Raw genomic sequence first — 244,638 nt, forward strand, 5'->3', positions numbered from 1 at the left:
ACCACACCCTCCGGGCGGTGTCTCTGGTAGCCGGTCACCGCCTTGACCCGCAACTTTCACTCACGTATATGAATTCCGTAAAGGTTGAAAGGATTCTCCTGGCCCAGGGTGCCTCAGGTGCAGAGGTGTACGACAGCGTGCTCGCTCCCCCAAAGCACTCACAGTGCTGTTGCAACATCGCCAGGCAGGGGCCTGGTCCTGTGGGAGCCTGGGCCGACGTCATCACAGATCTGCATGCGCAGAGCTTTGCCGGGGTGCATGAGACCGGGCTGCACGCCGCCACTGATGTTACCTGACAGAATCTGGCATCTCCGCACACCGCGAAAACCCAAAGAGATGGTGATTTGAAAGGGTATTTAAAAATGCATTTCTTGAAAGCAAACAGTCTGGCTTGTGCTGACAAGATATAGCTATTCAGGCCACCAGTGGTCCTTCTACCAAGTGTTTATTTATTTATTTATTTATTGCTTTCATTTAGGAGCAGGGAAGAAAGTGACATTCATCACAGCCCAGGAGCCAGGCCCATCATCAGTGTCTTCAGCTGAAAGGTGTCTTCCTCTTTTTCTCTCACTTTCTCTTTCTCTCACATACTCGTGGCAGTGAGGAGTTAGGGTTGGAAATACCAGCTGAGAGAGGACTTTTAACAAATATGAATTCTGACTTCAGATAAGAGGCAGGGCTTTAGATAGCTGCTAGACATCCGGCTCTGGGGGGCGGGGATCTGTGTGGAGAAGAAACCCTCTGCACCCTGATCTCCCCAATTACATACCAAAAGGAGCTTGGTTGCCTCCATGGCATCTCCCTGGTCTCACACAGTCCCCTCCACAGAGGTCCTCTTGTGGGCAAGGAGTGGAGAAAGGGCACGCTCAAGAGGAATGGGCAGGCCAGGGGGAGGGCCAATGGAGCATTATCATCTGTCCAGCTCTGTGGAACTTACTAAGGAAAGGTGACACAGCCTGAGGTGACATTATCTTTTGCCCAGAGTCCCCTCTGCACTGGGGATCTCCCTTTTCAGGCTAGGGTCTCTGGGCCTTGGCGGAGTCTCTGGTAGCATGGCTCCTTTGGGCTGGCTGGGAGTTGGAGAGGGACCGATGGGGACACATTGCTAGAGAAGAACTCTCAGTGACTGGCCCTGATCGCCTACAGCTTCCACAGGGTCCACAAGGTTTCTAGAGGATCCTGTGATCTGCTCCATGGAGGAGGGAGTGACTTCTTTGTTGGGTCACTGTGGGGGAATCTCCACAAGGGAAAGCGTATGAGATAAACTGTCTCCTGCGGTTTGATTAGCTTGGCAGACCCTAGCCTATCCATTCTCTTGCAGTGCTGGAAGGGGTGTACTTTCATGGCTGTCTCAGGAGCTGGGAAAGGTAGTCCCTCAGCCAGCCCACAATCCAGGGATGCTGCAGACCGTTGGAAAGAGCTTCGAGAACAGTTTGGACTACCCTGATCAGGTACGTACCAGAACCAGATCAATGGGAACACTGAGTAACGGCATTTGAGTTTCATGCCATAGTTCCCCTATTGTGAGCAGTGTGTTAGCCAGCGGCTTTAATCATGGTTTTGTGTGTTCCCTTCAGACTGAAGTCCAGAGCATAAAGGAAGATGACGACCTACTAGGTAAAATTTTTAATAATGATATAATATCTTAGCTTTTATATAGCACTTTTCATCAGTAGAGCTCAAAGAACTGTACAAAGGAGTTCAAGAGCATTATCCGTGTTTTACAGATGGGGAAACTGAGACACAGAGCAGGGAGGTGACTGGCCCAAGGTCACCCTTTGAGCTAGTGGCAGAGCCAGGATAGAACTAACGTCTCCTGAGTCTTAGTCTACTGCTTTATACACTTGGCCACTCTGTTTAAAGGTGGATGCAGCTGCAAAAACAGTGAAATATCCTCTTCTGTCATCATAGGCTCACAATGAACTGCAGCAACTCACCCATCCTGCAGGTTGGCCACGCTCAGGAGGGAGCATGTCACCTGCTGCTCTTTAGGGGTTTGAATGGATTATACTGTATCCTCAGCGTGCTCCAGTATATCTATGATCATTGTCTTGCCCACCCCACGTGTGACTCCTCTGGAACTGGGAACTCCAAGCAGCACCGAGAGATGATCCCAAGCTGTCAGGGTGCCTGTGTGTGTGAGAGAGAGAGACTGTAACGGACAGTGCTCAGCTCCCTGGAAATATGCCTGATCCTGAGCTCTACAGTAATGAGAGCTGCAGGGATGGTCATAAGCACCAGTAACTCACAGCCTGATCTCCTTCAGTAGCAAGCCTGGCTGGGAAAGTAAAACCGCTGCCCAGTCTCTCCCGATAAGCTATGGGACTGGGAGAGGATTCCCCATTCTTCTGGGAGGCCTCTTGGTGCTTGATGCCCCGTCTTGGTTCCTGTTCACACAGATTGTAAAACCAGTCTTGCGGCAACTGGGAGCAGACCTGAAGTGACAATTTGGGGGCAGGGACTGTCTTTCTGTTCTGTTTGTACAGTGCCTCGCACCATGCGGTCCTGATCTCTGACAAGGACTCCTAGATGCTACAGTAATACAAATAATAAATACTAGCCGCTGGGAAGATTCAGGCTGTACAGTCCTTTAAAGTCTCCATTCTCCCCAGTCAGCTTGTATTGTTCATTAAACCAGCCCATTGGGAGTGATGCCAGGTGTGAGCTCTGAGCAATGCTGGGTTCATAGAATCATAGAATCATAGAATATCAGGGTTGGAAGAGACCTCAGGAGGTCATCTAGTCCAATCCCCTGCTCAAAGCAGGACCGATCCCCAATTAAATCATCCCAGCCAGGGCTTTGTCAAGCCTGACCTTAAAAACTTCTAAGGAAGGAGATTCCACCACCTCCCTAGGTAACGCATTCCAGTGTTTCACCACCCTCCTAGTGAAAAAGTTTTTCCTAATATCCAACCTAAATCTCCCCCACTGCAACTTGAGACCATTACTCCTTGTTCTGTCATCTGCTACCACTGAGAACAGTCTAGATCCATCCCCTTTGGAACCCCCTTTCAGGTAGTTGAAAGCAGCTATCAAATCCCCCCTCATTCTTCTCTTCCGTAGACTAAACATCCCCAGTTCCCTCAGCCTCTCCTCATAAGCCATGTGTTCCAGTCCCCTAATCATTTTTGTTTGCCCTCCGCTGGACTCTTTCCAATTTTTCCACATCCTTCTTGTAGTGTGGGGCCAAAACTGGACACAGTACTCCAGATGAGGCCTCACCAGTGTCGAATAGAGGGGAACGATCACGTCCCTTGATCTGCTGGCAATGCCCCTCCTTATACATCCCAAAATGCCTTTGGCCTTCTTGGCAACAAGGGCACACTGTTGACTCATATCCAGCTTCTCATCCACTGTAACCCCTAGGTCCTTTTCTGCAGAGTTTTGGGTCAGAAGGGTCTGATCTCTTGTACATCACAGGTCCCCAACACCACCTGCAGAGAAAACCCAGTGACTGATGGGGTGGTTGTGGGTTAATCAGCTGTGGCTAAAACCTACCAGGGTCCTTTGCAATCTTGTCTTTTGCATCGTCCGCATTGTTTGTTTCAGCAGAGCTGGTTAACTGTCCTGATGCTGTCTTTTTATTACTTTCCCCCTCAAGAGATAACAACCCTCGCTCCAGATGAGGATGAGCTTCAGGATCATAGCGAGTTGCATTCCAGCTCAGATAATAATGCCTCAGAAAAAGGGTAAGTTCCCTTAAGCCTCCCGAAAGCTGTGTAGCATGGTAGCACCTGTCCATTTAGTCACTTTCCTCTTTTATTTCAAGCACACGAGGTTATCCATTGGAACTCTAATCTGATAGCCACCCCAAGCGGGTTTGCCACCTTCCCTCTTGACTCGCAGCCAGATTGGGTTTAAAATGCTCATGACTGCCGTGCTGCTGGGGAGATTGGGATAGCGCGTTGCTCTGAAGGTTAATGGAGACGGTGTGTGGAAAAAAATCTACCCTTTTTATTCATTGAACTGAAAACTGCCCGTGTCTTTACCTCTTGCTCTAAGGGAAGGTGGGCCTTCCATATTGGCTTGAGTGCCCAGGATTGAACGAATGCGGAGACTGGATTTCTCTTCACATTCCATAACAGGGGAATCTCTGTAGGGCAATGCTGGGATCATGGTTGCCACAGGGAGTCTGTCTCCAGAGTAGTGATGCAGATTTGTTTAAAAATCCATTTGTCCTTAAAATCTTGTCGTGGTGTCTTGCCTCCGGCACCTGTGACTCGCCGTGGCCTTCTGGTCTGATATACTTCATCACGGACAGCGTAATTCTTTTCTTACACTGCTGGTCCTGGGCTGCAGGATCGATGTAGCCTCTGCATTTTGCTCGGTGAATGCAATGAGGTACAAGTAAAGTACAGAGCCCTGGGACAGGCAGGGTGCCATTGGAGAACCAATAACAGCCTCATCCTGGAGGAGGCAAAAGCAATGCCCAGTATTTCTCTTTAGTTTCATTAGCAGAGAGGGAGAGACGGGTGCCCTACATGGCCCATATATTTTCATTAAAAAGTATGGCTCAGATGTCCCCAGAGACACCTAAGGCAGCGAGGCACTTAAGCCCCATTCAACAGGAGGGCACCCAAGTCCCTCAGGCTACTTAGCAGATGGCAGCCCATCGCACTTCTGATCCTTCCAGCTCCCGGTGAGTTTAATTTGGCAGCGCAGAGAAGTTTAGTGATTTGCTCAAGATCATACAACCTTTGTTCAAGATCTGTCAGTAGCAGGGCTGGGGGTAGAACTGTCTGATTCCCTGGTGTGGACCCTTGATCTAATTTTGGAGGGTTTATAAGGTTGGGTAAAATATAATCTGTCTACTATGTCTGCTCATAGAAATAATAATGGAAGCAGTATTGAAGCAGTAACTGCAAGCAGGAGAGCACACGTAACTGGGTTCCTAGGCTTTGTTAGAATAAAAAGGCCCGGTGTAAAAAGCTTGATTTTAATCAACCACAGGCTGAATTTTAAGTGAAGTTAATGCAGGTCTGAGGACTGAACCCTAGGTCATGAATGATACCTTCTTATTAGATGTAGCAAACAGGTGACCACAGAAGCACAGGTACACCGCAAGTTGCCCAAGTAAGAGGAAGTTTGGGGGATTTTCTGCAATGTCTTGTACCATAGTAACTAGGCAGTTAAACCACAGTGATGCAGATGGTCTATTAAGAAATGGATTGACTCATATTGCTTAGGTCAGTGATTGGAAGTATAATTATGGACACCCAGATTATCACATATGGATAATAGGCAGGTGTTAACTTTATTATAGTCACAGAAGAGCATCGAAAAGGGTTCTGTTTCTCAATGGTTACATAAAGAATGGGTATAAAAGACGTGACTTAGTTCCCTAAATTCTGGGTGCATTGGATTCTCGAGATGGTGTAAACTAAATCAGTACCACCGCTCTGATGTGCTCCACTGACTGGTCCTCCTAGCTTTGTTTCTAATGTCTCCAAAGGTTGTAAGTATGCACAATGCAAGCCTGTATGTATGAACAATGTAGGAAACACTTCACTGTAGTTATCTGATTCATATACTTATGTATATAAATTTTTCTGTGATTTCAATAATTGTCTATATTAGCTAAATCTCATCGCGTTGCTGGGTGCTTCACCAGTTTCATCTTTTTAATTAACGCTAAGTAGCCACCTGAATAAAGAACCTGCTGTTTGTGACAAGTGCATGTTGCATCCCAATAAGCAATTTTATAATTGCAATAATCAGTCAGGCTACACGGGACAACACTCTCTCTCCAAGCTTAAAGACGCTTTTCTAAATCGCAACCAAACTCCCGCACACTTGGCTCTGCAGAACTGGATTGGAAATTTTATGAGAACCGGTTTTTGCATAGTGTTTTGGTACTTCCCCTTCTAGTCTAACTCAAATTTGGGAAGCACAGAGATGCAGACGATGATGAAGCTGAGTGCATGTGTGCGAATTGCAGGGACAGGCTTGGACGTTTTGATTTTGCATGAGGTCTTTTGATGGGGCTTATTTTACAAAGTCGGCTTGCCTGTCACTAGTATTTCTGATGGCTCTGGTTGGGATTTATTGGTAGACTAGTGTGAGAATTCTGCTTTCTTCCCCCTCTGAGCTCTACCCTGTCTCAGGTAATTCATCTGAGCCTCATTCACCCTTCTGTCTGTCATGCCAATTTCACTCTTACTCTATGTATAAACCTGCACTTAAGGCTCTGTTGTTATATTGATCCCCAGCTAGTCTCTATATGTGTATAACACTGATAGGGATTTAGGGCCCCTTGCTTGGGGATACGTGGCCTGGAAAGCAATGGAACAGCTGAGTTCTGGTGTGGGGAGGTCTGACCAGATGATCTAATCTTGCCAAGGGTGGCTCTGGGGTTCTCTCTGCCTGCTGCAAAGAATTGCTGCACTGTGACTGCCTCTGTTAATGGGGTGAAATTCTCTCGCCTCTGATGTGCAGAATGATCTAATGGCCCCTTCTCGCCTTAAACTCTATGAATCCATGTAGCCGTGCAGGAAAAGGGGGTGATTTGGGGGTGAACCATGGCTGACCATTGGTATGACCATTGGTCCTGTGAACTATGGAGATCTGCTGGCCAAAACACCCACAGAGAAGGGATATAGAGGTTGGCAGATGGCAGTACCACCGGGAGGAGAGTGCCTTGTGGAGATGCTTTGGGTCTCTCTTCTGTGCCCCAACTCTGGATTTGAAAGGGGAGAGGGGAGAGATTCTGTCCTTTCCCCAGCCTCTGCAAAAAACCTGATTGTTTGGGCTTTCCACAGCAGCCGAGGCTGCTTGGCCCTTCGTGGTCGAGAGCAATCTTCTAGGGCCCGGAGGAGAGAGCAGGAGAGGAGAGGGGAATGGATCTGCTCCAGCTCTAGTGAGGGTAGAAGGAGAACTGTCCTAACGGTGGGTGATCTCTCTCTGCAGGACTGGCAGCAGGGTAATTAACTGGCTGGTGCAGGGATTTGGGAAGATGATCCCGCAGCCGGAAAACATGAACAAGCTTGAGGTGAGTGCAGCAAAGACAAAGAAGAGACATCGTCACGGCAGCACAAGAGAAACACCAGTACATGTCATGAGCGCACACATCCCAATGTGTAATGACGAGCCCTACTTTTCCATAGGCTTACAGGTGTACACACACACACACACGCAATGGCTCCCCTCACCCCTTCTTCCCCACAGGTCCCTGCAGGATGGTCAATAGCCCCCTCCTTGTCTGAGATTACTGAAACACAGAGGAGGAAGATGGAAGGACTAGGGACTAACATTGTCTGAGGCCCCTTGTAATTACAGGAGTTTGCCCACCTGATCTTAATGAACATTCTATGCTCAGTGACAAGCAAGGAAGGCCCTGGCCATATGGCCGTGAGGAAAATTGCTTCCCAGTGCCAGATTTGATGCAGGCAAAACTCCCCAGGGGAGCAGAAATCCGTGTTAAGCATCTGCTCCATGCACTCATCTGGCTGCTGTTGTTATTTTTTCTGGAATCCCCACAAGGTGGAATCTACCAGCACCTATGCAGAATTCCAAACACTGATCAACCTCAGAAGAAAAGAATGCCAGCATTGTCGATTTCTCCTGTAACTACTTAGTTCAAATAGATCTTTATTCCAGCCTGTGTGATCCTTTTTGGGTACTTATGCACTATAATAAGACAATATGATCTGTATAGCCTCCTGTTCTCCAGACCGTATAGCATTGGTCCCCAAACTTTTGAGGGTCGTGCCCCCCCCTTACCCCTGTTCATGCCCCCCTGCCTCCCTTGGAGCTGGGCCAGGAGCAGGGCTGCGGCTTGGGTGGGGGAACATGCCCCACAGTTTGGGGTCCTCTGCTGTATAGGCTCAAGCATCAGCCTGTGTTGTGATAGAAAGACCCCTGATAATGATGACAATAATACCTAGCACGACACATCAGAAGATCTCAAAGCACTTTACAAAGAAGGGCAGCATCATTACCCCATTTTGCATATGGGGAAACTGAGGCACCGACAGATGACGTGAGTAGACCAAGGTCACCCAGCAGGCCAGTGGCAGAGCCAGAAATAGCATGCAGGCTCCTGCTTCCCAGTCTTGTGCTCTATCTGCTAGGCCATTAATGTTGATATTTTGATCAGTTTAGTGACTTCTTTGTATGGTCTCCAGAATTTGTAAAGTTACTTCAAATAATTTTCTTGAGACCCCCACCCCTTCTTTGTTGTTTTAAGACACTTGGGCTAACAGGAACTGCTCAACTTGTAGCATGGGACAGCTCCCAGTATCGCTCTGCCAGACCACTGTGTCATCAAGAGATGATGTATTCCGTGCGTAGTAGCCCGAGCACACACAGACACGTACACAAGTCCTCTGACCCTCAGGAGTGATGGTATCCTCTCGACCTCAAGCACACTCCACCCTCAGCTTTCCCACGGTGACTCTTTCTTAATACCATGATTTTGCAATTTGGGGAAAGCGGCTTTCTAGAGGGGTTGTTACTGATTGACCCATCTTTTTCTAAATCGTTACCTTAATTTCATGCTACTGAAAAGTGAGGTCTGGGAAACATGCCTTGCAAGCGGACACTTACGGAGTTCAAGCTAGTTAGTTTTCAAAGAGAAGGTTAAGAAGCGTCTCGATTTCAGTTTGTACATGGGGAAAAGGCATCTGATATTAGGGGGACCTTTGAATTAGTAGGCAAAAGAATAGCCAGATCCACTGGCTGGAAATGAAGTTAAAAAATTCAAACTGGAAATCATAGCATCATAGAATCATAGAATCTCAGGGTTGGAAGGGAGCTCAGGAGGTCATCTAGTCCAACCCCCTGCTCAAAGCAGGACCAATCCCAACTAAATCATCCCAGCCAGGGCTTTGTCAAGCCTGATCTTAAAAACCTCAAAGGAAGGAGATTCCACCACCTCCATAGGTGACCCATTCCAGTGCTTCACCACCCTCCTAGTGAAATGGTGTTTCCTAATATCCAACCTAAACCTCCCCCACTGCAACGTGAGACCATTACTCTTCGTTCTGTCATGTGCTACCACTGAGAACAGTCTAGATCCATCCTCTTTGGAACCCCCCTTCAGGTAGCTGAAAGCAGCTATCAAATCCCCCCTCATTCTTCTCTTCTGCAGACTAAACAATCCCAGTTCCCTCAGCCTCTCCTCATAAGTCATGTGTTCCAATCCCCTAATCATTTTTGTTGCCCTCTGCTGGATGCTTTCCAATTTTTTCACATCCTTCTTGTCGTGTGGGGCCCAAAACTGGACACAGTACTCCAGATGAGGCTTCACCAATGTCGAATAGAGGGGAACGATCACGTCCCTCAATCTGCTGGCAATGCCCCTCCTTATACATCCCAAAATGCCTTTGGCCTTCTTGGCAGCAAGGGCACACTGTTAACTCATATCCAGCTTCTCGTCCACTGTAACTCCTAGGTCCTTTTCTGCAGAACTGCTGTCTAGCCATTTGGTCCCTAGTCTGTAGCGGTACATGGGATTCTTCCGTCCTAAGTGCAGGACTCTGCACTTGTCCTTGTTGAACCTCATCAGATTTCTTTTGGCCCAATCCTCTAATTTGTCTAGGGCCCTTGGTATTCTATCCCTACCCTCCAGCGTATCTACCTCTCCTCCCAGTTTAGTGTCATCTGCAAACTTGCTGAGGGTGCAATCCACACCATCCTCCAGATCATTTATGAAGATATTGAAGAAAACCGGCTCCAGGACTGACCCTTGGGGCACTCCGCTAGATACTGGCTGCCAACGAGACATGGAGCCATTGATCACTACCCGTTGAGTCTGACAATCTAGCCAGCTTTCTTTCCACCTTATAGTCCATTCATCCAGCCCACACTTCTTTAACTTGCTGGCAAGAATACTGTGGGAGACCATCTCAAAAGCTTTGCTAATCTATCTATTATTCTATGATTCTATGAGTGATACAACTTTTTAACAGAGGGGGTAATTAACCATTGGGACTGCTAGACATGGTATGTGTCACAATGCACCATTGCTTGGAGCCCTTAAATCCAGACTGGATCTTATTCTGAAAGATGCTGCAGCTTGGCTACAAGTTATTGGGCTCAACAGTGTTCACTTAGCAATAGGGCAGTGCAATTCCCTGTACTGCCGGAATGGCTGGATGGAATTTTCTGGTCTGTATTCTGCAGGAACTCAGACAAGAGGATCTTAGTGGCCCCTTCTGGCCTTCTGTGCAAAATCTCCATTTAACAGCACTGGAGACTGGAGTCCTCTGCTTGTCTCCAGAACAGTGCAACATAAGTAGCAGATATGCACGTCTCCAATCCTGAAGCCAAGGGACTGCTTCTAGGGGAGAGAGGGCAATTCAGTCTTTGGAGCTCATTCAGTCTGTGATCTTTCTGTTGAAACTGTCAAGAAAGGGGGCATTGGAGAGACAAGATGGGTGAGGGAATATCTTTTATTGGACCAACTTCTGCTTTCAAGCTTACACAGAGCTCTTCTTCAGATCTGGGAAATGTACTCAGAGCTTCACAGCTAAATACAAGGTGGAACAGATTGTTTAGCACAAGGAGTTAACACTACAAGAAGGATGTGGAAAAATTGGAAAGAGTCCAGAGGAGGGCAACAAAAATGATTAGGGGGCTGGAGCACATGACTTATGAGGAGAGGCTGAGGGAACTGGGATTGTTTAGTCTGCAGAAGAGAAGAATGAGGGGGGATTTGATGGCTGCTTTCAACTACCTGAAAGGGGGTTCCAAAGAGGATGGATCTAGACTGTTCTCAGTGGTAGCAGATGACAGAACAAGGAGTAATGGTCTCAAGTTGCAGTGGGGGAGATTTAGGTTGGATATTAGGAAAAACTTTTTCACTAGGAGGGTGGTGAAACACTGGAATGCATTACCTAGGGAGGTGGTGGAATCTCCTTCCTTTGATGTTTTTAAGATCAGGTTTGACAAAGCCCTGGCTGGGATGATTTAGTTGGGATTGGTCCTGCTTTGAGCAGGGGGTTGGACTAGATGACCTCCTGAGCTCCCTTCCAACCCTGAGATTCTATGATTCTATGAACACATTTCAAGGGATCACTCACAGTGAAGTGGCCCATTAACACCCCTCCAGTCATAGTCACCATCAAGGCTATAACAATGCTGCGGACAAGAAAGGGGCCAGTTAGTACCACCTGTGATATGGACGCTTTTCCCCTAGCACTAGACGGAGCCCCCCAGCCCATTTCGTATGAGCCTCCAGACAGCTGTCAGGTGATCCTGGCTTCCAGTTCCTATTGATTTGGTCCATATGTGAACTCGTGAACTAGGGGTGAAAATCTCCATTAGCAACTCCCCGTGTCACTCTAGCCTCCATTTTGCTAATTTTCAGAATGGCTGGAGCAAGCATATTATTCGCCTTGCCTGGAGGGCCCTATACGTCGGGTGAAGGATGAGCTCTTAAAATAAAGATTCCATTCCACCTGTCTCTAGAAATGAAAAATGAGAAGGTAAATACAGTAAACACAAGACGCAACAGCAGGATTGTCTCATACATACTGGTTTCCATGAGGAATCTATGGGGCTTAATACACATACTTTGACTTTTTAACGGCTCAGACACTGTAAACGTAGTTACGGCTGTTTATGGGCTGGTCCTCACTAGAAAATTAGGTCATATAAGAACATGAGCTTGAGGAAGCATGTTAACTAACACAATAGTAAAACAATTTTCAGTCCGTGCAGACAGAGACAAGTTGTGTTTAACATTGTGTCAGCTGGTTGTGGTTAGCCCTCGGTTCTAGCAGGTGTTACTCACAATGTTAAGTACCGTGATTCCTGTAACCTGGACTACTTAACGGTGTTTAACATTCTGTTTGTTAGCCCAACTCCTCAAGGGCATGGTTTGACATGACTTAATTTTCTAGTGAAGACCATTCCATATGGAAATTTTCCTCCACAACCTACTTGTTTTCCAGTTTTACAAATTAAACAGTAAAACTCTGCATTAAAAGAGCACCTAGCATCTGACCCATACTGATGAAGGCTGGGACATTCGGAGTTAAACGATCCCCAGCAAGCTAAAGGCAGCAGAAGACGTAAGTGTGGTGATACAGTGTGGTTTGTACAGGGACACACTGTCCTGCAAACCACTTTGTTCTTGGGTAATGTGCGGTCAGTTAAGGTCAGTGACCGTTGTAGTTCTGACTTTCCAGTCATAATGCCTGTAATGATATTCTTAAATACCCAAGCAGTGGAAATCATCTGGGCTAATTCTGAATGGAGCTGTACCTCAAGAAGAGATCTCTTGCGAAGAAAACGAACCCATTTTTCTTTGATACTTTATCTGATCCACCTGGGGGTATTTTCCTGCTTGTTTTTATGCCTGCCCAGCCGATCCAGGACCAAACATTGACCTGACAGGAGAGGAGAAAAAATTATTTTCAGCATACACACAAGCTTGAGGATCAAAAATAAACAGATTTCTATTGACAGACAGGATTCTCTTGCAGAGGCATCTTTAGCCCAAGCAGGGTATGTTAACTTAAGAGTGAGCAAGAAGCACTGCCCTTTAGGTCAGGTCGGTGAAAGATCAAAGGGAAAAGCGTGCTCCTGATTTCCCTGTGCTCGCTCTATCTAGACACAAACCCCTCAGGAGGGAAACCTGATGATCTTCTATTGAGAGCATCTAGAAAAGAAAACAAACAACGTTTTATTTTATACCCCAGTAGGTGACAGCCTGATTCTGCTTTCAGTTACATGAGTGTATGTAGGAATCACTCCCCTGAAATCATTACCTGGGTGTAAAACCTGAATCGCTCCACTGAAATCATTACATAAAATGAATTACATGGGTATAAACCCTGTGTGAGATCAGAATCGGCCCTGTGAATCTTGACTGAAATATTCCTACTGGTGCCACCACCAATTCCCCTAGTGTAGACAGGACCATGAAGTCTAAGCTTAGCTCTCAAGTACGCACAAAGTTTCGTTTTGATTGCTCCTTGGGATCTGCAGGGTGTTACAGTCTTCAGGGGCTGCTTTTTAAAATTTAAAATCAATTAACAAAAAAGGATAGTGGAGATACGTTTTGCCAACATTTATTTCCCCCAGAGGGGTATTGATACTGGGAGTGGTAACATGGCAAAGTAGAACTGAGCTGTCAGATAAGCCAGAGTTGTACATTTGCCTGGGAAGCAGCAGGAGCCAAGGAAATCACTCCTTCATTTCTGTTCATTTTATAAATGCTGGTTACTGTTTTTCTGCCGGGCATCTCTGCTGTCAGGCCAAGGCATGCAAAAACGAACGCAGATGGGAGGCAGAGGTGTTGCGATTAGCTGCATTGTCACTTTAATTCAGACGTCGGCATGTCAGTGTATTCCATATGTGTTTGTATGACAGGATGTAAAGGAGAGGAAATCTGAAGAGGCAGCTGTAAAAGAAGGTGAGTGATTTTTGCTGGGGTGAATGGGGTGCCCGACTGTAGAAGTTTCAGGAATGGAAACTTCATAGTCTGCTATAGCCAAGTCTCTTTCCAAGATCTTACTGCACTGGTTTCCCTCGGTATCCTGCTTTCATAGCCTTGGAGTTGCAGGCAGTGAAAAGAAGTAGATTACTTGTACTTGTGCTGTCTAGGGACTAGTGCTGTCAAAACCGGGTGCATATGGCAATCCTAGGGCAGTACACATCCGAGAACTCATGGGAAATTTGTACTGACACACTGAGTTAGTAATCTTCCTAGTTCTCGAAGAAATCCTGTACTGATACGTTGGCAGCAGAGCGAAGGTATCTGGGGCATTCTTTGCTATAAATGTTTATAAAACTAGATTAAAGGGCTGAGTCTTATCCCTTAGTGCCCCACAGCACCTCAGTTTTCATTTCACCTTCTGAAACATCCCCTTGTGCGCTTTAAAATGTTGATGCCATTTAGACTCTGAGCTGTATTCATTTTTGACCACAAACCAAACCATGTGGTGCTGGTTAGTTTCAGAGACCAATGACTGAAAATACAGAATGAAGCTTCCCCTCCGTCCGTTCTTCTCCTGCTGCTGATGGCTTTAACAGGGTTTAGAGTTCAAAATGCTGGTGATCATTTGGGATGAGGCAGCTACGTGATGGAGAGCGGTGCTGATACTGGTGTTTTGGTTGTCAGATTGTAAGCGCCTCAGCACAGCGACTGCCTTTAAGTCCTGGGTTTGTCCAGTGGCTAGCACAGCAGGGCCCTGATCCGTGATTTGGGCCCCAGGTGCCACTACAACACAAATCAACGAGCAGGTGGCAGCTCTTACAAGTCCTACAGCATGAAGCTCTCCCCTGTGCAGTGGGCTGGCACACGCTGTGGGTGCAATATCTAAATCCCACTTATGCCCTCAAAATGGACCTCGTTCTGATCTTGGGCTGGGTGCTGAGCTGCGGTAGACGGATGTGGCTCCAGTGATGTTCATTGGTTCTGGCCTTCTGCACAAGGGTGGATTTCACCTACATGGCTTAAGCCTTAAAGGCCTTCACTGTTTACAATGAAACTCATGATGTCGCTTCTCTCTCGCTGTGAACAATCCCAAGCAGAAAGGAAAGTAAGTAAGACCAGGACAGCACTAAAGGGAAGCTCTCAAGCAAGTCACAGCGTATCGGGAACCTCACAGCGGGCATCTACAGACAGCCTGGTGGGACTCGGCACATCTCTCTTTCCTCAGACGCTGGGGGGCGACGGTGGCAGGTAGTGCAGCGTGAATCCTTCTGAAATGTTCCACTGTCGCCTTGGGATGGTCCTTGGTGTCTTACGTATTTGGGTTCCCGAACACTTTGATCCGCTGGCCCTTTCCATTGCTGCCCCGTGTCCATCCCCCCGTGTTTGCCTGGTGGAACTTTCATTCTAATGGCGGGAACCCAAGAACATGCCAAGTGCGTCTAGCCACCTCTGGCACCTTGTCACTGGTTGATTGATTGAATTAATTGGTGCAGAGCAATACGCAGAGGGTGGACACAGATATAGGGTAAATTCGCTTCTTGCATTGTGGGCCCTTTGTGGTGCTAAGTCTGCCCTGGCTCAAGCTGCATGTAAACCCCCCCGATGAAGAAAGCAAGGGCTGTAACAGGAGTTTAACAGGAGTTTCTGACTGGCAGGGTGTTCAAGTGGTTTGTTCAGGGAATGGAGAAGGTGATTCCACAGCCTCTCGCCAGAGTGAAGCAAGATGCTCAGGTACGTGGTTACGGTGGGGATGATAAAGAGACTAAACTAATGATAGGGGGTCAGTGGGGCTCTCCCATGATGATGCGTTAACATTGGGCTGGCCAGGTGGGGTCTCTTCTGCACAAAGTCGCATCAATACCCATGAAGGTAAAATACTGTGGTAGGATGTCGTAGAAGTTAGGCTAATTCTATCACCACTAGCAACATTCTGATGTGCAGTGTGACATTTCACACCATGGTCACCAGCAAGGATCAGGAGGAAATATTCCCACACCCCCATGCGCAGTGTTTCCAAACTGTGTATGATAGCTCGGTTTTCCCTTCCTTTCTTTAAAACCTCAGGTGTTGGTCTCTGCGGAAGGAAAGTTGCTGAACTAGCTAGACCAATGCTCTGAGCTGGTCTGACAGCTCCTCTCATGTTCCCATATCACCAGCACTTGAAAGGTCTGATCCTGCTCCCACTGAAATCAATGAAGCTCAAATATAAAGTAAGAAAGAACTTACAGGGACTGAAAATGAAGTTCCTCCTTTCATTGCTTCAGATCCAAAGAACCAACCAGGCCAGCCCTGGAAGTTCTTCCTCCAAGCAAGCCAAGTAGCCCACGGATGTTCCAGTGGCAGTGACTGGGTTAAAAAAAACAAACCCAACCCATTTTTACTACTCCGATTGATTGGATTCCGTTAGCTATAAGCCATGGGCTGGTCAGCACAGCAACGTTCATCCGTACTTTGCGACATCTAGTAATCCCCACCCCACGTCCTCTTTCCAAGCTCCGACGTCTTCAGCAGGGCTCTCCTCTCTTCTACTGACCTGCTGTGAAAGGGCCACACGTTCAGTCTGTTCTGGGAGGTTCTCCACAGGTATTTCCCAGGTTTCCTGTCGCACCCCCTGCTCTCCAGCTCAGATGTGCCTTGCAGGGCTTCATGCTATTTTTGTTAATATTTAAATACATTGTACAACAAAGTTGCACAAAACCCAAATCCTCCAGGATACCCTTCGAGCTGCGTTATGCTCACCATTGTGTGAGTTTAGAGGGACAATATCTCCCAGAGCTCCAGGGAACACAGCTCCTGCTGGTTCAGCCTGTACTCTCCTGGAGATCCCAGCAGCTCTGACGCCAGGGCAGAGGGCACGTGGAACCGTAGTACACGCTGGTGTAACCGTGAGCAGCATTTGGCCTAATATTTGGTTTCCATTTTGGTCCAAGAAAGCTAGAGGCTGCCACCTGATGTTCTGTGCCTGGATCTGAGCAGAGCGGACGAAAGATTTCATGCTTCTGTCATTGCTCTGACCCCCTTACCCTCCCCAGCCAGACCTCTCCATCAGCCGGGGAAGAGCCATCCCACGTTTTTTGCTTAGCCCTTAGTGCCTTAAAAGAGATCCCCGTGCAGCATTGTTTGCCTTGATAAATTGGGCTGATTTTTAAGAACGGTGCTGTAGTCGTTGATCTAAATCTGGCAATGCTGGCTGTCCTCTGCCTTAGAGGAGGAAGACCTGTTAAGGGACTAGCCCTGGAGACTGCAGCAAAACCTGCGTGGTTAAGCTATCTGTGCCAATACTTAGCAATCTTGCCCAGACCAAGCAGTGAGCAAGCCGTAATAACAAAATGTACAAATTGTGGGCCGAGGACTTTCAGTTGCTCCACAGCAACCTCACCGAGAGAAGAATTTGGCCCTCTCTTGTCAAGTATCGGAATAACTCACTTTGCCCGACATTGAAATGCAGTCACCTTTGGGGTGAGACGACAGCTGTTTAACAGCACACAGCTGTAGTATAGAGAAGTTTAACGAGGAGAGAGAAAAATACTGTATCTAATGGAAATTGCCTGGGGAATTTAGATAGGTAGAATGGACACATTTGGCCAGGACGCTGGGGTTGACCCTGACAGTCTTACAAAAAGTGCAATGGTATTTTTAACAGCCACAGATAGAACCTTGGTTTTATATTTCATGCAAAAGGCTTTTAACAGCACAGCATCACTTGCTGGGGTACTGGTTCGGGTTTGACTCAAAAGAGAAGGGTGCCATCTACTGAATTGCCAGAGAGGAAGAGTGTTAACACCGAGAGAGAAAGCAAGAGAGAGGCTATAGTCAAAAATAGTTAACAATAATTAATATTTTACTGTTTCCTTTTTTCTTTGTAGGCTGCAGAAGTTGGAACCTTGTGCCCAGTGGAAGAGAGTAAGTAACCAATTCCTCTCGTTACACAGTTTCAGTTGACAAGTATTATTGGCCTTTATTGATAAAACCTGATTCAGAAAGAAGGGCTGCAGCTTCGGTATAGAGACATCCCCGGGTAGGTCTGGGGTGGGTTCCACGCTGCAGAGGTTCTGAAAGTATTTAGAGAAGCTGTGGGAACAATATTGTTAAAATGTCAATGTTGCATTTTTGAGATGGTTTTGACCTGCAGTACATTCGCGGTAAATTTCAATCTGTGCAGAGTAGATTTGGGATGCTTGTTTGATTCTCAGAGCCTTTTCTTTGGTCTGGATCTCGGTATGAAAGACAGTCCTATTCTGGGGGTAAATTCTCCAAATATGAAGAACATCCCAAACTGGGGAGTGAGTCTGTCACTGTCAGATGATCTTTAAACAGAATTTATATGAGACACTTTGAGGTGCACCCTTGGGCAATGCCAGAGGACATTTTGCCGACCTTCGGAGGTGGTTGGAATTTGGAACAAATATACATTCTAAACCCCTCCAAAGCTTCCTTTTTACGTTAACACGTGAGCCTAGACCTGATGCTCTATGGCATGTCCTTGGGGCTTGAGGGGTCTAGAAGGAAAATCCCTCTGCATGGGTATGGCGAAAGTAACTCTTGCAACAGATGACACATTTGGGCCCCTGGTGAGACAGACAGGCAAGGCACTTTGCCCCAGCTACTACCCTCTCCCACCATTGAATAGCACAGCACAACTTTGTAGTTAAAAAACGAGATGATATCTACCTTGGCTAAGTACAGCTCATCCTGCATTATGAAACCGTGCTATGATGTTGTGTGATAATGTCAGCTATATGTTACATGGCAAAACTGAAGGCCGGCATACAGGAAAATGCGACACTGTTGTCATAGTTGATTAGTTGTCATCATTGACAGTTTGGTTGTTGTTTTTTTTTTTAAACTCGCTTCCATGCAATGTGTTAGGATGTTTCCCCAAACTGGGAATTTGGAGTAATAAGGCAGGAGTTGGGTCCCCTCCCCTCCCCTCCACGAAATCTGGATTTTTCTGCCCAATTTAGTGTTGGAATGTATGACTTTTGTGGCTCTTATATTCAGCAAGTGAAACAGGGTATGCAAGTAGTAGCAGGATGTATTTGTTAGGTGGAATATATAGCTATCATTATCTCGACTTCACTTAAACGTCAGAGGATTTTGTGGGACTCCTGAGAGTGTTTTTCTTTGTGGGCTTTTATAGAAATCTCTATTCTAGGCTTTCCTGAAACAGGACATAAAATCATTAAAATAAAAGCATTCAAGGTTGAATGATGTCATCTGCTTGTATTACTTGCGAATTCTTCTCCGGCTCTTTGGGGAGTTGGATGGGCAGGTTTCAAAGATGCACTGCACAACTGACCAGGAGGTGAAAGGGCTTGAGGATACCCCACAGGGAGGAATAGCCAAGTGTTCCTTCCTGGGTTCCAAGGGGTTTTTTTGCATTTGGGTGGTGGCAGTGTTTACCAAGCCAAGGTCAGAAAGAAGCTGTAACCTTGGGAGTTTAATACAAGCCTAGAGTGGCCAGTATTAATTTTTAAAATCCTTGCAGGCCCCCACTTCCTGCACTTGAGGTGCCAGAGTGGGGATTCAGCCTTGACAATCACAAACCTTATAATCTACTGAGTGTGTTCATACTATTTGTATGAATGTATCATTCTTGTATCTGAAACTAGGAATATGAAGCATAACTCTGAGGTCCTATTGTAATTATGCAAAGTGTGGGCCATTAATGGTGGTTTAGTATCTTGAATCCCATTGACTCGAACAATTGACTGTAGATGGCTCTGTTTACTTGTAAGCCTTTCGGTATACATGTGTGTCAGCGAGTGGGTAATGAAGTCTCACAGGACATGTGAACATGTCACATGATACTGGAATCCATCTTAAACCTGGTGCTTTTCCATTTAGAAGGGAACCCAGAGAGAGACAAAGGATTCCCGCCTTGTGCCAAAGCTATAAAAGGGGGTGGAACAGAACAAAGGGGGCTGCCAGTCATGAGAAATCCCCTAGTTACCACCTGATCTGGGACCTAACAAGGATTGTACCAGGGGAAAGGATTGGGCCCAGACTAGGAAGGAGTCTAGTCTGTGAAAGAAGCTTATTGGAACATCTCTAAGGGTGAGATTTACCTGTATTCAGTTTCTTAATGTATTAGGCTTAGACTTGTGTGTTTTGTTTTATTTTGCTTGGTAACTTACTTTGTTCTATCTGTTATTACTTGGAACCACTTAAATCCTACTTTTTATACTTAATAAAATCACTTTTGTTTATTATTTGACCCAGAATAAGTGATTAATACTTGGGGGAGCAAACAGCTGTGCATCTCTCTCTATCAGTGTTATAGAGGGCAGACAATTTATGAGTTTACCCTGTATAAGCTTTATACAGAGTAAAATAGATTTGTTTGGGGTTTGGATCCCATTGGGAGCTGGGTGTCTGGATGCTGGAGACAGGAGTACTTGCTGAGCTGTTTTCAGTTAAGTCTGCAGCTTTGGGGGCTTGGTTCAGACCCTGGGTCTGTGTTGCAGCTGGCTAGCATGTCAGGTTCAACAAGACAGGGATCTGAAGTCCCAAACTGGCAGAGAAAACAGGCTCAGAGGTAATCTCAGCACATCAGGTGACAGTCCCAAGGGGGTCTCTGTGACCGAACCTGTCACACTTACTTTCAGGGCGAATTTCACAAGGCTGATACTCCACTTAAGTCCCTCTGAAGCCCTATTTTAAGTGGGATTTAAGTGGAGTAGCAGCCCTGTGCTAGCTATGTGCATAGGGTAGAATTTCACCCTCCATGCATGACTGGTGTTGTCAGATGTTTGGCTGCGTGCGTGTTCTCCTGGGTGTTCTCCTGTGTGCTGTCCCAGCTCTGCGCAGACAGCTGCCACAGCAGACCTTAAGGGAACCACCCAATACATTCACAGACTTGGTTCGTAGCGAAGACACTTGGTCAGGTTCATTGCTGATGAAACATGGTGCTAATGCCCTGGCTCAGTGGTTACAGGTACACTAACACATGTATGCCCGTGACAATGGACCGGGTCAGTTAGTGGCGGGACTTTCCACTATCCTCTAGACCAGACAAAGACACTTCCTCTGAGGTACATCTTTTTACAGCAATACAAAAGTTACGTATCATCCTTGACATATTAGGGTGCCAACCTCTAACGTATTAGGGCGCCACCCATTGCCTTGTACCTGTAGGTGCAATCAAAACACCTCTATTCATGATGCTGTCATCCTGACCTTATCCTTAAGATGGGTCAGCATGTTCCTGTTATCTTTGGGGAATGTGTTTATCGGGGTGTTCTGGTACCACCTTTCTGGAATGTGCTTGCATGAGTGTTTTGTGCCTAGCACCTCTTAGGAACATATGTTTTTGCAATATCAACCCTATGCTTGCCGAATTCTGTGAGCAGGGCCTGCCTCTTGCTCACAACTTAACTTTGCTTCATATCAGCAAGGTTTTAAATACCTTAGCCCAGGCCTCAGGCCTCATACCAGGCATCTAATATAAGGCCTTATGTTTCAGGCCCTCTTCTTACTACAACTGGTTTAAGTGAAATCTCTGATTTGGTGTGTTGTGGCATTTTAAATCGTTTTATGCGACAAATGCAGGCAGTGACTGGATAGAATGACTGATCTGCTCCCAATCCAAACAGCCAGCACCTTTATTAATGTAATCCTTCTTCTCCTTTTGTTTCAGGGGGGGAAGGGGCTTAGGGCCTCTGAAACAAATGGAAAATGAAGACCTTGGAGAACTGCTCCCGTCACAGGACTTAGACATGTGACTGACTGCCTCTTTGATGAAGGGGAGAGGAGGTTCTTCCTTTCCTTTTCTGCTCCTAGAGACAATCTGACTCTGATCACCTCCAATACTCATTCTTTTACTGCTTTCACTTGGTATCTGTGAAACTCAGAGGTGGAGCTGTGGGCGCTTCAGAACGTGGCTGGGAGTAATGGCCGTGAGGCTGTACAAATACTGCATGTGAGCATTGAAATATATCCCTCATGCACCCTTCCAAAAAGAGAGCTTCTTATTTTTCCCTCTTCCCGTCACTTCTGAAACCACAAAATGTTTTTAAAAGCCACGACATACCAAATATTTCACCCTGAGAACGCCAGCTGCAACCTGCTCACTTCTTTGAATTGAGTTCTCTTTTACAAAGACTTAGCTTGATTCAATAATTGCTTTTAACTTCTCACTGGAGACTTGTATTCTCTCTCTTCCACTACAGGGCTGTTCTGCTTTTAGCATGTCGGGGTGGTGGGGTCTGACCCAGAATAGCAAATGTTGTCAGGTGAAATTCATGGCACATAGAATCATAGAAGATTGGGGTTGGAAGAAACCTCAGGAGGTCATCTAGTCCAACCCCCTGTTCAAAGCAGGACCAACCCCAACTAAATCATCCCAGCCAGGGCTTTGTCAAGCCAGGCCTTAAAAACCTCGAAGGATGGAGATTCCACCACCTCCCTAGGTAATGCATTCCAGGGCTTCACCACCCTCTTAGTGAAATAGTGTTTCCTAATATCCAACCTAGACCTCCCCCACTGTAACTGGAGACCCTTGCTCCTTGTTCTGTCATTTGCCACCACTGAGAACAGCCGAGCTCCATCCTCTTTGGAGTCCCCTTCAGGTGGTTGAAGGCTGCTATCAAATCCCCTCTCACTCTTCTCTTCTGCAGACTAAACAAGCCCAGTTCCCTCAGCTTCTCCTCGTAAGTCATGTGCCCCACCCCCTAATAATTTTTGTTGCCCTCCGCGGGTCTCTCTCCAATTTGTCCACATCCTTTCTGTAGTGGGGGGCCCAAAACTAGATGCAATACTCCAGATGTGGCCTCCCCAGTGCTGAATAGAGGGGAATAATCACTTCCCTCGATCTACTGGCAACGCTCCTACTAATGCAGCCCAATATGCCGTTAGCCTTCTTGGCAACGAGGGCACACTGCTGACTCATATCCAGCTTCTCATCCACTGTAATCCCCAGGTCCTTTTCTAGAGAACTGCTGCTTAGCCAGTTGGTCCCCAGCCTGTAGCCGTGCATGGGATTCTTTTGTCTTAGGCCTGGTGCTGGCCCTCTTCACAAGGGTGAACTTAATTCAGCCTGAGTAATTGCTGACTTTTCCCTAGACAATGTCACTTTTCAGATCTAGTGTGTTGAAAAATGTCAGGGTGACTCCCTAGCAATGAAATTATTCCAAGAGGGGCCATTGTATGAAAATCTCCAGTATGCCCCCACAACGCATTCTGGGCTGGCCTGTCAAAAACCATCGGATGCCTCCTTTTCATGCCAACCTGTTGTTCCCCACTAGTTTCCTTTACAAGATAGGCAGCCTTAACGAGGAGTTACTGTTCACACAACCAAAATAACATATCCTAGCTGTGTTTTTATAATGTGCCCATCTGGTAGCTGAGTGCTCTGTGTTGCCCTATTTTCATATACTCTAAAAACAAGAGCCGAGATTAGTAGAAAAGTGTCTTTCTTCTTCTTTGTGTTTTTGTAATTGTATTTCTGTAAAAAAATTAGATAAAGAGAAAGTGAAATGTGTGGTGTTAGCATGATGTCCTGTAGTGTATTACTGAGTGCACATGTGATGGAATAAAAATGGATCATAACTGTCCTTTTTCTATCTTTCTGTATTTTTTAATTTGATGCATACTTTCTTATTAAACTCATCATAGGCTCCATGTGTTTTGTGGCCAAGAGTTGTTGAATCGAGTTGTTAGTGAGACCCCATAATTACCTGCCTGTGTACTAAATGGTCTGGGTAGCGTTATCTCCTCTTCTTCATTTTCTCGCATGCATCTAAGATATGAATGGACAGCGGGGCCTGACCCAATGCTTGCTGAAGGTAATGGAAAGAATCTCATTGACTGCACTGGGCTTTGGATCAGATCTATACTCTGAGCTTTTCTCAGGAAGTTGGCCTGCTGGCCTTTCTGGATGCATGGCATGACATGACATATAGATTGATAGAACGTATGGCCAGAAGGGACCATTAGATTGTCTAGTATTATTTCCCTGCAGTGTTGGCAAATGACTAGGATGTGGAGGGTAGTTCCTGCGTGCAGTGTATAATGCCATAGGGCAGGGTTAATTCAAACTTGGGGATAACTCTGACTTCAGCAGGCACGGCAGCAGAAGGGTTACATGTGGAGGTGCACTGGCCCAGAAACACTTCCTGGAGGCATTCTGCTTGCGGAGAACACAGGCAGGCAGAAGGAGTCTGGAGGTACTGGACTAGGACTTGAACCAGGCAGGTGTTCTAGGAGCGCAGGGTGTGATCCCAAAGCCCCAGCCCCAGCCTGTAAACCAGAGTGGAAGGGAAGGGGGCCATGTCCCCCCACTGGGGTGAATTTCACCCAGCATGTATAAGGAGGGGATTCTGGCTGCTGTTTGTAGTAGAGTGCAAGTGACCAAGAGCTCTCTGGGTTTTTCGCAGGAGTGGGTGGGTGAAATTCTGTGGCCTGCGTTGTGCAGGAGGTCAGACTAGATGATCATAATGGTCCCTTCTGACCTAAATATCTATGAATCTATGAATCTATGGGTCTTTCCCCACCATTGCATATTTTTGCAAGAACGATCAGATCATGGCCCAGAGATAGATGGGCCAGATCCTCAACTGGTGCAAATCAGTCTCGCTCCAACAAAGTCAACAGATCTGTACCAATTTACACCCGTTGAAGACCTGACCCAATAGCTGGCATATGAGTACAGAGAAAGCCATTTTTTATAGGCAGGACTGATTCTTATTTTGGCCTATCCACACCCATTACGGAACCCCTGAACTTCTTCCTTAGGGAAAACTGCACAAAAGTAATGTCTATCACAGCTCCAGTAGGACTGAAAATGATTCAAATCCTGAGCTACATTTCCGGAGTTCTGGCATATTTGAATACTTCTCTGTTTACTGATATTTATACAGTTCTACATTCCACATGTAAAAATATGGTGTGGATAGATGCTTATAAAACTGGCTACCTTCACTTCACCACTTCCTCCACCATTCCCATTTCAGTCTGTATCCTCCCCGAGGGGCAGGTGGATCTTGTGATGGAAGAGGTAGATACTAACTGGGATAACGAAGCCAGAGAAGAAGTGATGCACTGGGACAACGAGGCCGAATTTACAGTGTATGCTCCTCCCAGCCACTCCCGGAGAGAGGAAATTCAGGAAGAAGAAAAGAGGTAGGAAGAGAAGGTTGATATTGGAAGGGGCTGTTGTATCATAAAGAACGAAGTACTCCACTGTTGAGTGTTATGAAGGTTGAATATCATCCATATGTGTCTGTTCTTTCATTGTAGCCATACAATATGTTGGGTGAGTTAGTTGGCAGATGGTAATTTACACAAGACTACAGAAGTGATAAGCACTGCAAACCTCCAAAAGTTACTAAAACAAGCAATTGACTTTCCTTTGGATTTCACTGGGATTTGTATCATAGGAAATGCCAGATGGGATCAGACCAGTTGTTCAGCTAGTCTGGCATTCTGCCTTTGACAGGGTCCAATAGTAGCTGCTTCAGAAGAAGGTGCAACAAACCCTGTAGTAGGCAGTTATGAGATAACCTACCCCGGGGAAAGTTTCTTCCTAACCTCTAATAGTTAGAGGTTGGCTTATGCCCTGAAGCTTGAGGGTTTAGATCCCTTCCAAAAGGCTTGTTTAAAATAATAATTACTGTTAAAACTGGGAATTCTTGGCTCCTTCTCCATATAATTCATCTAATCTCTTCCAAAAAAACCTGTTGTGTGGGGTCTGATCTTGTATCATTGAAGTCATTGGCAGTTTTGTCATTGATTTCAGTGGGAGCAGCATCAGCCCCTTATGCTATAGTGTAACTAAAGATTTATGTACCTGATCTTTTCCTGAGACGCCATCTTACAGATTTGAAACCTCTGCTGGAAAGACTGGATTGTTAGAATTCAATCACCTACCGTCTTCAGTGTGGTGGGCATCTGAAAGATAGTCAATAGTATAGGCCAGCCTAAAACGCTTCCATAGAGGCTGCAGTGCACTGTGAAAGCATCTCTGAGTTCAATAACAGCGTTTGCAGGTGGTGAGAAAATTGTAAGTATTTGCAAGTGCTGAATTTCAGGTTTTCAGGAAAACATCATTGCAAGAGTAGAAAATCCCAGTGGGAAGTAGCCCCATGTGGCTAGAGATTCAGTACATGGAAAAGGAATTTCCAAGAATAAATACATTTGTAATTATTTCAAATTATAGCCCGTATTGCACAAGAATCAAAGGAAATCCATCCTTGTACGTAGTGTGATTTAATGCTGCAGCTTCATGGAATCAGGCAGGCTCTGCATCCTCTAATGGAGGAAGAGGGAGAAAGGGTAGTTTTTTTCTTATCCTATGGGGCAAGGGAGGTTTCACGAAGGAAAAGCAAAATCAGAGGCTGTTGGTGGAATCCTGCTGGTTTAATTTCATTCTGTACATCAAGCTAACATAGTAATGTCGGGGGCCTGGAGAAGGAAATCTGGATGAAGCTAGGAAAAGAAGGAGCAGCACATGTGATACAAGAAGGATGTGGATAAATTGGAGAGAGTCCAGCGAAGGGCAACAAAAATGATTAGGGGTCTAGAACACATGACTTATGAGGAGAGGCTGAGGGAGCTGGGATTGTTTAGCCTGCAGAAGAGAAGAATGAGGGGGGATTTGATAGCTGCTTTCAACTACCTGAAAGGGGGTTCCAAAGAGGATGGCTCTAGACTGTTCTCAATGGTAGCAGATGACAGAACGAGGAGTAATGGTCTCAAGTTGCAGTGGGGGAGGTTTAGATTGGATATTAGGAAAAACTTTTTCACTAAGAGGGTGGTGAAACACTGGAATGCGTTGCCTAGGGAGGTGGTGGAATCTCCTTCCTTGGAAGTTTTTAAGGTCAGGCTTGACAAAGCCCTGGCTGGGATGATTTAACTGGGAATTGGTCCTGCTTCGAGCAGGGGGTTGGACTAGATGACCTTCAGGGGTCCCTTCCAACCCTGATATTCTATGATTCTATGGCCCTGCATAGCCATAGAAAATTGGTCACTTTGAATAAGAAACTGGGCCTGGAATATATTTCTTGGGATATCAACAAGTACTACACTAGGCTATCCACAGGGAAGAGAAGTTGGGATTTATAGAATATCAGAGCTGGAAGGGACCTAAGGAGGTCATCTAGTCCAACCCCCTGTTCAAAGCAGGACCAATTCCCAATTTTGGCCCAGAACCCTAAATGGCCCCCTCAAGGATTGAACTCACAACCCTGGGCTTAGTAGGCTAATGCTCAAAGCACTGAGCTATGAGCCTGGCTGGCCAACAGATGTCAGCATAGCCACACACACATACAGAAGAGGGGTTAACTTTTCTACATTGCCTTCAAACAAGTGGCTAAAATATGATTCAGCGAGGTGGTTCAGCAGCTTGCTTTCTGGGGGATGGGAGTCTCTGTATCTCTTCAGAGGCCTGCTGGCTAACTCAGTCCGCACTCCTCTGGGAGAGCGCATGCCAGAATGGAAGCTGGGATCCCCTTTAACAGTGCGCTGAATGCATCCCCGCCCTGAATGAACTCTGACCGATGAGCCACCGAGTCCACTGTCTTGCTGACAGTAGCCAGTAACAGGTGCTTGAGAGGAAGGTGTAAAACCCCCATAATGAGTCCTGGTTAACACAGTCTGCACTGTAGTGTAAATAAGACCATAGAGGGGAGAGAGACAGTGGTGGAGAAACTGATCTGGTATAACAATTCCTATGGTCCTAGAACCATGTTTAAACATTGTCTTTACTGCTAGCTCAGAGATGAGACCCTGAATTCTATGTGTGAATTTAACCGGCTGGGCACAGTCCTTGATCGATTTTGCTGCTCTGCAGTTCTGGAGCTGGGGATCCCATTGCTTCTCACTGATTAGCTTGCCTTGCAATAAATGACAGTGCTAACGTAAAGTGAGCCCCAGAGTTCCATTCATTCACTTTTTGCTGCTTAGTGATGCATCCTTCCACCAGGCTGAAAATGTATTTATGGATTTGTTATGAAAATATGGTACACGTTTTTTTTCTAATGTACAGTCCTGGAAACCTAACATTCCACATGGCCAGCAGCGGATTTCCTGCCCTGGAGGGTGAATTCCACTAACAATGGGGTCTTATAAAAAGAAAAGGAGTACTTGAAACCTGTCTTATAAAAAGACACTCTTCCTGCAGAACAAGTAGAATTTTTAGTGTCCAAGACTGAATTTCTCTGTTTTATAACATTTTTACTCCATTACTCTGTAGATATTCTGTATTCACTCCCCCACCCCACTAAGAACCCTCAAATGATGAAGGCCTGTGAAACAAGGCATGGCCAATCTCCCCAAATCCCTCTCCTCCAGATATTTCTTTTGTGGTATTGAGCAGGTACATTCCCTTGCCCCTGCCCCAAGGGGACCTGAAGATTATTGAAGAGTTTTGTAGGTAGAAGTGGCTATATATTTATAGTCTAAAGATTTCAAATTCCCACCTAAGGCTCAAAATATGTGCAAGACAATGAATATTTAATACAAGAAACCTTTTCTTTTCCAAGGTTGCACTTATCATGTTCCCAGAAAGGTAATGAGGAGGAAGAAACAAAGATTGCAGGGTAAATCCTATTCAGAGTTTGTGAATTCTTTCCAGTTTGGCTCAACATGGATTTATGATTTTATATCAGAATCCATTCGTGTGCATTTGCAGGCCATGGAGTTTAAAAGGTTTGGGTTCAAACTTGGTTTTGTCCTAAGATGAATCTCACTGCAAACCCACAGGCAAGATTCAGTTTGGGGGGGTTCATGCTCTTTGCATGGGTTAACTGTTTTGCTAGAGCCAGAGGAGGCGAGAGGCCATGTAGGAAAATATCGACATGATGTGCTGCAGGTGACTTCTCCTGTGGAGCCCACTTTGAACTTGAAAAGCACCAACAAGCAGCTGCCTACAAATATTTGCAGAGAGAGAGAAACATTTTGTATATCTGGATGTGTCACAAAGTTTAGAGCCACAAACAGAATTCACATGAACCACTGCAGGTTTGCAAAAGCAGATCACACCTTAGGCTGAATTTGAATGTGATGGGAGTTCTGGTCAAATGTTCCACATCTTCTAGTGCCCTTTCTGATGGCAATTGATATGCTGTTTGCAAGATATGCACATATCTTCCCAACTGTCAGGGTGGTTAAGCACTGGAACAAATTGTCTAACCTGTTCTTAAAAACCTACAGTGATGGAGATTCCACAGCCTTCCTGGACAAACACCTGTCAGAGATGGACTAGATAATGCTTAGTCCTGTGATGAGTGCCGGGGACTGGACTGGCTGACCTCTCGAGGTCTCTTCCAGTCTTATATTTCTATGTCTCTGTGTAGGAGACAGAACTGTTTTCAGAGATCATTGCTAAAGTGCAGCCTGGAAAGGATGCTTTAGCTAACTTGGCTTATTCAAGGGCTTGCTGATGACGTGTGGTACCTAGTAACCAGCAAGTGTCTCCTAGCGACATGTTCTCCTCCTTAGCAACTGCTCAGCTTCTCCTAGCAATTGCAGCCCTTTGGTCCCTAAACTGTTGCCCCCTCCCACAGGGGTTCTGCGGCACTCTCTGCACAGCAACTCGAGCCGATTTACAGGAAATAGGATTTGCCGCTAATCTGCAGACATCAAAAGCAAGAGACAGGATCAAAAATCTTGGTCTCGAAGTCGTTCCAGATCATTTAAAAACATATATGTTAATAAAATGCATTCAGGATTATTATGAATATTATGGAGCTGGATTTAAAGATGGGATTATGTGTTAGATCCACAAATGCAATTTAATACAAGTAGGTGAATTTTTAAATCATTTTTCTGTTGTAGGAAATGGTTGACGTGTCCGCAACCTTTATAGATGGTTACATTGGGCTAAGGATCCATTAGAAAGCTTCTTTGCTTAGCTGAGTGGTTTGTTCTGGTTTCACATGGTGCAAACATTTGGAGTTTTATTATCTAGAATACTACTACTCCTGCGATACTATACTCTGCCTCTTAGTTAAAAAACTGGAACGCCTCCATTTTCACCTGGAAACTGAAAATGCACCATTGTTCAACGTTTAAACGTTACAGTGTTTGCTTATTATTTTATCAAAACCTGGTTTTCAGAAACGGCTGCTCTGTAATGTATTGACCAAAGCTTTGAGGCAGGTGAAATCCTTTATTACTGGCTATTAGCAAAATGTATATTTCAGTTTTGATTGCAGTTGTTCTACTTTCAGTGTATTTGGGTTTTTACTGGAAAAGAGAAAGGCTGAGGGTGCTGCTGGGATAAGATCCAAAGATTTGAGATGGGGTTTTGAACAGTTTTTATTAAATTAAAATGAAACCAAAAATTCTGTGAAGCAACAACTGGATGCAGATGAAAGAGTCACTCTTTTTATTATACAGCCTCATAGTGAAGGGCCTACCTAATATGGGATAACGTGGGCATTGCAATTGTCACGTAGGTAGCTATTTTCCTATTTAATTTCTTAATTATCCACATTTTCCATCACGAACCCCCCCCCCCCCCCAAAACAAAAAGCAAACAAACGAAACAAAAAGCCACGACCACCGCAACCAACACATTGACCTGGGGGTGATTTTTGATTAGAGCTATTGGAGCATTAAGAGAAGTTGATCACCAAGCTGATGATTTTTTTTCAGTTAAACTTAATTAGTCACATTAAACTGAAAGCACTGATCTCGTGGGCCCCATTTGTTAAATACGGATGGCGGAGTAGGATGGACAGAATCAGTATTTGGACACTAAAGTTGGCAATCTGGGAGCCGTAAATGAGCATTATGTGTTACATTGATAATGTAGATGTGGAAATGAGGGGTTTCGATGGAGTATACAGGGGCTCCTGTTGGAAAGTCAGGCTCTCTGCTGTTTTTTGATGGCTCTCATTTAAATTAGAAATGTATTGAGCACAGCAAGATGAGTTTATTTTCCTACAAATGAGTTGTATGTTTTATGTTATTTTCACTTGGTCTCCCGCTTAATATTGTTTCCAACATTATAAGAAAGTCTCTTCTCACACACTCGTTAAAACTTTCATCACCTACATCACGTTTCGTTGATATTGGTCTATTTCTAGTTAGTGCCATGAAAAAGGTGCTTTTGTCAAAAATTTGGAGTAATCAATATCTATTTTCTTTAGAGCAGGCTTTGCAAATGGCTAAATGGACCATGGTCTCTTCTAGTAACAACAGTTATTAAGACTCTCTCCCTTCAGCCCCCTGCCTACGTCTCTGGTATAGTTGTGTGTTCTCATTAATCTGCAAATGGGCTTTAGTAGATAGCCTATGAAGCAATGGTCTTGCAACCTGACACTCAAGAGACCTTTTCATTGGAGACATTTCCACTCCCCTGGTGTCTCTTGTCCGTCATGTGCCCAGGCTCGGAAATGGCTGGAAGAAATCCTGTTCTGATTTCGCTGCTTTTCATCTGCATTCTGTAGACCCCTGCCTCACTCTCCTTGTGTTGCTTACAGTGGTGAGCTGGATGAGTGTGCCTTGGCAGCTGCTGGCCCGGGTTTTGAGCAGCTAGAAGAAGACCAGGGGGCTGCTCCCAAAGGCCCTTTGCTACAGGTACAAGAATGCTTCTAATGCTTGCAGTTCAGGTGTTCAGGTTGCGAACCACCCTCTCCAGAAACACGGCAAGTGCTTGCAGGTTTAAGGAGGATGCCTGTGGAGACATAATGCTTTGGTTTCTGCTCAGGGGCAGACTCTGGGAGTTCTTTTCTGCAGGCTGCGGGATAAGTAGCTGAAGCAGTTGAGCCACTATTGCCGAAATTGTCTCTTAGAGCCACTGGCTCTGCTCCTCCTCCATCCTTGCTCCAATCCCTGCCACAACCACTCCCTCTTTGCCCAGGGAAAGGTAGCTTTCCCTATGTAGTTGTGCCCTGAGATGCGCAAAGGGTGTAAAGCTCTTGCAAGGTCTTCCTGCCCCTTTTCTGTGGAGCGGAGCCCATACCAATTCCACTGTGTTCAGGACCTTCGTCGGCAGGATTTGCCTCCGGGTACATATTTCGGGTTTGCTTTTGGAACGATGGAAGAAATATAAATACACGTTCACAGAGCAAGGAACCGTGATAGCGCTGACCCACTCCCCTGCAGTCTTGAACTTGCTTTGGGAAAGAAAATCTAGAAAGCCCTAGAAGTTGAGTGAGTTTCAGTTGCTTTAGATAGAGCAGCTCCGCAGTAAAGTTAGAAAGTTGGACGCAGAAGACCCAGAGGACAGTGAGTACACGAAATACCAGTGTAAAGCTGGGGATTCAGGATTGTGACATATTTAGTTACTTTATTAATAGATGCTAACAGTATGGCAGCTAGACACAGTGAAAATAAAAAGTTTGAAAACTACAGATCTGGGAGAGAGACACTGTCGGGGGGCTGAATTCAGATAAATAATCAGAATGTTTCTCCTTATGAAACACTGGAGGCTCTCCACCTTGCCCCACTCAAAAAAAAAAGTTCATCATTCAGGGGTGCTGGAACAATTTGTATAGTGGGGGTGCTGAGAGCCACTGACCTAAACTCTAAACCCTGCATGCGATTGAAACTACTTCAAGCCAGGGGTGCGGCCACACCCCAAGCACCTCTAGGTCCAGCCCCTGTAGCATCATTAAAGGATAGCGTTTTATGCACAGTGCTGTGTTCTGGGTGCTGTAGAACTGCCAGTGTATACTTTATGCTCATCATATTGTATTAGTCTTTCCCTACAGTATTTATAGTATACAATAGTATATAGTATAGCATACAGTATTTTAAAAAAAAAATTGAAAAGGAAAATATAATAGCCACAACCTCCAAGAAGAGTCTTTGCTCTAAAATGAGTGAACCGGATAAAAGGAGCTTACAGCTGATATGTTGATCTACAGACCACCTCTGTCTTCCCCCCCCCAGATACAGAGGAACTTGTTAACATAGTCTAGAAATATGAACTTTCAGTTTGCTACTAAAACTGCATTGAAATCCAACCCTTGCGTAGAAAGGATTGTTTTTCTGTTTCGCTTTTTGTAATGGAATGGGATGTTTGCCTTTAGCGCTGTCTGTTTGTTTTGTGAAGGTGGAAGAGGAGAAAGCTGGAGCTGCCAGAACGGAAGCTGAAGGTACAGTGTATAATGCAGAATGGCATGGAATTATTATAACCAGAAAGTGGCAATGAAATGTCTGATGAGAAAAAACCCCACATATATACTCACCCTTTTGAATTCTTATTCGATAGAAACAAACAAATGATTCTTCTGTGCGAGAGGCCTGCTTTCTGCGGTCTTTTACGAGCTGAAAGTATCCTATAAGAGCAATACCGCAGCGATATTGTTGTCAGTTATGCCCAGATATGAGAGGCCGGTAGTTACACAGCACTTAATCTTGCTGATTAAGTAAGCCTTGCTGTGAAATAAGAATTTCTCCTTCAGCTGAAGGAGACATGGAGAAGTAAAAAGGCTTTTTCTCAGCTACCTTGTTTTTTATCTGGAAAATAACTGGCTACATAAAATGTATTTTAATTTAACATCTTAGGAGGTAATGTTTTGGTAACAAAAATTCGAGTGGGACTTGGTTTTTAAGACTCAGTGGGCTAAGGTAATTCCTGGCATCACCCTGCTGAGTTCAGTGGCGTTACCTGAGAGAGGATTTGATCCATTGCCCTATTACTTTTTTGAGAGTTTTTTTTTTAAACTGCCGAGTGTGTGTTCTTGCAACTGCATTGGATAGAACATTACAATTCAGCAGCAACACTGCCGTTCAGCAGGGCCGTGTCTTTTCGCTGACTGAAGTTCATAAGCCCCGATGTACTGCGTAAGTTCACAGAAGCCTTGCATTAAGAGCTTCATAGGCATCTGCATTTAAGTGCAATTTCCCCCAAGGATAGTCTCAAAATAATTCTCCTAAACCCTCCTTCAGCACAAAAGCAACAGCAATCTGAATTCAAACCGGTAGCAATTAGCCGGGACATGAATTATGGGCTAGATTCTCTGCTCCACTTAGTCCCCTTTGCATTGCTCAGGCAGCGCATATGGGAGGGAATTTGGCCTTGTCTCCCCTGCTTGGGATTCCAACAGCACAGGGGCATCTCCACTGGGCGCGGAGCTGGAATAGCGCCTGAAGAGACCCTGGCACAGGGGTTGTATCAGGGACAGGCTGAGACAGGAAACAGGCATGACTAACGTGTACTGTGCTCTTACGCTCCTGGCAGACAGTCCTTTGAGCACTGTTGCCGGATGATGCAGATTAGAGCAGCCCCCACGCTGCTCTATCCTGCCCTGAGGCTGGTCAGGGAATCAGTGATCTGTAACCAGTTCTGTGATGCCTCCAGTCCTGTGGAAACTCAGTGCAGTGGAGAATATGGCTCTATATTTGTAGTGATTTACAGTTCCTTTTAAAAATGAAATACCATGTAGATAATTCTTAGAGCCTGGTGCCTGGTTTCATCATTGCCCAATATTCCCCGACACTCTTTTGCCTGGTGGGAGAGCAGAAGAGCATTGTGTTGGCAGATGATTGTAGATGGCCACTGCACATTGTATGAAAAGACCACAGAACAGAAAAGTGAGATCAGCGTTCTGGTCTGGGCTGTGATGGTACTCCGGTTCACAACACTGGATTCCAGCAGAAGACAAACAGAATGATGCGAGTCACAGCCCAACCTCACAGCAAACGCTTTGTGTCCAAGACCAGGGTTGGAGCCCTCTCTCCCCAGCATTTTACTGCCAGCGCAACAAGAGCACGGAGAGAGAAAAGAGTGTATGTTCTGAACAAAGTTTTCAAAAGTGTCCGTTAATTCCAGGTGCCTCAGTTTTTGGGTGTCCGCTTTGAAGCACCTAGGGCATGATTTTCAAGGTGCTGAGTACCCCCTTCTGCTGCTGTAGCCAATGGTAGCAGCAGGCCCCTGGGAGTCTTGAGGTGAGCTTCCAAAAATAGAGACACTTAGAATGTATAGACATTTTGGAACATTTGACCCTTAATGCTTCTTTTAATCTTTGGGTCCCTACTTATCTGTAATACAGATTCATTTCAGCTGCATGGGAATAGGGATCATGAATGTCTGCCCTTCAGACTGACCCAATTCATATTCCACTAGGACTTGTGCTTTGGAGACTGCTTGTTTTGTAATCTGGGCAATTGATGAATGAGAGACGTTAGATCTGGAAAGGCCTTAAAGAGAAAACAGTGGGCTTTGAGCAGGGAGAGGAAGTGAAGCAGTGGAAAGGGTTAATTGCCCTTTCCCGTCTCGAGACCATTGCTTGGCTCAGACAGGAGATGTATTTGATGGTGACAGTCTAGTTCCTCAGCGGACATTTGCCTTTGCAATTTTGTCATGACTGTCAGTCTCTGTTTAGATGAGACTCAGTAGCGAAATAACACCGGGTGCTGAAAATCAGGACGGAGGCCCGTTAGTAAAGTTGTGTGTAACCCATACACCTCCTGGGTGTGGTGTTCTGTCGTCTCTAGCAGCACTGAGACCACTTAGAGAGAGAGAGAGATGAATGAGTCTGCTGTATAGCCTTAGCTAAGAGGCAAATGGCTTTTAGCTCATGCAGTAGAGGCTCATGCATTTAGCTCCAGAGGTCCCAGGTTCGACCCCGCCCGCCGGTGTTACGTGTATAAGGGAAGCCTGTATGGCACTTGCCAGCTCTGTTCCTGACTCTAACCAGTGCTGTTAGTTTTCGCCCTTGTGAGCACTAAAACAAAAATCAGCACCAACGCTGTATTTCTCTTGTAAAGAAACCGCTCATCTGGAAATAACACAACACTGTCTCACCTGATTCTGTGTTTCTTGTTGCAGCTTCAGATGCCCTGTCCTTTGCTTGAAGCGCCTAGGCTCCTAGCATCATGTCCAAGCAAACCAGAGACGTTGAGTTAGATCACCTGGTGCATGACCAGCCGCTTGACCGCAGGAGCTCCTCCCCTTCCTTCCAAGGCACAGTAGAGCAGCTACCCAATGTTCCCAGCTACCGATTCTCCACCGCCTCCCACATCCCAGTCCTCATCTCCAAAAAGCAAAAGTCTGGTGTGGTGAACCCCAGTTTTTTGAATGAGGAATGGTCCCCTTCTCATCCTTTAGGTAGTATAGAGGATGGCTTTTCTGATGTGCTTGCACGGCTTTGGGCATGGGCTTTTATCTGTGTGTGTCCTTTCGGGTGCTCTTGTTTTTAAAAAACCCATGTTCCATATTGCAACATAGTGACACATGTTATTTTTATAATGGAATAATTTTGTGTTAATATCACTGAATTATAATTACTGTATTGTCAAGTTCGCCCAACAAGGAACGTTAAAAAAAGTTTGGGTTGCAAAAAAAACCCCCACCAAAACAACAACAACAAAAACCCCTCACAACAAAAACCCACCACTCCCCTTCTCGCTCCTCAAAAGCAAATCCACAGTTAAAGGATTAAATCTCCAATACGCATACACTTTCTGTTGCTAACACACCCACATACAGGCTCAGTGAGAACAAAGGAATGGGAAGGGGAGTCTTGCTATAAGCAGTTTAGTCCATAAGCGTTAACCTTGCTTTTGTGGGTCTGTTTCACAACGAAAGCGCCAGGTTCTGCCATTCTTATGTCAAACATTAGCATCCTTCACAAATAGCCCCACAGAAACGAATGGAACTACTTTTGGCAGATGTGATAGAACGACATGGACATTCACCTCTCTGCATGAGTACGGGTGGCAGAACCTGCCTCTTAATGGCCCTTTAAGGCTCAGTAGTGTGTGTTGTGTGACATTTCTTGTGTTTTGCTTGCCTTGTCACTTCTAGCTGAATATCTTCTCTGGTAAACAATGTAAAGGTTTGAGTGGGTTTGTTTGTGTATGTGACTCTCTCTCCAGTGCTTTTTGGGTGACAATCATCCTTGGGCAGAAAGCCACGCACTGAGCATAAGTGGTGCATGGCCCTCTACACACGAGGCTGAATTTTCACCTTTTGTAAATAAAATTGGCAAGGACTTGGCTGGCTGTGATTTTAGATATCCGGATGAGGAGAGGGTTTCCCCCGCTGAGACACATACAAATGGCCACTGGCCACTCCCCGAACAAGAAAAAGTGTCTTAGCATGACTGATGAGCCTTGGGTCTGTCCCACTTCCAGGAGCTCTCGAGGGAGCCGCTAGGTCCCCCATCCTGCTGATGAGACTCAGGTCCCATCCTGCTTCTGAGTCCCCGGTGCTGAGAAGAGCCACTGTGGTTTCGGCAGGTGAAGGCCTGGCATGCAGAGTGGCACCGGGTGCTGGATGTGCTCCTAACTGTAACGTGTGTGGCTGGTTGTTTTGAGATTCCTGCTGGATTGATGCGAGAACCTTCAAGTTATTATTTAAATAACTTCTTATTTTGTGTAAAAGCAAGCAGTCACGCAATTTGAAATCAACAGTATGGATGGGAACTCTAACAACGTAATTCTGATGTAATACCCCTTAGGAAACTTTATGGATGTGTGTATGTAGGAGTTGAGGGATTTTACTTAGGGATAGCTAGCTGGCAGCTTTTGATGTTGATAATCTGAGTCACTTCACCATATTTTCCCCCATACAACTGCAATCTGTTCAGGATATTTAAAAGACAACAGCAGTCTCAAGCTATGAGAGCACAAGAGAAGCATCTCGATCAACTCATGTTGTGGTGCTTAATGAGCCAGATCTTCAGCTGATGTAGGTGACTGAAGTCAATTAAGATATGCTGATTTATACTAACTGAGCATCTGGCCTGGTTTCCCCCCCTTTCCGGATGGACTTTAACTTTGAATTTTGTGATTTTGTCAGTTTCTTTCCAAGGTGAATGGTACGACATGTGCTTTCGATATACAGAAATATATAAGGCCTGGAGACAGCTTAGATTGACGTCAGTGGCAACGGGTTGACTAATTTTGACTTTGAGCAAAAACACTGGTCCTAAGTGATTCCAGAGAGATTTTTGCCCCTTAATGTAGCCCTTTTCCTTTTCTGATTCCTTTTGTGTTTTTTCTCTCCAAGAGCCATCATCCAGTAGATATCCCACTGTAAACATCAAGGATGTCGACGCCAAAAGCAGCTCTGCAGGGGTGCAAAAACACGACCTCCATCTGCCCCCGCCCTCCCGGAATAATTCCCACACTCTCACGGTACCAGGCATGCCTGTGGCTCCGAAGAGGTATGGTTCTGGAAAATGCCTTAAATGCTTTGGGTTCTGCCCGGCTTTAGCTCTAGGGAACATCATACCCTGACAAGCAGACCTTTAACAGTCACCTAGGGTTGTCTTGAAGCCATTCTCTTCAAGTCTGCCCACAAATGTGGCACCTGTTGTTCCATGCTTGGGAGATTGCAGGCGGCTACAGATACCAAGACAAAAATCTTTGTTAAGGAGGTTTCAGTGTAGTGCTCTATTTTCCAGCTACCATTTGACACAGAGCTGGAGGGGGGTCTCCATATACAAACGTCATATGATCTAAACTGTGAAATTAGAGCGCTTCCCTGAGGAGAGCAAAGGTCAGTCAGTGACAAAGTAGGTCACTTAGCATCAGAGAGGAAGGTGGTAGGAAACAGATTAGAAAACCAATGTTCAGTGGTGCACCACTGTGAAACTATGTGCCAAAAAAGAGATGATGGGCAACTGGAAAAGTTAAGGTAGTTTTGGTGCCTAGTTTGAAAAGTGCAAACTTAATTCTGCATTTTGAGTACTCAAATCTGTGCTGTGTGCCTGAAGCTTTAACTTCACCAGAACAAGGATTTTTGGAAATGAATTTCCTTAGATTTTTTTTTAAAAATGGTTGCAATGTTTTCTGTTCCTGCAAACTGTAGCAGGTCCACAAGTTAGGACAACCAAACCAGTAGACCTTAGGAGGTCTGGGGGAAATGCCCCCTTAGTCTGCTGGTCACCGAGCCTTCTGCTAACCACTGTCATCACCCACCATCTTGTGTCCTGATGCTTCTGGTCTCATATGGTCTGCAAAATGGGAGCTCCAGTCCTGAGAATCTCTGTCGGTCCTCAGGATCAGGGCCTCCTGTAGTGACGAGGAGATGTGCAGGAGGGGGTCTCTCCTGTCAACTTGCTAGTGTGGGAAGGACTGGGGCTGTCCTCCAAAGGGCCACAGGGAAGGGGGGGAATGTGGATGGAAGAAGGATTTGAGGTCAGCAGTACTGCCGGTGGTCCTGGGGCATGAGGAACCCTTCCCTGTTCTCCTGGCTGCTCTTCAAGGCCCTGCGTAAGCTTGTTTTTTGTATTTGAGACTGGAGCTGGGCAAAGAGTGGAAAAAATGATTTGTGAACTTGTCAGTGTCTGACGTGATTCAGTCTGACCCATTTCAAATCTTTTTGTCTGCTTTTCTATGAACATCGTGTCTGGGTTCCCTCTGCACAAATGCGCGTGGGGCATACAAATAGGGATATTTGCCTGCACACTGGGAAACAAATGCATTGTTGAGTGTTTGAGCATGTTTGGACGGCGAGGACTCACTCAGCCTCTCCCTGGATCCATGTGTTTGAAATGAGAGTGTTCAGAGGTAGGGAGAGACAACGGGTGTGTTTTAGAATCACTGAAACTAACTAAGGGCTTGTCTACATGGGGAAATTTATGTCACTTTGGAAGTGGTTTAGGCCAAACCAGAAAAAGGCACTCTCATTCCAGAGGAAGTGTGTCCACCTGCGGAGTTATACCAGTATAATGGTACCAGTATAGCTATGCCAGTAAAAGTTCCCCTTGTAGACAAGCCCTAAATAACTACAACATCAACATGAGTAATAGCGAGAAGCAGAACAGAGAGAAATCCTTTGTCTGGACTTCTTTTGAACATGTTCCAGCCTCAGGACCTACAGCAACATGCTGATGCCATGGACAGATCTTGAGGAGGGTGGAATAGCACCAGGTGCAACTCCCTTGTGGAACCTCCTCTACACATGACACAGGGGCATGTGTATGGTCATGAAAGCTCCTGCTGGCATGATGTCAGAAGATTGCCGGCAGGGAGTGGGGCTGTGAGCCTCACCACCACTGTCAGGAAGAACTAGGATGCTATTGCTTGCTGGCCTCTCATCAAGGAACAGAAATTGAGTTGACCAGTCACACAGCTTGAACCCCAGATGTCCGTAAAGACTATTTGTTCCAAAATTACTAATGATGCTTGCATTTATAAAATGCCAGATCTGTTGTTGGATGATCCGTGGACAAAAAGAAGTATGAAATCTGAGTCCAGGTCTACACTTCAGACCCATTTTGGTATAACTACGTCACTCGGGGTGTGAAAGATCTACACCCCTGAGCGGTGTAGTTATACTAACCTACCCGCCATGCAGACAGCGCTATGTCAACAGGAGAGCATCTCCCCTTCGACAGAGCTGCCACCTCTCAGGGAGGTGGAGTAACTACACCAGCGGGAGAAGCTCTCCCATCGGTGGAGCAGTGTCTTCACTAAAGCACTACAGAGGCTTAGCCGCCCCGCTGGAGCACTGTACGTGAAGACAAGCCCTAATAAATTGTTCACAATGAATAGATCCGAGGGCTCCAGATACATCAGGGCCAGATCCTCAGTAGGTGAAAACTGGCGTAGCTCCACTGGGGCCTACAAATAGGGATATTTGCCTGCGCATTGGGAAACAAATGGATTGTTGCAGCAGTCTTCACTTCCTTGTTTGCTGGAGGATCGGAATGGGACAGAACATCACAAGAGGCTGAGAGTTAAGATGCAACTTTCTCAGCCCTTCGTTGAGACAGTCTATGACTCAACACCCCCTGCCTCCTTTCCTGACGGCTGGGAGAACTGCAGCCCAGATTTCAGTCTGCTGGAAGGTAACTACCCCAACCCCAGATTTCCAGTCTCCCAAAGGATGCTCCACCAAAACCAGCCCTCATATTTCTAACCTAAAAAGCAGCAGAAAAAAACTTCTTTTTTCTTTAAAGAGGTGAAATTCCTTGTCTTTCTGCATCATATAGGACCAATATAAACCAAAAACAAAACACGTTTTCCCTTTGCAGATCACTTTTAAACATATTCTTGTCCTATCTTAATGGATCTTTTGTTTTCCAGGCCCCTAAGACCACCCACAACGAAAGAACAAAAATCACGGTAGTTGAGTTTACGGAATAGGTTTATCAGAATTGGAAATAAAATAGATTGAGAAGTATCAAGTGAAATGCCAAACTGCAAATAGCTGACAGCATTAAGAAGATCTATTGTTAAAAAGTCACTGGATTTCACCACAGGGGGATTTTATTTAAAGGTTTTCCGGTAACAATGTGATCACAGCTGGAGAGCCGGTGACATTAATCTGACACTGAACAGCCTTAAGCTCAGCATGTGGTTAAAAAACCCACTAAAACAGATTAATAGAACGCCCTGTGCTGAGTGAGTGACTGGTGAGTGAAAGGATTTCATCTTTACAGGCGTCAAAATTATGCAGTGCTGCTTCTAGAGTTGGCAGACAATCGTTTCTACCTTTGGTCTTAATTCCAGGGAGCTCTAATAAAAAGGACTTTAAAGGTAGTTTAGTGGCAGTCAGTGGCAAGTTAAATGCACTGGCCCAGATGAGTGTTTCACCTTTGGAAAAATGAAAACGAGGGGTAAGTTTTTGAGACAGAAAAGCCATGTGTTTTACAGCCCCACTGGCGAGTATGTCAGCCTTTGGTTTGCTTAGTTGCTCACTGTCTTGTGCAGTACATCTGTTTTGGCTCTCTGTGTGCAGCTCTTATGTCATTAACAAAACCCTGTAGAGAAGGCTCTTCCACGCCCGTCAGTAACACAGACCGTTCTCCTTCCTTTTTCCTCTTGCTGCAGTGCCGCAGCAGAGGAAACACTGAGATTAACCACAGAGGCAGACACGCAATTCAAAAGTTTCTGAACTCTTGTCTAAGCTAGGGAAACGACCTGTTGCAAGGACATCAGCAATGAGTGGTGTTGAACTAATGCTGAAAATGATTTGACTGCAAGTGTAGCCACAGACAAAGCACTTCCCATACCATTTCAGAAGCCATCAGTTTCTAAAACAATGCTGAACCTGGTTTGTAGTTGGCTACAATTGCAGTTTAAACCAAATACAGATCCCTTTTAGCTGCATCTGTTGCTGATATCCATTGTCAGCATGGAATATTAATATTCCTTGCTAACATTTGTTGTCAGCAACAGGGACTAGTATAAACAAGGCCTTATGCTGCAGGTGAGAGGTCCAGCTACTTCCATATATTTAAATCTGTTGCAAAACCTGGACTGTATTCCTGGTGCTTATATTTCAGATTCAAGGAACCTTCCTCCTAAGAATTCTTGAGCTGGCTTAATATGGCATCTTGTTGTTAAAAGTGGACCGAGATGCAATATTTTGACCCAGTGTTCAATCACCCCCAAATCAGAGGCTTTAGGATCTGTGGTTTAGTTTTGGAATATTGTAGAGATAGGAACCAGGCAGAAATTTCAGAATTGCATTCAGATTCTAAACCTCCACAAAGTTCAGGCATAATCAGATCCTGGGGTTTGGCTCAGACCCATCTATTCTTATAGAGGTGGCTTTTAGGTATTTAGATTAGATATTTGTGTGTCCTGGAGTAGTCTTGTTTAGCATGTGCACACTAGAACCTTCATTTAAATTTTCTCTGTATAGCCCCTTCATCTATAGCAAGATACCTCATTGTGATGCTGACACCTAGTAGACAGAGGAGGAACAGACAGTACAGATCACTGTCCTGGATTGGTGGATCCCATATAAATACTGCCTAGCTAATGAGCATTCCTTGTCAGTGGTGTCTGTCAGTGATGTGAGGAAAATAACTTTTAAATCCACAGTGTGCATACAGTTTGGAGCATTTCAAGCTGCCTGCTATTTGAGTATTTATTAAAGGAGCAGACAGTATACTCGCAGGGTGTGATATATCTTGTTTGTGTGATTTTTTAGTTCAACTTTCTTAAGATGACCACTAGAGGTCTTGTGCCTATACTAGGATTCTAAGACGCAGTCAATTATCTTCTCTCGAACCTTTCATAGGCACAATATCACCCATTTTTGGAGGGGAAAATATACATCTAATTCATTTTAATAGCGGGAAAAATCTATTAGAAGTGTTTTGCATTCAACAATTTGCAGGTCATGCACTGGGAAGAAAGCATCATAAAAGATGAAAACCGTATTTCAGTTGTGCTACAACATTTTTGAGTCCTCATTCAAGATTCCCAGGCCTCTTTATTTAGTCTCCTAGGAGTCCTGCGCTGGTTTCTCTGCCGGGTAATAGATGTTCTATTGGAAGGAGTCTTGTATGTGTCAACAGTTATTTGCCTACAGGCCTGAGGAAGTTTATCTTAGCCCTGGGTTGCTTGCTGTCTCTTGGAGAATTATGTGTTCATCTTCGAGTGATTGCTCAGGTGTATTCCACAGTAGGTGGGCACGATTGCCACGTGCACCGGTGCCGGAAGTTTTTTCCCTTAGCAGTACCCGTACGGGGGGAGCACCGCTGCGACCCCTGGAGTGGCACCTGTATATCGCGCGATGAGGGGAGCTGCGCACTCCCCCACCCTCAGTTCTTTCTTGCCGCCAGTGAAGGTAGTCAGAACTTCTGCTCCAGCTCCGCTGCAGCCTTTCCCAGTGTTCTCAGTAGTACCTCTCGTTAGTGTTAGAGTGGGCTTGGGGTATGCCCCATGCCCCTGGCTTCAAATTGTGCGGCTCCTGTCTCCGTTCCATGCCAAGGAGTGAGCTGCATGCTGAGTGTCTTCGCGGCTTGGGTGAAACTCACGTGAGTGAGCGCTGCAAGATCTGCAGGTCATTCAAGCCGCGGACTAAGAAGGAGAGGGACATCAGGCTTCGCTCTCTCCTTATGGAATCGGTGCTGGCCCCAACTCCGGCACGCCGAATGGATTCGGCACCTGGCACGGCGTCTTCGGTGCACAGTGAAGTCCCCTCCTCCAGCCGGCACCGCTCCCCCTCCAAGAAGCAGGGGAAGAGCTGTGCCTCGCAGCGGCGCCGAGGGAAGGAAAGGGGAGAGGCTGGTCCCGCGTTGGGCAGCCCTTGATCCCCCCCGGGCCCGAAGCCTCCGACTCGTGATGAGCGGAGCAGCCCAGCACTGTCTGCGCGTGCGTCTCCGGCAGTCAGGATGCCATGGACGCCAGAGGCTCTCCAGGCCGCGTGAGACATTTTGAGTTTGCCGGTCCCCGGGGCGCCGCCGATGACGGGACCTCGGTCCCGTGGCCAGCCGCCGCTGGGTGCTCACCAGACCTCCCCAGCGCGGCGCAGCTCCCACTCCGAGGAGCACTCCTTGCCTCGTTCGACGCGTAGTGGTCGGTCACCTCACAGCGCGCACCCGCTCTCGACGCCAGTCAGGCTAACCAGTGCGCCGCCCAGGAGGGAGTCTCAAGGGAATCTCCATGCCGCGTAGTAGCAGACGCAGGAACCTTGAGAGGTGCCGTAGACTTTTCTCCTCGCGTCGCAGCTACCGCAGCCGGTCCTGACGCCATCGACGTCGATGCTCCCGTTTGAGTTCCTGATCCGCCAGACGTCGCACATGGGACTCTCCTCGCGATTCACCAGATGTCCGCCTGCACGGGATGAAGGATTCCCGTACCACCCTGCAAACCTTGGGACTCTACATGCCTCCGGCTAAGGACAAGGCCAAGCTGCAAACATCGGCTCAACCTGCGCGGAGCAGATACGAGCCGCCGTATAAGAGGCCGAGAGACCAGCAGCGTTGGTCTCAGCGTCAGTCCTGCTCTGCCCCACAGCCCGGGCCCTTCAAGGGCGAGAAGCAGGGAAAGAGGCTGTTTTGACTATGCCGGGGGGTACCAGGGCAGTTGCCGGGGAGACCCCCCCACATTAATAAAGCTGGTGTTCTGCTTTCCGCATGACGTGGCCCCGTATAACATTGGACCAATGTGTCCTCAACACCATCTCCAGGGGCTACACGTTGCAGTTCGCCTCAGCCCCGCCCAACCACCCCACCTTGCCGATGGGCTCGGGGGACCCGGAACATGCCCACCTCATAGGGCAGGAGGTGGAACGGCTAATGCACCTTGGTGCGGTGGAAAAAGTACCGGTAGAATTCCAGGGAAAGGGTTTTTACTCCAGGTATTTCCTGATCCCCAAGGCAAAAGGGGGTCTCAGGCCCATCCTGGACCTACGGGGTCTCAACCGCTTCCTGGTCCGTTCCAAGTTCCTCATGGTGTCCCTGGCCTCTGTTATCCCCTCCCAGGACCCGGGAGACTGGTACGCGGCCCTGGACCTTCAGGACACGTACTTTCATATTCACATTTTCGAGGGGCACAAGTGCTTCCTCCGCTTCCTAGTGGGGTTAGACCACTACCAGTTTACAGTCCTTCCTTTTGGCCTCTCCACAGTGCCCAAGGTTTTCACAAAGTGCATGGCAGTGGTTGCGGCCTACCTCAGACAGCAAAGGGTACAAATCTTCCCATACCTGGACGATTGGCTTCTCAAGGGCAACTCTCGGGCCCAGGTAAGGGCCCATGTGGAGCTGCTCAGGTCCGCATGCACGGCTCTCAGCCTAGTGGTAAACGAGACCAAATCAACGTTAGTTCCGGTACAGCGCATAGAGTTCATCGGGGCGCTGCTGGACTCTTCCAGGGCCTCAGCATCTCTCCCGCTGGGTGGGTTTGAGGCTCTACGAGACCTCATCGCCTCGGTCACGGGGTTCCCGGTGACAAGGGCGAGAGTGCGCCTTTGGATCCTGGGACACATGGCGGCATGCACGTATGTAGTCCGCCATGCCAGGCTACGTATGAGGCCCCTCCAGCTCTGGTTAGCCTCCCAGTTCTATCAGGCCCGGGACGGGCTAGACAAGGTTCTCACGGTCCCATCCCCAATACTTACCTCCCTGCAATGGTGGTCTTACCCGAACAATATGCTGCCAGGGGTTCACTTTCAGGAGGTGACCCTGTCATTAGACCTGGTGTTTGATGCATCGGTCTTGGGCTGGGGAGCTCACACAGGGAGCATGCAAACCGAAGGGAGGCGGTCAGCCTTGGAATTGTCCCTCCACATAAATGTCAAGGAACTCAGAGCGATTCGTTTGGCATGCGTAGCTTTCAGCATGCACCTTCGCGGCAAGGTGGTCAGGGTTCTTACGGACAACACCGTGGCGATGTACTACAACAACAGACAAGGCAGGACTCATTCCTCGGCCTTCTGTCTGGAAGCCCTGTGCTTATGGGAGTTCTGTATAGCCCACGATATCTCCCTGTGAGCTTTTCACCTGCCCGGTGTCCGCAATGTGCGAGCCAATTGCCTCAGCAGGATTTTCTCCCCCCAGTACGAGTGGTCGCTGCACTCGGAGGTTGCTCACCTGCTCTTCCCATCGGTGCAAGGCCACTTGATCTTTTCCCACTCTATGACCTCTCGCTTTCTGAGAGGCCTAGCCTGTTCATTCCCTTATGCTAGATCCCCCGAACGGCAATGGGACCTAAACCTGGTGTTGTCCCGTTTCACAGGGCCCCCCTTTGAAGCCCTGGCCACGTATTCCTGGTTTTACCTCTCATGGAAAGTAGCATTCCTTGTAGCAATCACATCAGCCTTGACCTCGGAACTCCCATATACGGTCTTCCACAGGGATATAGTCCAGCTTCGCCCACATCTCGCATTCCTCCCGAAGGTGGTCTCTGCCTTCCATATGGAGCAGGACATTTTTCTTCCAATGCTCTGTCCTAAGCCCCATTCCTCCAATGAGGAACGCCGCCTTCATGCGCTCGATGTGCGTAGGGCACTGGCCTTTTATCTAGATCGGACTAAGCCCTTCCAGAAATCCTCACAACTGTTCGTTGCCTCCGCCGAGCATATGAAGGGGCAACCCATTTCCACCCAGTGCCTTTCTCGGTGGATCACCTTGTGCATACGCACATGCTACGATCTGGCAGGGGTTTCCCCGCCACCAATTGTCAGGGCGACTCTACGAGGGCTCAGGCCTCGTCGGTGGCCTATGTAGTCCATGTCCCTATCCAAGACATATGTAGGGCTGCCAGTTGGTCCTCAGTCCACACGTTTACGTCGCGTTATGCGATCGTCTCCCAAACTAGAGATGACGCTGGGTTGGGCAGGGTGGTGCTGAGTCCTGGGAACTCATAAACTCCTACCCACCTCCAACAGATATAGCTTGGAGTCACCTACTGTGGAATACACCTGAGCAACACATCTCGAAGAACGCCAGTTACGGAACAGGTAACTGTCCTTTTCATCATAATTATTTATGGAAGTGACAAGAATGTCTTTCTTCTTGATAAGTGGTCTTGGATCAAACCGTATAGATTGGTTACTAGTCCCTGGCTACTTTATAACTATTTGATGGCTTTCCTTTAAATCAAGCGGTGTAACTTCCACACTGATGAATAGCCTGTTTTTCCATGAACTTCGTCCATTTGTCTCATTTCTTTGTCATCTGATGACTAAGAGGGACATCATTTTGATACAGTGACACTTGTCATACATGGTTTAGATCTATAATATCATGCTGAATGATTCACAATTTGTTAAATAAGTGTCTCAGATACAGATTTTCCATGAGTCACACCATTCCTTTTATTTGTGACCACAATGAGTTGTGTACTGTCATAGAAAACTAAAATTCTCTGTAAACCAGTGGAAGTTTTGAACTTGAAACAAGTGTCAGTTGTTTGGTGTGATTTTGTCATGAATGTCAAAGTTCACAAATACTTTTCTAGCATAGACCCTGCAGTTGACTGCTGCTGCTATTAAACATTCATATCCATTGCATATTGATCATTTTTTGATGAAGATGAATGCATCCTGGCCAGTGGCTAATGGGCTATAAAAGTAGAACTGGTTGAAAAACAAACAAACAATCATGAAAATGTTCCCAAATCTCCCCACTCGTTTTCACCAACAGGGAGATCCTTCAAGTGTTTAGTACCTTCCAACAGAGGATTTCAAAGCACTTTGCAGATATTAATGAATCAAACTCCATAACAACCCTATGAGATATGGTAATATTTTTCTCCGTATTACATGTGAGGGGAAACCGAGGCACATCAAAGTTAAATGACTTGTTCAAGGTCCTAAAGAAAGGATGTGGCATAACTGGGAACAGAACTTGGATTCTAAAGAGTTCCTATACTTTGGTGAAGAGACCAGTGTAAATATCTAGATGTACAGATAGATAGGCAGAACCTAGACCCCGGGGTCTGATCTTGATACATTTTTCTTTTCCTTGCTTCCTTGCCATTGTCAATGTTCCCAATTGGCTGATGCACTAAAACACAGTCCATTAATGCACTGAGCAAGCACAATGCAAATTTTATTTTGTCTGAGAGTGATTAAAAAAAATCAGTGAAATTTGTCCTTCATGGAGTATTTGAGCTGTTTGAGTAATCATAAGCCTTATTCTTTGATGCTCCCTCTCTCTGCTTGAGCCTGTCTCATAACCAGCTCATGCAGCTTCTTAAAGGCAATCATCTCACTGATCTTTGGCACAGTTTAATAAAAATACTTTTGAGGTGAAGTGTGAACAATCTTCTAACTCTCTCTAAAAACCCAAAATGCTTCTCATGAAGGTGTAAAATAGCACACAGATAAAGCTGTATTCATTCTTTCTCTGTCACAGGATCCTGCATAAGTCCCAGTGGCAGGTTTTATATTTATTTATGTTAGGGCTGTCAAGCGATTAAAAAAATCAGTCGCGATTAATCACGCTGTTAAACAACAATAGAATACCATTTATTTTAAATATTGTTAGATGTTTACTACATTTTCAAATATATTGATTTCAGTTACAACACAGAATACAGAGTGGACCGTGCTCACTTTATATTTATTTGTGATTACAAATATTTGCACTGTAAAAAACAAAAAAAAATATTTTTCAATTCACCTCATTCAAGTACTGTAGCGCAATTTCTTGATCATGAACATTGAACTTACAAATGTAGAATTATGTACAAAAAATAACTGCATTCAAAAATAAAACAATGTAAAACTTTAGAGCCTACAAGTCCACTCAGTCCTATGTCTTGGTCAGCCAATCACTCAGACAAACCAGGTTGGTTACAATTTGCAGGAGTTAATGCTGCCTGCTTCTGTTTACAATGTCACCTGATAGTGAGAAAAGACATTTGCATGGCACTCTTGGTAGTGGGCATCACAAGATATTTATATGCTAGAAGCAGTAAAAATGCATATGTCCCTTCAGGCTTCAACCATCATTCCAGAGGACATGTGTCCATGCCGATGACGGGTTCTGCTTGATAACAATCCAAAGCAGAGCGGACTGACACATGTTTCATTTTCATCATCTGAGTTAGATGCCACCAGCAGAAGGTCAATTTTCTTTTTTGGTGGTTCGGGTTCTATAGTTTCCGCATCTGAGTGTTGCTCTTTTAAGATTTCTAAAAGCACGCTCCACACCTCATCCCTCTCAGATTTTGGAAGGCACTTCAGATTCTTAAACCTTGAGTCGAGTGCTGTAGCTATTTTTAGAAATCTCACATTGGTACCTTCTTTGTGTTTTGTCAAATCTTCTGTGAAAGTGTTCTTAAAACAAACAACATGTGCTGGGTCATCATCCCAGACTGCTAGGACACAAAATACGTAGCAGAATGCGGGTAAAACAGAGCATGAGACGTACAATTCTCCCTCCAAGGAGTACAGTCACAAATTTAATTGAAGCATTATTTTTTTAATGAGCATCATCAGCATGCAAGCATGTCCTCTGGAATGGTGGCCAAAGCATGAAGGGGCATGCAAATGTTTAGCATATCTGGCATGTAAATACCTTGCAACGCCAGCTACAAAAGTGCCATGCGAATACCTGCTCTCACTTTTAGGTAACATTGTAAATAAGAAGTAGTCTCCTGTCAATGTAAACAACCTTGTTTGTTTTAGTGATTGGCAGAATAAGAAGTAGGACTGAGTGGACTTGTAGACTCCAAATTTTACAGTTTTGTTTTTGAATGCATTTATGTAACCAAAAAAAAATCTGCATTTGTAAGTTACACTTTCACGATTAAGAGATTGCACGATAGTACTTGTATGAGGTGAATTGAAAAATAGTGTTTCTTTTGTTTATCATTTTTACAGTGCAAATATTTGTAATAAAAAATAATAATATAAAGTGAGTACTGTGCACTTTGTATTCTGTGTTGTAATTGAAATCAATATAGAAAAACATCCAAAATATTTAATAAATTTCAATTGGCATTCTATTGTTATGAGTGTGATTAATTGCAATTAATTTTTTAAATTGCGATTAATTTTTTTGAGTTAATCACGTGAGTTAACTGCGATTAATTGACAGCCCTAATTTTTATACTTAATAGAGGAAGATGGTCTCGTGGTTAAGGCACTGGATAGGGACTCAGTAGAAGTGCGTTCAGTTTCTAGCTGCCATAGTTATGAGCAAATCATTAAATCATTCCGTGCCTCAGTTTCCCATCCATGAAATAGGGCTAATAGTACTTCCTTTGTCTTTCTTGTCTATTTCGCTTGTAAGCTGTTTAGGGCAGGGACTCTCCCCCATTCCATTTATAGCATTCAGTGCCTAGTACAACAGAGCAGTATGATCTTGGTTAGAGCTTTCGTTGCTACAGTAATATAAATGATATATTTGTAAGGTACCTATCATAAGCATCCAAGCATAGTGCAATAAAACACACAATAGGGAAGCTAACCTTAAAAAAAATCATTTTCCAGTATACAGTCAATATGAGCCAAAGGATCTGCCACAAGGACAAACCTGATAGCTTTTAGGCATACCAGACTAGAACTAGGCGATCTTTGGCCACTCACCCTGACACTTGCACTAGATCATGTTCTGCTAATTATTTTGTCTTTTCAAAATTCAGAGAATTATCTCTGACCCTGCTGACATTCTGGTTCATGCTTTTGCTCTATTGCCACTGAAGCATTGCATTGATTTCTTTATTGGTTTCCCTGGCTGGTCAGGTTTTCCAAGACAGTCTTTTCAGAACGCTGCAAAATGCACGACTCCTCCCTTTCCCCTGCCCAAGACTTCACATTTTGCATGTGGTATCTTTATTTAGGCAAAAAGAAAAGGAGTACTTGTGGCACCTTAGAGACTAACCAATTTATTTGAGCATAAGCTTTCGTGAGCTACAGCTCACTTCAGCTTATGCTCAAATAAATTGGTTAGTCTCTAAGGTGCCACAAGTACTCCTTTTCTTTTTGCGAATACAGACTAACACGGCTGCTACTCTGAAACCTGTCTTTATTTAGGCAAGTCCTTTTGCTACCTGTGAACTTGAAGATGCAATTTAAATGTTTATTGCTTGTATTCAAAATCCTTCATACTTCAGTTCCTTCAAATTTGTGCCTTGTGGTTTGTGCGTATCTTCTTGCCTGTGCATCACACTCTGTGTTTTAAAAGCTTCTTTTCCTTTAGTTATTTTAAGATTCATGGCTGCAAAGCTCTGCTGGGTTTGAGTTCAACAACACTGTGAAAGCTACTTTATAAGTTAATCAGTAACAATATTCTACATTTATTTAGATTGCTCAAATAGGTACTAATAAGTATATTTAGTGGAAAAGTGTGCAGAATTTCGTATATATGGAACAGACTTTGGAATTTGTGCCTGAGGTTGCATTGTTGATTATTTATTTAATCTCTTTCGTGCTTAACTTTTACTTCATGGAAACACACTCCTATTAAATAGCTATGCCATCTTAGCCACAGAGGACCTGTTCCAAGGCCCATTTAAATCAGTGGATTTTAATGGGCTTTGAATCTAGTCTTTCTAGTCCAGGTTTGACCTTCGCTATAGAGCCATAATGCATATTGACTTCGATTGAAGGTGCAGCCATCATGTATTTAAGGGCAAAATCAGCTCATAGAGTCTTGCAGAGAAGGGCAACAAAAATGATTAGTGATATGGACCACTGCAGCTGCGGGGGGGCAGAGGAAGAGGGGGTATGAAGCGGTCTATAAAATCATGAATAGTGTGGAGGTAGCGAATAAGGAAGTGTTATTTACCCTTTCACGTAACACAAGAACTAGGGCTCACCTTATGAAATTAACAGGCAGCAGATTTAAAACAAACAAAAGGAAGAACTTCTTTACACAGTGCACAGCCAACATATGGGACTCTTTGCTATGGGATACTATGGTTAAGCACTGGAATAAATTGCCTGGAGAGGTTGTGGAATCGCCATCATTGGAGATTTTTAAGAGCAGGTTAGACAAACACCGGTCAGGGATGGTTTAGATAATAGTTAGTCCTGCCATGAGTGCAGGGGACTGGACTAGAGGACTCTCGAGGTCCCTTCCAGTCCTATGATTCTATGTTGTGAAGGCCAAAAGTATAAATGGGTTCAAAAAGGAATTAGATAAGTTCATGGAGGATAGGTCCATCGATGGCTATTAGCCAGGATGGAACTCCATGCGCCGGGTCTCCTTAAACCTGCAACTGCCAGATGCTGGGACTGGATGACACAGAATGGATCACTTGAAATTGCTCTGTTCTGTTCATTCTCTCTGAAGCATCTGGCACTGGCCACTGTCAGAGACAGGAAAGTGGGCTAGGTGGACCATTGGTGGTCTGACCCAGTATGCCATTTGTATGTTCTAATGGGAGTATCACACAGAGATTCAGTACTTTCTCAGGCAATTAAGAAACTGAGGCCAGTTAAAAATATTAACTTCCTCAACCCACTTACACACACATGCATATCTTCAAGGTATTTAGTCGTGATACCCCAGGTTGCCACAGAACCCCTCCCCCACCAGTGTTTAAAATCAGCTGAACTTTAAACTCCTTTCTTTCTTTTTTTTTTTTAGTGTTAAGTATTTTATTTTAAAATAAGGGAACTATATATTTTGAGTGTCCCCTGTACAAGTTAGTTACATTCAGTCGACATTTTCATGCAGCTTTTAGACGTTAAAACAAGTGTTTCAAAGTTTAAAACAAACAGTAACTACCAGTTTGTGCATAACCTGCTAGCTTACTTAACAGTTAATGTTCCAGCTCTCTCCTTGACTTGACATTGGTAGGTTGTAACATCTGCAAGGAAAGTAGGTGAGTTGCAGCCACAGCAGACTATCAAAGCCTTTTCTCTGAGTCCCCAGACATTCAGCATTTCTAGAGGACAGATATCTCTTTCTTATCTCCCCAAGGGCATTTGTGTTATTTTGAAAATAAATTTAGAGGCATTCTCCCCAAACTTCACGTGACACAAAAAGACAGATTGCATATTCTGGTGGATGTGAAGGTTGATTTTAAAGTGTGTCAGGTAAGAGTCTTTAAGGAAATGAAAAGAGGGGGTTGTACTTTTTCAACAAAGCAGGATGCTTGCTTTTCCTTAAAGAATGACTGTTACTTTCAAAAAGACATTTGACCAACTCTGCAGACCAGTGTACTGTTTTATAATATTTGCATTCTTGTAAACATGTGGGCTTGAATAATAAAGGACATACGCAATTAGTGAAAATATGTTGGAGTTTCTATGGGTGCAAATTTGTCTTTTGCTAAGCCCCATGTTAATTCATTTTTTGACTGCAAGGCATCCTTATACAATGAGGAGGCCAGCGATGACTCACATGAGTTGTTTTGGTACAAGTCACTGGAATGTCTTGTATCTAAAATTTAAGTCCAGTACAGTGCAGTGAGGTTTCAGATCTCTATTCGGTGAATTAGCTTTGTTAAGAACCATCAGCTGCATAAAACCCATGCAAAACACAGAGTATTGTTTGTTTTACCTCTAAGTCTGTTGAAATCAGCTGAGGGCAGCATTTGGTCCTTGATTATTTATTATTTATATTAAATAGTGCCCCATTAGCAATCTGGGCCCCAAAGTGCTGAGAGCATTCTGTCACTGAGATACAAGAGACAAGAACAGATTTAAAAATTATTATGGAAGCTAACGTTAAAATGATCTAATGCACAGGTTAAGGAAAGAGTGTCTATACATCTAGGTATAATACTTAAATTATCCAAAAGTACAAAGTTTGGTTTAAAAGTCATACAATAAATATAGTACAGAATCTGCAATATCCCCAATTTAGGTTAATAAATGTAATGATACAGTTTAGATATTAGCATCCAAATATTCAGATACAGCACTCATAAAAGGTTATACTAAGAGTAGCTTGTGGAAAGCAAATATAGCAATAAATGTAGATTGTCCCTCAGTAATTGAGAATTTAGGATTGGTTGTCCCTCAGTAAATACAATCCCCCAGAGAAGTATTTCAGTTACTTTCCCAACTTTGCTTCTCAATGGCACTCCAGCTCACCCCTCCTGGTGTTGCCGATGTCCGGTGATGTGTTCTAAATAGATGTCCCTTGACCACCTGATGGCGTCCTATACCACGAGTTGCCGAGTTACAGCCAACAAAGCTCTCTCAGCAGTTCTGTTATTTTACGTTGTAAATTACTCTGATTCAGTTTAACTTTTTTTAAGCCTCTCGTGGAGGCTTGTGAGTGTGTGTGTGTTTTGTGTGTGTGAGAGACAGAGAGAGAGAAAGAGGAGGAGGGGCAAAGAACATTTTCTTTCTGATTGTTTTTGTTCATGATGCCATTTACTCATTTTTCTTTAGGAGGAAGCTACGCTCCCAGGAGGACAGCATAGAGGATTTAATTGTGCCATCCCCAGCTAAGTCTCTAGTCAGAGCCTCACCTGGCCAGTCCAACCTACAGAGAAAAGAGTGAGTTGGGTATAATTCTAGAATGAGAGGCCCAGATTCATGAATCAGTGTAGTTATTAGGATTTCATATTTTGGTGCCAGAGTAGCAGCCATGTTAGTCTGTATTCGCAAAAAGAAAAGGAGGACTTGTGGCACCTTTGGTGCATAGATACAAAGGTGACTGGCACCTTAGAAATACCTAAGATACAACAGAGAAATGGATAGGTGCATAGATGGATGGATATCTAGCACTGATGTAAGATGTTTCAGCACAGTGGGTTAGGAAATATGCTGTTACCAAAGTTGAAACTGTTCCTGTTATTCTTCATGCACCGCGATGAAAAATGTTCTCCGTGATTTTGCTGGCCTAGAACTTTTGCATCAAAAACCATAGACTGTATAAGTAGTGAAAGGATAATCTAATTTTGAATCACAGAGTTGAGAACTCATTTAAAAGCTGCATTTAATATCTATTCTATTTTATAATACAGGTTCATATTTAAGGAATATTTTTTTTAAAAAATATACCATTGCCAAGTGCTGCCAGATCTGTAGACATCACTGAAAGATTTGGCTTAGCTTGCAGAGAAGATAGCTGCTTTTTGAATGTGAACAATGTTATAGAAATGCAGTGCTGCTGACTTGTATTAGTTGTTCAGAAACATCCTCTTTCTCCTTTCTGGAATGAGAGGGCATTTTACATCATGTGTACTCAGTCTTGGACTTCTTAACACTATTCCACTAATGCAACAGTCTTGAGAGGAACCTCACCCATTGAGTGCTTGTCTTTATTAAAAAAATTGGATCATGCGAGACCATGGCCTTGAGGAGTCGCTTGAACTAACACAATGTTAACCATGATTTAGCAATCCATGTAGACAGAAATTCATGCATCCGATGAAGTGAGCTTATGCTCAAACACATTTGTTAGTCTCTAAGGTGCCACAAGTCCTCCTTTTCTTTTTGCGAATAGAGACTAACATGGCTGCTACTCTGAAACCAGAAATTGTTGTGTCAGCTGATCATGAATAAACCCTATTAGAACCCTAGCTTTAACAACACCCAGTTGACATGCAGCTAAACATGACTTGTCTCTGTCTACACTGAAGTTAAACATGACTTTGCAATCATATTAGTTAACACAACCTAACTTTAACCTGACCTAATTTTTTAGTCAAGACAAGCTGTGAGAGACTGAAAGGGGAATTCACAGCTTACATGTCCACAGGCTTCCCCCTACATGTCCACAGGCTTCCCCCACAGCTCCATCGAGTGGTTCTCAACCAAAGCCCTCTCCTGGTATGACAGAGCATGGCGAGTGATGGCAGAAAGTAGCATGTGTTCTTAGTAATTACCAAGTCTTTTCTAGCACTGTCTTCCCTTTCAAGCAAACATACTATATGGGCTTGTGACACTGTAAGCACCTAGGTTTGAGTGGTAGCCATGTTAGTCTGCATCAGCAAAAACAATGAGGAGTCCTTGTGGCACCTTAGAGACAAACAAATTTATTGGGGCACAAGATTTTGTGGGCTAAAACCCACTTCATCAGATGCATGGAGTGGAAAATATAGCAGGCAGGATAATACAGTGATAAATAATAAATAACCCTGTCAAAGAAGGAAATTAGGTTGTTTTGGGATGATTTGTTCTTGACAAATTTTAAACATGATTTAAATTAGCAAGCAGCAAACCTTGATTTAAATATCAGATTTTAATATGTTTTGCATTTGTACTTTTTAGTTATGTTCCTCAAGAAAGGTGGATTCTAATTGGTTGGTAACAATAAAAGAAGTTGATTGGCAACTAAATACAGCCTTTTCACTAAATTTGGTGCTTCTTTTTGCAAACCAGGAGAATACACTATTTCCATATATATTTATTTAAGCAGTGAGATAGCTGAACTTACATTTATTCAGGGTCTGATTTTTTACATTTTATATTATGTTAGAAAATGGTGAATAATGCATTTCTTATTTACTAGATGATTAATTTTTTATTTGTGATTTGTGTGAAGCTCTATTTGGATGGGAATTTGAATGCAATTAAAAATGCAAAAAACCAAGCATGTTAAAGGTGTTTTTAATTAGTTAAATAAAACTACCTTAACAGTGCTGCATACATAAGAAAAAAGTTGATCAAAACATGTTTTGGATTTAAAACTAATTTAGTAAACAAAGGAAGTATTATCAGTAGTTAGTGAATTGAACTGATTGTGTCCTTTAAGATTTTAGAAATAGTGGATCTCATCCTCTCATACCTAGTTTTTATTCATAGATTAGAAGAGGAAAACAAGCTTTCCTGGTTTTTTCTACTTCCTATTGGTTTTTAACTTTGAATGAACTATCATTGAATTGGACTAGTTAAATAAACATAAATGAAGAAAATATTCTCTCTCCCCTGCAGAAGAGGCTACTGCTGTCAAAAGATGGTTTAGCACTTCAACAAACCCGGGCTTGAGGTGCTTAGCCAGTGACTTCCATCAGTTCAGTGGTTTGATGTTTAAAACTTTGGCAGTAAACATATACTGCGCAATTAAAAAAATGTTTTCAATGATTTCAATAGATTAGAGTAAGTTTAGGGCTAACATAGGTTGTCATAATTTCAAAATTAAGTGTAAGTAGGTTTATTTTTTTAAAAAAACCTCTATTTTATTAAAATAAAATCTAATTTAAATTAAAAAATCAGATTTTTTTAAAAGAATCATCAACTTTTACCTGTCTTGGGAATAATGGGCTCGGCAGTGGTACTGCAAAAAAAGATCCAGGGGTTATAATGGGTCACACATTGAATATGAGCCAACAATGTGATTCAGTTGCAAGAAAGGTGAGCAGCGGGCATGTTGTATGTCAGACACAAGAGGTAATTGTTCGGCTGTGCTTTACGCTGGTAAGGCCTCAGCTGGAGTACCGTGGTCAATTTTGTGCCTGTGCCACATTTTAAGAAAGATGTAGACAAACTGGAGAGAGTTCAGAGAAGAGCAACAAAAATGTTATACGATTTAGAAAATGTGATCTATCACAGAATCATAGAACCATAGACTATCAGTGTTGGAAGGGACCTCAGGAGGTCATCTAGCCCACGCCCTGCTCAAAGCAGGACCAATCTCCAACTAAATCATCCCAGTCAGGGCTTTGTCAAGCCTGACCTTAAAAACTTCTAAGGAAGGAGATTCCACCACCTCTCTAGGTAACACATTCCAGTGTTTCACCACCCTCCTAGTGAAAAAGGTTTTCCTAATATCCAACCTAAACCTCCCCCACTGCAACTTGAGACCATTACTCCTCATTCTGTCATCTGCTACCACTGAGAACAGTCTAGATCCATCCTCTTTGAAACCCTCTTTCAGGTAGTTGAAAGCAGCTATCAAATCCCCCCTCATTCTTTTCTTCCGCAGACTAAACAATCCCCAGTTCCCTCAGCCTCTCCTCATAAGTCATGTGTTCCAGTCTCCTAATCATTTTTGTTGCCCTCCTCTGGACTCTTTCCAATTTTTCCACATCCTTCTTGCAGTGTGGGGCCCAAAACTGGACACAGTACTCCAGATGAGGCCTCACCAATGTCCAATAGAGGGGAACGATCTGCTGACAGTGCCCCTCCTTATAGAGCCCAAAATGCCATTGGCCTTCTTGGCAACAAGGGCACACTGTTGACTCATATCCAGCTTCTCGTCCACTGTAACCCCTAGGTCCTTTTCTGCAGAACTGCTGCGTAGCCATTCGGTCCCTAGTCTGTGGCGGTGCTTGGGGATTCTTCTGTCCTAAGTGCAGGACTCTGCACTTGTCCTTGTTGAACCTCATCAGATTTCTTTTGGCCCAATCCTCTAATTTGTCTAGGTCCCTCTGTATCCTATCCCTACCCTCCAGCGTATCTACCACTCCTCCCAGTTTAGTGTCATCTGCAAACTTGCTGAGGATACAATCCACGCCATCCTCCAGATCATTAATGAAGATATTGAACAAAACCAGCCCCAGGACCGACCCTTGGGTCACTCCGCTTGATACCGGCTGCCAACTAGACATGGAGCCATTGATCACTACCGGTTGAGCCCAACAATCTAGCCAGCTTTCTGTCCACCTTATAGTCCATTCATCCAGCCCACACTTTTTTAACTTGCTGGCAAGAATACTGTGGGAGACCATGTCAAAAGCTTTGCTAAAGTCAAGGAATAACACGTCCACTGCTTTCCCCTCATCCACAGAGCCAGTTATCTCATCATAGAAGGCAATTAGATTAGTCAGGCATGACTTGCTCTTGGTGAATCCATGCTGACTGTTCCTGATCACTTTCCTCTCCTCTAAGTGCTTCAGAATTGATTCCTTGAGGACCTGCCCCATGATTTTTCCAGGAACTGAGGTGAGGCTGACTGGCCTGTGGTTCCCAGGATCCTCCTTCTTCCCTTTTTTAAAGATGGGCACTACATTAGCCTTTTTCCAGTCGTCCGGGACTTCCCCCGATCGTCATGAGTTTTCAAAGATAATGGCCAATGGCTCTGCAATCACATCCGCCAACTCCTTTAGCACTCTAGGATGTCCAGCTTTTCTAAATAGTCCCGAACCACTTCTTTCTCCACAGAGGGCTGGTCACCTTCTTCCCATGCTGTGCTGCCCAGTGCAGCAGTCTGGGAGCTGACCTTGTTCGTGAAGACAGAGGCAAAAAAAAACATTGAGTACATTAGCTTTTTCCACTTCCTCTGTCACTAGGTTGCTTCCCTCATTCAGTAAGGGGCCCACACTTTCCTTGACTTTCTTCTTGTTGCTAACACACCTGAAGAAACCCTTCTTGTTACTCTTAATATCTCTTGCTAGCTACAACTCCAGGTGTGATTTGGCTTTCCTGATTTCACTCCTGCATGCCCGAGCAATATTTTTATACTCTTCCCTTGTCATTTGTCCAATCTTCCACTTCTTGTAAGCTTTTTTGTGTTTAAGATCAGCTAGGATTTCACTGTGAAGCCAAGCTGGTCGCCTGCCATACTTACTATTCTTTCAACACATTGGGATGGTTTGTCCTTGAAACTTCAATAAGGATTCTTTAAAATACAGCCAGCTCTCCTGGACTCCTTTCCCCCTCATGTTATTCTCTCGGGGATCCTGCCCATCAGTTCCCTGAGGGAGTCAAAGTCTGCTTTTCTGAAGTCCAGGGTCCGTATTCTATGAGGAAAGAGTAAAATGTGGACATGTTTAGTCTTGAGAAAAGAAGACTGAGGGGGGACCCGATAAGTCTTCAAATACCTTAAGGGCTGTTACAAAGAGGATGGTGATCAATTGTTCTCCATGTCCATGGAAGGTAGTTACAAGAGGTAACCAGCTTAATCTGCAGCAAGGGAGATTTAGTTTAGGTCTTAGGAAAAACTTTCCAACTGTTACTCTAGTTAAGTAATGGAATGGGTTACCACTACTTAGGTTGTGGAATCCCCATCAGTGGAGGATTTTAAGAAGAGGTTAGACAAATAACTGTCACAGATGGTCTAAAGGTACACTTGATCCTGCCTCAGCATGGGGAGACAATGACCTCTTGAGGTCCCTTCCAGCTCTACATTTCTATGATTCTCTGACTGTAATCCATGAGATTGGATTTACTTTAGTGGTCACACGTGACCGTGTACAGTTATGCAATAGCAACACTGACAGGGTTGAATCCTAACTAAGGATCCTACAGGTGAAGAAAAGGGCTTTGAACTGACACTCTTCTTTTATTTTACATTAGTAAATTCTCTAATGGTTTTTCTGCAGCTTGCCAAAGCGAGTAGGTTCAGCAACAAGCCAGAACAGTTCAACAATCAATGACCGGCTGCAGGAGCTGGTGAGGCTCTTTAAAGACAGGACTGAGAAAGTGAAAGAGAAACTGATTGACCCAGATACTACCTCTGATGATGAGACCCCGGTGGCATGTGAGTTACAGCTGGGTTTGGGACCTCTCAGTAGACAGGGAATGCTGAGCAAAAGGCAAAAAGTTACTGAGCTGGAGAAACTGGCTTGGTAAAGCCCAAGTAATAAAAATGATGATTTGGTTTTGTAGCCTGGAAATTTAATAATTTACCTGTCTTCCAAGAATAGATAAAGGGTACATACAAGGAGACGGAATTGTTGAGTAGAAGTGTGTGGACATGATGGTTCAATGAGTACGAATAGCCCTCTTAGAGCGGTGTTCAAGTCTATTGAAAGATCCTCAGTGAAATGATTGGTAACTTCAGTCTCGTTCCATAGGCAAAAAAAATGCACATTGCAAACAAACAAAACACACTGCTCCAGATGACGTGGCATAATTAGCAATCATTACCCAACAAAAAGGGAGGGACGATGGTCTTCTGTTTAAGGCAAAGGGCTGGAATTAAGGAGAGCTGGGTTCTGTTCCTTACTCTGCTACAGACTTGTGTGACCTTGGGCAATTCAGGTTAATCTCTTTGTTCCTCAGGTATTTCATCTGTAAAATGGAGTAATAATACTTCCATACTGCAACAGAGTGTTGTGAGGATGAATATACCAATAGTTTGACAGTGCTTTGAAATGTACAGCTGTATAAGTGCAGAATATTATATTATAATTATGAAAGACCCAGGAGTGAGCTGGCATGAAGGCTGAGCTGCTTCTTAGTCTTTGAGAGAGGCTGGTCTGTGAAGAGAATGTAAAAGTCATGAACATTAACAAAGCTCTTAGCTAGGAATGCAGACTGGCCTTTCAGGAAGAGGCTATGTTAATAAGAGAAAAGTTTAATGACCAGGGACAAACATGAGAACTTCAGCCCGTCAGAGACGTTTGGGCTGCTTTCAATAATTCAATGAATGTTCATAGCCCCTTCCAGGAAAACCTCTCCAGAACCACTACCACCACCAGAACGAAAAGAGGCAGAAGCTGAAGTGGAGGAACGTTACTGTGAGATGCTGTGCTGCAAATTCAGATGCCGCCCCTGTTTGAGCCATGTGAGAAAGTACCGGTTCCCGAGCAGCATAGACCCTCTCACCAGTAAGTAATTGAAAAATCTGATTGGTTGAGATAATGCTGCTGCTCCATTTATGAGAAAGGGAAGATAAAAGTAGAGATAGAATGGAAAGAAAGGAGGAGAGGTGGAGAAAGAAATGGGAGAGTTGGGAGAGTGGTAAGGACACCAAGGAAGGAAGAAAGGAATGATTTAGACCCTGTCTATGATTGAATTTTTTTCATTTGGAAGAGCAGAAGGAAGTGATAAATGCCTTTAGGTATCATAGCTAGCTTCAGTTTTTGCCCCACAGCTGGCGAGGGCAGCAATGCACCAGTGGTTTTTGGCCACTTTGTCTGACAGACTTTGTCAGACTGCTCTGAAAATCTCCTGAAAACCCAGTTCCTTCCCCGCCAGCTACTCACTCTTCTTAACCACCTGGCTCATTTCTAAGAGTCAGCTCTCTCCAAAAGCCAGCAGCTATTTCAGTGTAGTTGCAAAAGAAAAAAAAAGTGGATTATCTGAAAGCAGAGCAAAGGCAGCCTGAAATAAAGTGCTTGGAATTTAGTAAGTTTTGTTCCCTTTAATTTTTAGTGCCTAATTCATTCACCTTACAGTCACCCCTGTGGACAATATGTGGCTATTCCCTGTCAACTGCTCACTAATTTTGACCTGTGCTTCCCTCTGTTTAGATTTGATGTATGTGCTGTGGCTGTTCTTTGTTGTTCTGGCCTGGAATTGGAACTGCTGGCTGATTCCAGTACGCTGGGCCTTTCCATACCAGATGCCTGAAAACCTCCATTGGTGGCTACTTGTAGACTATCTCTGCGACCTCATCTACTTTCTGGACATCACTGTCTTTCAGGTCCGCCTGCAGTTTGTCCAAGGAGGAGACATAATCGTAAGTAGCAGCTAGTAGCAGTTCCCTCACAAGGCAAAATTTCAAACGGGACTTTGGCTTGCTTTGGGTACCTCCTGTTGTAATTCTTGAAGTCCATGGAAAGGTTTTTTGGCAAACGTTGGGAGATAAGAACATATAGCAAAAAGGCAGCTCTCCCACCTCTTCCCTTATTTACTTCGTTGGCCCTGAGTGAATTTTTTTACTCACAGAGTACATCATGAAATGTTCACTGTGCAGAGGAGAAGCTATGGAAAGAGGCTTTGGGATCTACAATTTACTCAGTGTCCTAAGGAGAATGTGCAGCTAAGTGAGGCTGTTCCTCAACACCCCCGCCCTCCTTTTATCAAGCCACATCTCCCTGTTTTCCTTATACAGAAGAACCACCATGTTCACTGTGGCGAGGTCATGGCAATATCTATAGTGTGGTGGGGAGAAGATGTCATTTCCCATCCCAATCCCTTCCCCACATAATTAGGACTCTTCTGCGCCCCTCTTCTATATAATAGGAAGGAAGTATCTGGTGATATCGTGTAGGTGCCTCCTCTCTGCCTTTTCAGTCAGGTGCAGGTCAGTAAACCTCACCGCCAACCAGTGATGATGTTTCCCTCTGTTTCCTGTTCTCCTCTAGACTGATAAAAAGGCCATGCGACAGAACTACATGAAATCCCAACGCTTCAAGGTCTGACACATTGCGTTTGATTTTTACACATATTTATTATTATTTAAAAGACACATTACAATCATATTTTGAAATCCATATCCTCATGTTATTAGTCACACCTCTGCATATTAGGACCGGAATAATTTTTAAAATCTGGGTGATAGTTATCTTGACAGATGTAGGCCAGGTTTAGGATGGCCCTGTCTGGGTATGAAAGGAATGGAAAGGAGGCTAGGAGCCTTTCCTCGTACCCTGGGTGTGTGTCTGGACAAGGGCTAGCCATATATAACTGGGGATCGCTCTTTGATATGTCAGTGCCAAAGGCAGCAGTAGACTCCTCAGAGAGGGCTAGGAAGTGGAGAGCTAGTTGGAGGTCGGCAAGACAGCAGGCTGCACACATTTAAGGGTGGTGGAGATCCTGTTGCAATGTTGGCTTTGCCAGCGCCCCAGTGGTTATGTGTACAAATTTATGAAAGTTTGTGCCTAATTTGTGCAGAACATGAGTTTTATTTCCATTGACTTACCCTGCTGCACCCCTGGATCCCCTGGATTTCAATGGAAGTTGCTTCCTAGTAAATGAAGCCAGAGTTGGGTCCCGAACACCCTTTCCTGAGTACTGATAGAAGCAAAAGAGCCCCATGATGATTTCAATTCACCACCGTGTTTTCTGTTGTGATCTCACATGTGAGTTTTAGATGGACGTGTTCTGCCTTCTTCCCCTGGATTTCTTTTACTTCAAAGTTGGCGTAAATTCTCTCTTGCGGTTGCCTCGCTGTTTTAAGGTAAGTCAGGAGGTTACAAAAACAAGGGGGGAGGGGACTGCATTTTTAGTTAATGTGGCAGCATCTTGTACTGTTTTTGATGCACTCTTGCTGTCTGCAGAAGTAGATTAATTGTAGATGACTGTATAATTGCATGGGGGCAGGGAGGGGAAGAGGTTTGTCCTTTTGAAGGAATTACTAAAAGTTGCCATACATTTTAGTTGTCATTAGGAGCATCATAATTTCTTTTATTTGGGGGAGGGGACTGTAAGAGCACATACTAAGGGTCTGATCCTGTGTCTATTGAAGATAATGGAAGTTTTGCCATTGATTCCAATGACAACAGGAGTGAGTTCCATATCATATGATTATAAATTTTCCACATTGCTGTAACGGGATCTGAGGTAAGCAGGGAACAACTCTCCTGTGAGAGATTTTGAAGCAATTAAGGTTTTAAAGGAAAGAACAATAATGTTTCAAAAATTTGAGGACATATGAAAGCTACTTTCAGCTAGAAGATTAGATAGCTCAGTGGGCTATGAAGTCACTAGTTCAAATCTAAGCCACGTTAGTAGCAAGTGAAAGTCATTACCACCTATTTTGTGGCATATGTGAAATGAGTCACTAGTCTCAGGGTATGTCTACACTACGGAATTAGGTCGAATTTATAGAAGTCGGTTTTTTAGAAATCGGTTTTATATATTCGAGTGTGTGTGTCCCCACAGAAAATGCTCTAAGTGCATTAAGTGCATTAACTCGGCGGAGCGCTTCCACAGTACCGAGGCTAGAGTCGACTTCCGGAGCGTTGCACTGTGGGTAGCTATCCCACAGTTCCCGCAGTCTCTGCTGCCCATTGGAATTCTGGGTTGAGATCCCAATGCCTGATGGGGCTAAAACATTGTCTCAGGTGGTTCTGGGTACATATTGTCAGGCCCCCGTTCCCTCCCTCCCTCCGTGAAAGCAAGGGCAGACAATCGTTTTGCGCCTTTTTTCCTGAGTTACCTGAACAGACGCCATACCACGGCAAGCATGGAGCCCGCTCAGGTAACCGTCACCCTATGTCTCCTGGGTGCTGGCAGATGTGGTACTGCTTTGCTACACAGCAGCAGCAACCCATTGCCTTCTGGCAGCAGACGGTGCAATAGGACTGGTAGCCATCATCGTCATGTCCGAGGTGCTCCTGGCCACGTCGGCCAGGAGCGCCTGGGCAGACATGGGCGCAGGGACTAAATTTGGAGTGACCTGACCAGGTCATTCTCTTTAGTCCTGCAGTCAGTCCTATTGAACCGTCTTATGGTGAGCAGGCAGGCGATACGGATTGCTAGCAGTCCTATTGCATCATCTTCTGCCGGGCAGCCATGAGATGTGGATGGCTAGCAGTTGTATTGTACCATCTTCTGCCGGGCAGGCAAGAGATGAGGATGGCTAGCAGTCGTATTGCACCATCTTCTGCCGAGCAGCCATGAGATGTGGATGGCATGCAGTCCTTCTGCACCGTCTGCTGCCAGCCAAAGATGTAAAAGATAGATGGAGTGGATCAAAACAAGAAATAGACCAGATTTGTTTTGTACTCATTTGCTTCCCCCCACCACCCGTCTAGGGGACTCATTCCTCTAGGTCACACTGCAGTCACTCACAGAGAAGGTGCAGCGAGGTAAATCTAGCCATGTATCAATCAGAGGCCAGACTAACCTCCTTGTTCCAATAAGAACAATAACTTAGGTGCACCATTTCTTATTGGAACCCTCCGTGAAGTCCTGCCTGAAATACTCCTTGATGTAAAGCCACCCCCTTTGTTGATTTTAGCTCCCTGAAGCCAACTCTGTAAGCCATGTCGTCAGTCGCCCCTCCCTCCGTCAGACCAACGGCAGACAATCGTTCCGCGCCTTTTTTCTGTGCGGACGCCATACCAAGGCAAGCATGGAGGCCGCTCAGCTCACTTTGGCAATTAGGAGCACATTAAACACCACACGCATTATCCAGCAGTATATGCAGCACCAGAACCTGGCAGAGCGATACCGGGCGAGGAGGCAATGTCAGCGCGGTCACGTGAGTGATAGGACATGGACACAGATTTCTCTGAAAGCATGGGCCTGCCAATGCATGCATCATGGTGCTAATGGGGCAGGTTCATGCTGTGGAATGCCGATTCTGGGCTCGGGAAACAAACACAGACTGGTGGGACTGCATAGTGTTGCAGGTCTGGGATGATTCCCAGTGGCTGCGAAACTTTCGCATGCGAAAGGGCGAACTTTCATGGAACCTTGTGACTTGCTTTCCTCTGCCCTGAAGCGCATGAATACCAAGATGAGAGCAGCCCTCACAGTTGAGAAGCGAGTGGCAATAGCCCTGTGGAAGCTTGCAATGCCAGACAGCTACCGGTCAGTTGGGAATCAATTTAGAGTGGGCAAATCTACTGTTGGGGCTGCTGTGATGCAAGTAGCCCACGCAATCAAAGATCTGCTGATATCAAGGGTAGTGACCCTGGGAAATGTGCAGGTCATAGTGGATGGCTTTGCTGCAATGGGATTCCCTAACTGTGGTGGGGCCATAGACGGAACCCATATCCCTATCTTGGCACCGGAGCACCAAGCCGGCGAGTACATAAACCACAAGGGGTACTTTTCAATAGTGCTGCAAGCTCTGGTGGATCACAAGGGACGTTTCACCAACATCAATGTGGGATGGCCGGGAAAGGTACATGACGCTCGCATCTTCAGGAACTCTGGTCTGTTTCAAAAGCTGCAGGAAGGGACTTTATTCCCAGACCAGAAAATAACTGTTGGGGACATTGAAATGCCTATATGTATCCTTGGGGACCCAGCCTACCCCTTAATGCCATGGCTCATGAAGCCATACGCAGGCAGCCTGGACAGTAGTCAGGAGCTGTTCAACTACAGGCTGAGCAAGTGCAGAATGGTGGTAGAATGTGCATTTGGACGTTTAAAGGCGCAGTTTACTGACTCGCTTAGACCTCAGCGAAACCAATATTTCCACTGTTATTACTGCTTGCTGTGCGCTCCACAATATCTGTGAGAGTAAGGGGGAGACGTTTATGGAGGGGTGGGAGGTTGAGGCAAATCGCCTGGCTGCTGGTTACGCACAGCCGGACACCAGTGTGGTTAGAAGAGCACAGGAGGGCGCGGTGCGCATCAGAGAAGCTTTGAAAACCAGTTTCATGACTGGCCAGGCTACGGTGTGAAAGTTCTCTTTGTTTCTCCTTGATGAAACCCCCCGCCCCTTGGTTCACTCTACTTCCCTGCAAGCTAACCACCCTCCCCTTCTCCCTTTAATCATTGCTTGCAGAGGCAATAAAGTCATTGTTGCTTCATATTCATGCATTCTTTATTCATTCATCACACAAATAGGGGGACGACTACCAAGGTAGCCCAGGAGGGGTGGTGGAGGAGGGAAGGAAAATGCCACACAGCACTTTAAAAGTTTACAACTTTAAAATTTACTGAATGCCAGCCTTCTTTTTTGGGGGCAATCGTCTGTGGCGGAGTGGCTGGTTGGCCGGTGGCCCCCCCACCGTGTTCTTGGGCGTCTGGGTGTGGAGGCTATGGAACTTGGGGAGGAGGGTGGTTGGTTACACAGGGGCTGTAGCAGCAGTCTGTGCTCCAGCTGCCTTTGCTGCAGCTCAACCATACACTGGAGCATACTGGTTTGGTCCTCCAGCAGCCTCAGCATTGAATCCTGCCTCCTCTCATCACGCTGCCACCACATTTGAGCTTCAGCCCTATCTTCAGCCCACCACTTACTCTCTTCAGCCCGCCACTTACTCTCTTCAGCCCACCACCTCTCCTCCCGGTCATTTTGTGCTTTCCTGCACTCTGACATTATTTGCCTCCACGCATTCGTCTGTGCTCTGTCAGTGTGGGAGGACTGCATGAGCTCAGAGAACATTTCATCACGAGTGCGTTTTTTTTCTTTCTAATCTTCACTAGCCTCTGGGAAGGAGAAGATCCTGTGATCATTGAAACACATGCAGCTGGAGGAGAAAAAAAAAGGGACAGCGGTATTTAAAAAGACACATTTCATAAAACAGTGGCTACAGTCTTTCAGGGTAAACCTTGCTGTTAACATTACATACATAGCACATGTGCTTTCGTTACAAGGTCGCATTTTGCCTCCCCCCACCGCGTGGCTACCCCCTCAACCCTCCCCCCTCCCCGTGGCTAACAGCGGGGAACATTTCTGTTCAGCCGCAGGCAAACAGCTCAGCCGGAACGGGGTCCTCTGAATGTCCCCTGAAGAAAAGCACCCTATTTCAACCAGGAGACCATGAATGATATCTCACTCTCCTGAGGATAACACAGAGAGATAAAGAACGGATGTTGTTTGAACACCAGCAAACATACACTGCAATGCTTTGTTGTACAATGATTCCCGAGTACGTGTTACTGGCCTGGAGTGCTAAAGTGTCCTACCATGAAGGACGCAATAAGGCTGCCCTCCCCAGAAACCTTTTGCAAAGGCTTTGGGAGTACATCCAGGAGAGCCTCAAATGCCAGGGCAAATTAATCCTTTCAGATGCTTGCTTTTAAACCATGTATAGTATTTTAAAAGGTACACTCACTGGAGGTCCCTTCTCTGCCTGCCGGGTCCAGGAGGCAGCCTTGGGTGGGTTCGGGGGGTACTGGCTCCAGGTCCAGGGTGAGAAACAGTTCCTGGCTGTCGGGAAAACCGGTTTCTCCGCTTGCTTGCTGTGAGCTATCTACAACCTCATCATCATCATCATCTTCTTCTTCGTCCCCAAAACCTGCTTCCGTGTTGCCTCCATCTCCATTGAAGGAGTCAAACAACACGGCTGGGGTAGTGGTGGCTGAACCCCCTAAAATGGCATCATCATAGAAGCAGCATGTTTGGGGCTCTGACCCGGAGCGGCCGTTCACCCCTCTGGTTTTCTGGTAGGCTTGCCTCAGCTCCTTAATTTTCACGCGGCACTGCTTCGGATCCCTGTTATGGCCTCTGTCCTTCATGCCCTGGGAGATTTTGACAAAGGTTTTGGCATTTCGAAAACTGGAACGGAGTTCTGATAGCACGGATTCCTCTCCCCATACAGCGATCAGATCCCGTACCTCCCATTCAGTCCCTGCTGGAGCTCTTTTGCGATTCTGGGACTCCATCATGGTCACCTCTGCTGATGAGTTCTGCATGGTCACCTGCAGCTTGCCATGCTGCCCAAACAGGAAATGAGATTAAAAAGTTCACAGTTCTTTTCCTGTCTACCTGGCCAGTGCATCTGAGTTGAGAGTGCTGTCCAGAGCGGTCACAATGGAGCACTCTGGGATAGCTCCCGGAGGCCAATACCGTCGAATTGTGTCCACAGTACCCCAAATTCGACCCAGCAAGGCCGATTTAAGCACTAATCCACTTGTCAGTGGTGGAGTATGGAAATCAATTTTAAGAGCCCTTTAAGTCGAAATAAAGGGCTTCATCGTGTGGATGGGTGCAGGTTTACATCGATTTAATGCTGCTAAATTCGACCTAAAGTCCTAGTGTAGACCAGGACTTAGGATGGTCCCTAATGGACTGGGATTAGGAGAAAGGCCAAGATTTGAAAGGTTCATGGAAGATTTGAGTCTCCAGGGCTGTCAATCCAGCGCCTTACCCCAGCCCTAAAACCCACTTAAAATTGTAAAATACTGAATAAAATTAAAAAGATCAGTGATAATTAAAAGAAGCATCGGAATCTCTCATCTCCCACCTTCTGTAGTTTTTGATACAGAACTACTGTAGGAGTACAATTGAAAGGGAAATGAGATTTTTTGGAGGGTGCATGGAGGTGAAACATAGTTCTTCTCAGTTAAAGAAGTGGTTCTCAACTAGGGGTAAGCGTACCCCTGGGGATACACAGAGGTCTTCCAGGAGGTACATCAACTCATCTAGACGCTTGCCTAGTTTTACAACAGGCTACAATAAAAGCACTAGTGAAGTCAGTACAAACTAAAATTTCATACAGACAGTGAATTGTCTATACTGCTCTCCATACGACACACTGAAATGTAAGTACAATAGCGATATTCCAATTGATTTATTTTATAATTATATGGTAAAAATAAGAAACTTTGCAATTCTTCAGTATTCATGGGGCTGTGACACTTTTGTATTATTATATTTTGTAAGCAAGTAGTTTTTAAGTGAGGTGAAACTTGGGGGTAGGCAAGACAGATCAGACTGCTGTAGTGGGGTGGTCACCTGCTCCGGCCTTAAAGGGCTTAAAACAGCCCAGGAGAGGGCTGTGGCTGGGAGCCAGCAGTTCCCGGGCTGATTGGGGGAAGCAGGCTCAGCTGCGGCCACGCACCAGTCAGGGCTCAGCTGGCCCATATAAGAGGCCTGTGGGCCAGGTACAGACTCTCTCTCTGCCTTTAGAGGGAGAAGGGCCTGGCTGCTGGGGTGAGTACCTGGCTACCTAAGGTGAAGCAGGGCTGGGGAAGGCCAGAGGAGCTGGGAGGCTCCAGATTGGAAAAGCCCCAGACTGCAGGCCTAGTAGAAGGCCAAAAAGGGTACTGGGGCTGCAGGGGGCAGCCCATGGGTAGGCAGAGGCAGCAGGTCCAAACCCCCCTTGCCTGTGATGAGTGGCTTATACACAGTGGTGAGCTGGAGCCGGTTCGCTAGAGCTGGTTGTTACATTCAGAAGCCCTTTTAGAGCCGGTTGTTCCGCGGGGGAGAACCGGTTCTAAAAGGGCTTCTAAATTTAACCGGCCAAAAGTGGCACCTTAGGCACCACTCCACCGGTGCTCCAACCCTGGAGCACCCAAGGGGAAAATTTGGTGGGTGCAGAGCACGCACTGGCAACTCCCCGGCCCCAGCTCATCCCACCTCCGCTCCGGCCTCCTCCCCCGAACGCGCCGCCCCACTTTGCTTCTCTGCCCCCCACCCCAGGCTTCCCGCGAACCAGCTGTTTGCGCTGGAAGCTGGGGTAGGCTGAGAAGCAAGCGGTGGCTTCCCGCTCAGGCCTGCGGAGGGGAGGTCGGGTGGGGGGCCACCCGCGCCGCAGTAGGTAACTGGGGTGGGGGGGGGGCAGGGAGCTTCTCTGCCACCCTCGCCCTGAGCGGGAAGCCGCCGTCTGCTTCTCAGTCCTCCCCGGCTTCCTGCCGAACAGCTGATTCGCGGGAAGCCGGAAGGGGGGCGCAGAGAAGCAGAGCGAGGCGGTGGGTTCAGGGGAGGAGGCGGAGCAGAGGTGAGCTGGGGCCAGGTGTGGGGCAGGGAGCTGCCGGTGGGTGCTCTGCACCCACCAAATTTTCCCTGTGGGTGCCCCAGCCCCGGAGCACCAGGGAGTCAGCATCTAAGATGCCACTTTTGATGTGATCAGTGGGGGGAGCGGCTGCTCCCCCGTCCCTAGGAGCCAGAGGGACCTGCCGGATGCTTCCTGGGAGCTGCCCCAGGTAAGCACCTCTGGGACTCCACACCTCGCCCCCCCGGCAGGTGCCTCTGGCTCTTAGGGGTGGGGTGGGCACCCACTATGATGGCCCACGAGACCTTCCTGCCCAGTTCTGGGGGCAGTCAGGGGAGGGGGGTGGATGGGGCAGGAGTCCCGGGGGGCGGGGGTGGGCAACAACCCCCTCGTGGGGTGAGGAGGGAACCTGTTGTTAAGATTTTGGCACCTCATCACTGCTTATACACTGCAGTCTGCCTCAGTGTGTGGGGGCTCAATGGTGACTGGCAGTAGCCAAAGACTGAGGTGAGGTGGGGATAGTGGGTGGGGGTCCCCTGGGGAGGGGAGACCCAGAGACTGTGGGGGTACTGCTAGGGGGCAGCACTCTGGGTAAAAGGGGCACGGGGGTCTGGGAGGGACACGGGGGCAAGCAGGACACCGGCCTGCAGAGGGCGCTCTGGAGGCTGGAAGAGCTAATTCCCTGAGAGACCAGCAGGAGGTGCCGCAGGGGTGAGTCCTGCACTGTGACGGGGGTACAGTAATCTAGAAAGATGAGAGCCACTGAATTAAAGGATTCTCATTCAAGCCCTATTGAAAACTAGTTACCAGCTGTGATTGATGGGACGCTAATGCACATTGTATCATTCTCTTTAACAGTACATGGCCTTCTTTGAGTTTAATGACCGGCTTGAAGCTATCCTGAGCAAGGCATATGTCTACAGGTGAGGAAAAACCCCTGATACATTTTTATTTTTGGAGGAAGATCTTTTTGGGACTTTTCTTTTATTGGAGGGGGAAGAGTTGCAATTTGGTGGAGATGCAGCAATCTCCATCCAAACATAGTTCCTCTTTGACTATGATTTAATCACATATGGGGAACATTCTATATAGAGAAAATTCTTCCTCCTCATTATTGACTGCCACAATTGCAGTGACTTCTCCTGAGACTGGAAATATCTCCTGGGAGGCTGACAACACTAACAGTATTGATAACACCGGAATCAACCCTCACCTTAGGGCCTCCGCAGCCCAAAGCATGTTACTTTTTCAGCTCTCCCTAGCCAAGAAGCAAGAGACTCATTTTCAGTCATTCTTAACTCTTGTCTTTCGCATGGTAGCACATGGCACTGCTTCCAGGATATGTCGCAGATCCACAATATGAAAGATGACTGTAGAAAAATGACCTATGTTAATGATAGCCTTTAGTCATTAACCTCTTCCAAGTTGCAGCTCCATGTGATAAATGCTATCAACATTATTTGAAATGATCCCTTTGTTCCCAAAGCAACTGGGAGCAGAAGTAGTGGGGATAAACAGTGTAAAGCAGCCGGTAAAAATATTACTTTCCCCTACATTTTTAAAGAGTTGTACAGAGCTTTACCGTGTGACTGGTGGGGAATCCTTTGGAATAATTAGAGTCAAATGTTCCGAAGCACTCCTTTTTCTCCTTCTAATAGGACTATAAATATCAGTGGTTGCTCTGTGTTTCTATTAATTATTTTTCACTTTTAACTATGGTATTTTGGGGGATTTGAAGGTGTTTTTCATTATCAGGTACCTTGTAATCTTTCCTCTTTCATTGTTGCTTTTCTTTGCAGAGTGATAAGGACCACAGCCTATTTACTCTTCAGCTTACACGTGAACTCATGCCTGTATTACTGGGCATCATCGTACCAGGGACTGGGTTCTACCATATGGGTCTATAACGGGGAGGGAAACAGGTACTTAGTATGCGTGCCCTCTGTTTTGGAATAGGCCAATGCAGCAGAATAGGAGTGATAGAGAGACAGTCAAGATGCAGCTAAGGCTGAATTAATACCACACTATTGACATATGAGTCCACCTTTTCGTCAAAAGCCTAACATTTCCAGTACAATATCATCGCTGTTTGATTTATATAGGCAGGGCTGGTAGTGCTGCCTGTTAAAGCTGCCTGACTCTTTCCATTATAACTCCATTGCTTATAACTTTGGTAAACTTTAACCATTGAGGTTGACATTTTACATGCCATGTGTCTGCCTCAGTCTGGATGATGATTATTGTCATGTTAGGTTTCCACCAAAATGGTCCAGCCATTATGAGGAACTAGACTAGGGGGAAAAATATATTTTGCCATTGTCGGGGGGGGAAGTTCTGGAGACTTTTTTTTCTCCAAGAAGCTCTAGTGCCCCCATGTTTTCCAGCTGTCCCCTAAACTTCTTTGTCTCTGTAGGTTTTCCAGGCACGTTTTCATTTGAGGGAGAGGAGAGGCTTTCACCCCCGTAGTTTTCCCCTTTTCACAACATAATTGTTCTCGCTATAGTTTCCAAGAGGTCTCCTGCTGACAGTGCCCGGGCAAGTTCTAATGGTATCAAGCAGGTGCTAACTTTTCCAGCGACGGGAACTGGTTGAAAAGTTGTTCCTTTTTTTTCCCCTGTATAGTTATATCCGCTGCTATTACTGGGCTGTCAAGACGCTAATTACTATTGGAGGACTGCCTGACCCTCAAACTCTGTTTGAGATACTCTTCCAGCTTCTGAACTACTTCACAGGGGTCTTTGCTTTCTCTGTCATGATCGGCCAAGTAAGTGAATAATCAACCTGTCTTCCCTTTGGTATGACGCAGGTTCACAGTGCTTGTTGTTTTTAAGGTCACCGCTCTGAAATCATGTGTTTCCCAGAAAGCACCCCCTGGGCTTTCCATCTTCATACATTGAAAAATTCCAGTAGCATCAGTGTTCATTCTTACATTATTTTAAGGTTTGTTTCTCTACTATAGAGAGGCTCCTGGCCTGCTGCATGCCCATAGTTTTATAACTCCGAGGACGCAGAAGCTAAAAATCCACTGTCGTGATACACGGTGTATCTTCAGTCTAAGAAGCTCGTTGTTAATAGTCTTTTGGATACTTTGTTTGTTCATCATTACTTATAGTTATTTCCTTTAATTTTGTTCTCTTCCCTCCTCCAACTCAGATGAGAGATGTAGTTGGTGCTGCTACTGCAGGACAAACTTATTATCGGAGTTGCATGGACAGTACCATTAAATACATGAATTTCTACAAAATCCCCAAATCTGTTCAGAATCGGGTCAAAACCTGGTATGAATACACTTGGCATTCACAAGGCATGTTAGGTAAGAATTAGCTGTATTTAGGGTTACTGTCTTTATTAAGACTTTAAGTTCATATCTCTCTGATATTTTTACCCTGGCTTATGAACAGCAATATAAGCTGGCAGCTTACAACATTTTGTGAACTGCTTATCCGTGTCAATTGCACAGATGGTCTAGAGCAGCATTTCTCAAATGCATGTGGCCACCAAGGGCTTCTCTTGTGGCCACTGCCTCCTGGGCAGTGATTGGGAGGGGATCTAAGCACCCCCTCCCTTGGGGCTGCCCAGAGGGGTTGGGCCATGCCCCCCTCTGGAAGCACAAATGCTGCAGGAGCAGACAGCTGTTGTGAGTTCCCCACCTTCCTGGGGGTGGTGGAGCTCAGACTTCTGGCTTTAGTGCTGGGGAGGCAGGCTCCAGCCATGCAGTGGCAAGCTCTGGACATGGGCTCTGGCTGTGTGGTGGCAGGTTCCAACCACGGGCTCGACCCCACAGCCACAGAGCCTGGCAGGCTCCATCCCCCAGTCCCTCACTCATCCACCCTATCACCCTTGGCCCCCGCTGCCTCCCTACCCACCTCCCCATCCGACCAAGGCTTGCTTGGTTCCCTGGCTTGCCAGGCCTGAGTAAGTCTGCTTTGAAAAGTGATATTTGTATTTTGTTAATATCACTTTTCACTGCCTCCCTGCTAGGTAGCAAGTCTGCCCCTGTGAAACGTGATATTAACAAACATACAAATATTACTCTTCACAGAAGCAGACTTACTTGCTAACAAGTCTTAAAAAACAACACAACACCCCCAAAACAAAAGAAACAACAAAAGACAAGAACATGCAAAGAACCTTTTTTGTGTTTCTCTTCTCTTTAGGTCCAATAAAGAATAGACACAACTGTCCATTCTGTTTATTACTGAATCTGGAAAAACCCTACATGAATAAATTACTATGCTTTGGACATGTATATGTGCATATTTATTTGTTTTTTTCCTAAAGCTAAATATTTTAGAAAGAAGTGTTGTAGCGGCCACCAGCAAGAGTTGATGGACGCACTCTGAGGCCACCGAAAAATTTGTTGTGAGAACCTCTGGTCTAGAGCAAGAGATGTCATTCTGTCTAATCTCCCTCCTCCACAGTTAATTGCACTGAGATTTTTCCAATTAAACCCAAAGGGGCACTGCTGAGTTTTGGAAAGTCACTGCAGTCATTTTGCAACACCAGGGACAGCACAGCATTGGGGCACTAAGCCTAAGGATTTTGTGGGATTTTTTTTCTCATTTCACTGATTTCTCTATTTCTTCCTTGTTTTACCCATACTTCTACACAGTCCACTACACTAGTACCAGGATTCAAATTCCTAGCCTGTTAGTGAACTAGCATGATCACACAACAGTGCATTCCAAGATTGTAACTCCCCCCTCTATAGATGAAGTTAGCTGAATTGAGATTGTTGGCCAAATCACAACCGCCTGTGTAGGAAAAACCTGCTGTTCCTGCTAACGCATCCTGTTGTGGAAAAGCACAATCTGCACTGACTTGTTACTGAGCTCCATATTGGAAAGCTAGGGACATTTCTGTAAGTAGCCAGTTCTTTATTTTGTTTCCCCTTTTAACAGACGAATCGGAGCTGATGGGGCAGCTGCCAGACAAGATGAGGCTGGATATTGCTATTGATGTCAACTACAACATAGTCAGCAAGGTGGCGCTCTTTCAGGTACTGTCTACTTCTCCGATTGGACATTACCTGACTCCTGAGAGGCTCCTACAAATTAAGTAATTCCACTTCCTCTTTTGGGTTCAGGGCTGTGACAGGCAGATGATTTTCGACATGTTGAAGAGGCTCCGATCTGTTGTTTACTTACCTAATGATTATGTGTGTAAGAAGGTAACAAGCATTTTCTTTACCTAAATTCTCTTTAGAGACTTGGAATAAAGTGGCGCTATATGCGGGTGGGGAAGAGGCAGGGCCAGAAATGGAAGCTCATTGGTGGAATGACATGGATTTTGTTGGCCAGTGCATTTGGCAAGGAGATGTACCATCTCTTGGTTAGCTTGGTGTCATATTGTGGTTGACACTACAGCCACAAAGAGTCAGAAAGGCCTCCTGGGGAATTCCCCCCGGTGCAGAAGTAGCATAGGGCTGGCTTATGCAGCTTCACACTACCCTCCTGTGCAGCCTCTTGAGTAGGTATATACTGAGCATGTGGATCGGAGCAAGAGTTATGTTGTGGACAAGAGAGAGCGAATAGAGTACAAAGTGATCCAGCTCTTGTGAGCTGTAGAGCAGCCCATAGGCAGTTGTACAAGGCTGCTGTAAAGTAAGGCAGCCTCTAGGCCAGGGGTTCTCAAACTGGGGGTTGGGACCCCTCGGGGGTTGCAAGGTTATTACATGCAGGGTTGCGAGCCATCAGCCCCCTTCCCTCCCCCGCAACCTTGCTTTGCCTCCAGCATTTATAATGGTGTTAAATATATTAAAAAGTGTTTTTAATTTATTAGGGGTGTCACACTCAGAGGCTTGCTATATGAAAGGGGTCACCAGTACAAAGTCTAAGAACCACTATTTTAGGTTATGTCGGGAGCCACAACAGTTCCCAGAACAGTATAGCCCCTTTTGGCCACTCCTGTGTTTTACCTGCCATACTGCTCTCCTGAGAGCTGCCTGAAACAATGAGAAGAGCCAGGCTTGGCTAACACACCAGGAACTGATTAAGTTGTGCAAGGGAGATTCAAAGCAAAGATGTACTCTGTGTCACTTAGTGTTGGTGATACTGATCACATTGTGCAAAGAGTGACCTCTGCTGATTTCAAGGTGCACAGCATTAACACTAATTGGAAAAAATACAGGGTGTGGGAAGCAGCTGTGCATGCTCATTAAACAATAACAATTGAGAATAAGCAGGATAAAACAACAAAAGGAAATATTTAGGGGAAAAAAGAGTTGAGGAGAATTTCTTTTTTAAAAAGATAAACCCTATTCCTGTTTTGGAACCTCCTGCATTTATGACCAGCAAGTGGAAAGCTATGAAAAGATTTGAGACAGAATAAAACAACATTCATGAAGTAATTGAATAGTTTAACTTGGATCAGGGTCTCTGTACATTTTTCCATATGCTTTCTTCCCCTCTTTCTGGGTTCCAGTAGGATAACCAGCGCACACCCCACAAGTTGCCCTAATCTTTGTTTCAGGGGGAAATTGGCCGAGAGATGTACATTATACAAGCTGGACAGGTGCAGGTGCTTGGCGGACCTGATGGCAAAACTGTGCTTGTGACTCTGAAAGCTGGATCTGTGTTTGGAGAAATAAGGTCAGAGAGAGGATCGATGGGGAATTGGGAGAATAAAGACCAAGACTAAGATTAGAAGGAAGTTGAGGAAATAAGTCAGAGGTGGAAAAAAATAAAATTTTGGAAATAAGATCTGGAAAGGAGGATCCATTGCTAGGACCTATTTGCTGCTATAATTAAAAGGGGTCACAATTTAACACCGAGATCTGTTAACACAAATAAATTCCACTTTTTAATTTTAAACTTTTGAACTGTCATTGTCTCCCTGACTCCATTCTATGTGAGTCTACACAGTATGAACTGACCTGGTTGTCTAGTGACAGTTGCAAAGGCAACTCTCTTGGGGAAGAGAAATAGGGAAAGACTCATATATTGGTCATCAACAACCATCCTGGCTGATTAAACAGCATTGACAAGAGTCCTCTGCAGTGCTTATCAGCTGAAAAGATGGCTGACCACAATATGATTGGAAATAAATAAAAATGGGGATACCACAAGCCTGCAACAAGGATATTGAGGGGCTCCCTGCATAAAAACAAATCACTCAATAAACTGTATTGTTGATTTTCAAAAAAGTAGAAGATAAATGGAGAAAACTGATTATTCCACCTTTGATCACCCCTTTCCAATATCAGCAGAGTGAAAAGAAATCATTGCAAGCTTCCCGTTCTAGGCCATTTGTCCTGTGCTGATATGGCTTTAGGTAGGGAATCCATGTGAGTGAGAATGGGTGAAATCAAAGCACGGTGAAAATAGTTCGTTGTAAATATATTCTCTTCCTGATAACAATGAGTTAGGCTGGCTGTTCAGGTCCTCCGACCCCAAAGCAGAAACAAGAGCTTGAGATACAAATATGAAAACAAAATGTTATAGTTTAAAAAAATCTATACATCCCTGCTGGCCATGATCTACATACTCTGCAGTGGTAATAAAGAAGGGTGGAACTAAAATGCTGACCTGGTTATCCTACATAAAGGTGGTTTCTACAGTACTATGTAAACTAGTCACTCCTATTGTTAATATCCAACGCTTGTACAGAGCAGCCCAGAGTGCTGTAGTGATTTGTAACACACTAGTAGTGGGTACTTTTCTGTCTATAAAACTAGTTTTTAAAGAACAATATTATAAAATAACTACAATAAAATCACTTATGTAGTGATTTTCATACCCATAAAAAGAACAGGAGTACTTGTAGCACCTTGGAGACTAACATTTATTAGAGCATAAGCTTTCGTGGGCTACAGCATATAGGAACATCTAGTAAGAAGAAATATATATACATACAGAGAAGGTGGAAGTTGCCATACAAAGTGTGAAAGGCTAATTAGTTAAGATGAGCGATTATCTGCAGGAGAAAAAAACTTTTGTAGTGGCAATCAAGATGGCCCATTTAGACCACACAAGCGGTCCATTTCCTGGACACTACTGTCCTAATAAGTAGTGGTCACATAAACAGCACCCTATACTGGAAACCTACTAACCACTATACTTACCTACATGCCTCCAACTTCCATCCAGGACACACCACACGATCCATTGTCTACAGCCAAGCTCTAAGATACAACCACATTTGCTCCAATCCCTCAGACAATGACAAACACCTGCAAGATCTCTATCAAGCATTCTTAAAACTACACTACCCACATGCTGAAGTGAAAAAACAGATTGACAGAGCCGGAAGAGTACCCAGAAGTTACCTACTACAGGACAGGCCCAACAAAGAAAATAACAGAACACCACTAGCCATCACTTTCAGCCCCCAACTAAAACCTCTCCAACGCATCATCAAAGATTTACAACCTATCCTGAAAAATGATCCCTCATTCTCACAGATCTTGGGAGACAGACCAGTCCTCGCTTACAGACAGCCCCCCAACCTGAAGCAAATACTCACCAGCAACCACACAACAAAAACACTAACCCAGGAACCTGTCCTTTTAACAAAGCCTGATGCCAACTCTGTCCACATATGGTGTCACTTGAATAAATCATAGGACCTAATCACATTAGCCACGCCATCAGGGGCTCATTCACCTGCATGTCCACCAATGTGAGATGTGCCAGCAGTGCCCCTCTGCCATGTGCATTGGCCAAACTGGACAGTCTCTACGCAAAAGAATAAATGGACACAAATCTGACATCAGGAATCATAACATTCAAAAACCGGTAGGAGAACACTTTGACCTCTCTGGCCACTCAGTAAAAGACTTAAGGGTGCCAATTTTGCAACGGAAAAGCTTCAAAAACAGACTCCAGTGAGAAACTGCTGAGCTTGAATTAATATGCAAATTAGATCCCATTAACTTGGGTTTGAATGGAGACTGGGAGTGGCTGGGTCATTACACATATTGAATCTATTTCCCCATGTTAAGTATCTTCACACCTTCTTGTCAACTGTCTAAATGGGCCATCTTGATTATCACTACAAAAGTTTTTTTTCTCCTGCTGATAATAGCTCATCTTAACTAATTAGCCTCTCACAGTTTGTATGGTGACTTCTACCTTCTCCGTACATGTATATATTTCTTCTTACTATATGTTCCATTCTATGCATCCGATGAAGTGGGCTGTAGCCCACGAAAGCTTATGCTCTAATAAATGTTAGTCTCTAAGGTGCCACAAGTCCTCCTGTTCTTTTTGCGGATACAGACTAACATGGCTGCTACTCTGAAACCTGTCATACCAATGTATCACCAAAACACTTAAAATGTTAGATGCGTAAAATGTCATGGTTGGCAAAAGTTGAGCTCCAAGTACAGTGGCGACATGTCTCCTGCAACAAACTCTGCTATCAAACCGTGTGAAAGCTCAGATTTTAAATGATTAAAAACTGTATTGGCCCAACATACAATAGTTTTAACATCTCTTGGTATTTTAATTAGCTTGTTGGCAGTGGGAGGTGGAAATCGTCGCACAGCAAATGTTGTGGCTCATGGATTTACTAACCTTTTCATCTTGGAGAAGAAGGACTTGAATGAAATTTTGGTGCATTATCCAGAATCTCAGAAGCTGCTGCGTAAGAAGGCGAGGTGAGTGACAGGATGTTGCTAAAATGTCATTTCTCATAAACATGCAGATATAGTACAATTTTCAAACTCTGAAAGAACAGGTGATCTTTGGGGCAGCACACTGGAGAAATTACAAAATGTTAAGGGAAAATTTTCAATGCTAAGCACACCAGACTATACATACATCTTCTTTTTGGGCCTCAGTTCTCATAAACGAAGCAGACTTGAACCTGATCGGGACTTGGAGAGAGATGAAAACCGTAGGTGCTATGGGAATTGTTGATGTTTCAGCAGATGGTGCTCTTCTCTTTGAGTTAGCATTGAGCTAATGGCGGTGCTGTTGGAATTGGTGTTTTGCAGATGGGATGTTAAACTGAGGTACTAATAATTTGGGGTCATTTTAAAACTTCCATGGCACTTTTTACAAGAAAACTTAATGTAAGGGCCAAACTGCGACACTGGCTGAATTCGCAGGCAGGAACTTTAGGAATCACTTTGCTCCCCTACATATAAAACCCAAATCACAAGCAGCAACACAGGGTGAACAGTGACTACTTCCTGTTTCACATTTATGATACTGGGGAGTGAGCAGAGCCTTGGCTCGCCCCACTCATGCACCAGCCAGTGCAGCTGAGCCAATGTGTCAAGGCCAGTAAACTGAACTAGGTATAGAGGTGAAGCAGATTATTCCCACCTCCTCTTGGAGCAAGAGCAGGGTGCTAGCCTGGGACTCTCAGAATCCCAGGCTGGTTCCTGTTCCACTCGTGCAGCAGTGTAACTATCCTTCCTTGGGGATGGTGTCACAATTGAGTCTTAAGTAATTACATTCTGACTACTAAAAATCCCCTCTGAGGAGAGTGCTATTAATTTCCTTTCCTAATTTATTGCTGTTTTTCATCCTAGGTGTGTCAGGATATCATTTACACTTCAGGAATGGAAAAGACTAATTAGGGCATCTAGTTTATTCCTCTGACATTGCAGAATTGTTCCCTGTTTACTGGTGTTTTGTATGGTCTAAGTTTAAACGTGTCAAGCAATGGGGCTGCTACCACATCCTGAGGAAAAATTATTCCTTGATATTCAGCCTAAATTTTCCCCTCTAGTAATTTAATCTCATTAATTAATTTTCATTCTATTCAACTCAGCAGCACAGAGGTCTGGAATTCTTCTACTGCCTAGCTGGCATGCTGGAATGTTAGAAGTAGACCGAGGGACATGGGAAGGTGGGCAAAGTGCAAGTGACATGGACATATGTACATGCTAATGTAGCTATAATATGGCTCTGAAATTTGTGTATGCACGTTTAAAATTGGCTTCTGCAGAGAATGATGCATGCGACTAAATTTGTTTTCTGTACACATTTGTACCTCTAAAACTTTATCACTCGAATGTACACAGGAACTGTGAATGCAACATGGGAACAAACACAACCAAAGCAGAATCATAGAACCACAGGGTTAGAAGGGACTGCCAGGATCATCTAGTCTCACCCCCTGCCAGGATGCAGGATTTGTTGTGTCTAACCCATCCAAGACAGGTTTCAGAGTAACAGCCGTGTTAGTCTGTATTCGCAAAAAGAAAAGGAGTACTTGTGGCACCTTAGAGACTAACCAATTTATTTGAGCATAAGCTTTCATGAGCTACAGCTCACTTCATCGGATGCATACTGTGGAAAGTATAGAAGATCTTTTTATACACACAAAGCATGAAAAAATGGGCGTTTACCACTACAAGAGGCTTTCTCTCCCCCCACCCCACTCTCCTGCTGGTAATAGCTTATCTAAAGTGATCACTCTCCTTACAATGTGTATGATGGAAATGGCCCACCTTGATTATCATACACATTGTAAGGAGAGTGATCACTTTAGATAAGCTATTACCAGCAGGAGAGTGGGGTGGGGGGAGAGAAAGCCTTTTGTAGTGGTAAACGCCCATTTTTTCATGCTTTGTGTGTATAAAAAGATCTTCTATACTTTCCACAGTATGCATCCGATGAGGTGAGCTGTAGCTCACGAAAGCTTATGCTCAAATAAATTGGTTAGTCTCTAAGGTGCCACAAGTACTCCTTTTCCATCCAAGACAGATGGCTATCCAGCCTGCTTTTGAAAGCCTCCAGTGAAGGAGATTCCAGGACTTCCCTAGGCAGTTTGTTCCATTAGGAAGTTTTTCCTGAGATATAAACTAAATCTGCCATGCTGCAGTTTGAAGTTTTTTGTCCTGCCCTCTATGACAAGAGAACAATTTTTTCCATCTTTTTTTATGGCAGCCTTTCAAGTTTTTGAAGACCGCTGTCATATCCCCCCTTAATCTCCTCTTTTTCAAACTAAACACACCCAGTTCCTTCCGCCTTAGCTCATATGGCTTGCATTCCATCCCTTTCATTATCTTTGTTGCTCACCTGTGGATCCTTTCTAGTTTCTCTACATCTTTTCTATACATTGGTGACCAAAATTGGACACAGTACTCCAGCTGAGGCCTAACCAGCGCTGAGTAGAGCAGTATTATTCCCTCCCGTGACTTGCATGCTATGTCTCTGTTAATGCAACCCAAAATTGCATTTTTTTTAATTTATTATTATTATTTTTTGCAACAGCATCACCTTGCTGACTCATGTTGAGGTTGTGATCCACCACAGCTCCCAGATCCTTCTCAGCAGTGCTGCTGCCAAGCCACTTATCCCCCCATTCTGTATTTGTGCATTTGGTTTTTCTTCCCTAAATGTAGCACCGCACATTTGTCTTTGTTGAATTTCATATTCACAGGGATTTTTTTCTCATAATTTTCCCAGCTCTACTCTGCAACCAAGTCTAATGTTTTGAGAGTGCCTTTAACTGCTGCAAAACTGAACTGTCTGTGTTAGAAAATTAATCCAATATTGCATATCTCTGGACAAAATTAGTCTCTTTCTTTTTCTAGGAAAATGCTGAAAAATAACAATAAACCCAAAGAAGAAAAAGGCATGCCAAAAGATGCGCTTATCATTCCTCCAAGACCTGGGACACCTAAACTCTTTCAAGCTGCCCTGGTAGCTGCAGGAAAGATGGGAGGCAAAGGAAAGCTTGCCCATATCAGATGGAAATTGAGAGAGCTGAAAGCAATGCAAGCTATGCAGGTAAGAACAAAGGTTTGGAGTTTTTGTTCTTTCATTCACAATGAAACTATCATCTTGCAACACTGTTGATGGAGACTTAACAAGAAACAGCATAGAGTCTATATTTCAGCTGAACAACAATGAACCACTGGCTAATCACAATCTACACGTTCATTCTTTCTTTCATTTTTCTGCGGGGACTATCTACAAGGGTACCAACTGATGGCAATCATGGACAGAAATGTGTCCGTCAGGAAATCAGCTGAGATAATCAACTCATTTCACATGAAGTCAGACTAAATTTGAGAGCAATATGGAATAAATGGAACAGTGGTCCTAGATGGATTGAGGAAACCCTTGCAGGAAGGCATTGTAATCCAGTGGGCTAATGTAGTAGGAGAACACATTAGCTTTTCACTTGGGGAGATCCTAATAATGTGAAAAATTTAGGTCTCATTCTAGTCTGCAGTGGACATATATCCACATCACACAATCACTCTACTGTGTAACATTCATAGAGCCAATCCATATTATGTTAAAGTGACAGACAAGTACACAGCCAGATATCCAGCATCCACAGGGAAATCTTATCGGTCCAACTTTGTAGATGTATAACTGTAGCAGAAGTCATGCTCCAGGATTCAATAGTGGTTCTATCTGCATATGATTTGCTGAATTTAAGAAAGTAAAAGCCTTAATATGAATATGCTAAAGGACTGTGATTTTATTAATTAGATATACCTGTGTATTATAACCACTATATTATACAGACAGTATCCTAACTGAAAGTCTTTGCTTCGTAGTAGTGTTTAAGCTACTATGGTAAAGAGGGCCGTATATGTATCTAGAAAGACACAGAACAATGCAATGTCTTTCTAGTGTCCTTCGTAAAAGAATAAGAAGGCTTCATACAATTAAATACTGCAACAATAATTAAAGAATAGTTAAAAGTGGCAGAGAATATAGATGCTGACATACACGACACATTCTGGATAGTAACGAAGAATGAATTCCGTAATTAAGGCATTCCATCATAACCCACATTAACACAGGTAGGTCTTTGTCCTTCTCCAGTAGCTGATCCGCGTAAAGAGGTTTCTGAGACTGCTGCTGCTTCCAGCTAATTAATGTAAGCTGGAGAGGCCTATGCTTTTAGAGAGAGAGATCCAGCTGGCAACTTACCCAGTAGACTGTTACACATTGTTGGAAAACTAGTACCATGATAAACTAGGATAAATCCTGAGGATATTTCAGATTAGAATTGAAGTACAATGACTAAACCATATAAAGAAAGCTTTCACACTTAACTTGCACTATAATGAGGTGGAACCTGCGGGATGTACATTAGCCTGGATAGGGTACCTGACAGGTGTTTTGTTTAAAGTGTTGCCGGACAGATCTGTTGAAAGAGAAGATCCAAGGTTTGGAGATGCAGGTGGAAACTATGGCTGAGTTTTGAAGGGGGTTTGATTGGATTGGGGGGGGGGAGGTGAGGGGAGGCTGAAGGGAAATCTCGAGACTTGCAGATGCAAGCTGGACTGGAGAACTGGGAGGGTAGATGGTGGATGAGGAAGTGGCCGGTGTAAGCATATGGCTATAAGAACAAGGCAGAGGAAAAGACGGGCTAGCAAAGGAGAAATAGAGCTGAAAACAGGTTTGCTGAATTGGACAACAAAGGGGTGCAGTGGGCCATAACAGAGGGTGGGAGGCAGGGACGTCCTTACCCATACGCAAAGTATGCAGCTGCGCAGGGCACCAGGAAATTTGGGGCACAAATTTCCTGGTGCCCTGCACAGCTGCGTGCTGCTCCAGCCCTGCTCTGACTCTTCCCCAGGGCCCCTGCCCCCAGCCACACCCCCACACCTCCGACTCTGCAGCAGGGCCGGGCCTGCACTCGCCGGCGGTGGGAAGTGCAGCGACCCGGCCCCAGCCGTGCTGCTGGTGAGTGCTGGGAGGTGGTTCTCCCCTGCTCCCCCAAGCCTGCTTCCCCCCGCCCCCGGAGGCCTGGGGCCTGCTTCCCTCCTGCAGAGGCGTCCCCCCCTCATGGTGGGGCTGCGTAGGGCCCCAGAATAGCTAGGGACGACCCTGGTGGGAGGGCAAGGAAGAAGAGAAGAGCAGCTAGTCCTACAGGAAGAGGGGAAAAGTCCATGGGACATAGCCAGAGTTCGAAGCCTCAAGAGAATAGAGGATGTCTGATAGAAGACCGCAAATGAGAACAAAAGACAACAGGATTTGCAGCCAGAAAGAAGTGAAAGAGGAAGGCTGGAGAATTGCACCAACACCAGGAAGTTGCAGGTCTACATGACTGCAGACTCCCTACTAAGAACAGACAGGCCTGTCATCAAAGGTGATCCAGAGAACAGGAAGGTGTGCTGTCTGCTAGGAGCTAAGATACAGGATGTGGATCTGAAGCTGAAGACGATCTTAATGGGAGAAGGAAAGAATCCACTGATTGTCCTTCATGTGGGAACAAATGATACCTCTAGAGTCTCATTATAATGCATGAATGGGGAGGGTATGCCAGGCTGGGGAAGACGCTTAAAGAAATGGAGGCTCAGGTTATCTTCAGTGGGATTCTGCCTGTCCCTAGAGGAGGAGAACGAAGGCGAGACAAGGTGACGATGATCAACAGATGGGTCAAGCAGTGGTGCAATAAGGAGGGCTTTAGGATGTTTGTCCATGAATGCCTCCCAGTGGTCAGAGGACTGTTCTCATGGGATGAACTCCACCTGAGTAGGGAGGGAAATAGACATCTGGGATGGAGGTTGGCAACAGATTAAAAGAGCTTTAAAGTAGGAATTTGGGGGCAATGTTTGAGAGATGCTCATGTAATCTCCAAGCCTCATTCTAATATTGAGCAGGAGGAAAATCAAGTAAGAGAGGATACAGCAGTGGAGAAAGGAACAACAGGGTAGGAGAAAGTGTCATTGATTCTGGCATCAACAGTCAGGTTGGCGATACTGCCAGTAGAATGACTGTACCTAATCAGACGAGGAATCTGGGCAAAGCCAAGCAGAAACAATTAAGATGCCTGTAGATCAAGGCAAGGAGCCGGGTAACAAAATGGAGGAACTAGAGCTACTGGTGCAGGAAGTGACGAGAGATATCCTAGGGATAATGGAAACCTGGTGGACTAGCAGTCATGGCTGGAGCACAGGTATTGAGGGTATGTGATGTTCAGGAAGGACAGAAATAAAAGTGAAGGTGTCTGAAGTCGCATTGTATATCAATGGCAAGGCATAATGTAAAGAAATTACAAATCATGGTATAGATCAAACGGAATCTGTTTTGGGCCAAAATCACTTTGGGGAAGAAAGCTATCAGAGATGCGACTGAGATAGTGCTTGGGGTCTGCTAGAGACTCCCAGGGTCTGATTTGGATATAGATAGAGACTTTTAAAATATTTCTAATGAAATAAATACTACTGGGAGTTGAGTGATTATAGGAGACTTTAATTTTCCAGATATAGATTGGAGGACAAGGACTACGAGTAATAGTAGGGCCCAGATATTCCTGGATGTGATAGCGGACAGATTTTTTCACCAAATAGTCACCAAACCAACAAGAGGTGAGGCCATTTTAGGTTTAGTATTGGTAAGTAGCGAAGACCTCAGAAGAACTGTTTGTACAGGACAGTGTTGGTTTGAGTGATCATGAGCTAATTCCATTTAAAAATGGAAGAATAAACAAAAATAGATCTGCACCTAAGGTCCTTGATTTCAAAAGGTTAAACTTTAAAAAATTAAGGGGAGTAGTTAGGGAAGTGGACTGGACTGAAGAACTCAAGGATCTGAATGTGGTGGAAGCTTGGAATTACTTTGTCAGAGTTATAGAAGCTCTCTGAAGCCTGCATCCCAAGCAAGGGGGGAAAAATTCCTAGGGAAGGCAGACCAAACTGGATGAAGATGCTCTTCAAACAGGTTATTAAGAGAAAGTAGAAAGCCTACAAGGAATGGAAGATGGGATGGATCAGCAAGGAAAGCTATATCTTGGAGGTCAGAAAGTGTAAGGGAAAAGTGAGAACTGCCAAAAGCCAAGCAAATTTAGACCTTGCAAAGGAACTTAAAAAACCAATAGTAAAATGTTTCTTAGCTATATAAATAAAAACAAAACAAGGAAAGAAGTGGGACAGCTAAGCACTGAGGATGGGGTGGAGGTGAAAGATAATCTAGGCATGGCCCAACACCTAAACAAATATTTTGCCTTAATTTTTAATAAGGATAATGAGGAGCTTAGGGGTAGTGGCAGGGTGGCTCATGGGAACAAGGATATGGAAATAGAAATGACCACATCTGAGGTGAAGGTCAAAGCCAAACAGCTTAATACGACCAAATCGGGGGATCCAGATAACCTCCATCCAAGAATATTACAGGAATAGGCACACAAATTTGCAAGCCCAATATCAAGGATTTTTAATTAATCTGTAAACTCGGAATTCATACCCTATGGCTGGAAAATTGCTAATATAGTACTTATTGTTAAGAAAGGAAAAAAGTGATCCAGGAAAGTACAGGCCTTTTAGTTTGACCTCAACTCTATGCAAGGTCTTGGAACAGATTTTGAAGAAGAAAAAAAAAGCCGTTATGGACATACAGGTAAATGGTAATTGGGATAAAATACAACAAGGGTTATCATAAGGTGCCAGGTCACCCTGATCTTTTTCTTTGAGAACTGATTTTTTTAGACAAATGAAATGAAGTATAGCTCATCTATCTGGATTTCCATAAGGCATTTGATACGGTTCCACATGGGGAAATTATTAGTTAAATTGGAGAAGATGAGGGTTAATAGGAGAATTGAAAGGTGGGTAAGGAACTGGTTAAAGGGGAAACTACAATGGGTCAAACTGAAAGGTGAACTGTCAAGCTGGAGGGAGGTTACTAGTGGAGTTCCTCAGGGATCAGTCTTGGGACCAATCTTATTTCATATTTTCATTATGACCTTGTACAAAAAGTGGGAATGTGCTAACATAATTTGAAGACAACACGAAGTTGGGAGGTATTGCCAATATGGAGGAGGACCAGAATATCATACTCCAATTTTCAAGGTCATCCAGATTATTTTGTAACAGAAATGGGATGAAATTTAATAGTGCAAAGTGCAAGGTCATGCATTTAGGGATTAACAACAAGATTTTTTTTTTCTGTAAATTGGGGACATATCAGTTGTAAGCAACAGAGGAGAAGAAAGACCTGGGTGTATTGGTCAATCATAGGATGACTAGGAGCAACCAACGTGATGTGACCATGAAAAAGGCTAATGCAATCCAAGGATGCATCAGGCAAGGCATTTCCAGTGAAGATAGGGAAAGTGTTATTACCATTATACAAGGCACAGATGAGACCTCCCTGGAGTATTGTGCGCAATTCTGGTCTCCCATGTTTAAGAAGGATGAATTCAAACGAACAGGTGTAGAGAAGGGCTACTAGGATGATCAGAGGAATGGAAAAGCTGCCTTACAAGAGGACATTTAAGGAGCTTGGCTCGTTTAGCCTAACCAAACAAAGGCTGAGGGGAGATATGATCACTCTCTGTCAGAGAGAGAAACACCCGCTAGGGAGATGAGTTCTTTAAATTAAGCGCCAATGTTGGCACATGAAGAAATGGATATAAACTGGCCATCAACGAGTTTAGCCTTGAAATTAGACAAAGGTTTCCAACCGGCTGAGGAGTGACATTCTAGAAGAAGGCCCCCAAAGTGAGAAGAGGGGACAGAAAACCTAAATGGTTTCACGACTGAGCTTGATAAGTTTATGGTGGGGATGGTAGGATGCAATTGCCTACAATACCGTGTGGTCCATCTGTGACTGCTGGTAGCAAATATCTGCAATGGCCAGAGGTAGGACACTAGATGGGGAGAGCTCTGAGTCACTACAGTGAATTCTTTCCTAGGTGTCAGACTGGTGGGTCTCGCCAACAAAGTCAGAGTCTAACTGGTCATCATATTTGGGGTTGGGAAGGAATTTTCCCCCAGGTCAGATTGACAGAGACCCTTGAGGTTTTTCGCCTTCCTCTGTCTGCAGCATGGGGCCTGGGTCACTTGCTGGTCTGAACGAGAGAAGATGGTGGTTTCTCTGTAACCTGAAGTCTTTAAATCTTGATTTGAGGATTTCAGTAACTCAGCCAGAGGTTATGGGTCCATTACAGGAGTGAGGTTCTGTGGCTTGCAATGTGCAGGAGGTCAGACTAGATGATCACGATGGTCCCTTCTGGCCTTAAAGTCTGTGAGTCTTTGATCTCTAGCTGTTTCTTGCGCGTATAATTCACCTTCCCATACCAAAAGGGAAAACATCATAGTGAGACGAAATCTTGATAATGAGTTCGGACTCAGTAAAATGGCTTGAAATTCTCCTTTCTCTCTCTCTGCCAGACATATTAATTCATATTACTAATGCTGTGGTAGTTCCTAAGGATCCCAATCATGGGCTAGGGCCTCATCACTTTTACTTCGATTTATTTGTGTTCCAGGAGCCCAAATCTACTCCAGTTCTGCTGAAATTACCAGTCCGCCATCATTCATTTAAAGCACCCTGCAGATCAGGTGACCACACTGAGGAGGAGGAGATCGTCTCAAAATCTTCAGATAATTCAGTCTTTATTCGCTTGAGTCCTGCCCCACAAAGCAACGAACAGATTCTTTCTGTGGAGGTTTCAGAAAAGGAAGAAAAGAAATGAGAAGCAAACAACGCCCTGTCCTTCTTAGAAGGCCACTGCCATGAGTTTCAGCCAGACAACTGCATCCTCTAGAAGCTTTTACTGGCTACCGATTTCTGTACAATGGCTAGTAGCATTGCTCACTAAGCCAACTTGATATGCTCTGCCTTTCTTGGGTACTTAGGCCACAAGACCGCTATTGATAAGGATCTTTGCCATAGGGCCTAGAACTGTACAAAGCTTCTGCACTTTGGAAGTCCAACATTTATTGAACTCCTTTATAAACATTCCCCCTAAATACCCGGCCAACCCTCTTGCCTCCAAATCCAGCCTTACAGTGAGGGAGCCCTGCAGTAACGAATACTGGCTTTTTACAGTTCTGAAGGGTTAGTGTCTGTTTTTATCAGATATCAGTGCAGCCCCTTCTGAAGGTTGCAGTTGTTTTCCCCCCTAAATGTGACTCGTAATTTACTAAAAACAAACAGAAGAAAAGCCAAGATTCCTGCCCATTTGTTGCAAAGTTGTCATAGGCGATGCTGTGTAAGACGCGGAAATGATGGAAAAACCGATGTGGTTCTAAAGAACAGCAAAGAAAATTAGCATAACTGACTGCAGCACTGAAAGACAGGACTTCTCCCGAGTTCCAAATTCCGAGATATGCAAACAAGTGTATAATTAATTTCTTTCAATGGGGTGTGTGTATGTGTCACCATATGAACATAGCTTGGTTTCATAGGCTAATCAACATTTTTAACATCATCTTTGTAATTCCTTTGTTGGATCTCAGACCCTCTGCCTCTAAGGAAGCGGGCTACTGCTTTGCACAATGCTTGTTATTGTAATACTGTGCTTGTCATCTCTTTGGTTCAGTCCTCAGCCAATAGAAAGTACTGTGATTGATCTTTTGGTTTAGTGTCTGAACCAAGAAATTTCATTTGGGTTGCATGAAACATTTCCCTTCTTCTTTGCATAAAGAAGAAATAAGGTGTTTGCTACATGGGGCAGTCCCAAAATGTATTAAAATGTAAGTTCACTCATTCAACAAATACTCATGCGCTAATTAGTAGTGCAGACCTCACAAGCTTATGTATGGCAAGGCCATGCTGCTAAATGAGTAGGATACCACTGTAAGAATTACATGCATGTGTACACTGTACATTTGTCACTTGTAAGATTTTCTTTTACAGGGAAAGTTTGGATATGAAATTACTGACCTTTACCTTACGCCTTCTTCACAATTTACTATCATGCATACAAGTTTTCTCCCTCTCAAGAATGATCGTCGGAGAAGCTATGTGGGCTTCTCTGGGGGCAGAAATACATGTCAATGCTGATTAGCAGCATCTTGATTTCTCTTAAGAATTCTTACAGACTGCAGCACGTTTAAGGAACTCAGATATGTTACAAGTAAAGCTGAAGTCACCACTGCTCTTAACACTGCAAGGTAAAAGCTTGAGTTTTGATAAGAGTATTGAAACTTCCCTGAATATTTCTTATCCCATGAAGATTTGTACATTATTTAGTTTCCTACATTTTGGTGGATAGTGTATAGTATTTTTTCACTATATAAACATTTTAAAAAGTCAAAAAATCTGTGCAAATATTGTAGGTGAAAATGTGGTTTTGGTTCCTGGGTATATTTTGATCTGGTTTGTAAGGGTAGTTTAAATGAATAATATGCCTTCTGCTGCAGTGGCTTTCATATTCCAAAGCATTTTCATTAAACTTTTAGATTATTGTTCATCATGTGTGGCTTCATTTCAGGAACAGAGAATGTGTTAAAAATTCCTGCTTAGTTTAGCTTTGTCTATTAATTTGCTATATGTCAACAAAACAAATTTTATGTGCAAGCATTTAGGACAACTTTCTCAGACTTAAATATTCAACATGAACAACCCCAAGCTAATGTTACAAATTTGCCATAGAACTATGAGTCTTCATGCCATATTCCATGTGAGCACCTGGACAGACTCACCTTCTCTGTACAAATCAAGAAGTTCAGTGATAAAATTTACCATAAAGCCAACTAGCTAGACAATACACCCAGAATTCTTATTTTTACTTATTAGTTGATTTTTGTAAAAGTTTCAGAGTGCCTTTCAACTGTCACCAAATTTTTAATAGCAGCCACTGTTAATGTTTGAACTCACTGTTATCAGAGGCTAACAGCCTGAAAAAGTCCCTGAGTGAAATCTTGGCTCAATTTCCCCATAGCATCTCCCTGCTTCTAGTTTTTAACTGCATGCTTTTATTCCTCTTAGCGCTTCAAATTTCCTGTATAACAATAGGTTTTAAAAAGAAAGTCAACATGCTCAATAGTCCCACTGAGTTCAAGGTAAACGTGTTGGCTCAGGCCAGTGTTTAGTTCTATCCCCACTCCTGTTTTTTATATTTCCTTATTCTTTAATGTCACTTTAAAAGCATTGAAATCTAGCATTTGTGGATGGGGAGGACCCCTAACCGATCCTCCGGTTTCCAGCAGATGCGTTCTACCATTTCAGCACCTGTGCCAGTTATTATGGATTCATTCTCCCTTTTGTCTTTACTGTCCTTGCCTATTAATCAGGCTCCTATGTTTTTTTTTTTTTTTTCAATCTTCCATCTGGAAAACACAGCACGGTTGTTTCCATGTGTTGCTTTCTTAGTAAAAACAACGAGGAGACCGGTGGCACCTTAAAGACTAACGAATTTATTTGGGCATATGCTTTTGTGGGTAAAAAAAACCCCACTTCTTCAGATGCATGGAGTGAAGATGACAGATACAGGCATAAATATACTGACACATGAAGAGAAGGGAGTTACCTTACAAGTGAAGAACCAGCGGTGACAGGGCCAATTCAATCAGGGTGGCTGTGGTCCACTCCCAATAATTGGCCAATGGAGCTGATATGCCTTAAAAACCTAAATTATTTTCATCTTTAAGGAAGTGGACATGAAAGCGGTATTGCCTCAGCTGAACTGATGAAAGGCAGGGAATGTAAAGCCAAGCCACACGTGCAAGTCCAGAATGCCACTAACCTACCATAACGCTGTTTAGGGACGTGGGGGAAATCAACATGATAGGTAATCTGGAATGGTGCCAAAATGTCTAATCTGGGGGGGAAAGGGTCCTAAATCACTTGAAGAAGTCAAACAGCCAGCATTGACACGGAGGGAGTTAGCGGGCCGCCTGCTGCCAAACTGAGGATGAATTATGAGGCAATATTGTACAAGCACCTTCCTTGTGGGGGACTGATTTTATTAATAAAATCATATGGAATACATAAGGCGTGTTTCAAAGGGAATGTCACATTTTAGGAACTGTGGGGTCGCTCCCTTTTTTTAAGTGCCTTCAGCCTGGCCAGCTCTGCATTATACAGAAGCTAGACTACGCTCGGCAGGGCAGCCATCCGGTATTCCACAGCTGAGGGGAGCTCGTGCTCAGACTGTTTTTGGCAGGCTTGTCCCCCAGTAGCTTGCGCCTCAACCGTTATTAGGTGGGCAGCCAATAAGGCACCAAAACAAAGTCCTCACCCCTTTCCGCCTTCACAGGGCAAGCGGGCTTCTCCTGCCCCTCCTGTTTTGTTCTGTAATCCCCGGCATGGGGCACTGGTGAGTGTGGCTAGCAGAACTAACAGCCTCTGGGGAGTTTTTAGGTCAACCCTCCTTCAGGCTATTAGATGTCCAACCCCTACCCCCACAGAAGGAAAGGCGCTGAGGAGGGGAGAGGGGAAATCCTGTCAGACACAGTTCAGTCCCCTTTCCTGAGCCTGGCTTGACCCTGTGTTTCCTCACAGCCCCAAAGCTTCCAAGGGAAAGGAGGAGAAGCTGCTCCCCATTGACTCACGGCTCATGGGAGCTGATTTCTATGCGCTTTAAATGGGAACTTTCAAAAGATGTTATCACACCAACAGGAGCTGAGAAGAAAAATTAGCTCTCTGCCACAGAGGGTCAGGGTGAAAATACAGAACAAGAAGTCTGTGCTCAATCTGCCATTAAGGGGAGGAGCTTAATAATATTATTAATGCATACCAGGAGGATATAAACAAAAATGACCAGGGCAGAATGGTTTGGGACAGCCATACCAATTGCAAGAAGATTAAAAGCTATGAGAACTTTTTTATTTTGCCTGACAGCTGCCAAAATCTCCCTCATCTCTTTCCTGCCATTGTATTTCCACTTCTGACAGAGCTCCAGGGTATAGTCTGAATGTCTCTATGAGACTAAGCAACTAGTTTCATGTTTCTGCTTCCATTTTTGCTAAAGCTGATAGTTAAAATGAATATATAAAGATGATTGTCTCTGTTTTTGATGTTGTGTGTGTTTATGATGCCCAGTGCCTTTGTGTCTCCCTGGTCACTCAATAACAGACTTAAAAGTGGCCATTCTTCAACAAAAAAACTTCAAAAACAGACTCCAATGAGAAATTGCAGAACTGGAATTAATTTGCAAACTGGACACCATCAAATTAGGCCTGAATAAAGACCGGGAGTGGATGGGTCACTACAAAAACTCAATCATTTCGAGGAGTTAACAAGAACATCTGAGGAAAAGTGTGGGGGGGGGGGGAGGGAAGGAATAAACAAGGGGAAATAGTTTCACTTAGTATAATGACTCAACCACTCCCAGTCTCTATTCAAGCCTAAGTTAATTGTATCCAATTTGCAAATTAATTCCAATTCAGCAGTCTCTGGTTGGAGTCTGTTTTTGAAGTTTTTTTGTTGAAGGATAGTCACTTTGAGATCAGAAATTGAGTGACCAGAGAGATTGAAGTGTTCTCCGACTGGTTTATGAATGTTATAATTCTTGACATCTGATTTGTTTCCAATTCCTCCTCTCCCCCCGCCCCCGGTTCCTCAGATGTTCTTGTTAACTCCTGGAAATGTGCTGGAAATGGCCCACCTTGATTATCACTTCAAAAGGTTTTCTCTCCCCCCACCCCCCTCTTCTGCTGGTAATAGCTCATCTTAAGTGATCACTCTCCTTACAATGTATATTTTTTCATGGTCTGTGTGTATATAAAGTCTCCTCACTGTACTTTCCACTTTATGCATCCGATGAAGTGAGCTGTAGCTCACGAAAGCTTATGCTCAAATAAATTGGTTAGTCTCTAAGATGCCACAAGTCCTCCTTTTCTTTTTTCAAGAAAAAAGGATAGCAACAATAACAATTGTGAATTAAACTTAATTTTTAAATGGGATAGCGAAAAAGATAATCTGATTTTGAATGGAGAACAATGGGTCTGAGCTATGTATGTAGAATCATAGAATCTCAGGGCTGGAAAGGACCTCAGGAGGTCATCTAGTCCAATCCCCTGCTCAAAGCAGGACCAGTCCCCAATTTTTACCCCAGATCCCAAATGGCGCCCCCCAAGGATTGAACTCACAATCCTGTATTTAGCAGGCCAATGCTCAAACCACTGAGCTATCCCTCCCCCCAATACAATATAATGTAAATGCCCAAATCAGGTTTCATTAACCACTTTACCCTCTTTCAAGTCAAACAAACATTTTATAAGAGGAATAATATAGTGCAGGCTTAGGTAATTGAGCGTATGAAGCTGAAGTACCTGATTTGTGTAGCTGTACTATGATTACAGTATATGTATTATAACTCATTCGTTTACTATTGTATAAGTTAACGGTTGATGCCACCTTTTAATCAGAATATGCAGTGCAATGTCATGAAAGCCTTGTAAGTCATACGCTCTCACAAATATCAATAACCATGTTTATTTCTTGTAGAATTTAAAATGTAAAATTCAAACAAGCATATAACATGAGATCCATAGTTTTTAACCGACATCTTTAAAAATGTTAACAGTTAGAGGTTTTTCTGTTCAATAACATTTTTTCATTTAAAATTGTTTTTAGTTTAATTTGTTATTTAAAATCTGATGAAAAACATTTCCCAGATAGAAAAAAGGCAAGTTACAAAAAGAACAGTTTAACCATGTGTTAGATATACATTAAGGTGCAGCCTGTGGTTAGAAAAGTGGGCAGGTTTTGTCTTGCTGTTTATATTTAAAGTACAGTTTTTTTGAAATTTAAAAACTATTTCTGTTTAATTGCATGTAAGACTACAATGAAAGTAAAGGCAAAATAGCAGGCTTGTGGATTAGAGTCTCAGGTCTAGAAAGAAAGTGCATGAAATGCAGAAAGCCTGCCTAAATGGCATTTAATTATAAACCTTGGGATGAAATTAAATACCTTAATCCTGGAGACTGGAGTTCTTAATACTCAGGACATGCTACTAATTCTGTGAACAGTCTACAGACCACTTTCCCCATGTATTCTTTGTATTGTGTGTATTTAATTTGAGAATTTTTAGAAGAAGTGTGAACTTCATGGTTTTGAAAATTACAGCATATTGTAAATCCACTATTCCTTTTTTCTCAATTCACAATAATTCGATGGAGGGAATTCTCCCATATTCTAAATATCTAGTTATTTTTTTCAGGTTTCAGAGTAGCAGCCATGTTAGTCTGTATCCGCAAAAAGAACAGGAGGACTTGTGGCACCTTAGAGACCAACAAATTTGTTAGAGCATAAGCTTTTGTGGGCTACAGCCCACTTCATTGGATGCATAGAATGAAACATATAGTAAGAAGATATATATACACATACGGAGAAGGTGGAAGTTGCCATACAAACTGTAAGAGGCTAATTAATTAAGATGAGCTATTATCAGCAGGAGAAAAAAACTTTTGTAGTGATAAGATGGCCCATTTAGACAGTTGACAAGAAGGTGTGAGGATACTTAACATGGGGAAATAGATTCAATATGTGTACTGACCCAGCCACTCCCAGTCTCTATTCAAACCCAAGTTAATGGTATTTAGTTTGCATATTAATTCAAGCTCAGCAGTTTCTCACTGGAGTCTGTTTTTGAAGCTTTTCTGTTGCAAAATTGGCACCCTTAAGTCTTTTACCGAGTGGCCAGAGAGGTCGAAGTGTTCTCCTACCGGTTTTTGAATGTCATGATTCCTGATGTCAGATTTGTGTCCATTTATTCTTTTGCGTAGAGACTGTCCGGTTTAGCCAATGTACATGGCAGAGGGGCATTGCTGGCACATGATGGCATATATCACATTGGTAGCTGTGCAGGTGAATGAGCCCCTGATGGCGTGGCTAATGTGATTAGGTCCTATGATGGTGTCACTTGAATAAATATGTGGACAGAGTTGGCATTGGGCTTTGTTGCAAGGATAGGTTCCTGGGTTAGTGTTTTTGTTGTGTGGTGTGTGGTTGCTGGAGAGTATTTGCTTCAGGTTGGGGGGCTGTCTGTAAGTGAGGACTGGTCTGTCTCCCAAGATCTGTGAGAGTGAGGGATCATTTTTCAGGATAGGTTGTAGATCTTTGATGATGTGCTGGAGAGGTTTTAGTTGGGGGTGAAGGTGACAGCTAGTGGCGTTCTGTTATTTTCTTTGTCCTCTGTACAGTGGCCAAACCCGACAGTCTCTACGCAAAAGAAAGCTTATGCTCTAATAAATTTGTTAGTCTCTAAGGTGCCACAAGTACTCCTTTTCTTTTTGCTAGTTTTTTTTGTTAGTCTTTAAATGTATCCTCTGATAGTTGAACTAAAAATATTTTGTATTGGGGATGTGTTTGTACAGAATGCAGAATCTGCACCCTGCCTCCTCCTTTCTTTAAAAAGTTTGGATCTAGATACAGACTTGCCAGCTCACACTTATTCCTGTGATGTGCTGAAATAGGGGACTGAATCCGAACATCCCCAGCCCTGTACTTTGGGGAAATTTAGATTCAGAGCCAAATATATATTGGAACTCCATGAACTCCATCTACATCTGAGCTTTGGCTACATCTCTACTTTTTATATATATTTTACCACCTATAGCAAACAATTTTCAGATGGTATATTTTGATCACCACCAGCCTGGCTAGGATTTCAATGGGTGGCCTAGAAGTGGAAATCTATTATATTAACCAGTCTTTATCCATTCCCCTGTGGTCTAAACATTTTGCTTCTAGGTAAGGATGTAGACAAAACTGTCCTGTTACGGAATAAATCTCTCCAGTGTCTAAGAATGTTATAGAAACTTTGCCGGTAGAAGGGAAGGAGAAATTAAGCGGCAAACAGTTGGTGTTGTGCTCCTTTAACCACAACTGAAAAATTGGCCCTGAATTCTCATTTGTATCTATTTATAATGAAATGATGGGGCTGAGCGTCCGCAGAGCTGAACTATGGCTGATCGTAAGGGGATTGGAATAGTGCAGTCAGCATTGCCAGCCCCAAGTGTTCAAAAATCAGGTCTGACCCTCCAAAATCAGAAGATTGGTTTAACCATCGCAAGGTTTTCTAAAAACAATACATTTTGAGTCTTTTCATTTTTCTTCTGGTTTCTGAGCCTTCATGGTTCACTCTTTCCGGGTTCTCTGCAGCCACGCGGACTAGAAACTTACCTTTCTAACAATAAAAGCTACAACTCTGACATATTCACATGACTACATGAAGTGGGACTGTAAGAAAAATTATTGCAAGACCAGCAACACTGTGCTGTAAGGGCATGCAGCCCAACAGGGATGTGTCCTGGGGTTCTAGCTAGGATCTGCAATTGCCAAGCACCAATTATCTGGCCGTGTAATTTTAAGAAAGCAGGACTAATGTGATTACAATTGTCTCCTTCACAATCCTGGCCTACCTTTGATCCTGAAAAATGATGTTCTATGGTCTGATTCTGGACTCTGCCCCTGATCTAGCAAAGTACTTAAGCTCTGCCTTAATTTTAAGTACATGAACAGCCTCACTGATATTAAATTTAAGCACATGCTTAAGTGCTTGGCTGAATCCGGCCCAGAGCACCATGCAGGTTGGGGTCTGTTATGAAAGAGTGTTTGTTTATGTGTCCAGATCAGCATTTGTCAATAGCACCCATTATAGTTAAGAATGCATAAAGACTTCATAACCCCTTGTTCTCACATGTTCTTAATTTACTCATTCTCATTTTGGGCTGAAACTTTCAAAGCTTCGTCTGTGTCCAAAGGTGAATTTCTTGGGAAGGTTTGAGAGAAATCCATTAAGTTTTTTTTGAATTATGTAAGCAGGAAAAAAACATATTTGTTTCTTCTCTAAAAAGAAACTTCTTTGCACGTGGAAAACTCAAACAGCTGAACTCTAAAAGCTGAATCTTCCCATCTGGCTAGTTCTCACTGAGGAATAGTTTCCTGGTTACATTGGTGTGTGTGGGTTTGTTAGATGCAATTATAAACAATTGAAAAATAAGTTAAGATTACACTTGTTATTGCTTTGCGAACTATTGAAGTAGCAAAAACACAGAACATCATTGTTAGTTGCATATGTGGTTTTGTGCTGCTATCTCAGAGGAGTGCAACACTTGCATACACTTGAGACCTTGTACAACTATAGAAGTGCACCGTAAAATCATTATAGAATTTCGTTTTAGCAGCTCATCCACACTATAATGACAACCAGGATTTTAAACTGGTTTGTGGCATGGTCACTTTAACCATTTGTAAGCAGAGTCAGGATGAGCTCTACCCTGACATCTGGTGGTGAACTGTGGCGAGTTGTGGAAAAGAACTTTAGGGGCTGATCTTGTTTGCATAGGCACACCCACCCCGCCTAGCATGAGCCCGCTGCTGTGGGATCCCCAGTTTCTCTGTTATTGGGGCAGGAAGAATAAAGTGTTGTTACCCTGATTATGTGAATCAAGGACAGTGGAACTGTTTTATGACAGAGGGACTCACCATCAGCTGGGTGGCACTCGCTGGACAGGGGACATGGGTTCCAGGGCCCAGTGAATTGAAAGATGCTGGAGACAGGAATTTGTACCTGGTGGTGTGGGTCACTTTTGAGGGCCTGAAACACCAGTTGCATCTCCTCCTCCTCTCTCCGCTGTGGAATATCAGAGCTAATATTGTTCTATTAGGAGTCTAGTTACAGGCTGCTGAGCTGAATTCACTTGGGGCCAATGGTGCACCGGCACTGAGGTTCCCCTACTACAAGCTGAACTCACTAAAGAACTAAAATTACTAAGAGCTGAAATCACTGAGTGCTGTGTGAAGTAGTGCAGAGGCCTGAAGATATATTGCTGAGTAGCTGGCAGAGCAAAGCAGTTTGTGGGACGACTGGCGGAGCGGATGGCGGAGCAGTTTGCGGGACGACTGGCGGAGCAGAGCGGCTGGTGGAGCGAAGCAGTTTGCGGGACGGCTGGAGCGGCTCATGGGACGGCTGGTGGAGCGGAGCAGCTGGTGGAGCGGCTTGTGGTGAAGGCTGCAACAGAACTCCAAGGAGAGGTGGGGCAGTCGGTCTTGGACCACGTAAGGTGCCCCTTAACACTCCCATTTTCACCCAGGCTGGGAGGAAAGACTCTGCAGATAAACCTGTGAACTCTGGGGCTGCACTGACCAGGGACAGAGACTTTTGGGACTTTGGGTGATTTTGGGTTGCTGGACTCAAGAACCAAAGGGAAAGGGCTCAGCCCAGTTTGCTGGGATGGGTCTTTGCTCATGGTTTGGTTTATGAACCGTAGCTGTGGTATTTTCCTACTTTAATGCTGATGTCGTTTACCTCACGTTGTTAAAGATTTTTTACTACACCGAGACTCTGTGCTTGCGAGAGGGGAAGTATTACCTCTTTGAGGCACTCAGGGGTGTGTGTAAGATTTTCCCAGGTCACTGGGTGGGGGCTCGAGCCGGTTTTGCATTGCGTTGTTGAGAGGAAACCCGTAGGTACTGAACCCGGCCCTTGCCGCTATCAACTCGGCCTGGCAGAAGGGTTACACATTTATGAAGTAACATTGTTCATTTGTTTCCACACCATGGAATTTGTACCATCACAACCATGTTTGCACATCCAAATCTACAACATTGACCAACTGTGTTTCTATATGTACAGCTACTGGGGAGATGAAGTCCTGGAGGATGTACACACAGAGCAGCTTCAATAGCTTATGGGGCAATGCACTCTGGGATGCCCTACCTTACAAATATCTAGGAATGAAGACAATCTAAGCTAGTTACAAAGATAGGGGTCCTGTCTGTATTGTACTACCAAGTGTTTACAGGAAGACAAATGTTACAGACCAGGATAATGCAAGCGTGAAAAACTGCTACCTATCATGCTTACTAAATTAGTTTTAATTACATGGTGTGGGACACAAACTATGAGCCAAATCCTCAGCTGGTGTAAGCTGGCATAGTGCCATTGGATGGAACGATGGTTAGAGCTACCCATGCCACTAGCTGGTTACAAACTAGATTCCAAGTTGTAATGCAGACATAGTGTTAGTCTCCCCTTAAAAAACGACAAAAATGGAAAACAGAATGCAAAAATACACATTATGCAATACTAAGGTTTCAAATTTATGCCCTGATCCTACAAACCCAATAGGACTATTCACACATATAAAGTTATTCATTTGCACAAGTCTTTAAAGTTTCAGGGCCTTAAACACTAAAGTTAGGCAATCCAGAAGGGAAGAGGTTCTCAAGTAAAATTAAATCACCCACATTGCCACTACACTACCACTACATACTAAGGTCTGGATTTTAAAACCTTACCTAGTCATGAAATTTTACTTATTAGGTGATACATGCATAGGTTAATATGTAATAGGAATGTATTAAGGTTCACCTAGTAAACTTATGCACTTCCAGATTTTTTTGGCATTTAAAGTTGTAACTTTGACATGGTAACGATGTCATTTTTGTTTAGCATTCATAGACTTATTTGTAAAGTGTTTTCCTGGACACTAATCATCTTTGTGTGGTTTTCTGGGGTTTTTTGGGGGCGAGGGTGGTGTGGTTGTTTGTTTGTTTGTTTGTTTGTAAATTAACCCTATATGATCTGTGTATTTTGGCAAGTAACTTGCAGAAAAGTCTTTTTGTTTGATTGGTGTTTATTTTTCAAAACTAAGCACCTTTATACTTACAGACTGGCTTCTGTGAAGTGTCTTTCAGCTTGAATTTGAAAGGTAATCAGTCATACTGGGAAGTGTAGCATACATCACAATTTCCCTTCCTTGAAGGAGATGGGATAGCTTTGAGTTGCTGCTTAAACAGTCAGGTTCTTTGAAGTCCATCAAGTTACTTGAGATTTACAATGGTGTAACTAGAACTGAAATTTTTTCCTACTGTATTTTTCCACTCAGTTGCACCTCCCAGGACAGTCACCTGTGTAAACATAAACTTGTCTCCAGGTGACTCTCTGTTTATGTGATGTATGGGTGTGCATTACCAAAGGAAAGGAACTGCCTGGCACTAAACTTTGAACTGGTGAGAAAACATATTACTGAAATAATCATTATCAATGGAGATTTTCAAATAACAGTAATCATGTAGTCATTACCAAGATAAAGAGCAACCTCTCCAATAAAAATAATCCAACCAATATAAATTTGTTTGTCTAAGGTGGGAGGAAGCTGAATCTGTTTGTAGATGTTAATAAATAGACTAGGTCAGCAATTTAACTTGCACCAATGGCATTCATGGGGATGGACTTTTAATCTGCTTTCATTTTCTTAATACACAGACAGATGGGGATGAGAGGCGGTGGGTTGCTTCGTCAACCCCTTTTCACGGATGGATCAGAGCCATTACTTGTTCAGATTAGCTGAGAAGTCTGGCAGAAGGCAATCTTCAGCTCCTGGCGGTTAATTCACTACTGAGCAGAGGCTCTTCCCGAGGACTATCCTGATCTCTTCCAGGGAGGAGTGAAGACATTATTTCTGTTTGCAGAGTGCACTTCCCACTCTGTGGAACTAATGCTTCAAGACTGGCTCAGCTCTGAATGGTGTCTCTAAATCCAGGGAAAGGAGAAAGCTGTTGCAGCTGGGGGACCCAGACACGTACTGCTGAATGAAGAGACCCTGCAAACACTGCCGCCAAGGCATGAGCCCTACTAGGGGCAATTGTCAGAGAGTGAGGCTGCTGAGTGCTTTAGTCATCGGGGAAAGCAAGAAAATGAGCATTCACTGGGGGATTTAATTCATCAGCTCTGGTGTGTGGACAAAAGAATTGTATGATCTGGGGGGAAAAGATTTCCAGTTTGCTCTGAAGATCAAGCATGCTGGGGTCCAAATGCTGCCCATGCTACACAGCACGGTGCCCTGGTGAGTGTGCTCAACATCTTCTGTGGAAGGGATGCAGCTAAAGCTCTCAGTATCCATCTCCGGACTCTCAGGAGCCCCTCCAAGAAACTTTCCAGTGTGAGTTCTATTAAAGTATCCTTGGTGTTACTAAGAAAGCAGCAGCCCCATGACTCCAACTTGCTCTCTGAGTCCTGCCTTTCTTACATAACTCCAGTGGGCATTATACGCAACCAAACAGGGGTCGTGTGATGATCAATGCCACCGCTTGGACCATTACTAATTCCCAGTCTTGCTCTGCTGCAGTCGGCTGAAAAATTCTGCTCTACAAAGCTCTTCTGAGTGACCTGGCCAGTCCTTTCCTGCCATGTATGCACTATGCTCTGTGGTAGGGCTTTCTGTGCACAGTCTGGTCAAAGGAAGAATAAAAGGGAGGGAGGAAGGGAAAAAGACTCAGGCTAGAGAGATTGCTCCTGGCCGTGGTAAGCATGGGACTGATCCCAGCTCCAAAGGAAGATCGTTCTGCAGTCCTGCAAGCACCAGGCACGGAAATTCTATTCGGAGGAACAGCTCAGCATCAGAGCCAGCCTTGGCTTGCTTACAGGTGAGAAGCAACGACACTCGGCAAAAACGGACACATGGACACGGGGCACAATGGCATTGTGCAGGACAGAATCAGCTTAAGCAAGGTTTGAGAACATATCAGTTATCTGTGATGGAAACCCAATAGTATCTGTTGGGTCTACACTGGCTTCACAAAGACCAGAAATGTTGTTTCTGTTATTAGGGCTAATGGAAACGAGGAGGGCTATATAATTTCCCGGGGGTTTCCTCCAGGTGTCCTAAAAAGCGCTGTCCAAGGTGGATAATTAATCAATTGGCAGCAGAACATTTTCCGTTTGGGAGGAGTGCCTCAAAAGCAAGGCATTTAAGGGGGCATGTAGGCAGAAAATTATTAGACTAGGAGATTTTAGTTCCCTAGCCTCTTATTCCTGGTTCTGCCACCTGTACCATCCAGGCTGCTCAGTGCCCTCTTCAGGAGCTAGAGAAGAGGTCCACAAACTGTAGGGCATGCCCTCCTCGGAGGAACGTTCAGGGGGCACGGCGGGGCCTGAGGCAGTCCCCACTGGGGCTGGGGAGGGATCACTACCCAGCCCCACTCCACCCCCAGCTCTGCTCTGGCCCCACCCCCAGCTGTGACCCCAGCTTCCAGCCCCACATCTGGCCCCATGCCCAGCCTCAGCCCCCAACTGTGGCCCGGCCGTAGCTCCGTTCCTGGCCATGGCCCCACTCCCAGCCCCAACCTCAGCCCCCTACCTCTGTCTGCATCCTCCCTTCCCCCTGGGAGCCATGACCCTGCTCCCAGCTCTGGCTCCAGGGGGGCGCAGACAGGGGTAAGGTGGGGCACAACCCTGAAAAGTTTGAGGACCACTGAGTATGCCAAACAATCCATATTTTAAAGACTTATTTTTGTAATGCCGTTGTTTTCATTTTTCTTAGACAAAAAACAAGGTTTTATATATAGTCGCATTATAAAAATCTTAACCATCACAAATGGAAGACTGATATTTTAAAAGCAAACTAAAACCTTGACTGTATTATTCTGCTTCATTGTCTGTTTAGATTTCTCTCTTGCAAATGGGTTTACAAATGGTAAGAATGCAAGTTACATTATAGGAGAATTTGTAGCCAGACCTGTTCACTACATTCTTCTGCTAAAGTAACTGATTGTAGGGAGGGGCTTGCAGTATTGCATTAGCCAAATGAGACATTTTTCATTAATAGCACCCTGTTTTGCCAGTAAAATTTTGACTGATTGCTTAAAGGAACACATACATAATACACCTTTCTTATGCTTCTCTTTTCTACAAAAATCTCTGAAACAAGAAGTGAAGGATGTATGAGTAGGGCAGTGCCTGTTTTAAAACAAAAATGAAGATCTTGCACGTAATGGGGAATGCAGCGCTGGTATCAGGCAGCAACCCATCAGTTAAGGGGTTTGTTTAATATTCATTGTGCATCCTCTGTAAAAATGCCCTTTGGTAAAATCTCACTGCCCACTGTCACATCACTACATTCTCTTTAAAGCCTGGTATGGAGGCTGCAAATGGTAAATCCAATGGTTAAATACGGGGCCTGATTCTCCTCTCTCTTACACCAATGTAAATCAGGAATAACACCATGGAAGCCAAAGAGGTTACACAGGTGGAGAGAACTAGGCCTTCCTTTTTACACCTTAAAAAATCAATAGACCACTACAAGATATAATACCTTTGCAGTGCTAGGCCTGTCTGCAAGTCAAAAGCCATATCTTTTTGTTTTCAGATTGTGTGATTTTCTGTAGTGGAGCTTCCATTTATCTCGTTTTTATCCTTCTTCCACACAAAGGGCCAGGACATACCTCTGCAAATCTTCATGCACAAGCGTCTTCCAGGTGTGGATCTCCCTGTGATGGGGCGTTCGCCTCACGCTGGCATGAAGGGGGTTAATAGAGCCCTAGGGAGGCTGTGCAGGAAGCAGCCAATAGGAGAGGGGCTGTGAGGATCAGCCATTCAGGGCCCAGTAGGCACATATAAGAAGAGCCATGGGGCAGAGCACAGTCAGTAGCTGTCTGGAGCTCAAGGAGGGAAACTTGTGTTTGCAGTAGGCTGCAAACCTATCACGCATTGGACAGAGCAGTGCAGGCAGGAACCTGAGGAGAGGAGAAGGAGAAGAGCTGCAGAGACTGAGTAGGGTGAAGTGGCCCAGGGAAATTCAGTGATAGTAGAGGTAAAGGAACGCAGTAAGTGACTGCAGTTCAGAGGACCCCTGGGCTGGGACCTGGAGCAGTGGGCAGGCCTGGGCTTCTCCCCCCAGTCGCCACTGTGGGAAGTGCCTGGACAGTTGTCTGCAGGGCCCCTGGAAGAAGGGAGCACAGATTGTGACATGGACAGAGGGCTGTGTCATGAAGAGGGCGCTGCAGTCCATGGAGTTACATGGGTATGAGAGCAGATGTGATGGTGGCTGAGACACACTTGGGAGAGGCCTTAACAACCTGTGAAGCTAATCCCCAAAATGGCCAGCAGGAGGTGCCAGTGTGGTGAGTGGTGCCCTGTCACACTCCCCTCTTCTACTGAAGGGGGACTCCACAACATGCTTTCTTTGTGTGGTCTAAGAACTTTACTTGAAAAGGGTGTGGAGACCGAGCAGGCCAGGGGGTCGGGTTTAGAGAGGATGCAGATCATCCACCACCCCGATCCAGCCTTGTGGACGTTATGAGAAAGGGTAATTAGTGCCAGAACTGCTAGAGCCCAGAACAAGTGTGAGACACAAGACCCTTGTGAAAATGGTGCTGATATCTCCCAAGGATCCACCAGGCTTATGGGCTGGCCTGCACCCTTTTTCCTTGTAGGGTCAAACCATAACCTGTGATGGGACAATTTGGGGGGAATCTCTGTGAGGGAATCCTTGTAGAGATGTTCCCCCTGAAGTCCCCATCTGTGGCTTTTAATGAGGGGCCTAACCCCAAAATATGGAGTCATTAAAGCTAGCTAGTTTTGAATTGGCAATATGATTATACTTTGAGGAGACAAAGTGACCTGTTGACTGTGAAATTCATACATGAAAACTCTAATTTTTACAGTACATTACATTTTCATAGACAGTATTTGAAAAAAACAATAAAAATTACATATGTATTTAATGGTATAGAATCATCGAAGTGTAGGACTGGAAGGGACTTCAGTAGAATAGGTCTTCTAGTCCAGTGCTCTGTGCTCAAGTCAGGACTAAGTAATAACCAGACCATCCCTGACAGGAGTTTGTCTAACCTGTTCTTAAAAATCTCCAATGATGGAGATTCCACAACCTCCCTAGGCAATTTGTCAGGGTAATTAAGCACTGGAACAGTTAGGAAGTTTTTCCGAATGTCCAACCTAAACCTCCCTTGCTGCAATTTAAGCCCATTGCTTCCTGTCCTATCCTCAGAGTTAAGGAGAACATTTTTACTCCATCCTCCTTTTAACAACCTTTTATATACTTGAAAACTGTTATCATGTCCCCTCTCAGTCTTCTCTTTTCCAGACTAAATACACCCATTTTTTTCAATCTTTCCTCAGAAGTCATGTTTTTTAGACATTTAATCATTTTTGTTGCTCTTCTCTGGACCTTCTCCAATTTGTCCACATCTTTCCTGAAATGTGGCACCCAGAACTGGGCACAATACTCTCACTGAGGCCTTATCAGCGTGGAGTAGAGCGGAAGAATTACTTCTCTTGTCTTGCTTATGACACTTCTGATAATACATCCAGAAGGATGTTTGCTTGTTTGCAACAGTATTACACTGTTGGTTCATATTTAGCTTGTGATCCACTCTGACCCCCAGATCCCCTTCTGCAGTAATCCTTCCTAGGCAGTCATTTCCCATTTTGAATGTGTGCAACTGATTGTTCCTTCCTAAGTGGAGTACTTTGCATTTGTCCTTATTGAATTTCATCCTATTTACTTCAGACCATTTCTCCAGTTTGTCCAGATCATTTTGAATTTTAATCCTATTTTCCAAAGCACTTGCAACCCCTCCCAGCTTGGTATTGTCCGCAAACTTTATAAGTGTACTCTATATGGCATTATCTAAATCAGCGTTTCTCAAACGCAGCCACTGTGGCCGCATGCAGCCACCAGGGGCTTTTCTTGCGGCCACAGCCCCCTCCCCACCCCGTTGCTCCTGGATGCTTCACCTTGGTGTTGGTTGCTGGGGCTGCCAGCAGGGACTGGGCCCTGCCCCCTCTGGAGACACCTGGGGTACAATGCTGGAGGAGCAGCAGCTGGTGAGTTCCCCACCTTCCCGGGGCAGTGGGGCTCAGGCTTTGGGCTTCAGGCCTGGGGTGATGGGCTGGCAGGCTCTGGCTGTGGGGCTTTGGGCTCCAATCCCAGGTCCCAGCTGCACAGTGGCAGGCCCTTGGCTCTGGTGGTGGGGCTTCAGGCTCTAGCCCCCCCCCCCCCCCGCCTCCCCTACTCCCTCATCCAGGGCTTAATTTGTCTCCAGTCTTGGCAGGGCTGAGTAAGTCTGCTGTGAAAAGTGATATTTGTATTTTAATATCACTTTTCACAACAGACTTACTAGCTAGCAATAAATAAATTACAATGATTTGGACGTGTGTATGTGCATATTTATTTGTTTTTCTAAAAGCTAATTAAGGATTTTAGGAAAGAGTGTGAGTTGGTGGCTGCACTCTGAGGCTACCAAAAAATTTGTCCTGAGAATTCCTGTTATAAATCATTGATGAAGATATTGAACAGAACTGGACCCAAAACCGATCCCTGAAGGACCCTCTAGATCCAGCTTGACTGTGAACCACTGATAACTACTCTCTGGGAACCAGTTATGCACCAACTTTATAGTAGCTCCACCTAGATTGTATTTCCATTTATGGGAAGGTCATGAGAGACAGTATCAAAAGCCTTACTAAAGTCAAGATATACCACGTCTACCACTTTCCCCCCATCTACAAGGCTTGTTACCCTGTCAAAGAAAGTTATTAGGTTGGTTTGACATGATTTGTTCTTGACAAATTATTGTCTTCTAGGTGTTTGCAAATTGATTGCTTGATTTGCTCCATTATCTTTCCGGATACAGAAGTTAAGATGACTGGTCTGTAATTCCCCGGGTTGTCCTGATTCCCTTTTTTATAGAATGGCACTATATTTGCTCTCTTCCAGTCCTCCTGTCTTCCATGAGTTTTCAAAGATAATCACTAATAGCTCAGCTATCACCTCAGTCAGCTCCTGAAATACTGTACCATCCGGCCCTGATGACTTGAGGACATCTAACTTGTCTAAGTAACTTTTAACTTGTTCTTTGCCTATTTTAGCCTTAGATCCTACCTCACTTTCACTGGCGTTCACTATGTTAGATGTCCGATCGCTACTAACCTTCTTGGTGAAAACGGAAACCAAAAAGGCATTTAGCATTCCCCCATTTCTAATTTTTCTGTTATTGTTTCCTCCCCCCAATTGATTAATGGGCCTACCCTGTCCTTGGTCTTCCTCTTGCTTCTAATATATTTGTAGAATTTTTTCTTGTTCACTTTTTTGTCTCTAGCTAGTTTAATCTCATTACACGCCTTGGCCTTTCTAATTATGTCCCTACATGCTTGTGTTTATATTCATTCTTTGTAATTTGACATAGTTTCCACTTTTTGCAGGACTTCTTTCTTTTTTTTTTTAGTGTCAGCTCACTGAAGCTCTCCTGGTTAAGCCAGGGTGGTCTCTGGCCAGACTTCCCGTCTTTCCTATGCAGTGGGATAGTTTACTCTTATGCCCTTAATAATGTCTCTGAAAAACTGCCAACTCTCTCAAACTGTTTTTTCCTCTTAGACTTGCTTGCCATGGCTCTTACCTACCAACTCCCTGAGTTTGCTAAAGTCTGCCTTCTTGAAATCCATTTACTGAACTGTAGTTAAGATAAAGTAAAATACATTTTATGCATATTAATTGGGTACAACTGTTTGTATATTTCATTGTATTATAACAAGAAAAAGGAAGGTGAGACAGTGGTCCCAATTGACTGCACAAACAACTAACTCAAAATTAAGTACATTTTATTAATTTAACGTTGGGGGAATTTGCAATGGATTTGTGGCTATTCTTTCACCTGTAAAGAGTAGTACTCCATTCATGTGGGAATCAGAACTAGCATTCAAGTAAACAGAGTGCAATTACTTAAGGATAGCTTGTCCATTTATAAGTATGCCCTATGAAAGGAGGCTGCATGTAGCTTGCACCATTCCAAGAGGAGGCACAGGAAAGGAAGCATGTCCCAGTAACCGATACAACAACATCCCTGCAGCTGCTCAGCTGGCCTGCACACTGGAGAAGTGAAGTCAATGCTCGGCCCGCTCCCCACCTCCTTGCTCCCGGGGGAAGTAGCTGTTATAAAGTGCTTATCTCTATGTGTCTAGATCCTGGGGAGGCTGTACAAGGGTGGGGTTTACTCTCTCTTATGCCCCTGCGCAGCCATGTAGGGTGGGTCATAATCTGAGCCTTACCATAGGGAGTAATATCATTGGTATAACTCCAGTTAATTTTTAACAAACTGCACCAAAAATGTGTAAATCAAAATAAGCCTGTCTGCAGTTTCTCGAGAAGAGTCCTTTTAAAAATAATCCTCAAGGTTTCTTCTTTTATACCTATTATTTTGAGGCATTTCAATTGCCTAGCATTAAAAGGCATGGCCAGATGTAGCGACATACACTCTGTGTGGCAGTAATACGTGATATGTGTTAGTGTAGTGTTTCTGCCTCATTAACAGGTTAGACTTGGGAACTTTAGACATAAAAGCTGAAGAATGATGCTGTTCTATAATAGCTTGTTTACCCTGCTGATTAGCAGAAACAAGCAGCGGGTAGTTACTACTTGATGCTTGTAAACTCTCATCAGGAGACACTAAATTTGTTATAACTGGTAGAAAATGTTCTGAGCAAAACTTCCTTGCTGTTAAAAAGAACAGGAGGACTTGTGGCACCTTAGAGACTAACCAATTTATTTGAGCATGAGCTTTCGTGAGCTACAGCTCACTTCATCGGATGCATTCAGTGGAAATGCATCCGAGGAAGTGAGCTGTAGCTCACGAAAGCTTATGCTCAAATAAATTGGTTAGTCTCTAAGGTGCCACAAGTCCTCCTGTTCTTTTTGCGAATACAGACTAACACGGCTGCTACTCTGGTTCCTTGTTGTTGACGACCATGACCCCTAATGGTGGCAGCAGGTACTAATGCCACTGAAGCAAATAGCAATGTTACTCACCGACCTCTCAGGGTTCTGCAGGCAGACCAATATCTAGCAAACAATATCTAGCAACCAAGGCAGTTCAACAGGAATGCTAATTAATTTTGTTGGGAAATATCCTAGTTCTTATTACGCACGTGCATACTATAATTATTCACCTACTGTGTTTTGACTGTGTGACTTTGAATTTGTACTTGTAAAGTATAATGTAAGTGAACCAGTTTTATGCATTACCTTCCGTCGCATTTTTCTTTGTATGGCTATACCTGTTTCATTAACATAGGAAATATCAGTCTCTCTTAAATGCACTGGAGGAATTACGTGTAAACCCTAAAATGATGCCACGTTAGTTCTGTTCTTGGATACATATAAAATAAACCTTAGATGTTTTCTTGCTTACAATTCATAGTAGTAACCAAATTCCATGTTCCCAGATCTGAAGAGGATCTGGTCCCTACAAGAAAGAGCTGAATGTGTTTCATTATACAGGATTTTTTTTTACCCCAAGAGACTCTCATTTTGGGTACACCAACGTAAATCAGAATCTATACCCTCATAGCAGAAAGAGCCATGTGCCACCTAGCGACTTTGCACTGATGTGTCTGTATCTTTCTCAAGATTATCACTTAATTGCTGGCTGTAACATTTCCCAAATTGAACTGTGGGTGTTTTATGGTATCAAGTTAATTTTCTCCCCATTTTAGTTCTCTCACCCCTCCCATATTTTGCCAGCCATGACTCAACATCTGCAGTGTAATTTACTGACTCCATATTCCATTGCATGCAGTCTAGTGAGTCAGACTTGTGATGCTCAGCTTCGGGTGGTGGGCTGCCTTCTGATTAGACATACACAACAAAACAACATTAACTGGATGTAATCCGACATAGGTAACTAGGATGACTGGGATAGTAGCTTTTTGTCTTCTGGATCTAATATTCTGGATACTAAGAGGACTGAATCACTTCATGCAGTGAAATAACTTTTGGAATGTACTTACAATCAACTGACACCTTAGTAAAAATGTTAAATGATATTTTATCGAGAGAAAATTGTATTTATACTCCCTATAGGATCAGTTTTTCTTTCCTCGCATTTTTACTGCTACTGAGATTTAGGAGTTAATTCACCAAAGCAAAACCAAAAAACCCAACCCCCTACAACTTTATGGATGATCCAGAGCTAGTGCAAAGTCAGCATGGCTTCCCTGAAGCTAATGAAGCTGCACCAGCTTACACAAGCTGAAGATCTGGCCCAGTACATTTAAGGGAGCTATCAAGATGTGCAAGTGTCTAAAACTGAGTAACCGCATGATCTGATTGCTGTAACCTGTGTTCTCCCTTACTCCCCTCCTCTGTTTGTCACCCCAACTCATTGTATCACATCTAAAATCTGATAATAAACATTGCAGGGCAGGGACCATCTCTTTGTATTTGTTCAATAAAGACTAGCGCACTTTTGAGTGTTGTAAAAATAATCAATAATAATATTCCTGAAAGCAGGATTTATTTTTGAGGGTAATTTATTGCTTTTGCATATTCCTCTATTGAAGTCATAATCCTGTCTTGGTACATCATGACCATTGTTTATCTTAGCTGATGAGGGGATCAACTAATTGCAGTGTCACAAATAGGATTCTGACTTCAGGTGGGGAATAAGCAGCAGGAGCAGAGGAGTCCTTGAAAACAAACTGAACACGACTGTCTTCATGCAAGTCTGTTACAACAGATGAGGAGTGAAAAGGTGCAGGGAAAAACCCAGTATTGTATTTAAACAGATTTGTGACAAAACATAATCTTTTGAACATTCCTATAGCTTAGCAGTGCCTTTTGAATGTACTAATGAAGTGTGCTTTGGGGAGTCTCCTGCTCGTATCATTTTATATCACTTCCAAAACAAAACAAAAAATCCATCCATTAACTCTTTTAGTACGTCTAGATATACAGTAGAGCACACATCTGTAGCTAAGGCACTTGAGAGACCTGATTCACTGTTGGTGCCAGGAACACATTGTCAGACACCGAAAACTGCAGCTGTCCATCCCTGAAAGTGCTCTCCAGCACATGTCTGAAAGACTTAAGGATAATGCTCCATGAGTAGTAGAGAGGAGACTGCATGAATATGCTGTTCAGGAAAGAGTGGTCTCAGGCTGGTGTCTGTTGGTGAAAATGTCTTGAATTGAATTAACCTGGTGATCAAACTGCCCCCTCAGAGGGCAGGGTCCTTTCAAGTCAGAATTAGAATATATCACCATGGAATTATGGGACAGGTTTACACTTGCCTGATATTGCTTGCTCTCATTGTTAACCTTTTTTCTAGGAGTGCTTTATAAGCAGGATCCCTCACTGGTTAATTCCATGAAACATTAATGGCCTATTGGATGAACTGTGTATTCTTCCTTGGGGCAATATCTGGTTTCGTCGTTCCCAGGCAGCCATCAGAAACAGCATGAAGCTTGCACTATGCTGTACAGGCATGCCTGACGCTTTATTTAGCAGGGGTGAGAGGAAATGGACAATGTATAGGTCACAAATGTGCAGCATTAAGACTAATCACTGGTAATATTCAAGAGATCCTGTTTGAAAAGGGAGTTTGAAAAATATGACAAAAGTAAAAGGTAGGTCACTTAACAAAAGCAGAGACAAAGGTCTGAGTGGGACAGCTTTTGCATGAAAACAGCTTTGTGCTACGGTTCTTGTCTATCTGTGGGGTTAGATTCTGTATAACAAATGCTGTTTCAAATACCACTGTAAAAATGACATGGGGGGGGGGAATAGCTCAGTGGTTTGAGCATTGGCCTGCTAAACCCAGGGTTGAGAGCTCAATCCTTGAGGGGGCCATTTAGGGATCTGGGGCAAAAATTGGGGACTGGTCCTGCTTTGAGCAGGGGGTTGGACTAGATGACCTCCTGAGGTCCCTTCCAACCCTGATAATGTTCTGTGATATTCTATAGGTGGAGTGTGGCTGTGACTCTCCCCTCTCCTTGGCCGTAAGTCTGTTTCATACTAAACAAAAATGAAAAAGTTTGTTAAATACTATCCATGGTATGTGGTTATTTTGTTTTGTTTGGGGGTTCTTTGTGTGTCAATTGCCTCGATGGGATAGAGGGGGAATTCAGTATGGGCACCTATGCAACTCCATTGGCCCAGGATGGGCTAATGCATCACCTACAGAAATTAAAGTCCAGAGGCTTGCTTTTTCTAAGACTGTTTTGGGAGCTTAGTGGTTTTTGTGCATAACAGTGACAGATTCATGGTAGGAAACTGAGGCTTTCACCACTGATTGCATTGGGGTTGTGATGGTCTAGTCTCCTACATGGTACATTACAAATCATAGAATCTCAGGGTTGGAAGGGACCTCAGGAGGTCATCTTGTCCAACCCCCTGCTCAAAGCAGGACCAATCCCCACTTTTTGCCCCAAATCCCTAAATGGCCCCCTCAAGAATTGAACTCACAACCCTGGGTTTAGCAGGCCAATGCTCAAACCACTGAGCTATCCCTCCCCCCAGTGAACAGTCTCTGAGCCAGATCCTCTGTTACGTTATGGCTGCATTGTCACTCTGGTGGTACAAAGCGGCCCGAAAGCCAACTAACTTAACTGGCCCGTTGAAGGTTCCTCATGTCTAGGAGAATCCTCAAGTGGCGTAGAGCTGCAGTAATAGCAGCTCCATGCTACCCTTGATACTGGTTGTTGGTGCAGGGGCATGGTCATGGAAAAGGGGTCTGATCCAAGCATCTCTACGTTCCAGTGATCCCCATCTGCTGGAATGCTCCCTTGAGGCCATGAGCAGCCATCATAAACTACCGGAGTCCTAAAGCTATGCTGATTAATGCTGTGGACTGCACCGGACTTTGATCTATTGGCCATCTGGATACGGGTATGCAACAGTGGTTAGGTTGCTTTTATAACACTCCCCTCCAAGTCTTGAGCGGTGTTGAATGCAAGTTGGCCATCAGTTTGTGCATTTTAAAATGTACAAATGCCCCAAAAGAAGCTTAATCTTTGTAACGAGCTTTGATATCCTTGGCTAAAAGATACTGTGGAAAAGCGGCGTATTTATTATGATTTTATTAATCAATTTATGTAGGATTTGGCAAATTGTATCTTGGCTGCTCCCAGAAACCTTCTCACAGGTTAAGGTCCCTGTGCCGCAGTAGAACTGTAATAATGAGCTAGGCTGTAATGAAATGGTCTCTAGAGACACAGTCTCATTACAGTTGAGCTTTCTGCTGGGGGGGGGGGGTTCAACAAGGAGAGTCTAGGTTCATAGGAGATGTTAGTTCTGCTCCTATCTGCATTTCTGGATTAGTGATTTATTTATTTATTTATTTATTTTCGCATCAGGTTGCTTGTGTGGAGGGGAAGGGAGGGAGTTAAATTTTAGCCAGGATTTTGTAGTTCTCTGCCCAGAGGTTTTACAGATGTAGGTTAAATATTTGCTTGGGGCAGGATGCATGTCTAATCCAAAAGGCACCACTCACAGATATGTTTCGATTGTTGTAGCTTCACTTAGTCCGTTGCACTCCATTGGGCAAGTAAAATATGAATGAACTTGCCTGACTTAACAGCTAACTTATTTCTCCATATTTGAGAGGTCGCTGAGCATTTATGCTTCATGAAAGTGAGTCTCACAACATTGGGCAAGCTTCTCTCAGACAGTTTTGCCAATGCATATCAATTCTGACCCCCAACAATCCAGCTAATGAAGTTAAGGGATTGTCCTGAGTAGACAGCCACAGCTGTGATGATTTTGTGATATGAAAAACGATCTACTAAAGAGAACACTGAAACTTACCAGACTAATGTATTCATTAAATTACATTTGAATCCGGAGATAAACAGACATTTACGAACCACAGCATACCCGTCAAGTACTCCTTTTTCCTCTTCCACTCCAAACTTTCTTGTGTGACTGCTTTACTTCCGGGTGGACAAATGTGAATTTGAGGCTTTCTTGACATGGAATTAGCTGGGGTCACTGTGCAATCTTCAATTCACTGCAGTGTATATTGCAGTCAGGAATTCGTATCTGATGGAACTGGTTCCAGGGAGTTCGGTTTGTCCCTTAAACAACACCAGTACTTACCTTAGCCATGCTCACTGGGGGACAGCTCTTGAAATCATTTCCCACGTTTTCCTCAGTCCTTACTCAGGCAAGCTCTCATGCAGTACAGTGAAAGTGTGTCTGAGTGAAAACTGGGTAAAGATTTCAGAACACGGCTCTATGTGATTATCAGTATGGTACTTGCGGACTGTTCGCAGTGTTGTCGGTGGCGTGTGTATGACTTAGTGTACAGGGCATTCTGTGAATAGGTTAATGTAATTTAGCATAGAAATTGCTTGACAGTTGTCCACGTGTTTTTAATTATTAACTTCCAGCTGATGATAGTGCACTTGGTACCTTGTGGCCATGTTTGGAAAGCACTGATTCCAGTGAGTCCTGTGATAAAGTGTTATTTTGCTTGTTGGTTCTCTGTGATATCATGCAAACTGATATCTCTACAAACACCTTTTAACAATGTAGCCAGCTGGAGAGAGAGCCCAGGTACCATGCAGGTGCCAACTTGTTTTTGGAAGAATTGTGGTTAGTAGCATGAGTAGGCCTGTTTTCCTTTCTCATTTAGAATCATATATGTATTAAAAGCTCTTGCCTTTTCTCTTGTTTGTAAGGAAAATTATCTTAGCACTGAAGCCTAAACTAATCTCTTTGGAGGTCCATTTTTGATTACTTTTTCTTGCTGGACGTGTTGTGTGTGTTTGACCACACACCATGTAAATGGCCATGTGCTATATGTAGAACTTTTATCCCATAGGGCAATTGCTGATACTCCTTGCCTCAGCATTTGGCCACACCGCAGACACCTTGCTCTGTTCACCATCATCACACTCATAAAAGCGCTTCCCCAAACACTTCTGTAAACAAAGCCCAGTCACCTAAAAGTTCATAGTAAAGAGACCAACAACAAAAAAGGAAATAAACATGGCTGGATCTGATCAAGCGCTGGATCTGATTCAGCCAATGTGCTCATGAATAAATTTTTCTACTATTCACCTAGTTTTCCTACGTTAATCGGTACTTTCCCCCACCCAGTCAATGAATCCTTCTGTTCCCCGCAAATCAATTAACACTGCTCCTAATCAGTTAATTAATTCTCCTCCACCTTCCCTGGCTTTTTTCTAGGGCTTTTTTGCTGTGTCTCTGTCACTCTCTAAGGAGCACCAGAGACCTGTGCACTCCCAACTCCTCTTGCTTCTGAGAGCCCTGCTCCTTGCTTGCCAGCCTGTGCTCAGAAAGCTCAGCTCAGTGGTCACTCTGACTCCCTGCCTCTCCCCTTCCTTCTCTGAAACCAGTAGCAGCAAACGGACTTCTCCTAGCTGTGAAAAATCTAGCGCGTCAGAGGCCGCTTTTGTCCTTCTCCGGTTTCCTGGGAAAGGCGTTCAAAACGGTATGGTATGTTTAGTTTAAGCTCTGCAGCATTAGTTAGCAAAACATTATCTCCCAAGTTCAGACAACATCTTCTCAAAATTGATTCTTCCAAGAGATGTGCTCCTGTACCTCTCAGGGCAAACACAGCACGTAACGCTCTGAAAGGGATACCCTCGGCTCCGCCCTCAGAGCTAGCACCTCTGGTTCTTCCAACTTGGAATGGGGAGCCCATTTCAGCAATTTAACTATTCACCATCATTGGAACTATTTGGAGAAGAAGCTACAATCAACATACTAGAACTGAGGGCAGGTTGCTGAGCTCTCAGGTCCTGTTTGCTGGAATATGTCTTGATAAATTCCAGGACACAATTGACTTGCAAGTGCTATGACCTCAAGTGGAAAAGATTTTGAGTTTGGGCATCCATTAACAACATAGTCTCAACTTCAGCTTCAATCCAGTCTATACTTGCTTCACTTGAAACTTTCTGGTCACTTCTAATCACCTCTGAAAGTTCATTTAGCAGCCATATCTACTGACAACATCCTGTACTTACTCATGACAGAATAAAGAGATTTATGGAAGGTTCAGGGATGCCTTGAGGCAGCAATGTGAAGCTGAAAGCCACTAATATATGTTGCTATGCTCGGGAATGCAGCGCTTGTAATGCTAGGAGGAGACTGTGATTGGTGCAGATGATGCACTATGGAGGTTTAAGAAAATTGCCTATTGCTTTGCAGGCCTCTGTTTGCTTTCAGTGAATGGAATAAAGATGGCTTTCAAACCAAAACAATTCTTTAATTAAAAAACAACAACTGGAGGAGAGAGACAAACAAAAAAACACATCAGCACTGTGGGGGATGGGGGAAGGAAGGGTCCCAGGAGGAGGTGGGGTCCCAGGATGGTTAAAGATTTGTGTATGTCCAGGGATCATATCCAGCCTTCTCCTTTGGAGTACAGTGCAGCGAATACTGTACTTCAGCAGGGCTAAGCTGCAGAGGGACGGGTGTTGAGTGCAGTGGGTACTGGGAGTCTGCAGGGTTGGACTGCGACGGGGCGGGAGTGGAATGCAGCGGGTACGGACTGGAGCCAGGAGGTTGATAAGAGTGTGTTGGTGGGGTCTGGGGGCCACACGGGAAAGAGCTTTGTGACAGTGGCTGCAGGGGAGGGTGGGCATGGAGCTGTTCGGTTTGCAGTGCTCGTAGTGCCTGGAGCGTGTCTGCTTGGCGCTCCGTAACCTTTAAGAGCCGCTCCGTGGCTTCATTTTGGCACACCGCATTCTCCTTTCGGTCCTTCTTCTCGCTGCCCTGCCACTCCTTCAGTTCCTGTTTTTCGGCTGTGGAGTGCACCATGACATCACACAGAAAGTCCTCCTTAGTTCTTCATGGCCGTTTTATAATTGTGTGTGGCCGTTCAGACGGCAATAACAAAGAGGGAGGCTGGGCTCCCAAGGTCACATCTGTGAAGCCAAAATGCAACATTTTACAGAAGCAGTATTGTTTACAAGGCACAGACCACTGATTCAGTGATTTAAAGAACAGCCACTATTCACACACCTGTCACTAACTGGCTGACCCCAGGCAAGCACAAAGGAGCCACAAGACCCCCAACGTGGTGAGTAACCGCAGAGGCACGGGAAATCAGTGTTCCAGGGCCGTACTGTACTCTGGGCACGTGGCTCTAGAGGAGGGTTAATAATCATTACTGTCCGCACACTTTCCACGGGCTGTGTTCATTATGGAAGATCTCTCGCTGCTGAGGGTGAGCAGGGAATCCAGGGAGGGTCTTCTCCAAGCCTGCGGCTTCTGCCCTGGCCCTTATGCGGCTCACCTGTGTGTAGCAGTGGTGTCCCCCCAGGGATGGCAGAGTAGCGCGGGAAAGTGGCCCTTAATGGGGCAAGAAACAAAGCAGCTCTGTCGAAGAACCTGTGGCAGTGGATTGCCCAGTATCTCCATGAGAGTTTTGTGGAAATCTCTGAGGCAGATTCCCGTGAAGTGAGGGAGTCGATCAACACCCTGTTCCGCTGCTCAGACGAGGCATGTGGTGGTGCGCACATCATACAGACGCAAGCCTGCTTTCTGCAACCCTTCTGCCCCCAACAACTTGCTTCAGCAATTCCCAAAATCAGATCCACTTACCAGGGGCCTCCTCTCCTGTCTGCACGTCGCCAAGCTCCAACAGCTGTGACTGGCTAGCCGCCTCTGGGGTAGAGAAGAGCTCCTGGCTGCATGCATCTCTGACCTCCGAGTTGTCCTCTGCCTCTGTGTCCCCCTCCCCCTCCACAGCCTCGTCCAAGATTTCCTCCTCCTGGCTCGGTCCACTCTCGACTGGCACAGGAGCCAACGAAGTATCCATAGTGGCCTTTGCAGTGGAGGTGGGGTCGCCGCCGAGTATCGCGTCCAGCTCTTTGTAGAACCGGCAGCTTGTGGGCGCAGCACCGGAGAGGCAGTTTGCCTCCCGCGCCTTGTGGCAGGTGCTCCGCAGCTCCTTCACTTTGACCCTGCACTGCAGTGTGTCCTGGTGATGGCCCCTTTCTATCATGCATCGTGAAATCTCTCTGTAGGTATAATTCCTACGGCTGGAGCGCAGCTGGGACTGGACAGCCTCCTCTCCCCAAATGCTGATGAGGTCCAGCAGCTCGCCATTGCTCCAAGCCGGGGATCGCCTGGTGCGTGGAGCAGGCATGGCCACCTGGAAAGATGCACTGAGACCATTGCACGCGTCACCGAGCAAACAGAAAGGGGACTTTCAAAATTCCCAAGGAATTTAAGGGGTGGGGCTCACGGCTGGTCACCTGAGGGCAGGGCAGTGGAGTTCAAACTGATGACCAGAGAGGTGAGAACAGGCATTGTGGGACACCTCCCGGAGGCCAATCACAGCGCTGTAATCAACCAGGGTGTCTACACTGGCACCGCGGTGCTATAGACCCGGTGCAGAAAGCTCTACGCCTCTCATCGGGGTGGCTTTTTTACAGCGTTCAAAGCTGCTTTACGGCACGGAAACTTGCCAGTGCAGACAGGGCCTTGGTTTGATAAGCAGTAGCGTGACGTATGTCAACTATCTCATGGGCAGGAATGTGCAGAGGCCTCTGGAAGAAGTAAAGGTTATTCACCTGTAATTATGGACTCTGAACAGTCACACTTCCCAACCCCCTTCCCTTGGAATCCTTGGAATGCTAATTACATCCTCATAGCTGAGGAGGCGGGGGAAGGAAGTGAGGCAGATGGAAACCTCATGTATAGCCGCACTCTCCGAATGCAGAGGACCAGTGAAGGGAGGGACAGAAGCGGGTGCGAGAGCACTTCAGTGGGCACTGCCATGAAATGTTCTACTGTCAGAGCTGCACCTCTGGCCCTTCCCAGGGGTCTGACGGTGCAGGGTTCATCTCCGTTACAGATGAGTAACCTTCATTTGTTAAGCCGATGTCATGATTTTGGGCGACCCAACTCAGGACTGAATACTTGTGGGTGACAATACTGACCACACCTCCATGCATGAAGATATTTATGCCAACCCAATGTTAATGACAGGGTTCCTCACATTTATTTTTTTTTAAATTAGAAAATTCCCACACAAATAGATTCATAGATTGTAAGGTCAGAAGGGACCATTATGATCATCTATTCTGACCTCCTGCACAACGCAGGCCACAGAATTTTACCCACCACTCCTGCAAAAAACTTCTCACCTATGTCTGAGCTATTGAAGTCCTCAAATCGTGGTTTAAAGACTTCAAGGTGCAGAGAATCCTCCAGCAAGTGACCCGTGCCCCATGCAACAGAGGAAGGCGAAAAACCTCCAGGGCCTCTTCCAATCTGCCCTGGAGGAAAATTCCTTCCCGACCCCAAATATGGCGATCAGCTGAACCCTGAGCATATGGGCAAGATTCACCAGCCAGATACCCAGGAAAGAATTTTCTGTAGTAACTCAGATCCCATCCCATCTAACATCCCATCACAGGCCATTGGGCCTATTTACCATGAATAGTTAAAGATCAATTAATTACCAAAATCATGTTATCCCATCATACCATCTCCTCCATAAATTTATCGAGTTTAATCTTTTAATCTTAAAGCTTAATCTTTGTTACTTTAGAGTTATGACTCACATAGGTGCCAACTCTGCACTCACCAGCAGCCAAGCTCCCCTTCCGCCCCCACCTCTTCCTGCCCCTCTCCCCCGAGCGCGCTGCATCCCTGCTCCTCTGCCTACCTCCCAGTGCTTCCTGCTAGGCTGCCACCAAACAGCTGTTTGCACGGTCGGGGCGGGGGAGAAGCGGGAAGCGCTCAGGGGAGGAGGCGGGGAAGAGGCAGAGCCGGGGCAAGGATTTGTGGAAGGGATTGGAATAGGGGCAGGGAGGGGGTGGGGACTTTGGGGAAGGGATTGGAATGGGGGCGGGGAAGGGGTGGGAAGAGGCGGGGGCGGTCAAGCACCCATGTAAAACAGGGGAAGTCAGCGCCTATGATGACTGATGTAACTGACATAGGCCTTATATTACAATGCATACCTAGAGCATACCATTAAAAAAACCTAAGCGTTCAAAAGACAGGAAATGAGTAGTTAAGGTGATTTACACAAATATTCTACTACCCTTACAGTTGATAAATTAAGTTAATGACACTGTAGCATTACAGTTGTTGTTGGAATGAGTAAGGTAAATTTTCACGTGTCAGTATTATGAGCATTAAACCAAATGAATGGACTGCACTGGTAATAGAATATTTTTGTAAATTGCCCCTTACTAATTATGTCCTGTCTTTTTAAATCTAAGGTTAATGCTGTATCTGTGTATTCTGCGTAAGAGTTATATTAATTACTTCAGCAACTTTAATTTGGGTAGCAATTTTTTTATGTGGGTTTATTATTCTTTACTGTAGCCTGAGGAATTATTCTTTTAAATTCGTTCTCTGTTAAGGGTCTGAGCCGAAGCGCATTGAAGTTAAAGCCTATCTAAGCCCTGCTGTCTCCCAAGGATGACCCCAGTCCAACAAAGCACTTAAGCATATATGTAATTTTAAGCACATGAGTAATCCCTTTAAAGTCAGTGGGGTTGGTTGTCTGCTTAACATTACACATAGGCTTAAGTGCTCTGCTGAATCAGGGCCTACATGCTGACATGGGGTGAGGGCTGTGATTTTGGAATGGAAGTGAAATTCAGAAGAAGAAAAATGCGAGGTACCCTGTTCCTAGAAGTTCAAGATATGTAGTCTCTGGTGTTTTCTTTTGCATTTTCTGGTCCTCTAAAGCAGGTGGCATCTGCAGTTTAGAGGCGGTGGCTGCAGCTGTGGGAGTTTGTGGTTGGTATGGTTTAATGTTCTCTGCCAAACCTTCATTTGCTGTTAGCAAACTAGAAATATTTCAAGAGGGCGATTGCAGAAGAACCAGCTGAGTGCAGAGGTGTTTTTTCTTCACAGCTGGGAAACAGAGTAATTAGCAGTACAATCTCCCACTTGTACTGTTAGAACGGACAGGTGGTATGAACAGGGCTGAAGAGGCAGGTGTGAAAAGGTGATGAGGTTCACAAGACCCATTAAACAACGCAGAAGCTCAGAGTTATTTTCCCTTCCCTTATCTTACAGATTCTTTATTTCTCTTTTCCCTGCTCTCCATGAAGTATGCGAGTGGTACAAAATGAGATGGAACATACACCTCATTCTGGAGTCCGATATCATGGGTTTTGTACTTAGTACCATTAATACACACACCTTCGAGATGAGGGTGGGAGTATCTGTGGGGGAGAGTATTATCATGGAAGCAGAGCTGAATGGACACAGAGATTGAATTCCCCATACTATCCCCAAGAAAAATCTGAGGTACATTGTGATTTAGTATTGCAGTGTGGGAGGGAAAGGAAGAAACACAGAAAATTCTGACACATGAAGCAAGGGCATCAATTTCTACTGGACTGACAGTGCCTCCTCTCTCAAACAATATGAGAAGACTTTAATAATAATACTGCTTTGCACTCATAGGGTCTACACTATACTCTACAAATATTGGGATGAAATTAATTGTGGTGAGGGGGCCAGCACAAACCCCTATGTCCTCAAAATAGGGCTTAAGTGGTGCAGTAGAGTCTTCTGCTGGCCCTCTGCACAAGCATGAATGTCACCCCATTAATGAATGAAACCAGTCAATACTCTTGGGCAGTTGGCCAGTATTATATTCCCATTTTACACAAGGGGAAATTGACCGACAAAGCAGCCAAGTGTCTTGTTCACAGGCACATAGAAAGTCAGTGGCAGAACTGAAATATCCTGGCTTCTAACTCTTTGTTGTAATGGCAAGACATTGATGTGAGGGAAGACTCTTGTATCAGATGAGGGAACCCAGTGGAATTGTGAAAAGATGGATGTGATGTGATCCTGTTTCAGCATTAGTTTTCTGTATGCACGCTGCAGCCTGGAGACCTGGGACTTTGGTGAGGATGAGCGTGGTGGTGTCCTTCTGTTCTTGCCAGTGAGTCTACATATTGCAAGTCTGAGGCTTGCAGTAGTGAACTGTCAAAATTGGGGACGCATTTGGGTGACTAGTGCAGTGACGGCTGTGCATTTATGCTTTGCTGTGGACAGTATCCTGTGTTGCTAACCAACCTCAAACATTCAAATATCATGAGTCAGCCCCTCCCAAAATAATGAGTGTCTTAAAAACTGAGGGTTTTTTTGTTTTGTTTTTTCTTTTAAAATGAAGTTCTTTTATTTCCTTTCTGATATTCGAGTCTTCTGAGTGCAGTTCCATCACATCTTTCTGCTTTTCTTCACAACCCTGAGGGCCAGAAGTATATTTTTTTGATGAAAGCTGAGATCTTCATGTAATCACTTGTCTCCAAAGCCCGGGCTCTAAGTGAAACATCCAATATCATAAGAATCGGCATCACAGGCATCTGCTCAGGTTGTGGAGGAGGGAAGAGACTGGAAAAGGACAAAGGGGAAGATGAAGTTTATTTTTATACCCTGCATGCTTCTCACAAGCTAATCCCCTACCAAATCTTTTAATTACCAAGTACTTGCTTGCACGCAGCCATGTGGGTGCTGTGTCTGCATTCCGTTCATTTTTAGCTTCACAGAAGACAAACATATTTTTGTCCAATGGATGTGGGAGCTTCTGTGACCTGCCTTTCCCCATCCCTTCCCCCACACACCTTCCTTCCCATTGAGTATCAGGAAGTGCCTGGATTTTGTCAGCACGTTTGACAGCCAAGCCCTTTCACATTCACTTGAACCTTACCATTTTTTTTTTAGATTTGTCTGAGGCAATGCAGGGAAAGTGAATTGGGCAGGGTGGATACCTGATCTCCAGCAAACGGATGTGAGTATTGTTGTCAGACGTCACCGGTGTGGTGCTCTGCTCTGTTCAATGTTGGTAACAGTTGGCTGCATGCTTGTGTTTCCTCTGTGTGCTGCACAGATAGCTGACACAGCAGACCCCGAGAGCACCCCCAATGACCACAGACTCCGACAAGGTACGAAGGCACCCGGCCAGGTTTATTGCCAAATGAAACACAGTCTCTAGGTCCTTGGATCAGATGTCTACAGTTCTGCTAGTACATATGTGCTCCCTGACAATGGACCGGCTCAGTCAGTGGTGGGATTTACTACTGCCCCCTAGGCCAGACAAAGACATCCACTCAGGGATGTATTCTTATACACAGGTACAAACAAGTTACACTTCACTCCTGGTGCATCGAGGTACAACCCCGCTGCTTGTTGGGGTGCTGCCTCTCTCCTGGTGCATATTGGTTTGAACAAACAAGTCTATCCATCGTATTATCCTTTTGACCCTGTCTTTTAGGATGGGTCAGCCTGTTCCTCAGTCTCTCTGTGGAATGTGTTCATACAGGACTGTTCTGGTGCCATGTTTATCCTATTAGTGCTTGGTACCCTTTAGATATGTGTATACGTCCAATTAGCAGCCTTCTTCTTGCCTACTTCCGTGAGCAGGGCCTGTCTCTGGCTCGCAGCTTAACTTTGCTTTATGTTAGCAAAGTCTTGACCATTACTTTAGTTCAGGCCTCATACCAGGCCTCTGATACAAGGGTTTATGCTTCAGGGCCTCATCTTACTACACGTATCTCTGCCCACAGCAGGCAACACCGTTTGTGTGGTTCTGACAGAAGAATTTCAGTATTGCCAGGACCATTTCTTGGTGGAAAATGAAACATAGGTACAGCCTAACAATTGTCTGGCCTCAAGCAAGAACTTGGTGAGCAAATCTTTGTTTCTGCTGCCAAGGGGATTGATTTGAGTAGGAACTGAGACTGAGGCCCGCAATGCTGAGGCGACACGGAGCCCCCAGAAGCATAGGACCTCCATCAGTCTGATGAGAGCCAGGTCGCCTTTGTGCTGATGGGTAGGGTTGTAGGGTCCAGTTCATCATCCTGTGGCTCCTTTATGTAACTAAGCTGTCTTAAAGCAACTGCAGGGCAAGTGCAGGGGCTCATGGGGAGTATCCCCAGCATAGGAGCCCCCACTCCAGGCACAGAGCCAGCTCTGCACAGTCTATCCCAAAGCATGGGGTGTGTTCCAGGCCAGTGGAGGAGAGATGGAGGACATAAACGGCATGTTGGGGGTGAGAATGAACTGCCCATCCAGCAAGTCTGTGCCTTTGTCATCCCCCACAGGGGCCATTGCGGCAGGGACAACCCTCCACCAGGAGCTGCGCTGTCCCCAGAAGCCATTGAATAGGAAAGGTACAAGCTGCTTTGCCTCCATCCCTGCACTGTAGAGAAATCTGTCCCCTGGTGTTCAGCGGAAGGACTGTGTATCGTCTCCTCTCTCATCCTTGGTGTCTTTTCCCACTTATCGCCACAGCATCTCTCAATTGCTGAAGTAAAAACACTCCTCTAAGGCCAGGTGTATACCACAAACTTTTGTTGGTATAGCTGTGTTGGGCAGCTGACACAATAACTGTGCTGGCAAAAGCGCCTCGTGTAGATGCCGTTATACCTGCAAAACTTCGGGTGGGGGTAATAGCAAAGCCTTCTGAGACCTCACCTAAATAGTTCAGTTTTCTTATAGAGCCACCAGTGATGATTACCTGAGTTCTAATTGGAATGTAGGACATAGGACTAGAAAGGACCAATCTAGTCTCCTGCTAGCTCTGTAAGAAAGAAACTATTTTTAAAGTCTAAGTCATGTTTTTTATGCATCTCTCACAACTAAATGTAGAACTAGTAATTTGTCATTCCTGTAATTTGTGGAAACGGGAAGGATGAGCATGTGGCTAAAGCATAGGCTTGGGAGTCAGGCTATTTGGGTTCTATTCTCGGCCCTGCTGTAAACTTTGTGTGACCGTGAGTGAGTCACTTCCCCTTTCTATGCCTTAGTTTCCCTATCTGTAGCTACAAAGTGGGCATTGCTCTTGCTTTATTAAAGTTTGCAAAGGGCTTTGAGAATCTCAGATTGAAGGTGCTAGAAGCGTGCAAAGTTTTGTTGTTTATCGGGTCATTGTCAAGTAAAACAAACATGTTATTAAATAAATCCCTTACCGTTTTACTAAGGCCGTGTCTACACTTACAAGCTTACAGCAGCAAGGCTAGCGTACTGAGCTATGTCGACGGGAGAGAGCTCTCCTGTTGACATAACAAAACCAGTGCAATGAGCAGTGGTAGCTCTGTCAGTGGGAGAGCGTCTCCTGCTGACATAGCGTGGTGCACACGAGCGCTTATGCTGGCAAAATGTATGTCGCTCAGGGGTGTGGTTTTTTCACTGAGTTTTGTGGGAGCTCTGTCGTGGGTCTAGTTTTGGTGGGAGCTGTTGGTGGGTTTAGCTTTCAGTTCCAGCTGATTTGATTTTGGAATGTATGTCAAAGGCATGTGGAGTGGTAGGTAAGTGCCTATTGTTTTATAAAGCACAATAATAAATTGAAGAATAATCTAGCTTTCTAGCTGCTACACACTAGAATAAGGTTCTTGGGTTTGGGTTTCCAGCAACACTGGGAAATGTATGAATTAAAAAACACAGATACACTCTTTTTTTTAAAATTTAAAAATATAATCAACATGAAGATCTTTCCATGCAGCTGCTCAGAACTATCCAGATAGCCTGATATGTATTTATTAGGGCTGTCGATTAATTGCAGTTAACTCACGCGATTAACTCAGAAAAATTAATCATGATTAAAAAAATTAATCGCGATTAATCGCAGTTTTAATTGCACTGTTAAACAATAGAGTACCAATTGAAATGTATTAAATATTTTCTACATTTTCATATATATTGTATTCTATGTTGTAACTGAAATCAAAGTGTATATTTTTATTATAAATATTTGCACTGTATATATTACAAACAAAAGAAATAGTATTTTTCAATTCACCTCATACAAGTGCAATCTCTGTCGTGAAAATGGGACTTACAAATGTGGCTTTTTTTGTTACATAACTGCACTTAAAAACAAAACAGTGTAAAACTTCAGCACCTACAAGTCCACTCAGTCCTACTTTTTTTTCAGCCAATCACTAAGAGACAAACAAGTTTGTTTACATTTACAGTAGATAATGCTGCCTTCTTCTTATTGACAATGTCACCAGAAAGTCAGAACAGGCATTTGCTTGGCACTTTTGTAGCTGGCATTGCAAGGTATTTACATGCCAGATATGCTAAAAAGAAGTCTTAAAGGAGCAACACTCTGATGCGGAAACTAGAGAACCCAAACCAGCAAAAAAAGAAAAACAACCTTCTGCTGGTGGCATTTGACTCAGATAATGAAAATGAGCATGCTTTGGTCCATACTGCTTTGGATTGTTATCGAGCAGAACCCATCATGAGCATGGACCCATGTCCCCTGGAACGGTGGTTGAAGCATAAAAGGACATATGAATCTTTAGTGCATCTGGCACGTAAATATCTTGCGATGCTGGCTACAACAGTGCCATGCAAACGCCTGTTCTCAATTTCAGGTGACCTTGTAAACAAGAAGTGGGAGCATTATCTCCTGCAAATGTAAACAAACTTGTTTGTCTGAAAAAAGAAAAGGAGGACTTGCAGCACCTTAGAGACTAACAAATTTATTGGGGCATAAGCTTTCGTGAGCTACACCTCACTTCATCGGATGCATGCAGTGGAAAATACGGGGGGGGGGGGATTTTATCTGAGCGATTGGCTGAACAAGCAGTAGGACTGAGTGGACTTGCAGCCTCTAAAATGTTATTGTTTTATTTTTGAATGCATTTTTTGTACATAATTCTACATTGTAAATTCAACTTTCATGATAAAGAGATTGCACTACAGTACTTGTATTAGGAGAATTGAAAAATATGTTTTCTTTTGATTTTTTACAGTGCAAATACTTGTAATCAAAATAAATATAGAGTGAGCGCTGTACACTTTGTATTCTGTGTTATAATGGAAATCAATATATTTGAAAATGTAGAAAACATCCAAAATATTGAAATAAATGGTATTCTATTATTAACAGTGCGATTAATGACAATTAGTGTTTTTAATGGCACAATTAATCACGATTAATGTTTTTAATCACTTGACAGCCCTAGTATTTATAGTATGGTTTATTATTTAAAAATAAACCCTGCATTTGGGAATGACTTGATGGCCACAATGAGTTTGCCTCGAACACTTTTCACCCAGAAAGACCCCGGCATGCTTTACAAACCATGCAGGCGAATCCTTTCAACCACCACAGGAATGCATCCGCCGCTGAGGCGGAGCAGGGCAGCTTGTTTACACCACTGGACAACAGTTTAGGGCAGGAAGCGGGGGGGGGGGGGGGTTTCTCCCAGAGAAGGGGCTGGTTGTGACCCCACGGGAGCGGACTCTGAGCTCTTCCCACGCCAAGCGAGCGAGAAGCCGGCCGGAGCTCCGAAGCCCGGTCTCTGTGCCCCTAGCTGGGGGGCGCTGCTGTCTCCTGGGGGATAAATGCAGCCGCTGTACGCGAGACAAAGGACAACAGCCCCTGCTCTCGCTCCTGGCTCCGGTCCGCGGCGGCCCTTTGGGGAAACTCCTCGGCTGGCTTTTGCTGCCTTCCTCCTGCTCCGCTGCACCTTCAGCCCGCTGCGATCTCCCTGGCGAGCCCCCCCCCCCCGCGCCCCCCCAGCGGGCGGCTCGCTGGTCCCTGGCAGGCTGGGGCGTGGGACCCGCCGCGCCGCCTCGCGCGGGGCCAGGGGCCCGCCCGGCGTCCCCCGCCCGCGGGCCCGGGAGGGGGCTCGCTCTGCTCCCCCCCCCAGCGCGGGCCTCTGCGGAGAAGGAGCTGCCGGAGTGCGGGAAGCCGGTTTCCACAGCAACCGGCAGCAAGTAGGGGTCAGTTATTTCCTGAGGAAAAGCGCGCGCGCGCGTGTGTGTGTGTGCAAGAGTGGAGTGTGTGTGTGTGTGCAGGGTGTGTGTGCACAAGGGTGGGGGGTGTGTGTGCAGGGTGTCTGTGTGCAAGGAGGGGGGGTGTGTGCAGGAGGGTGTCTGTGTGCAAGGAGGGGGTGTGTGTGTGTGTGTGTGCGAGGAGGGGGTGTGTGTGCAGGGGTGGGGGGTGTGTGTGTAGGGTGTGGGGGTGTGTGCAGGGCGGGGGGGTGCGTGTGTGCAAGGAGGGGGTGTGTGTGCAGGAGGGTGTCTGTGTGCAAGGAGGGGGTGTGTGTGAGGAGGGTGTCTGTGTGCAAGGGTGGGGGGGTGGGTGTAGGGTTTGGGGGTGTGTGCAGCGCGGGGGGGTGCGTGTGTGCGAGGGAGGGGTGTGTGTGTGTGAGGAGGGGGTGTGTGTGCAGGAGGGTGTCTGTGTGCAGGGGTGGGGGGGTGGGTGTAGGGTGTGGGGGGGTGTGCAGGGCGGGGGGGGGTGCGTGGGTGCATGTGTGCAAGGAGGGGGTCTGTGTGCAGGAGGGTGTCTGTGTGCGAGGAGGGAGTGTGTGTGTGTTTGTGCGAGGAGGGGGTGTGTGTGCAGGAGGGTGTCTGTGTGCAAGGAGGGGGTGTGTGTGAGGAGGGTGTCTGTGTGCAAGGGTGGGGGGGTGGGTGTAGGGTTTGGGGGTGAGTGCAGCGCGGGGGGGTGCATGTGTGCAAGGGAGGGGTGTGTGTGTGCGAGGAGGGGGTGTGTGTGCAGGAGGGTGTCTGTGTGCAGGGGTGGGGGGGTGGGTGTAGGGTGTGGGGGGGTGTGCAGGGCGGGGGGGGTGCGTGGGTGCGTGTGTGCAAGGAGGGGGTCTGTGTGCAGGAGGGTGTCTGTGTGCAGGGGTGGGGGGGTGGGTGTAGGGTGTGGGGGTGTGTGCAGGGCGGGGGGGGTGCGTGTGTGCGTGTGTGCAAGGGAGGGGGGTGTAGGGGAGGAGAATGGGGAAGGTCCGCGACTTGCCTGCGGAATCCGGGCTCGCTCCGTGAGGGAATGACCGCGCAGCCCCGTTGCCATGGCACTCCTGGCCCTGGGGGCGGCTAGCCCGGGTATCAGTGCCGGGCGCCCACCCCGGGCCCGGGCAGCTCCGACTGGGTGAGTCTGGCCTCGGCCCTTTTTGTTTCGTGCATCAGCGGGCCGGGAGGGCAGAGCGAGGAAGGCAGGTTCGTAACGGGGATTTCTCCGGCTGCTTGCGGCAGCAGAGAGTCCCTGTCTCTTTTGTCTGGCCTGCCTCTGCTCTGGGTGCCTCTGCTTTGATCCTGGGGGGGTTGTGGGTGGGTGCGTGTTTCTTTCTTTTTGTCTCTCTGTGTGTGTGTCTCTCTCTCCTGGCCCTGCCACAAGGAGCCCGAAGAAGAGCTCTGTGTAGCGGGAAAGCTGGTCCCCTCCATCCGCAGAAGTTGGTCCCATATGCAGGACATTCCCTCACCTACCTCGTCTCTCTCAAAGGACTCTTTGTCATTGGCGGTGGGGGCGGAGTGGGAGCTAATGCAGCAGTAGGTGGCGTGCACCTGACACAGCTTTGTGCCTTTTAACCAGGGCTTTGCTTCTGTCACCCCCTCCAGCTCCCCCAAATCGCCGCCGTTCCCATCGGTCAGTCTGTATTTCCAGTGACTTGTTTGGCAACTGATGGCCCCTGGCCGGGTGTGCGCCGGCTGTTGGAATTCTCGTTTCTCCCCCGGAGCGTGCACCTGCTCTTGCATTGCCATTACGCTTCACCGGCCAAGGCCCAAAGGTGTGACAAGAGCCCTGTCTGCGTGTGAGATGCATCAGAAATAGCAGGGCCGGGTGCTTTGAAATACATGGCGTTCATTCCATGAATATGTACAGCATAACATTTGCTGTAATCTTAGTTTCAAGATTCAGCATTTCCAGCAGGAATAAATGTACAGTAATAAGCAGCGGGATAATGCCAGGGTTCTGATCCTGCAGCTGCCACCGTCTCAATGGACCCCTGTGCCCATTTAGCGGCAGTTGGGAACTGGGGCCCCTGTTAGCGTGGGGTGGGTCACTCTAATAAGTGATGTAATGGTTAATGAGGCAGAGTGGAGAAGTGTTTTAAGGTTCCATTAATGTTCATGCAACACTCTGAAATCTTTGGATGAAAGAAGCTTGACGAGCAAAATAGAAAAGAGTGTTTTAATTAATGCGCGTTAGGTGCTTCACAGGGCATAGAAAAGACAGTCCCTGCTCTGAATTGCTTCCAGTCTAAGCATACACTGATGACAGGGATTTTAAATAAAAATGCAATTAAAAAAAATTGTTTATTTCTCCTCTTCACCTCTAGTTTCTGATCATGGGCTATTTCTCTGTTCCTGCATGGCACTGGCTTTCCCTGCATAACTACACTTCTTTTAATGGGCTCTCTCCTGCTTCATAGATTTCTGACCAGAAGCTCTGTGTGTGTATGTGAGATGGTAAGGCTCATGTATCCAGTTCTGAGTTTGACCACACTGACCGAAACAATCCTAGATCACAGAGCACTCTCCTAATGACTCCTTTCTTCGTGCCACTGCCTGGGTGCCAAGCCACAGGGCTTTTTTGGTTGTTTTCAGTTTTCTTTTCTCCCCTTCATTATGGCTTTGAGTTTAGAGTCAGTCCCCAAATCAGTGCTTTCTGACTACTTCACTGACTCAGCTGCATGTGCTTGAACCCGTGTTAGGTTCATCCTTCCTCTCCAGATGACCCAATGGGATCATTGAGACACAGGGTCATTGAACCACAACAATATGAATGAGAGCAGTTTTGTAACGTTATGAGTGATAGTTTAGATGTCTAATTGAAACAAACACGGCCAAATCCTTCCTCGTGAGACAAAGGATTTGAAGACTTCCTTTCAGTTTAATCCCAAATGAGGGAGTCTCTTTCCAGATGAGTGAGGCACAGTGGAGATGGAAGGTCTGGGCATCCAGATGGCACATGCCACTTTGTAAAGCAGCTTGGATAGGAGTCTCTCTCTTCCCCAGTCTGCTTCCAGCCTCTGTGGTCTATGGTTCTCATCCTGTGGAGGCCTGATTGTGGGATGCACTAGGTCTCATTCTAATCTAAGTTATGAAGGTTTAAATCAAGTAATTCCACTGAAGTCCACTGGTGGAAACACTGGTGCAAGATGAGAATCAGGCTCAACAACTGAACAAAGACCCTGAATATCTTTGCTATTCGTTGTACGCTGGTAGCACTTTTGAAGGCCCCAATCAAGATCACAGCAGTGCAATAAGAGTGTGATGCAATAAGAGCGTGATGCAGAGGAGAACAGGTAAGAGACTGGGGCTTATTTACTGGCTCTTGTACTAGGTTATCTACAGACTCATAGGACGACATGATTCCTACCCTGAAAAACTTACAATTGTAAAAGTTATAAAATCAAATGTTGTAGTGGAAGAAGCTGGAAATGATACAGGAATTATTAACCAAAACAACGTGGGTAAACAACACTGCAAACAATTATGGAAGCTATGGAATTTTGGCACTTAGAATGGAAACATCACAACATGAAGAAGGAAGAAACACAGCTACAATAACATTGCAAACAGGAATTATTAAGTTAATTACAGATACAGTGTGTGTAACATCTACTTTGTATAGGTCAGCATTTCTCATGTGGACAAATTCCCAGTATCAAATCTGAATCGTTCCAGATCCGTGTGGGAGTAGGAATCAAGTTGGGGACATTGCTACTTGCATGGCTTGCTAGAGTATCTCATCCTGGACTGCTAACTTCCTGCAGCTGGAATATCTTTGCTTGTGTTTGTTCCCAGGCCCTGAGGTGTCGATCTGCTTTGGAACCCTATGCCATGATTACATCTCACAAGACCTGGGATCTGGGACCTATTCCCTCATTGAAAGACCTGTGGAAAAAGGACCTCCCTCTTGACAGTGAGTATTAAGTGATGGCTCATCCCATTCCAGGCCCAGCCCACTCTTGCTCACGCCCTTTCTCACACTACAGCCAGGAGAGGCTAGAAAACCAGCGAGCCCACATTTTTGACATTTCTTTTTAGATGCCAGAGATGAGACTAAAATGGTTTCGGGGGAAGCAATTCCAAACCAGACAAAAGCTGTTAGGTAACTCCAGGGCTTAGCAGGCAGGTATTTCAGTGCTGCTGCTGTGGTGGAAGGTGAAAGGCTCCTCTCCTGCTTTCTAGTCAGAAGCCTTGGGACAAAAGTTAAATTTTAACATGTAAAAGAAAATAAATGATCTGTGATCTGCATGGAAGAAAAACACGTGGATTCTGTTCGTCCTTCATCTCAGCTCCTCGGGAGAGTTTGTTCTCTCTCTCTCTCTAAAGCACATAAACCAAATAGGTGAGTTTAGTTTAACGTTCTTTCTTTTTCAGGGACTGATGTCTTTTCAAAAAGTAGCTAAAAGAACCAAAACCCGCTTGTTGAAATATGCTGCTGCTTCTGTGCAGTTATACACAACACCTGCTGTCTGTTTGCAGGCTTCAGGGTCACTCTGAGTCTGGGGCTAAATGTTAAAGCCAGGTTTTAGCAAAAGGACTAGATATTTTGGGTGGGAAATCAAAAACAAATGGATTTGTTGTTCACTCTGACACATTTAAGTTCTTAAACTTTGGCAGCAATTTGTCTATTTATTGTTTCCTCTTCTCTGATTTCTAACTACTGACCATAGAGGTGTGTGTCTGAGAGGCTGGCCTGGTCTGCAGCAGCAGGGGTCTGAAGTTGTGTTTTCATTTCCCCCCCTACCCTTTCCCCACTGAGCTAGTAACATTCCTTTGTTACTGGGTGGAGAGACTGCTGGGGAGTGAGACACTAAAAGCCAGTGTCCTGTATGATTAGCATCAGATGGTGTCCTTCCTGGTGGGGGAATAATAATGTACATTAATTGCACGTATGTAATACTTTTTATTTAAGGAACTACACGTGATTTTGAAAGGTTGTTATTCCTATTTTAAAGATGGGGAAACAGAGGCATAGGGAGGCAAAGTGACAAGCACAGCAAGATTATATATCTATCTTATACGTATACAGCCATCTTCACCATAGTATCTGAATACTTCCCAGTTATTTAAGAACAGAAACAGCAATAACAATCTCTCTCTGTCCCTTTCCAGCCTGTAGGAGAAATAGCTTGATTTATTTATAGTCGTTTTTTGGTGTGTTTGTGTATGAGAGAGATGAACTGATCATGGGAAAGCTAAATGGAAGAGTTCATTTTTGCATTTAGTTCTGGACATGGAGAGACCTGTAGTCTTTCTTATTTCTTTCAGGGCTGGGTTGCCTGGTTTAGGCCCAGCTCCCGTGAAAGTTCTCTTTTCATTTTTGCATTTGGTTCTGGACCTGGAGAGACCTGTAGTCTTTCTTATTTCTTTCAGGGCTGGGTTCCCTGGTTTAGGCCCAGCTCCCGTGAAAGTTCTCTTTTCCACCCTTTCAAGCCTCCCTCTGTGGTCTGTATATTCATTATACTAGTGGGACGTAGACGCCATAAGAAGTTATGGTCACTGAAGGAGAAATGATGTCTCAGATAGATTGGGCCACTCTTATACAGGGCTTTGAATATCAGGAAAGAGACCTTGAGTAGCCACTGCAGAGAGCTGAGTGATTTTATACGGTCATGATGACCTGCACTGCTAAGCGGAGGGGTTGCTGTGTTTTGCACCCTCTGGAGCGTCATTCCTATACGTAATGAGTTGCAATGATCAAGCCTGGAGGTCACCAGAGTGTCACTGTAGTCAGGGCTGTGTTTGGGAGGAAGGAACACAATCTCCTGCTCATCACAGAAGAAAGTGAGTGTTTTTTGCCACCATGGCTATTTGAGTATCCAGTAGCATTGAGGAATCCACAACCATATCAACCCATAGCCTCCTGGTAACAGACACTCTTGAGAGCGGGGGATGAGAGAGGAGGCAAGTTCTGCAAAGTGCTTGCCACTTCCTGCCATCATCACTTTAGTGGTCCAGTCAGGGTTCAGCTTTAGCCGGCTGCTCTCCATCCAGGGATTGATTTTTGGCTAAGCATTGAGAGAGCTGGGAGATGATCCATTTTCTCAAGTGAGCTTTTTCTGCTGTTGGACCCAGAAAAGAACAGAGTGGCTACTTGGCCTCTAGGTTTGTCCTTTTTGGTTCTGGTTCCATAAGGAAGAACACATTCAGAGGGGCGGAGGTGTTAGCTCACTAGTCCTGCAGTGTCAGTTAGACAGGTTTTGTGATGCAGACCTGGTCAGGCAATTAGATAGGGGATAAGATCGTGGATACTGAAGTCACAAAATAAGTGAGTGGCAAAGGTGGGAGGAGAACCCAGGAATCCTGATTCCCAATCCCCTTGTGTGGGAGTTTTGACAGTACAGAAAAAGTTCAGGCGTCTGACAACATTGTAGATTGAGAGGTGACGTTTGCATAATTCTTCAGAGTCTGTTTGGATTGTTTACAGGGTTCTTCATAAAGATACATGAATAGATTCCTACAGTTTGGATTCCTGTAACTTATGTTCATTTGCCAACAGATCATATTTGCCCTAAAGGGCTCATTTTGCTAATCAATATTGCCCAAGTTGTGATAATACTTTGTTCTTGTATGGTGCTTTACATTTTCCAAATGACATAGAAAGTTGTAGTCATATGTGAAATGAGTTTGACCAGTCTCAGCTCACTCAGGTAGGCAGACTGTAGCTTTGCTTACACCTTTTCCTTCTTTCCTTCGCCCACCCCTTCTCTCTCTAGTATCATAGATTATCAGGATTTGAAGGGACCTCAGGCGGTCATCTAGTCCAACCCCCTGCTCAAAGCAGGACCAATCCCCAATTTTTGCCCCAGATCCCTAAATTGCCCCCTCAAGGATTGAACTCACAACCCTGGGTTTAGCAGGCCAATGCTCAAACCACTGAGCTATCCCTCAGCCCTGTGGCTGAGATTCCATACAAAGCTCATGGTTTCTTCATTGACCTGAAGTATTTTGGGCAGCAGGAATCGAAAGCGTGACTGTAGTTGTTAATGACCTTGGCTGTGAGCCAGAGAAGGGAGGGGGCTTGAATACCAGCTTTAGTTACTAGCATGATGATGGATGGCCTGGAACAGAACTTGGGGGGTGGGCAGAGGGGAGGAGGAGATAGGCTTGCTGAATGAGAACAGGAGGCATACATAAGACTGAATCAATCTAAAGGGATCCCTCCTCACTCTCTGCTAGACAAGCTGTTTGTAGTCAGTTTCTGCTGGGCTGATTTATTTAACATTATTTTTTGTTCTGTTCAAGGGAGTGGACAAGATTCACTCCTCAGTGACGGTGAAGAGGACTCGTCTGTCCAGACGTCTGTGGTGCCTGCATTGATCCAACATAAAACCCTCAGTGTGAACTGGTGCAGTGCTGCAAGTCCACAAGGCCTCTACCTGACTGTGCAGGTAAGGAACTCCTGATCCCCTTCTCGGTGGTTTCCTGCTTGAACTGTGTGTCTTTTCAGCTGTGTCTTTATGGGAAAGGGAGTGGGTTATCAACTAAGTGTTATATTGGCATCTAGAAGTCATCTGCCTGCAGTGTAAAGGAGCCAAAAAATAGCTTGACCACTGGGGACTACCTGAGGTGTAAAAAGGATTTCCTGGTGATATTAGGCTGGTGTAATGACAGTACACCAGGCCCCATCACAACTTCTGGTGCCTGGACATGTCAGGGACATGTCTCGGGAAGAGAAGGGTTGTGTTGGGGAAGGCAGGAGGCTGGAATGCTCTGCATTCGGGCTATTATGATCTGTTGGGGGCGCCTGTGGGGACTGTTGCAGGCAGGATGTTAGTCACAGCAGCCCCTAGGCTGCTCTAACTTGTGTCAAGGGCTGAATCAATCCCCTGTAGTTCCAAAATCTGGAAGGCATAAAGGTTGCTTACAGTCATCTTTGTGCTCCCTAGATATAGGGCTGCACTGAACTCATCTTAGCCACAGCCCAGGATCAGGGTCACCATCAGTAGAGGATCCCAAACCAAAAATCAGCAGTAGGGATCTCAGCGTTTCCCAGGAGGATGCATTTTGGGGGGAATATGATAAGTGTCCTCATTGTGAAACTCACAGCTGATTGAACTTAGTACGACCACCACTCTTACAGCAGAAAATCCTCTAAGGAATAAGGTAGGAACTTAGACTATGGAGCAACTGCTAGCTAATTTAAAAAAAAATCACTCTTAGATTTAGAGTAGCAGCTGTGTTCATCTGTATTCGCAAAAAGAAAAGGAGTACTAGTGGCACCTTAGAGACTTATTCTCAAATAAATTGGTTAGTCTCTAGTACTAGTACTCCTTTTCTTACATTTAGGTGCCAGATTTTTAAAGCTAGCTTGTCTCTTTTCAAAATACAATTTATTCTGCTGTGTAAAGGCACTTTGTTGTAATGCTTTATTCCCTGAGTGGAGATGGAAAGGGTGTTGGGAAAATATATCTCAGTTGTCTGGAATGTGTCAGGAAACCAAATCCACTGAGGAAGTGGTAAAGATTTAGTGGAACTGTTAAGAATAACATTTTTGGTGTCACTTTTGAGCTATATAATAATCATTCAAGGGAGGAAGAAGACAAAACAAACAAACAAGCAAACAAAAAAACCAGCCCATGCGCATATACCTTATCCCAAATCTAAGATTGTGCAATAGGGTTTACTAACTACTGATTAGATGGGTCATGGGTGGCGGAGATGATGGTAGTAATTTCACATGGAGGGGTTAGAACAAAGGATTGAGAGTCAGGACTCCTGGGTTCTATTTCCATTTCTGTCACTCGTTCATTGCTGGACTTTGGGCAAGTCACTTAGATTCATAGATATTTAGGTCAGAAGGGACCATTATGATCATCTAGTCTGACCTCCTGCATAACGCAGGCCACAGAATCTCACCCACCCACTCCTGCGAAAAACCTCTCACCTATGTCTGAGCTATTGAAGTCCTCAAATTGTGGTTTAAAGACTTCAAGGAGCAGAGAATCCTCCAGCAAGTGACCCGTGCCCCATGCTACAGAGGAAGGCGAAAAACCTCCAGGGCCTCTTCCAATCTGCCCTGGAGGAAAATTCCTTCCCGACTCCAAATATGGCGATCAGCTAAACCCTGAGCATATGGGCAAGATTCACCAGCCAGATACTACAGAAAATTCTTTCCTGGGTAACTCAGATCCCACCCCATCTAATATCCCATCACAGGCCACTGGGCCTATTTACCATGAATATTTAATTACCAAAACCATGTTATCCCATCATACCATCTCTTCCATAAACTTATCGAGTTTAATCTTAAAGCCAGATAGATCTTTTGCCCCCACTGCTTCCCTTGAAGGCTATCCACTTAATCCATGTCTCTATACAATGGAGACAATACCTATGTGTTTCACAGGAGCATAGTATAGCTTCACAAATTACCTTTTGTAAAGTGCTTCGTGAATGCAGGATGACAGGTACTATAGAAATGCAACGTATTGTTTTCTGGCTGTGGACTGAGAATTGCTCTCCCTCATCTTGAAGTTAAATTCAGAAACGTTCCAGTTGTAATAACCATTCACCATTTTGTGTTGAGTATTGTACTCACTCATGCCTTTCAGGTTTATGCTCTTCCGGGCAGGGACTTATTCGTGGGGTGCTGCTCACCTATTGTACAGGGCTTTCTGATCTTAAGCCTGGTCTACGCTACCAAGTTTTACCGGTAAAACTTGCCTATTTCAGAACATTATAGATACAGTGTAACTCATAAAAGTAGCTTCTGAACGGGGTGGGGGAAAATTCTCAAGTCTCAGTCAGGGAACAGATTACACCAACACCTTGTCCACGCTGACCGTTTCCAGAAAACCTTCCAATGTTGCTCCAGCCCCAGAAGAATTCCACTGGTGACAGCAAAGGAGAGAGTGCTGTTACCACTCTGTCATCTCCACTTGCTTTTAGACGACGTGAGGGTGAAAATGCTAGAGCCCGGCCTGCACTCGTGCCCGCATTGCTGTTAGTGCTGGCATTAGAGCTACAGCGGAGAAATCCCTATAATTGTCCCTGTAGAGACAGCTTCACAGTCCTGTCTGCAGGCCGTTAAGGTAGTCCTCGCACCGCACCAGAAACAGTGTAATCCTTCCTAGGGTAGCAGAAAGGAGAAGGATGGAATGGAGAAGAATGTAGATTTTTTTTTCAGGGTACTGAATAATTGTTACATAAATTACTATAATCCCCTTATTTCTCTGCATCCTTCTATACTTGGGTAAAACTGTTAGAAGTTAGGCTTGCTCCAAATCCGTGCCTCTGAACAGTGGCTCATTGTAGTTAAATGGCCCACGGAAATGAGCTTACAGTGTGATAGAGCAGCAGAAAAAGCCAGCGTGAATTCAGAAACAACATGTCATGGAACGCAGAGTTGACAGTCTGTAGAACGACTACGCCAACTGGAATACTGTGTACAGGGCTGGGTCCCTCTCAACCAGTTAGGTGCTGGCAAATTGGAAAGAATACAGAGAATAGTAAATGTGATTTAGAAGTGAGAGGCATTGATTTATGAGGCTAGATTAAAGGATACATTTGTATATATTAAAGGACAGACTAAACTAAACATGTGCGTTTTGGCTAAACCACAACAAAGGTAGGAAGGGACATGACTATCTACCAATAGGATTCAAATATTAAGGAGAGTGAGGACTTGTTTAAGGTGGTTCAAGGATGGGGGTGTAACTAGGAGGAATGGGATGAAATTAAGGAAAGGAAAATCGAGATTGAATGTCAATGAAAACTTCCTGACACTGAAATCTGTAAAGCTCTGGTAACGTCTCCTGAGGAACGTGGTGGAAGCCTCGTTGCTTGGGTGATCTGAAACTAGACTGGACAAAACACCAGCAAATGTAGTGAGAGGAATAATCCCTGCACGGAACCATGTCTGGGGATACATGGACTAAAGGACTTAATGCATCTTTTCTGTCACTGGTTTCTGATTCACTCTGTCTGGTTTCTTTGCTGCTGAAATGGATTTTTTTCCCCCTCCTCCTTTTCCCCATCAACCTTGGCTTGGCTCGCCTGATTGCAATCAGGAAATCACCTGCTATGTGATGAATGGATCCGCCTCAGTCACTGTAATTAGTGTCACTTTTTTCTTACATTGCCATCTAATTTTCTGTCCCTTGCCTGTCTTCTCCTTGTTCCTTTCTCTCCAAAATAGTTTTCAGAACTTTGAAAAATGCCCGCGATGAGAGATGCTGATTTCCAGTCTGTAGTTTGTATTTGAGACCATGTGTATGCTGCTTCTTGTCTTTTGCCTTGTGACTGACCTTTTGGAAACCTGAGGTTGATGAGAGCTGAAAGCTGGAGGGAAAGTGTGGGAAAACATAAGAGGTCACTGGGGAAGAGGGCACCGATGGCTTTAGTGGGATGGCACAGGCTGGAGTTTGATTAGGTTGGAACGACAATGGAAGGAGTTTGGTTTTAGCAGGTGGGGAGTTGACCAGATCAGAGTGGTGCAGGGAAGCAAAGAAGATGTGAAGACAGCAGAAATATATCTTGAAATACTGTGTGATATTGAGGTACCTGTAATGATTTCAATACCCTGGGGCACAGGGTGACCTTTCAAAATCTCACTCAGTCAAAATCTCACTCAGTCTGTGATGAGAAGTCTAGGGATGGTTTGTGCCCTCTTGAGTTACAATGCCCTTTAAAGGGAAAATGGTTGTGTTTTGAATGCAGGCCTTGCAGGACAAGTTGTGCAAGGACAAGAGTCAGGTGAAGAACGAAGAGACGCATCATCAGCCACAGACTCAGTGTAGGACCCAGAAGCTGGGCATAGAGAAGAGGCCGGGGTCTGCTCACAACTGGGACGCTGGAGCACAGGGCCAGGAAGCCTGCAGCATGAACTTTGAGAAAACAGGTAAAGGGGGAGGCATGAAAATTGATGGCCATTAATTCTTACGCCTATCTCTGTCTTAAGGCAACACAATCAGAAAGAAACTGCTTCCTAGTGAAATGAGCTAGGGGGTAAGTGAATTTCCTCAGCTCACAGCTAATGCAATGATTCTTTTATATAAATAGAAACTGATTACTCATTAGGGAATCAGTTTGACTCAAGAGGGATCAAATGCAAACCAGATGTTTGCAGGCAGGTAACAAAAATGAGCTGAGCTTGGTCACTGACAGATGAATCTAACCTTTGATCTGAAGCAGAATGATCTTGTTTATTTCTTGTCTTTTAAGGAAATGTTATCACAGCACAGTTATAACCACCTATTCCCTCCGAGTGCATTGCCGCCTCCTTTCCTCTTCATCCCTGCTCTCTTGCATCCCCTCGGCCTGAGTTTTTATCCTGTTCTGTGTCTGTTTTGCCTAGTAGTGCCGGCATGTGTCCCTGTGCTCTTGGGTCTCGTTTAAATGTTCTGGTTTTGTCTTCAGCCCCCTTCCCACTAGGGGAGATAAATGGCATTTCAGAAGATTATACTTCTTGCTTTGAAAGCTGCTTCTTGCCCAGATGCTCTTCTGAATCTTACGCAGTTAAACTGACAGCTCAAATGTGGGACCTCGTCTTTGCTGTCCTGCAAGTGCTGAGGACAGTGTCCACTGTAATGTGTTCAAGAGGCTGGTCTACTCTTGATGGTTATTCGGAGCTTTTTTATCCCTCTCCCTGGTTAACTTCCAAAGTGGACAATGTGGATTTGGCAGAAATGGAGTCCTTATTGCTCCTTTTGTCCCGCTTCCCATCCTTCCAGAGGCAACATCGGTCGTACAAGAGTCCAGCGAATGTAAGTGTCTCCTCAGGCTTGGAGTCTGTTGGCAGGGAAAAGGAGGTGAAGGAAGAGCTTTTCACTAAAGGTGCATGGAAGCGTATTCACCTTTCTGAAAGAAATGGCAGGTCTGATTCTTATCCACTCACGCCAGTTTAACTCCATTGACTTCTGGGGGTTATTCCTATTGTGCAGATTCAGGCCTCGTGTCCCTGGTGAGGAAGAAGCTACGCAGAAACTGTGCTGCAAGTTGGATTTTGATTCCTATTATTTATTTTCTCCATCAGAAACTCATTACCTGGGCTTGTCCAGACACACCAGAGTGAGCCACTCCCTGCTGTACTCTGGTTTAGAACTTACTGGGTTATCTGTGGGAGACGTCTCTCTCCGCCCTGAGCGGGCCTCAGGACAGAGCGTGTGCGTGAGAGCACCAAGCATGTTACACAGAAGAGGCGTCTCAGTGACAGAAACAGGAAGGAGCTTAAGAAAGGGGGAAGGCCTGCCAGCTGGAGATGTCAGGTTCCAAGAGACAAACAGTGATGCAAAGAGTAGGCAGACGCATGAACTGCAACTTTCTTCTCAGGCAGGGGAACTAGCGTGTGAAAATGACGTAGCTGGAGTAAGTATACAGTGAGTTAGACCTAGAATTTATCTTCACAAGTCCGTGGTACCCCCTTCTCTGAACCCCCCTGCTGCTGCTGAGTTATTTCCTCCTGTGCTGCCCCTGCTCCCCCTGCCGCTTCGCTAAGCCTTTAGCTGCTCTTCTAGCTGGGCCCACCCGAGGCAAAAGGCTCCTCTGAACTTTGCTGATCCCTCCATCTGCTAATGCTCCTTGATCTTTTTACTGGCTTTGCTCGTAGGTGAAGCAGGCTTTCCTGCTTTATACGCTCCCCATTCTCTGGCAAATGGTTGGCAAGATGCCAAATAGAGAGGCTCAAGACACCACACAGTCAGCTATAAATAGGGCCCTACCAAATTCACGTCCATTTTGGTCAATTTCACAGTCATAGGATTTTAAAAATCGTAAAATTTCATGATTTCAGCTATTTGAATCTGAAATTTCACGGTGTTGTGACTGTAGGGGTCCTGACCCAAAAAGGAGTTGTAGGGGGGGAGGAGGGGTTTGCAGTACGGCTACCCTTACTTCTGCCCTGCTGCTGGTGGGGGCGCTGCCTTCTGAGCTGGGCAGCTGGAGAGCGGCAGCTGCTGGCCGGGAGCCCAGCTCGGAAGGCAGAGCCCCCGCCAGGAGCAGCATAGAAGTCAGGATGGCCTGGTCTGGTGTTGCCATCCTGACTTCTGCCCTGCTGCTGGCGGGGCGCTGCCTTCCGAGCTGGGCGCCCGGCCAACAGCCGCCCTTCTCCAGCCTCCCAGCTGTGAAGGCAGCACAGAAGTAAGGGTGGCAATACTGCGACCCCCCCCTAAAATAACCTTGTGACCGCCCCCTCCCCCGCAACTCCCTTTGGGTCAGGATCCCCAATTTGAGAAACACTGGTCTCCCCCGTGAAATCTGTATGGTATAGGGTAAAAGCACACAAAAGACCAGATTTTGCAGAGGGAGACCAGATTTCACGGTCCGTGATGCGTTTTTCGTGGCTGTGAATTTGGTAGGGCCCGAGCTATAAAAAGCTGAAAAGCCAGAAAGTGTTGAAATAACAGGAGATTTCATTTGTACGCTTTGCACATCAACGGCTGGCTACCTCAGCACCTTCTAAACAATTTCAGTGTTAAATGCCCCATATAAATCCTATGGTCTGATCTGCCCTGTACATAATCAACATGTTTTGTGAATACTTGGGTACTGTACACATCTTACTGCAGCCTTTGTGGAAGTCACTGATGTCCACTTTAAAAGTTTTTCAGAACAAGCATGGAAGTCTGTGTTGCAGAGCTAGCTGTGTGTGTGTAACTCACAGTATGAAGTGTCTGCCTAGCTTTGAACTCTGGCATACATAGAATACTGCTGTGTAATTAGCTTCCCAACCAGTAAGTCCGTGTGGTAAGTTATATAATGTAGGCCAGCCTGCTCCATTGGCAGACCTGCCTTTCCAAGCCTCCGGTTTCCCAAGAATGGTTTCTGGAGAATAACATGTTGGAACAGATGATATACCCTGTACCAAAGGGGAACATGTTCAAAGCATAGAAAAATGCCACGCTTTGTTTGAATTAAGTTGGGTACAATTGCCATGGTTTTAAATGGAATGGTTTATATTCCCTAGCAGAAGGATTCAGTGTCCCAGCACAGGATTAAAATGGATAATACACACAGATACACAGTGGCTTCATACGTGCCCTGACATCGCCTTTAAACCTAGGATAACACTTTTGAGGTGAGAATGCTCCAAAAGGAACAACACTTTGCGTTTATATATCACTTTACAGGTTCTTTTCTTAACATCTGGTAGATGTTATCCCATCTGGTAGATATTATCCCTCTTTTACATACAGAGAAACTCAGGTACTAAGAGAGGTTAAAAGCCAACAAAAGTGCACATTGCTTTTGGACCCCCAACTTGAGTCACTCTCAAGGTGTCTCAAGCATCCAAAAATTAAGGCAAAATGCCACCCAGAATCAGTGGTCACTTGTGAAAATATTGGCCCTATTCATAGACTACAAGGCCAAAAGGAATCAGGCTGATCATCCGCTCTGACCGCCTGTATCCATAGCACTTTCCCAAATTAGTTCCCGTTTGAACTAGAATATACCTTTTAGAAAAACGTCCAATCTAGATTAAACAATTTCCAGTGATGGAGAATCCACCACAACCCTTGGCATGCATCTTATTTCTAGTTTGAATTCAGCCATTGGATCTTGTTATGTCTTCGAACTGGCCATGGTCACACACCAAATCAGTGACGGAGCTAGGATTAGAACTCAATACCTGCTTTTCAGCCCTTTGCTCACACCATTATCTCATAACTTCTCTAGACAGGGACGAACACGTCAAAGGCCCACAGCTGGTATATTAAACACTTCCATGTGGTCCAAACGTGTCTTAAAAAGAGACCGAGCTACCAAATGCTTACGGGGAACAAAATTTAGTTTTGCAGCCAAAGCAGCTTCTTCTGATAAATACGCTTTTCATAAAGCAAGCAACTTCGGCTGCTTGCAGTTAGCCAGACAATTACTAGCCCCATTATTTGCCCTTAAAGCCACAGAACTGTGTCATTTCCAGTAGGGCTTATTTAAACCAGGTGAGAGGCAGGGCAGGGTAGTATTAGGCTCATGGCAGGCTGGAATCCTGACCCAATCTCTCTTTCTTATGGCCACAGATTCTCCCTCCTCACCACCATAGCGCCTCCTTGTAGTGTCACCCCAAATCCTGGGAACTAGCCAGTCCCTTTACTTTCACCTGGGAATTAGCAAGTACTTTAAGGGTTAGTTACAAGAGCTACAATGTATGCATAGCTAGGTCTCGATGAACATATATGTCTATATAATAGGGGATATCTGCAGCCTTTCTCCAATCAAAAATACAAGCCCAAATATAATATAAACCATATAAAGCCACCCACAACCTGCTTCCAAAAAATAATGCTCCCTTCATAATTAATTTAAGTTAAAACAACAAAGCCTGAGGAGCTGTGAGGTGCCTTTTGTTTCCTCACTGCTGAGTCTCTTATGGCATCAGTTCTCTTACCATGAAGGCAGCGCAGTGAGAAAATAGCAGGGCACTTTCCTCCCACAACTCCTCACTTTTCCAGGTTGTTTGTCCACTGTGAATTGCAGCCACTGTCAGACCCTCCCTCACCTGCCACTGGTTTTCGATCAAGGCATCTGAATGTAGGAGTTCGTGCAATTTTTTTTTGTTCTTCTGAATTAAAAAATATGAATAGTAAAGCCTGACATTACCTGAGGGACTTGAGAGTAGGGTAGAAATAAGGGCCTTGCAAAGGCAGGGTGGACTAGTGGGTAGGTCACTGGACAAGGACTTTATGAGAGATGTGTTTGAGTCCTGGCTCAGCCACAGATGTCGTATGTGACTTTGGGCAAGTTATTGAATCTATCTGTAAAGTTAAAAAGGGGGATAGTACTTCTCTGCCTCATAGTGGTGTTGTGAGGATAAGATCCACCGACGACTCTGAGGTGCTTAGATATTACCATTATGAGGGCAATGTAAGTACTTAGACATGTCGATAGGAGCTGCAGACCAGACCTGCCCTTACTGTTTTGTAGGGCCAGATTGTTACAAATAGGAGCTGAGTGGGGAAAATGAGTGAGATGTGACCATGGAGCACTGTTAGGAGATTACAGCATGTGGCATGGAGGAAGGAGATTGCTTTACTACCTCTCAGTATTATTCTCTTCACTAGATAGCCTTTTGTATCATGCTTTGGATTGTGGCTGGTGCTCTCCTTCACTTGCTGGCCACAGCCAAGAGTGAAATGCCTTGTAGTCCCCTTGGCTCAGCCCCCCTTCTTGGTAGAACTATTGTCCATTGTGAAGGGTGTATTGGGTTATTTTCCTCAGTTTGCCCCAAAGCATTTTTTTTTTACGTGTTAAATGAAATCACGGGCTCTGTCTGTGTGTTTTCTTTCTTGCTCGTGGAGCCAGGAATGTGGAAGTCAGCAGGTGATGAACTCCTCAGCCCGGGGCTCAGAAGCAGTGGGGTATTTATGAACATCACATGCTTGTGTGCTCACAGTGTACTTTCCACCAGCCAAACGCCAACAGGGAGTTTCCTGGGGGGTTGTGACTGTGGAGATGTGACGTTTGTGTCATTGCTGACACACACTGTTGTTTCTCTCACACGTGCGCTTGCGTCTCTGGGCATGGAACACAGTTCCCCACATGCTTCCATTGGCTCAGTGGCCACCATTTTCCATCTATGACGAACTGAACATCTTTTAAAGACAATTAAAAAAATATTTGAAGGTATTGAATTGTCAGGATTTGTCTGAAATGCCTTCTGCGACACTTTCTTCAGCCCTGATCCTACAGGCACTTAAGCATGCGTGTGACTTTACTCTGGGGGTACTCTGTAGTCCTGCTACGCTCAGTGAGACCGCTCACACGAGTAGTTAGGCACATGCGTACGTGCTTACAGAATCACAGCCTTGTTTTGGGTCTGTCAGTGTGCATGGAACTCTCAAACAAATTACTGTTCAAAGGTGTACGCACTTATTTCAGGAAAAACTTCCAATCAAATGATTCATCTTCTGTATCTGGAGCATCCCTGCAGCTCCTTCTGGGGGCCGGCAGAACTGCCCCGAGCTTCACTGCTGGTTCTTTCCCTCAGAGCATTGATTGGAGCAGCGGGTGGTTACTGGAGTCATGAAATGGTCCTCTGCATCTACAGCATGTTTAGCCCGTGCTGCTCAGGAAGGAATCTGGGGTTTTCACTGCTGTTATGGTCCTTTTCTTTTTGTCTTCACATCTCCTGCTCCACTTTAGTCAGTTAGTGGGCCCTACTTTTAGTCCACACTTACTGGCCTCTCCTGGCGTGCGTCTGTCCGCCAACCTCCATACATTCACACCTACCTGCTGCTTTGTAAATGTAATGCTAACACTCTTCTTGTTGCAGGCGGAAGATTCTTTGGTGGGAAATGCTCCAGCTTGTCAGGAGCACGTCAGTTTCCTATGATCCAGAAGATGGTGGAGTCTATGGCCCAGCTGCAGGAGGAGAAGCTGCAGCTGCAGGAAGAGCTGCTGGCACTGCAGGAGAAACTTTCTGCACGGCAGAATGAAGAACTTGCTGTGTCTGTCCAGCTGCAAGATCAGGTACTGCACAAGATGGGGGAGGAAGAACTCTGGGAGTGAACTGAGACATTTTTCAGGGTCCAGATCCCGAAAGGTATTAGGTTCCTAGCTTCCATTGATTTCAAAGGCAGTTAAGTGCCTAAATACCTTTGAGGATCTCGACCAAGGTGTTTAGGCCAACATTGTAACTTACGTGTAAATTGCTATGTTCCAAGTGCTCTCACACTCAATATCTGATCTAATTCCTCTTATAGAATCACAGAATCATAGAATAGAATCATAGAATCTCAGGGTTGGAAGGGACCTGGTCATCTAGTCCAACCCCCTGCTCAAGGCAGGACCAATCCCCAACTAAATCATCCCAGCCAGGGCTTCGTCAAGGCTGACCTTAAAAACCAATAAGGAAGGAGATTCCACCACCTCCGTAGGTAACGCATTCCAGTGCTTCACCATCCTCCTAGTGCAAAAGTTTTCCTAATATCCAACCTAAACCTCCCCCACTGCAACTTGAGACCATTACTCCTTGTTCTGTCATCCGCTACCATTGAGAACAGTCTAGATCCATCCTCTTTGGAACCCCCTTTCAGGTAGTTGAAAGCAGCTATCAAATCCCCCCTCATTCTTCTCTTCTGCAGACTAAACAATCCCAGTTCCCTCAGCCTCTCCTCATAAGTCATGTGTTCCAGTGCCCTAATCATTTTTGTTGCCCTCCACTGGACGTTTTTCAATTTTTTCACATCCTTCTTGTAGTGTGGGGCCCAAAACTGGACACAGTACTCCAGATGAGGCCTCACCAATGTCGAATAGAGGGGAACGATCACGTCCCTTGATCTGCTGGCAGTGCCCCTACTTATACATCCCAAAATGCCATTGGCCTTCTTGGCAACAAGGGCACACTGTTGACTCATATCCAGCTTCTCGTCCACTGTAACCCCTAGGTCCTTTTCTGCAGAACTGCTGCCTAGCCATTCGGTCCCTAGTCTGTAGCGGTACATGGGATTCTTCCGTCCTAAGTGCAGGACTCTGCACTTGTCCGTGTTGAACCTCATCAGATTTCTTTTGGCCCAATCCTCTAATTTGTCTAGGGCCCTTGGTATTCTATCCCTACCTTCCAGCGTATCTACCTCTCCTCCCAGTTTAGTGTCATCTGCAAACTTGCTGAGGGTACAATCCACGCCATCCTCCAGATCATTAATGAAGATATTGAACAAAACCGGCCCCAGAACAGACCCTTGGGGCACTCCACTTGATACCGGCTGCCAACTAGACATGGAGCCATTGATCACTACCCTTTGAGCCTGACAGTCTAGCCAACTTTCTATCCACCTTATAGTCCATTCATCCAGCCCACACTTCTTTAACTTGCTGGCAAGAATACTGTGGGAGACAGTGTCAAAAGCTTTGCTAAAGTCAAGGAATAACGTGTCCACCGCTTTCCCCTCATCCAGGGAGCCAGTTATTCTGTTGCTAAGAAACACATATTTTAAAGCAGATATTTTGCAAGACCTAGATACACAATGTGTTGTGCTCCCTTTGTTGGCTCTGTGTAACAGCAGTCAACTCACAGGTCTAGTGCAGGAGTCACGGAGGAATGTTGGGGGGAGCGGTGACGCCAGGCAGCTTGGACTTCAGCCTGGCGTGGCGGGTGCCACCTCCACCCCAACTCACCTCTTTTTTTGGTCTGGGTTGCGGGGGGGACGCAATCAAAAATTGTAACTGAAAGCGGGGGCTGAGCTCAGTTTGAAAACTGCTGGTCTAGTGGTTAGGGCAGGACTCTAGGAATGAGGACTTTGAGTTCTATTCACAGGTCTGCCTTTGGCTTTTTCTGATTTTGAACAAGTCACTAAGCAGCTGCATGCTTCAGGTTCCCTGTCTAATCTTCCTCTGAATCAGTTTTGTGGCATTTCAATAATCTCATGAAGTGCTTATAAATCCTTTAATGAAAAGAGCTCGTTAAGCACCTAGCAAACCTACTCTCAGAGCTATGCTGTGATTCTCCATTATACTAGTGTACAAAGGGCCCAGCACGATAGGTTTGTGGTATGAAATAAGCAAGTTAATTCTAGTGTCATTCAAAAGGCAGGAAGTAAAAAACACATTTAAAAATCAGTTTTCCAGCTGAGAAGGAGAAAACTGATAAGAGAATAGGTATGTGAGTGGGTGGATGTGGGGAAAAGGGTGGTGCATGAAGTACAAAGACATTCTTTGGTTTCTAAGAAAAAACAACAGATGTTTTAAAGTCATTACCTGGTTGTTTGTCAAAGTGTAGCAAGATTGTGCGACACTGGTAACCACCGCCCATACAAAAAAAATAGCATTTATTTGTGAGAAAGTGGGACTACAGTGGGAAGGGGGGTTGGTTTATAACTCTAGATGTAACTATGGTCTGTGGTAGATGTAATTCTGCTCTTAATTACACAGATCTAAACATGACCGAATAATTGTATTGGGTTCAGTTGGGTTACTCTGTATGACACCAGTGTGCATAAGTTAAAGCAGAATCTGGCCCTATACCAGTTGACAGAGAGAGAGAGAGAGTGACATTGTATACAGGAGGCAAATCTCTGCTAGGGAAAAACATCTAGTTAGCATGTGGACAAAGGAGAAGGATAAATTAACATGTCCCATTTCTTTAAAGAGACTTTAAAGGCTAAAAGAAAGGAGGACTTGTGGCACCTTAGAGACTAACAAATTTATTTGAGCATAAGCTTTCGTGAGCTACAGCTCACTTCATTGGATGCTGTAGCTCACGAAAGCTTATGCTCAAATAAATTTGTTAGTCTCTAAGGTGCCACAAGTCCTCCAGAGTAGCAGATTAACACGGCTGCTACTCTGAGACAGTAGTCCGGTTACTCCCAGACCCAAAGGACCAGTCATGTATACCAGGTCAATTGCACCTTAGATCTCGCACTAAAGATAAAGCTTGAAGCCAGTCCTGTCAAACTATCTAAAGATTTATTAACTAGGAAAAGGAAACAAGTCCTCCTTGTCTTTTTGCAAATACAGACTAACACGGCTGCTACTCTGAAACCTGTTTAAAGGCTAAGAGATACAAAGGCCACACCTACGTGCCAGACCTAGCTAAGAAAACCAGTGGGTGTCATTTCTAGCAATTGTGGCCAGGCTGCAGATACAACCAGTGAGGTCTAACCAGGCAAGCAACCAGGCTCCACCTATTTTTGCAGGAAGGGGTGGGTCTCCACTGCAGGAGAAGTGAATCAGTGTCTCCTGTGGTTGTCTTCATCTTCAGCTGAGGAAGAGAGATGAGCTGGTATTTTCTAATTTAACACTGTGAGTTTTCTGCTAATGAATTTAGGGTTAAACAAACGCTGATGTTAAATGTACTGATAATCACTTATTCTGAGTGGCATTTGTATCACAGGTGAATGCTTGTCTGAAAATACTATTAATTCTAAAGACATTTCAAAACTGACCTAGGTGACTGACTGGCTGACTTTGGAATGGTATGAAGTGTATAAATCCATTCCCGGATAGATGGCTATGTGTAATGCAGACTTGCTTTTGATTTTTTTTTACTTGTTTTTTGTGTCCGCACTGTAAGGACCAACTATTGTAAGTGTCCATAGGTTTTGACTCTTTTTAGAGAGATGCTGTTGTTGTTGCTTTGAAATAGTGTAAAATTTCAATATTAAAGGGAAGTAAAATGATTAAAATCTAAGGTATGGATATTAAAAGATTAATTATTCTTAGTGATTTTTAATCCATTAGATCTGTTCTTTGCATTTCTCTCAGGTTGGACAATGAAAACAGCTCAGTCAATCGCAACTTTTTAAACTTTTTTCTTCACTTCCTGGTTCTCATGCACTTGTGCAGTGCTGCCGTATCTGGGGCTCTCTTGTTTAAAAACAAACTCCTCATTCTATTGGTCTTCGGTTTTGTCGAAGCTTGTCTTTATAAAAGCGTAATTGTTAGGCAGTGTATGACTTCTCAGTGTACTTTTTTAAATGGAACAGCAAGTGTGGGGTGGGATCTGAGTTACCCAGGAAAGAATTCTCTGTAGTATCTGGCTGATGAATCTTGCCCATATGCTCAGGGTTCAGCTGATCGCCATATTTGGGGTCAGGAAGGAATTTTCCTCCAGGGCAGATTGGAAGAGGCCCTGGAGGTTTTTCGCCTTCCTCTGTAGCATGGGGCACGGGTCACTTGCTGGAGGATTCTCTGCTCCTTGAAGTCTTTAAACCACAATTTGAGGACTTCAGTAGCTCAGACATAGGTGAGAGGTTTTTCGCAGGAGTGGTGGGTAAAATTCTGTGGCCTGCGTTGTGCAGGAGGTCAGACTAGATGATCATAATGGTCCCTTCTGACCTAAATATCTATGAATCTCAGAATATGGTAATACCATGTATTTAAGTACTCATTCTAACTTCACCTCATTAGATGGGTGTAACTTAAAGTGAGCTTAATTAATTGTAGCATAATGTAAACATGTATTTGTTTTAAGTCAGCAGTTCCAAACTGAAAAGGAGGACTTGTGGCACCTTAGAGGCTAACAAATTTATTTTACTCCTTTTCTTTTTGCGAATACAGACTAACACGGCTGCTACTCTGAGACAGTTCCAAACTGTGGTCCACAGATCACTGAGGGGCTGCAGAGAGCTGGGTGGTCACATGGTAATAGCTCCTTCTCTTTGTTTCCAGCTGTTAAATGCTATTAAAAGAAGCTGAAGTATGCGAATAGTCTGCTAACATTTCTTTCCCTTGTACTTGCCTGCTGTGGCTGCCACAGGGATGTTCCATGATCACAGGTGGAGGGGAAGCACTAATGAGAGTCTTTTTCTGTTAAGAAATGGTTCACTCTTTAGGAAAAAATTGAGATCCTTTATTATAAGCTAAAAAATAAAAACTGGTATTAATTGTCACAGGGAGTCAGACCACTTTTTGTAACTCCATCGTGGAAAGACTGTTTGGGTTCAGTTCTCTGGAGGGATCCACTCCCAGCACAGGGGACTTTCCAAGCTGATGTAAAAGCTCCATAGACCCACCTCTTAGCTCCTGTTTTAGGGTATGTGTCCAGGGTCGGTAACGGTTATCCCAGGGAGAGGGAAGGGGTGTGGTTTGAGTGCACGCTGCTCTGTCTGCTCTCATAGGGAGGCATGAGAAGCAAAAGATTTGTTAGAGACCTTTTGAGATAGCTCTGACTAAAGCCAGGGGGCAGAGCACTCTTCAGCTACTTTGGGACCACTTTTGGCCACCCCAGTCTTCATTCTGCATTGAGCACTAAGATGGGGGAAAATAGAATTGGGGTCTTTATATGGAGAAGTGCACACCACCAGATCTTTGTGTCTAAAGACCCTGCTTCTACACCAATCAAAGAGGTGGGTCTGAGAGCCAGAATGTAAACTTAGGAGAAGTCTGAAGAGTGTGTGTGTGTGTGTGTGGTGCAGGGGAGAGAGGGGAAGGTTGTCAAGCTGTCCTGGGGTGGCTCAAGAGTGTGGGTACCAACCCCAGGGCAGACTGTTGAGAAGCAGGTCACAAACACCAAATTGGCAATGAGTTCTATGCTTAGATTTCACCTATTAAGTGTAAACTTCTCAGGCAACATAACAGCCTAACCATGGAGTCACAGATGGTTCCCTTGGGTACTCAACCTAGGCAAGCTAGCTTTTGTGCTAGATGGTGCCCTACACCAAAACTCACAACAGTAGTCCGCAAAAAGAACAGGAGTACTTGTGGCACCTTAGAGACTAACAAATTTATTTGAGCATAAGCTTTCGTGAGCTACAGCTCACTTCAGTCTCTAAGGTGCCACAAGTACTCCTGTTCTTTTTGCGGATACAGACTAACACGGCTGCTACTCTGAGACAGTAGTCCGGTTACTCCCAGACCCAAAGGACCAGTCATTTATACCAGGTCAGTTGCACCTTAGATCTCGCACTAAAGATAAAGCTTGTAGCCAGTCCTGTCAAACTATCTAAAGATTTATTAACTAAGAAAAGGAAACAAAAGAGTTATTTACAAGGTTAAAGCAGGTAAATGTACACACACTCCTAAAGGTAATAGAAGTTTGTATAATAAGCAAGCTCTATATATACCTTAGGGCTAGCCTACATTAAGCAGCTGGGGGACCGCATGCTTATGCCTAGAAATCTTGCCCTCTAGAGTCTAAGCAGAATAGAGTTACAGTTTCTCCTTTGTAGGGATGTTTGAGCTACCAGCTCGCCTGATGGGAGGATTCGGAGTGGTAGCCATGTTATTCTGTGTCAGCAAAAACAACGAGGTGTCCTTGTGGCATCTTAGTGACTAACAAATTTATTTGGGCATAAACATCTAGCCCACGAAAGCTTATGTTCAAATAAATTTGTTAGTCACTAAGGTGCCACAAGGACTCCTCGTTGTTTTTGCTGATGGGAGGAATTCGCTTGCATGTCTCCTCTTCCACGGGGCTGGCGGGGTGGGGGTGGGGGTGAGGGGAGCAATCAGCAAAGTCTTTTATCTTCTTTGATGTTCCACAATAGTTCTTCTAGTGTTGATGGGCCTTCTCTGTGGGACAGGACACGACACCTTGTGTTGTAGGCCAGCATTACACACTAACTAATGTCTCTTGCCAATCTGGTGACTGACACAGCTACGGAGGTTTACAATGCAAATGCTCAAATATTACCTTACAATATGGTGTACAGATGTTAGAATGGAGATTAATGCACAAAGCAGTTTACAGGCTTTCAATAAAGTCTGGACACTAAGCCCATTTTTAGAACTCGAATACTTGTTTTAACAATACTAACACTAATCAGGTACTAATGCGGAGAGTGGACTAGATGATACATCTGAGGGAAGGGAACAGAAGGAGACTCCGCCGATTGGAAGGCATGAGATGCACTGTCCTAGGGATGGGGGTTCCACGACCACCGCTCCCCAGAGGAGGAGGCGGGTGGTGGTGGTTGGGGACTCTCTCCTAAGGGGGACTGAGTCATCTATCTGCCTCCCTGACTGGGAAAACCAAGAAGTCTGCTGCTTGCCAGGAGCTAGGATTCATGATGTGACGGAGAGACTGCCAAGACTCATCAAGTCTTCAGATCACTACCCCTTCCTGCTTCTCCACATGGGCACCAATGATACTGCCAAGAATGACCTTGAGCAGATCACTGCACGCTACGTGGCTCTGGGAAGAAGGATAAAGGAGTTTGAGGCGCAAGTGGTCTTCTCGTCCATCCTCCCTGTGGAAGGAAAAGGCCTGGGTAGAGACTGTCGAATGGTGGAAGTCAACGAATGGCTATACAGGTGGTGTCGGAGAGAAGGCTTTGGATTCTTTGACCATGGGATGGTGTTCCAAGAAGGAGGAGTGCTAGGCAGAGATGGGCTCCACCTAATGAAGAGAGGGAAGAGCATCTTCAGGCTGGCTAACCTAATGAGGAGGGCTTTAAACTAGGTTCACTGGGGGAAGGAGACCAAAGCCCTGAGGTAAATGGGGATGTGGGATACTGGGAGGAAGCATGAGAAGGAGTGCGTGAGAGGGGAGGGCTCCTGCCTCATACTTGAGAAAGAGGGACGATCAGCGAGTTATCTCAGGTGCCTATAAACAAATGCAAGAAGCCTGGGAAACAAGCAGGGAGAACTGGAAGTCCTGGCACAGTCAAGGAATTATGATGTGATTGGAATAACAGAGACTTGGTGGGATAACTCACATGACTGGAGTACTGTCATGGACGGATATAAATTGTTCAGGAAGGACAGGCAGGGCAGAAAAGGTGGGGGAGTTGCATTGTATGTTAGGGAGCAGTATGACTGCTCAGAGCTCAAGTATGAAACTGCAGAAAAATCTGAATGTCTCTGGATTAAGTTTAGAAGTGTGAACAACAAGGGTGATGTCGTGGTGGGAGTCTGCTATAGACAACCGGACCAGGGGGATGAGGAGGACGAGGCTTTCTTCGGGCAACTCACAGAAGTTACTAGATCACAGGCCCTGGTTCTCATGGGAGACTTCAATCACCAGATATCTGCTGGGAGAACAATATAGCGGTGCACAGCCAATCCAGGAAGTTTTTGGAAAGTGTAGGGGACAATTTCCTGGTGCAAGTGCTGGAGGAACCAACTAGGGGCAGAGCTCTTCTTGATCTGCTGCTCACAAACTGGGAAGAATTAGTAGGGGAAGCAAAAGTAGATGGGAACCTGGGAGGCAGTGACCATGAGATGGTCGAGTTCAGGATCCTGACAAAAGGAAGAAAGGAGAGCAGCAGAATACGGACCCTGGACTTCAGAAAAGCAGACTTTGACAAGCTCAGGGAACTGATGGGCAGGATCCCCTGGGAGAATAACATGAGAGGAAAAGGAGTCCAGGAGAGCTGGCTGTATTTTAAAGAATCCTTATTGAGGTTACAGGGACAAACCATCCCGATGTGTAGAAAGAATAGTAAATATGGCAGGCGACCAGCTTGGCTTAACAGTGAAATCCTTGCTGATCTAAACACAAAAAAGAAGCTTACAAGAAGTGGAAGCTTGGACAAATGACCAGGGAAGAGTAAAAAAATATTGCTCGGGCATGCAGGAGTGAAATCAGGAAGGCCAAATCACACCTGGAGTTGCAGCTAGCAAGAGTTGTTAAGAGTAATAAGAAGGGTTTCTTCAGCTATGTTAGCAACAAGAAGAAAGTCAAGGAAAGCGTGGGCCCCTTACTGAATGAGGGAGGCAACCTAGTGACAGAGGATGTGGAAAAAGCTAATGTACTCAATGCTTTTTTTACCTCTGCCTTCACGAACAAGGTCAGCTCCCAGACTACTGCACTGGGCAGCACAGCATGGGGAGGAGGTGACCCGCCCTCCTTGGAAAAAGAAATGGTTCGGGATTATTTAGAAAAGCTGGACGAGCACAAGTCCATGGGGCCAGATGCGCTGCATCCGAGAGTGCTAAAGGAGTTGGCGGATATGATTGCAGAGCCATTGGCCATTATCTTTTAAAAGTCATGGCGATCGGGGGAGGTTCCAGATGACTGGAAAAAGGCTAATGTAGTGCCCATCTTTAAAAAAGGGAAGAAGGAGGATCCTGGGAACTACAGGCCAGTCAGCCTCACCTCAGTCCCTGGAAAAATCATGGAGCAGGTCCTCAAGGAATCAATTCTGAAGTACTTAGAGGTGAGGAAAGTGATCAGGAACAGTCAGCATGGATTCACCAAGGGCAAGTCATGCCTGACTAATCTAATTGCCTTCTATGATGAGATAACTGGCTCTGTGGATGAGGGGAAAGCAGTGGACTTGTTATTCCTTGACTTTAGCAAAGCTTTTGACACGGTCTCCCACAGTATTCTTGCCAGCAAGTTAAAGAAGTATGGGCTGGATGAATGGACTATAAGGTGAACAGAAAGCTGTTTAGATTGTCGGGCTCAACGGGTAGTGATCAATGGCTCCATGTCTAGTTGGCAGCCGGTATCAAGTGGAGTGCCCCAAGGGTCGGTCCTGGGGCCAGTTTTGTTCAATATCTTCATTAATGATCTGGAGGATGGGGTGGATTGCACCCTCAGCAAGTTTGCAGATGACACTAAACTGGGAGGAGAGGTAGACACACTGGAGGGTAGGGATAGGATACAGAGGGCCCTAAACAAATTAGAGGATTGGGCCAAAAGAAATATGACGAGGTTCAACAAGGACAAGTGCACTTAGGACGGAAGAATCCCATGCACCGCTACAGACTAGGGACCGAATGGCTAGGCCACAGTTCTGCAGAAAAGGACCTAGAGGTGACAGTGGACGAGAAGCTGGATATGAGTCAACAGTGTGCCCTTGTTGCCAAGAAGGCCAATGGCATTTTGGGCTGTATAATTAGGGGCATTGCCAGCAGATCGAGGGATGTGATCGTCCCCCTCTATTCAACATTGGTGAGGCCTCATATGGAGTACTGTGTCCAGTTTTGGGCCCCACACTACAAGAAGTATGTGGAAAAATTGGAAAATGTCCAGTGGAGGACAACAAAAATGATTAGGGCACTGGAACACATGACTTATGAGGAGAGGCTGAGGGAACTGGGATTGTTTAGTCTGCGGAAGAGAAGAATGAGGGGGGATTTGATAGCTGCTTTCAACTACCTGAAAGGGGGTTCCAAAGAGGATGGCTCTAGACTGTTCTCCGTGGTAGCAGATGACAGAACAAGGAGTAATGGTCTCAAGTTGCAGTGGGGGAGGTTTAGGTTGGATATTAGGAAAAACATTTTCACTATGAGGGTGGTGAAACACTGGAATGCATTACCTAGGGAGGTGGTGGAATCTCCTTCCTTAGATATTTTTAAGGTCAGACTTGACAAAGCCCTGGCTGGGATGATTTAGTTGGGGACTGGTCCTGCTTTGAGCAGGGGGTTGGACTAGATGACCTCCTGAGGTCCCTTCCAACCCTGAGATTCTATGATTCTATGAACACAGAGGTGAGCCAGTCTGAGCCCTGCTCTATGTTACAGAGTTAGGCAGCTTATGTCCACCTAACTCTGTAAGAGTCTACTGTAAAATTTTGCTCCCGCCGATGTAACTCACCCAGGACACCAATTTAATAACTCTGCCTCCACAAGAGGCGTAGCGCTCCTGGTGGGGATGCACAGTGCCCACACAAGGAGAGTCGTGTGGACATGCAGAAGTGATGTAAATATGGTGGTGGAGCTATGGCAGTGTAACTTAGGTCAATATAATCTTGTAGTGTGGACATACCCTCATTCCAGCTAAGTATTTGTCAGTGCTCAGTTGAGACATGGAGGCCCGGCATGAACTGGCACCTGCTTTGCCAGCGTCAGAGGGTTTAGCTCACCTTTTGGTCTGGCCGATGCTGTTGAAACACAGGTTTTGTCCTGACTTTATCCTAATCCTCTGGGAGTTTGTCAGGCATCCCCTCGCTACCTTAGAGTAACTCAGGTTCCATCTGTGTGTCTGCATTGCTGCCATAACCCTCCCACTCCTGCCATCCTGTGAGATTGAGAGCCCTGACCATGAGACAGAGCCCAGCTCTCTTGGCTGGCAACAGGAAGCATTAAATGTTGAACAGAAAGGCTGCCCATCAGACAGTCTCTTAAATATTGAAATTTGGACACTTGCAGCTGTCCTGAGGGTAAACATGATGTGCGTGGTGTAATCGTCTGCAAAAGTCCCCCTTACCGTTTATCACTCTGTTCTGGTCAAATTTAGCCTATTATCCTGCAGGTTGCTTCAGGCAGACAGACCACTGTACCTGTGTGAAGCCCCTCTGGAGTCAATGGGGCTCAGCACAGGTGCAGGGGTCTGCCTGTGTGGCTCTCATTGCAGGATTGAGACCGTACCGTGTAAGTACTTTGGGGGCGAGGACGCTGTATTTTGTCTTTAGTGAAGCCACAGCACACAATGGGGGCGCTGTAAAGTCAAAATAATGGGCTCCTGCGGTGTAGCTGGTGTGACGTCTCTGAGACTGCACTGCAGCGGTTCAGGTTAGTCATTTTTTCCAGTGGATTTCCTTGTCTGACACCGATAGAAGAATAGGACCAGGTAGAGCAGAGAACTAAGTGAGAGCTCTGCAGAAATCCCGTACGTTTTGCCAAAATCCCTCACTTCTCTTGTTCATCGGTATGAAGATGGGTACACTAGTAACGTCCAGCCAGGGCTTAATCTGTAATGAAAGAGTTGCCACAGCTCGAGTGATTTTTTTTTACATTCGTAACGGATGCAGCAAGCCCAGAGGTGCCTGGGCTATGGACTGCCAAGCTGCCAGGTGCTGGGGCTCAGTCCTAGCAAGCCCTGGGACAAATTAAACACTGCCTACAGACTTCGATCTACTGTATCCCTGGAGCGGATATCCCTTACACACATGGAAGGAGAACGGTGTGCTGTACATGGAAAAAATATTCTTTGACGTCTGTTTAGGAGGATTCTCCTTCACGAACCTCACCATATAAAAGGAATTTAAAAGCCACTGCAAGAAAAAAAAAGTAATAGACATCTTCCTAGAAGAAAAAGCAAAAAGTGCCAGAACCTGGGAATGGGAGACAGGGGATGGATCACTTGATGTTTCCCTGTTCTGTTCATTCCCTCTGGGGCACCTGGCATTGGCCACTGTTGGAAGACAGGACACTGGGATAGATGGACCTTTGATCTGACTCAGTATGGTCGTTTTTATGATACAGGAAAGCAAAGACCCCTGGCGAGGAGGGGACGATTTGATCTCTGAGCACAGTTGGGGTGGAAGATTTCTCCAATAAGAAACAACATTTTTTATCCATTAAAGTTTCTCCCAAGAGTTGGTGAAAGAATGGAGGACAAGCTGTCAAAATGCTCATGTGATAGAGGAGGTTACCTGAAAAAAAAATCTTTTTTTATTTTTAATCCTCAAACGTGCATTGAGGCAAAAAATGAGTATTTGGTGTGGGTAGCACTCAAACGTGCAAGCAATTATCAGAGGAAATGGGATGAAACTGAGCAAAGAAAACTTTTGCTGAATATCAGGAAATAGTCCTAACAGTGTGGTCTCACTCTGAGGAATGATTTGCTCCAGGGCAGTGGTGGGGGGCCCATTATTTGGAACTAAAACTGGATTGGAGAAGATACTGCCAGGTATCTGCGCTGATCGCAGGTGTGGAGTAAGGGACCAAATAAATCTATTTCCTTTCCAGCTTGAATCTTTTTATGTTCCCACTTTCTATTGATGTTTTCAGTGGCAGCTCACAGTTAGCCAGGGCTGCTATGTACCCAGTTCTCTCCAGAAAAGCTGCCTACATGGTATTCTACAGTCATATTAGCAGAAATAAAGAGAGTGCGTTGCTTGTTTGATGAATAGCACCCCATGTAATTTGGGGATTGCTGGTATGGTTCGTTGTCTTCTCAGGGCCAGCTTGGTAGTCTTGGACATTGCTTTCTCTGGGGTGGGGGGTTCCGCAACTCGTAACTACCCAGTCTGTCGGTCTGGCTCTGTGTGGCTTGTAGGAAATTCATGATTTTTCCCTCTGGGCCTTAAAGCCCCTTATTTTTGTGCCGGAGCATTGCAGCTTCAAGTGAAGCTGTGTGTAATTTGAGCTGGTGTGTGTTGGGAGGAGGTGTTTGTGGTCAAAATAAAAAGGGGACCAGCCTAGTCAACTTGTGCCTGTGTTGGCAGGTTGAAAATCTGAAGGGGAAACTCCTGGATCAAGCTCAGGAAGTGAACAGACTCCATTCTGAGTTGGTGAGCCCTTGGAAACTTATCTGTTTTTTATATCTGTATTACATGTGTTTTTCCCCTGAGGAAATGGTTACATTCTTGGTTGAAGTTGTTGGTTGTTGTTGGTCCTTAGTATTTTACATATGAGACAGTAAAACAGGGAGAGAAAAGAAAGAAATCTCAGTGCAGATGGGGATTGTTTAGAAGCCTAAGGGTGATGAATGAAATACTCCCAGAACCATAGGTTTGACCCAGATGGATTTGGGCCAACCTGAGGTAGATAAATTGAAGTCCATTAAGTTACATGGAAGTTTGTCCAATGCAGCCTTAAAACAGAGGCCCTGGCACTCTTCTCCATAGCAGGAGTTTGCTGCTGGTGTCCTTGGACAAAATTTCCCATGCCACTATTATTGTGGTATTCACTGGCTGCATTCTGCCCTTCACCCCAGAGATGGCTGCATTTCAGGAGTACCATATGTGTACAGGTTTCAGAGTAGCAGCCGTGTTAGTCTGTATTCGCCAAAAGAAAAGGAGGACTTGTGGCACCTTAGAGACTAACCAATTTATTTGAGCATTGTTAGTCTCTAACGTGCCACAAGTCCTCCTTTTCTTCACATGTGTATAGTGTGTGAAAAATGTAGAATCCTTAATTATTATTATAGATACTGTGCCAAATCCTGTTCTTTCTTTTATTGGTGCAACTCCACTGAAGTCAAATGCATTGCATGGGTGTAGGGAGAGCGCAGAATTTGACCCACTGACTGAAAGTAAAATATTGGGTTAAAAAACACTCTGTCTCCTCTTCTGCCCTTTTCAGGGTGGCACTGACTTGGAAAAGCACAGGGATCTGCTCATTGCAGAGAACGAGCACCTAAAGCAAGACATGAAGTCATGTGAGGCGGAGCTGCAGAAGCTGAAGAAGCAGCATGTGAAATGCATTGACTGCGAACACATCCAGGTAGCGAAGTCCCGAGGGTGGGGAGTGCAGACAGAGCTGTTCATTATGTATCATGTGCTTGCTGCCTGCTGATCACATGAAACTTGGCTTCCTCTCCCCCCTCTCCCAACCTGGTTTGCAGGAGAATGCGAGGCTGCAAGAAAGGTTGGCCCAGCTGCAGCTGGAGGTGGAGGAGGCGAAAGGGAGGCTGTCGGAGCTGGACTTGGAAGTGCAGCAGAAGACCAATCGCCTGGCAGAGGTAGAGCTGCGCTTGAAGGACTCCCTTGCAGAGAAGGCTGAGGAGGAGGAGCGACTCAGCAGGAGGCTGCGGGACAGTCAGGAGACTATAGCTAGCTTGAAAGCCCAACCCCAGCAGATAAAGGTGAGATGGAACAAATCATTTATGCAGGGCGATTCCTATTGATCGTTCTGCCCATTTGCTGTTATAAATCCACGCAGAATGCATGCCTTTACATTTTGTTTAGAGAGAAAGGGCCAAACTCTGCCAGGCTTTCTCCCCTATTAACCCCTTGATGTCAAAAGGGGTATAAAATGGGCTAGCCCTTGACTCAGAGAATCTAGGAGGAGCTTGCAGGCGGTTTGAATACTGTTTGTTGTTTGTCTGTAGCTTATACAGAATCCTGGCACCGTACAAAGTGCTTAGGGTAGGTGAAATCTGTCATATAAATAAGAGTCCCAGCTTTGTGCGCTAAAGATGCCACTACCTGTTTAAAGTTATGGTAAATCCGTAATGGTGGTTATGCAGACCTGCACTGAGCTCCAAAGGACTTGCCGGTTTCATCTGGTCCTTGTGGATAAACTTCCTTGAAAATTCAGTGGGGAATGCCTTTGATTCGGCCAAGGCCGTGTCTGTCCCAGGCCTGATAGTGGGGAGTTTCTCAAGTGCTTGTGTTGGGAATTTTTTTGTAGTATATCATCAAAACAGTGGAAGTGGAGTCATCCAAGACAAAGCAGGCTCTGTGTGAGACCCAGTCACGGAATCAGTACTTGCAGGAGCAAGTGGGGATGCAGAGACAGGTGCTAAAGGAGATGGAACAGCAACTACAGAAGTCTCAGAAGACTGCAGCCCAGCTCAGAGCCCAGGTAATCAGTACTGCATAGAGAAGGGGAAAATATACAATGCGTGGGTGGAAAAGGAGAGAAAAACAGCTACAAAGGAACATAGCAAACTGCATCCAACCTCAGAGCTCAGGTCCCTGGGTCACACAGGGAACGTATATGGGAACAACTTGAAGAAGTTCCACTGATCACATTACTCCTTGTTCAATGGCCCTTTTAGATTGACTGTTTCTGACTTACTCACCTAGCCCCATGGTACAAGTAAAAGAATTTTAACAAACTCTGATAAGAGTTGGCATGAAATATTGGGTGGGTGGGTGAGTGAGTCAGTCCTGCTGGGCTTGGCCTTTGTGATGCTGTTTTTTGTCACAGATTAATAACTCCAGTTTGGGTCCCTTCCTAGATTATGATGTATGAGTCTGAACTGGAGCAGACACATGGACAGATGCTGGAGGAGATGCAGAACATGGAAGATGACAAGAACCGGGCCATTGAAGAGGCATTTGCACGAGCTCAAGTAGAAATGAAAGCTGTGCATGAGAACCTGGCAGGTGAGGAACAGGGGAAGCAAGTCCCAAAACAACCTGACGAGGGTGGGTGGTACAGGTACTGGGGAATGTAGCTTTCCAGGTGATGCTACACATTCTCATTTGCACCAGGACTTCCTTTGGAGTGACGAGAGGAAAGCCACACTTGGATTTAGAAATGCCCAGCAGCATTAGTGAATCCTCCCCACATCTCTGCCATCTGCTCTGTTGGTAGTTTGAGTTCTGACCTACGCTTCCAAGTGAAGGCTCCAAACAGGAGAAGGGCTTTATCACCTTCAAGGTGGGATCTGAATGTGAGGATTATCAATTGTCTTATGTTTGTTTGCAGGGGTCCGGACAAACCTTCTCACACTACAGCCAGCACTCCGAACCCTTACCAATGATTACAACAGCCTGAAACGGCAGGTCCGAGACTTCCCCCTGCTACTGCAGGAAGCTCTGCGGAATGCCAAGGCAGAGGTGAGCATGGCAGGAGAATCCTTGCTCTGTGGAAGAGCAGGACCTAACACTGTCGCTTTGATTCTGCCACAATTAGGTTTGCACAGTGAGCATGAAGGAGACAGATGCTCTTTGATTCTCTCTCACGGGAACATCCCCCATGTTTCCCTTGTTAGATTCCTTTTCTAGTTCCTGCACTGTGAAAGAGAAGTGTGTGTGTGAAAGAGAGGGGAGGGGTATGTATGTGTGGGTAGCATGCTGTGGTGGGGGTTCGCCATACTTCAGTTTTTTCCCCTCTCATAATTCGTGTCTCCTCCTCTTCAGATTGGACAAGCCATTGAGGAGGTGAACAGCACAAATCGAGAGCTACTCAGGAAATACCGCCGGGAGCTGCAACTCCGGAAAAAATGTCACAACGAACTGGTGCGGCTGAAAGGTGTGTGTGTGTGAGAGATATTATTTAGACAGCGATGTAGGGCAGATCTTTTCGGTGGGTGACATTAATGCAGCTGTAGGGCAGAGACTTCCCACTTCAAGCTTTGTGATTGGACTGAAGTTAGACATTTGTTCAGGTGTGAGGCTGGGATCATTGGTTCTGGGGGCCCTACGCATAAGGGCAATAACAAAAGCTTCAGCATTTCTTTCGCACAGTAACCTATTGTGGTCTGTCTCCAGATCACCGTGGTTTCACTGTGTTCTACCAGGGACATGATTCGTGGCCTGCTGCAGACAACAGTGTCTTGTGACTCCACCCATGCATGCGTCACATATTCTGTGCGGGGCACTAGCAAAACGTCTGTCCTGTGGGAAGTCCGCATGACCTGGCTGGTGGTCTTGGAGCATGTTACTCTAAGTCTCCACCTTTGGGATCTGGAGTTGCAGAAGAGAATGCGAGCGGTGAAGTGGATGGTGTTAAGCACCTTCGCTGTCTGATGCCCTTTGATAAGAGATAATCGGTGGGAAGGTTGATCGAGAGCTTGTCTCTGTGTTTTAGTCTGTATTTTTGTCTTGTAAAGGAAATATCCGTGTGTTTGGCCGAGTCCGGCCAATAACTAAAGAGGATGGGGAAGGGCCTGAAGCAGCCAACTCAGTGACCTTTGACCCTGACGATGATGCTATCTTGCACCTGATGCACAAGGGGAAGCAGGTGTCATTTGAACTGGACAAGGTTTTCTCGCCGCAGGCAACACAGCAAGATGTAAGTACATTAGCATGGACTTCCACCTCACGAGAAAGGTGTGGGTCAACATGAGTGTACACATAATTATTTCATAAGGTCGCAGATCACTCACAGGTCCCTGATTTTGTAGGGGAAGGATGGAGAAGAGAAGGTAAAGCAACTCTTTCCTCCAAAGGAGCAATAAGCCGGCAGAGTAGAACTCGAGTAGACTTAAGAGCTGTATCTCTGCTCCTGCCGGTATAAATGTATATGCTTTTCCGTCACCCAATGGTATACAATAAATTAATGTAGAAACGAGAGGTTCCAGCACAGCCAGTCAATCCCAAGTGTAATCTGTATGAGAGGCTGCAGCAGGGGGAGTGGTTATGCTGGGGTGTCAGATATTGCTCATTTTTATTTCTTTCCCATTGGCAGGTATTCCAGGAAGTTCAGGCCCTGATCACATCCTGTATTGATGGCTACAATGTCTGTATATTTGCCTATGGACAGACAGGTGCAGGCAAGACATATACAATGGAGGTAAATTTCCCCTTCTCGCCTTTTCTCTCTCTATCTCCCTCCATCTTCCCTTTCAGTGTGTCTTCTTGCTTTGCTTCCTGTATTCTACGGCTCAGTGTCATCATTTCTTGAGGAAAGGTGAGGGTAGATTGATCCCTAGATCACTGTATGTAACGGATATGGTCATGGGTAAATGTGTGTAAATTCCCCCTTTGTCACCGTGACCAAGAATGATGTTCCCTGATTAACCATGCACAGCAGCCCTGACTATGCATCTTCCAAGTTGGTAACAAACCTCACAATGCCAACAGCAGAACAGTCTGAAGAAGAAGGTTGGAACCTGGTTGTTTTGCAACCTTCTGGCTGTTCCCCTTCTCTTCCATGAGCGTGGGAGGTGGATCTTGGTGATTCCACAGTGAATCATGGATGCCTGTTCCAAGCTTTGTCGTGGTGTAATATCCTACCGGTGTCCTCACAACTGCACACCTTATGGGCTCAGTGGTGAGTCTTGTGTCAGTCACTCTGTCACACCTTTCTCTCCATTGATGTCACATGTGAGATTTTTTTCACGATCATCAGGGAACTCCTGAAAACCCAGGAATCAACCAGCGAGCTCTTCAGCTGCTCTTCTCCGAGGTGCAGAGGAAAGCGTCTGACTGGGGCTACACTATCACTGTCAGTGTGGCGGAGATTTACAACGAGGCGCTCAGGTAACAGGAAGGGAGCCTGGGAGGGGTGGGAGTCTGTAGGAAAGCTTGAGTGTGGGATGTCTGTGTCCCTTAATGGGTGACATGGAGTGTGTGCGCTGAGTCACCCTGCAAAGGCAAGGGCAATCTGTCCTGGTGCTCCTCTAGGGCAAGGTGGCTCCGCACTGCACGTGGGCAGGGCTGGGCATAAATGACACACCTGAACTCTGAACCAGGCTGTCTATTGTCGGTGTAAGAAGAACAGGAGGACTTAGAGACTAACCAATGTATTTGAGCATAAGCTTCCATGAGCTACAGCTCACTTCATCGGATGCATTCAGTGGAAAAATACAGTGGGGAGATTAATAGACACAGAGAACTTGAAACAATGGGTGTTACCATACACACTGTAACCAGAGTGATCAGGTAAGGTGAGCTATTACCAGCAGGAGAGCGGGGGGACGGGACCTTTTGTAGTGATAATCAAGGTGGGCCATTTCCAGCAGTTGGCAAGACTGTCTGAGGAACGGTGGGGGGTGGGTGGGTGGGGAACAAACATGGGGAAATAGTTTTACTTTGTGTAGGTTTCAGAGTAACAGCCGTGTTAGTCTGTATTCGCAAAAAGAAAAGGAGTACTTGTGGCACCTTAGAGACTAACCAATTTATTGTTTCATATTCTCTGTGTATATATAAAGTCTGCTGCAGTTTCCACGGTATACATCTGATGAAGTGAGCTGTAGCTCACGAAAGCTCATGCTCAAATAAATTGGTTAGTCTCTAAGGTGCCACAAGTACTCCTTTTCTTTTTACTTTGTGTAATGACACACCCACTCCCAGTCTCTATTCAAGCCTAAGTTAATGGTGTCCAGTTTGCAAATTAATTCCAATTCAGCAGTATCTCTTTGGAGTCTGTTTTTGAAGTTTTTTTTGTTTATTTCCCCCCCACACACACACTGTTCCTCACATGTTCTTGTCAACTGCTGGAAATGGCCCACCTACAAAAGGTTTTTTTTCTCTCCTGCTGGTAATAGCTCACCTTACCTGATCACTCTGGTTACAGTGTGTATGGTAACACCCATTGTTTCATGTTCTCTGTGTATATAAAATCTCCCCACTGTATTTTCCACTGCATGCATCTGATGAAGTGAGAAATAAATAAATTGGTTAGTCTCTAAGGTGCCACAAGTCCTCCTGTTCTTTTTGTGGATACAGACTAACACGGCTACTACTTTGGAACCTATTTTCGTTGTGTTTACCAGGGAGTTTACTTGTAGTGCTTAGGCTGGGAATTCTTAATGGCTGAAAAAGCAGGTTCGCTTCATATATCTCTCCTCCTCCAACTTGTCTAGTGTACGGTCTCTTCTCTCCCATGTACAGGTAATTAAGAAGCATATGGTGTCTCCAAAATCTTAAACTACCACACTGATCCTGGGCTGTACATTCTGTTTTTGATGTGTGCTCCAGTCCCCTAGCTTTAGCGGGCTCGGGGATTTTTCTCAGCACACAGGGCTTTCAGAACTCCTGCCTGGAATTCTTCCCAAGCCTTGGGTTCCTAGAATGCCTTCTGTTTCTATGGCCTCTCGCTCATGCCAACACCTGTTAAAACATCAGCCAGCAATCAGACTGTATTTTTCCCCTTCATGCTTTCGCTCTCTGCCTCCTCATTTTCCACTAATGGATGTGGAAACCCCAACAAGCTTTAATTGGAAGCTCTTTTACATTAACATTCTCTGCCTGTGTTTTGTGCCTTTGGCACTTTGGTTGTTACGTTTGGAAATTGTGAGCTATGGTCTCAAAGAATGAGAAGCATTTTCCTCCAGTGAATTCTTCTTCTTGTCTCCTTCAGGAGTAGGGTTGGGGGTGGGAATGGAGCATAGAAGGGTGGCAGCAAAGACACTGGAAAAATGACTTAATTATACAGCAACTGGGTAGGTTGAACCTGAGACGGAGACTGTCAGTTGTTGAGATAATAAAAGCTGCAAACCAGGCATGAGTCAGATCAGGTGGAAACAGGGGAGTGGAACTTCTGAATGTGGATCTGTTTGGGGCACTATACGGATGGGTTGTGTTACATTCCCGACAGACAAATAACACACACACAGAAAATAGAAGAGCTGAGACTATAAATAGATGAGGAAGCATCCAGTGGGAAATGATTCCTCTGAAAATCGTATAGCTGGTGTTGCTAGTATTTAGTCTGTGCTTGTTCACCCAAAGCCAATGAAAAGGTTCTGTGGGCAACAGTTGGGGTAAGCATGCTTGAGGAGAGATCCTGGCTTCCAACGGCTGGAAAAAGCTTGTCCTGTCTAGGTCATAAACCAGACCACTGGCAGAGCAGAGCAGAGCATGGGAGCCTGGCCTGCCACGGGCTGTAGTTTCCTTGGTGGGGACATTAGTTCAGGGGTGGTCAGGCTGAAAGGCCTCATACCTTTCACCTTTGTAAGCCGCTAGTGTAGGGAACAGAAAATGACACGAGTCTGAGGGGAGGGTCACCTTACCCATCTTTACAGGGACTTGCTTGGCAAGGAGCCTCAGGAGAAGCTGGACATCAAACTGTGCCCGGATGGCAGCGGGCAGCTGTATGTACCAGGACTGACTGAGTTCCAGGTGCGAAGTGTGGAGGATATTAACAAGGTAAAAACATCCTGAGAGATGGAGAAACCAGGAGGGGAGGGGCAGCGATGGTACCTAGTAGATGGGGTGAACCAGCTGGGGGATCACCTACTGGGATGGGGTGAACTGCCCTGTGCATTAGAGAGACTTACTCAAGTTCTTGTCTTATGAACAGACCAGCTGCTGGAGCAGTGGTCGCAGCACAGGGACAAGAGGATGCAAATGCCTCATCTCTCCACACATAAGATCAGGGCCATCCCTAGGGGCCTGGGACAACCCCTTCCCCCAATCCCAGGCCCCACCTCTTCCTGCTCCTGCCCAATCCCACCCTGCCCTACCCCCTTCCTGCCCCCACTCCACCCCTTCCCCCAATCCCGTGCCCTGCCTCTTCCCTCTCCTGCCCCTCCCCATCTCTTCCCACGGAGTAGAGTGGGCTGGAGCTGGGTTGCTTGCTGCTGCCGGCACCAGGCCCCCCGCTAACTCCCCAGGCTGCCCTGGACCCTGCGTCCTGAAGCACGGGGCCCCCCAGAGCGTGGGGCCTGGGGTGGTTGCCCCGGTCTGTCCTATGGATGGGATGGCTCTGCATAAGATGAAGGCAGTGGGCACAGATCCAAACCCTCCTAGACTCACATGTGTGATAGACTGACACGTGTGATATTTGCCTCTTGTAGGAGTCAGACTGAAAACGAGGCACCCAACAGAATCGACCCAGAAAGCAGCTTGTAATGTGAGCTGTGTTTCTTCACATGCCTAAGATGTACTGTAATTTCAATTTCATGAGTCAGCACTTCACAAAAACAGGGAGCAGGTGACAGATTTGTAAAGAATGAAGATACATTTAGTTGGGGTTGGTCCTGCTTTGAGCAGGGGGTTGGACTAGATGACCGCCTGAGGTCCCTTCCAACCCTCATCTTCTATGATTCTATGAAATGGAGGTCTAAGTAATTACCCCTCCAAACTGGGTATGTTTGTGAGGAGCAGGGAAGGGAGACTGGAATAGGGCCCTGAATATAATGTGACAAATGCCACATGATGAGACCAGTTCGGAGGTCAATAACCCTTTGTGTGAGCCACCAATAATTTAAAAATAAGCTTTTGGGGCCTAGATGGCTCTCAGGGCATTAGTAGGATACCAAACCTTTCTCCCACAGGTCGAAGGGCTGGACAGTGCCTTGTGTGAAATGAACTGTCAGGTCTCAGTCCACTTCTGTGTCCATATCCCAACTATATCGCCCCGCGAACCCCCCCAGACACCCACCCACCCACTGGGTTTGCACCCTTGCTGGCAGTCTCTGAAAAGAGTGGGCCTTGTCCTCGAGAAGTACTCCCACCAGAAAAGGAGAGAGATGCACTGGCCAGAGATGTGTGATGGGAAACTAGCACTGACTGCTCATACCATACCTATTCTATGGGCAAATTTAGTGCTACTGTCAATCCAATATCTTTCGTAAGCAATTAAGGTCAGTCATTGATGATTTCATTGCGGAAGGCATAGGGTTAATATTTGCCTGGGGTTATGAGCATCTGCAGGCGAGAAAGGGCTGCCGTTCATCCACGTTCTGCTCAGAAAATGGGGTAGCCAGTGGTGCGGAGCATCAGCAAGGAAGATCTGCCAAAGACCTGCCCACCATGTTGTCATTTAAGAAAGTGGTAAATGTAGACAGGATAGATGAAGCTGCTGGCCAGAGAACACAATGAAATCCAAAGGCTCACGGCTTTCTGCCTCTCTCCCAGGTATTTGAATTTGGGCACTCAAACAGAGTGACTGAGTACACCAGCCTCAATGAGCACAGCTCACGGTCTCACGCCCTCCTCATCGTCACAGTAAGAGGACTCGACTACAGCACAGGACTTAGAACCACAGGTTAGTGTCTCCTAGGAGGTGGAGGGTGAGACTGGTGATCACACCTGTGCTTGGATGACACAGGCCTAGAGATTTGGGTTCAACTGCTGAAGTGGGTAACAAGTGAAAAAACAACTGGGTGCCACTGGCCTACTCCCTAGGGGATGCTTGTCTCTGACACAGAAGTCCACACAATTACTGGGAGTCAGTGTTTGGGATCAGAATGCTCAGGGTGTTGCTGGTCAGGACTGAGTTGTGTAGCCGAATTGAAAAAGAGGCTGGCTACTCTAGAACATCTGTAGTTATACATGCTAAGATAAGGTGCTCAGATTTCATGCTTCGGGACATCAGCTGATTGCTACAAGATCAAGAAGGAATTTTTACCCCCATGCATTGCACAATTGTGCAGTGATTCTGTATCAAGTGTAGGCAACCCCCAAAGGCCGGCTCAGCTTGTACAGTCCCATCTATTGGCCCTCTTTCATCAACTCTAAATGTAATGAAAATCCAAGCTGCAGGTTGATCTGTGGGACTCTTTACTCATAATTCTCCATAGCAATATAAAGTTTAGTGTGTCTAGTTCCTAACTGGAGAGGATGGGGATGTTCATTAATTGCTAGGCAGGCCCCACTGTGGCTAGCACTTCCACATGGGCCAAGCAGGTAACTGCATAGGATTTTTAAGTTTGTGCGTGTATTTGTGTTTTGGCTGGTCATAGGGAAGCTGAACCTGGTGGACTTGGCTGGATCTGAACGGGTAGGCAGGTCTGGTGCAGAGGGAAGCAGGCTCCGGGAGGCCCAGTACATCAACAAGTCGCTGTCAGCACTAGGAGATGTGATTTATGCTCTGCGCGCCCGCCAGGGCCACGTGCCATTCCGCAACTCCAAACTGACCTACCTACTCCAAGACTCCCTCAGCGGAGATAGCAAAACCCTCATGATGGTGCAGGTAGGTTCTGGGGCCGAGTGGGCAGATGAGGTAAGGAGAGATGGTTGACTGAATCAGGAAACTTTATACTGTCAAAAAGCCAAGAGAAGTCCAGAACCTCATGGTCCAGAACCTCATTGGGTTCTTAACAGGTCTGAGGAACGGACATAAGAAAGCTTGTCGTCTCAAGTTTGGATCGGTAGATACAATAAGGCTTCACTTGAGGTGTGGCTCTCCTCTGAAAGTGGCACTGTGGGGTTCTACATGGAGTGTCTCTAATTTTAATCAATGGTGCTGTTTATAAGTGAAAAGATGGGCTTTTTTGTAACAGCCAGCAACTTGAGAGTCAAGTTGGATTTCTTCCATCTCATCACCAGTAATAAAGGCCCTGCAGGCCAAATTATGGCTTAGTGACACCTGAGCAACCCCCTTGGCTTCAAATTTTGCCTTCAGTGAGACCTGTGCAGTCCTGTTGCTGTCTGTGAGTTTGCACAGGTGTCACTGCCTGGAACCTACTTGGCAGGTTTGTCCCTAATACATAAGAAGGAATAGAATTTGGCTTCCTCTCTCATAGCTGTGTTAGCTTCTGCATGGATAATAGGCGTAAAGAACAGTAAAAACTTGTTTTAGTTACTAAAGTGAGCAAGGCTGACCCTGAATGCCCCATGGGGAGTAGATGAATAAGGAGGTGCCATTTTTACACAGTCATTTTTTAGAGTAGAAACCACACTTCTAAGAATAAGTTTGCAGTGCAACAACTGATACTATACTATACAATTTTAATGTGATCCACTAACTGGCTTATATGTTCGCTGGGCATTTATTTAAGCTGCTTCATTCTGTTTGTTCGGTTTGATTGGGGCAATACACAACATGTATTTATATAGCTGCCTTTGACCAGACTCAGGAATCAGTCACTGCCCTTCTGCTTTTTGAGAACACCCTCAATGTTACCACTGTGAGGAGTGGCACCCTCCTCTGGAAAATCTTCCTACACACCCACTAGGATTAGCTCTTCCACTGGTGTAAACTGGCATAGATTCACTGCAGTCTTCCGACTCTGGGTGGGGGGTGCGTCCGTGTGCCCTTCTTTGTCGACGATTGCTGCAGACAGCTGGGCTTCCCTACATGCCTTTACTTCCCACTTCAAACCATGCTCCTGTCTCAACATGAAAGTGCTGCAGGCCATAACGTATTACAGTCTCCCTCTCCAACATCAGCCTCTCTTCTTGAGTTCTCCCAGTGCCGCTGTGGAATATCTGCACTTGGTCGGGTCTGTGTTGGTGATGAAGCATGAGGAATACATTACGTGTTGTGTAAATGTATGGCATTCCTCTCCCCTTTCCCTGCACTGCAGAGTAGCTTGCCATTTGGGACATGTCACGGACTGAAAGGGAAAGGTTCCAGTGCAATGGAAGGGGATACTCAGGTTTAGCTGAAAGCCTCCTCTTACAACAGCGAATGGACACTTTGAGCTGGAGATGTCATTTCTAGCTTGGGGAGATGTACCCACACTAGCTTTGTTTGAGCCAGTGCGCTAAAAATAGAGCATAGCCGCGACAGTGCAACCAGTGAGAGGGCTGGCCACCCTAACTACAATCCGACTGAGGTCCGTAGGGATGGACTTAGGCAGTCAGCCCAGCCTGCTACCTGCATGGCTGCAGCTACCCTTCTATTTTTAGCGTGGTAGTGGGATCGAAGCTAGTGCACACACGTCTATTCGAGCTGGAAATGACACCTCCCGCTCAAAGCAGAGACATGCCCTCCGTCACAGAGGAGGAGCACAGTTGTCCATCACGGCACTCCACCAGCATCAGAGCCAAGAAGTCGGGGCATCCAATGAGATTCAGTCAGCCCTGCCTACTTGTCTGTTTACACTATACTTGGGGGCACTGTGTGAGGAAAAGACTTGATCTTGAAATAGAACCCGCAAAACTCATCCTTTTCTATTGTCTCTCTCTAACAGCTCTACTCAAAGAGAGCTCTGTTGTGCATGAGAGGCAGGAAAGCCAGTAAATCCATTCACAGATTCTAGTACTGGGTGGGTCACAGAGATCTACTTGTATATGGAAGTCTGAGAAATCTCATACTAAACTACGGCTCTAAATGTTCTCTAACAGCCAGGCCAGGCCAGGGAACATGTGGCTTTTTGGGGTGGGTTTCCCCCTCTCCTCTGTATTTTTCTGTGGTTGGCATTATCAGATTCTTAATAGTCTCTCTCTGCTCACCTCTATTTGTTCATGGTGGCCTGAGGTGTTTTTTTAAAACCTCCCTGCAGCTTGTGTGCCCCCTCCCCACCAGGAATTTCACCAATAAATCACTAGAATGCCTGTGTCTCCACTGTTCCCTTATGGAAGAGCCACTGAGCGGTTGCCAGCTGCTGTAGCTTATTTCAGCTCTCCTACAAACAAAAGTGTGTTAGTTACAGGGAACACACTTGACTCTGATTGTAAAGCACCACATACATGTACAGTGCTATAATGGGAAATGATTTTTATTAATCATAGGCTCTTAGCAGCTCTGAAATACTCTTGCTGTGACGGAGAGCTGGAACTTAGATTCTATCCAGCCTCACTGTAACTGCTGTCTGATAGTGAACACGGCTCTTCCAGTCCTGCCCCCCCTCCTGTTACCAGGGATCGACGGCTGCCCGCTGCGAGCAGTACGGGAATGTTGGGAGAGAGGCCGGGAGAGTTCAAGGCAGTGAATGCGGTGTATTTCTGTCTGGCTCCAGGTCTCTCCAGTGGAGAAGAACACAAGTGAGACTCTCTGTTCCCTAAAGTTTGCTGAGAGGGTTCGCTCTGTGGAACTGGGCCCTGTATCCCGGAGAGCAGAACTAGGGTCCTGGTCTAGTCAGGAGCACTTAGAGGTAACTAACCAACCCCGTTGCACTCTTCCATTGCCTTGCGTTAGATTGTTCTGTTGGGGCGCTGTTCACGTTCTGTTTCTCTGTGACACACACAACCTCCTCCACCCTGGGACAGTCTTTCTCCCTCTCTCACCAGCCCCAGGGCCTGAAGTTTGGAACTCCCCCTGAGGGCCCTTCTAGAATCTACCAGCCTGCTCAGAATACAACGGCCCCTTTTCTGACTGCCTTGAGCAGTAGTGGTCCCATCCGGCGCGGCCTGCATTCTTCATGTGGCAGATTTACTAGGCTGGCCCAGTGTGGTGATTTGTCTTTAAAAATCCTTAATGGTGCAGACAGTGTAGCTTTTCTTTGCCGTCTGATCCCGGGCTCTCGCTCTCTCTAGAATGATTCAGCAGGGGCAGCACAGCCCTCCATTCGAACACATTCTTCTCCTAGCTCCGGGACCCCTTTAAGACGAGCAGGCTCATTCCGGAGGAAGCTCCAGACCTCAGGTAGGTGCAGTGGAGAGGTCTCCTTCAGCCTCTCGGTGCTTCCCTATTTTCAGTAATGCTTCTTGACACATGTGGATGTGAATAACAAACTCCAGACTCTTCACCCTCTGTCCAAACTGTATGAATTCCCACCCCCTCTGCCCCACCCAGCTATGGTTTCTGAGTCCCTCCCAGCAAGAAGAGAACTTCTTCTGAATGCATTGTTTGTACAAAAGGCTGACCCAGAGGGCTTGTCTTACCATAAATGTGTGGGCATTGGCTCTGCAGCATCAGACAGAGCCCTTAGATCTCACTGAGGCAAGCTGCTTTATCCAGTGGCACATAGGCTGTAGAGAAAATTCACAAGCCCCTAATAGGGAGAAGTTAGGAGGCTCAAGCCACCCTCCTTGGATTTCAGATTGGATTCTCCAGGGACCCACAGACAAAGAAGGGATTTTTGGATAAATAGCCTGGTTTTAAACTGGCTCAGGGCCTTCTTCCAGCAAATGGGCAGGACCCCTGGTCCACAGAGGGCCCCAGCCCTGAGGGACGGGTTGGAAGGGCTGGGCCTACCGCAGCCCTATAAGACCATGTGCTTGTTCTGAGCTGAAGCTGTGATGAGCTTGAAACAACAAGGAAAACCATTGTGTGTGGTGGGGGGGCGGGTTGAGGGACTGCTCCTGCCAGAGCCCATATTAGGGTTGGGGTGACCTCCGGTAAGCTATTTAGCATGTGTGTAGGTTCTTTTGTTGTTTTTAATATGTTTTCTGTGTGGTGCTTTTACCTTAAGAATAAAATTGGCTTGCTTAGAAAGAGCTGTATGGTAAACACTGTTAACCATCTCTGCAGAGAAAGCAAGCGGCAGCCTATCTCTGCTGGTGGGAATACCACACTGAAGGCAGAGAACTGCGCAGCCTGGAAATACCCCAGATAGAGGGGAGAGACGTGGGTCTCCACCCAAGAAAGGGAGCTGGAATCCTAATGCCCTTGCTGGGGCCCTAAGGGAAAATACAAGGCAGTTGCCCAGAACTGTGACAAACGGCTCTTTTCTGATACATCCAGTCCCAGTGTGCGAAGAGCGATCCTAGGAACTGAGGTGTCCACGTGCTCTGATGTGTTGTGCTCTATTCATGTTGCCTTTTGAGGGTCTTCACAGGACAGTTCCCCAGATAAATTCCAGACTAGACATGACTATAGAAAAGAGGATTGGTAACAACTGGGGCTAGTGCAGCAGACAACTAACGGCTCATTCGCCTGGAATAAGTTCATTAACTAAACACAAAAGATCTGGAACATTCCCAGTTAAATCTCTTCCACCTCCCTTCTTGGAAGAGGACCCAGTGGTGATGCTGCCTGGTCTGAGATCTTAATCCCACCTGCTTTGCTTCTGCTCCAGCGTCCATGTGGTGGGGAGCCGGTGCTGACCAAGGGAAGAGGTTTTCATTGCAGACTGCAAGCTCATGCTGTCGTCATCGCCTCTGGTTTAAGGACCAGTAATGGCCACATAGTTTGACAAGGCAGCACAGCAAAAACCACCCTTGGCAGCCCTTCCTGAAGGGGGCACAAAGAGAGGGAGGTGCTACATAACCTTTGTGCATGCTCTAAATCCCACGCCCAACTTCCCCTCCTCCTCGTAGCACTGAGAGAAAAAGTGGGGGAGGGGGAGGCTTCGTTGCAGGGGGCGGGAACATGTGTAACCTCGTCTCCAATGAAACTGTGTTGTTCGCTTTGATTTCAGCCTGAAATTAGGGGAAGTCCTGGCCTCCAGGTGAGCATGTGCAGGTATGGAGGGCAGTCGGGTTTAAGCCTTTCTGTAAGCGGTGAAGGTCTCTACTTCAGTAAACACTTAAGGAGGAAGGTCAAGTCTGCTCAATAACTGGCAAAGCGGGGCTTGTGTCTCAGAAACGGTGTGAGGTGGTTTGCAGACTCTAATGCAGGGCGCTTTTTCTTTAGCAATCCATGGGCCAGGGTTACAGCCGGGGCCTTCCTTTGGTGGTAGCAGGGAGAAGCCCTCATGTCTCTACATTGGTGTTTGGGGCAGGAATTATGCATTCTCCCCTTTGCCATAGTATTGATGCTCTTTTCTTTCCTTGTAGGAAAGCTGAGGCCAGTCCCTGTGTGATGGACACGCTCAGCTGGGAAACAGGATCTGCTCCAGCCCCAGTGAGCTCATGCTATGAAGGAGAACCCCCGCGTTTCAAGAGATCCGAAAACGGAAAGAGACTCTCCTCCTCCCCCACACCTCTCCCACTGGACTGACAATGCACACTACTGTGCCCTGTCACACATTCAGGAGCAAGCAGGACTCTGTGGGACCCAAGAGCCAAAGGTGAACACAGTTCTCTCCAGGCTCCCGAGCAGAGGCAGAAGCTCTTGGAAGCATGGACAACAGGTTGCTCCACTGCAGATGTGAAACCAGGTTGTCAGGTGCTGGTTCTCCTTCCTCATCTCTGAACCAAGACTCCTGCAGAAATAAAGTCCCACCTGGAGACTCGTGTCACCAGATAGGGGCACCAAGCTTGGCAGTGCACACTACGGACTCCATTGCTGGCAATGGATGCCCCTGGAGCTGGATTCTGGTGGACCTGAGCCCAGGGGCTTTTACCTGCCTCCCTGTGGCACTTATGCATGTATACTTTTATTTGCCATATGGAGGTTTTTAGTGGATCTGAAGGGAGAGTAGAGCTGCCAGGGCCTCTCCCATCTCACGGCCCCTGGCTTTATTTGTAAATGAATAAAGAGTATCACCAAGCTGTTGGTTTAAAACCTACCAACCAACCAACCAACCGTGTCTGTGCTTTCCTCTGTGCAACGACCAGGGCTGCGTCTGTTCGGATCTATTCATGGCTGTCCGGCTGCTGCCAGTGAGAGCTGTAGAAGGGAAGATCACGGACTTTCATGCCACTGTCTTCATCTCCTCATAGATAGCTGGGGTAAAGCTTGTGTAGGTGTCAGCTGGTTGAGGACAACCTAGAGGTAATTTACGGCAGGGACATCCACATTGGCCCTAGTTCAAACTTCACGCCGACATACTTGCACACATGCTATTTCATTGTATTCTGCTGCCCGACATACAACGCAGAGAGAGGGGAAGGGTGAATTTCAGAGGGGACGGTGTGTGCCTCTTATTCTTGGATTTAAACAGCATTTGGGGATCCAGAAGGGCCAGAATTTGCTTGGCTAAAGCTCACAATCCATTCACTTTGAAGCAGTCTTCCACTCATTTTCACATCTGCAAACTACAGATGGGGACTGTCCTCTTCACCCACTTTTCCTAAAAATACAAGCAGTACCTTCTTCTGATCCCCCATTGCTGTTTCTCAAGCAGTCCTCCCCCTCCACCAATCATCTCCTTAGTTGATTATAGCTGTGGAGGGTGGGGATAGCCACATAGGAAAGCAAGTTTGCTGGTCATTACGGTAAATGTTGAGGAAGAAATGTTCTAGCCCTTCCGTGCTGTTTGTCCCTTAGCAGAACTTTTCCAAGGAGCAGGCATTCTGCCATGACGAGTCCTGCACCCTCTGTGTATAAAAGCAGCAGCCAGCCACCACTAAAACCAGCTGAACTGTCTGCCTTAAACCAAGGATTCCTCATAGCCAGCCAGAGTTCCTTGGATCCAACTCTAGAGGCAAATGAAGCTCTTTAAGTGACTTTCATACCTTTATCCAGCTGGCAGGAGAGGGGTAGTGAGGTTAAGGTTAGAGCTGAGAAAAGCAACTACTGCCTTTAAACTGGTGTTTTCCTTGTAGCAGCGACCCAGGCTTCCAGCTATCTAGCAGATATAACTTGGTACTGCTCTGCAGGAAGCTGGAGCAGCCAGGTGGTAACTGAATAGTGCAGCTGTCTTGCTTGCCAAAGACCAAGGGGATCTTAACACTGGGTTTAGAAAACTGAATCAATCCTTTCCTGGATCTGTCTGTCTCCCTGAGCCCTACTCCTGCAGAAACGTATGCGCCAAAGTCTCCCATATGTGACCAGGGCATCTACTATTTATTTTGACGCTTGCACAGGCCAGCAAAGACTGGAATCCTGCTACCACTTAAAGCAAGATCAGGCCCCGCTGTGTGTGTGACGCAAAACATTGGAGCCAGAACCCTTTCTTACCATCCCTCTGCTTCTCACCACTACCCCCACCCCTCACATTGCATGCAGGACTTGACATACAGGGCTGTGCAAAAAGCACCTGTTAATGTGCCAGTGTAATAAGCCTGCTGCTGAGCAGCGATCGAATGTTTAAAAAAGCTTCAAATAAAGCTAATTGTAAAGCTATTTAAAAACCGTCTTCTCTCTTTCTAAACAGGTCAGTGTGTTCGTTCATGGAAGCGTCTGAAATATTTATAGCCTCTCTTACAGTCTCCGAAAAGAAACAAGCAAAAAACGTTGGTTTATATAGTTAAGTGTGGATGTTGTCTAACCTTTGGGGGTGGGGTGGGGTGCGGTGCGGTGGATGGCGTTCAAGAGCTGTTGTTTAGAGCAGCTGCCCAAATACAGCCAACAGGGTGTGCTGGCCTGCATTACAGAGGACAGGCTGCATTTGTCAATCTTCCCAGTATTACAAATACTTGATTCCACCTTGGCTCTTTCTAAGCTTGTTCTTGCGCTGTGGATTCTATTTAGAAAACCCAGCCTTTTGTAAGATTAGATGTTTATGTATTTTAATAAAAAGATCCTGTTTTGTAACAAAACTTATTTTAAATAAATTGTATAAAGCAACTGCTTTCACGCTATTGGTTTGCCTGCTGCTAGTTTATGATCTCTCTCCTGCTGGCTGCTGCAACAGCTTAAAATTCTTTCCTCTCCCATTTTACTGTCACTTGCAAAATGTGTTGCTTTGATCAATCTTTTCATGCTTTATCCTAAAGCGCCTATTTAATCTCTCTTTTTGCTGCTGTTTATTACAATCTGAGGTGCAGCTTGTCTTCTGCAGGCCGCTGCCTGAGAAACATACAAAAACATAGGAGCTTTTACCATCACAGACCTTGAACTTGTCATTTTTGGGGCAGGGTAGAATTATTCTCTTTATCGGTGGGAGGAAGAGAGGCCACAGCCGACAGCGTACTGCAGGGATGGTTCCTGGCAGGGAATCTAGCCTAGCTTGTTGCCTCCTCGGTACTAGTGCAGTTGGCCTGAAAAGGATTACATGCCTGCTCGCTGCAGGGAGTCAGAAAATAGAGGGAGAATGTAGGTCTCCCGCTTCTAACCGAACCTTAAGCAGCATGCGTCATCCTCCACACAATTAGTACCCCTGTGGGAATTCTGCACCACTGCACATGCGCAGAATTTATGTCCCCCACACATTTCTTTGATTCCCTGCAGAAAAATGACTTTCTGAGGGGGAAGCAAAGGGAAGCCACAAGAGCAGTCATGTGACCCTCCCCAGCTGTAAGTTTTGGGTGTCCAGGGCAGCCAGCAGAGAGGTAAATCACTGTGGGGCAGGAGATGGGACTGGGGAAGAGCTGACTGGCAGCATCCACCCTGCACTGGGCTCAGTTGCTAGTCCCAGCTGGGCTGGGGAGGACAGGACTTCCTCTTCCCCTGCATGACATCCAGGGCCAGGTCAGACTCACCCCCAGATTTCTCCCCTGGCTGCAGGCAGCTCTGCAAACTCCCCCTCCCCTTGCTTCCTTCACCCATTGCTCCTCAGCTGCATGGGGAGGGATCCCTGTACAGGGAGCTGCACCCCCATCTGCCCAACGCCCATGTATCCAGACCCCCTCATACCCAGACGCTCCTGTTGAGCCTCATTCCCCTGCACTCAGAACCACCCCCAAGATGAGCCCCACTCCCCCAGCATCTGGACCCCCCTCTGAGCCCCACCCACTCCAACCCCCCTGCCAAGTGCTATCCCCCCTATACCCAGACTCTGCCCCACTAAGCCCCAACCACCTTCACCTAGACTCCCCTGCAGAGCTCCATTACCATTGCACCCAACCCCACCCCCCACCCCCAACAAGCCCCTGTGCATTCAGATCTTCCCTGCACCTGGATCCCCCACTGAGCTGCCCACGCCCAGATTGCCCCCCACAGAACCCTCAACCCACACCTGGAACCCCACACACTAAGCCCCTCCACACTTGGATCCTGCCTTGCCCACACAGAGGGCAGGGCCCGGGGGTGTTTCTGGGGCAGGCCCAGTCCTTGCGCTGTCAGGGTTGGGTGCAGCCTCACCACTGAGTTCGTGCCCTGGGCGGGGGGAATCTTCACCATGATCTCCCCCCACCTCTAGGCAGCCAGGGGTCTGTGTTCCCTACTGTCATGCTAGAGTCTCCGCATTTATTTGACAAAAAAAGTGCAGAATTTTGCAGAATTTTAAAATGTGTGCAGAATTTCTATTTTTTTGGCACTACATGCCCTCAGGGAGTAAATTAGGACAAGGAGAGGGTTGCAGCTTCACACTGGCTTCTGTGCACAAGCATGTAAGTGGGGAGGAAACTGAAGGGCAGCACCTGATGCAGGTACAGAGTCAGGAAAAGACTTGCAGGAGGTGGATGGAAAGAATGGCATTGCAGTTGCCTAGGTCAGCTGCTATGTGGGGAAGGAGGAGTTGGGCAAGGATGAGATGGGGCTAGGCTATAGCGTCTCCAGCTCCTTAACTAAGGCTGCTTAGTTTGTGTGAGATTCAGGGTTTGGCAATGATCAGTCTCTTTCCTCAGCTAACACCCCATTCCAGCTACATACCTGACTCCCCTCTGTCCCAGATTTGTTAGAACAGTTGTGTACCACTTTTCCCGTACAGAGCAAATGGGAACTCTGGCTCCACATCTTACTCTGCTCTCCCATGCCTCCGAAGTTCCTGACCTGAGGCTGCTCAGCCTCATACCTCTGCTCTACAACAGTCTCCCTCCCCATCAAGCAGTGGCCAGGAATGGTAAGGGAGAAAGTAGTAGACAGTAGATTCCCTACATTTATTCTTTGCTCTTCCCCTCACTTCTGGAGTTCACACAACTGCTGAGCTGGAACTGGGCAGTGGGGTGCTGGAGACAGTAGCGGATTCAGATTTAACCAGAGATGAATTTCATTTACCAGACACACTATTTTTTATTTCACCTGTTTATAGGGAAACACTTGCAAAACACCTAGAGCTGGGGGACAAATCATTAATCAGCAGCCTCCAAACTAACAGCTCCAAGAGACAGCCTGACAGAGAGAGACAATGCACTCCAAGACTAACCACAATGGATCAGTTCCTAGACTACTAAATGATCGAAGATTAAAGGATAAAGCATGGGCAAAACCCCGAAGAGCCAATTATAGGCTAACACCAAGGGGCGTTCCAGCATGTCAGAAAGCTAGTATTTGGCCAAGATATTTATTTTAAGCAGCAGACTAAACCTCTACGCACTCAACCATGAAAAATATCTGCTACCACAGTCTGAGGCATGAGCCACCATGCTCACAAGTGGAGCCAGGACTTCCCAGCAAGCACCTATTTACTGCATCACAGAAGAGTCACAAACTCAACCAAGCAACTGGGCATTTGCTCCATGCTCCTCAGAAACAATCCCAGCAGAGGTTAGTTCCTTCAGGCTGGCAGAGCTCTCCAAAGAATTATGGAAAGCAGCTGAGTGGTCTCAGGGTGCAAATCACTTAGCCTGAGGAGGCTGCACCCAACCCATAGGACCACATTGTCTTTTCACAGCTGAAGAGGCCAGTGTTCGAAGTTTAACATATGATTGTGTTTACAGAGCTCCAATGTATTTAACAAAACAAAAACAAAAACAAACAAAAAAAGATGTTCTAACTCAACTGTTCCCCCCACCACATTCACTAGGAGAGAAACCACCTCTCTCCACATCAGTCCAGCTGCTCCATGCAGACACGGGCACAGCTGCAGAATGACTATTTGCATTACTGGCTCTTTTGTGAAAGACAAATAGTCAGGAAGAGAGAAAAACAACCAACTGCGCCATTTCTGATGCAGGAACAGCTGATTCTGAGAAAGGCAGTTTTCCTCCAGCTCAAGTTATTTTCATAACATTTCCTCCATCCTTCACCAAGTATCCTGGCCTTTTTCAGGTGTTCTGATGATAAACCTGCAACTTTTGGCCTTCTACCACAGTTGCACCCGATCTACACAGAGTGCCAGGGTAATCCTCACCCAAGCATGGATCGCTGCTTACTTACAAAGTTGACACATGACAGGAGTACTGTCTACTGAGTATTGGGCAATCCTTACCTGCATGCCATTCTGCCTTAGGCACGCACTGAAGTGTGTGCAGTATTACACAATTCTTCTCCCTTCTGTCCTTATTTCTCAAGTACACCCGTTTCTAACTTGAAAAATGCTCAGACAGCTGCATCACTCATTTCAGCAAAACCCAGACATGGGTGTAGCTTCATAAAACAGCCTGGAATAGAGCACAAAGCAGCAGGGAACAGCAACCACAAAGGGAGGTTGACAGCCAGTGTTTCACAAGTCCCTTCACAGCTCTTGGGTCTCTCTCCAGACTACTCTCCGAAACGTCAGGACAGATTTCACCCTCAGCCCTGCTCTGCTTTTCCTTAGGGGTCGTGATCTGATTTCCACAGCCACCACCACAGCAGGAAGCGTCTTGCTCTATGACTCCAGAGGTTGAGCCATCATTGACACCTCTTTCCCCATTGCTATTCACACCGAGGCACTGGAGAACTGCTCAGACCATTCTTGTAGGGCCCAGTAAATGCGCAAGACCGACCAGAGGGGGATGAATTTAAGATCACATTGACAGGTGTGGATCAGAGCACTTTCATGGCCATACACCCTTAGAGTGCTTTTATGGCTAGAGAACCTCTCTACCTGTGACCATGATGGAGGAGGTTTCACCAGCAGGCAAGCAAGCAGGATGCCAGTTAATACGTAACCTTTAAAGAGTTTGTGTGGAGGCCATGCTTAAGGAAGCAAGGAATTGAACCACTGTCTCCAGGCAGTGGCTGTGCAAGCTTCCCACACAGCACTCTGCACTGCACAGCCATCCTGAATGACAAACGCCTGCTGCTCCTTCATAAGCATTATACAGGATTAGAGCACTGAGTCCTCAAGTCATGTCCTCTGCTCCTTGTTACATGCAGGCTTTGCTCCTGGTCTGAGCCCTGGGTCCTCTTCACTCCCTCCTTGCTCTGTGCTTTCTTCCAGACTGCTCATACACTTGGATTCGCCTCTGTCAACCAAGCCCTTCATTTTGCCCTAGAGCGCACCACTGGGGCCTGCAGCTGCCATGCTTTACTCACCCATGGAGTCCCACTGACTGTACTGTCTGCTCCCATGTTGCAGCATTGGGTCATTAGACTAAATTCTTCAGGGCAGGTAACTGTTAAGTGTTCAAGCACAGCTCACCCACTGTGCACGGCTCTATACACGTCAGCACAACACACTGAACAGGTTACCTCCAGCAAAAGATAAGAGTTATGGCCCTCTTCAGGCTAAGCAGCAAACGGGGAAGACAGAGGATAAAACACTGATGGGTTTCACTTTTGTTCCCAGCCCTTACATTGTCAAGACGCAGTGCTGGAAAGGCTTGGGTTACTTGATGCTGGTTCCATTGCATTTAGCTTGGGCAGTGAGCGCGTTAACCAGGTTTGGGTTTGGTTCTTGTACATCATACACCCTGCCTGCAACCCAAGGGAATATTCAGACAAAGTTCCTCATCAAAACCCTAAAGGTGGGACCTTAACTGTGCCACAGGAAAGAAGGAGATCCATGTCAGACATGGGAACTGGTCCATTCAAGGACAAGCTGTGAATGGAGATTTCTTTTAAAGCTTCAGGATGGAATAAGACAGTGGAGTGAAGATGTCCTGTAAAATCTGAACTAGGCGCTTGCTGGTGCCCTCTCCAAATTCAGGGGCTGCGCCTTGGCCGTGACATGCAAACTAACACGGTTCAGCAGCACCGGACAGCAGGAGACAAGACCGCATTATGGTTCCCACTGTAAACATTAGTAAGCTGAGCCCTGCTTTCACCACAACGTTCCCAGCAGGACAGAGGGCAGGGCAGGGCTTTGGGTGTTTAGAGACTCAAACGTTTAACACGATTTTCCAAATAAGTTACAAATTTTTAATAAAATTCATTATAAGTTAGTTTCCTGAACAGCAGGCTCCAGCGTATTAATGGTGGGGAGGGAGCCCTCAGCACAGGAGCCTCCTTCCCTACAGGAAAGAAGCAAGAATGGACAAAGGTTCTGACAGTCATTTATTGAAAAATCTCTAAGAGTCCAATGGGTGTAGCAAGAGGTTGGTCTGTGTCCATCTGCCTCTCACCCGCCCACACACTCCCAGCTCAAAACCCTCCCCAAAGGCAAACACATAGGGCAAGTCCTGGCTAAGTTCCATTTACAAACAGATCATGTAGGCCCCATCCCCACCTACTCCTAGTTAGATTTTAACATAACTAAAGCTACGCAGCCAAGAGCCACTAACAGGGATCTTAAGCACCCCCGCTATCAGGCAGACCACAAGACAACCTCCACTGGAAACAGGGCCTTGAGACTTCAGGTGTGACTTCAGGACTAGTGCTGTGAGATATCCTGACTCAAATCCTCTGAAAAAGTTCCCCAAGGAAGGGGCTAGTCCCAGACGCCAGTAGAAAAGCACTAGCCATGTCCACGCTCTAGGAAAGGGGCACTCTGCCCAGAACCAGCTCTCCCGCAGTGTTGCACTGGCGAAACCCAAGCAGAGGGAAGCTCCTGGAAAAGGGATTCCATCGCTCATCTGACTGTGAAGGGAAAAACAGAGCAGGCCTCCAGGTCCAGACTCAAGTGTTCCAGCTGGTCTGATCCACAGCCTCTCCGTGGCTGGAGTAGTCAGGTAACAAGCGGGCTGACGATGAGTATGGGAGTGGGAGACGGCGGAGTGATGGCTGATTCTGAGCCCCACCCCAGGGAGGAGGTCTAACAGAGAAAGAGCTAGGTAAAAGTTCCATGAAGAGCTGAACTTAAGTTAGCTCCACATAAGAACCAGAGAAAGGTCTTAGCTCTGCTGCAGTCTTCATCCAGCCAGGCCCCTCCCACATGCAGGACAGACACCTCCAAATCAGGTTTTCAATCCAGCTCCTAAGGCACCAGAGGTGGGGCAGGTAGCCAGCGGGGACTTCGGTTCCCTGCTGTGCTCTGGGGAACAGGGATGGACACGGCGTGAGACAGATGGAACGAACTGAACCTGTGTGTTTGCGCGTGTGGAGGCGGAGGCAGCTGTCACTCAAAGACAGCCATGAGGAGGTGAAGCTCACGGAAGGCACTGCCATGGCGGCCACTCAGTCCAGACTTGTTCTTTATGATATTGCTGATATTCTTCAGCTGCTTGTAACACAGTTTGCACTTATGGAGCCTGCAAAGAAAGATGATGGACAGGGCATGAATCCGCAGCAAGCACTCCCTGGGGTTCCTGGGAATATGTGATGGGGAGGAGGAAGAACGCCTGCCTCTCTGTGGCTCGAAGAGACAGAAATATCAATGGATTTGTGCGAGTAGATGTTTGGAATTCTATCAATGCTATGAGCCAACAGCTCTTTTTCTACTTGTTTCCCCGCCCCGAAGGGAGCCAGTTTGCGATGTAAGGAAGTGCCATTTCAACAGAGCCACTTTTCAAAGAAAAACTGCACTTTAAAAGAGGAATCTTGCAAACCCAATTTCAGGCTGAAGCCAGTTGTGGGCGGTCACTTAAGGAATACAGCCTTAAAGGACAGTGGCTGTTTGGTATTCACATGCGCTCCCGGAGCAGTGGGACACTGCGCATGTTGGGGGAAGAAAGTAGTAGCTCAAGTGCCTGAATTTGCTTCTCAGGCATGGTCCTTCATCGCCTAACGCCAGGTGCTACCCATGAAGGGGGAGGAATACCCTGCATAGCTTTGCAGCAACCCCTCTAACTCCATGAGCAAGACTGATGGGGCTGGGAGGGCATCCATCCAGCCTCTAACTGTCCAAAGGAAAAATCAGCGTGATGCCATGACATCAGGAGAGGGCTTGTATGGCAGGAGGCGGCGTGGCAGCAGCTAGGGTGCCTTACCTCTCTTCTCTTGTGATGTCCACCCCAACAGACGGTGGTGCAGCAAGAATGTCGGTGATCAGTGGCAGGAATCTCTGGAGAATCAGCTTTAAGGAGGTGCAGCCAGTCTGTACATAACTGACACAAAGACACAGAGGGTCAGATGTCACTTGACTTTCACTCCCATATTTACACCACCTGGCTGAACATGTCTTACAGCTCACTCACCAACTTAGTGTCCTGAGGTTGGTGTCCTCAAACAAACCTCCCCAGCCTGCATAAAAGACCCTCCTGGGGAAGAAGGGCTAATAAGAGGAAGGAGAAAGGAAAGCAGAAGCTGGGCCTAAACAGCAGACAAATACAAACTATGCCCACACTCTCAGAGACTCTGACATTTGACCCCTGCTCAGCAACCTGTTCAAGCACAGAAACGTTCTGCCTCAGAACTCAATCTCCATAAAACCCACTAATACTCATGGTTGAAGAGTAAAAGCCGGAAGTCGTTCCTTGAGGGACATCCTGCATTTCTTTACTGTGCATCTATGAAGTACACAGGATCTTCAAAATGACCCAGAGGCTGCCTCATGACCAGTTCCCAGGTCCAGGTCCATCTGGAGCAACTTGCTTTCTTGGTTCCCCGCCTACCTATCCAAGTGCTCCTGTTCTGTGACTAAACATTTCAACCAGTGTCCTACATGCTCAACTCCAATTCATTCCTTTGACTATCTCCTCTCCCAACCGTAGTTATAAATTCCAGGTGGAGTATTCCAAAAAAACCTTTGGTCCAGTCATTGTTTAAAGCCCAACTATTCTGCCTCAACCTCTTCCCTGGCTCTGCCATAGCTACTTTCAATTCAAAATATCTAGAACAATCTGCTGCTCTCAATGTCCGTCTTGTAGTGGGTAACAACTCCCACCCCAAGCAAACCCTATCCTCCACGTTTCTTGGTTTCCCTGTGCTCCTCCTGACCTTTGGCCACTGCACCTCTCTCTTCCAGATGATGTATCTATGCAGAACTGTATCCTACATGGTTTTCTGGTATTTTCTTTACTGAGCAGCTGTGTAATACCCAGTGAAACTCATCTAAGAATGCCACTATCCACCTGCTTGTCCCCCAAGGAGGTAGCTTCCTGAACACCTCACCTTTCATATTTGCTTTGAAGGAGCTTCTCTATCTGAGGCAGGATTATAGTACACAGATCCAGTTTCCAGAGAGACCTGAAAAGAAAAGAACACACTCCAGGAGAAATGGAGACAAGCCTCAGGGGGCTTTCTGATTCAACACAAATAATGCATTCAGACCCAAAAAACTCAGCCAGTTCAGCCTGAGCTTTGCTGACTGAGTTCACTCACTCCACCTTGTGATGGAAAGTGGCATAATAGCAGCTCTGGTCATTTCTGGTTGGATTCCTGAAGAACTGGCTGAAGTTCTTCTACAAGACTCATTTTCCTGATGAGACATTAACTGCTAACAATGAAGGCACTGCAAGAACTAGTGCCAAAGACCTGATCACTAGTGTTGCAGGCTCAAAGATGTGACTAAAATGCATTTGCTCTTACACTGGTGGCCATATGCCCAATATAGGAGATGAGTGGATGTTAGGATATGTCTAGTCAATATCAGATAAAGCAACCACAGAGCGTAGAAGGTACCTACTGGACACATTCTTACACAGATGCAACAGCTGCAAATACTCACGCCTTCTGGTTGACAATGTTCAGTAGGTCCACTATGACAGAGAGATCATTGATAGCCACAGCAGAGTCCACAGATGTCTGAGACAAGGGGAGAGGAGGTAGAGAAAAGTTAGTGTGAGGCTTACACTAACAGACCCCATGTAATCATTATGAGAATCACTTTCTAAATACCAGGCACAGGGACATGGTAATAGAGTTGAGAAGAGCATGCTGCCACTAGCCACCCTAACACTTAGCAACACACCCACTGATTCACACAAGGGTCCTTATGTAGGAAACAGAGAAGCTCACAGCTACTCTAGTTCCAATTGCAGCCACACTACAGTTCATTCCACATTTCTTTTGAATCATATAAAAAGAATGAAACAGCACACCAAGGTGCAATGATAGGAACCGATGCTTGGATATCATCTTCCTGTAATCGGGGGTTCAGAGCCAGTTCTGCGCAAGCTGAGATGGCCTGTCCAATTGCTGTCCTACCTCCACCCCACAGAGTAAGTCTGACCTGTCCCTAAATGCCAGTAAATCCCACTTCCTTGCCTTTATGTCACCAGTGCTCCACATCGCTCGCACAGTGTCCAGGTTCTTGTGGCGGCTGGTGAGCACCACACACATAGTCTCATGGCCTTTACGGATCTGGGACATGGCTTCCTCGTCCACTATCTCGCATTGGCTTTGGTTTTTCACAGCCTGAGGTACAGAGAAAACATCAACTGATTGGTGACAGCAGAACAAGATGCTGTGGTCTGAGACTGTGGGAAGTGAATAAAGAGGAGCCTTCCTAGGTCTAATCCTGCTTCCCTTGGCAGTAGGAATATGGGCTATCCGAGAATGAATCTCGGTGTAATTGAGTCTGACCTTTCTGGCAGCATAGGGACATGGTAAAGAATTCATATTCTCCAAGTTTGGACTTTTGTTCTCAGCAAGTTTTAAGCACAAAATGAACACAGCTAGTGAAAACTAGACCTGGGAGAGAAATGGGATTCTTTCTGGTGGAATTTTTCACAAGAAAAAAGTCTTTATTGACATTTTTCAGCTGGAGAACATTGATTTCCCATAGGAAAGTCCAAAGTGAACATTTTTAATTAAAATTTTTTTATTCTGTTTCATATTCAAATATTTCAGTTTGTTTCTTTCAAACAGAAAAATGTTTGTTTTAATTTTCAGCGTGTTTCTCCCACCCTCTTCCCTGCACTGGAAAAAAAGGAAGAGAAGGTGGTAAACCTATCTTTCATGCCTTTTTACTAATTAACAGTGGGTGGATTCTCCCCTCACCCCTTTGGCTGTTTCCCAACTCCAACTGTTAGAAAACAGTTACAAAATGCTGGAAAGGAGGGGAAAAAAAAAAGTTTGTTTTGAGACAAACCCCATTTCCAATAAAAAAATTTCAATCACAACATTTTCAACCAACCTGAGTTAAAAAACCCAACACACACCAAACCGCTCTGTGGATTTAATTAGAGGCTTAACTAGACTTCTGTCTAAGCCAAGCTGGAAGCTCCCTTTCATCTGATCATGTTCCTAGTTTGGTATCAGAAGAGTGCCTTGGCTTGGGAAGGACTTTTGCCTTGGGAAATTCTAGGAGCAATCCCTGATTTGGGAGACAAAGGTGAAAGTGAAATAATTTAGAGACAAACTGACACTTGCCGCAATACCTATAAAAAAAACTTGACCGATGTTAGGCAGCTTGTGTGCTGGCTCACTGCCTATCATGCTGACCTGTATTGTCTCACTGTTTCCTTGCACTCCCGTGTCTCAGGATCCGTCCATTGTCACTTGTCTCCTATTTGGACTGTAAACTCTTTGGGGCAGGGACTTTTTGTTCTGTGTTTGTACAGCAGCTAGCACCATGGGGTCCTGGGCAATCGCAACCAACCAAGAGCTTGTCAGTAGTTAGGGGTGTGAGGGTCCCTTGACTGATAAGGCGTGAGCAGAGGGAGGGCGAGACCTGTGGTGTTCCTCTGAGGCCACATTCAATGATCTGAAACACAGGCTTATGGAATCTCCCATGGAGCAGTGATTATTTTTCAGTATGAAGAGCCCTATTGCAGGGGTGCCCCACATCCCAGCTCTGTCTCACAGGTTTGTCCCCTCTATGTTCTTTTTTTAGCGGTCTAAGCCAAGGCTGAACATAAGAAAATCCCGCAGTATGTGTGGTCAGAGATGGCACCAATACAACCTCACAACCGAGCACAACCAATCCAGGCCTACGGCACTGCTACCCCGTACTCCCAAACCACCTGCTTAACTCTCCTGCTTTAGAGCAAGCTAGTTACTTACTGGCAGAAAGTCAGAGGCCTTCAGCCCAATGGGCGCATTCCTGGCTGCAGGAATCACTGACGGCTCTGCTCTGGTCACAGGGGTTGAGGAGGCTATTGGTGGCCTCTGAACCAGGTCAGGCTGCAGGAGAAAGTGAAATAGAAGTTACAGCAGCAATACTCTGCCCCAGGTCTCACACCCTCTCCCTCACCCACTTCCTTCTGGAGCAATCTAAAGTTTGCTGGCATGGCAGGCGGGGGGGAGGAGAGAGAGAGAGAGAGAGAGAGACACCCTCCGAGGCATGTTGTGAGGCTTAATTAACGATTGTGAAGAGCATGGAGATACTCCACTGAAAGGCATTAGGGCCGCCTGAATGTGAATGGAGAGGCCCCATCCTGTGGGGCTCAGTTAATCTTCAGATACAAAGAAGCCACGGTCTAAGAATCCCGTGAAATCTGACAGCTGTTTCTCTTCAATGCACACTGGGGCTTTGAGGCACCAACAGAGACAAGACTAGAAATCTGGAAACAGAATTAAAAGTAGCAGAGTCAAAATCTGCTTATAAATGAACCCAAACTGGAGATCTGGCTTCGAGCTCTACACCTGGCCCTGCCCAGATCAGTTTTCCCCCTTTCTGGTCTCCACTCACGTGCACTGGAGGGACTGGCATGATTAGCAACATTCCAGAATCTCCAGTGCTTGGAATTCATTGGGAATGGGGATGTTGAAAGATCCTAATGGCTCACACGGTACATACGTTTTCTTGGTTTGGCAGTGGGGTCTGAATGTCCACGACCTGGCTGGGCTTTGCTGCTTCCTTTATGATGACAGGCTCTGGAGTGAAGAAAGGAAGGGGAGGAGGGAAAAGTCACACTCTATCCCTTTCAGGAGAAGCTTTCAGCAGAGGTTCTATGTAATTCAAGTGTCTGAGTACAAGTCATGTGTCTCTCTGGACAAGGAGCATCCTGTTGAAACAGCCACCTGCCCCCCTGATTCCCATCCCACCCTCACCCAGCATTCAGGTGGACAGTCCCAACTCACCATCCTCGGGAGGGGCTGGGAAGGGCTCACTCTTTGGTGGTGGAGTTCGAGCTACAAGAAGGGGGAAAAAAGAAAGCCAAGGCCACAGATTAGCACAGAGCAGCCTTGGGACTGGTGTAACTCACAACAACTAAGCAGATTAGGACAGTTACTGACATCGAAGCCTGGCTTATCTCCTCTAGAGTTTAAATGTTGTTATTGTTGGGTTTCAGCTGAAGGTTTGTAGCCACTGTGGCTGTGAGGAGCAAAACAGACCAACACGTTCCCATAATTCAAAAGGAGCGAAGTGCAGAGTCAGGCAACATGTTCACAAATCAATTAGATTAGTGAAGCAGAAAAATGTATAAAAAGATAAGGGATTATTAATTACACCAGTAAGGAAGTTAATATAACTACCACCACCGACAGCTTAGATAATTTTAACCATTTAACCCTCTACATGGTCATAGCTGGGCTTTGGACTAGACACTTAACCACCCACCTTAAATGGGAACCCTTGGAAACTATGGGGTTTGTGCAGTATGGTGCCTACTGCCATAATTCTAAGTGAAAAGAGATATCTAACAATCCAGTGCTCCGTCTTGATCTGACCAGAAAGGCATCCCGCTCAAGATGGAGCGGTTGGCTTCTGGGCCATACCTCTATATTACAAACGAGAGGCTGCAGTTTGCTTCCCCATATGCTAGTTAGATACAGCCTTCTAGTAAGTTGCCAATGTAGCCCTTGGTTCAGAGTTCCGTTTTAAAGAATTCTAAATAGAGGTTTTCTGAACTCCAAATAGTCACAGGCTGTGCCAATTAGCCAAAGATCAGTCCTTCCTCCTGGAGCTGATTATCATAGAATCATAGACTATCAGGGTTGGAAGGGATCTCAGGAGGTCATCTAGTCCAACCCCCTGCTCAAAAGCAGGACCCATACCCAATTAAATCATCCCAGCCAGGGCTTTGTCAAGCCTGACCTTAAAAACTTCTAAGGAAGGAGATTCCACCACTTCCCTAGGCAACGCATTCCAGTGTTTCACCACCCTCCTAGTGAAAAAGTTTTTCCTAATATCCAACCTGAACCTCCCCCACTGCAACTTGAGACCATTACTCCTTGTCCTGTCCTCTTCCACCACTGAGAATAGTCTAGAACCATCCTCTCTGGAACTACCTCTCAGGTAGATGAAAGCAGCTATCAAATCCTCCCTCATTCTTCTCTTCTGCAGACTAAACAATCCCAGTTCCCTCAGCCTCTCCTCATAACTCATGTGTTCCAGACCCCTAATCATTTCTGTTGCCCTTCGCTGGACTCTCTCCAATTTATCCACATCCTTCTTGTAGTGTGGGGCCCAAAACTGGACACAGTACTCCAGATGAGGCCTCACCAATGTTGAATAGAGGGGGACGATCACGTCCCTCGATCTGCTCGCTATGCCCCTACTTATACATCCCAAAATGCCATTGGCCTTCTTGGCAACAAGGGCACACTGCTGGCTCATATCCAGCTTCTCGTCCACTGTCACCCCTAGGTCCTTTTCCGCAGAACTGCTGCCTAGCCATTCGGTCCCTAGTCTGTAGCTGTGCATTGGGTTCTTCCGTCCTAAGTGCAGGACCCTGCACTTATCCTTATTGAACCTCATCAGATTTCTTTTGGCCCAATCCTCCAATTTGTCTAGGTCCCTCTGTATCCTATCCCTGCCCTCCAGCGTATCTACCACTCCTCCCAGTTTAGTATCATCCGCAAATTTGCTGAGAGTGCAATCCACTCCATCCTCCACATCATTTATGAAGATATTGAACAAAACCGACCCCTGGGGCACTCCACTTGACACCGGCTGCCAACTAGACATGGAGCCATTGATCACTACCCGTTGAGCCCGACAATCTAGCCAACTTTCTACCCACCTTATGGTGCATTCATCCAGCCCATACTTCCTTAACTTGCTGACAAGAATACTGTGGGAGACCGTGTCAAAAGCTTTGCTAAAGTCAAGATACAATACATCCACTGCTTTCCCTTCATCCACAGAACCAGTGATCTCATCATAGAAGGCGATTAGATTAGTCAGGCATGACCTTCCCTTGGTGAATCCATGCTGACTGTTCCTGATCACTTTCCTCTCATGTAAGTGCTTCAGGATTGATTCTTTGAGGACCTGCTCCATGATTTTTCCGGGGACTGAAGTGAGGCTTACTGGCCTGTAGTTCCCAGGATCCTCCTTCTTCCCTTTTTTAAAGATTGGCACTACATTAGCCTTTTTCCAGTCATCCGGGACTTCCCCCGTTCGCCACGAGTTTTCAAAGATAATGGCCAATGGCTCTGCAATCACAGCCGCCAGTTCCTTTAGCACTCTCGGATGCAACTCATCCGGCCCCATTAATTAATTAATTCTGAAGCCTCCAAACCCTAATCCTTGCTACCACCCGGAAAGCAGAACAGAGTCTGGTACTGACTGATGGAATTCTTGGGCTGGAAGATCTCCTTGTAATCCTCTGGATTCTGGATCTCAGCCTTTGATTCCTTTTCATCCCGGTCATCTTCACTGCTGGGACTGCGCCTCTCGCTCTCTGAGTTGTGCTTCACTCTGCCAATAAGAGAGTCCCAGTCAGGAGCAGACTGGCAGGGTATGTTAGAGAGAAAGAGCACTAAGTTCTCCGCTCCTTCCAATAAAGCATTTGGAATTGTGAAGCACACACCCCCATCGGATTCTTCCTTACCTTTGGGGCTTGCTACAGGTAGTTGATGGCCTGTCATAGATGCGTCGAAGGGAGGACCCTGTGGGGGTGGGCTGAGCCAGAGGCCTATCATCTTTGATCGGTCCATGAAGACCAGAACCAGACTTTGTGACTCTGCTGAGGTCCACAACGAACGAGGAGACTGTACTCTGCGAGACGGAAACCCCTATCTGCCAAGAGCAAGAGTAAGGCAAGTTGTTAGGAGTCCAGTATAATGTTAGCCCCTCTAAGCTGAGGTCCCATGGGCTGGACTTAGGGTTTCTTCTCCTTTAAATCAGTTACATAACTTGTTTTGAATGGCTTCTCTGTGGTGTTATCCCAAAATAGTGACCAGAAGGGCCTTTAGCAACTGGGAGCGTAAGCAAGGTATGGAAGAATCTACCAGAGAAAGTTACTGAGAATGTGTCAAAGGGCATTAACTAACAGATCAGACATTGGTTAAAGCAAGCAGAAAAAGGGCACTATGAGCGTATGCCAAACGGCTGCACTAGTGAAAAAGAGAAGCAGCTTGGCAGAGGGGCTCGTGAATGAGAGTGGAACTTAGGAAACCTAGATCCAACCCATGGCTCTGACAATACTTCACTAAGACTTAAAGCTTGTCATGTCACCTCACCTTCTTATTCTCGCCCTACCTGTTAGATGGGATAGAAAGGCCACTACTGCTAAGGGTTTTCTTCATGATAGTTGTCTGCATACAGTCGTGCTCTTGGCATTGGGGCTCAAACCTTTCTAGCTAGTATTCTCCATTGGGCCACATGCTCATGGTATCAAATAGCTAAGCTCCAGGGTGCAAAAGGGACTAAGAGCCCCAACTACCACCCATTTGTTCCTCAGGAAGCCAGACAGATGTGGAGCGGGGTAAGAGGGAGCAGCACGTGGAACTACACAAGCAATGATCCAAGGAGAAAACGATGCTGCCCCATGTTTATCCGTCATTCTGAGACCTGCTGAGGAGCATGGTACCAGCATTAAGACTGACCATGGCCAACTATGAGCTGTGACAGCCTAACACGGCCAGTCTGTAGAAGTCAGAGGCCCAGTAAGCAGCCCAGGGAATATTTATTTGGTATTTCTCAGACTCTTCTCTCCAATTCACGAAGGGGAACTCACCAGCTGGTTGTTGCAGATAGATAAGTCAGCCACTTTTCCCCAGGTCACCAAGACCACATCAAAGCAGCGCTCAGGCTCCCAGCCATACACACGTAGTGAATCCTGGTAGCCACTATACAAGCAGCAGCCATCTGGGTTGAAAAGAACACACCTGGAAAAGGAAAGAGACCAAGATTTATCCAAGACTTTACTAACTCAGATAGTCTTTGAAGGAGACCAGGGCTGAACATCCTACTTCACCAGAACACCAGGGACAAGTGCCATAAATGTCCTAGAGCTTCAACTTCAGCAGCATGAACTTTCCTTAGCAAAGTGTCCCATTAATGAGAACTCGGCCTTTTAACCAGGCCGAACCCATATGCTAGGTCGCTACCGAACTCACTATGGTACAAGTATAATGTACCTGACAGGAGTGGCCTCTTCTTCAATGCAGCTCACCACTTGAAACTTCTCCAAGTCCCAGAATCTGACTGTCCTGTAAGCACAAAGAATGAAAGGAAAGAATAGCTGTAATTCTAGAAAGCCAGAGACCCAGACCGTTATAATAGTATGTAACAGTATTTTCTACTGCAGTTTATTGCTGTGTGCTAATGATGACCCCCCCAACAGTAGGTAATAACGCTAAAGCAGAATTTGGATCCAGCCACAGATGCAAAAGGAGATGCTTATTGGCTCCATAGGTATCTAGCACTGACCCAAAGCCATGGATGACTCAGTGGGGACAGGCTGCCTGCTGTGGCTGCATTAGTGTTCGACTCATGTCTAGCTCGTTGATTCCTAGTGCGACAGAAGTTGCGACTAGATTTTGGGAGAACATGGTAGGATCTGCATGGCATCATACCACATTTGCAATCTGCAGTGCAACTGTCCAGCTCCTCCAGTGGTGGGAATGTCTCGCCCCCTACATGAACAGCAATGCTCCCAGGAGGGTGGAGACCAATACAGGAGCAGATGAATAAACATCTTGCTTTTTCTTTCCCTGCATGTACCTGTCAGCGCTGCCGGAGGCCAAGAGATATTCATTGGGATGAAATTCAACAACGTTTACTGGGCCTGTATGTCCTGTAAACTCGAACATTATCTTCCCAGCCGCCAGATCCCACAGCTGGAAGAAGGAAAGAACAGTCAGGCTTGAGAGAGGATGTGTCTACCCTGGATTGTTCTCCACTGGAAATCTGCTAGCTAGCCCACAAGCCTGCCTCTGGAAGGTAATGACCAGGGCCACGAGAGTTCTAATCAGACTGAGGGTTATTTCCAGTTTTGTTTTTATTTGGAGATTTGTCAAAGAACCTCTATCATTGTTGAAGACTGGCAAGAATATACAGTGGCACTAGAGGGGGTTTCAGTAGCTAAAATAAGAGGTTTGTTAAGTCATGATGTGCTATATGTTATTTTACCTGTAGGGTTTAACTTTTCACATCATCTGGTCTTCACTTATAAATCTTGGGTGCAATGACTGACCTGCTCATCTGAACGGAGGTTGAAAATGAAGCCAGCTTCTTGCCCAGAGCCCTCCATACCACAGCAGAAGAAATTGAAGAGTTGCTGCTAGAACAGATACTTTGCTGAATTCTCTCTGCATTCGGCAAGTTGTGTCCCTGACAGCTCTTTGGAAAGTGCACATGCTTAACCATCCAACTGGCTAAGCTTTCATTTTCAGCCTCAGGTTCATCTCACCTGGCAGTCAATGTACCCTCAACCTTTAGAGGCAGGACACTCTTGTGTGTTGGACAGTAAGGAATTATATTTCACTTAGCCACATCTCATTTCTGGCTGTTTTGCACTGTTGGACAATGGTCCCTGCTCAGAGACTTACCCTATGAAGCTAAGGGGCTCGCATCACTGCGAAGTGAGCTGGAGTAGGTGGGGTAGAGAACTGGCAACACAAATTAAAGAACAGTACCCCTGCCCTTCCACAAGCCACAAGGAGGAACGGCTCTTGCCACACTCTTGATAATGAATATCATACCTTTACAGTGTGATCATCTGCAGCGGATGCTAACCACTTCCCATCAGGACTAAATCGGAGACACCTAACTGCTTGTGTGTGACCCTAAAAAAATACAACCACATACAGCTTGCAATGGGTTTGCACCTTCATTGTGCCCTTAGGAGGAAATCCTAGTTTCCTCTTTCCATTTTATTCTGTGCTTGTAACAAAATGAAATCAAGTAACGTTTATTACAGTTTGAAAGATTCCATAGTATGGTGGCAAAGCTCACATGAAAGGTCCCTGTGTGATGTTATCTAATTAGAATACGACCATACAAATCATTGTTGCTACATCTGTTATATAACTGCAACGAAACTTATACAAAGTGTGACGCATGGCCAGAAAGGGTTAAGCATCCTGAAGGATAAATGACCCAGATGCAACCTTTAGGGACATGTTAGAAAAGTATGCGAATGGTAATTATGGCCATCCCATGTTAGATAGGCTAGAACTTTGAAACGCAACCTGTATTGTTAGAGAACTGGAGGTGATACTAATTGTACGTGTGTACTTATATCCTGTCAGATGTTAGCCAGATAAACAGACAGTTCCTGTCTATCACTATAGCTATTGATTCAGAGATTAAAAGGACATCTTAACATTAAATATAGTAATATCACTGTATTCATCCCTCTTTGAAATGTATAGTGAATCACCTGCCAATGGTGGAAAAAACAGGCAATTGCCTTATGTTAATCTGTACAGCTAATTACCGGAGATGCTTAGGAAATAGATCTATTTCAAAGTATCCACGATTGCCTATTGTTTGCCTAAGGACTCTGAGCTGTCAAGGAAGACCTGGAACTGTATAAGAATGCCTGGGGTCCTGAAACTTTTTATCTCAGATCTGCTTGATGCTTCATGCAGGGGCAGCTTAAGCCAAAAGGCTGAGATCTCCAGTCCTAACCTGGACTCCCCCTGCATATGGATATTGGACTATAACCTATGAACTAATTCTGAAAGAACTCTTTGCATCTACAAAACTCACCATCTCTACTATGAATCTGATCACAGAACTGTACTCATGTCTGTATGTATACTTATCTTTTAACCAATACTCTCTCTTTTTTTTTTAAATAAATTTTAGTTTAGTTCATAAAAATTGCCTGTAGTGTGTATTTGGGTAAGATCTGGAGTATTCATTAACCTGGGAGGTAATGTGTCCAATCCTTTGGGATTAGTAGAACTTTCTTATATGATGAATAAGATTTTCAGTAATCCTCATCATATTTGACTTGGGTGTCTGGGTGGAGGCCTAAGGCTGGGTGGCTTTAAGGGAACTGTGTTATTGACTTTTGGGTAACCAGTAAGGTATTACAGAAGCTGTTTTGTGCTGGTTTGATAAATGTAAGTATTGGAATATCCACCAGCTTTGGGGATTGTTTGCCCCATTCTTTGCAGTTCACTCTAATTGAGTAACTCCAGTGTAGCTCCTTGGGACCCCGGTCACACCCTGCAGAACACGAACAATTCATGTCTCCAGCACAAGGGCAATGCATCACTCCACTGCACACTCACTCATGGGATGCTCTGTAAGCACCATTGTCACTGACAACACATAGTACATTTACTCTTATGTTAACCATTTCTTGCAGCCTCTCTATCCAATCAGGCTCTGTACAAGTGGTCAGGCCATTCATTTTCATTGCATGGACTTCACAGGTCACATCAGTCCAATTTCCAATACCAAGGGATTAATAAATTAATTCTAGGTGATCCCATCTCGATTCCTGCATAAGTCAGAGAGAATCTCCTCTCCCCTCCCCCAAATGATAGTGAAGCACACCTTACCTTGTACCGGAAGACACAGCCTTTTCTTCTTACATCCCAGAGCTATAGGAAAGAGCAACAAAAAACATGCTTAGAACCACAGTTATGAAGGACCCTGAAAGTCATAACAGAATGACAGGTCTCCCTACTACAGAGCCCATAAGTACTGTAGAATAGCTATGGGACAGGTGCCCAGCAGCTAAAGGGGCTGCTAAAACACAAGCCCATGCAAAGTATATTTCTTTACCCCTCCCTCCCCATGTAGGAATGGCCTGGAGTCAAGTTGCAACTTGAAGTGTTCAGAAGAGAGACGGCTGGCAAGACATTTCATACCATGAAAGCTAAATTCTTAGGGCCAAATGCAGACCTGCTATAAGCAGGTGTAGCTCCATTGATTTCAATGTAATCACACTTGCTTACACCAGATTTAATTTGGCATCTAACACCAAGAGGCTTGAGAAATAAACCATAAACCCTAAGAGATGAACCAGACTCCTATTATTAGGATAAATTTCAGCTATAAGAATACAAGCAGGAATTTCACAAGCATTTATGAACACACCTCCTTACACACATGCAACTGATACTTTACAAACCTCCAACAGGACAATCTTTTTCGCTGTCAAAACAATCATGGTACTCCGATACACATGCACAGGGGATGAAGAGGGTACTTCCAGAAAAGACTGGCCTTACCTTGATGTTAGTGTCCAGGGACCCCGAAGCCACAAAGCTTCCAAAAGGATGGAAATCAAGGCTGCAGATATTTGCCTTGTGACCCATTAATGTACGAAGAACTGGAAAGAAAGTAGCAGCACAGAGAGGGAGGAAAAACCCTATTAGTCAGTGCTAATTTTCCCACAGACAATCCACAAGTCCAGCCATGCTGCCACTTACCATTAAATACACACTGATATTGTATACTGGCCAGTCTGTGCACAGCTTATTCATCTATGTACTGTGACAGATATGGTATTTTTCTGCAATATCTTTTGGAGACCTTACTGAATCAAGTTTAAGGATGTCTGGGGTGCATCATATTAAATAAATGGTTGATGTATTACTGCGGGCTGGGACTGCACGTAATCTCTATCTAGGTGGGACATGGAATGTGAACCCTAGGAAGTGTTATGAACTTCAGAGGACTATACTGGGGTGGCAAAACTTACTGGCCCTCTGAGTCACATACAACAATCTTCAGACGTTCGAGAGCTGGGGTGCACCTGCCAGGGCTCGGGGCTTCTGCCCCACGGCGGCTGCAGCCCCAAGCCCCAGCAGGCCCGCCCTGTGGCAGCTGAAGCCCCGAGCCCCGGCAGGTGATGTTTGGAGGGGGACATGTGGAGTCATGTGCTTCCCACCATTTTTGCCAGGATTTGCTGACCCCACTCAGTCACATGGTGCTGCCGGGCCCCCTCCCTGCACAGCAGCTGCTGCAGCTGTCAAGCTGGGAGCTGTGGCTGTGGGGAGTAGCAGCAGCAGGGAGAGTCACTACTTTTGCTACTGCCTCTTCCCGTGGAACTAAAGCAGCAGCCCCTCCAGGCAGTTCCCCGCTGTTTGCTACTGCTTCGCCACAAGGAGCTTACACGTGGGAGCTGCAGGGAGGGGATGCGTGACTCAGGCTGTTGGGGGGCAAACCTTTACATTCTGCCCCCCCACTCTCAGCAGGCACCAGTCGTCTCTAGCAGAAGCCCCTAGCCCCATCACAGAGCAGAAGCCCCAAGCTCCCTCTCCCACTTTGGTAGGCAGAGAATGAGGGGGCGTGAGAGGCTCAGTGAGACACACGTTAACTGTAAAAGAGCAGAATGTAGTTCGCAAGCTGTAGTTTGGCCACCCTTGGACGGTACTAAATGATGTGCCAGACAAGAATGGACTTTTGGGACAAACCGTTTGCCTGTGGAGTCGAATACAAATTCCCCATCTCTGTTTATACAAACACCCAGCCTTTTGAAGTGGTGCCCTGAGGAGGGGACCATTGTCTGCTGATTATCCCTTCCAGGAGTCTCAAGATCAAAGGCTCAAGCTGTATAAAGGAAGGACTGATTTATTCACGGGTGTGCTAGTTTTGAACTAAGGCTGTTTAAACACAGAACCACCCCTTGGTGGGGTTTGAAGGACTTACTCCTCCCAGAGCCCTTGCTGGAGTTGGGGGTGATGTCTGGCACCTATTAGCATGTGTGTAGGTTCTTTTCTTGTTTTTAATACGTTTTCTCTAATGCTTTCATCTTAAGAATAAATGTGCTGGTCTAGAAAGGGCTGATAACTTATAACAGCTAGTAATTAGAGCTGTTCATAGCCTTCGGCAAAATAGCAAAACAGTAACATTCTGGTTTGCTGGGCATATCACAGTATAGGCAGGGAACTGTACAGCCCGGAAAAACCCCAGTCAGAAGGGGAGAAACACATGGATCTTTGCCCAAGAGAAGTGACAGCTGAGGAGCTGGGAGCCTAGAGTGGGCTCCATGGTCCAACAAGGGCAGAGGAATGCAGGTGCAGTTCCTCTGAATTCTGACATGTACATCATTTCATAGAAATGCTTTTGAGTCGACTTCCGCTAAACAAAGAAACTGCACTAAATGGACTGTTCCAGGGACCCTGCTTTACATGGTAATGCAGTTAGCAAACATTAATGCAAGCCACAAGAAGATACATAGAGGGGAAACAGGAAAAATGTATTTCTTGGCTGAGACGTTTAAGTGACACTTCAATGGCTATTATATTAACTTTCAGAGTAACAGCCATGTTAGTCTGTATTCACAAAAAGAAAAGGAGTACTTGTGGCACCTTAGAGACTAACCAATTTATTTGAGCATAAGCTTTCGTGAGCTATAGCTATATAAGCTATAGCTCACGAAAGCTTATGCTCAAATAAATTGGTTAGTCTCTAAGGTGCCACAAGTACTCCTTTTCTTTTTATATTAACTTTGTATCTATAAAATGCGCCCTCAATTGACTAGACTCAAGAGCATGACTTCCACCATCAACGCTCTAATAATGCACCATGTTTCATCTACTGCAGATTCCTGGCAGGTGTCCTACAATGACGACTTGCACATGAACATGACAGAAATGCACAGGCCAAATTCCTAAACATCCAGCCTCTTAAGTCAGGCTCAACATGAGACTATGTACATTCACACAAACCCCATGTGTACACTTATAACTGTTCAAATGTATACGTGCATTATGCAGCTTCAGTAGAACACTCCAAAGCATTCTAACAATACTGGTTTTGAGCTGAAGGAAACACTATCAGTCGATAAGGGCCTATCCAGATTTTTGACCTTCCTAGTCAGGACCTCTCCAGGTCAATGGGGATATGTGGTATAGGGATTTCCCAAAAGTTTGTACCACCCTGCTGTGCTCACACACTGCTGACTTAAATGGAAGACGCAAAGGAGAATGGAAACCTACTTTTGGCAGCTTCCAGATCCCATACTCGAATGGATCCTGACTGGGATCCTGCAACAATGAGCTCTTCATTTGTATTGATCCTCACACTCTCCACTGGTGTGGTATGGCCTGTCAAACTCTGCAAGGAAAGTCAACAGTAGCAGTCAGCAGACTGGAGGTGCAGCTCTGAAAAGTCCTATGCGGGCACATGGTATTATCCTGTAACTGGTTTGGCATGCTGTTTTGCAACAGGCAGGACCTCCTTACCGCACAGCCAATTTGGCTGGTCCTCCCTCCTGGCAGCTCTCAGTGTGGTATAACATTCTAAGATGCACTGCCTCCCTCAGCCCCTGCCAAGTACGGCTGGTGTCACTCTGCGCGCATATCCCCCGAGCACTGTATCTCTTGCTGAGGCACTATGAGATAGTTGCCCAGATTTTCTCAGAACGTGCCGACACAAACACGGGTAGTCAAGCAGTAGGTGTGGATGTACAAATTAGGTCAGCGCATGCATATGCAGCGAAAAATATGCTGTATAGACACAACTACACCAGGTTTGTTGTAAATGAGTCAGATGACTGTCATACAAAACCACAGCTGTCCTTATAGCATAAGCAGGACTATCTGAAAGCCTTCTCACGAGCAAAGAAGTACACGTTACTAGCCAGCGTTGGCTGCCCACCAACAGTGCTACAATAGTACTGCAGCATTAGCTTGATGAAACACCTACTGCCATGTACACAGTGCCTTTCATCCTCAAGGATCTCAAAGTGCTTCTAACTTGACTGTATAGATACTGTGCAATAAGTAACCATTTAGTTAAAATGCCCGTGCCATAAAACACGTAACACAAAAATAAGGAGTTGTTCCAATAATCAAATTAATATGTGCATAATAATTAGTTAATATGTGCTGTTATAGGTATTTTAGTACCATTAAGCGATGCTTATTATTCCAAATCCAAACTCTTCCTTTATTTGTCCTTAGAATGGCTCCCTTGAAAAATTCAATCCAGCTCTCTCCACCCTTCACATTTATTAAGGTAACACCAGGGAGTGACAAGTTAAAACCCACCTGGATCTTTCTGCAGTTTTTGCTTGGGATTGCTTTTCTAGAATATTGCAACTGTTAACATTTTGTGTGCAACAGAGAACTCGGACTCAAATCAGGGGTCACAAAGCTGTAAGTCACTTGCCTCCCCTCTCCCCAAGGGTACTGGGGGTCCTAGAAAATCAAGTACTAAGGGTGAACTTCAAAGCAAACAAAAATCCCATTGAGAACATCTCTATACACCATAAAGCAGTAAAATCACAGCGATTCCCCTGCCCCCGTCAAATAAAACCCATCTTTTGTTTTGTTTTTAAAAACAACAAAAACACTAGAAATACTAGGTCCTGACTTCTCTCTCTTCCCTGGAAAACCCAGGCAAATGTGCAGAAGCCTGGATGGTGACATCACAACAGTCCAAATCTAGTGCTGCAGTTCTCTCTGCCCTCAATTGGGGGGGTGGGGGGGCGGTGAAGAGATGCTGAATCTTATGCCCCTGCTGACTAAACTGAAACCAGTGCCCTGGTTTCACACTGCTCTGACATCACCATGCAGATCCTCCAGAGACATTGCAAAAGCCTATGGGAAGGAAACAGCACTGCCAATAAGGGATAGAGATTTCTTGTATCTACTTAGTCCTCTTCACATTTCCTGAGAGATGCCAGTTCAAACGAATGGGTGTTTGTGTGTGTGAAATGAAGTGAAAACTTCCTCCTTCTATCTTTCTCAACTCAACTCTCCTACCACACCAAGTGTCCCCTACATCCAAATCAAACATCAAAGCAGGATGCAGCACAGATAAATGCTAGCTGCCTTTAATGTGAAATGATCTTGAGCACATGCCAATTATATTGTGGTAGCTTTACTCTTATTATAGTGCATTTGAACATGCTGCACACAGCTTCTCCCTGCCCAGCTTATGGCCAAATCAGCACAATATCCTGACACAGTTTTATGCAGAGGCAAATAAAACATGCAGCCGTAGATATGATGCAACCGAGAGTGCATCCTGGCCTAGGATGTGCCCCAATTCCAGGGTGCAAATCTCACCACCCTGAATATTAATCTGTAAGACAAGCCTATCCTAAAACTAAGCCTTTAATAGTTTGCAACCCTGTAATAGTTGCATGCTGCAAACAACAGCAAGCCCAATATGTATTGTCTGAGCAAATGCTAGGACGGATGTTAAAGGTAGCCAGACATGCTGGATTGCCCTTGTTTTGAAAGACAGTTCCTGTCAGTTACTAACTAGGATTTTGTTCCTTCTTCACTGGAAACAAGACTCTGGTCACCCTGCACTCAGTAGCACTGATGTGCTATGAGCTAATGATATCTTTTCCCCCAACCCCACAGCCACAACTCAGCTGCTCTACAGAGAGAGGTGATGTCTGCCCTCTCACTGAACACGAGACACAAAACCAAGAACTGTGCAGGGGCAGGAGGGCTGCTCTCTCCAAACCCCCCATGTCATGAAGATCTTCAAGTATTCAGTGGGAGACTCCATTACCTGCCCTGGCCTGTCTTCAGTGGGAGGACGAGGAAGGAACCAGTGCAAATGTACCTTTTAAAACCTTTTTGAGTCAAGCCAGTGCTAGACTGGGGGAAGAGAGAGAAGATGGGGTAAAGGAGATGAAGTGGAAAATCAAGAGGAAGGAGAAAAGAAGAGTGACAGATGGAGAGGAACAATAAAATAGGTAACATTTTGGAGAGAAGACTGGAGGAGGAGGGGACAAGCGTAAAGAAGAAAAGGTGAGTAAAGGAAAAAGAAGAAATGCCTACAATGGAGAGGGATGAAAGAATTAAGAATTACAAGTTTAATTTGGGGGTGAATGAGAAAACTATGGGGACACAGAAAGAGGGCATCTTATTGCCTGCCCCACATATTCAGCTAACTGTGAACTCCTCCTAAACATTTCTCCTGTTCCTACCACCTCACTGAACGGATATCACTTACTAGAGTGATTTACCTCTGCTCCCCACACAGCTGGTGATCTCCCCAGTATGAATTATGAATCAAGATACTAGGGTAATAGAAAAATGTACACATTGAAGAAATTAATAATTTCCATTTTTTTTAAATGTCACTCATTTTAGACCCTTGTCATCTTTGAAGGCCACTGTCACACAGTTGGGCCTTAGCAGGGCATGGGAAGAGAGGTATAGCTGGTTCAGAGTCATGTGAACTGAAGGGACAAAGCCACTTTCAAACTGTGTGTGGCTGCTGGACAACATTAGTCCACCAAAGCTACCTTACTGTGTTTGTGTCCCAATATAGCTTTGTAGCACTCCAAAGCAGATGAGAGGGGTTGGTAAAACCTAGCTGGAGGATTTATGACATTGCCAGACTCTCTCTGGCTCTAACTATGCAGACCAATTGCCTCCTCCCACAACCTACCCACAAGCAAATAAAAAAAAAACCAGCCAACTCTTACTATGATGCAGTTGGGCTTGTTAACAGACCATATATTGACCCGACAGTCCTCTCCGCCAGTTGCCAGCAGCCGACCTGAACTTTTGCCCAGAACCAGCGAGGACACGTTGCTGCTGTGAGCTGTGATCTCTTCTGCACAAGACAAAGCAAACAAACAGTCACAACAAGTATTTGTACGATACACAATTCCTCTTCTGAAAGACTAGTAATCCACTGGGAAAGACTTCCCAGTTTTCACTGCGCAAACTGCAGTAACCTAGAGTTCCGATAAGAAGCCCCGCTACTTACTTATCTTGCAGCCCCTCTTGGCCCTATCTGCTATGCTTGGTGATATATGCCAATCAACCTTCATCATCCCACTCCAGTCTCAGTGTGGTTCACAGTGACTATCTTATCTTACTAATAGTGACTCAGTAGCTTTTAAAAGGAGAATTTGCTTGGTTCCAGCACACTCCTTACGGAAGCTAGTTCATCATCTGTACCTGTGTGAACTCTCCTGGCCAGATGAAGGGTCTCAGAAGTTGGCATGGTACAAAGCAGCTACCGATCATTTAGAGAAAGGCTCCCTAATATTGTTCTGGACAGTAGCAGAAGTTCACACTGTCCTATCTGAGCCAAACTTGCAGGTTTGCAGTCACACGTGCTACCTTGCCGAGAAATTAAGACTCGGCACCTGGGATGGGCGGAGCTCCCTTCTACTTGAATTTTGGCAGAGCCTTTGCCTATATTCTCAGCATGTAACGTAGGTGAAGCAGAGCAATAGAGTTAGTTTGGGGGCAGTGACAAAAGATGTCACTACTGGAGGGATGGACATAGATATGCTTTAGAGGGGTTGAATAAGGAAGTAGAATTAAAAAGGTGTTTTTTGTTTTTTTTAAGTAGCTTTTCATAAAGGCTGGGGGAGAAGATAGCCCCAGGACCCCGGTGGACTCTGGAGACGTCCCACTATAAACAGCCAGATCTGCATTTGTTTTACATTAAAGGGCACTTTAAAATGCACCCAAATTGTTAAGTTTTTGCCAAATGCATTTACGAATTCTTTAATATCACAGCTAAAAAGTTCTTGTCTTTTAAAGGCAGGTAGATTTGTTTATGAAATGGTTACGAAACATTTGTAAAAATGCTAGCTAATAACCAATCCAGACTTCGTTCTCATAATTGGGTGTGAAGCAGCTCACTTTTAATAAGTGACACTAATATTCCAAGACTTCAGAGGGCAGGAACAATTGCATACTCTTTGATCTGATGATCTCAAAGCACATTACAGAAAGCGAAACCACATAACTTTCACATTAGCTAGAGAAACATCTTTCATGTTTCAGTTGTAATTAGGTTATTAATTAAATGAGAAAGGGACATTTGCTGAGGATGTACTTGCAGTTTAATGAAAGACCAATATTCTACTAAATGACAATATTAAACCAGAGCATGTGTCAACACATGAAATTCAAAGGCACATACAATACTAGTTACATAAATCCTCCTTTGGTATTAAGGGACGAATAGTGACTATTTAAGATTGGGTGGTGCAAGTACTGAATGTTGTTGTGAAATGCGAACATTTGCATAGCCTCCCTTTATCTTTTATTAATAATTTTTTACAATTTTTAAGAGTCATTGCTGAAGCATTCAACCCCCTCAATAAATGCCAGATGATAATTTTATGCCAACATTCAAAAACTGGTAGCAGAACCCTCTCTCTCTGACGTGCTGATTTCCCTAAGCCCACAAACCCTTTCATAAAATGCTCTCTCATTAGCTACTACACATTGGCTCAGCAACCTTTAAGGCCCTAATTATCCTGGCTACACCTCTTTCCTAGCACTTGAATGATTACTACTCTGAAGGCAGAGCTAAAATGAAGTAGGAAATAGTGATATTAAAGATCAACAGCATGGGCATGGTTGCCGAATGAAATGGGATGGAGATTTGAAACGGACCAAGTGCTGTCTTTTCCAGTAATCTGTGAACTTCAGCGGGGGGGGGGGGGGGGGGCAGTGGTGGCGCGGCGGTAACGGGGAGAGTAAGAAAAACATTTTTTCTGATTGTGAAACTATGCATAGAAGAACCAACTGATGCCAGGTATATAGTGCTATACAGCCTTTGATCGTATACACCAGTTAACTCCATTAATACAGTTCTATTAAACATACAGCAACCCAGATGGGCAACATTCTCACTAATCCAGTTCTGGGCCTCAAATACTCAGCCTGGAATGCACATTTGTGGATAATCAACTACTTCCTACTTGTTCTATTGATCTTCTGACATCTCACAAAAAATTTGCAACATCTGCAGGAGAAGCATTCTTCTGCGTTTCTCTTTTTGACATTTAGGAGCTGCTTTGCCACTCTTTTTCTTTGGAGAAAAGATCAATTAAAAACAGACGTTTACTCCCTCTCGTGAACCTTTTACGGTGAAGCCAGAGACATAAAGATCTTGTAATGATCCCAGCACCCTTCCTGCAGCGATCCAAGAACCTACTGTACCTATAGCGATAGTAGAGGCAGCAACAGAGAGCAATCCAAAAAGAATATTGACATTAAACAAGTGGAACACTCCAAGGCAGGCTTGGCTTTATTAGCGTTCCAACCTGTTCACCAGCTATTCTTATATTATATTAGAGAATTAGCAGGTTGTTACAGACCTGAAATTTAGAGAAAAATAGAGATTTAATGTCCAAAAAAACCTCAGACAACAGGAATTGAAGACAGAAAGGAGGATGCCCTATCATCATTGTTGCAAATCCCAAAGGAACGTATCCCCTAGACCGATCTCTAGCTATGTCCTTAAGTCACTCTGGCTGGATGTTCAGAGGATGCCCTATGCCCTTCCACAATTCTCTCTCTGCCCTCCATCCACAAACAGACCCCTGAATTTTAAGAGTGCTCTATTGTCACATTAGAAAGGGAGTGGGTAGTTCCCTGGGGAAATTTCATTCATACCACAAAATAGAACAAGAGGCCTCTCTCTTCCCCTTCCCCCATTTTCAAATAGAGAAATCTAATGAAGGACAAGAGAACACTATGAAAGACACTCACGCAGCTTCCAAGCTGTCTTGGTGGCAACAGAAGTTGCCATTTCCTTATTCAGTTCTTTTCTGATGGCCACTGAAAAAGTGCCCCCTTTCCTCCCAACAAAGGTTCACTTTGCTGAATTGTGTGGGGCTCAACCCCCCAGGCCTCAGTTTCTGCTGTTTGATCTGTTCAGACACATTTAGGCTAATGCAATTCCTTTCAAAATTCTTATTCTATTGTATCCAGAACAGTGGCCAGTTTCCTCCAATCAATAGGCCAGATCTTGAGTTCTGACTTAGTCTTGATCCATATCACTGAGCTGTATGCCTGGAGAAGAGAAAAAAAGAAAGAATCTTAACGTTTATGGCATTGTCCTGTGATACCACTCAGTCAGTACAGCAGGTGCAAAGTTCAGTGTATAGCTGTAATATTCATCTATTTATTCTGCTTGTAACAGCACCTAGCACAATAGAGTCCTGGTTAATGACTAGGGCTCCTAGGTGCTATGGCAATACAAATAACGAATATTTATTTAATTATTATTTGTGAGGAAGGTCATCAAATCCTGTTCTTCTAGTGTAAGCTAAAGAGTATGGACTGGTTGCCTATATGACCACTTCCCATCTCCCAGCTTTCAACAACAAAAGCAAAACAAGGCTCAATTCAATAAGATTATCACAGGGCTAATCAGGGGTTATTAATACACTAATTATTACAATTAAAATAATTAGAATAGTTCAATGGCTAGGTCCTGAAGATGTTTACAAGTCAGTGTAACTAGCACAAGGGAAGAAGCTAACTAGGCAACCACTTATCTTAGTAGGTCACCCAAAAGTTTCCCCAGACATACTGAATCAAGTTCTACTCCACCTTTATGAGGAAGCCACTGCTGTTAAGCCAGTGAGTTTTAAACCCTTGAGTTGTCACTCAGGCTCCGTACAGAAACTGAATGAAGGTGGCAGCTTTTCCTGGCCATTGCTAACATACGATCCGTGCGGCAGAGCCGCATCCCCACACGAGTATCTACCCCCTGCCCACCCCTCTCTGGCGAGACTCATAGGCGAGCAGCTTCATAAGACGCCCCGCAGCCACGCGATCCAGGGCGCCCGGGAGTGCGGCTCAGCTCCCCCCTCGGGGTGGCCCCCCGCGCCAGCCCCTCCACGCCAGCAGCCCCCACGCCCGGCACGGGGGGAGGAGCCACCTTTACAGCTTCCCCCAATAGCTCCGCGCCGAGGGGTCCCACAGCCGAGCTCCCTCCCCCCCGGTCGCGGGAACCGGCACGTGAACACATTCCAGCCCCAACAGCTCCCCGGCAGCCCACCCGGGGGAGGCGTCCCCGCCCGGCGGCCTGGGGGAGGGGCGAAGGAGGGTCCCCGCCCCCACACCGGGCCCCCGGCCGGGGGAGGGGAGAAGGAGGGTCCCCCCCGCCCAGCACGCTCTGGGCCCCCCGCCCCCATGAGTGGCACCAAGGCCCGAATCAGAACCGCGCCCCACCCCTCACCGTGGGGCCTGCGAGCCGGGGGGGGAAGGGGAATTAGACCCTCTCAGCCCCCCCGCCGCAGCCGGCGTGCGGGGGACGGACCCGACTCCATTCCCGCCCCCTCCTACCTGCAGCGGCTCCGAGCTCCGCTCCGCCTTCCAGCCCGGACCCCCCACCAGCTCCCATCCCCCACCCTGATTGGCCCCTGCCTGACAACCGGCCCTCACCCTCACAACAAACACCGGGCCTGGCCCCGCCCCCACGCGGCCTTCGCCGAATCGCACGCGCCGCCTGCATCCGGGCCCACCCGCTCCGCGGCAGTCCCGCCAATCAGAGCAGCCCATTATCCCCGCCGTTCTTCGGCCGCCCAGCCGCCGCCGCTGCTGAGGTTTCGCGCCCCGCCTCTCCAGGCACACTGACCAATCACCGAACACGAAGTGGGGTCAAAGCCCGCCCGCAAGGATGAGCTCTACCAATGACAGATCGGTTGGTCGCCTCAGCAACCGCGGAATTCCTGGCCACTCCCAGCGGGTCTTGCTGGCTGAGCCCCTACTAGGTAACCAATAGAGAAGGAGAGAGAGCCCCCGTGGGATGGTGTAGCCGTGTCGCCGCCATATTGGCTTCGGGCAGGCAGGTTGGACATGGCTTATCCTGACTGTTCCGAGGGGAGGGCCCTGAGCGCCATTGCCCCTCCCCCCGGGGCCAGGCTGGCGTAACGGCCCCTGCCGCGATCTGGAGGCTGCCCCTGGGGCTACTGGCGCGGAGGTGGGGTCGTTGAGAGCCCGGGGCGCGGGGGCAGCGTCCTGCGAGGGGGGCAGAGCTGGGCTGGCAGCGTGAGGTGGCGCCGCGCACGGTCACGAGAGATTGTGGCGGCGCGAAGGGCGGAGCGGGGCCACGCGGGAGAACGGGCCGGGGGCCGGACGCTGACGCCAGCCCCCTGGAAATAAGAAATGAGGCACAAATCGTTGCGGTGAGGGTGATACAACCTCTGGGGCAGACCACCGGCGGAGGTCGCGGACTCTCCGTCTCCTCGTGTCTGCGCAGCCGGCCTGGGTGCCTCTCTGTTAGCCAGAGACAAGTGACTGGGCTCAGTACGGGGGCAACTGGGTGAAATTTAATGGTCTGTTATATACAGGCAGTCAGACTGGGATGATTTACTGGCCCTTTCTGGCCTTAAAATCTATCAAGAACAAGATTATGGTTACATCTTGAGGAAATATTCCGTAGCAAGAGAAAATGGCCACGTTTCAATGACCTGTCCTGTCCCAGTGCATCTGCGAACAGCCCCCTAATAATGCTACAGTGTTTGTGGTAGGCAGCAGCCCAGTAACCGATGGGCCATCTGTTCTCTGGCCTAAGCTGTGTGCTTCAGAGCAAGGAGTAAATCCCCTCTCCCCTTCCAGGTTTCAGGGTGACAGCCGTGTTAGTCTGTATTTGCAAAAAGAAAAGGAGTGCTTGTGGCACCTTAGAGACTAACCAATTTATTTGAGCATAAGCTTTGAGCTTATTATGCTCAGATAAATTGGTTAGCCTATAAGGTGCCACAAGTACTCCTCCCCTTCCAATGCCCCACGTTGGGGTATTCTAATATTTCATAGCAGAATGTGTTTCTGACTTCCCCAGATGGTAATCAGTATCTACCTGTGTGATTTGGTGAACTATCTGCAATGTGAATTCCCATGAAGTTATTATAAAATTGTTACTTTCAAAATTGCTGTATCATGAATACCACTTTGTCTGTGTATATCCATGATTGCTTACAAGCCTTTCAGCTTGTACCTCCCAAACCAGGTTCAACAGTGGGTCATTAGATTTCTGTGACCACCTGTTAAGGTTGATGAAGTTCCTTGGGACAGTGGGTTTGCTGGTGCTGGGAGAAGATATGTACTCTTCTTGTCTGAAGGCAGTGGGGAGTGAAGAGACTGGAAATTCACCAAACAGAACAAAAAGACAGAGGTGACAAAGCAGGAGGTTATAAAAGGACTCATGGTGAGGCTCAGAGAGGCAAACAGAAAGTTCTGGGCAGGAGGAAGGAAATGGATGGACCAGCCAAGATCAGAGTAAATGAGCTGGGGCAGGAGGAGACTCCTTATTTCAGAGCCCAAGTCATATGTTGAAACAGAAAGACCTTGGATGGCCGCAGACAACCCTCACCTCAGCCCAAAGAAAATGCTCAAGAGGGAATGCTTGATTGGACTTGTGACAGCCTAGTTAGAGGGGATAATTATAGGTAATCTTTTGAGGATTGTGAGTTGGATTGTCTTCATACTTGTCTATAAAATGCCTAACACTCTTTGGATGAAGAAGAGCTCTGTATAAACTCAAAAGCTTGTCTCTCCCACCACCAGAAGGTGGTCCAAGAAAAGATGTTAGCTCACCCACCTTGCCTCTCTAGTATCCTGGGACCAACATGGCTACAACAACACTGCATACAAGAATAATACTTAGCATTTATATAGTGTTTTCCATCTATGGATTTCAAAGCACTGTGTTTCCAAAACACTTTATTACCTAAAGTTCCCTTGATTAGAAATGCACTCTGGTTTACTCCTGACATTTCCTCGTATCTACCAACATTTGTGAGCTGTAACTGGGGAGAGTGAGAGAGAAAAATAAAGATGCCTTTTCCTTTCTAAATATATTTTTCTAAAAAAGATGTTTTGTAGTGACAGTAAAGAAAATGGTTGATATTTTTCTTTAAAAATTTTTTGGGACTACGGGATTTCTGGCAAATTCTATCAAATAACAGCTGTTCTACACCTTACTGCCTTTTGTAATTAATGAATAATTCTAATGATGGTCACTGAATTTTTATATTTGTGGAAAACCAGCAAGTATATAGTTAAAAGATTTCACTGGTGGTCTCAGTTATATAGTCGAAACAGTAGTTCCCTGCACATCCAGAAATTACTGGATTTCAGAAGAGTCAACTCTTTAAATAATGCAGTCTCTCAAAATCAGAGAGACCAGGTGGTTGAGGTAATATCTTTTATGGAACCAACTTTTGTTGGTGAGAGATAGAAGCTTAATATATCTCTAGATATCAGCAATCGTGTGAAGCAAATGACACAGGAAAAAACGCTAGTGTCCAACATGTAACCTTGACCATAGCAACTTATAAAGTAAGAGGCTAAAGATGAGGGCTCATTTAGACTGCAGAACTGAACCATAAAGACAACTGTATTCTATTCTAACCAAGCCCTTTGACTCAATTGTAATTTTAGTGTAGGTGGGCCTTAAAACAGCAAGGTAACAAGAAGAAGGCAGATATACAAGTATGAAATAATAAAACAGGACATAAGCCTCACTAGGAAAACATTTAATGAAAAAAAAAGGGATAAATGAAATGTGTGGAAATGAAGGTACTTCTGCTATTATATCCTCTACACTACAGTGGAGATCCCAGCAGCTCCTGGAGAAAGCTGCAGAGGGGCCCTGGGGGAAACTTGATCAGTCAGACCACAAATGGTTCATTGAACACAAGTAGGAAAAAGATGCCACATTTCTCTCCAGTAGCTCGTATGGTTAGCTCAGCCAACTCTGTGCAGGTTTCTGCACTGATTCCCAGTGACTGTTGTGAGGGAACAGGGACTATATCAGACATTAAATTTGAGATACTCAGTCAGGCGAGGATCCTTGCACAATTTCTCTTCCAGTTCTATGTATTTCTGTGGCGCCATCTCTTTGTGCCTAAAATAAGGAGGAAATCAGAGGAAGAAGCTGGATTGTATTAGATGATATTGATATTAAGTGGAATATTTTCAGATTATGAAATTATCAAAAATTGAAATGCAAAGCCCCAGTGAATCTCCATCTGTAGATATCCCTTAAATCACTCCTGTCAGACTGCCACACATTCATTAAATACTTATTATTACCTATTAAGCCGTATCTCCAGAATGCGGATACGGAACATGGCATCAGAGCAGTAGGTTAGGTAGGCATCCTCATCCTCCAAGGTCATAGAGAGCTGGTTTTGCTGGTACCACTGTTGTTTCTTCTGCAACTCCTGTGTCTCCTGATAGGAAGAAGGAAGAATCAGGGTATTAGAGAGAGAGAGATACAGAAGTAGCGTATCAAGATTAAAGGAACCAAAGGAAAGAAAAAAGAACAAAGAAGAAGAAATGTAATAAGTCAGAAGCAATAAATGAGATTAGGGCATAGAAAAAGTAAGCAAAATATGGAAAGCAAGGGAAGGAGAGAGAAACGTAGAAGCGCTGCCTCCTTGGAGATAGGAGACATTGGGGGTCAAATTCTGCTCTGATATAAGCTGGAACAAATCTACTGAATTTGGTCCTAGGGCTATCTGCCCTTTGGTCTCCTTGGGTAAAGACAGAGAAACATGAGGGCATATATACTGCCTCCTCCTAGACAGATGTTGGAGGAGTGTTGCTTTTTCACTTGCTGTAAAATGAAGAGAGAACCCCACATGTTTCCCAGTCCCAAAGCAAAAGAGACCAAGCCAAAGGAGTGGACAAAGAGAAAGTGGGTGAGAACCTTCTCAAAGCGAGCTTGGATGAGGTTGGCCTTGTCAATGAGATGGTGCTTGAAATCATTCAGGCAATCTTCCTTGAGGCGTAGGGCTTGCCACTTGGACATCTTCTCTGTGCTTCCCATTTGAATCAGGAAGGGTGCCAGGTAATCTAGGTCCTGCTCCACTTGTCGCTGTCTCTCTTCTAGCATCAGACGCTCCTGGAGGGTAAGGGTGAGAAGAATTATGCCCCAAACATCCCTGTATAGGGCACTACCATAACAAAGGACAGACTAGCTGTGCCCCCACTGCCAGGGACATGACATAACTCACCAAGATTTGACCAGAGGTGCTTGCTTTTCACCAGCTGTTTCTTGTACCAACCATTTCCCACATAAAGCCCCAATCTGATTATTATTCTGTTTCCTAGTTTTTGGCTGTGCTTTTCAACAACTCTCCCCATTCTCCTAGAATACAAAGCTTGTCCCATACATGAAATGTCATCTCCTCTGGTGTGAGAAGGGCCCCACAAGGTACACTGTCATTCTGGGTTTGAAGTGGCTCAGGGTGGAGGGATGTGTTACATTTGAAACCTTTCTGAGCGATGTTCACCTGGTTGAACTGGCTGACAAATGTTTGCTTCTGGACTGCTTGTCTCAATTTTCTGTTCAGTCCATAGGTGCTTGACACTTAAAATCTAGTATCTCTTTTTATTACCTTTCTCACCAGGAGAGCACCTACAGTATTGTTCTTGGAATTTATTATTGCAGTTGTGCCCAATACAAAATCCATACCAAAGAAACGTCTTGTAGAGAACTGGAATTTGTAAGCAAGCCACGTAACAACCTCAGATAGCTAGACTGGAATATCCTTACTTTTGTCCAGAAAACTCATATGGGTATTAATTCCTCAAGAGATATCCTGGGCCAAAATCAATATTGTTGTTATAAACAGGACTAAGAATGGTGGAACCATCTATTCCAAACCTGGTACTCAGGGAAGATGTTGATATTTTCCCCAACAAAATGAACCCTGGCTATGGAGCAGATTTGGATACAATTATCAAACTCCTCACCCAGCTCCAACTACAATTAGTTTTATCATTATTAATTATTTTATTTATTTTATTACACAAAATAAAGTTGTCGGTTTTTTGGACATGATTCTTCCAGAAAGTCATAGGCACAAGGAGCTAGACCTTCAACTAATATAAATTGTTTTAGCTCCATTGAAGTCAATGGAGGTATGCCGATTTACACCAGCCAAGGATCTCACACAGGGAGTTTTAATGGTATAAGAATGGGCTCTGGAGATAGCCCCTGAGAAGGGAAGAATTTGAGCTGGATTTTTTTGTCCACTGGTAATGAACTCTGAATCCAATCCTGATAAAAAAAACTTGAACTGGATATTGCTGATCCACTCAACAGAGTAGGTTTATCCCATGGTTCTTACTAAAACCTGCCTTTAATACAAGAGGTAGAAGGTGGGATGAAAAATTGTGTTAGTTTGTTATTAGACACCACTGCCTACCATTGTCTCTCGCTGTTGTTTGCTCTTTTCATTCCTCTCTGTATCATACATGGAAACTGTCAGTTTGCTGGCTGCTGCTTCTTCCTCCCGGATCTTGAGAATTTCTAGCACCTTCAGTGAAATCAGAAAATGAAAGACCCCCTGACATTTCCTCAAAGTATGAAGCCCTCCACTTGGTTTGTCTGCTTAAAAGAACATATGCAAGGGTCTTTGTGCAAGGACTGTAGTATGAGCTTGTATACTATTAGCTGGGGAGCAGCATGTATGTATTCAATGCTGAGGATATATCAGTGTGACCAAAAGAAAATAATTTTCTCAGAATACTAATAACAAGAACTTTATGTTGTTTTACGATTTTCTACAGACTCTTTGATAGAATTATCAAATCTATTCACTCTTTTGGAGTCCAAACTCCCCATTGGCTCTAAAAATTGCAATGTTCGCTTTAAGAAAAGGAGGACTTGTGGCACCTTAGAGACTAACAAATTTATCTGAGCATAAGCTTTTGTGAGCTACAGCTCACTTCATCGAATGCATCTGATGTAGCTCATGAAAGCTTATGGTCAAATAAATTTGTTAGTCTCTAAGGTGCCACAAGTCCTCCTTTTCTTTTTGCGGATACAGACTAACACGACTGCTACTCTGAAACCTGTCATAATGTTAGCTTTGGTATATTATATCTCACCAATATAACCATAGGCTAGCCTGCTGATGTGTCAAGACTGAAAGAGTCCAAAAAGTAATTTGCTGGAAACCAGGTTATACCCTTCACTGTTCTGCAATATGTACTACTACAATCCATTTTATCTTAATAATTATTGTTAATACCTTGCATTTTCACAGCACCTATTATCCAAGGGTCTCAAGCCCCTTTACAAATATTTAATTAAAGAAGCCCCATATTTTAAAGATATGGAAACTGAGGCACTAGGGTCTTAAGTGACTTGTTCAAGGATACACAGCACGTCATTGGAAGAGCTGGTATTAGAACCCAGATATCTTGATTCCCAGTCTAACCTCTAGACTTACTGCCTCTCCTGTTCTCCCTCACTCTTTCCTCCTCTCCTATTTCCTTTTGTTCTAAAAAATATGGTAATACCACTGCAATCCTAAGAAAAAATCTAGTTGTGTTATATATAGAATAAACAATGTGTAAAATGTGAACAATAGGGTTGTAGTTTCATTGAGGTATTCTGATGACATTATGAACCGTGGGAATGAAAGATGGGTGTCCAAAACCCACTAATGGAATTATAGATCCATAACCCATGGACCTTACCCTAGTATTTTGGTGGCCCTCTACTTTGCCACCAGGCTGGCTCCACAATCCTCTTCATTCCCTAACCAACTGCTATAGGGCTTTCATCACAGCAGCTTTCTCACCTTCAGATTCAGTGACCTTCTCTTCACATGCTGGAATGGCTGTGCTCAGTCAATCCTCTCCAATCAGTGCCATGGGAATGGATTTTGCTACATGCGGTTGCAATGTGTTACTCATTGCAATCCATCTATTTTAAGGTAATTCTTCCCTACAGATAACACAGTGATGGGCACCTAGATAGTATGGCCATGGGTACCTTAGAAGTGCTTAGTAACTAGATTTTAATCAATCCAACTTCTTGAGCTCTCTCTTCTTCCCTGCTGTGGTCAGCAGCCAAATGGTAGATGCGCTGCTAGATATCCCAGTATGTACCCTTTCTGTGCAGATTCTTGCTCTTAGATTATCCCCTTCCCCTAGAATGTAGAACAAGAACTGAGGATGATTCTTCATAAACATTCCAAAGAATGATTTCCACAGAACAAAGGCAAGTCATGATTTGTATATTCTGGGGTGTGGACCAGCATTGTGTCATTAGAACTTTGATCACTGTTTAGTTACTAGATAATATTTGAACATATGGCATAACATGAAGAGATGGTAAGTTGAACCTGGCACCAGACTCCTATCAGACTTTGACATTAGCAAACAGATTTCCCCCATCACCTCTGTTTCAGACTCCCAGACTTGATGCCTCAACTGCTTTTCTTCTTCCATTAGCTTCAGCATCATTTCGTACAGATGGAGCAGCTTCTTGTTTTTCACAGAAGACCCCACCTAAAAACAAAAACGCCAGTGTTGGATGGCAGGAGTCTTCCAGACACGTGGGACCAGATCCTCAGCTGGTATAATTTGGCATAGTTCCACTGACTTCAATAGAGCCATACTGATTTACACCATCTGAGAATCTGGCCCATGGTTAACAGTTAATTTAGCCCTATCTAGGTTTTGAATCTAACACTTCACTGAGCCAGAAAGTGTATTGTTCACCTCTTTGCTGCTGCTGCTGTGTGGCTAGAAACAGTCTTCTGCACACTTGAGGTCACAGTTACAGTCTGCGTGCTCTTTTCAACGCGAGAAAAAATTACAACCTTTTTAAAAAGCATTCAGATTGCAGAAAAAACCCTGAACTTGGGCAAACTAATGGATGGGAGAGTTTAGGACAGATGGCAACGTCACATAGCAAGTCCATGGCAGAAATGGAGAGAGAACCCAGGTGGGTATTCCTGACTTCTTGTCCCCTGCTTTAATCGCTCCCCTGAGAGAGAAATGCAGAGAGATTTCAGCTTTCCTTTCATGAGCTGCCAGCTTTGAGCCTCAGAACTACAGAAATTGGGTCTCCCCAAATCTCAGTTAGTCTTCCAGCTTCTCTTTGTGTCCTTTTGAGCTAAAAACCTCCAAATCATTGTCATACTCTCTCCGTACCTGATAGCTGATGCACATGTCTGAGGTCATGATGACCTTGTTTCCCTTATTATCCACATCCTTCCATTTGATGAACTCCTTCTTTGAGGCAGTGATGTAATCGTCCTTGCAATGATACGTCAGCATAATCCGCCCCTCCAAGATCATAAAGATGCGCTCTGCTACATCTTCATCAGCTGGCTTTTCTGGGTTCCTATGGAACTGCTCCTTGATTTGCTAGGAGGGTCGGGAAAAGAGAGAGAAACCAGTCAGAATCGAACATATGGCCTAGAAAAATGACAAGGTTTGTGGGGATTTGGATGAAACAGGTGGGAGACAGAGATCCCAGGTGAAAATTGGGCCCCACTCCAAATTCAAGGTCTCTCTATAACATGATAAAGATTTGGAAGAAGGAACTATGTTCAGACTAGGACAGTGATGCTATCACTCAATGCTAGGATCAGGGTCCTACTGTTCTCGCCTGTGACTACAGTGTGACGGAGAAGGAGCAGAGTCAGAGCTGCTTGGTGCAACAAGCAGAGTTGCTGCTTATTGGAGCAGATTATACCCCTCAAGCACAAGACCAGAGTTGCACCATCCACTCCATGAGGCATTATGCCTTGGAGAGACCCAGTGCCTCCCAGAGCTCCCCACATGCAGGGGGGGAAAGGATGCAACCTCCCCCTTTGAGCACCTGTCCAAGAACCAGCCATGCTCTGGCCCTATATTAACAGGTGGGACATGTGATCCATGCTTCAGGGGGTCAGATGTGGGTGTGCCCCCTCCCCCATTATCAGATTTGGTTTTGGGGACTGGCAGGGAGATGGAGGCTCAGTATGGGGAGCACAGGGTTCACCCAACTGAAAGAGCTGACTTCAGCAGAGGATGGAAGGACTATGTCATGGAATGCCAAGTGAAGGAGAGGGTGCACTGGAGTGGACACCCCAGATACAGATCTCATGCATCTCCGTCTTACAAGCTCTCTGCCCCAGTGAAACAAGGCAGGACCATGGTCCTAGCAGCAAAGGCTGGTTTCGAGGTCTTATTGTGATAAGCAGTACCAGCTGTTTTGGAGAGGGTCATTATTATGGCTCTAATTCAAGAAAGCACTGAAACACATGCTTAACTTTAAGTACATGCTTAATATCCTTCAATGGATTGGGATGCTTTCCTGAATTAGGGCTTCTATGACTCCCTGCTACTGACATAGTGCAAATCAGAGTCCTGGTCTTCTTATGCAGAGCTATAGACACATTTCATAATGAAACCCCAAACCTGGCTAGTGTGGGGCTTGAACATGGAAACAAGACCAGTGGAGTATTTTGGGGTCCTTGTGAACATTTTTTGTCCAAACTCATAGCTAAATCTTTTGTCTGGCACAAATTTTCAAAGACTTAGTATCATTTTGGTTGCTCAATGGAATTGGTCAATTGGAGTTGCTCATGACAATTGGTCACATGGTGGGGTTTCTGGGTCAGACTAGCCCATATGCAAGGCTCATTTCTCTCGTTTGGAGTTTTGCCTTGGCTATGCCAAGTGAAAATGAATCTGAACCTTCACCCAAAACGGTATATTCCATACAGCTCTAATATTGGTAATGCCCAATATTTCCCTTGTACCACTATGGGCCGGGCGTTCAATTCAGTATTAATGAGGACCATCTGTGCTCTTTTTGTTCTTCTGCCAAACTCTGTGTGCCGGTAGTGCAGGAAATCTGACCGCCCTTCAAAGTATTCCGTCATCTCTTGGGCATTTTCAACCCGTTTCTGAAGGCCATCTACTCGTGTCTCGCTGTAAAACTCCATGGTGCGCTCAGTCTCCGGCTCCATCGTCTTGTAGCTGTGCGCTAGGAAAGCCAGAGGTGCTGTGTAAATCTTAAACTGTAAGAATGACAGCGATGATGAATACAGACTTGCAAAATATTACTAGGCGTGAGCAAGTAGCATCTCTCGTGACAAGATTTGCTTTGTGATTGCCCCACCAGCCACCATACAGCCTGAATGTCCCATGCACCTGTACAGGAGAGTAAGAGAATGTGAAGCGCTCTATACTTTTCTGCACCAGCATGCTGTGGAAAGCAGCATTGAAGGACAGCAGCATCCACAGGGCCACTGCATCCTCCCACTCATCTGGGCTGGGAGTAGGTGGAGCCTTGATTTTACCCCTGGAGGCCTCCATGTGTGCGGCTGCCTTGGAGGTACATGCTGCACTAGGTTTATGGCTGATACAGGGTATGTCTGTCCCAGAGCAGGGGAAAACTAGGAGGCAAATTGTGACTTTGAGATTTGTCTAAACAGGATAGTTCTACCAGTTAAACCAGTATAATTATGCTGGTATAGTTAAACCAATAGTTAGATGGGTATAACTCCCATGTCACTGTTTTCAGGTTAGCTAAAATCCCTTCCAAACCAACATAAAGTGAACTGGGGTGGGGGGAAGCTATTCTTATACTGGAATGTGTGTCCACATAGCGAGTTCCATCAGAATAGCTATATTGGTTTAAATTCACCCCTTGGTTTATATTGGTATAACTTCCACATTTAAACAAGCCCCGAGTAACAATCTGGTTCCTGATCTGCCCCCGGGACAGGGCAACAATGCAAAACTGTCCCACATGGGGCTTGTGGCAAAGCCACAACTGATCCCGTAGTGAGAGGTGGAGGAGTAAAGCTTGCGCATGAGCTGATAAATTTTCATTGGTTTTGTAAAGCTGTAATAACACTTGGCATGTTTACAGGACCTTTTATCCAAAAAGACTTAAGAGCTCTTTGCAAACATTAAATAAACCTCCAGCCAAGCATTCAGAGGAAACATAGGAAACTCTATTATGAACCCACACTCTAGTTCTGAGAGTGCTGGGTTGTAGCCCATGCTGATCCCACATAACACTAGAAATGTAAATACCATTTAAAAAGTTAACCATTTAAACTAGGGCTGTCGATTAATCACAGTTAACTCATGCAATTAACTCAAAAAAATTAATCGCAATTAAAAAATTAATCACAGTTAATTGCAGTTTTAATTGCACTGTTAAACAATAAAATACCAATTGAAATTTATTAAATATTTTGGATGTTTTTCTACATTTTCATATATTGTACCTGTGTTGTAATTGAAATCAAAGTGTATATTATTTTTGATTACAAATATTTGCACTATAAAAATGATAAAAGAAACAGTATTTTTCCATTCACCTCATACAAGTACTGCTGTGCAATCTCCTTGTCATGAAAGTGCAACTTACAAATGTAAAATTTTTTTTGTTAAATAACTGCACTCAAAAAAACACCACCCAATGTAAAACTTTAGAGCCTACAAGATCAATCAGTCCTACTTCTTGTTCAGCCAATTGCTAAGACAAACAAGTTTGTTTACATTTACAGGAGATAATGCTGTCCACTTGTTATTTACAGTGTCATCAGAAAGTGAGAATAGGCATTCGCATGGGACTTTTGTAGACAGTATTGCAAGGTATTTACGTGCCAGATATGCTAAACCTTCGTATGCTCCTTCATGCTCTGGCCACCATTCCAGAGGACGTGACTCCATGCTGATGACGCTTGTTAAAACAATAATGCATTAATTAAATTTGTGACTGAACTCCTTAGGGGAGAATTGTACGTCTCCTGCTCTGTTTTACCCACATTCTGCCCTATATTTCATGTTCTAGCAGTCTCAGATGATGACCCAGCACATGTTGTTCATTTTAGAGCACTTTCACTGCAGATTTGACAAAACACAAAGAAGGTACCAATGTGAGATTTCTAAAGATAGCTACAGCACTCAACCCAAGGTTTAAGAATCTGAAGTGCCTTCCAAAACCTGAGAGGAACGAGGTGTGGTGCATGCTTTCCGAAGTCTTAAAAGAGCAACACTCAGATGTGGAAACTACAGAACCCGAACCACCAAAAAAGAAAATCAACCTTCTGCTGGTGGCATCTGACTCAGATAATGAAAATTAACATGTGTCGGTCTGCACCGCTTTGGACTGTTATCAAGCAGAACCCATCATCAGCATAGACGCATGTCCTCTGGAATGGTGGGTGAAGCATGAAGGGACATATGAATCTTTAGCGCATCTGGCATGTAAATATCTTGCAACCCCGGCTACAACAGTGCCATGAGAATGCCTGTTCTCATTTCAGGTGACACTGTAAACAGAAGCAGGCAGCATTATCCCCTGCAAATGTAAACAAACTTGTTTGAGTGATTGGCTTGATCAAGAAGTAGGACTAAGTGGACTTGCAGGCTCTAAAATTTTACATTGTTTTATTTTTGAATGCAGTTTTTTTTGTACATAATTCTACATTTGTAAGTTCAACTTTCATGATAAAGAGAGTGCACTACAGTACTTGTATTAGGTGAATTGAAAAAATATTATTTCTTTTTTTTACAGTGCAAATACTTGTAATAAAAAATTAATACAAAGTGAGCTCTGTACACTTTGTATTCTGTGTTGTAATTGAAATCGATATATTTGAAAAAGTAGAAAACATCCAAAATATTTAAATAAATGGTATTCTATGATTGTTTACCAGTGCGATTAATCTTGCAATTAATCGCAATTGATTTTTTTAAATTGCTTGACAGCCCTAGTTTAAACGATTAAATATATTTCGTTTAAACGGTTAACCAGCTGGGGCCGATCCAGACGGCGTGGCTGGGGCTCCTGTGGCTGAGGCTGCTCCAGCTGGGTGGGGTGGCTGGGGTCACTCTGGCCGGGCAGCACTTCTCCGGTCAAGCGGCACAGCTCGGGCTGCTCCAGCTGGTGCGAGGCCATTGGGGTCGGCAGGCTGGCCAGCACGGGGTTGTTGGGGCCAGCTGGCAGGCCCAGAGGTTAATGGTTAAGGCATATTAACCAGTAAAACTAATGCTTATGAGTTAACCAGTTAACATTTTACATCCCTACGTAACACTGTGCTGGCAGGGCTCTGGGATCAGCTCTGACTGTGAGGGGAGAGTTATTTCTGTTAAAACCTTCTTGGGTGAGATCTTTGTCCCTGCTCTGATCCCTTTATGCCAGGTAAAAAGGCTGGAGCAGCATAAAGGAGCTCAGTTCTGCCTGGGGAAGGATTCTCCCCAGTTTGGAGCTGCAGAGGACAACCCAGGCTGCCTTCTGAGCACCCCTTCATACTCCTTGATGTAAGGATGTGCTGGGGGCGGGAGGGGCATTTCAGAGGTGAGATTGCCGCATGCAATGCTGTAGAGATTTCAGGTAGCACTGTGGCCCATAGGAGAACTGGAGGAGGCTGCTATATCTTAGGCCCCCAGGTCTGTCTAAGTTACATTGGGGACCTCTCCAGACCCAGGATACCCCAGGACTGGGAAGGTGCACACCTTAGCACCCCTTCCCCTGGGTTGCAAGTTGTGAATTTCACCTCTTCAGTTTCTTGCATGGTAACTAGTGCTTACAAAGGCTCTAGAATGAAGCCTTGAACCTTGCCTGGTGGAGGATTTCTTTTGTTGCTGAACCAGGTGAGTGTGTCCAGTAGTTTATAGTCCCATGATTGGCCTTTTGGCCAAACCTAGGAGGAACTGTCACTGGGTCGCAGAGAGTACACAGCTGCGGATGGGTCTGAGCTTGTGTACCTTTGAGGCCTTGGATGTGTCCCGGGCTGAAGTACTCCGTTGTCACCTCTGTTTTTTTATTCAGTTGTCTCATGTTCATCATGTCCTCTCTATTTTCGAACCAGCCCTTCATCTCCAGCACTCTGACACCTAGAACGAGAAAAACCCCATGGCACAACCATGTGGCCCCTTGAAAATCCTAGACTTCAGACATTCCCTGGTGATGGTAACACAGGAGGTAGGGGAGAAAAAATTAGGCGACTTGTGCTAAAGGAGAATGCTGGGGAAAGGAGGTCGTTTGTCCAGTTAGGGGCTTACACCCTACTTCCTGGACCAACTGCTGATAGACATGACTTAGAAATAAAGAAAGGTCTTTAGTTAAGCATAGCACACACTGTCCCCTTCATTTCCACAGCGATTGAGCTGCGTGAGTCCCCTTCACATCAATGGAAGACGGGGTGATCAGTTAGCACTATACCGCTGTTTCTCAACAGGAGAAAACTATAGGCAACTCCTGCTCACAATTCAGGACTTGATCCTGAGAGGCGCTGAGCGCTCTCGCCCGGTCCTGCAAAGCAGTTAAGCAGGTGCTTAATGTCAAGCAGGGAAGTGGAAAGGATTACTAACATGCTTTAAGCAACGCACATGCTTAAGTGCTTTGTTGGATCAGGCCAAACTGCTCCGGGCCTGGATGGATCACGCCGTCAAACAGCACGGTGACTGCACTACTTGTGACCCATGGTGCTTCCCAAACCTGACAAAGCCCTTGAGAGTAGCTCTGAATCAGACCCAGAGGTACGAAAGGGATCAGTGATACCGACCAGCATTGCAGTTACAGCTTAGGATAGATTTATAGGCTCCAGTAAGAGTCCCCAGCCGTGCTGGAAGTTTTAGGGTTTGTAGGGGAGCGAACAGGGCAGCGTGAAGAAGGGGTTGTGGGAGCGGAAGAGGAGAAGCAAGAAGTGTGAAAGGAGGGGGAGAAGGGATGGGAGATACAATGGCACCTCTCTATCCTATTCTTTCCCCCTCCATTGCACCCCACCCCATTGTGTATCGTCTCAGTGGACTCGTGCTGATCATTCATCTCCCCTTACATTCCGGGTCCTCATAGACGGTGAGGCGTTTGACCAGCCCATTGCTGTTCAGGTAGGGTGCCCATTTCTCCAGCTTTGCGCTCTTGTACTGGATCACCTTCTTCCCTTGGGGACAGCGGGTCTCAAATTCTGCAGAGGGCAAGGAGAAGGATTTAGCCGCAAGAGCTGAGAACACAGGAGCAGAGTTGCTTGTGTTTAACAGCTGCTGCCAACACTAAAAGGAATTCACATGGGGGAAATAAAGGATGCAAGAGGAATGATTTGTTCCTTTGTCACATTCAGCTGCCTGAGAATGTATTAACATCCTTACTGGGCAGAGGGAACATTGTTCCTGATACTCTCCGTGGCTGCAGGAAGGTGATGCACTTTCAGAGGGGAGGAGGGGGAGCCAATCTGGTGGGGTGCTTAGCCCCCTCTGCTGACTTCAGTGAATGTTGAGAGCACATAGGAGCTCACAGGCCTGGGCCTGATCCAACTGTCTCTGGGAGCTGGATCGGGTCTTTAATTTGCATAGTCATGACATACTGCAATGGATTGGTATTATCCTTTAACCTCCCTGTATCTTCTACTAGTGATAATTAAATTAAATTAGAAAAGAAAGACACAGCCCTGGGGGTGCGGATGCCAGAGGGGATTAGCAATGGGATGAGGAACCTTTCACTTCTCTATGACTGGTTAGACTATGGGCAGTACCTTCTGAATTACCTCCTGAATTTCCCATTTACAAATCATTTACCTAGGGGCTGCTCTTGAATAAAGTTCTTACTAAATATAAGAGGTTTTCCTCTTATAGCATCCCCTGTCCAAGGATCGCAAAGTACATGAAAGAATTAAGCTTCAAAACACTCCTGTGAAGTAGGCTATTAATTCTATTTTACAGATAGGGAAACTGAGGCACAGAAAAGTTAAGGGACTTGCCTGAAGTCACACAGTAAGTCAATGGTAAAACTAGGAATAGAACCTAGATCCCCTTGCTCCCAAACCTGGGCTTTAACCACTAGACACATATAATGATTAATAACACTTTGTACTGCTATAGCACATACATGATAATGCATCAATTGCAATGAACATGGGTAATGCCAGGAAAGAGATCCTCAGAGGCAGAATTCACACAGCTAGCAGGCAAAGGAAGAAAACAGGTCCTATGTCCATAGTGGGAGCAGAGGTTCCCAATTTAGGATGAGATAGTAGGTTCTGGGAGAATCCATGGGCACAAAACACAGCTGTGTAATTAAATAATAATGAAAAGGAGTACTTGTGGACCTTAGAGACTAACAAATTTATTTGTCTCTAAGGTGCCACAAGTCCTCCTTTTCTTTTTGCGAATACAGACTAACACGGCTGCTACTCTGAAACCTGTAAATAATAATGGATATCCTAATTATTGTGTATCTTGATTTATTGCTATTTCATTGCTTGACTTTGTCCAGTATGTTACAATAAAGGTTCGTTGCAATACACAAAATTGTATCTATTGCCATCAGAAAAATATAAAACAGGGTAAAGGAAGAACAAATACCTTTCCGAGATATTTGAATCAGGTCCACCCAGGATGGTGGCATGTCAAAACCTTTCTCCTCCTCCTCCTTATCCTATCAAGACAGAGCAGGGGTTTCCATGAGGTGGCCAATGCCCTGAGTGGAGCTAGTAGTACTCTCCTGCCATGGCAGGAAGCACATTTGTCTCTGGAAATACTTGTTATATTAGCCTGTGGTTCATGCAGGTTATACACATTCCCAGGTGATGCAGCCGTACTGTAAGGGACGGTTTATTTGAGTCATACACACTGCTGAGGATACAGTCGTGCACCAAAGTATGGTTTATACAGTCCTAGTTCCAAGAGACACACGAGATATTTATGCATGTGAGTATTTGCATCCAAAAGCTCACACCAAAAATTCATACAGGTTGTTTAGTCAGTAAAATCTCAGCTGGTGGGACATTTCTGACCCTATAATTTTGCAGAGTGGGTGCTATTTTATGCTTCAGAACTAATTGCTCTAGGATTTTTCCACTGGAACTGCATGGCTGTTCCATTTAAAGAAACTCTGCTATGTTCACTCCATCCAGAAGTCCCTCACACATTGCCACAAGCAGAGCCCAGCCATGGCCTAAAGGACTCCACTTGCTTTGGGTTTAAGATCATGCTGACCGTGGAGACGCTCAGGTCTGATTGAATATGGCAGTGCTCGTTAGAACCAATGACTTGCTTGTTTATTTTGTATAATCTGAGAAAGGCACTCACAGACCATGGTGATGGGCATGGTATAAACCGATTAGATAAAGGGAGAGACTGTGTTGATGTCATCCCTACGCTATCACACTGTGTCCTTCATACTAAGATGTTGTTCCTCTCAACACACAGTATTTTCTTTTGTGAATGGTATAAGAGCACATGCGTTATTTCCAGGCCCCCCATTGCCATGTTCCACCAGCCCCAGGGAGAGGAGAAGCAGGGAGAAGGGGTCCTGAAAAATTATACATTTGAATTTGATTTTTAAAAAGCAGTTTTATGCTGGGCAGGCTTGTGCCCTTCAGGGCACACGGGCCTTGAACATGGGTCCCGTCCATCAGGTCTCCCAGCAATCAAAGCTTGGCAGGCGCTGTCCCGTAGCAGATCAGTGACCACTTAGGATGCCACTGTGCTGCAAATCATGGTCACAGGGAATTACACAGTAACAGCAGTGCTTGAATTCAGATCCTCCTGCTCCAAAAAACGCATCCCTTGAGCTGAAGGAGAATGTCTACTAGCCCTATAGGATTGAGGCAGTGAAGTACCTCTGATTCTATCCAGCAGAGGGCAAAGGCACACATAGGCGTAAGTCCAGTTCATTACAACATCACTCCCCTCTATCAAGAAGCGCTCCTAGAAACATAGGAAACTTACAAAATCATCCAAATCCTCATCAGCTAACTCCTCTTCTTCCTCCTCTGGGAGCAACAGAAGGGGCTTGTCGGTCCCCAGCAGCATGAACTCCCACCGCACTGGGTCCCCGAGGTCAAAGGTGAGATCCTAAGCAGGACAGAAGAACCAGGGTTGGCCACAAAGGTGTCTTCAGCTTACGATGCTAATACCAAGAGACATATGACCTGCCACGGAGCACTCAGCTGCATGCTACTCCCGCTCAAGCAGCAGACATTCAGAACCTGTCGGTACCATGTGGAGTTCTAAGGATTTTAGTGGGGCATTAAATCCATCCTTAGTGAGGGACTTATTGAATTCCTTTGGGGAGGAGCCACTGGACCCAAGACTCGAGTGAAGACAGGGGACAACTAAGGAATAACAGGTCTGGGAGTGGGAGTCATAGGTTCAAAACTAAGGATCCAGAGGGGGACACTGAGCAGAGAACCCCAGACATAGGCGCCGACTCCATGGGTGCTCCGGGGCTGGAGCACCCACAGGGAAAAATTGGTGGGTGCTCTGCACCCACTGGAAGCTCCCCGCCACCTCACCTCTGCCTCCGCTCTGCTCCGCCTCCACCCCTGAGCGCGCCCCTGGGTCCTGCTTCTCCCCCCTCTCTCCCAGCGCTTGCGCCGCGAAACAGCTGTTCCGCGCGGCAAGCCTGGGAGGGAAGGGGGAGGAGGGGGAACGCAGTGCTCTTGGGGGAGGAGGCGGGGCCGGGGCGGGGATTTGGGGAGGGATCCAATAGGGGCAGGGAGAGGCGGAGTTGGGGTGGGGCCAGAGGTGGGGGGGGGCACGAGCACCCACCAGCACCAAAAAAAGTTGGTGCCTGTGACCCCAAACAGCACCCACTGCTCCTCAAAGCTGTCTAGGGAGCCAGCGGACTCCATCCAGTGGAAATCTGCCCAGACGCATGAGACCAGGGAGGAACGGAAATAGGCCCCACAGTTGCAGAGTACCTCCCCTTCCAACATCCTCCTCCTGGTATTGTCCATGGCCACTTTGGCAGCTTGTCAGAAGCCCAAGGGCTGCACCTCTTCACTAAAGGCCCTGGATGCAGTTCAGCACTGCACCGGTGCAGGGACTGAGTGGAAGCAGCTTGGGGTTCCTGGTGTCAACTGGAGTATTCCCAAGGGCTGCTCTAACTTATGCACTGGCTGTCATGGCCCCACAGCTGGGGAATAGCGAGGGTGTAGAAACACCTTTGCCACGTCTCCTCCCATCCCAGTCTATCCCTGACGTGCCCCTGGAATCCCCCCTGTACGGGGCCCTTGTTGAGGGAGGGGGCATGCAGCCAGCTTTGCCGGCTGGGGATATTCCCAGCGGATGGGCAGCAATAGTGGCTTTACGTTGCTGTAGCCGGTAGGATGTGCCTGCAAAGTGATCAAAGAGCATTGCTGAACTGGGCCCAGGCTTACACCCTGGCTCAGACGCTCGCGTAGAGGGCAGCTGCTCTGACTTCTGATCCTAAAGCCAGTGTAAGCAGAGCTAAGGGGGCGGGATGGCAAGTGAAAAGTGGGCAGCCGCATGGGTCTCCATTTTCCCCATGCCACCGAATCCAACTGCTCGCTCTCCCGCAGGGCAGGAACCATTCAAACGGGAGAGTTACCTTGCAGCCATTCCAGCAATCCTGCATGTTGACCCAGTAGTTCTTGTGGTTCCAGATGCTTTCGATACCGAGGAAATGGTCGTCGGAGGTGCTGTAGCTGTGTGCTGTGAAGGGATCAATGAAGAAGCTCTCCGGCACCTCCCGCTTCCCCGACAACACCAGAACCCAGGCATGGATACGTAACCCGTACAAAGGGTCCGGCGTTGGCTTTTCTGCTTCCTGCAGTACAGAGTAATGATCAGAAGGTATAATCCAACACAACAACAATTGTGCTTGGTCATTCTCTGGTACTGTTCTGCCATGGCTCTCCAGGTGCCACACTGATTAATGAAACCTCACGGCCCCAGCTGTGAAGTAGGTAAGTATCATTAGCCCCGTGCTATAGTAGGGAAATTGAGGCACCGAGCGGGGAAATAGTGTGTACCCAAGGTCACTCAGTGGGTCACGGAAAGAACCAGCAATGGAACCAGAAGTTCTGGCCACATTCCCTCTTTATATCAGCTGGAATTCTTCCCAGTTAATCAACTTGCTAAATGCCAGGCCACTATTTACTGATATGGGTACCAAGGTGGCACTGAGCCAGGGACAGAGCGTGAACCTGGGAATCAGGGACTCCTCCAACCCAGATCCTCAATGGATGAAAATCAGGAAAGCTTCCCAGAAGTCAATGGAGCTAGGCTAATTTACACCAGCTGAGGATCTAGCCCCTGGCTTTTGTTCCCCGTTCTGCCACTCTGCGTGTGCCCCTTTGCAAGCGGCTTAGGGTCAAATTTTCAAAAGCAGCCACCATTTTTGCCTGCCTTGGTTTTGGGTTGTCCAACTTGAGATGTTTAGGGCCTGATTTCCAGCGGCTCTGAGCCTCCACTATTACTTCCAGTAGATGTCAATGGAAACTGCAGGTGTTCATCATCTCAAAAAATCAGTGGATACTTTTTGAAAATCTAGGGCCCAATGGCACCGTGCCTCAGTTTCCCCATTCACACATCGGGGCTAATATTACTATCTGTCTTGGAGGGGGTTGTGAAGATTAACTTAATATCTGAAAATCTTAGAGATGTAAGGGATTGTATATTGACGCATATTACAGGGCTACCTCATGCTGTCTTTCCCCAGGCTAAATGCTCGCTGACAAACACAGTGACTTACCGGCCCACTGAAGACAGTGGAGGCTGAGGGTATCTCACAGACCAATGATGTGAGGTAGCTAGCAACTTGATGAGTCGGTCACTAGCTGTGTCAGGGATCTTGCTGCTGAGACTTCGGAGTAAGATGGAGATACATGAACATTTACTCACCATGACCCTTTCCTCTTCCTCCTTCTGCTTCTTCTTTTGTGCGGCTTTAATATCGGCTTCCTTCTTGGACACCTGCTGGAGCTCAAACTTGCTGCGCAGGTCCCGTGGGGGCTTGACTGCGTACTTCTTGGCTTTCTCCTTCACGGGCTCTTTCAGGACCTGCAACCACAAGAGCAGAGGGCTATGGAGCCTTTTTTAACCCAAAAGGGATCTAACGGAGCCCACTGGACAGGCAGATCACAGACACCCCTTGGTGCTCAGCTCCCTTAACATTCTATGGTTTAGTACTTCATGGATCTGGGGTTCAGTAAACACTGAGAGCCCAAACAGGCTTCTTCAGTGGAAGAGTGACATGGAAAAGAACTCAGCAGATCACCCAGGCGTAGAGAAGACCAGTTACATGGACACTGCCTTTGGTTCAGATCATTTACACTGGAGCCCCCATTCGGAACCAGAGCGTGTTAAACAGAACGCAGTCACAGACTATGGGAGGCCAGTCACATTCAGCATGCCTGGCCCGTCTCACTGCATTGTGGCTGACTCGCCTGAACCAGTGAGCTGGGCTCCTCACCTTCTTTGACTTCTCCAGCAGTGGGCACACCTCCCTGGTCTCGTCCATCATGCAGATCTCCCGGGTGGCATAACCGTTCACACAGTAGGCATCGTAGCCCGCACCGATCAGCAGGGAGCACAGTAGCACGCTGAAGCCAAAGCAATTCCCCCTTTGGTACTTCAGGATTGTGGTCGGGGAGGGAAGGTAACTGGGCTTTAAAGAGCAAACACGTTTCCTTGCTTAAAGTCTTATTCCCGTCATCTTGGTCTGTTTACCTCCACCCTCGAATCCCCTCCTTCTCCAGAAACAAAGCACAGGCTCTCAGACACACTGAGATTCTCTGGGCCAAACACTGCAGAACTACAATGGGACTCACACGTAAATAGCTGAGGAGAGAACGGAGCCCTCTGGCTCACATGCTTTCCCTGTTAGCGTATTCCCTGTATCTATCGTCCCTGCACGTGAAATAACTCTGCCTGAGTTCACTGTTTCCCCAGAATTCTCTCCTTTGTAGATTCCTTTGCTAGGAAGCCATGTGGGCTAATGGATGGAGTAGAAGGCTGGCAGCCAGGAGACCTGGAGTCTAATCCCAACTTTGACACTTGCTGTGTAACCTTGGGCAAGTCACTTCACCCGTATGTGCCTCGGTTTCCCCATACATTAAATGGAGATAATGATGCTTTCTATGAGATCTGTCAATGCAAGGAGCTAGAGAAGTGTCCGGATTTGATTTTTGAATCCCACACCAATTTGAACAACTTAAAGCCGCTCTTCAGCAAGTATAAATCAGCGTAGCTCCATTGCTCCGTGGGGCTACACTGATCCCCACCAGCTAAGGATCTGATCCATCATCTCTAACCATGTTACCAGTCCCTCTCTTCGCTCTGCAAGCCTCTGTCAGGGCACCTCAAAGTCTTCTGTGGAGCTAAGAACATCCCATCAAGTGCCTCATAACAGGTCACCAAGACCTACCAGGTTCTGTCCCTGTATATGCTACTCCTCTCCAAGGCAAGCAGCCTCCCAGTCCTTGGAAAGGAAGCCTGATACTTTAGCATGCAATGAGCCACCAGCTGATCTCCATTGTACACGCCCACTTCAATGGAGCTACTCTGGTTTTACATGGCTGGGGGTAAGACCACGATCAGGCCCAGTAGGCTAGATGGAGGCTTGTGTGCACTGTGCATATTAGTTTGGGAAGCCCAGAGTCTCCACTCAGCAGTTGGGAAATGATCATGCCTGTAACATGGTCGTATGCCCAAATAATGCACATGACAGGACTCACTGAAGTCAATGGGAGATTTGCCTGAGTAGGAGGGAGAAAGGGTTCTTAACAGGCTCTCCTGGGGAAGGAGTTCCTGGGGGGGGTCAAAGGGCAAGACTCTTCATAGCCCCATAACCGGTGTGATACCCTGATGAGAAACCCATTACTGTTAATGATGTGGGACTCCCAATGCGCCAAGGGGGGCAACTGGAAGACTCAAAGGAAGTGCCACGTCTTACCGGCGTGATGGGCGATGAGAGGGGCTCCATGGTGAGATAGTCAGAGACGAACTGGGCACAGCCATCCCAATTGTACAGCTCCGGGTAAGGCTGCAGGGTCGGGCGCACTGTGGTGCTCACAAATTTCTGCAGCAAGAGGGTGTCGGTTAGCAGATACGCGGTGGGGAAGCCATCAGAAGCGGCATGTAGAGCAGGTGACAGGGAGGGACTCCGGGGCCAGCTGGCCAGAGCTAGTGGCCAACTCCTCTCTCAAATGCAGCAAGCGTTTGATCAACCTTCTTGCTCTATTACTGACTCTTTCTGAGATGGGAAATACAGTGGGCAGAGAAGCCATCTCACTACGGCTTCTGAAATATGTCTCTGTCTGTCTCCCGCCTTTGTCACTTCTTGGCTGGACTACAGCAAGGGGCTAGACCTGGCCATGAAGCCTTCAGCACTGAGGTAACTGCAACTAGGACAGAGCGCTGCAGCACCCAACCACAGGAGGACTGAGCACACCCAGCACCCAGGGCAGTCAATGGGAGTTAGTTCAAGATGCCCATTGCAGGATTGGGCCCTTCCCCGCTACCTTCTAATCTCAGGGAAGCCTCACATCTATTGCTACACATCTGGCAGCTGTGGGGCATAGGAGGCTTGGATGTTTCCAGCTTCCACAGGTTGCGTCTGGCATGTTGTCAGTAAAAATTCTGAACACTGGATCTGCCCAAGCTGAGCTGCAGAACTGGATGCTAGCTCTGTAGCTCAGGCCTGTCCCCACAATGGGCCCAGACAGGACCCCATATTTCAACACCCAACATCTGGAGAGCTTCAGCCTAAGATCCAAATCTGGATCTAAACTTTGTGCCTCAGACCTCGCTCGAGTGCTGAGTAGATTGTGGGGTCTTCAGAGTTGATCTCTTAGACTCAGGTATTTCTTTTAGTTTGAGTCACTTCTTTTTTCTGTTCCCCAAATGTACTGTATGCTGAGTGTACAGTCAGTGCGATGGGTATACAGGCGATGTGTATAACTGCTGTGTCAAGTGTGCGGTTGGTATGGTGGAACTACAACTGGTAGGATGGGTGTATAACTGGAGTGCTCGGTGCATACCTGGGCACTGAATGTACAATTGGTGGGTTTTCAGCACTGGTTGTGTCTATTGCAAGGGAGCACATGGGACTGGCCCTTGGTCAATTCTACTGCTAAAATATGTTTGCAGTAAAAAATACATGCAAACGAATAAAAAGATAATCAACATAGAAAGAAAGAAAGAAAGAAAGAAAGAAAGAAAGAAAGAAAGAAAGAAAGAAAGATCTGACTGTGCAGAATTGCACATAGTCCATATCATATGCTATCAAATGAAAGCAAACCCAGATTGTCCCCAGCTGTCTCCAGATGTTCCTTTACCTCCACTCCACACTCATTTAATGGATGGAGAAAGAGTGGCTGGCGATCTGGGCAGAGATGCGCATACTGTCGATGGAAATTGTCAGCTAGTTGAAGCAGCATCTGCTCCTTGGCAGAATTCGTCTTGTAGGAGGCTGGTAACTGGGAGGTGTCAATGGAATTCCAGTCAAATTCACTTCATGCGGTGGGAGGAGACAAACAGAGACGGATAATGAAATAGTGAGATTCAGATGGGTTAATCCTGTCTGAAGAAACACTAGGGTCTCTCTTCTATTATTTTCCAGCAGAATTGGTGCAAATTAAATAACTTTGAAAGCGCACAATTCAAACCAGGAGGGCATGAAGCACGACTATGCTGTTCCCAGTGATGGCAAGTGAGCTGCACAGCCCCGTGGGCCTGTAAGTATCTTCCTATGATATCCGTAAAGCTGATCCAATGGGGAACACATGAAAAATGCAATTTAGAGAGCCAGTTAGAGCGCGGCTTGTGCCATGAAGCCTGAGGGTTTAGCTCCCTTCCAGAACACCTGTTTTTTTTTAGTCCTTACTCTGATAACTCTGGAGATTCCCATTATCCATATAAATGTACTTTTTTTTAAAATCATGCTGAGCAATTGGCCTTGGTGCTGTCTTGTGGCATGGAGTTCCACAAACTAGCTGTGCATTGGTGAGAATAGATCTCATCTTAGCTGTTTCAGAAATGCAGTCTGTCATGTATTCTTGTCTATCTATCTGCCTTTCTCTCTCTCACACACACACATTCCTACTTACGGTACAACATTTGGGATATGGACTTTGATCCTTGACAACTTCTCTTCCAGGTCTTGGAGTTCATTACTAATCACAAGGACTTTCTTTTCTTCTTCCTCCTGTTCCCCATTCTCTCTCAGGACCTCCATCCTGCTCCCTCATGGGCTGCTGGGAGAGAAGCATCACATGGGTTATTTTAAAAGGGTAAGAAATGGCAAGAGAGAAACATTTTTATTGTCTGCCTACAGATTCAATTGGAATGAGGAAAGCAGAGTTGGCTGGGGGTGGGATTCCTTCTTAGGGCAAAATGTGGTTTAGGGCATGATTTTTAATCCATATTGGGTCTGCTGACTACTATTAGTGTGAGATGTGGCTGGGGGAGTGGGAAAACAGAAGGGCTGCTGCTTCTTTGATGGATTAGAAACACAGGAACTGCAGAACTGACCCATGATCCATCTAGTCTGGTATTCCATCTCCAGCAATGGCCAGCAGTAAGCAGTTATGGAATCACCTGCCCTTAGGGGAATTTCTTCCTGACCTCCTTGAGTTAGAACTTGGTTGGTGCCATGAAGCATGAAGGTTTAGATCCCTTCCAAAACACCTAGTCATTTTAATCCTTACTACGACAACTCTGGAGGGTCCCACTATCCATATAAATGTCCACTCTTTTTTTTTTTGAATCCTGCTAAACAATTGGCCTTGGTGCTGTCTTGTAGCATGGAGTTCCACAAACTAGCTGTGCACTGGTGGAAAAGTATTTCCTCTCAGCCATTTCAGATGTGCTGTCCTTCAGTTGGATATGTCTGTGTTGAGGGCGCCGAGCGTGCTGTGGGGCGGGGTGTAAATAAATCTAAATAAATAGCAGAGCAGCAGAAGTATCTCCAAGGCCTGTTTTTTGTTTTGTTTTGTTTTTTAAGCTCACATTGATCCCAACGTGTGTTTTGGGGCTTGGGGAGATAAGGCATGAAAATGGAGACGCAAGCACTCTCTCTATCTGGCGTTGTTTTGGTTGGCAGCGGGAATGGCATGTTGAACGAAGACAGCAGGAGGAGGAGATTTACTGAAATAAGACAGAAAGGCCCACAAGAGGAAGGAGTGATTTCATGTTGGACACTAGCTAGACCATTCACTGGAGCTCTCCCTGCCCTGGGCTTTGGACTACATTCAGCCAGCCAGCCAGCCAGAGGGGAGTATCCAGCCCGAGCAAACCAACTCGTCCCATCACGTCCTGCTGACAACCGCATGGCTGTATGTCTCTGGTTACTTACTAAGATTTGTCAAACTCTCCCGCTGTGTGTGTGAAACTCTCCTTTTCCCCCTGTTCCCCACCCTGCCCCAGCTTTCCTCTTCGTATGTTTATTGATTAGTTGCACTGATGCAGCACCGAAGAGCCTCCGTCGGGGATTAGGACCTTATTGTGCAAGGCGCTGCACCAGAGATTAAACACAGAACTTAGTGGAGAGCACAGGGCTCCCCTCCTCTCCCTGGTGTGGCTAAGGGGGGCTCCCCACAGCTCCCGCTCCTCTTCCCATCTCCTTTAATCACTGCCCAGTACAAATGTTTAACATTGTTTCTTCTGCTTTTAAAGCCTGGCTGCGTGAGGTCTTCTGCAGCGGGGGACGGAAGGAGCCCAACCTCCCACTCATCAGGAGCAACCCCAGTCTGATCCCTTTCCATTTCCCAAATGCTCCTGCAGTGCCCAGCCTCCAGCCCCTCCCTTCTTCACGTCCCCCCTCCACTCCACCCCTCCCTCCCCTGGCGGCACAGTCCGAAAAATGGCCTGGTTTTCTGTTCTCAAAACACGCTCCCCCCAAGACAAATGTGGTCTGGGTGGGAGCAGCCCCCGGTCACCTCATCGGGCCTCACGCAGACCCCGGCTCTGCCGAGGGCGATGCAACACAAGTGCTGGGCTTTTCTGGTTTTGCTTCCCTCCGACGGACAGATCCCCCAACCCAAAATTCAGCCCTCCCAAGTCTAACAGCTCCACTGGAGCCTCACGCCAGGCAGGAGTTTGTCCCAGTGTGTCAGCATCCTCCTCCTTTTGCTTTCCCAAAGCTCCCGGGTCCTCTCCTCCCCTGCCTTCGACTGATTCCCTGCCCCTTGGTCTGGGCCCTGCTTTTCCATGCCCTGCCTGGCCTGCGCCCTCAGGCGTTTCCTTACTCCCAGGCATGCCCCTGCTCCCGTCACTGGGACGCCCCTTCCCCGGGTGTCCCCTGCGCTGCCCCATAGTGCATCCCCCCCCTCCCCAGCCCTGGGTCTGCCCTTGCCTGCACTCAGACATATAGTCCTCGCTCACACAGGCGCACAGCTGCTCTCCATCCCTCAGTGCCCCCGGGTGTAACTGCGGAGCAACGGCCGCTGAGAGAACCCCAGTGCCTCGCAGCCCCCACCCACGCACCCACCCCTCTGCAACCAGGAGCCTCACCAGCTTCTCCTGCGCTCTCCCAGCCCTGTTGGGCTCCCTCGCCATGGCAACCGCCTCCCGCAGCCTGAGGCTTCTGGGAGCTGTAGTTTCTTGGGCAGAGAATAAAGGCTGGGACTGGCAGTTTAAGCACGACCAGTTTCAGAGTAGCAGCTGTGTTAGTCTGTATCCGCAAAAAGAAAAGGAGGACTTGTGGCACCATAGACTAACTCTCCTGCTGGTAATAGCTCACCTTACCCGATCACTCTGGTTACAGTGTGTATGGTAACACCCATTGTTTCATGTTCTCTGTGTATATAAAATCCCCCCACTGTATTTTCATGCATCCGATGAAGTGAGCTGTAGCTCACGAAAGCTTATGCTCTAATAAATGTGTTAGTCTCTAAGGTGCCACAAGTCCTCCTGTTCTTTAAGCACGACCAGTTTCCTTTCTGTGTAACTTGTGGAGGTTTTGAAAAAGGAAAGCTCTTTTAAAATCTAGGCGCACATTTTCAAAGGTCCGGCCAATTTGCACTGACTGAGGCTGTGCTAAACCCAGCCTTTGAAAATTAGGGCCCTAATGTTTTCTTTTCTGTTACGGATGCATTTGTTCACCTTTTGCATTTCACTTGGATTGAGAAATTAGTCCAGTCAATTTCACCCTTTGCCTCTAGTCAGTTTTACTGTCAGGATTCCTTCCTGCACCGGCAACATCCTGCAGTATTTGGATTTGGGTTTCAAGCCAAACTAACATCTGTTTGCCCTGATATTTTAATATGAATAAATCAAATTTATTGGAGAGGGTTCAGAGACAAGCCATGAGAATGATTAAAGGAATAGAAAAGGAGGACTTGTGGCACCTTAGAGACTAACCAATTTATTTGAGCATAAGCTTTCGTGAGCTACAGCTCACTTCATCGGATGCATACTGTGGAAACTGCAGAAGACATTATATACACAGAGACCATGAAACAATACCTCCTCCCACCCCACTCTCCTGCTGGTAATAGCTTATCTAAAGTGATCACTCTCCTTACAATGTGTATGATGATCAAGGTGGGCCATTTCCAGCACAAATCCAGGTTTTCTCACCCCCCTCCCCAAAACACACACACACAAACTCACTCTCTTGTGTGTGTGTGTTTTGGGGGGGGGGGGAGGGTGAGAAAACCTGGATTTGTGCTGGAAATGGCCCACCTTGATTTTCATACACATTGTAAGGAGAGTGGTCACTTTGGATAAGCTATTACCAGCAGGAGAGTGAGTTTGTGTGTGTGGTTTTTGGAAAAAAAAAAAAGGGGGGGAGGGGGTGAGAAAACCTGGATTTGTGCTGGAAATGGCCCAACTGGATCATCATACACATTGTAAGGAGAGTGATCACTTTAGATAAGCTATTACCAGCAGGAGAGTGGGGTGGGAGGAGGTATTGTTTCATGGTCTCTGTGTATATAATGTCTTCTGCAGTTTCTACAGTATGCATCCGATGAAGTGAGCTGTAGCTCACGAAAGCTTATGCTCAAATAAATTGGTTAGTCTCTAAGGTGCCACAAGTACTCCTTTTCTTTTTGCGAATACAGACTAACACGGCTGTTACTCTGAAACCTTTTCTTTTTGCGAATACAGACTAACGCGGCTGTTACTCTGAAACCACCCATTTTTTAACAGTGAGAGTAATTAACCATTGGAGCAATTTACCAAAGTTTGTGGTGGATTCTCCATCACTGACTATTTTTAAATCAGGACTGGATGTTTTTCTAAAAGCTCTGCTCTAGGAATTATTTGGGGGAAGTTCTCTGGCCTGTGCTATACAGGAGGTCAGACTAGATGGTCACAGTGGTCCCTTCCGGCCTTGGAATCTATGGCTCTATGAAAATGTATGAAAAACATTTCTGTTAATATTAACGTGGCAAAAACTTGGATTCTTTTTTGCAAAATGTAAGGCCCCCAACTCTAGCAAATGCTTATGCAGATTCTTAACTTTACTCACAGGAGCAGTCCTGTTGAAGTCAGTGTGATATCTCACATGCTTAAAGTTAAAGATGAGGGTGATTGCCCTGCAGGACAAGGGTCTTGGTCCTTTAACTCCGGCTGTAGAGTTTCATGCTTTTAGCTACTGGAGCTCAGTGTTCAGTTCCTTACAGTGCCCAAGGTGATGGCAGTTACACACAGGATCCCTGAGTGCAAAAACCATGAGACTGGCTAAAAAAAAAAAAAAAAAATTGCGTTTTTTATAGTAATACATGTTGGGCTTTTTTTCTTTGCTTTCTGTTTTCTGAACCTTTAAGGTTCGCTCACGTCAGGTGTTCAAGCTTTTCATCACACCCACGAGGCCTAGAACGACAATGAAAGCTGTGTGTAGCTGGCATGTACGTGCACAGGTAGTCAATATGGTTTGCAATCCAACTGTGTCTGTGTGGGGTCTTCATAGTCTTATTGTTTTGTAAAGAGCAGCCACATCAGAAAGTAACTCATCTGACTAAAAAGGATGTGTGTGAGGGAGGGGAGGGAGGAATGCAAAAAATCTTCTCTTCATTAGTGAGCCACCAGAGCTACGAGTTGTGTCAGTGCTTATGACGAGCGGCCTAATAGGAAGGTTGGTGTTTAGTGAGTCCTTTCCACCACTACAGCAATCACAGGATGCTAAATTGGCACTGATACAATCACTGGGGAAGTGTGAGGGGTGGGGGAGAATCAGCTGTTGAAAGATGATATAAAGAGCACAGCAAGGCAAAGGGAAATGAGGACAGCTGTGGGTGGGTGGGTGAGTGAGCAAGGTTACGCAGGTCTGGCAATGGTGAGTAGAGAAAAGCTCATGAAATCTCAACTTTAAACAGGGACGGCAGGGTTCTGTTTGTGATTGCTGAAGTTGTGGATTTCTCTTCCTAGATTGTAACTTGCAAGAGCGCAGGGCTGTCTTTCTCTTATCTCCTGAAAGCAATTGCTAGGGCTTCTGAAATGTCTTATTGTGTAGTCATGTTCTCCCTTCAGATAAAGGGTCCTGATTCCTCAGTCTCCTGCTCCTTGTCAAGTCCATTAACTTTAAGGCAAAGTGAGTGCAAAATGCTATCACACCAGCACCATAGCATTTGATACCTACTTTGCTGAGGTATAAATGGCTACACAAGGTGCAAGGCAGTGGGGGAATCAGCTCCAAGAAGTGCAGCTGTTTACTGCTAGCTCTTTTAGCCTCTCCAGAGGTTGGCCTGCCTCAGTGCTGTAGGAGTCATGTACTAACAACAGTGTTTCTAGACAGTATGCTATCCATAGATCTCCTAGCGCTCTAGTAATCATTCCCCATTTCCCGGATGGGGAAAGCGAGGCACAGAAGTCAAGTGACTTGTCAAAAGTCTCCTCCTAAGTCAGTGGCAGAGATAATGGTAGAACCTACTTCTCCAGATTTTTAGCCTTGTGCCGTCATTAACAACACGAGGGCAAAACAGGTGTAAAATGCTCCCGAGTCAGGATGGGGACTACGTATACCTGCATTGTCCCTGGTGTTAATGACTGCCCAAAGGGCAGGGCAATGGAATCCGACTGGAGCCCTATCCACTAGCCCACACTGCCTCCTAGCAAGCTTGCCAATGAGATGGCTCCTTCTGTGTCAAACTGTTACAATAGACAGTTGGGAGTGTAAGATCTGTGGAGCGGAAGGCGGCCTCGACTCCTTGTCCTTTATCTGTTTGTTTGTGATGTAAATGTACATTCCCTTCAAAGCCACACTCTTACTCTAGCTGTGTAAAGTATCCGTGGGAAGATGCTGTTCCTCTTGTAATTGACCACTTTATTTATAACTCCTCTGACGTGGAAAGTGAACTTCCTGAGGAGGAACAACTCTGTCCTTTCTCTTCTGTTTGCACGGGTGCCTCTACTGTGTGATTTCACTGCACGTGCTTAGCTGTTACTACTGGCCTGTAGTCACTTGTCTGCTTTTATTTTTGTCTGCATATCCTCTAATTTGGGGACTCTGATACCACAAGCCCAGTGAAGTAGCCCTATTGGCTAAGACGCTTTAATGCAGGACAAAATCCTGCCCTGCATGTTGTAGGATGGCTGATGAGTAAGTTTTTGCTGCTCAGACCCTTCAGATCTTTGGTGATTGGCAAAATAACAATAGAAGACACATCTGGGAACAGAGGAGACCAGGAGATCCCAAATTAGAGTTAGTAGCACTGATGGTCAGGGTAACAGACTCCTTCAAAAACCCAGGAAAGCAATGCTTGCTGCGAAAAGAGAAGTATTCTGAGTGGGTGAACCTCAAAGTCCATATTGTCTCTGCCTTCTAGATAGGTTAAACATCTCAGCACATTCTGCTGCTATCAGAAGACTTTTAAATGGCTGCATGTGTTTCCAAAGGCTACTGATGAGCATGTTAGAAATCAAAATAAGCTGGAGTCCATTTGCTTTTCAGGAAGTGACTGTGATGAGCCTGCTGCTGCTCTCGGCTCTCTGGCTGCCTGGCGGTGACAGCTACAATAGTGAGTCTCTCTATTTACTGGCCTGTGGGATGAGAATTAATAGTGAAAACAAGAAGGGTGAAATCCTGATCTGTATCTGAGGATGTGCTCAAGCTACTTATCCAGAGTAGGATTAGCACTGGTCACTTTTTTCCCAAGAGCAAAACGAATTTGGGTGGCTGAGGGGGGCGGGTGGAAGAACACCAAAAAAAAAAAAAAAAAACCTGGCAAAGGATGCTAAAGCTTTGGGGCCAGAAGTGAGATCTTTCTGCCTTCTTGTCAGCAGGAAGCTTTTTACCTGCCAAGCCAGAGATGAAGGTTCTGCATCTCCTGTAACAGTTGAGAGCAGCCACTCCCCACACTGAGATTTGGATGCTAATGACCTCAATTCTAACAAGGGGAAGTACAGACCCTTGAACATTCCCTCTTGGTAGGCACTGAAGAGGAATTGTCTTTCAGATGTAGTGTCCCAAGGCAGTTCAGCCATTAATGTAAGGCTTCTCTCGGGAACTAAGCAGTGACTTTAAATAAGAGCAACTTGTCCTGTGGTTAAACAAGGGTTCCCCTCATGGCTGCGCAGAGCATGGACTCAGATTTAGTGACAGGCTAACTTTAGAATCATAGAATCTCAGGGTTGGAAGGGACTTCAGGAGGTCATCTAGTCCAACCCCCTGCTCAAAGCAGGACCAATCCTCAACTAAATCATCCCAGACAGGGCTTTGTCAAGCCTGACCTTAAAAACTTCTAAGGAAGGAGATTCCACCACCTCCCTAGGTAACGCATTCCAGTGTTTCACCACCCACCTAGTGAAAAAGTTTTTCCTAATATCCAACCTAAACCTCCCCCACTGCAACTTGAGACCATTACTCCTTGTTCTGTCATCTGCTACCACTGAGAACAGTCTAGATCCATCCTCTTTGGAACCCCCTTTCAGGTAGTTGAAAGCTGCTATCAAATTCCCCCTCATTCTTCTCTTCCGCAGACTAAACAATCCCAGTTCCCTCAGCCTCTCCTCATAAGTTATGTGTTCCAGTCCCCTAATCATTTTTGTTGCCCTCCACTGGACGTTTTTCAATTTTTTCACATCCTTCTTGTGGCGTGGGGCCCAAAACTGGACACAATACTCCAGATGAGGCCTCACCAATGTCGAATAGAGGGGAACGATCACGTCCCTCGATCTGCTGGCAATGCCCCCACTTATACAGCCCAAAATAACATTGGCCTTCTTGGCAACAAGGGCACACTGCTGACTCATATCCAGCTTCTTGTCCACTGTCACCCCTAGGTCCTTTTCTGCAGAACAGCTGCCGAGCCATTTGGTCCCTAGTCTGTAGCGGTGCATGGGATTCTTCCGTCCTAAGTGCAGGACTCTGCACTTGTCCTTGTTGAACCTCATCAGATTTCTTTTGGCCCGATCCTCTAATTTCTCTAGGGCCCTCTGTATCCTATCCCTACCCTCCAGCATATCTACCTCTCCTCCCAATTTAGTGTCATCTGCAAACTTGCTGAGGGTGCAATCCACACCATCCTCCAGATCATTTATGAAGATATTGAACAAAACCGGCCCGAGGACCGACCCTTGGGGCACTCTGCTTGATACTGGCTGCCAACTAGACATGGAGCCATTGATCAATACCCGTTGAGCCCGACAATCTAGCCAACTTTCTATCCACCTTAGTCCATTCATCCAGCCCATACTTCTTTAACTTGCTGGCAAGAATACTGTGGGAGACCATGTCAAAAGCTTTGTTAAAGTCAAGGAACAAGAAGTCCGCTGCTTTTCCCTCATCCACAGAGCCAGTTATCTCATCATA

General features: G+C 45.7%; 5 protein-coding genes across 8 annotated transcripts; 3 read left to right on the top strand and 2 right to left on the bottom strand.

The window, feature by feature from the left end:
* The first annotated feature begins 1,397 nt into the window (after positions 1-1,397).
* Positions 1,398-35,134, top strand: LOC144272977 (uncharacterized). The gene is made up of 12 exons (XM_077831412.1): positions 1,398-1,451; positions 1,578-1,617; positions 3,602-3,689; positions 6,907-6,988; positions 13,318-13,360; positions 14,482-14,632; positions 15,040-15,115; positions 17,251-17,287; positions 24,337-24,505; positions 30,811-30,907; positions 32,388-32,430; positions 35,109-35,134. Exons 1-12 carry the CDS (start codon positions 1,398-1,400, stop codon positions 35,132-35,134), a joined length of 906 nt encoding a protein of 301 aa, XP_077687538.1.
* A 21-nt stretch (positions 35,135-35,155) lies between these two features.
* On the top strand, positions 35,156-89,620 carry CNGB1 (cyclic nucleotide gated channel subunit beta 1). The gene is made up of 20 exons (XM_077831413.1): positions 35,156-35,387; positions 37,293-37,449; positions 43,358-43,448; positions 43,699-43,826; positions 44,160-44,969; positions 59,591-59,748; positions 60,650-60,820; positions 61,466-61,674; positions 62,303-62,353; positions 63,031-63,117; positions 71,135-71,199; positions 72,076-72,198; positions 72,899-73,040; positions 73,430-73,589; positions 75,178-75,275; positions 75,363-75,446; positions 76,748-76,866; positions 79,728-79,874; positions 82,770-82,965; positions 89,414-89,620. The coding sequence occupies exons 1-20, from the start codon at positions 35,156-35,158 to the stop codon at positions 89,618-89,620; spliced, it is 3,435 nt and encodes a 1,144-aa protein (XP_077687539.1).
* Positions 89,621-132,537: 42,917 nt separating this feature from the next.
* Positions 132,538-179,109, top strand: KIFC3 (kinesin family member C3). Of its 3 annotated transcripts, XM_077830916.1 has the most exons (20): positions 132,538-133,023; positions 136,356-136,501; positions 140,772-140,952; positions 147,322-147,518; positions 160,547-160,612; positions 161,406-161,546; positions 161,668-161,907; positions 162,456-162,629; positions 163,009-163,156; positions 163,482-163,612; positions 163,916-164,027; positions 164,608-164,789; positions 165,186-165,290; positions 165,849-165,979; positions 168,466-168,589; positions 170,303-170,432; positions 171,130-171,359; positions 174,073-174,207; positions 174,590-174,698; positions 176,774-179,109. In XM_077830916.1, the coding sequence occupies exons 1-20, from the start codon at positions 132,942-132,944 to the stop codon at positions 176,797-176,799; spliced, it is 2,790 nt and encodes a 929-aa protein (XP_077687042.1). In that variant the 5' UTR covers positions 132,538-132,941; the 3' UTR covers positions 176,800-179,109. The 3 variants fall into 3 exon arrangements, with proteins under 3 accessions (XP_077687042.1, XP_077687041.1, XP_077687040.1); XM_077830915.1 differs by lacking the exon at positions 176,774-179,109 and having other exon boundaries at positions 174,590-174,925; XM_077830914.1 differs by lacking the exon at positions 176,774-179,109 and having other exon boundaries at positions 174,073-174,730.
* Positions 179,110-184,686: 5,577 nt separating this feature from the next.
* Positions 184,687-210,787, bottom strand: KATNB1 (katanin regulatory subunit B1). Of its 2 annotated transcripts, XM_077830861.1 has the most exons (20): positions 210,717-210,787; positions 209,133-209,435; positions 206,093-206,223; positions 202,635-202,752; positions 199,920-200,020; positions 199,245-199,286; positions 197,430-197,513; positions 196,450-196,565; positions 195,864-195,935; positions 195,461-195,611; positions 194,333-194,520; positions 194,069-194,199; positions 191,634-191,684; positions 191,350-191,426; positions 190,614-190,733; positions 188,874-189,023; positions 188,335-188,411; positions 187,779-187,853; positions 186,656-186,772; positions 184,687-185,977 (listed from the first exon to the last, which is right to left on the bottom strand). In XM_077830861.1, the coding sequence occupies exons 2-20, from the start codon at positions 209,170-209,172 to the stop codon at positions 185,845-185,847; spliced, it is 1,974 nt and encodes a 657-aa protein (XP_077686987.1). In that variant the 5' UTR covers positions 209,173-209,435; positions 210,717-210,787; the 3' UTR covers positions 184,687-185,844. The 2 variants fall into 2 exon arrangements, with proteins under 2 accessions (XP_077686987.1, XP_077686988.1); XM_077830862.1 differs by lacking the exons at positions 209,133-209,435; positions 210,717-210,787 and having other exon boundaries at positions 206,121-206,299.
* A 3,397-nt stretch (positions 210,788-214,184) lies between these two features.
* DRC7 (dynein regulatory complex subunit 7) lies at positions 214,185-236,118 on the bottom strand. Its single transcript, XM_077831172.1, has 17 exons — positions 235,991-236,118; positions 235,220-235,394; positions 233,836-233,961; positions 232,354-232,548; positions 231,783-231,941; positions 230,488-230,706; positions 228,864-228,989; positions 227,496-227,568; positions 225,974-226,102; positions 224,901-225,029; positions 220,931-221,157; positions 219,333-219,548; positions 218,574-218,684; positions 216,590-216,700; positions 215,086-215,280; positions 214,467-214,606; positions 214,185-214,278 (listed from the first exon to the last, which is right to left on the bottom strand). The coding sequence occupies exons 1-17, from the start codon at positions 236,116-236,118 to the stop codon at positions 214,185-214,187; spliced, it is 2,553 nt and encodes an 850-aa protein (XP_077687298.1).
* Positions 236,119-244,638: the final 8,520 nt, after the last annotated feature.

Source organism: Eretmochelys imbricata, chromosome 12 (genome assembly GCF_965152235.1).
Source record: "Eretmochelys imbricata isolate rEreImb1 chromosome 12, rEreImb1.hap1, whole genome shotgun sequence".
NCBI classification, from domain to species: domain Eukaryota; kingdom Metazoa; phylum Chordata; order Testudines; family Cheloniidae; genus Eretmochelys; species Eretmochelys imbricata.

Coding starts and splice junctions, on each gene's coding strand:
- DRC7 (XM_077831172.1), bottom strand. CDS start 236,118: ATGGAGGTCCTGAGAGAGAATGGGGAACAGGAGGAAGAAGAAAAGAAA. Junction 233,962..235,219: donor TAAATGAGTGTGGAGTGGAG/GTAAAGGAACAT, acceptor CTCTTGCTGCAG/AAATTTGTGAGCACCACAGT. Junction 230,707..231,782: donor AGGAAGAGGAAAGGGTCATG/GTGAGTAAATGT, acceptor TCTGTACTGCAG/GAAGCAGAAAAGCCAACGCC.
- LOC144272977 (XM_077831412.1), top strand. CDS start 1,398: ATGCTGCAGACCGTTGGAAAGAGCTTCGAGAACAGTTTGGACTACCCT. Junction 13,361..14,481: donor AGAGGCAGCTGTAAAAGAAG/GTGAGTGATTTT, acceptor AATCCCAAGCAG/AAAGGAAAGTAAGTAAGACC. Junction 15,116..17,250: donor GAGTGAAGCAAGATGCTCAG/GTACGTGGTTAC, acceptor TTTTCTTTGTAG/GCTGCAGAAGTTGGAACCTT.
- KATNB1 (XM_077830861.1), bottom strand. CDS start 209,172: ATGGCAACTTCTGTTGCCACCAAGACAGCTTGGAAGCTGC. Junction 196,566..197,429: donor CAGATGATCACACTGTAAAG/GTATGATATTCA, acceptor TCCTTCTTCCAG/CTGTGGGATCTGGCGGCTGG. Junction 191,685..194,068: donor CCAGCCCAAGAATTCCATCA/GTCAGTACCAGA, acceptor CCCTTCTTGTAG/CTCGAACTCCACCACCAAAG.
- KIFC3 (XM_077830914.1), top strand. CDS start 132,942: ATGATTACATCTCACAAGACCTGGGATCTGGGACCTATTCCCTCATTG. Junction 133,024..136,355: donor AAAGGACCTCCCTCTTGACA/GTGAGTATTAAG, acceptor GTTCTGTTCAAG/GGAGTGGACAAGATTCACTC. Junction 161,908..162,455: donor CCCAACCCCAGCAGATAAAG/GTGAGATGGAAC, acceptor ATTTTTTTGTAG/TATATCATCAAAACAGTGGA.
- CNGB1 (XM_077831413.1), top strand. CDS start 35,156: ATGTCCAAGCAAACCAGAGACGTTGAGTTAGATCACCTGGTGCATGAC. Junction 37,450..43,357: donor ATGCCTGTGGCTCCGAAGAG/GTATGGTTCTGG, acceptor CGTCTCCGGCAG/TCAGGATGCCATGGACGCCA. Junction 71,200..72,075: donor AGCAAGGCATATGTCTACAG/GTGAGGAAAAAC, acceptor TTTTCTTTGCAG/AGTGATAAGGACCACAGCCT.